Source organism: Leucoraja erinacea, chromosome 2, assembly GCF_028641065.1.
Source record: "Leucoraja erinacea ecotype New England chromosome 2, Leri_hhj_1, whole genome shotgun sequence".
In the NCBI taxonomy this organism is placed as follows: domain Eukaryota; kingdom Metazoa; phylum Chordata; class Chondrichthyes; order Rajiformes; family Rajidae; genus Leucoraja; species Leucoraja erinaceus.
Window position 1 is genome coordinate 130,846,314 of NC_073378.1, and position 288,358 is coordinate 131,134,671.

The following is a 288,358-nucleotide window of genomic DNA, read 5'->3' on the forward strand; positions in this document are numbered from 1 at the left end:
ATTTACGTGCATTTAATACCAGAGAGAGAACATTAGAAGCAAAAATGGAAATAATGTCAGTAGAGACATCACAAAGTAGGGAGCACAGCAATTGAAATTCTCCTCTTACCACCTTTCTAAATTCTTCAGGTCCTTTTTAATGCAGACACTACATTTATAATTAGTCTTTTAATTGATGGCCAGCAATCAAGGCATTCCCCAAAGGCCAATCTAAATACTCAGCCAAGAGTTGGAGGCCGAGTTAAAAACTACTTTGCACATACAAATAGGTCTCAGAGTAAGGAACCTGCATACAGAATTTAGTTTAGTTTAATTGATTTAGTTTAGTTTAGAGATACAGCGTGGAAACAGGCCCTTTGGCCCACCGAGTCCACAGTAACCAATGATCCCCACACACTAACACTATCCTACACACACGGGGGGCAATTTATACTTATACCAAGCCAATTAACCTACAAAACCTGTACGTTTTTGTAGTGTGGGAGGAAACCGGAGATCTCAGAGAATACCCACGCTGGTCACGGGGAGAACGTACAAACGTACAACGTACAGACCAGCACCCGTAATCGGGATCAAGCCCAGGTCTCCGGTGCTGCAAGCGCTATACGGCAGGAAAGGTAAGGCTGCGCCACCGTGCCGCTTGATCGTTGATTGAGACGAGGAGGATTCCCAGGAAAAAACATACCCCTTTTATTTTCAGTCATTCAGAGAGAGTGATCATTTCAGACAGGACCAAACATGAATGCTGTCCCTGATTGCCCCATCTTCTTCAGCTTCTGCTATCTATATAGGAAGCTACTCATAAAATGCTGCTGGACAGAGAGTTCTGTACGTGACTTTTATCCTGTGACAAATGTAGGATAAGCAATATACTTCTTGGAGATGGCGTTATTTCCTTTCTATTGTGGTCCATTAGGGGGTCAAAGTTGAGAGCCTGGAAGGTGATGTGAAAGAAAGCCAGACGAGGGGTAGGCCATTTAGGACCGAGATGAAGAATCCAGAGGAAGGCACTCTGAAACTGGCTTCCACCGTCTCACAGAGGCTGCTCATGGCCCGTGGACCATGTGTTTCAACGTCAGGGTCACAGATGTACTCACCAATTAGTTCTCGATAGCTACTTGTTCTGCTCATCGACAGATTTTCCCTGGTCACCTGGCGGCACTGCATCTCTCCGCACCACCCTTCTCCCCCATCCTCCTGAGATGAATCTTCCCATCCAGCCAACGTGACCCCACATTAGTATCAGGGAAGGTACATATCTCTCTGAACCTCATACGGTAATACGTCCACCTTCTTACCTGCAAATCATCATTTACCATTTTCCCTTGGACTCGCTCGAGAAAGTTTCCTGGAGTTGGACAACTGCAAAGGTTGGACAACCACCAGTCCATGTGTCCTTCTCAACGCTAGCCTGAAGCAACATCTGGCACTATTGGTTCTAGAGATCCCTGCATATAGATAGACACAAAATGGGCGGCCCCACGGTGGCACAGCGGTAGAGTTGCTGCCTTACAGTGAATGCAACGTCGGAGACCCGGGTTCGATCCCGACCACGGAGTTTGTACGTTCTCCCCGTGACCTGTGTGGATTTTCTCTGAGATCTTCGGTTTCCTCCCACACTTAAAAGACGTACAGGTATGTAGGTTAATTGGCCTGGTAAATGTAAAACAACTTCCCTAGTGGGCATAGGATAGTGTTAATAAATGGGATTCGCTGGTCGGCGCGGTCCCGGTGGGTTGAAGGGCCTATTTCCGCGCTGTGTCTCCAAACTAAAACACTGGAGCAACTCTGGGCATCTCTGGAGAGAAGGAATGGGTCTTCCGACTCACATATAGATCATTAAGTAGTTGTTGGATCGCTTGGGGCTATTTTCCCTGGCGCACCAGAGACTGCAATCCTTCAGAGGTGCACAAAAGCATGGGAGCCATAGTTAATGGGATTTGTCACAGTCTATTTGTCAGGGTGGAGCAGTTCAGATCTGGACGGCAGACACGAAATGCTGGAGTAACTCAGCGGGTCAGGCAGCATCTCTGGAGAGAAGGAATAGGTAATTTGTGTCTATCTTTGTTATAAACCAACATCAGTTCTAGAGGGCATAGGTCTAGGGTACAAAGGGAAAGACTTAAACGAAACCTGAGCAGTATTTTCTTCACACGGTATTTTCTTCTGGTGGAGCCAGATTCAAAGGACGCAGTTTAAAGGGCCTGTCCCACTTGCTGATTTTTATCGGCGATCACTGCCGGCATCATTGACTGATGTATCAGGTCACCAAAAAATGTGCAGCGTTATACGGCGTGACGCGGTGTGATGCGACGTGATGCGTCATGATGACATATGATGTGCGGTGTTATTTCAAGTGTCGCAACATTTTTTGTGTCGCCGCTGGATTTTGAAATGTGCAAAATCTTTTGGCGACACCAATATGATGCCGGCAGTCAATGAAATAATTGCCAAGTGGGACATGGCCCTTAAGAGTTTCCAGGGCTATGGGGAGAGAGTGGGCAAAAGGATTGTCAGAGTCATAGTCTTTTACATCACAGAAACAGGTCCTTTATCCCAACAACTCCATTTCAACCATGATGCGTATCTGCATTAATCCCACTTGCCCACATCAGGCCCCTGTCTGTCTACTCCTTTCCGATCCAACTACCTGCCTAAATGACTTTTAAACATCGTAGTTGTGTCTATCTCTACCACCTCCTCCGGCAGCATGTTCCTTATAATCACCATCCTCTGTGGGAAAAGCCTGCCCCTCAGATCTTCCTTAACTTTCTCCCCTCTTATCTTAAACCTATGCCTTCTCATTTTACATTCCCCCGCCCTCTGAAAAAAGCTGACTATCCATGACCATCACCATTGTATAAACCTCAAAAAGGTCGCCCCTCAGCTTCCCGCGCTCCAGTGAGGAAATAATGGATGTGGAGAGGATGTTTCCAGGGGTGGGAGAGTCTACAACTCAATAAAAGGACATACCTTTAGTATTGAGATGAGGCTGAATTTCTTTAGTCAGCAGGTGGTAAATCTATGGAATTCATTGCCAAAGACAGCCGTGGAAGCTAAATCATTGGGTATTTTTAAAGAGGAGATTGATAGGTTCTTGATAAGTAAGGCTTCAGGGAGAAGACAGGAGAATGGGGTTGAGAGGGAAAGATTAATCAGCCATGATTGAATGGTGGAGTAGACACGATGTGCTGAATGGCTTAATTCTGCTTCCCTGCCTTATGAACAACTTCTATTTGAAAAATATCTCCGGCTGGACATCGATGCTAGTTGAGTTGAGTTTAATTTATTGCCACATGTACCGAGTTACAGTGAAAAGCTTTTAATGCATGCTATCCAGTCAGCAGATAGTCAATATACGATTATAATCAGGCCACCCACAGTGGTGATACATGATAAAGGGAATAATGTGAATAATGTTTAGTGTAAATGGCCTGTCCCACGAGCATGCGACTGCATGCGGCAAGCGCGACCTAACGTGGTCCCTTGAGCCGTACGGCCTCACGGGGCCAGTCCCACTTCGATCGTCGGAGCCATATGGAGTTGTGCGGAGCTGGTCCGGGCATCCCGAAAAACTGACACTGTCCAAAAATCCCGCGCGGCAATGGCCTGTCGGCCCGCAGCCGCATTGAGGCCGTACGCAGCGTCTCGACACCGTACGCAGCGTCTTGCAGCGTCTCGACACCGTATGCATCGTCTTGATGGCGCACGCCTAGCGCGTAGCATTGTTCGATGACGTTACCGCCCGGCGTGCCATTGCGTGATGTCGTAACTACCCGACGCCGTGCGACGTCCAAATTCACTCAGCCCGCCTCCTGCCCAGCTGATTGGTGAGTATGATGTTGGGATCAGCTCCATACGGCTCCGCGGTTGGAAGTGGGACCGGCCTCGCGAGGCCGTACGCCTCAAGCCACCACATTTGGTCACGCTGGACGCATGCAATTGCATGCTGGTGGGACAGGCCCTTTAGATAAATTCCAATCAAAGATAGTCTGAGGCCTCCAATGAGGTTGATAGCAGCCCAGGACCACTCTCTAGCTGTTGGTACGGTTGTTCTGTTACCTGATTAGTTTTGGAATGCTGCACAGGTAGAAACACCTGAAAGAGGCCAGGCTCCGATACATGTATTACCTCATGTGAGCTTTACATATGCTACAATCTAACATGATCAATGCAGACCCATGGGCTGAATGGCCTCCTTTTGTGTTGTGATTCCATGAATCTGTTTAATGGCCCAAAGTCTAAAATAACACTGAGGCTCATAGCATGACTTTATTCCTGCACAAACGAGGGGCAGATTGGGAAATCAATACAGATGTCTGAAGAAGGCTTCCAACCCGAAACGTCACCATCCTTTTTCTCCAGAGATACTCCCTGATCCACTGAGTTACCGACATTCTTCGGTATAAACCAGCAGTTGCAGTTCCTTTCTGCACAGACATCCATATGTTCTTGTTTTAGTTAAAGTTATAAAATTATTCAGCAAGGAAACAGGTTCTTCAGCCCAAATTGATTCCATAAGAATCAGACGCTCAGCTCTGATGTTAGTTTCGCATGAACATCATCCCACTGTCAACCTCACCAGTTATACATTGACGGATACAGCTGCTAGATTTTATAAAGTAATTTCTAGCACCAAACATGAAGTCATGCCAATTCCAGCCCATTGCCAAGAAATGATCTTAATCCCATATGTTTTAATTCTTGCTGATTTTTCAAAGTGTAATTTAATTTCCTATCCGTCCCCTCTTTTTATAACCATAGTCATACAACACTGAAACAGCCCTTGGGCCCAACTCATCCACACCACGCAAGATGCCCCCTCTAAACTAAGCGCATTTGCCTGCAATTCACCCATATCCCTTTAAACCATTCCTGTCCATATACCTATCCAAGTGCCTTTTAAATGCTGTTATCGTACTTGCCTTAACTACCTCCTCTGAATAGGTCGTTCCATATACCCAACATCTTCTATGTGAAAAAGTTGCCCCTCAGGGTCCCATTGAACCTTTTCCCTCACACCTTAAACCAATGTCCTTTGGCTCTTGATTCCTATATCAATTCCCCTCACAGTAGAACGGGTGGGCCCGCGGTATGTGGCGGAGGCCGGTCGAGGACGCTCCGCTGAAAGAACAAAGAGGACCCAGCGTGGGGGGGGGGGGGGGGGGGGGGGGCGCTGAGAGAACAGAGGATCCCCGCGTGAAGGGAGGCCGCTAAGAGAACAAAGAGGTGGTGGAGAACAAAGAGGGACCATTGGGAACTATATAGAACACCTTTGTTCCTTTGTCGGCTGCCTATACCCTTTGCATACATTGTGTATGGTATGCAACACAAAGAATTTCACTATGACATGTTGCATGTGATAATGAAGTATCAATCAAACATAGTTTTACACACCTCAATAAAATCACTCTTTAGCCACCTGGCCTCCAAGGAATAACGTCCCAGCTTGCCCAATCTCTCCCCACAGGTCAGGCACTCTGTAGCTGGCAACATCATCGTAAATCTTCTCTGCATTCCTTCCAGCTTAATGATAGCCTTCCTCTTCCAAAACCGAACACAATACTCCAAATGCGGCCTCAGCAATGCCCTGTACGACAGTAACATAAGGTCCCAACTTCTCCGTTATCAATACCATAGAAACATAGACAATAGGTGCAGGAGTAGGCCATTCGGCCCTTCGAGCCTGCACCGCCATTCAATATGATCATGGCTGATCATCCAACTCAGTATCCTGTACCTGCCTTCTCTCCAGACCCCCTGATCCCTTTAGCCACAAGGGCCACATATAACTACCCTGACTGATGAAGGCCAAAAGCATTCTTCACCTCCCTATCTAGCAGTGCCAGTATTTTCAGGGAACTATGTACCTCTGCTCTACAACACTCACCAGGGCCCTACCGTCCTCTGTGAAGATCTTGCCCTGGTTAGCCTTCCCAAAATGTGTTTGTCCTATTTTTTTTAATCTGCACTTCCTTTCCTCATGTATTACTACAACCACATGTTTTCCTTATATTTCACACTCATTTGATTTTGAGTCTGAATTTAAATTCCACAGATGTTATGGTGGGATTTGAACTCAGGACACTTAAAAAAATGCATTTATATTTTCTGCTTCAGTCAACTTTTCCAAGTTCCCACAATCCTCCAAGAGAAAATTAAAATCTTCTCCATTCCTCTCTATTTTCTCGAAGAATAAATTTAAATTCCTTTTTCTCAGGTTATGGTGAATGCTCATTGCCCTGAGAGATTAACATGGGGTGGGGGCAGCACAGTGGCACAGTTGGTAGAGCTGCTACCTCACAGTTCTGGAGACCCGGCTTTCATCCTGAACTTGGCTGCTGTCAGTGTGGAGTTTACACATTTTCCCAGTGTTTTCCGGTTTCCTCACACATACTAAAGGCGTGCAGGTATTAATTGGGCTCTATAAATTGTCCCTCATGCATAGGGAGTGGATACAAATGACTTTATGCTTTAGAGTAACCACCAGGTGGCGCTTCGATGGCAGCCTCGCCTACAGTCTGTCTGTCCTTTTTGTTTTATGTTGTTATTTTTAGTTATTTTTAGTGTGTTAGTCTGCCCTTTACATTTTTTGTTACCAAGATGATTAACCTACAAACCTGTATGTTTTTGGAGTACGAGAGGAAACCGGAGCACCCGGAGAAAACACACACAGTCACAACAAACCAACTCCATACAGGCAGCAGCCATGGTCAGGATCGAACCCGGGTCTCTGGCACTGTAAGGCACGAACATCATCGCTGCGCCTCAGTGCCGCCCAAATGTGTGAACGAGTGATCGATGGTCAGTTTGCACGGTGTGGGCCGAAGGACCCATTTCTATGTTGTTGGCGTCATTCAATTAATCAATCAAATATTATTTCTCTCAACTAATATGCTGCCTGAGCAGCTGAGCGTTCCTATCTTTCAACGACATCTTCAATATCCAAAAGGTAAAATGGCCGTACATTGCCCGTACAATGGCTAATATTGCAGTGTTATTTTCAAAGATGTACAGAAAAATAATCCCTTGGTAATATCATGTATATTCTGCATTTTACAGAATCCATCCACTCAAATCACATCCAGCCATTTTATTTGCATTGTGTTTTCTATCACACTGCATAGAGGAATAAATCCTTCTTGTCACCACTTCATAGGTTCTTGATTTGTTAAAGATCAGTTGCCTTTTTCTGTTTGCGTTTGGGCATAAACAGTTTAAATATTAAGCATTTTCCTTACAAAAATGTAAAAGTCATTCTAACGTGCAAGGGCAAATCTCACCAACAGCCTTTAGAATCACCAAGAGCAAAAATGGCTTATCGCTAATTCTGCACTGCCACCTACTGACGAGTAGCAGTTGTGCAGTGTCATGTTTCCTTCATTACCACAGTGTTGTTCTGGAGAAGGGTTTCGGCCCGAAACGCCGCCTATTTCCTTCGCTCCATAGATGCTGCTGCACCCGCTGAGTTTCTCCAGCAATTTTGTGTATCTTTGTTCTGGAGACTTCAGGTTTCCAAAGTGGAAATAAATCTTCTTACTCTATGCAGTGGGATGATACAATCTGGTAATGTGCAGGGCTTCTCTTTGCACGGAGCGATCTGGTCATGATTCAGTACACTGTCAAAGCAGGGAACTGACCATGAACTTCTGGTCAAACTAAAGGCTGCTAGCTGCAGGGCCATTATGCTAACTTGCTAAGGCAAGCCTGCCAAAGGGAAGGATGTTAGTTCAAAGCATGACTTGAAACCTCTTTAGGATAATCATGAATAACCATCAAGCAAAGCATTGCAGACAGTGACGATATTAGCACAATAACATAGTTCATAAGTGATAGGAGCAGTATTAGGCCATTCGGCCCATCGAGTCTACTCCGCCATTCAATCATGGCTGATCTATCTTTCCTTCTTAACCCCATTGTCCTGCCTTCTCCCCATAATTACCAACACCCATACTAATCAAGAATCTATCAATCTCTGCCTTAAAAAATATCAGTTGACGGTCTCCACAGCCAAGAGTGTTGAAGGTCAAGATCTGAACACCTCCACACAACTTGTGCAGCAGTGATCATTGGCTTGCTATATAAATGTGTTAATTTATTCCTGTGACACACTTTCTACTTAATGAATTCAGTATGAAACTAATGCATGTTTCAACGCATTTCAAAGAATGCTGAAGAGACTTCAAGCTTTAGACTTTCAAGATACAGTGTATAAACAGGCCCTTTGGCCCACCGAGTATGCCCTGAATGGTGATCACACCGTACACGAGCACTATCCTCCACACTAGCGACAATTTACAATTCCCCCTCGCAACACCCCCCCCCCCCCCCCCCCCACCTTCCTTAAACACGAGCATTAAAACAAATCTGGTGGGCATTACAGTCTTCTTTTTCTTCTTGTGTATGGCATGCACAGCCTAAAGTTGAAGGACAATTTGTTCTATTTGATCTTATTTGATTGAGCCTCTACAGTTATTATCTAAATAATGCTAGCGCTGAAGAAATTGCCTACATTATGATTCTTTTGTGAAATGTAAAGACAAACTGTGCAATATTTTTATGGGATTAGCTGTTATGCAAAGGCACCTATGTTTTAATTTGCTTCTGGTATCAGGTTAACTACAGGCACCTACCTCAGATATCCACTATTTTTCAACGCGTTTCCTTTTAAACTCGGGCACTTCATCTCTCAATCTTTGCTTTGCAGCAAAATAATTACATTCTGTTGAGGTTTTTCACTAATTCTCCAAGACAATTACTTATCAATCCAATGCAGGAACTATGAGCGTCATGTCACAAAGCAATTCTTCTATGAAGCCAATTACTGTAAATGCTGGCCACCAAGCTGATGTTTCACTCATTCTATAATCAGGCCAAATGTACCAGGCAATCTCATTACAGTTAAACATGAATTCATCGGGAATTTGTGCAGCAAAATTAATTTCACGTGTTAAAACAGAGATTAACCATTAATAAGATATATCTGAATTTAAGTCATATTCGCCTATAAAACACTAGGGTGTCAAGGAATGAGTGATGAATGAGATATTTATATCCATGGGGGCTTGATAAGGTTGATGGTGAGAGGCTATTTTCCTCTAGTTGGAAAGTCTAAATCTGCAGCATTATCTCAGATTGAAAACTCAAGTGTTTAGGACTGAGATGTGATAAAGTGTTTTTACTGCAGAAGGCTGTATATCTTGGAAATGTTCTACTTCAAAGGGCCCATTCCCGGGCAGATTACGATAGATTTTTTTGGACAATACGAAAATCAGAGGAGATGGAAATTTGATTGGAAAAACTGTTTCTTAATGGATGACGGCACAGTGGCTTGGTGGTAGAGTTGCTACATTACAACACCAGAGGTCCGGGTTCGATCCTGACTGTGGGTGCTGTCTGTACGGATTTGTACATTCTCCCCGTGGGTTTTCTCCGGTTGCTGCAGTTTCCTCCCCCACGACAAAGACTCGTGGTTATTGGCTTCAACTTTCAAAAATAGTAAATTGTCTCTAGTGTGTAGGATAGTGTTAGTGCATGGGGAACATTGGTCGGCGTGGACTTAGTGCACCAAAGGGCCTGTTTCCGCATTGTATCCTTAAACTAAACTTAAACTAAACTTCACTCTTAATTGTGATTTTAGCTATTGCTCCCTTGCTCTATCCAGACTAAACACGTGTTTTGTATCTATTCCAATTATTTTACAGATTCTGATTGGAATTATATTGTAATTCGATGCAGAAATAAGTCCTTCAGCTGCTTGAGTTTGCACCGACTTTGAAACTCACATTTGCACTAATCCTATATAATTTCATTTATTGTGCAGGAAGGAACTGCAGATGCTGGTCTAAACCGACGATAGACACAAAAAGCTGGAGTAACTCAGCAGAACAGGCAGCATCTCTGGAGAGAAGGAATGGGTGACGTTTCGGGGAGGGATAGAGAGAGAGGGAATGTTGGGGTTACATAAAGTGAGAGAAATCAATATTCAACCACTGGGCTGTAGGCTGCCCAAGCAAAATATGAGATGCTGTTCCTGCAATTGTGAGTCTTACTCTGACCTTGGACAGAAAGGTCTATGTGGGAATGGGAAGGGAAATTAGTGTTTGGCAACCTGGGGACATCAGGTAGGTCCAGGTGGGCTGAGCGAAGGTGTTCAGCGAAACAATCACCCAGTCTACGTTTGGTCTCACCGATGTATAAGAGTCCACATCTTGAACAACGGACACAGTAGATGAGGTTGGAGGAGGTACAAGTGAACCTCTGCCTAACCTGAAAGGACTGTCAGGGTCCCTGGACAGAGTCGAGGGAGGAGGTATAGGGACAGGTGTTGCATCTTCTGCGGTTGCAGGGGAGGTACCTGGGGAGGAGGTGGGAATGGATGAGTTAACTAGGGAGTTGCGGGGAGAACTGCAGCATCTGCGGTAGGCGGAAACAGGCGGAGATGGGAAGATGTGACTAGTGTTGGGATCCCATTGGAGGTGGCGAAAATTCCGGAGGATTACAGTGTGTATTGTATGCGACGGCTGATGGGGTGGAAGGTAAGAATTAGGGGGACTGTCTTTGTTGCGACTAGGGGGAGGAGGGGCAAGGGAAGAGCTGCGGGGTACCAAGGAAACATTAGTGAGGGCCTCATCTATGATGGGAGAGGGGAACCCCGTTCCCTAAAGAATGAGGACATCTTAGATGGCCTGGTATGGAACATATCATCTTGGGCGCATTCGTCAATGTAACAGAGGAATTAGGAGTAGGGGATAGAGTCTTTGCAGGACGCAGGGTGGGAAGAAGTGTGGTCGAGATAGTTGTGAGGGTCAGTGGGTTTGTAATAGATGTCAGTGGATAGTCTATTTCCTGTGATGGAGATGCTGAGATCAAGAAAGGGGAGGGAGGGAGGTGCTGGAGATGGTCCAAGTAAATTTGAGTGCAGGATGGAAATTGGTGGTGAAGTTGAATAAAATCCGTGGATTCTGCATGGGTGCAGGAGGTAGCACCGATGCAGTCGTCAATGTATCAGAGAAAGAGTGTGGAGATCGGGCCATTGTGCAGGTATGCCTGGAACAGAGATTGTTCAATGTGTTTCCTTTAACATTGTTACTTTTTTGATCATCTTTCATTCATTGTTCTTTATCTCTTTACATCATCGTCTATATCTCTCGTTTCCTTTATCCCTAACCAGTCTGAAGAAGGGCCTCGACCCGAAACGTCACCCATCCCTTCTCTCCAACCAATTCATAACGAGTTGGTCTCCATTTGTCGTCTTTTTGGAATCATATGGTGCAACACAATTGTAAAAAATAACTGTTTCAGGACTGGACGAGGGTTGGTCAAGATTATAAACAATGATCTCCTCCTTTCTTTTTTCTTTTTCTTTTTTAATTCTCTTTTTTTCTATTTTCTTTTTCTCAACTTTCTTCACTCATTCGTCTTTTTTCTTTTTCTTCACACACTATATATCTCACGTCTTTCTATCCTTTACTATCTAATTTATTTTTCTTATTCTAATCTTTCTTTAATATAACAAAAAAAAAAGAAGCTGTATATAAAATGTATTATGAAAATATATATTAGGCGCTTTGGTGCCATTTGATTGTACTTACTTCTAATAAAATAAAATATTTAAAAAATAAATTTAAAAAATCCCTTCTCTCCAGAGATGCTGCCTGTACTGCTGAGTTACTCCAGCTTTTTGTGTCTATCTTAGTTTCATTTATTACTCTTCCCCCGATGAACCCACTCGGTCTCCCCTTTCCAGATTGAACCACTCATGTACACATTAGAAGCAATAATTTACAGTAGCCTATTCACTCAATAACCAGTGCATCTTCAGGGTGTGGGAGGAAGCCGGATCGCCCGCGGAAACACAAATGCTCAGAGGGTGAACATGTGAACTCCACAAAGACAGCCCCACAAATCAGGATTAAACCCAAATCGCTGAGATGTAAGATGGCGTCCCTCGGCCTTCAGAACACTGGGGTAGAGAAGCCAAGTGTGTGCGACCTGTGTTTATGATTCAATCCCAAAGTGAATTGAAATCGCCATCTCATCATCATCATCATTGGCGGTCACTCGAAACTAGTATGACTGTCCTCTCATGGAGGTTGCCTGTGCGTGACTTTGTTTAACGTGGGGAGACTGGTGCACAGACAGCCACCTTAACAGACAGCCACAGTCAGCCGCATTTGTCCTTGACAGATCTGGGTCAGGATCCAGTGGGATGGAGTCCAAGACGACCGGAGACCCTTTTCTGCTGCCGCATTCATCCGCCTTCCCAGCTGTTGTGACGCTCCACTAGAGTCAGCCATCGTCCTCCTCCTGTTCCACCGTCGAGGTCTTGGTTGGATTGCTCTTTGTCAGAGACCTCCTCCTCGACCATACCACCATGGGTGACCCTACCAGTGGTGTAGCTCCAGACGGCATCGCGCTCAGGATCTCAGAACCATACAAGCTTCTCCATCACGACAAGGTGACAATCCACAGAGAAGTAAATCTCCATCTATACAATGCAGGACATAGCAGCCTGCTTGACAGACACCCCATCTACAACCATCCACTGCCTCACCAACCCACTGGAGGCGCAACTTATACCATCCACAGGATGAATTCAGCAACTCACTAAGATTCCTTACACGTCACCATTGAAACTCGCAACCCCTACCAGGTAGAAGGCCAAAGGCAGCAAAATCAGGGGGACACCATCAATTGGAAAATGCTTTCTGAGACACACGCCATCCTGACCTGGAAATATATTGCCATTCCTTCACCGTCACAGGGGCAACATCTTGAAACTCACTCCCTGACAACAATGTGGGTAGACCCAGGTCTCAAAGTCTGCAACAGTTCGTAAAGGCAGTTCACCACTACCTTCTCAACGGCAATTATGGATGGGCAATTAAATGCTGGCTCGGCCTGCAAAGCCCACATCCCTTGAATGAATATCTTTTTTTTTAATACACTTCTTCGTCTTCTTGCGTTTGGCGTAAAGTTGTACGACAACTTGTTCTATTGGACCTTATTTGATTGTGCACGCCGGGTTGATTGCATTCGTCGAAACAGGGCGGACCACGTGAAGGTTGCAATCTTGCACCCCTTTAATCCGCTAAACCCCATTATCTTTCTGGTGAAACTTTTCAGTTTTGTTTAGGCCAATTTGCTGAGGTCTGATGTCCAGAGTTAACTTCACGGCAGATAGACACAAAATGCTGGAGTAACTCAACGGGACAGGCAGCATCTCTGTATAGAAGGAATGTGTGTCATTTTGGGTCGAGGCCATTCTTCAGACTGAGAGTCAGGGGAAAGGGAGTCTGGATATATGCACGGGTAAGGTGTGAAAATGACAAATAAAAGCAGACGATGATAAGAACATGTAGAATGGATTGTTGTCAGCTGAGTGGAAGGGACTGGGTGGAGTTCTCCAAGAGCTCTGCTCAATGAATGCATACTTCTCTGCTTTCTTTCTTCAATGGCCATACTCATTGTGACAGTATCAAGCAATTATCATTATCTGGGACATTACTGAGCATCAAGAATAACTCCTTGGGTTTGGACAGTAGAAGGTAGATCCAAAGCTAGGTTACACAACAACACCTTGGACATATAGTTTCTATAATGTACTAAAACATCTAAAGAAGGACATATTAGGACAGGGTGACCGAACAAGATAGGTTTGAATTGCGTGCTTCTTTCGGTCTCCTATGAAGTAAATATCAGCGATCCCATCCCAAGCTATTTCAAAGAGGCCTCTGCTTGTAAAATATTCTTACTGAAGATTCACTGTTGTGGTGGTCTGAAATAGGTGACTGTTGGAGAAAACAGGGACATTCTGAGAGTCAAGCTTGTGTTCATAGCATGGAAATAAATTTATAATCATATCTTTGAAAAGAAAATTGAAAACTATTTCCTTGTTCTTTTACAAGGGTGTTCATCCATTCCTAACACCGCCTAGGGCTATTGAAACAATAGATCGGGTCAATATTCTCAAACTAGCTCCACAGATCATTCCTTTCTTATCGAGCGGTCCAGGTTTTCCCAGCTAAATGAATGCAGATTCTTTCTGTGTTAACCTACTTGAAATTACACTGCAATTGATTGTGGCCTAACCTAAATAATTACCTTGATCAGTCACGGATTACAACCTTAAAGGGCATGTCCCATTTAAGAATCCCTAAATCAAAAACATATAAATAGTATCTATCTACAGGTATATATATATATTTTTTAAAAGGATGCAGGCTGTGTAGGAAGCAACTGCAGGTGCTGATTTAAAACAAAGATAGACACAAAAAGCTGGAGTAACTCAGTGGGTCAGGCAGCATCTCCGGAGAGAAACATAGAAACATAGAAATTAGGTGCAGGAGTAGGCCATTCGGCCCTTCGAGCCTGCACCACCATTCAATATGATCATGGCTGATCATCCAACTCAGTATCCCATACCTGCCTTCTCTCCATACCCCCTGATCCCCTTAGCCACAAGGGCCACACCTAACTCCCTCCTAAATATAGCCAATGAACTGGCCTCAACTACCCTCTGTGGCAGAGAGTTCCAGAGATTCACCACTCTCTGTGTGAAAAAAGTTCTTCTCATCTCGGTTTTAAAGGATTTCTCCCTTATCCTTAAGCTGTGACCCCTTGTCCTGGACTTCCCTAACATCGGGAACAATCTTCCTGCATCTAGCCTGTCCAACCCCTTAAGAATTTTGTAAGTTTTTATAAGATCCCCTCTCAATCTCCTAAATTCTAGAGAGTATAAACCAAGTCTATCCAATCTTTCTTCATAAGACAGTCCTGACATCCCAGGAATCAGTCTGGTGAACCGTCTCTGCACTCCCTCTATGGCAATAATGTCCTTCCTCAGATTTGGAGACCAAAACTGTACGCAATACTCCAGGTGTGGCCTCTCCAAGACCCTATAAAACTGCAGTAGAACCTCCCTGCTCCTATACTCAAATCCTTTTGCAATGAAAGCTAACATACCATTCGCTTTCTTTACTGCCTGCTGCACCTGCATGCCTACCTTCAATGACTGGTGTACCATGACACCCAGGTCTCGCTGCATCTCCCCCTTTCCCAATCGGCCACCATTTAGATAATAGTCTGCTTTCCCGTTTTTGCCACCAAAATGGATAACCTCACATTTATCCACATTATACTGCATCTGCCAAACATTTGCCCACTCACCCAGCCTATACAAGTCACCTTGCAGTCTCCTAGCATCCTCCTCACAGCTAACACTGCCCCCAGCTTAGTGTCATCTGCAAACTTGGAGATATTGCCTTCAATTCCCTCATCCAGATCATTAATATATATTGTAAATAGCTGGGGTCCCAGCACTGAGCCTTGCGGTACCCCACTAGTCACTGCCTGCCATTGTGAAAAGGACCCGTTTACTCCTACTCTTTGCTTCCTGTTTGCCAGCCAGTTCTCTATCCACATCGATACTGAACCCCCAATGCCTTGTGCTTTAAATTTGTATACTAATCTCAGATTAGTTCTCAGATTAATCTCAGATTGAGAGAAGGAATGGGTGACATTTCGGGTCGAGACTGAAGAAGGGCCTCGACCCGAAACATCACCCATTCCTTCTCTCAAGAGATGCTGCCTGTCTCGCTGTTACTCCAGCAAAGTTCAGTGTGTGTATATCTATATATTACTAAAAGTCTGTTCTTGAACGGTTTTGGTCATCTGTGCTGTGATTTCTGAGAGAACGCCGCCACCTACCGCCGTCTTTTTTGGCCACCTTGCTCAGAGCCCCCCCCCCCCCCCACCCCCCCCCCGCCGCATGTGTGCCGAGGATTTTTCCCCCCGTCGAAAAAATGCAGAGATATTAATATTTTTACAAAATTCCCCATTCTCTCTGCTGCCCCCACTGGCGGCACGGGGGAGGGACTATAAAACCAGGAAGTGGTGTGCCACACAGTCTCTTCAAGATGGAGGAAGGCAGAGGGTCACGTTTCTCTGAGCTGTGAATAACACTGAACACATGTCTACTCAAATGTAAGTGCCCTTAGTGGTTCTAAAATGCTTTCAGAATGTGTCTATTGGTTCTAACCCTTGCAAAAAATATGTCTATTGGTTCTAAAGCTTGCAAAAAAATATCTATTGGTTCTAAAGCTTTCAAACAATGTCTATTGGTTCTAAAGCTTGCAAAAAAATGTCTATTGGTTCTAAAGCTTGCAAAAAATGTCTATTGGTTCTAAAGTTTGCAAAAAAAATGTCTATTGGTTCTAAAGCTTGCAAAAAATGTCTATTGGTTCCAAAACTTGCAAAAAAAATGTCTATTGGTTCTAAAATTGTTCATACTAGCGCTCCAGAAATGGTGGCTTGGTTGCTTTGGCTTATAGTTGAAAGGCACCACTTACTGTAAATGATGGTTTGGGTGTGGATTGGGTGTGGCTTGAAGTTGAAATACACCACTTACTGCAAATGGTGGCTTGGGAGCTTTGAAGTTGAAAGGCACTACTTACTGCAAATGATGGCTTGGGTGTGGCTTGGAGTTGAAAGACACCATTTACTGCAAATGGTGGCATGAAGTTGAAAGGCACTACTTAATGCAAATGGTGGCTTGGGAGCTTTGGTTTGAAGTTGAAAGGCACTATTACTACAAATGGTGGCTTGGTTGCTTTGGCTTGAAGTTGAAAGGCACTACTTACTGAAAAGGGTGGCTTGGGTGTGGCATGGGTGTGGCTTGAAGTTGAAAGACACCACTTACTGCAAATGATGGCTTGGGTGTGGCTTGAAGTTGAAAGGCACCACTTACTGCAAATGGTGGTTTGGGAGCTTTGAAGTTGAAAGGCACTACTTACTGCAAATCATGGTTTGGGTGTGGCTTGAAGTTGAAATACGCCACTTACTGCAAATGATGGCTTGTGTGTGGCTTGAAGTTGAAAGGCACTACTTACTGCAAATGGTGGCTTGGGAGCTTTGGCTTGAAGTAGAAAAGGCACTACTTACTGCAAATGGTGGCTTGGGTGCTTTGACTTGAAGTTGAAAGGCACTATTACTGCAAATGGTGGCTTGGGTGCTTTGTTTGAAGTTGAAAGGCACTACTTACTGCAAATGGTGGCTTGGATGCATTGGCTTGAAGTTAAAAGGCACCACTTACTGCAAATGGTGGCATGAAGTTGAAAGGCACTACTTACTGCAAATGGTGGCTTGGGTGCTTTGGCTTGAAGTTAAAAGGCACTACTGTAAATGCACTTCCTGTTTGCACTGTATATTGATTTTAGATAAAACGCTACCACTTACGGCTGTGATTTTTGGCCATCTTAGTCCCCCTCCGCTGAGCAGATGCAGAGAATTCTTCCCATCAATGAAAAATAAAAGTGTTATTAGTTTTTTTTTTAAATGTTGAGAATCTCTCTCCTGTCAATCACTCCATGAAAGCCACACCTTTTCCGGTGGGGGGGGAGGGGTTATAAAACCCGGAAATGTGGGTGTGGCTCAGTCTCTGCAAGATGGAGGAGGGAGAGGTCACGACTCGCTGTCTTTAGTGGCTTTGCACCCTACTTCAAATGGTATGAAACTGCACTTGAATTTGGTGGCCTTGCACCCTGCTAGAAGTGGTAAGAAACTGCACTTGAATTTGGTGGCCTTATACCCTGCTTGAAATAGAATTTCAAGGATTAGCCGTGAGTCAACTACCAGCTCACCAGCCATGAGTGAGTGAGTTGCCAGCACAACAGGCTTGATTGACTGAGACGCCAGCCCAAGAATCCATTTGGCGCACAATTTGCATACTAGCCCTCTGGAAACCAGTCCCTTCAGCCCACAACACCCATACTAGCGCTCCAGAAAGCCCCCCCCCCCACCCTGGCCACCAATATTAGAATTGGTGGAGAGATGGAATATTGCATTGGATGACCAGCCCTCCTGTGTGATGCTGGGACCCAACGGGTCCCACTTAGTCTAGTACTGTATATACACATACCCACATATACATGGCGATGAGCCATTTTTTTTAATAGCACTAAAGGTGGGGACTTCCATGATATTGATGTAGGACCAGTGATTTAATTTCCGTCAGAATGATAGGTATCTTGTGATCACCTGCAGCTGCTGCTCTTGTCCCTCTTGATAGCAAAAGGTTGCTGGTTTGGAAGGTGGTCTTGGGAGCCTGGGTCATTGAATTTTATTAACAGTACACGACCCATGTGAGAGATGGGATACAAATCATGGTGGATGCTTTGACCTCAATCCTGTCAACTACCCTCAGTTTAAGCAGCACTCATTCATATCTGGAGAGAACATCGGTTCAGTGATACAGTGAGGAGGTGGGTTGGTGAAGATTATTCTGCCAAAACAGGCAATGAAGTGTCTCATCAAGTTAGTTTAGTTTAGAGATGCAGCGCGGAAACAGGCCCTTCGTCCCACCGCGCCCGCACCAACCAGTGATCCCTGCACATGAACACTATCCTACGCACACTAGGGACAATTTACAATTTCACCGAGCAAATTTGCCGAAAAACCTGTATGTCTTTGGAGTGTGGGAGGAAACCAAAGCACTCGGAGAAAACCTACGGGGTCACGGGGAGAACGTACAAACTCCATACGGGCAGCATCAGAGTCAGGAAAGAACGCGGTTGCTTGTGTGGTGAGGAGCAACTCTACTGCTGCGTCACTGTGCCGCCCAATTGGTCTCTTCCATGTGAAAAAACATCTTGATGGTTGAAAATGCATTGCAGCATCTAATCTTGTTAGCTTGCTATTTTTAGTAATCAGTGTTTGATGTTCAGCAAAATCAATTTTCTTTTTAAATATTTTCATGACCTCAGAATTCTGTCTCTTCTCTCTCTCTCTCTCTCTCTCTCTCTATCTATCTATCTATCTATCTATCTATCTATCTATCTATCTATCTATCTATCTATCTATCTATCTATCTATCTATCTATCTGAAGGAACTGCAGATGCTGGAAAATCGAAGGTACACAAAAATGCTGGAAAAAACTCAGCGGGTGCAGCAGCATCTATGGAGCGAAGGAGATAGGCAACGTTTCATGCCAAAACCCTTCTTCCGACCCCTATCAGTCTGAAGAAGGGTTTCGGCCCGAAACGTTGCCTATCTCCTTCACTCCATAGATGCTGCTGCACCCGCTGAGTTTCTCCAGCATTTTTGTGTGTCTGTCTGTCTGTCTGTCTGTCTGTCTGTCTGTCTGTCTATCTGTCTGTCTCTGTCTAGAACCTCTTCCAGCTCAGTAAGACTTTGAGATACCTGCCCCATCCCACCAATTCTGACCTCTTAATATCCCCAAATTTAATTGTTGCTCCAAGATCCAAGACCTTGACTGCTGGAAATCCTCCCCAATAATCTTCCCTTCACTTCTTCCTCTCTGTCCTCCTTCAAGATTAGTTTAGTTTTAGTTTTAGAGATGCAGCATGAAAACAGCCCCTTCTGCCTACTGAGTTTGAGCTAACTATTGATAATTCGACAGCAGGGGCTACATACAAAGGCCAATTAACCTACAAACCTGCATGTCTTTGTAATGTGGGAGGAAACTGAAGCACCCAGAGAAAACTCACGAGGTCACAGGCGGGAATGTTCACATTCCATACACACAGCACCCGCAGACAGGATTGAACCCCGGTCTCTGGAGCTGTCAGGAAGCAGTTCTACCTCTGCGCCACCATGTCGCCTGCATCCCTTTGTCTAAGCTTTTGGGCAATTGCCTTTATATAACCTTTTGAGCCTTGCCATCATTTCTTTTTTGTTTGGTAAAGCTCTTTTGAAGATCCTTGGGACATTTTTCCTGCATTAAAGGTCTTGAATGAATAGGAGCTCTTGTTGCTGCTTTTCATTCTGTTGGAACTCCTTTCAACAATGAACAATACTTCAAGTAAAAAAAAAGTCAGATCTTGCTGCCAAGTTTCAAAAGGTAATACGATTTAGATGCTGCTTTTGCTAACTCCAGGCACAAAGCCAAAACAGAAGGTTCAGTGCCAGATTTGACTGGCAATCCGGTAACGTCAGCCTCTGGCAGATCCTTTGCCCAAAGCTTGGAAGTTTCTAAGAAATTTCAGCAGAATTCTAAGAAACCGAAAGTCTTGATAATTATTCAGCCATCAGAAAACCGGCATGCAGACCAGATGTTCCTAGTTCAATTAACCGTTCTCTCCGCAGAGAAATTGATTTATTGGGTTTGGTATCTGAGTTAAACGTGAAACACTTTTGCTGGAAGTTCAGTGTCTTAATTGCAGGCAAGCTCGGGACTTTGACTTGTGAGTACCCATGCACGGAAGACCCAAGGTTGCAAGTAAATTTCTGCCAGTGAAGCTTTCTCTGTGGTCTATTGCTGGTCCCAACATAACATCTAACTGTGAAGCTCAGGAAACTGCTCAATAAAGGGCAGCAGACCAGACATGATGTGAACAAAAAGAGAATGCAGATGCCTGAACCTGGAACAAAAAAAAAACAGAACACCGGAAGTACTCACTACATTGTGTATTGTTAATCTTTCCTCTTCCCTTTCTTTTCTGGTGCAGGTTCTCAAACCCAAAAAGTTGACATGTACCTTAATTCTCTGCAGATTGCTCCTCTAAGTTCTTCCAGTGTTCTGTGTTTGGACTTGATGCAGTTTTTGTGAGTGAATTCATTTGTTTAAAGATTTCATTGGCGAAATAAGACCCTCGGAATATAAGAATTTAGGGACAGGAATAAGCCACTCCGCTGGTTAAGCCTACCCTATCATTCAATAAGCTTGTGGCACCAGAACTCATCTGCTGTTCTGTGCCAGATCCCTATTACACTCAAGATAGCCACAAAATGCTGGAGTAACTCAGCGGGTCAGGCAGCATCTCTAGAGGAAAAGGAAGAGTGACGTTTTGCAAATTGGCAGAACGGCATCTCATATTTGGCTTGGGCAGCTTGCAACCCAGTGGTATGAATATTGATTGCTCTAATTCCAAGTAACCTCTGCATTCCATCATCAACCCCCCCACCACCCCCCACTTCCCGACCCTAGGCATCCTACTAGTTCGACTGTTCGCATCCTTGTATCCCCCCCGTTATCACATGTTTCCAGCCAACAATGGGCCATTGTGGGCTCCACCCTTCCTTGGTCATCTGTTACCAGCCCCAATTTGTTCTGGCCTTTTCTTCCCTCCCCTCGATTTTCAGTCTGAAGAAGGATCTTGACCCGAAACGTCACCCATCCTTTTCCTCCAGAGATGCTGTCTGACCCGTTAAGTTACGTCAGCATTTTGTCTTTCTTCAGTTCATACCAACATTTTCAGGTCCTTTCTACACCTATTACACCCAATTCCCTAATTTTTCAAAATGGGGATTTACTTCCTCTTTAAATACCCAGGTATCCGACCTCCATAATCTTCTGGGGTAGAACATTCCACAGATTTATCATCCTCTGTCGGAAGTAAATTGTACACACCTCGATTTAGAGAAACATGTTTAAGGCATGGGCAGGACTGGTGGCTCAGTGTTATAGGTCCAGATATCACAGGTGTGATATAAGTGGAGATGATAGAGGAGGGGGACTTGATTAGCTAGAACATAAGATCATAAATGATAGGAGTAGAATTAGGCCATTCGGCCCATCATGTCTACTCTGCCTGTATGTTTTAGTATTCTCTAGCTTGTTGTATGTGGGGAGTGGGGGGGGAAACTTTTTTTAATCACTTACCTCGACGGAGATGTGATTTTTTTCCGTATCGGATCTCCGTCCGCACTGCGGCCTAACAACGAGCAGTTGGCGGCCTTTGCTGGAGACAGACTTCAGGAGCTCCAACAGCGGATGCCTGCGGACTTAACATTGTAGAGCTGGCAAACCCTGTCGGGGATAGACTTTGGAGCTCCAACTGCGGGAGCCTGTGGACGTTAACATCGTGGAGCTCTTGGTCCCTGGTTAGTGACCGAATTCGGGAGTTCCAAGCCGCAGGAGCTATGGCCGCCAGCTGTGTGAGCTTCGATCGGTTTGACTGCCCCAACCGCGGGAGAATAAAGAGGAAGAAGATCGGACTTCATTGTCTTCCATCACAGTGAGGAAAGTGGGGAATCCACTGTGGTGGATTTTATGTTAACTTTTATGTAGCTGTGTGCCTTGTTGCTTTTTTTTTTAGTATGGCTCTATGGTGATTCAGATTTCACTGCACCTTAATTGGTACATGTGAAAAGAAACTGACCTTTGACCTTTGACCTTTGAACTTTTGCTGGCAAACTAATACTTTCTACTTACATCGGAAGATCAGTGTTCGTCTAAAACAAAGGAATCGAGGTGAAAGAGATGTGCAGGCTGGAAAATAGTTCAGAATTTCCTTTGGCCGCTGCACAAATGTGACAATGTGAATGCAATTATGATTTCCAAAGTCAGCTATTTAAAGCAGAAATAATTTTAAGACAACATATGTTTGAATGAGATTGGCAAACCTTTTCCTCAAAAGCAGTGTTTTCGCTCCGGGTGCAAATTCAGCCATCTCTTGAGTTGGAGATTGACAGGGGTGGAAAAAGAAATTCAATCTCTGACACTTTAATCTAATCCTGGAATCCTTTAAGAGCAGCATGGTGGCACTGCAGTAGAGTTGCTGCCTTACAGCACTCTCAGCATCAGGGACCCATGTTCGATCCCGACTATGGGTACTGTCTGTATGAAGTTTGTACGTTCTCCCCGTGGCTGCGTGGTTTTTCTCTGAGATCTTTGGTCTCCTCCCAAACTCCAAAGACGTACAGGTTTGTAGGTTAATTGGCTTGGTATAAGTGTGATTTGTCCCTGGTGTGGGTCCTTAGGATAGCGGTAATATTGTAATTGTAATTAATTTATCAGCCAAGAACGTAAACATACAAAGAATTAGATTTGCCTACAGTCATACAAAAAAAAGCAACAAGATACATAACCACAAAAAAATTAAACATAAACTTAAACAGCCACCACAACGGCGTGTTAGAATCCCCAGGGTTTTTTTTGACAACCTCACATTCCCCACTGTGATGGCAGGCAAATAACTTATACCTTCTTTCCTCCTTTCCTCCCGCGGCCGAGGCAATTGAAACCTCCGCAGTCGGACCAATTGAAACCTCCGCATCGGGGCGATCGAAGCTCCCATGATCGAAGATCCTGTGGATGGAGCTCCTGGAGTTGATCCCTAACAAAAGGACAGCCAGCTCCACGATATAACATATATAACCATATAACAATTACAGCACGGAAAGAGGCCATCTCGACCCTTCTAGTCCGTGCCGAACACATAATCTCCCCTAGTCCCATATACCTGCGCTCAGACCATAACCCTTCATTCCCTTCCCATCCATATAACTATCCAATTTATTTTTAAATGATAAAAACGAACCTGCCTCCACCACCTTCACTGGAAGCTCATTCCACACAGCTACCACTCTCTGAGTAAAGAAGTTCCCCCTCATGTTACCCCTAAACTTCAGTCCCTTAATTCTCAAGTCATGTTCCCTTGTTTGAATAATGATATACGGGGATCACTGGTCAGCGGGGACTCGTTGGGCCGAAGGGCCTGTTTCCGCGCCTTATCTCCAAACTAAACTAAATCCTTGTGATTTGTATCGGTTGTGAATCCAGTGGAATAATGCCATGTAGTATTTGGCCACCAGAGAGCATGTTTGCAAAGAGATTGCTGGAAGTGAGCTGTATTTCCTGACTCTGCATTGGCCCAGGGAGTTGAGAATTCCACCCACGGTTGCCAGTTTTTCACAAGATTTCCAACCATGGATGAAATATCCAGCCATGCAGAGGATCCATTGAAACTTGTGACATCGTCATTGCATCAATCAAAAAGCCGGTAAAGATCTGTGCTACCTTATTCAATTAGATTCAGTTGTGAAAGAAGGTAAAGCATAAATTGTCCGACAAGAGGCATTGATATTTACATCATTTATCGAGTAACATTCAAGAATCAAGACAAATGCTTGTACTTCAATTGTCAAAGCGTAAAAGGCCACGGCCAAAATGCTGAATTAGTGCAGATTGGCACTTAATGGCTAACATGAACATGATGGGCTGAAGGCCCTGTTTCTATGGTGTATGACTAATGGGCCTGTCCCACTTAGGCAACTTTTTGGGCGACTGCAGGAGACTATGTGGTCGCCACATGTTCATGAGTGGTTGCCGGGGAGTCGCCTTCATGGTCGTGAGGAGTTCCCGCATTCTGGGAACTAGTCGCGGCCTCATTATGTTGCGGCCTCATTATGTTTTCAACATGTTGAAAAATTAGTGGCGACCAGAATGAAGCCGCCATGGAAGTAGCGAGAATTCTCGTGCCGTAGGCGCAGTGGTAGTGAGTTGGCAGGAGGTCGAAGGTTGTTGTGGGTTGTAGCCCGTGCTGACCGGTGAATTTCATTGGCTCATTGGGAAAAAAAACGTAAACAGTAGTTTTCAGAACTGAGGATAAACGACCGCGTATCTCTGGCTTCTTAAAAGTTGCCTCCACTCCTTCTATCCCCCCCCCCCCCCCCCCCCCCCCCCCCCCCCCCCCTCCTCTTTTAAAAGGACTTGCGTGACCCTCCCTGTACACTGTGCTTTCACCGTCTTAATTACAGCGCCAACCGTCCTGTTGATCATGGTGTGTGTCTGTATCATATTGGCTTTGCACCGTGTGAATTTCACTCAGACAGTGCTCCCTCCGCTTGCCCTGTCCCATCCCCTGACAGTCGCCGGCAATCGTCTGGAAAATCGCTTAAGAGGGACAGTCCCATAAGGCAATATCATCTTTGTTATATACACTAATGACTTAGTGTATGTATAGGAGCATTGTACTCAGTTACGATGAGTGAAGAAGCCCCGCCAGTCCGCATGCGCATCAATCTTCAAAGCAGCGGTGTGAAATCACAGATAACAGTAGTCAAAGTAACATAGTAAGACTTAGAGAAGACTAGAACTACCGAATGATCTTTATGAGAGAGGGTAGGGACCAGTGGGCATGTGATCGCTCATCGTAACTCCTCATAAAATAAAGATCAAACTTCAAACTGGTAAGTTTTCATTTAATCTTACTATTTTACTTTGGAGTCACGTGAGTGATTCCGTGAAGATTTCAAAGCTCTGTGATTTCATGCCATGAAAAACATTGACAGATGAGGGAAACATTCATAATGAATAAATAATGGTAACTCCTCTCATCCGGTAGTAAACTAACCACTGAACCTAAAATAGAATTGGCCAATACCCCTGGTCTGGCAATAGGTTATTATGAAATGTTCAGAAAGTTCATTCGTTGGACCATCCCTGCAGTCGCTAGGATGTGGTCCAGCGGAACGTACATAACCTTTGCTGCTGATGTTGTAGCAGCCCCGGTGGAGTGAGATTTGAAAAATATCAGTATCTACTCCTGCATGAGCCAAACCCCGTTTTAACCACCTGGAGATGGTCTGAACCAATAGCTTTTTATAAAGTTTTTGTATTTAACAAACATTGCTAGTCCAGAGCCTCTAAGGCTCTTTGTGACCTTGACATATTGTTGTATATGTGTGGCCATACATAACCAAAGGTCCATGGGGTTTGCCATGCAACTAGTCTGAGACCTCACGTCTGCTCTGCTTAACTGAACATTAAAATATAATATTATTTGAAGATGTAACCATCCTGTCCAGTCACAATATGTAGTGACTGAACCCGTTGCACTGAGACCAGTTCCATGAGGATAACTACCTTATGAGAGCCGAGTCAAAGTTAAGGATGTAGCTCGAGCCCCCTGGTGAAATAGTGTTAATACCATGTCAATATCCCATACTGCCCTGTGCTTGTCCTGGGAGAACTTGTGTGAAAGATATCCTTTATAAACTCTGGAACAGAGGGTGAAACCCGACAGAGTGAGTCCCGTTTGCTGCAGCAAAGATGATGGGAAGACACATTGGGCACAGTTAATGGTCTTAGAACTTAATTTATTGTCAAAGACCCATTTGAAACGAACTCTAAGATGTCAGTTACCTGTACCGTATTAGATGTAACATTAGCATTCGAACAAAATGCTTCCCTTCTCCTGAAGAGGAAATGTAATGCTTATCTTTTTTGGTGCTATCCCTGCACTCGGCAGTGAGCATAAATATGGGTCGGTCTGACAATCCGAGCCGCAAGAGCAGTCTACTCAGAATCTATGTCAATAAATTGATTTTATCATGCAGAGGCTGGTTTCCCGAGCCACAGGCTGAAGCAGCAAAGTTTCACGTTTAGAATAACCATAAAAGGTTGTATTATTATTCCCGACAAATGCGGGAAGCATGGCTGCATAGGCCAGTCAGACAGCACGTCAACCTAAAGCGGGATCTTGCTGACTTTATTCCAAGACCCGACTGATGAGGCAAAATGGAAGGAGACAAAAATAACTTTCTTCTCCTTGAAGCGAGAATGTATCTTTCGCCACTGTTATGCCACATATTTTTGCAACCGGTAAATGAGCCTGGACACAAACTTATCGATATTCGGTGTTCCATCGAGCCATAATTTCATTAAATACTTAATGATCCATACCCATTTTGTGTTGTCATTGATTGTATGTGATGATGCTCTAACGCAAAATGAGATTAGGTAAATTATTACAGGATATTCTGACTTGATTGCACCCATGTGACTAACATATGCCACCACCATAGTGTATCAACTCAACGTTGAGCATGCAGATTATGCATATTCGCTCAATAACCCTTTAAACTATAGAATGCACCTAGTGTCTATAGGTAGTTGATACCAATAACTGAATAATTGTTAACTCATGCAAATCTCCTTCGTCTCCGAACTAGAGATGGCATTCATAATTTTCCATCTTAGAGTCCCATCAGTTTATAATATAACTGAAATTTTACTGACCAGACTACTGGGGCAATGCTGAATACTGTTTGTCCACCATTATGACTTTGGTAGCTTCAGCTGGTAATAGCATAATGTCTGTCACAAAGCCCTACATGGCACTTGAGAGATTACTACTTTGCACGATGTAAGCTCCCCTACTTGCACAGCTAAATCACAGCTACTATATTGCCAATTACACTTGATGAATAGAAGGCTGCTTTATCACAACAAGATTGTTCCAGGCTCCTATTAATTCCAATCTCTTACCCCAGGGCGGAGTCACAGGCGAATTAATAGTTAAAGGTAAATCCCAATGATGAACAAGTCTAGTTGGTATCACCTTAATTTTCTTAAACATAGTTTGAGGCTGAAACAGTTGATTTTAGCAACATACAGCGTTAGAATATCCTTCAGACAAGACATAACAAATGTTTTTGAGCTCTGAACAGTCCAAGCACCGGTTTTAGTAATCTGGTAAATAACCTGGGAACTGAAGTTAACCCATTTTGCAATGTTTTTATCATTGCCCTAATCCAGATAAATTTCAAATGTCTCCGGTGATCTCTGTAAATGGGAGCATCCTATGGAAATCAGATGCAAAGTTTTCTATTCAGAATTTATACTGCACATGCGAGTTAAGCGACATTCTGCATCTTTCACAATGAACAGGCCACGCCTGCCAATTCTGTACCTGCTCTAGCCACAACTCTGGCCTGAATTCCGAGCCTGTCTTGAAAACCAATCCTGGCCACGAAACACAATTCTGGCCCCAATTCCGTGATTGGAACCCTAGTATTGTGCAGTTTTTTACATGGTTAGATGCCACAACCATTTGTGTGTTGTAAGGCCACTAGGTCTCCTTCCATCCTTATCAACAAATTCTACTTTCATACAACACATAAACTAAACACATGTTATCATTATCATTTGTACAAAAAAACAAGTGTAAATATGTAGATGGTCTGATATTTTTCCCCTGAGACCGACTTGGGCCTCGGCTTAAAGATCTCTGCCCAGCTTTCTTGCTGCCACCATCTTTGGTAACGCCAATGGAGGCGTGGGGTGTGTTGTCGCCGCAACGATGAAGCTTAGCTCGTCGTTGGTACCTCGATTGGTCCGACAGCTTTTGCTTCCTCATCCAGCTTTTACCTGTTGAATAGGTCTTACCTGAAGAGGAGATTCGGCAGCTGGTCTTTAATGTTACCCCTGATAATGCTGTTCATTTCCGGCGCTATAGCATGAGGGGAACTCTGGCCCCTTCCGGGTATCCTGCCACCTTCGTTTGCGAGGACTCTCTTGAATCCATACTCATGTGCTCCAGTACGTTCCACGGGCATACCTTAGAATTTGAATTCAGTTACCCACTGACAACTTGCACTTCCCTCCACAGAGAGGGAGATTCGTAGACAGCCCTGAATAGGTGCTGCCGCAGCCTCATGGTATGCTCATCAGCTTTACCTCCGATCTCAGAGTCAGAACAAAACTGACTCCGTGTGCTCAACTCCTCCAAGAGGGAGACATCATGCAGCCCTACAACAGGTGCTGCTGCCACGGGCCCCCGAGGAGAACCGCGGATATAAAGCTCTTCTTGCTGGAGCATATCATGATGGAGCATCCTCTCCATCAGGAGCTCTTCCCAGACAGCCCTTCTACAGGTGCTGCTGCCACGGCCCCCCATGGAGACCCACTGATATAAAGCTCCTCTTGCTGGAGCATCTTCTCTGGACAGCCCTGAACAGGCGCTGTCGCCACGGACTCCCAAGGAGACCCGGGCTGATAGCTCCCTCCTTTGGAGCGTACCATTGTGGAGTAACCTGTCCATCAGGCGCTCCATGTCCGAAGACACTACCTATTGAAGGAGGGGAACCATCCTGGCCCGACCCCCCGAGTCCACAGGCCTGACCGACTCACTGTTGGATTTCACCTCCTTTCATGGGCACACCATCGGTCTGGGACCCGCTGACTGCACCGTCAGTGACTCTGGTGACGACATCGCTCCTGGACTTATCTCCTCCATGGGAACCATAGCAGTCTGGAAGCTGCTGACTACATTGTCAGCGACTCTGGTGGCGATACCGCTGCTGGATTCACCCCCTCCACGGGAACCACAGCGGTCACTGCGGTAGCGAACCCGACGGTCCGCCGGTTACCCGCGCTTCCGCGGTGCTGACCGGAGTGTCAATTCCCCACGGCCCATAACTGCGTTCCCGCGGCCCGTCTGGATTTCGCCCCGACATATCCAGCAGGAATCCTCTTATAAAAAGAGATTCCTGCAAGAAACACACAACCCGGTAAAGAATACAAAACTTACCTGCAAGTTTAAACTTACCGCTGGCAGGAGCGACACGGCTGCCAGTCCGGTGCTTCGCCATGCGAACGACGTAATGACGCGCATGCGGACTGGCGGGGCTTCTTCACGGAATCACTCACGTGCCTCCGAAGTAAAATGGAGTTCAGCACACATACTTTATAACATTATGCATTCATTTCGAGGATAGATTCCTGTGTAGGAAGGAACTGCAGATGCTGGTTTAAACAAAAGATAGATACAAAATGCCAGAGTAACTCAGCATCTCTGGACAAAAGGAATAGGTGCCATTTCGGGTCGAGGTTACCATCAATGATCAATTGCTTTAACTCCGTCATTAGAGCTGATTAAAGAAATGTACTAAGTTTATTATTTGTGAGGAGGCTTGAAGTAGTGTATAAGTTATTTATTGGTTATATAAGGTGTGATTAGTTGTTATCTGATGGCTGTTTGTATTCTGCATTGGGTGATTGTGTACGTTATCTCTCTTACTCACTTATCTCATCCAAGAAGGGTCACTGTTACATATTTAAATTCCTGCTCTGTTCTGTCCTTCACTATTTCTGAGAGCTTCCCCTTGGCAGTATTGATGCAAACATAAAAAGAGTCGAATTCCTGAGGTGAGTGCAAATTCCTGAGGTGGCCTGTTGTGCTGTAGCAAGCAAGAATTTCATTGTCCTATATGGGACACATGACAATAAACTCTCTTGACTTGACTTGACTTGATCATGTGTATCATTAAGGGTTCCTTGTAAAACTGAAGGCAATGGGCACTAAGGAGACAACATTCCAATGTTTAGAGTTGTACCCTGAACAAAATAAAATGATTGAGTTGCTGGAAGTCTATCATTCCGTTCAAAGGGTATCACTGCAAGAATTCCCTAAGAGAGTATCCTCAGACCAACAATCTTCAGCACAATCATCTTCACCCGTTGATTCAATAACCTTCTTTCATCATTGGGGTAGCACAGCAGTTAGTGTTGCTCCCTACAGAGCCCCAGTCTTGATGCAGACCTCGGTGCATTTTGTACAAAATTTGCATTTTCACCCTGTGCATCAATGGGTTTCCATCTGGTATCTAGTAAAGGGTGGCACGGTGGTACAGCAAGTAGGGATGCTGCCTCACAGATCCAGTGACCTGGATTCAGTCCTGGCCATAAAGTCCACGGGTGCTATTTTTGTGCACTTTGCATATTCACCCATTGACCATGTGGATTTACATCCACTTATTTCCCTCATCCCAAAGACATTCGGGTTGATTGATCAGTTCATCAGAAAAAATGAGAAGTATAGGGATTGGGGATGCTCTTGAATAATTGGACAAAGATTAATTTGATTGCAATTTCTAAACTACCTGCACAAATACCCAAGCAACATTCAAGCAAGGGATGATCAGTGGCATGTACCATTCATGTAATTCAAGCGGCAGGCAGTGACTATCTCCGAGAAAGAATCTACAGTAATCTAACCCTTGGATCATCAAGGACTAAAAGCTCAACTGGACCAACCACGTAACCATATATTTTTATCAGAACTGGTATGGGGCTGGATTTCCTGTAGCAGAAGCACACCTCCAGACCCAAAACTATTTCAGCCTCCAGAAGAACAATTCTGGAATAGGAAGGAATGCTCTCCAATTACTTGGACCATTGGAGCTCTAACAGTTCTCAAGAAGCACAATGTCACCCAGGACAAATTAGTTCACTAGATTAGCACCTCATCAACCTGCTCACACACTTACTTTCTCACCCATTGGTGCACAGTGCTGTAGTGTGCTACTGTTAGTAGAAACAAGAAACTACAGTTCATAAAAAAAAGACACAAAGTGTTAGAGTAACTCAGCGGGTTAGGCAGCTTCCCTGGATAGGTGATATTTCAGGTCAGGAGCCTTCTTCAGACTAGCACCACAGTTACTTTCCTAAAGTAATCCATCAGAAACTCTCAAACGCCACCTTTTCCATTGAGAAAGACAAGGGCACCAGGCATCTGGGGAATACCACCTTGTGAAGGTTCCCCTCCAGTAACACTGTGGAAAGGATTTTCTCCAGCAAGATTGCAGGGGTTCAAAAAAATAAATGACCAATTTCAAATCTGAATACATAAAAGCGATCTAGGTCACATTCATTCCTAGCGGAGAAGATAAATGCTAGATCGTTTTGTAGACTAGGTGTTGGGGTTCCATCTCAACACCCCACCAGAAATTTGTTACAATGCTACAAGGTCAACATTCGTCTTTGAAACTATAAGAAAGTGACCCTTACACCAATCGCACCGGTCCCCTTACACTATAATCTAAGCAGTCACGTGAAATAATTAGGTTTTAAAAACAGTAATTATCTCGGTTAATGAGATTTATTCAAAGGTTTTGTAATATTTTTGGAGTCAATATGATCATTACTTGCCAATTGGATTTTCTGCATGAATGCATTCTATTCTGGATGTCATTTATTTTATTTTCTAATGCGAGATCCTCTTCCTTGGTGTTGTACTTGAACAGGCTTTCATATTATGTCATTACTGTCTCTCCTCTCTGACCAATGTTAACGCTAAATGTTAGCAGGTCTACATTGACACAACTTCCAGCTTCTGGAGTAAGCTTTAACAAAGCAGCATACTTCTGAGAAATGATTCCCTCGTGAAATTCAGTAGCTTAACATCTCCAATAAGGTAAACAGTCTCGGCAGTCCTTTCACTTTCAAAGTTTTTTTTGGCTCTTGTCATGTTTCTTTCCATACAAGAACCCTTGAAGTTAAGGAATCAATAAAGTACATGTGTGTATTTGCCAAGGTCATAACATGCACTGAAATAACATCCAATGGCAGTTTGTCTCAAGGTGAAACAATCTTGCAGTCAAGACTAAATTGTTTTTGTTTTTTAGTTGTTTCCAATACAGAGGGTGCATTGCTTGTTCCAAGATTGAGAACCTTGCACCAATTTGATGACCTTTACCAATGGCTATGTCCAGCATTACCACAAGTGCCAGCGGCCTCTCGTCACATACAAATTTAGGACGTTATTTTAAGACCTGAAAATTTACAGTGTTCCGATGAATTTCTTTATAATTGTGTATGCCATGGCAAATATGGTTGCAATATTTACTGGCAATATTTACTGTGTTCTTTCATATTAATACCAAAAATTCAATTAAAATCTTCAACATTGCAAATACCAAGGAATCTTAAGTTCTGACACTCTCTTTACAGATAATAAATTTGTCTTGAAATATATTAGGCTAAATCCCAGAGGGCATAGTAGTTGGCACTGTTACCTCATAGCTCCTCTCCTTGGCTGCCGTCCATGTCAGCACCTGGCCCATATTCCCTCCAAACCTCACCTATCAAAGTACCAATGACTTTGTTGGATTCACCGGAGATGGTCTTGGAGGATGCACCTCAAACTCGCCCCCTTCATGACACTCTGGTCAACCTGAGCACCTTCAGTAACAGACTGGTTCCACCATGATGCAGCACAGAACTCCACAGGAGATCCTTTTTCCCTGTGGCTATCAAACTGTACAACTCATCCCCTTTCTGTCATGAGGTAGACTGACTCCTTCATAAAATGGTGAGATTCTCTCTCCTGAAGGCCACGCCCCTTCCGGAGGGACTATAAAACCCAGAAGTGTTGAGTGCCTCAGTCAGTCTTTGCAAGATGGGGGAAGCACTGAGGTTCGCGTCTCCAGTGGCAGCTGTGAATAAAAGGTGAAACATGTTACTAAGACTGTGAGTTTGTTTTTTGACATGTTTGCAATACATGGGTTTGAAAATATAGTTTGGAAAAAGATTGTTGAAACTTGCACCAATTTGATGACCTTTACCAATGGCTATGTCCCAGCATTACCACAAGTGCCAGCGGCTCTCGTCGCATACAAATTTAGGACGTTATTTTAAGACCTCAAAATTTACAGTGTTCCGATGAATTGCTTTTAATTGGTTGTAAATGCTAAAGCTGTGTAGCCTTTGATTTGGAAATGCTAAAGCTGTTTTTCCTATTTAAAAAAATGCAATGCCTAATCTTCAAATTGCAAACCTTGCCAATTTAAGTTGCCACTTCTTTACAGATAATAAAAGTGTCTAATCTTGACCAAATCCCAGAGGGCACTAATAGTTGGTTTTAGAAAAAAATAGCTCCCATGTCCGGCTGTGATTTTTGGCACCTGGCCCATATTCCCTCCAAACCTCACCTATCAAAGTGCCAGACTTTTTTGGATTCGATGAAAAATAAAAGAGTTATTAGTGTTTAAAAAATGTTGAGATTCTCTCTCCTGTCAATCATGCCATGAAGGCCACGTGCCTTCTGGTGGGGGGAGGGACTATACAACCCAGAAGTGTGGGCCTGGCTCAGTCTCTGCAAGATGGAGGAGGGAGAGGTCATGACTCGCTGCCTTTAGTGGCCTTGCACCCTGCTTGAAGTGGTATGAAACTACACTTGAATTTGGTAGCCTTGAACCTGCTTGAAATGGAATTTCAAGGAATATCTGTGAGTCAACTGCCAGCCAACCAGCTGTGAGTGAGTCAGCACAACAGGCTTGAGTGACTGAGCCGCCAGCCCAAGAATCCATTCGGCCCACAATGTCCATACTAGCCCTCTGGAAACCAGTCCCTTCAGCCCACAACACCCATACTAGCACTCCAGAAAGCCCCCCACTGGCCACCAATATTGGAATTGGTGGAGAGGTGGAATATTGCGTTGGGGGACCAGCCCTCCCGTGTGATGCTGGGACCCAACGGGTCCCACTTAGTCTAGTGGCACTCTAAATGTAGCCTTTCCAAAGTTTTGAACAGTTACAACTCGACATCCAACTCAATGTACTTAATAGCCAGACCAAAGAAGGCAAGTGTGCTAAATGACTTCTTTACGACCCTGTTTAAGAAAGAATTGCAGATGCTGGAAAAATCGAAGGTAGACAAAAAGCTGGAGAAACTCAGCAGGTGAGGCAGTATCTACAGAGCGAAGGAATGGGTTACGTATCGGGTCGAGACCCTTCCTCAGACTGACGTGGGGGTGGAGGCGGTGTAAATACCTTACTCACACAGGTTGAAGCATAAGCATCTTTATTGTCTAGTTCATCATCACATATGCAGTACATCATGTTCAGTCTACTGCAGCTACTGCCAGGCAACAGGCGAGTTCTTACACTATAAATCATATAAGTAGGCAGTTATAATTACTAAGCATTCTGATTGGCTAACACGCAATAGCAAATCTACATCTCTTCTTGTATAAATGAAAATGCAACTAAGGTATTTCAAACTACAAATCGAGTAACTAATAATGGTTAAACATGATCGTAGATAATAATAATGGGGTTAAACATAATCACCATATCGAATAGGTGGCTTGCTAACCCGCCCAGTCCTTGTATGGTATTGGGGTGCCACATTTCCTCTGAAAGCTTGGGGGCTGTGGTGGGTAAATCCATGGGTCTGTGTGGGGGAGACCGCAGGGGAACCTGGGATGGACCGTCGTGGGGATCCCGGGGTGCCGGTTACAACTGGGGACGCAGGGGCAGACCGACGGGGGGGAGTGGGTGGATCCGGTAGCGGCAGGTGCTGGAACGGCTGCAACAGGCGTTGGTTTAAACTTGAGCGGTGGGGCATCATGACCCTGGGACGCCGGACGCCGTTCCTTCACAGGAAGGAGATGTTGACGGTTGCGTCTATAGATGGCACCATAGACTTAGACCAGGTATGAGCGTGGTTCCTTAGAGGGGCTGTGAATGTGTACCAGTTTGGTATGTCCTTTAGATGTTTGCAGTCCTACCACTTGGCCTTGTATAAGTGGATTAAGTGGTTTGCTGGTCTTATGATAACTGTGTTTCTGCGTGTCTCGATTAAACTGTACACGCTTCTGTATTACGGCAGTAGGGCAGAATTTTGGTCGTAGCTGTTGCTGTGAGACAGGCGGTGGAGGGCGTGTCCGGTGGAGGGCTTGTACATGGTGTCAGAGAATCGGGTCTAGCCCGCTTCTGTTTACCGCAATTTATTTTGTTTAACAGTTTTTATTTGTGAGTGATTTTGACGACATGGGTAACTCTTGACGAAAGCCAAGCCCGCTCGTGTTCGATTCTGATATAGCCGAACGCTGGCGAATGTTTGAGCGAGACTATGCTCATTATATCCGCATCGTTCACCAAAACGCCCCCGATGACTTAAAGACATCGCTACTGTTGAATCTAATGGGTCCCGAAGCTATGATCCGCGCTGACTCCTTTGAATTCGCACCAGCACACCTCGACGCAAACGGTTTGGTAGTGGTGCCAGCCGAGACTATCGACAACCCAGCAGTCCTGCTGCAAAAGTTTAGAGAATTGTGTGACCTGCCATCGAATCGCATACTGGAGAGAACAAGATGTTTTGCCCAACAGAAACAGGCTGATGAGCCTATGGAACGATTTACCAGCGACCTAACACATCAGCTCACGGTGCCACTTTGGTGAGTTGACAAATGAGCTTGTGCAAGATAAAATAGTGGGAGGAATGAGCGACCGCAAGCTAAGAGCTGAATTACTGCGGAACGCTGAACTGACTTTAGGGCAAACCATTCATGCATGTGGGATGGCAAAAACTGTAGCCCCACAAGCTGATTTTGACAGCACAAATCTTCAACAGCAACATAATGTAAACCTAGCTAACTATTCTCCGCAGAAATCAGCACTCCCAGGGCCTTACCATGGCGAATAATTCACTGCAGGGGATTCTAGGGGTCTCCTAGAATTATGTATCTGCATTTAGAAAGACAAGGACTGATAACAAATCCATCTTCAGCTCACCAACTGGATACAAAATTTGCTTGGTGGAAGGAACCATGGGGTGGTTAGTTCATAAGCGATAGGAGCAGAATTAGGCCATTCAGCCCATCAAGTCTCCCCTGCCATTCAACCATGGCTGATCCATCTCTCCCTCCTAACCCCATTCTACTGCTTCTTCCCATAACCCCTGATTCAGCTAGCGGACGGATGTTTGTCAAATTGAAAGCCCGTGAGCAGTTTGGTGCCACAGGCATTAGTTTTGGATCAACTGCTGTTTGGGATATATGGATATATGCGACTTAGATCCAAATGTAGGTGGCATGATTGCAGACCTTGCAGAAGACAACTAAATTGGTTGGGTCAGCGCTTTTGTGCGCCGCCTGCGAGTGCTGCGCTTCCGGCTGCTGTGGCAACCTCGCTCCCTCCCTCCTGCCCTTCAACGCACATGGCAGCGCCAACACCGCCTATCCACGCTACACCGTGCCCGCCAGACTTCCCATTGGGCGGCCGGGGAAAGAGAGGGAGGGGAGAAAGGGAGAGAGAGAAATAAAAAAAGGGAGGGATGGTAGAAAAGAGAGACAGGGGGAGGGAATGTAGTAAGGGGGATGAAGGAAGGGAAGGAGAAAGGGGAGAAAGAGGGAGCGTGAGGAAAGAGAGGGGGGAGGAAAGAGGGAGGAAGGGGGAGGATGGAGGGGGGTAGGAAAGTTGTGTGTGTGTGTGTGTTTCCCTGTGTGTGTCTCTTTGTGTGTGCGTGCGTGTCTCTGTGTGTCTCCCTGTGTGTGTGTCTCCCCGTGTATATCTCCCTGAGTGTGTGTGTCTGTGTCTCCCTGTGTGTGTCTGTGTGTCTGTGTGTGTGTCTCCCCGTGTGTGTGTCTGTCTGTCTCCGTGTGTGTCTGTCTGTCCGTCTCCCTGTGTGTGTGTGTGTGTGGTGTGTGTCTGTCTCCCTGTGTGTGTGAGTGTGTGTCTGTCTACCTGTGTGTGTCTGTGTCTGTCTCCCTGTGTGTTTGTGTGTCTGTCTCCGTGTGTGTGTGTGTCTTCCTTTGTGTATGTGTCTCCCTGTGTGTCTGTTGTCACATCCTGGCCTTAGACAGGGCTGCCAACTCTCACGCTTTGAGCGTGAGAGTCACGCATTTCAGCCAATTCTCACGCCGATGACAGAATTCTCACGCTGTCTTCAGTCCCTGCACAGTTTGTCTTTTTGCACTATATCACAACGATCTGTGCAGTCTGGGGAAGTGCGTCAGTTGGCGACTGTGAGTGACGTTGCATCTCTTCTCTTCTCTTCTTTCTTGGTTGGATGTGCAGCCGCCGACAACATGAAGAAGCTGGAGATAAAACTAACCAGGTGAATCGGTTGTAAAGCATGGGGGGGATCACAATGAGGCCGAACATCTAGGACAGGGTTCGGCAACCTACGGCACACGTGCTGAATCCGGCCCGTAACCCGAAAAACCACATTTTTTTTCAATTTGTTTTTGCAGGGTCGGGGCAGGCGAGCTGACCTGAGAACTGCAGCCGGTCCCTGGGACGCGAGCTGATCTGGGAATGGCAGCCAGTCCCTGGGCACGCAGAATGCCAACTTGATCATTGTGGACAAATTGGGCCAGCCACGTACATGTTGTATAACTCTGACTCTATGAAGATCTGAATGGGCTTAGAATGACCATTTAAGCAAAATTTCCCCCACTTTCCCCATTTTGATTCTTGAGATTAATATCCCTTTGCTCTGTTCACAGCGTTAAAGTACGTATGAGGTCGAGTCAGGAAAGGGAACATGTTATTTCTTTTTAGTTTGCTTTAATTTGTTGGTTGATTGTTTGTTGAGTGCCATCATTTCTGAAATGATCTTAAAGTAACTTAACTGTTATAAAGCAGTAATAAGTGATTTTTGTCCAAACAATTGGAACTTGCATAAAATGTTTGCATTATTAGCAGGACTGCCAACTCTCACGCATTGAGCGTGAGACTCACGCATTTCACACAATTCTCACGCTCTCACGCTGATCACAAAATTTCTCACGCTTAAATATCTGCGGGTGCTGAAAGTTCAAAATAAAGCAAAAATTGTTTTAGAGGTGAGTAAAAACTATGAGGGGAATATCAGGTGAATGCATAGTATTTTTCCCAAGATATGTGATTTAAGCACTAGAGGGGATTGGTTTAAAGCAAGGCTATCAAACTACCGACCTGTGGGATGATTTTGGGGGGAAAAAAGTAGTTTAGTTTCTCCCATGCAGATGGTGAGATAGGTGAGACACGGCGGCGGTGGTCCCAGCACCAACCCCCCTCCCCCTTCCTGAAGCACGGCACACACCTCCCACCCTCACCTCCGGCGGCTCTATGTCCGTCGGCCGCTCTGTCCACACCCCATGGAGTTTTAACCCCGGCCCGGAGCCAGGAGTGGACCGGGTGAGTGGGGGTATTGGTGCCGCCTCCAGAGCCTACTTAAGGAGGGGGAACACCCCCACCCACACCCTCCCCCCCTCGGTCGCTACGCTCCCTCGCAATTTCTCACTCTCAACTCTCACCCAATGTTGGCAGACCTGTGGTGGTCTGGTGGAATGTGAAGAAAGTTGTCTGTTATAGCGGAATTTAGATCTACTGAGAAAATGGACAACATCAAATGGACTTTTGTTTAGTTTATTGTTACGTGTACCGAGGTAGAGTGAAAAGCTTTTGACGTGTCCTAACCAGTCAGCAGAAAGACAAAACATGATTACAGTCGAACCATTTACATGATAAGGGGATAATGTTTAATGCAAAGGTAAAGCCAGCAAAGTCCGATCAAGGATATTCCAAGGGTCACCAATGAGGTAGATAGCAGTTCAGCACAGCACTGGACTGGTTGTGATGGTTCAGTTGCCTGATAACAGCTGGGAAGAAACTGTCCCTGAATCTTTACCTTTTGCCTGTGGGAGAGGTGGGAAGAGGGCGTGGCCAGGGTGCGATTCATCCTTGATAATGCTGCTGGCCTTGCCGAGGCCGCATAAGGTGGAAATGGAGTCAATAGAAGGGAGGATGGTTTGTCTACTGGTCTGGGCTGCTTCCACAATTCGCTGCAATTTCCTGCGGTCTTGGATGGAGCTGTTCCCAAACCAAGCTGTGATACATCCTGATGCAATGTTTTCTGCGGTGCATGTGTAGACATTAGTGAGAGTTGTCGAATTTCCAAAGCCTTCTAAGGAATTAGATGAGTTGGTGTGCTTTCTTAGTTGCCAAACTCAAAAAAGTGTGAAGTGATGCAACTGTTCAATTTCACATTACACTTGGAAACATCTTTTACATTCAGCAGGCACTACAAAGCACAACATGCCACAGGATTCCTAGCACCTGTGTGCTCCTAACAATGTTTTGAATACAGATTGGCCCATGAGTAGGTTATCATACATCTGTTGAATATTAAAAAGACATGAGCGCCGAAAGTGTGCTCAGCTGGGAATGAGTCCAGAACCAGGGGTCACAGTTTAAGAATAAGGGGTAGGCCATTTAGGACTGAGATGAGGAAAAACCTTTTCACCCAGAGAGTTGTGAATCTGTGGAATTCTCTGCCACAGAAGGCAGTGGAGGCCGATTTACCGGATGTTTTCAAGAGAGATTTAGCTCTTAGGGCTAACGGATTCAAGGGATATGGGAGAAAGCAGGAACGGGATACTGATTGTGGATGATCAGCCATGATCACATTGAATGGCGGTGCTGGCTCGAAGGGCTGAATGGCCTACTCCTGCACCTATTGTCTATTGTCAATGTGACAAGGGAAGCGATAAGCCAAGGAGAGGAAAGTAGATTCAACGGGTTTCTCCAGCAGTTTCTCTTTGTGTAGGATCTTGTGTAGAAAGGAACTGCACAGATGCTGGTTTACACCGAACATAGGCACAAAATGCTGGAGTAACTCAGCAGGACAGGCAGCACCAAATCTCGTTGCGCTTATGTGCAATGACAATAAAATATATTATTATTATCTGTGGAGAGAAATCTCACTGGTTAGTGGGAACGTCTTTACTCAGAGAGTGGTAGCGGTGTGGAATGAGCTTCCAGTGGAAGTGGCGGAGGCAGGTTCGTTGGTATCATTCAAAATAAATTGGATAGGCATATGGATGAGAAGGGAATGGAGGGTTATGGTATGAGTGCAGGCAGGTGGGACTAAGGGTAAATAGTTGTTCGGCACGGACTTGTAGGGCCGAGATGGCCTGTTTCCGTGCTGTAATTGTTATTTGGTTATATGGTTATATGGTTTTGCGACGAAACTCATAAGAGGCGTGTGAGCGGATGCCGGGCCCGTGTACTAGCCCAGTGCGCATGAGCGGCTGCCAGTGCGCATGACCGGCTGCCGGGACCGGGTACGATCCCAGTGCGCATGAGCGGATACCAGGCCCGGTTCCGATACGCATGTGCAACAGCCGGTGCCGTCAAGCAAACATCTTATAGGAAGGAAGATAGGCTACTCCTGCTAAATGCAATGGACTGACGTGTAGTACGCTATGGAGGGGATCATGGGCATTTTTCCACGCCCATTTTAGCAACCTGAGCCTACCTAACCCGACCCGACTCGCACTGTAATCAATGTTGCGGGGCAACAGTTTGTGTGGGTCAGATTCATAAATCTGACAGTTCAAACTTCTTGTCAAGAATAAAATTTGATTCTGGTAATTGCCTTTTTTAATGTTTTTTAAATCATTTCTTTTTAAATGGCTCACAGTGTTTGAGTTGATTTTGTAGTAACCGGAACCGACCCGACTCGCAGGGTGATTGACAGGGGGGGACTTTTTGTGCGTGATTATAGGGTTAGATTCATAATTCTGTTGATTCTTGTTAAGGAATAAAATGTTTATAAACACACATGCATGAAAATTATATAAATGTATATAACACACACAATTATATTTCTTCTAATCCAATAATGAACTTTATTTCAGACTAGACAAGGGACATTAAATAAGAAACATTGTCTTGGGGCACTCTCTCTCCCCGCTGCCCCGCACTCTCTCTCCCCGCTGCCCCGGACTCTCTCTCCCCGCTACCCCCGGGCCCCGCACTCCTTCTCCTCGCTGCGGATCCAATCTTTGGCCGGAAGCAAGAAGGCGGGAGCAAGAAAGCGGAACAAGATGGCGGAGTCAGGTTGCTAAAATGTGTCCTATAATCACCCATGAGCGTACCTCACGTTTGCGTGAGAGTCATCCATCTTGCTTCGCTATAAGATCTTTGCTGTCAAGCACCCGGGTCCGGGTATTCAGTGCGCATGCGCCCCTGCGTCACCACGCTGCGCGCATCGCCAGGCCCCGCCCCCCGCTGACGTTCCGGCGTCAGCGTCTCCGGGGCAAGCGTGCGGTGACGTAGGGGGCAGCGGCAAGATGGTGCGCGCGGCCTCCGTCAGCGGGTTCTGGCGGCGACTGTTGCTCACAGCCCGGTGAGCGCGGGGACCGGGGCGGGGGGCGGGGGGTGCAGTGTCTGTGGCGGGGGTGGGTCTGGGCCTGGAGGTGGGTGGTGGTGTGTGGTGTTATGGGCGGATTTGTATGGTGCAATGGAGGGATGTGTATTGTATCGGGGTGGGTGGGCAGGTCTAAGGATGTGTGTGGTGTTGTTATGGGGGGTTCTGTGGGTGTGAGTGGTTTGGGTCTGGGTCTGAGTCTGGTGGTGTGTGGGGTGGGTGTAGTGATGGGAGTGGGTGTAGTGATGGGAGTATGTGTGGTGGTTTGGGGAAGGCAAGATGTGAAGCCCCAGCCTGCCGGCAGGGCTACGGCGCTGCCCCGAGTGTGCTGAGATCCCACGCTGGCTGCTGATTCCAGGCCATGTGTGGTGGTGGTGGGGTCAGGGTCCGGCGCTCTCCAGCTAACCTGTCCCTAGGCATGCAGCTGGGATTTGGTCCGTGATCACAGCTTTGACCATGGCCCGAGTCATAGAGAAGCACACCATGAAAATATTGGAATGGTGCGAACATTTTGCATTAATGACCTTCAGGGACAGAAACTTACCATCCATTCCCAGTCTGGCCTCTATGTCATTCAAGATTCACCAACAATGTTGATTCTTAGGTACACAAAATTGCTGGAGAAACTCAGCGGGTGCAGCAGCATCTATGGAGCGAAGGAAATAGGCAACGTTTCGGGCCGAAACCCTTCTTCAGACTGATGGGCGGGGGGGGGGGGGGGGGGGGAGAAGGAAGGAAAAGGGGAGGAGGAGGAGCCCGAGGGCGGGCGGATGGGAGGGTGGGAGGAGACAGCAAGGGCTAGCAAAATTGGGAGAATTCAATGTTAATGCCATCCGGACGCAAGGTCCCCAGGCGGAATATGAGGTGCTGTTTCTCCAATTTCCGCTGTTGCTCACTCTGGCAATGGAGGAGACCCAGGACAGAGAGGTTGGATTGGGAATGGGATGAGGAGTTGAAGGGAGGTCAGATTGGTTATTGCGGACTGAGCGGAGGTGTTCGGCGAAACGATCGCCCAACCTACGCTTAGTCTCGCCGATGTAAATCAGCTGACACCTAGAGCAGAGGATGCAGTAGATGAGGTTGGAGGAGATGCAGGTGAACCTTTGTCGCACCTGGAACGATTGCTTGGGTCCTTGAATGGAGTCGAGGGGGGAGGTGAAGGGACAGGTGTTGCATTTCTTGTGGTTGCAACGGAAAGTACCCGGGGAGGGCGTGGTGCGAGAGGGAAGGGAAGAATTGACAAGGGAGTTGCGGAGGGAGCGGTCTTTGCGGAAGGCAGACATGGGGGGAGATGGGAAGATGTGGTGAGTGGTGGGGTCACGTTGGAGGTGGCGGAAATGGCGGAGGATTATGTGTTGAAATGTTGATTCTTAACTGTGTAGGATGGAACTGCAGATGCGGGTTTACACCGTAGATATACACAAAACGCTTAGTAACTCAGCGGGACGGGCAGCATCTCAGGTGAGAAGGAGATGCAGCCTGTCCCTCTGAGTTACTCCAGCATTCTGTGTCTATCTTCGGCTTAAGGCACCAGCTGGGCTCAGCCACCAGTGCCCTGAACTCAGTGGTGAATGTTTGACCAAAGCTCGAAAATAGAAACAATGGGTGATGTTTCGGGTCGAGACCTTACTTCAGACTGAAGAAGGGTTTCGACCCGAAACGTCACCCATTCCTTCTCCCCAAAGATGCTGTCTGTCCCGCTGAGTTACTCCAGCATTTGTGTCTATCTTCGATTAAAACCAACATCAGCAGTTCCTTCCTACACAGTTGACCTTAGCTCGGTTGATGGGTTGCGGAAACACTTTGATAGACAGAAAGTGTAACTCAGCGAGTTGGACAGCATCAGGTCAGGCAGAAAAAAGATGGGTGATGTTTCGTGTCAGGACCTTTCTTCAGACTTGAAAACACTTGGTCGGTTTCAAGATCAGTTTATTGTCACGTGTACCAGCTAAGGTACAGTGAAATTTGAGTTGCCATACAACCATACTAAGTGAAAAGCAACACGACACACAACCACATAAAAGTTAACATAAACATCCACCACAGTGGCTTCCCCATTCCTCACTGTGATGGAAGGCAATAAAGTTCAATCTTCTTCCTCTTTGTTCTCCTATGCGGTCGGGGCAGTCAAACCATCTGCAGTCGGGGCGATCAAAGCCCCTGCAGCCCCCGTCAGGGCGGTTGAAACTCCGCATCGGGGCGGTTGAAACTCTCAGCTTGATCCCAAGAGTGCAGCTCCATGCTGGCAATAATGTACCCTCATCTCAGAGATAAGGACTACGCTTTGCCAATGGTTAGATCAGCTCCTCAGAATGCAGGTTTACTATCCTGGTTTCAGTATGGCCTGTGAAACAGACATCAAGCCAGCTGCGGCTGGGCGATCCATAAATTTTTGATTGAAATACTTTGTGCTTTGTTTCTTCACTGTTATGGTGTTGCTTCGGACTAAGTTTAATTTTACCTTCTGTACTATACTCCCAAACAGGACTCTCATTTATTTTAAGTTTTGGTTTAAATTGCAGCATGGAAATAGGCCCTTTGACCACAGTCCATACTGACCATTGAACACCTATTCACACTAGTTCTGTATTATCCCACTTACTCATCAACCCCTTACATGTTAGGGGAAATCTGCAGAGGCCTATGAAGCAGCATGCGATTGGGATCTGGGAGGAAACAGGAAAATGTACAAACTACACACCCAGGAATCACCAGTCAGGATTAAACCTGGGTCTTTGGCGCTTTGAGGAAGCAGCTCTACAAGCTATGCAACAGTGCTGTCCTATAGATACTGCAAAAAGCTGGAGGACAGCAAACTCAGCGGGACAGGCAGCATCTCTGAATAGAAGAATAGGTGTTGTTTCGGGTCGAGACCCTTCTTCAGACTATGGTTGTGTAGCAGGCTTCATAGTAGTGTATGAATGCTGCTCAAATGTAATTGAAACAGCCTTTCCTTAAATGAATTGTTCTAACTTTGATAAACAGGTTTTTGACAACTTTTATGCCTTTGTTCATTTTGAAAATATTTATTGTTTTCCCCCAACAGATCTGTGAAGTCTCATTCATGGCGATGGAACAGCATCTCTGCAAGAGAGAGAGCAACACATTATGTTGTCGGAGAGAAAATTCACGGGTTCACCATAAACCAGGTAGTTTTCTTCCTGATGATTTTAATAGTTGAATTAGTCTTGCAAATGGAACATTTTACGAAATACTTGAAAAAATGTAACCCAAACAAATTATCATGAATTTTTTCCTTCATTTAAGACCAGCATGAAAGTATTTCAGTCAATGGATTACTGCAAACTGCCCAGTTACTTCTGTAAATACAACCTGGCAACAAATTTGCACAGAACAAAGTCCATCAATCAAAATTGGGACAAATCGATAGTCATAGATTAATACGGTGTGGAAACAGGTCTTTCAGCCCAACTCACTCACACCGGCCAACAATGTCCCAGCTACCCTCGTCCCACTTGACTGCACTTGGTCCATGACCCTCCAAACCTGTCCTATCCATGTGCCTGTCCAACTGTTTCTTAAACGATGCGATATTCCCAGCCTCCACTATCTCCTCTGGTAGCTTGTTCCATAGCTTGTTTGAGGAGGAGGAGGAGCCATCTTGGGGAATGGCTGCTAACCAGCAGCTGTCCGTTTAATTCACTTTTTAATGTGGGGGGTAGGGGGTAACAATATTTCTAGGTCCCTACCTGGTCGGTGAGGCAGCTTTTTCTCCGGGCTGCCCCGTCGACCTGTCCTCGTGGCCTACCAGCGGGCGTGGAGCGCCGTTTCCTGGCGGGGACGGCCCACCACCTCGACTTCGGTGGCGGCACAGCGCTGGAGCGCTATCGCGGAGCGGAGCGGGCGATGCCTTGCCTGGGTCGCAGCGCTGGAGCTCTGGTGAGCTGTGACCGCCGAGTTCATCATCTCCGGGCTGCGGGGCAGCGGTGCGGAGCGGGCAGCGCCGACTTCATCATCGGGAGCCTGGGAGCTCCAAACCGACGCGGCCTTGTTGGCTTCGGAAGCCGTGATCTCCGGTAAGGAAGCGGCCGTTCCAGGTGGCCCAGCCGCTGAGAGGACTCTCCCGACGCCGGGGCAACAGCACCCGGCCAGAATGGCCAGGAACATTGGGCCTCCGTAGAGGCATTAGCGGAGGCCTCAATAGGCCTGACTTTGGGAGAACTGGGGATGGGGACTGGACATTGTGCCTTCCCCCACAGTGGTAACCATTGTGATTTTTTTGTGTGTAAGTGAATATTTTAGTTTGTGTCCAAGATGGCTGTCGGAAGGGAGAGTGTACGCTGGCACGGTTTAGCTGCCGCTGCTCTCTCTTCACATTGTGTTTTTGATTTTTTTTGTCTTTGGATCGAATTCTGTCTTTAATTTGTGTATTGGTGATGTCTTTATTATTTATTTTACTCCGATTATATGTTTTTTTATTCTTGTTAATTTCTGTAAGGTGTCCTTGAGACTTTGAAAGGCGCCCGCAAATAAAATTTATTATTATTATTATTATACACTCACCACCCTCTGTGTGAAACAGTTACCTCTCAGATTCCTATTAAATCTTTCCCCCTTCATCTTGAACCAATGTACTCTGGTCCTCGATTTCCCTACTCTGGGTAAAAGACTTTGTTCATCTACCCGATCTATTCCTCTCATGATTTTGTATACCTCTATAAGATCTCCCCTCTTCCTTCTAGGCTCCATGGAATAGAGACCCAGCATACTCGGCTTCCTCCGATAGCTCACACCCTCTAGTCCTGGCAACATCCTTGTAAATCTTTTCTGAACCCTTTCAAGCTTGACAATATATTTCCTATAACATGGTGCCCAAAACTGAACACAATTTACTAAATGCAGTCTCACCAATGTCTTATACAAGTCAAATTGGTATTGGTGAGATGGTCTATATTTTGTGCAAGCAATGCTGTAGTGCCTCTGGAAAACTGGAATGGAATTTGTTAGGTTTACTTACCGGGACAGGGTTTATCATTTTGCTTACTCAAGAGACTGCAAATGCTTCAACCTGGAGCAAAAAAAACTAAACTGAGAAACTTCTGAGTTCTTCCAGAAGTTTGATTACATGTATTTTTATTTCTATATATTTTTAATGCACACTGAATGGACACTGGTTGAGCAACGTTTTTTTGTTTCCTCTGGGTATGTGAATACTCAGGAAATGACAATAAAGATATACAATACAATACAATTATTTGTTCTTTACTTGGGCAACTAAGATTATGGCATTCCTGGCACAAACGCATTCCCTCTATTTCAGAAATGAGAAGTCAGTCTGAACAGAGTCGGAATGCTATTTTATGGTGATGTCTGAAAACAAGCTCTTCGGAATGTGAATCTTTAAAATTCATAATGATGCATGACTAGAATTGATGTTGGTTTATTGTTGCCCTGTTTACCAACAAACTGGAAAAACTATCTTGCATGCTATCCGCGTTACAATCAAAACCATATATTTGTATAACAGTGCAAATAGAAACTAAATAGAATGCTAAGTGTAGTTACCACTACAGAGAGAGTGGATATATAGAAGTGCAGGGATGGCAACAAGGTGGATTGCAGGAATCAGGAATACAGATGTGGGAGACCTGTTGAAGAGTCTAAAAACAGCAGGGAAGAGGTTGGCCAATAATCTGGTGGTAAAAGGGAATGACTGGGACTTGATTATGTTAGCTCCTTTCGCGAGGTAGTAGGTAGTCTAAATGGAGGGAAGGCTGGACTGGGCTGTATCCACAACTCTGTTATTTCTCACGACCGTTTGCAGACCAGTTGTCAATCCGTGCTGACAGGTTGCTTTCTATGATGTATCTATAGAAATTGTCATTTGAGAATTTTCTTGGTCTTCTGAGGGTGTAGAAGAATTAATGTACTTAGTCGTTGGGTGAATTTGATTGGACCAGGGCAAATCGTAGGGATACTTACGCCCTGAAACCTGAAGCTCTTGACTGTTTACATTGTAAAGCTGGAGGAAGGCATACAAGTGGAGTGGGGGCAGGGAAATGTAAAGGAATAATATAAAGTGGGGGAGGTAAGTGTACCAAGGAGGTGAAAGAAGGGTCACCAGGGTTCTGCCCTCGCTCTCTCTCCCTCGCCCCAGACGGAAGGAGAATAGAGTTCCTTTAGTCCAGGCCTCTCACCCCACCAGCCTCCACATACACCTTATCATTCTCCAACATTTCTGCCATCTTCAATGTGATCCCATCTCTCACGTCCTCTCGTCCCCCACCTCTTTCTGCTTTCTTTAAAGATTTTGTCTGCAACTCCTGGGTTCCCTCATCCCTTCCCATTTAATCGGCCACCTCCGCAGGCTCTTTTCCCTGCAACTGCAACTGATATAACACCTATCCCCACTCACTTCCCCACCTCCTCTCACTTCCATCCAGGGATCCAAGTAGCCTTTCCAAATGAGAATCAGTTCTGTTGCACCTCTTCCAACTTCATCTGTTGCATTTGGCACTCCAAATGTGGCCTCCTCTACATTGGGGAGACCTAGCATAGACTAGGCAGTTTTAAATCCACTTCTCATTCCAATGCTAACCTTTCTGTCCTTGGCCTCCTTCACTGCCATAACCCCCCTCTCCTCACATCTATCCCCTCTCCCTCTCACCCCCCACCCCCTCCAACCACCAATAGCCCATAACTGTGCACATACATTTCCACCACCACCTGGGACTGCCCCTATCCCCTTCTCCCTGACACCTTCCATTCATATGCTTCCCACTGGATTTACATTTTATATTCTTCTTTTCCTACCTGACACCGTTTTGTCTTCTTTTTACCTCCAGCATTTGTCACTGTCTCCAACCATCTGTATGTCACCCACCTCTTTACCCCTGCACCGTACCTGTGTACACTTATTGCTTAGTAGACTTTGCTCAACTAGCATCGCATTTTTCTTCCCCCAGACTCCATCAGTCTGAAGAAGGGTCCTGACCCAAAACGTCGTCTGACCATTCCCTCCACAGATGCCGAGTTACTCCAGACCTTAGTTATTTGCTCAAGATTCCAGCATATGCAGTCTCTTGTACTTCCTAATAGAAAATATGTGGGGTTCCAATTCCATTCCAGAATTTGAGCTGATAACTTTGCCTGTCTTATCACAGCAGTATTAAGAATGTGGAATAGAATGGCCGTGGAGCAAGCATTTCGACCTACAAAGGCAATGAAAAATTGTCTTGAAATAGTATCCTCTCATATACATGGTTCAAATGTATGCGGGTTTGGATGAGTAAAAGTAACAAATAAATCAGAACACTCCTCTGCTCAAAGAGGCTCCACCCCTGTCCCGCTTTCACAACCTAATTGGCGACCTGTGCCGAGTTTGCCCTTGACTCGTACTCGCAGCATGGTCGCCACGAGGTCGTAGAAGGGCGTAGGAGGTCTTCGTAACTCTTCCTCATGCTCTTGAGTGGTCTCTGCGTACTTGTGGCCTCAAGTAAGTCGCGGCGTTTTTTCCACCCTGAGTAGATGTCCACTAGTAAAAAAAAAGGTCGCATGGAAAAAATGGACACATTTTACTCGTAGGTAGATCGTGATGGTAATTGTAGGTAGTTGTAGGTCGGTAACTGGCCTGAGAAAAAAATGCAGACATGATATCATTTAATCATGTGATCATTTTCCACTCGTAGCTAGTCGTAGTTGGTCTTAGGTGTGGAAGATTGAGGTCGAAGGGGGGGTCGTAGGACGTCGTAGACAGTCGTAGGAGGTCGTGGACATAGTTGTAGGAGGTCTTTTACTTTGGTGAGTCAACACAACCTTGACAATATTTTCAACACGTCTAGGGTCTACTAAACTCGTGGATTAGGTCGTCCAAGTGGGACAGGCCCTTATGTCTTTTCTGGTCCTATGGAAGTGCTATCCATTTATCTTATTCCACCGTCTTTCCCCCCACGGACCTGGCTTTGGAGTCTTTAAAGGAATTAATGGGGGAATAATTTCATGAATTTGCCCTGGGACGATAAAATTGAATTTCAAAAGCACTAAGGGTATGATTTTATTTGTTTAATGAATTGTAAAGCCTGAAAGTACTGCATCAATGGTTGATTGAAGCAGATTCACTCATTTCTATAAAGTAATTAAATATTTATTTGAAGGGAGACACTTCAGTCTGAGAAAGGATCTCTACCCAAAACGTCACCTATTCCTTCTCTTCAAAGATGCTGCCTCACCCGCTGAGTTTCTCCAGCATTTTTTGTCTACGTTCGATTTTTCCAACATCTGCAGTTCTTTCTTTAACATTTATTTGAAGGGAGAATATTTTGGGGATACAGGGGAATGGCAATGCAATGAAAGATAGCAATGGGTCTGAAGAAAGGTCTTGACCCGAAACGTCACCCATTCGTACCTTCCTGAGATGCTGCCTGTCCTGCTAAGTTACTCGAGCATTTTTTGGCTATTTCCAATGGAATGAGACAAATGGATATCATTTATAAATTGTCAGTTTGGTCACGTGCTCTGCTTTTCATGTTATATTCCATGCTTATGGAAATTCTTAGTGGGAAGAACTGCTTTCAGTGCCTGTTCTAGTTCATCTGCCGTTTGCACACATTCAAAGCATTCTTTGCGAACGTCAAGTTGATGAATAACTAAATATTTAAAAAAAATACTGAAATTGGTGAGTTAAATAACATTAAAAAGCTTCATTAAATGAAATGAAGAACAATTATCCATCAACAAAACAGAATAATTGGTGTGATTGTGCAAAGTGTTTCATATTGAGTATGAGGTTAATAAATATTGTTAAAATGCTGATGAATCTGCTATACTCTATAAGGGATTTGCCTTGTAGATTGTTTTGTTTCTCACCAAAGATATGTTTGGGGCTGCTTTTTCACTCTTAAAGGGATGCAAATATAGTTTTAAAAAATCAGCGCTGTATTCTTTTCTTTCCACAGGTAACGGCTGTTCCTGATCTTTTCCTGACAGCAGTCAAACTTAGTGACGATAATACAGGAGCTCAGTATTTGCATGTGGCAAGGGATGATCCAAACAACCTGTTCAGGTAATTTATTGTAATGGCATACTTATTGTAAATCAATCAATCAATCAATCAACCTTTATTGTCATCTTGCAAGCAACAAGTACAGTGCAAAATGAAAAGACGTTTCCCAGTGAATAGCGGAGCCTCGCACATGAAATTTAAAACACTTCTCACATAATAACACTAAAAAAAACAATCCAGTCCCTGATGGAACAGAATAAATAGTTAAAATCAGGTAAAAAACACAATGTTAAAAACAGTAAACCAATCATAAAAAAATGTCCGGGGATGTAAACATTCTAGTGCATTGTATACTTATTATAATTCGCTCATTGTGCAATGATAACCAAAGATCTTATAGCAAAGCAAGATAGGCTACTCCTGCTAAATGCAATGGACTGACGTGTAGTACGCTGTGGAGGGGATCATGGGCATTTTTCCACGCCCATTTTAGCAACCTGAGCCTACATAACCCGACCCGACTCGCACTGTAATCAATGTTGCGGGGCAACAGTTTGTGTGGGTTAGATTCATAAATCTGTCAGTTCAAACTTCTTGTCAAGAATAAAATTTGATTCTGGTAATTGTCTTTTCTAATGTTTTTTAAATCATTTCTTTTTAAATGGCTCACAAGCAGTGTTTGAGTTGATTTTGTAGTAACCGGAACCGACCCGACTCGCAGGGTGATTGACAGGGGGGGACTTTTTGTGCGTGATATAGGGTTAGATTCATAATTCTGTTAGTTCATAATTCTGTTGATTCTTGTTAAAGAATAAAATGTTTATAAACACACATACATGAAAATTATATAAATGTATATAACACACACAATTATATTTCTTCTAATCCAATAATGAACTTTATTTCAGACTAGACAAGGGACATTAAATAAGAAACATTGTAAATAAGAAACATTGTCTTGGGGCACTCTCTCTCCTCGCTGCCCCGGACCCCGCACTCCCTCTCCCCGCTGCCCCGGACCCCGCACTCTCTCTCCCCGCTGCCCCGGACCCCGCACTCCTTCTCCCCGCTGCCCCGCACTCCTTCTCTCCGCTGCCCCGCACTCTTTCTCCCCGCTGCCCCACACTCTTTCTCCCCGCTGCCCCGCACTCTTTCTCCCCGCCGCTGCCCCGCACTCTTTCTCCCCGCTGCCCCGCACTCTTTCTCCCCGCTGCCCCGCACTCTTTCTCCCCGCTGCCCCGGACCCCGGCCCCACACTCCTTCTCCCCACTGCCCCGGGCCCCGCACTCTCTCTCCCCGCTGCCCCGGGCCCCGCACTCTCTCTCCCCGCTGCCCCGGACCCCGCACTCTCTCTCCCCGCTGCCCCGGACCCCGCACTCTCTCTCCCCGCTGCCCCGGACCCCGCACTCTCTCTCCCCGCTGCCCCGGGCCCCACACTCTCTCTCCCCGCTGCCCCGTGCCCCGCACTCCTTCCCCCCCCTCCTTCTCCCCGCTGCCCCACACTCCTTCTCCCCGCTGCCCCGGACCCTGCACTCTCTCTCCCCGCTGCCCCGGACCCCGCACTCTCTCTCCCCGCTGCCCCCGGCCCCGCACTCTCTCCCCCTGCTGCCCCGGGCCCCGCACTCTCTCTCCCCGCTGCCCCGGACCCCGCACTCTCTCCCCGCTGCCCCGCACTCCTTCTCTCCGCTGCCCCACACTCCTTCTCCCCGCTGCCCCACACTCCTTCTCCCCGCTGCCCCGGACCCCGCACTCTCTCTCCCCGCTGCCCCGGACCCCGCACTCTCTCTCCCCGCTGCCCCGGACTCTCTCCCCGCTGCCCCGGGCCCCGCACTCTCTCTCCCCGCTGCCCCGGGCCCCGCACTCCTTCTCCTCGCTGCGGATCCAATCTTTGGCCGGAAGCAAGAAGGCGGGAGCAAGAAAGCGGAGCAAGATGGCGGAGTCAGGTTGCTAAAATGTGTCCTATAATCACCCATGAATCCGCCCATGAGCGTACCTCACGTTTGCGTGAGAGTAATCCATCTTGCTTCTATATAAGATCTTTGATGATAACATCTGCATTCTATTTGTTAATGGGCTTTGGGCAGTGCTGGTGAAATTAACCCTTTGATTGCTCTTGAGAAGTAGTGGAGCCATCTTCTCAAGCTACCGCAATTCTTCTGATGCAGGCGCTTCCAATGTGTGTTGTGAAGGAATGTTCAGTATTTTAACCCTGCACGAATGAAGGCATTTCCTATTCAGGAAAATATGCGATAAAAATATGAGTTGAGTATCTCAAATCATAAATATTGAAAGAGCCTGGCATTCTTCTGTAGTCCTAAATGATAATTAATTTATTATGAAGTATTTTTTTTTAAATCATATTTCATGTAGAAAATACACTCGGTGCCTTGCTAATCTTTGACGATTTATGTTGATGAAGTATACATTGGAATGTGATGGCAGATGGGAAACGGAGATTATCAAAGGCTTTTACTGAGATCTTAATTTTGTTTTGTGAAGTTAATATCACAATCAATTGACATTGAGCTGTGTATATTATCTTTCAGTGTGCAATTCCGTACTACGCCACTCAACAGCACAGGTGTTCCACATATTCTAGAACATGTAGTACTTTGTGGCTCTGAAAAGTATCAAATTAGAGATCCTTTCTTCAAAATGTTGACCCGATCCCTTTCTACTTTCATGAATGCCTTCACAGGTCAGTATTGATTTTGTGTGTGTGTTATTGACATTACTGTAAAAGATAGTTTGAGATTGACACTAGCGAGGGTGGAGCTAATAGAATGAATAACTCATCAGCACCAAAAAAAAGTAGATTTGAGTTTTTATTTTCTTGATCTTTGCAGCAAGTGACTACACAATGTATCCATTTTCCACCCAAAACTCCAAGGATTTTCAGAATCTTCTCTCTGTTTACCTTGATGCTGTCTTCTTTCCTTGCCTAAGAGAATTGGACTTCTGGTAAGATGTAAACTTGTTCAGTATGCATTTTATATTTGTTTGTACATGTTTTGTATATTAGTATTGACCTTATTTATCTTCAGGCAAGAAGGATGGAGGCTGGAACACGATACCCCTAGTGATCAATCATCTCCACTTGTCTTTAAAGGAGTTGTGTTCAATGAAATGAAAGGCGTATTTGTAAGTCTTCATAAATTATAATTTAACTTGAACATGATGCACATTTGTGGTGTTCAAATACAGAATAAAATTTAATAGAAAAGTTCTCTGTATTTGGCAAACTAATGCTTCAAAATATCTCTGTAGGTATTTGTGGGATCATTGCTAGTCATTTGGTTGTTAGAGGTTTGTATTAGTGCAAGTAGCCTTTTAGGATTGCTTTTTCAAGTATACAGTGATCATTGTAATGCGCCTGATACCATCTCACCTTTCATGGTAGTATGGCATCCAGATTCTTGCCATTTAACATCTTGTTCATTGGGCGCTTATTAAATGTTGGAGCAGGTTGCTAAGTTAAATATTATTGGTGGTATTGTAGATAGTGAGATGGTTGTCAAAAGTTGCAGCAAGTTCTTGATCAATTGGACAGGTGGGATGAGGAATGGTTGATGGAATTTAATACGGAGAAATGTGAGGGGTTGCATTTTGAGAAGTCTAACATGGACTGGACCTATACAGAGACCCGGAATCGATCCCGACTACGGGTGCTGTCTGCGGAGTTTGTACATTCTCCCCGTAACCGCGTGGGTCTTCTCCGAGATCTTCGGTTTCCTCCCACACTCCAAAGACGTACAGGTATGTAGGTTAATTGGCTTGGTGTATGCAAATTGTCCCTAGTATGTGTGGGATAGTGTGAATGTGCGAGGATCGCTGGTCTGCACTGACTCAGTGAGCCGAAGGGCCTGTTTCCATGCTGCATCTCTAATCTAAAACTAAAACTAAACTAAAACAAACTGAAGCAGGTGGGAGAAGTGTAGATGGGACATGTTGGTTGGTGTGGGCAAGTTGGGCCAAAGGGCCTGTATGACTCCATCTGCCACCCTGGAACCAGAAATTGCTTTAGTTGTCACTCTTCTTTTTACAAAAATAGCAGACTTTCTCAGTTTATGTTTATTAGGAAACTGTCAATTTAATTTTATTCCTCTTTACATCATCTGCCTTTTTGTTTCAGGCAAACAACGAGAATCTCTATGCTCAGCATGTACAAAACAAGCTTCTACCTGATCATACCTACTCGGTGATATCTGGAGGTGACCCTTTGCAAATCCCCAAGCTTGCATGGGAAGAATTAAAGCGTTTCCATGCCACACATTACCATCCTAGTAATGCAAGGTACATTAGAGGACAATATATAAAATATCGTGAACAATTTGAGATATCCGAGGATTATTTCTGTATAACTAAAATAGATCAATTATTTTAAATTTCAATAGCTATGCCAATATTTTGTCCACTTGGTCATAAGAAATTGGAGCAGAATTCGGCCATTCGGCCCATCAAGTCCACTCTACTATTCAATCATGGCTGATCGATATATCCTTCCTAACCCCATTCTCATGCCTTCTCCGCATAACCGCGGGCACCCGTACTAATCAAGAATCTATATCTCTGCCTTAAAAATATCCACTGACTTGGCCTCCACAGCCTTCTGTAGCAAAGAATTCCACAGATTCACCCCCCTCTGGCCAAATAAATTCCTCCTCATCTCCTTCCTAAAAGAAGGTCCTTTAATTCTGAGGCTATGGCCTCTAGTCCTAGACTCTCCCACTAGTTGAAACATCTCTCCACATCTACTCTATCCAAGCCTTTCACTATTTGGTACATTTCAATTAGGTCCACCCTCATTCGTCTGAACTCCAGCGAGTATAGGCCCAGTGCTGTCAAGCACTCTTCACATGTTAACTTGCTCATCCCTGGGATCATTCTTGTAAACCTCCACTGGACCCTCTCCAAAGCCAGCACATCCTTCCTCAGTTATAGTGCCCAAAATGGCTCACAATACTCCAAATGCAGCCTGACCAGTACCTTACAGAGCCTCAGCATTATATCCCTGTTTTTGTATTCTAGCCCTCTTGAAATAAATGCTAGCATTGTGTTTGCCTTTGTCCAAGAGTGATAGGGATTTTGATTGAAATAAGTACACTTGGTGTAAGTACAAATTAGACAATTTTAAGTAAAATAAAATTTGGAGGAACTCAGCAGGTCAGGCAGCGTCTGCAGAGGGAAATGGCGCGGGGCCATATTGGGGGCCCTCTTTCAGATTGCAGAAGAGTCCCAACCAAAATATAATTTGTGTATTTCCCACACCAGATGCTTTCTGATCTGCTGAGTTCCTCTTGCAGTTTTTATAGCTCAGTATTCCAGCATCTCCAGTCTCCTGTCACCCCCTGATAATTTAATACCTTATTTGGACAATTTCAAATAATCGGGACAATAATGCAAACATCTACCCATTAAGGCATGCAGTTACTTTAATTTTGAAATTACACAATAGATAGAATTACAGCTTTGTGGACTTTGAAACTATGAGTGGTTGAACTTGTTACAGATCCACTATAAAGAAGTAAAGCGAGGGGGTGGAGGGGTTGTCCCCTGCACCATGGAAATCCAGAGGGGATTAAACAAAATAAATGGGTGATGTGGTGATGCTAGGGTGTGCTTTGGTATTTGACATCAACGAGCATCCTGGTTCAATCCTGCATTTGAGCGCTGATGGTCCATAGTTGCACCTCTTTCCTGATTCCTGCATGTTCCAGGCTATCAGCTTATACCTCCCTGAACTCTCCATCTTTCCCATTTTTCCCTCTGGGTGATCACTGTTTTGGGCATTTGAAAGAATCAGTTAATGGGACATTTTGAGAGAATGGCATTGGTAAGGCCCCTCTGAGTGTTTATCAACTATAATAATAATAATAAATTTTATTTATGGGCGCCTTTCAAGAGTCTCAAGGACACCTTACAAAAATTTAGCAGGTAGAGGAAAAACATGTAAGGGGAATGAAATAAATAGTAGAGACATGACTAGTACACAAAGTAGACAGAATTCAATTCAAAACACAATATGAGGCAATTAATGCACAGATGAAAAGGGAGGGGGACGTGGGGCTAAGGATAGGCAGAGGTGAAGAGGTGGGTCTTGAGGCGGGACTGGAAGATGATGAGGGACACGGAATTGCGGATCAGTTGGGGGAGGGAGTTCCAGAGCCTGGGAGCTGCCCTGAAGAAGGCTCCATCCCCAAAACTGCGGAGGTTGGAGTTGTGGATGGAGAGGAGACCGGCTGATGTGGATCTGAGGGACCATGAGGGTTGGTAGGGGGAGAGGAGGTCAGTGAGATATGGGGGGGCCAGATGGTGGAGGGCTTTGTAGGTGAGGATTAGGATTTTGTAGGTGATCCGGTGGGAGATGGGAAGCCTGTGAAGTTGTTTGAGGACTGGAGTGATGTGATGCCAGGATTTGGTGTGGTCTATGTTCTGAATGTTCTGAAATGTTCTGAACTATGGTCTGAATGGCTCCTTACATTGGGGGGAATATGAAAAATGAAATCTGTCCAATTTTCCCACTTTGCATCAGCAAATACTGACATATTTCAATGTAGCATGTATCAAAACTCAATTGCAGGTTGTTTTATTACAGATTTGTTGCCAATTTATGATCCAATAGCTAGTGATCTTTAATATACAGCGAGTAGATCCATAACTGGCATAACTTAAAATGTCACTTGTTCTTTAAACAGATTTTGTTTCCAATGTTTCTCTACTGGCTATGATATGCATCCAGAGTTGTAACTTGTCCTGGGCTTCGGCTTAGTTTGAGAACAAAATAAAACACTGATTCCAGTTAGTCTGAAGAAGGGTCCTGACCCGAAACGTCATCTGTCCATTCCTCCACAGATGCTGCTTGACCCGCCAACCTTTTTTGCTGCAGTCCTGTCCTCGTAGTGTAATGCACTTTTATTCCATCACTCTTTTTTTTCCGTAGTTCCCATTGCTCTCACCTCCCCATAATCACAAGTCTATCAGCTCTCTTCAGATAACACTTCTCTCTTGTCCATCTAGCTTTGTAGACGATTCCTCCCCCAGCCTCCATTTTATGGGATGTTGAGTTCCCAGATAACCATCCATGTGCCTACTTTTCTGTAAAGCCAAGCCACATCATCTGTTCATTGCAAAAAATTGCAATTGATAATAAAAATTAATATACAAATTCCATGAGTGAATTTTATCATAATAGTACTTTATTAGCCAAGTATGTTTTGCAACATTCGAGGAATTTGATGTGCCATACAGTCATCATACCAATAAAGACCAACAAGACACCCAAATACATTTTTAACATGAACATCCACCACAGCGACTCCCCGACATTCCTCACTGTGATGGAAGGCAAAAGTTAAACGTTCTTCCCTTCTTTGTTCTCTCGTGGTCGGGGCACTCAAGCCTTTCATCGGCGGGGTGATCTTGAATTGAATTGAATTGAATTTCCTTTATTGTCATTCAGACCTTACGATCACCTTGGCTCCCGCAGCTGGCGGTCAAGCCCTCCGCATCAGGGCGATCAAGCTCCGGCATCGGGGGGATCTCAGCTCCCCTGCGTCGGGTGATCGGGCCTAGTCGCACCTTCTGCGACTTGGAGCTTCCCGACATCAGTCTCCACCCGAGACTGCGAGCTCCTCGATGGTGAAATCCGCAGACCACGGTTGGAGCGTCGATCCCAGTCAAGGGATCGCAGGCTCCGATGGTAAGTCCACGGCCCCGCAGTGGGGCTCAAAGTCAGTCTCGAGCAAGGCCGCCAGCTTCATGATGTTAGGCCGCAGAACGACCGGAGATACGATCCGGGGAAAAATCGCATCTCTGGCAAGGTAAGACATTGACAAAAGTTTCCCCCTCAACCCCTTTCCCCACCTCCCACATAAAACAAATCAGAGAACATTGATGCATACTTTTAAAACACTAAAAATAACAAAAAAAGACAAAAAGACAGACAGACTGTTGGCTAGGCTGGCTGCCATCACTGGTGGTATATTGTTCCAAGTCTCAGATTTTTAGGTAGCGATTTGTGAATTCTACAAGCAAGAATTTATATTACTAGAACTACTGTAAAGCAAGGCTTACCTGCACTCACTGTGACGTGTAGACCTTTGTCCAAAAAAGTTAAATCATTTAAAATGTAAGTACTACATTGATTGCATGAGAAGCTTAGAAGCTCTGCCATTTATCCATTTTATCCATTTCAGGTTCTTTACCTATGGTGACTTGCCCCTGGAACAACACCTCAAACAAATCCAGGAAGAAGCGCTTTGCAAATTCCAAAGAATTAATCCCGGCACTTCAGTTCCCACACAGCCACGCTGGAGTGAACCAGTAAGTAAAGGACACTATCTCTCTGACTCTGGGCTAATATCGGCAGTGAAATAACAGTGAAATAAAGTTACAAAAGTAATCCATATTTATGGTAGTCTTGGTGTAGATTGACAGTCCTGCTGCAACTTGACCTTGTATAAGAGATTATTCTGGATGGATCAAGAGTGCGGAGAGTTCAATGGTCATGTAGACGAGAAACAAAAGAATGCAATTCTTGCTGCAGCTTTGCAGGTCCTTATTTTGAGGTTGATAGCCATTCCAGACATCCCAGCCAAAGGAACTGTTCTTACAAGACAATACAATAATGCTTTATTAGCCAAGTATGTTTTGCAACATACGAGGTATTTCATTTGCCAAGTCAGTCATACAAATAAAAAGCAACAGAACACACAAAACACATTTTAACATAAACATCCACCACAGTGACTCCACATTCCTCACTGTGATGGAAGGCGAAAAGAAGTTCAATCTCATCCCTTCTTTGTCCTTCAGTGATCGGGGGCCTCTAACCTTCCATTGATGGGCCGATCTTACTCCCATAGACAGAGGCGGGCCTCCTCGTCGGGGGGGATCAAGCTCCTGCATCAGGGGGGCATCTCAGCTCCCCGCACTGAGCAATCTGACCCCAGGCCGGGGCTTGTTGAACCTTCTGCGTCTTTGGAGCTCCCGACATCTACGGTCTCTAACCAAGACAGCGAGCTCTTGATGGTAAAATTTGCAGGCTGCGATTGGAGTGATCCCAGGAAAAGGATCAGCTCCGATGCAAGTCCATGGTGGGGCTCAAAAGTCAGTCCAGAGAAGGCCTCCAGCTCCATGATGTTAGGCCGCAGAGCGACCGGAGATACGACCTGGAAAACAATCGCATCTCCGGCAGTGTAAGAGATTGGGGGAAAAAAAGTTTCCCCCGAACCCCTCCCCTACATAAAACAAACCAGAAAACATTAACACAAACTTTAAAAAAACACTAAAAATAACAAAAAAAGCCAGAAATAACGGACAAACTGCTGGCGACGCTGCCAATAGTGCGGCACCCCTGGTTCTTGTATCTATCTTGTCAAAATGCATAAGAATTGTGTATAAAATAAAATGTTGGAGACACTTAGTGGGTCAGAACCTTTTTTGGAGAGAAATGGACAAGTGAAATTTCGGGTGGCACTCCGTCAGAAGAAGGGTTCTGACCTGAAAAGTCTGCTGTCCATTTCATTACACAGATACTGCCTGATCTGCTGAGCTCATCCATCACTTTGTTTTTTGCTCAATTTTCCAGTATCTGCAATCTCCTGTGTATTGTGTATGTTTCGTGAGATGCCTCATATAAACTTTAGGGACTATACGCTCACTCAACTCGATCTTTTGCTGCACACCAATTCCCCAATCAACATAAGCATATACAGTTGCACAACCTTTTATCCGAAGATCCAAATAACGAAAACCTCCGAATATCGGACATTTTTTCGGTCCTTGAGGAAAGGTCCTTGAAAACGTTCACCGAGGGCAGCCCGCAGAGGTGACAGCGGAACCTCCGGTCGGTCCTCGAAGAAAGGGGAACTAAATCCCCATTCATAAAAGAGAAGGTGAGGGTATATTGCGCGGGAGGGTTAAATAATTGACAATATGCTGCTGCCTGACCGCTGAGTTAAAAAGTTCCCACGGTAGACTCACGATACACAGTGTATCGTGAGTCTTGCGTGGGAACTTTTTAACTCAGCGTGCAGGCAGCAGCAGATTGTCGCTCCCTTCAGTTTCACCCCACCTACACCCCTCTGCTTCCCGGCCATGTGTGTGACCCCTTCCCTCCCATCTCCAGCTCCCCGCCCATTGCACCGGCGCGGGGGCTTTGCACTGTCTTCACGTCGGCGATGCCAGCATACAGTGCCAGTCACCGGAGACGTCAGGACCAACGGGCCACCGACCCCCAGGCCCACTGCAAGCACGGAGATCCCAGAGACCCACAGCCAGCAGCAGCCCAGCCCCGTTCCAACTCCAGAGGAAAACTGCAAACTGGCCGGAGACATCAGGACCACCAGAAGCTGCTCCCCGATGGGCCGCTACGGCGACAAGTGGCAGTTCGCCCACAGCCCGAGCTGTGCCCCCTCATCGGGACACCGACCCCCAGGCCCACTGCAAGCACGGAGATCCCAGATCAGCAACTCCATCCCAGCCTTGCTCCAACTCCAGAGGAACAAGCTCCCCGTATGGGCAGAAGCTGATGGTGTGCAAGGTACGTCTTGTTCTTGGGGTCGCGCAGCTCGGGCTGTGGGCGAACTGCCACTTGTCGCTGTAGCGGCCCATCGGGGAGCGGATTCCTCTGAAGTTGGAGGTGGAGGGGGGTATTGTGCTGTTTGATCGCCCCCTGCTATCCCAGGGACAGGGAGACAGGACGTTCACCGAGGGCGGCCCGCAGAGGTGACAGCGGAACCTCCGGTCGGTCCTGGAAGGAAAAGGGAACTAAAGAGAAGGTGAGGGTATATTGCTCGGGAGGGTAGATCGCCTACCTGGAAGAAACCGGACATTTTTTCCAGGATGTCGTCTGCACACCAAAGCTCACGTTTGGCGCTAAACATGGCACGCCAAAGCTCACGTTTGGCGCCAAACGCACGTCGCCTCTGCTGCACACGGATATAAGAGTGTGAAAATGTCGCCTTAGGCCGCCTAAGGGCACGTAGCCCCGCTAGGGTGACATGAGTGCGAGAGGTGATTCAATGCTGTGGTCACATTTACAAATTCAGGAATTCATTCAACACACTGCATTTCATACAGACATTTATTCTGCAAGAAAAAACTACATTGAAGACTCAAACTTGCGACCGAAGAACTGTCGGGATCAAGGCGCAAACTCGCGACCTTGCGGATATGAGCCGAGCACTCTACCACTGAGCCAGCCATTAAAATCTACGCAAAAAAATTTCCATTCCAAAGGCCGACAAATTCCGAATTACGAAAAGTGTCTGGTCCCAAGGCTGTCGGATAAAAGGTTGTGCACCTGTAGTTTTATATTGTCGGCAGGCTTGAATATATTGTAGGGAAGAACTGCAGATGCTGATTTAAATCGAAGGTAGACACAAAATGCTGGAGTAACTCAGTGGGACTGGCAGCATCTGTGGAGAGAAGGAATGTGATGTTTTGGGTCGAGACCCTTCTTCAGACTGATGTCAGAGTAGTGGGTGGGACAGATAAAATGTAGCCAGAGACAGTAAGACTGATGGGGGAATTGGGAAGGGGGAGGGGATGGAGAGAGAGAAAGCAAGGGCTATTTTAAGTCGGAGAAGTCAATGTTCATACCGCTGGGGTGTAAGCTACCGAAGCGAAACATGAGGTGCTGTTCCTCAAATTTGTGCTGGGCCTCACTCTGATAATGGAGGAGGCCCAGGACAGGGTAGATTGGGAATGGGAGGGGGGCGTTAAAGTGCTGAGCAACCGGGAGATCAGGTAGGTTAAGGCGGACTGAGCGGAGGTGTTCAGCGAAACGATCGGCGAGCCTGCTCTTGGTTTCCTCGTCTAAATCATTGGTACATATTGTGAATAGCATCGATCCCTGTGGAATCCATCCACTTGTGGCCAATATGCTTCTGATTAAAGTTGCTTCACTGTACTTTTGCAAAGAAAATAATTGTAGAGGAGGCACAGTGTAAGAAAGAAATATGTCTTTTTTTTAATGTTGGATCGGTGGTAGAACCTGTCTGGCACTTTTATCCGACCATAAATGCAAAATATCTCTTTTTAAACAAAAAAAATGGTGGTGTATTATTTATTGTTTCTCTGTGGTCTTATTTTGCCTCCAGAGGGAGTATCATGTTCCTTGTGGGTCAGACTCGATGGCTCCCGATCCTGCTAAGCAAACCACATACAGTGTCAGCTACTTGTTGGGCGAGTAAGTATATTTAATTCTATTCCTATTTCTCTTTCTACACAGGAACTAAAGTGTATACTAACTTGAGCATTCCATATCTCAAATAAAAACAGTTATAGCTGAAATGTGTAGGGAGGAACTGCAGATGCAGGTTTAAACCGAAGATAGACACAGAAAGCTGGAGTAATGGACCTGTCCCACTTGGGCGACTATTTAGGCGACTGCAGGAGACTATGCAGTCGCCACATGCTCGCGGTTGGTTGCCAGGCAGTCGCTTTCATGGTCGTGAGGAGTTCCCACATTCTGGGAACTAGTCGCGGCCTCATTATGGTCGCCGCAAATTTTTCAACATGGTGAAAATTTAGCGGCGACTAGAATGAAGCCGCCATTGACAGTAGCGAGAATTGTCGAGCCGTAGGTGGGTCACCAGGAGGTCCTAGTTGGTTGCCAGGAGGTCAAAAGTTCTCGCAGGTTCTCGCAAGTTGTAGCGGGTGCTGACTGGTGAATTTCATCAGAACCAAGGATAACCGACCGGTAATGTTAAATGTCTGCCAAGCTTCACGGCCGTGTATCTCTGGCTTCTTAAAAGTTGGCTCCACTTCTTCTTCCTCCCCCACCCCCCACCCCCCTTTTAAAGGACTTACCGTACACTGTTCTTTAGCCATCTTTTTACAGCGCCAACCTTCCTGTTCATCGTGGTGTGTGTCTGTATCACATTGGCTTTGCACCATGTGAATCTTTTAGACAGCGCTCCCCCCTGCTTGCCCTGTCCCCCGCCTGCATAATGGGCTGGTGAATGAAGCGATGTGTTTGTGTGTGTGTGTTCCACTCTGACAGTCGACATTCCAGTTGCCGGTTTTTCAGGCGAAAAATCGCCTAAGTGGGACAGGCCCATAACTCAGCGAGTCAGACAGCATCTCTGGTTTAAAGGAATAGGTGACGTTTCGGGTCTTGAAGAAGGGTCTCGCCCCGAAACGTCACCTATTCCTTTTCTACAGAGATGCTGTCTGACCCGCTGAGTTAGTCGAGCTTTTTGTATCTAAACCAGTTATAAATATAATTGTATGCATAATTTCCTTTGTCAAATCGCACTTTCTTGGAGTAAATGCAGTATCTCATCTTGATCACTTTAAAGACTTTAAGAAGCTTTTCATAAATTTTTCAGATCTTTTCGGCAACATTTTTTTAATGAAACACATTTTTGATCTGTGCTAAAGTACTGATTTTAGACAATATCTGACAAAGTTTCACAGTTTCAAGTTTTATCTTTAGTGTATTAACTGTGTCAGCCATAATAACAGTGTCCGGTAAATTTCTCTCTTCCAGTAATTTACCGGGGAGAACTATTGATGTTAGGAGCAATTTATTAAAATCTGTTCAATGTTGGAAAAAGTGTTTGTCTTCATTGAGTGTCTTTCAGTCTTATTTGAATTGACCAAACTGTTAAGAATCTTTTTCTCAAATATTGTTGTTGGAATCAATATTCGCATTTAATTTCACACCTAAATACAATTTTGATACTCTTTTGATTGATGTTCATATGATTGGAGCAACATTTTTAATTCGTATTGCTTTTTTCCACCTACAGGTGTAACCCAGTTGTATATTATCTTTCAGTAATGTGTGCAAAAATGCAAATTTGCTTTCATTTACATCTCAAACAAATTCTCTTTTTAAATAAGAAATCTGTGATGTGTGTTGACAGAATAATATTGACAGGATTTCAAGGAGAACTATCCTGGTAGAGTCATAGGATCTTACTAAGAAATTAAATGTCACCTCAGTTGAGTGTCTCGTGGAAAAGGCAGAATCTTTGATAACATCAAATTTATTCACAACTTTACTGACATTCTCACTTGGATAAGTAGATAAAATAAAATAGAAAATGCTGGTTTAACCACCTCAGTTATTCCAATGAAGTTTTGTTTTAGAGATACGGCGCGGAAACAGGACTTTTGGCCCACCGAGTCTACGCCGACTAGCGTTTCCCGCACATTAACACTATCATACATACACTAGGGACAATTAACAATTTTACCAAAGTCAATTAACCTACAAATCCGTACGTCTTTGGAGTGTGGGAGGAAACCGGATCACCCGGAAAAGACCCAGTGTGGTCACTGGGAGAACATACAAACTCTGTACAGACAGCACCCGTGGCCAGGATCAAACTCGGATCTCTGGCACTGTAAGGCAGCAACTCTACCGCTACACCACTGTTCCAACCCTAAATTCAAATTGAGGAATTTAGAGTGTGCATCTCTTCATACAAATAGGTACTTGACACTTTCTGCAGTCAATGCTGAATTTCCGATGATCAGCCATTCCCACCCTTTATCTCAGTCTTGTTCCACATCCCTCAATATCGGATTTCATTCATTGTCCCTGATATTTATCCCCTGCATTCTTCCTTCAGTTTCATTCAATCTCTCTTGTTCTTTCCTTATTGTAAGACATTTTTTACATTTCTGCTCCTCTCCACTTTCTCCAATATAATATATATTTTTAATCTACTCGCAATTCTGATGAAAGAACCTGAAACAATAACTACATTTTTCTTTTAATGGATGCTGCCAGATCTGTTGAGTATTTCCAGTATTTTCTTTTCATATTTCAACCACCGACAGTATTGTATATTCTGCATATATGCTGAAGTATTTGTCTCCAGCGCTCCCTTTAAACATTCTGGGTCATCTGGAAAATTCATTATTCTACTGTCTAACATCTAAAATATTAGAAATTGAAAAATTGTTTGAGTATTAATTGAATATTCTGTCAACGTTAACGTCCGGAGAGTGCCAGATTAATGGAGTTTTACTGCAACTTGTTTCATATCATTTTTATGTTAAGTTCATTGTTTTCTTGTGGGTTAATGTTGGAGGGAAATATTTTATTTCAAATGTGTGTTTTTATGTCTTCTTGTAGCATTACCGATACCTATGAAACATTCATCCTCAGTCTTCTATCATCTTTGCTGGTTTCTGGACCCAATTCTCCATTTTACAAAGCATTGATTGATGCCAGGATTGGCACAGACTTTGCTCCTGTTGTTGGGTAGGTTTAGTTTTGTTCTGCTTTATCTTTTTTTGGTAGTTCTTTTAAACTGTTAGCTGTTGTTTGTAAATGATCCACTACAACCTACATGGTGAAACGTATGTCTTTATTCCATTCAGAAATACAGAGCATTCAAACTGCACAGCTGTGCTCTTCCAGCTCAGCATGGCTTCTACCAGCTGGCAGTCGTCATTAGTGTAGTACTGTAATACCATGTAATGGGTGGCATGCATATATGGAGATTATAAATGGCATGGGTTAATAAGGGTTAATCTACATCCTTCCTCTCAAAGAAGCAAAGCATATAGAGAGTGGTTAGTGGAGAATATATTGTAAAACATCAGTATAGGGTGTGTGCATTTCTTATTTTACTTGTACATGCTTGTGCATATATGAGCCCGTAAAACGAAGCGGGCCATGCACAGTTCAAGTATAGCCGGTAAACTCTCCAATCAGCGGGTTTGGCTTGCAGACACGACGTACACGTGTACGGTAGTACCCCTCGTGCGCCATCCTTCTCTGAGGAAACGAGTCCCTTATAGGGTGAACATGGAGGAGAAGACACCGGTGGAGATGGGGGCTCCAGGGAAGGTAGGGATGGCGCTGGCACCGGTAGAGGAGTGGCTTTCGCGGAACATGGGGGACAACCGACCGGCTGGTCAGGGTAAGGACGGGAAGGTACCGGTTCATTAACCGGGAGGAAGTGTTGGTGGGTGCGTCGGTAGATGCCGTTGTCAACACTGAGCAGGTATGAGCGTGGCTCCACGGTTGACCCCAGAACGACACCGAGGCGGTCATAGCCTCTGAGCGACTGTAAGCGGACACCCTGTCCCTTGTTGAGTGGTTGGAGCGGAGAGCTGGTTTTATCCTAGTATTTTCTTTGTGTGTCTTGGCGGTGTTGGAGCTGGGATTGGATCATCGACGGTGCGCAAACTTATAGTTCTAACAGTTGCTTGGCCATAGACAGGGTGGTACGGGTTTTGCCGTGACATGAGTCGTTCGGCCGAAGATCCCAGGAGAGGGTCGAGGGCGATGTTTCGTAGGTTGAGTAGGTCGAGATAGACATCGGAGCCGGCCCTGTGTGAGCATTCCATTAGTTGTTTGCGCTTCTTACTGTGCATTCGGCGAGGCCGTTGGACAGCGGGAAGCCGGGGCTGCTGGTGGTGTAGTGGAAGTCACAGTGTGTCACAAAATCCTTGAAGAGCTGATTGGAGAATTGAGTTCCATTGTCTGGGAGTAGCTGGAGGGATGCTCTATGGACAGAGAAGTGGCGAGTGAGTTTTTGAATGAGCTGAGGTCGGGCTACTGAGCAAGTCGATTTCGAACCATCCTGAGTAGGAATCGACTAAAACCAGGTATTGTTTGCCGTGCCACTGATGTTGGCTGCTACTGTGGACCAGGGTAAGTCTGGTGTGGGGAGCGGGAAAAGTGGTTGTTTCTGTTGGTGTGGGGTCAGGCTATTGCAAATCGGGCAGGCAGCAACTTTTTCGAGAATGTAGTCAGCCATGATTGGCCAGAAAAGCATACCTTTTGCATGTTGGAGGGTTATTTCTGCGGCGGGATGGCCCTCATGGACAATATCAAAGTACTTGTTGCCAAGAGACGTCGGGATAACTGTCTTATGTCCTTTCATTATAATGCCATCTTAAATGACCAGTTTGTCGCGGACAGGGTAGAACGGGCGGATAGCCAACGGCAGGTGGTGCTGATTGTCTGGCCAGATGCGGCGGATGACAGTGGCAAGCGATTGTAGCATTTTGTCTGCAGCTGTTTGTTCCACTAAGATGTCTAAGATGGAAGGCAGGAGACCATCATAACCGTATACCCCTCGTGCTCGTCATCAGACAGGTGGTTTTCGCAGGTTGGGCGAGGTGCCCATGAGAAGGTGACAGCTAAGTACATGTCCTTACCACGTTTGTAGGTTTCTTTGATGTCATACTTCTGTAGTTCCATCATCATGCGTTGTAAATGCGCTGGTGCCGTGTGGATTGGTTTGTTGAGGATACTGACCAGGGGCTGGTGATCGGTTTCAATCGTGATCGGGTTGCCAAAGATGAAGTCTTTGAATTTCTTACAGGCAAAAGTTACCACGAGTAGCTCCTCCTCGATTTGAGTGTAGCGCTGTTCAGTGTCAGTCATGGTACGGGAGGTATAGGCGACCGGTCTGGGACCCTTCCTGTCATCTTCTAGTCAGGTGGCAGCCAGTCCATACTGGGAGGCATCACAGGTTAGGGTGACGAGTAACCCGGCATCGAAGTACGCGAGGATTGGGGCGCAAAACATTAGTTGTTTGAGGGTTTCAAATGCCCTCTGTTGGCGCTGGTGCCAGGACCAGTGCGTATCCTTGTGAGTCAGTTGTCGCAGCAGGGCTGACAGCTCGTTGAAGTTTGGGACTAATTTTCTCTGGTAGTTTCCCATGCCAAGAAATCGCTGTAATGCTGTCACGTCCCTGGGTGCAGGCATTTCATTGATGACAATGACAAGGAGGGTCTGGCCTGAGACCATTGTAGGTGAATAAATACATTGCCCACGTAAGTCACTTCGTCAACTTGAAACCTGCACTTGAGGAGGTTGAGTTTGAGGTTTACCTCTCTGGCACGATCCAGGACCTGTTTCAGGTTTGAGTCATGTTGTTGTACGTTGCGCCCGGCGATCAGGATGTCGTCCATGATTATGTCGCATGGGTAGCCAGTAAAGAGTTGTTCCATAGTACGTTGGAAGACCTCACTGGCTGAATTGATGCCAAATGGCATTTGTAAGAATCGATAGCGTCCGAAGGGTGTCGCGAATGTGGTTAGCATGGAAGATGCATGGTCTAGCGGTATTTGCCAAAATTAGTTCTTTGCATCTAGGTCAGAGAAGACTGTGGTTGTTAAAAGAATGCTTTACCTGGGTTGGCTGCGACCTCTTCCACCGCCCGCATTGAGTGTTGTGGTTGTTTGATGACAGTGTTTAAGTCTTTAGGGTTGATGCAAATCCTTATTTTGTCTTTGTTCTTCTTGATTGCTGCAACTATGGTGGAGACCCAGCAGGAGAGGTCGTTGACAGGGGCTTTCACACCCAGTGTTTCCTTTCTGTCTAGTTCAGTTTTGACGCAACCCTTCATTGCGTGCGGAATTCGGTGTGGAAAGCAAACGACAGGTGTGACCTCCTTGTCGGTTACAATAATGTATTCTGTGGGAAGCTTGCCCAGCTGGTTGTCAAAAAGATCTTTGTATTGTGCGAGTAGTTGTTGGGTGACTCTTGAGAGGTGGATAATTAGTACATAGTTTTGCCGAAGGTGACCAGGCCTATATCATGGCATGCATCGATGCCCAGAAGGAGGGGCACTTACAATACAATTTATTTGTTGTCATTTGAACCTCATTGAGGTTCAAATGAAATTTGGTTTCTGAGGTCATACACACAAGAAAAAGAACCAAGACACAACACAATTTACACAAACATCCATCACAGTGAATCTTCTCCTCACTGTGATGGAAGGCAAAGTCTTATCTCTCCCCTGCACTCCTCGTTCTCCTCCCGATGTCAGTCAAAGCCCCCGGCGGGCGATGGTAAGTAAGTCCCGCGACCATTAAAGCCGCGCCGGGTGATGCAAGGCCACGCTCTGGGTCTTGGTGTTGGAGCCCCCGGCGGGCACTAACAAGTCCCGTGGCCATTTAAAGCCGCGCCGTGCGATGATGTAAGGCCCAGCTCCAGGTAATTTTCAACCCCGCAACTCGGGCGGGAGAAGTCGCCGTTGCGGAAGCCCTGAAAAGCGGTCTCCCAGCAGGGACCCGCGGGCTCCCGGTGTCACCGTCCACCAGACCTGCGGTTGGAGCCTCCGAATCTCCGGGGTCGGGTTGCAGCAGCGCGCCACCACCGCTCCTCCCGCTCCGAACTCGGCCAGCTCCGCGATGGTGGATAAGCCCGCAGGCTCCGCGACTGGAGCCCCAGGTCGTTCCGGTTGGAGGCCGCTCCACGGTGCTAGGCCCCAACGACAATGGAGACCCGACAGGGAAAAGGTCGGGTTCTCCGTGAAGGGGATGGATTTTAAAATCTTCCCCTCTAATGATGAAAAAATCCAGATTGTAAACTTGGGACGCTAGATGGCATTGTAGTGTGACTTTATCAACCAGTTGCACCTTCCCCCCCCCACCAAATGGATGTAACTTGGAGTTTGTTTTCATGATAATTTCATTGTTGTGAATTCTTTGGAAGTCTGACAAGGATAGAACATTGCACTGTGCCCCATCTTAGCAGCAACTTTGGCATTGATACTGAGCGTTGTCATGGGATCATTCTTTTTGGACAGTGGGTCAGTTAGAGAATGTATGTTTTGGCTGTCTTCTTGCAGGTGTTGCGGTTTTGGCTCTGCTGGTGTTAATATTTCAGCCATTGCCTCGTTGGAAAGTGTGGGTTTGAGTTCATAGAGATTGTTGTGGCTTGGTCCTGTTACCACGAGCTCGGCAATAACGAATGAAGTGTTTTTTTCTTTTTACAGTAGTGGCAAATTTTGCCATAAGCGATGCATTGCTCACAAAATTTTGGTTGTGAACCTCCACAATTACCACAGTTATGGCCCCTCCCTGGGGCTGTTGGTGGTTGTCGAGGGGCTGTTGATGTTTGTTGTGGGGACCTATAGAAGGCATGGACATTGTGGGCAGAGTGGGGTCCCGGACCCAGGGATTTGATATGGGTGTCAGTGAACTCCGCAACTCTGCAGGCACGTTCAGCCTTAGCTAGTGTGAGCTTCTCATCCCGGAGTAGTTCATTTCTCACCTTGTCATTCAAGATGCCATGTACGAGTCTGCCTCGGATGAGTCACGGTCCTGGGAGTGGCATCTTGCAGCGATGCTCTTCAGGGTACTAATGTAGGGCTCGACCGTCTCGCCATTGTGGTGCTCCATGATAATGTTGGTGCAACGTTGGCACAGTTCATGGAAGAGGCAGGTGGGGTCCCTGTTAGACTCTGCCGGGGTCACAACGTGGGTTACCGTATCGGTATGTTCTGGGGCGTAATAAAAGTCCTGTGCCTGCAGGGCAGCCTCTGTGCCCGCTACGTTGAGGAGAATTGGTGTGGGGAGCATCAATGAAAATTCCGAATTCCACTTCGAAGACGCGTCAACGTTAAACAAGTTCACTGTCGAATATCAGAGGATCGGGTTTACGAAATGACCCTGCCATGACAACAGAGCAATGGTCTGTTGTAAAAAAAAAAATAATAATAAATTCTGGCAAAAGAGTTGGAGATGTGGCTCAAAGATTCTGACACCATGTTTGTAAATGATCCACTACAACATACATGGTGAAACATAAGTCTTTATTCCATTCAGATGTTCCATTATTCCATGGCTTCTGCCAGCTGGCTGTCCTCGTCAGTGTAGTACTGTAATACCATGTAATGGGTGGCATGCATATATGTGTAGTGGAGATTATAAATGACATGGATTAATAAGGGTTAATCTACGGCTATTAGTTTGATCATTAAATTCTTATGCAATTTTGTAGTCACTAATGAAAGCTATGATTGTTTTTTCAGATACGATGGGAGCACAAGAGAGGCTTGCTTTAGTATTGGGCTACAAGGCATTGCAGAACAAGACGTCAAATCAGTGAAACAGATCATCGAGAAAGTAATTGACGAAGTAATTGAGTGCGTAACCTACTCTATAAACATAATAATTTAATTACAGTGCAATGTGTTGAATGTATGCTGCTGCACAGTGATGCTACACAATATGTCCCCTTCTTAACTTCAGTACCACGTGCAAAACAGCATTTAAGAGATATTTGGACAGATGCATGGGTAGGCAATGTTTAGAGGGATATGGGCCAAACACAGGCAAATGGACCATGTTTCCATGCTGTATGTCTCCAATTTGATGACGTGCTCAATTATGTGAGGAATACTGTGGAGATAGCATCCTTACTGGAGGAACAGTTCCTGGATGTATTTATCCTTCTGCCCTATGGTCCTCCTATTTGCTTCAGACATTATAAATATGGAATATTGCATTCGGTCATCTGTATGTTGGCAAGCGAATTTAAAAATCATGCTTGCCTGCAATAGGCTCTCATTTCATTTGATTTAGTTTAGCTGAGAGATGCAGCTTGGGAACAGGCCCTTTTGCCCACTGAGTCCATACTAACCAACAAAAACCCATATACTAGTTCTGTCCTACACACTGGGGAACATTTACAGAAGCCAATTAACCTACAAACCTGAACATTTTTGGGATGTGGGAGGAAACCGGAGCACCCGGAGAAAACCAACACTGTCATGGAGAACGTACAAACTCCGGACAGAGCACCCGTAGTTTCATAGCGTCTCCGTTATGGCATCCTTTATGTAATAATGGTTCCCATGACCTGACTTAAATTAGGTTTTTTGTACAAATCAATAGTACTGGAGGAACACAGTGGGTCAGGCAGCATCTGCGGAGGGATTGGACTGATGACGTTCTGGGTTGAGACTCTTTATCAGACAGTTTGAAGTGGGGGGAGAAAACTGGACAATTAGAGGTGGGGGTGGAACAAAGGCTGGCAAATGTGTGGGATGGGGGCTATTGGCAGAGGACTGGCACAATAGACAAAGGCAAGGGGTGAAAAGGAACCAGATAGGTGTCAGATGAAGAGGAAGAGTGGGAGGGATATGGGTGTAAGTACAGGAGGAGGAGAAATAAGGTGGATAACAGGGAACTACAAGATTTGTTGATGGGAGATGAGTGTACAAAGCAGAAAAAGGAAAAGGGAAAGCAGCTTCTCTTTAAATGAGAAGTTGCCTGCTCCAGGTTATTTACAGCAGGATGGTGCAACTACATTTCTAGCACATGACCTAACAATACTGAGCAAACGAAGATTAAACATTGTAGTCTCCCAAAAGTCTTTATAGCTTTATTACTCTGATATATTTATCAAAGAAATGTTGGAGAGTTATAGGATCACAGCACAAAAACAGTTTTGGTCCACTGTGTTCCTGCTGACCACCAAGTTCATAAGTGATAGGAGCAGAATTAGTCCATTCGGCCCATCGAGTCTACTCCACCATTCAATTATGGCTGATCTATCTTTCCCTCTCAACCCCATTCTCCTGCCTTCTCCATATAACCCCTGACACCAAGTACCCATCTATACTGATTCCATTCACTGGCACCTAGTCTTTGGTCTTCTACACCTTGGCAATTCAAACGGATCTCAGCATACTGGCATATTTCTGAACCTCTTGCTCATTGCCATAAACGACTATCCAGAAACAACTCTGCTAAGGGGGAAAGTTTGTTATTATATGCCGTATGCATGCCCTATAAACCCTATGCTTGCCCTATGTCTCATATTTGCTTGAGTGTTTTATTTACATGTTTACAATTGTTGTTTTTTAAATTAAAAGGAAAGGATTTGAGGAAGTGAGAATAGAAGCACTCCTTCACAAGATTGAAATTCAGTTGAAACACCAGACTACCAATTTTGGCCTTGCATTAGCATCAGTAAGTTGCTCTTTACTTTATCCACACGATGGCGCACTAGCCACACTGCCGTGGTTTGTGGAAGATATTTTGAATGTGCCACAAGAGGGTGTCAGAATCTAGTTAATGCATGGTTTAATGTTAAATCGGTGTGGTGTCAATGTATCAAATATAAACTGTTTGAAGTAATCCTTTTTGAACAGTTTGAAGTATTTCTCATGTTGTTATTAGTAATAAAATTGTTTGAGTGAGCTCTGCTAAATGTTTTCACATTGAAGGACTAAAATGTATTAAAATAATTTTAAGGAGGCTTCTTTCCTCCAATTTACTTTTTAGTGTTAATGTCTGTGAGCTGGTATTCTGGGCCTTGAGTGACTTGCAACTGAAAAACCATATCCATTGGATAAGTGCCTTCATTAGACTGTTTGTGAGCAGAAGGGCTCAGATGTGCGCAATCGAGTGTATACTAATATCCAGATGAATAGATAGTATGATTTCAAAATTAACATTTATCAAAAATTATGGATTGGATCAACACTGTCCCATCATTCAGCTCTATTCCCTTTTTCTTCTCCTCTGGCAGCCTTGCTGAGAAATTAACTGAAAATACCTGGAAAATGTCCCATTCAAATCCATTGGAAACAGCAGCCAAAATCTCTTTTTGTCACCCCTTCTCCCTTTCTGCTAAGTAGTTGTTATTGGATACAAAAGCAAGATTAACACTCAAGTGTTGTATCTAGCTTGTGCATTACAATCTTGGCCAAGGATCGGTCATTTGCCAAGATGAGGGAATTAGGTCCCATTGCAAGATGAAATGTTCTGCTATTTATTTCAGAACAAAAACATTGAGGATTAATAATTTAGGTAGAGTGATAGGCTTCTCATTAGCAGTGAAGATAGACACAAAAAGCTGGAGTAACTCAGCGGGACAGGCTGGAGAGTAGGAATGGGTGGTGTTTTGTGTTGAGACCCTTCTTCAGCATTAGCAGTCATGTCGGAAGATAAGTATGGAAATAAATACAATCCTGAGTTTGAAAATATAAGTTAATCCAATGAAACAATACTCTGAAGAAAGGTCTCAATCCGAAACGTAACCCATTCCTTCTCACCAGAGATGCCCGACTTACTCCAACATTTTGTGTCTATCTTCAAAACAATGCAAGGTGCAATTTTAGATTTGTCACTTTAAAGGTTCCTTTGCATTCTGCTTGGGAGGTGTGATTCATAAATCAAGTTGTCAGAAATTAAATATTTTTTCTTGTAATAACAATCGCTGATTTCTCTTTGTGTGTTTATATCTAGTATGTTGCAACAAACTGGAATCATGATGGGGATCCTGTCGAGGTGTTGCAGATTGGTGAAAAGGTGACTAGGTTCAGGCAATCCCTGAAAGAAAATCCTCAATTCTTGCAGGATAAAGTTAGATACTATTTCAAGGTAAGGGCAATTCAATTAGATGTTTTCTTTGTGTTTGGGGTCTCAGCAGCAGTGACTATCACTATCAACATAGGAAGATGTCTGTGCTGAACCTTGTATCAAATTCGACCATTCCAGTTTGCGCAGGATCCGTATCACTCCATTCCCTGCATATTCAAGTGCCTATCTATAAATCTCTTAAATGTCATATCTTTCTTCCACAACTCTGGCAGCTACTACTCTGAAAAGAAAACTTGTCCTGCACATTTGCTTTCAAGTTAAACACTCACTCTAAAGCTATGCCATCTACTATTCGACATTTCCACCATGAGGAGCGAAAAGGGTCTGACGGTCAACTTTTGCCGATGCATCTCATAATTTTATATCCTTCTATTAGGTTCTTCCTCAGCTTCTGATACTTCCGAACACCAATCAAGCTTGTCTAACTTATCCTAAAAGTTAATATGTTCTAATCCAAGCAACATCCTGTTAAACCTCTCTTGGACCCTGTCCAAGACTTCACATTCTAACTGCAATGAGTGACCAAAATTGTGTACAGTACTCCACATTTGGTCTAACCAAAGTTAGATAAAGCTGCAATATGACGTCAATACCTGACTCAATTTTACTCAATACCCGACTCAATAAAGGCACTCATACCATAAAAGTCTGCCTACTATAGACATGTACAGAGGGGTCTTGGGTTCCATCAATCCGGTCCTGGCATTAACTATTTACTATCCCCTCGCAATTGACCTAAAAAAGTGACACGCTCACACTTGCTCTAATTAAACGCCATCTGGCTTTCCTTTGCCCATATCTGTGATCTATATCCTGTTGTATCCTTCTTCATTGCTCACGATTACACCAATTTTTGTGTCATCTGCGAACTTGCCTAACCCATCCACATTTCCGTCCTAAATAATTTATATATACTGTATCACAAACAGAGGCCCCAGAATTGATCCTTGCAGAACGCCACTGGTTAAAAGCCTCCAGTCAAAATACCAGCTTTGCACTACAACCATCTGTCATCTATGAGTAAGCAGTTCTGAATCCAAACAACCAAATCACCATGGATCCTGTGCGTCTTAATCTTCTGGATCAGTGAACCATGAGGGACCTTGTCAAATGCCTGAATAAAGTCTATGCAGGTAACACCTACTGCTCTAGTCTCATCAATCACCTTTGTCACCTCCTGAAAAATCCTTGTTAAGGTCCCACTTGCCTTGCCTTGATCCATATATCCAAAGCCCTCCCTCCTGCTGCAGCTCTTGAGCCACTTAGTAACCTGCAATATCTTCTATTTCTTAGAACATAAGATCATAAGTGATGGGAGTAGAATTAGGGCATTCAGCCCATCAAGTCTACCCCACCATTCAATCATGGCTGATCCATCTCTCCCTCCTCACCCCATTCTCCTGCCTTCTCCTCATAACCTCTGACACCTGTACTAATCAAAAATATGTAATATTTTATAGATATAATATCTTGAGTCTCATTTGCGGCCACAGAACTGCTCACCTGTGCCCCTTATGGAGTATCCTATCACTATTGCTCACCTTTACTACTGCTCTGCTCTTCAACAGATTCTGAGGTGGTTCTGCAGTTCTGGCTGCTGCTGCTATCTGTCCCTGAGAGGTCATTCCCCCAAGATATCCAAAACGACTTGCTTGAGAGAAAAAGATAAAGCCACAGGAAACTCCTGCACTACCTGCCTGTCTCAAACTCCTGCATTACCTGTCTGCCTCTCCTGATGGTCACATCCATCTGGCCAAACTTTTCATGTGACCACCTTCCTGAAACTACCGTCTACAACCTTTTCTGCCTCCTGTATAGTTTAGAGATACAGCACAGAAACTGGCCCTTCGGCCCACCGAGTCCACACTGACCAGCCATCCCCACACATTAACACTGCCCTACATGCACTAGGAACAGTTTACACTGATACCAAGCCAATTAGCCTACAAACCTGTACGTCTTTGGCGTGTGAGAGGAAACCGAGGATCTCGGAGAAAACCCGCGCAGTCACAAGGAGAAAGTACAAACTCCTACAGACAGCACCTATAGCCGGGAACAAACCCGGGTCTCCGGCGCTTCAAGTGCTGTTGGGCAGCAACTCTACCGCTGCGCCACCTAATGCTCCTCGGTTTGTCCATTTGCTGCTCCAATGAATGTAGGCAGTCTGGGAGGAGCTGCACCTGGACACACTTTCAGCAGAGATAGTCGTCAGGGGCACTTGACTGCTCCCTGATTTCCCAGGATTGGACAGGAGGAGCAAACCACTCCACTGACTGCCATAACAACCTCCGGAATACACATTAAAAAAAATCTATAGGACCTCAGGAAACGTAAACATTGACAATCTTACCTTGCCCGTACCTTGTTTCTACTCGCCCTCTTCACCAAATATTTATTACATCAGCCCTTTCGCCTCAAAGCAGCCCCTCTCAAAGTGGCTGCTCCAAATTGGCAGCTTCACCCTTTTACTTGCTGCTAAGGCTGACTGGCATAAAAAAGTCATGCTACTTTTCAATACTTAAATTGAATTAATTGCCAGTGGATATTAATTAGCTGTTATTTCATGAGATTTTATTATTTAAAATATTTTAATCTTTAAAATTTTTGTTTAAATCTATATTGCTTTTGCATTTTCAAGATAGTGTTTGCTTGCATCTGGAGGGCAATCTGTAGCTGTCTCTGTCCCCATTGATTGGTATTTTCCATTAACAATAACTGGCAAGTTTAGTGATTTTTGTTTATGGCCTACACTTCATATTTGTCCTTATTTATTGAATTGAATTTCATGAAAAAAGTTTACGAAAGATGTCATATAATTTGTCATCTTAGGGTTGTTAAATCCAATGCCATTAAAACTGTAATGTATTTGATAGCATTTAAACCATATGCTTATCTTTAACTGATTTCTTCAAAGGCTCATATCAATCTTATTAGGCTATCTATGCTAACTGATTTTATCAGAATGCTAAATAATTGCATCCCTTTCCTGAATTTCTACTTTATTTATTTATCTCCTGGAGCTGAAGTATTTTGATGCCCTTAAATCCTTTGGTAGCTTTTCTTTCCAAAAAGGTGTTAATGAAATCGAAATGTGATTTTTTTTTTAAAATTATTATTTATCTCCCCCCCCCCCTCCCCATTGCTTTTATTGAAATCCTTAATTGAAAATCATCAACTACTATTCTTTTCAGAATGTCACCCTATATTCTCCTACACTTTTCACTGAAGGCTGTGTATTTTGCAAAGTGACCTCCCTCTAATTTCTTTCTGAAGGAGAGTTTTGTGGTTATTAGAATGCATATTCAAAGGCATGAGTGCAGAAAGTGTACTCAGCTGGGAATGAGTCCAGAACCAGGGGTCACAGTTTAAGAATAGGGAGTAGGCCATTTAGGTCTGAGATGAGGAAAACGTTTTTCAGCCAGAGTTGTGAATCTGGAATTCTCTGCCACAGAAGGCAGTGGAGGCCAATTTACTGGATGTATTCAAGAGAGGTAGGTGTAGCTCTTTGGACGAACAGAATCAAGGGATATGGGGAGAAAGCAGGAACAGGGTACTGATTCTGAATGATCAGCCATGATCATATTGAATGGCGGTGCTGGCGCGAAGGCCTACTCCTGCACCTATGTTCTATGTTTCTATTTGGCCATAATATGGAATGTTTCTTGTGACCCAGGAAAACCCTCATCAGCTGGCCTTGTCAATGAGTCCAGATGAAGGTTATTTGGAAAACCAAGGCAATGCGGAAAAAAGAACACTACAAGAGAAGGTCAACTCCCTCTCCACAGAAGACAAGAAAGAAATCTATGAAAAAGGTGACTTTCTCTGCGGATCGGGAATTATATTTTAAATATTTTGCAATCACTTTTTCCTTTTAATCACAAACATCTGTAATCCCCAGAGCAAGAGGTGGACGTTTTGTGCTGCCTGAGTATAAAGCAGCATGTGTCATCTTTCTCCTTCCTCCTGGGGGGCAGTACCCAGGTTGTAATCACAAGGCACCTGTGAATGTGCACAGTATAACCATGATTAATGGGAGATCAACGGCACTTCATTGTCACATGTGCAACACACAGTTAAATTCTTTTTTTGCATACTGTTCAGTATACCTAAGCACAATCCTCGATTTGCAAAGTGTGCAGAAATTGTCACCTGAGACCGCAAACGAGAGGCACCAAGTTTTGGTGCCATTTTCAAAGTCCAGTCCTTGTGCTTGGTCAATCCAAGCAAGCCCCAGGCTGCTGCAAGGCCTCCAGCCCTCGTCTTTCTTGGATGTCTGGATTGTCAAGCAAACTGATGTACCTCTCCTTGCCCTTCCACCTTTTGTGTCCCGAGGGCGCCACCCTCGGCTGACCTTGAGGGCACGGTAGGCCAGACCCTGTAATTATGCTCCTAAAGCTTACCCCCCCCCTTAGTCTAGTGCAGTCAAACACTGAGTCAAGCACAGGACCACTAAACTTTATTTTTTGAACGAACAACGAATCCCGTATAGAATACCTAAACCACCGCAGGTTCGATCCTTGTCCCTGACTGTTCAAGCCCTTCAGCCTCGTGCAAGCAGACATCTCCAAAAGGTCACGCAGTCCCAAGCGCCCCTCCAGAAGATCAACAATGAACCTCGTGGGGGCTACATTTTATAGGTCATCGAACCCTGTGGGGCAGAACTACACGGGGGTGGCACCCTTAGAAGTCAATCACACATATTGATTACATTAAAGTGTTATTGACAGTTCCCCAACCCAATCACAAAGAGTCCCATTACAATGTTTCCACAGAGGCTTCTGGAAGGAAGTCAATTAATCAAATAATGCAATGTTCTCCCAGGTAATATAAACAATTCTAACACGGCTTCACACTTCACCCAATCATCAAACAGCAGCACAAACACTTTGCAATATTATTAACAGTATTTACAATCCCTTTGCAGCCGGCCAATCATGGTAATGCATCTGCAACTCCTTTGAGTTTCTCTGCAGAGTCCTCATACATTTTAACAATAAAGAGGACATCTGGATCTTTCCCCATCCTGCATATCAATCTAGGGCTCAGAGTGGTGCCATTCACAGCCTTTAATATTCCACAGACAGAGGCCAAGCAAGTCTTGCAGATGCAGAGATCCTCCATTTTATAATGTCTAATTTGGTCAATATGAACATTTTCTGTCCCCCCCTAGTATTATTGATGATGGGCATGGGGCATCCTTGGTGTCTTGTTTTATAACTGGAACATTCTACTAACTCCACTTCTAGTTCCTGGGATTTACAGGCGTGCGAGTTAACTTTACCATTGTTCTAACACCTCTACGTTGGTTAGACTGAATATAACCCCCACAGCAAATTACAGTTTAAAATTTTTTTTATTCTTAATGTTGTGTTTTAATTCAGAAATTAAATTGTCCATGGAGTGATGAGAAGGGCTATTGCAGAAACATTTGGATGTTCAGAATAACAATTCATATGGTGGACTTTGAATTAAAATGTGTTTAATTGTAACTGCATTTCTGTCCACCTCTGGTTGTCTTTCATCCCTTTGTTTATTAGGAATCTATTTATCTATCATTTATGAATTGTTGAAGTTTTTCAAAGACACACAGAGAAAAAAACGTTTCTTTCTTGCATCCTTATTTTCAAATCCTTAAGGGCCTGTCCCGCTTGGCGATTTTTTTCGGCGTCATATCAGTGTCGCCAAAAGATCTTGAACATTTCAAAATCCAGCGGCGACAAAAAAAACATTGCGACATTCGGAAAAACACCGCGCGTCATAGGTCATCACGCTGCGTCACGGCGCATCACGCTGCAACGTTTTGGTGACCTGATACGTCAGTCAATAATGCCAGCGGAGGCTTAAAATATCGCCAAGTGGGACAGGCCCTTTAGTACTAGGTTCACCCACAAGAGGAAATTGCCTCTCCTCATCTATCCAATTAAGGACCATCAGGGTCCCTCATATTTCAATCGTCTACATTTATTCCAGCAGCTGCAAGTTTGATCTGCATCCGTTCCAGATACAGGTGCAGTAAATCTTTGCTGATCTACTCCCTGCACATGAACATCTTTCTTTAAATAGGAGGCCAACACTGTACACAGTACTCCCACAATTGCTTTATCTAACTGACGCATAACCTTCCTACTTTTGCATTCAACTCTCCATATAATAGATGATAACATTTTGTTAGTTTTTCTAATTACCTATAATCTACACACAAGTCTTTTGCAGAAGTTGAACATAAAATAAAAGATGCGGTGGTGATTCTTATTGATAGTATTGATGAAGGTTCTTTCAGAAGCATTGCTTTAGATATTCCAACAAATTGATTTGTAATTATTGCTACAGTTAATGCTTCACCTGTTTTCTCATTTCTTTGAGATGCTTTTAAATGCACTAGTGCTAAAATGGTATCTTAATTAATTACAAAGGTAGACAAAAATGCTGGAGAAACTCAGCGGGTGAGGCAGCATTTATGGAGCGAAGGAATAGGTGACGTTTCGGGTCTGAAGAAGAGTCTCAACCCGAAACGTCACCTATTCCTTTGCTCCATAGATGCTGCCTCACCCGCTGAGTTTCTCCAGCATTTTTGTCTATCTTCGATTTTTCCAGCATCTGCAGTTCTTTCTTAAATAATTAATTACAAAGGTTATTTTTACTTTCTCAGGCCTGGAGCTGATAGCTGCACAGAGCACACCTCAAGATGTGTCCTGTCTGCCAGCACTTAAAATTTCTGATATTCCACAAACATTTCCTTTAACGTCAGTCGAGATGGATTATGTAGGTAAGATTATTGACCTGCATGGGGTTATCATACAAGATTTACTTGTTATTTAAACCTGCAGTTTAGTGCAAAGTTTGACCCTATTGATGCTTTGAAAGGCTAGCAGATGCTACTTGTGTACCTTCTATGCCCTTTGCAATGGTTTAGTTCAAGAGCCTTTAAGAATAGATATGAAATGTTGACTTTGTCAGTGCAGTCCAAATTCTGGAAACAAAGCAATATCTGGGTGATCATTTGTTCAATATTTGCAAATCTCTCGGGATGGGTGAGTTCTTTGGTCCCATCCTATTCAGGTTTCCCAGTGGATTAGGTGGTCCCACATGTGACTTCCTGGCATTGTTTCTGTCTTATTACATTAATATATGATGAGTGTTTGACTGCACTGTGCCTCTACTCTGTGTATAGAAGGATGAGGGCGGGAACCTCATTGAAACTTACCGAATAGTGTAAGGCTTGGATAGAGTGGATGTGGAGAGGATATTTCGACTTGTGGGAGAGACTAGAACCGGAGATCATAGCCTCCGAATAAAAGGACATTCATTTAGGAAGGAGACAAGAAATAATTTCTTTAGTCAGAGGGTGGTGAATCTGCGGAATTCATTGCCACAGAAGGCTGTGAAGGCCAAGTCAGATATTTTTGAGGCAGAGATAGATAGATCTGGATTATGGGGAGAAGACAGGAGAATGGGGTCTGGGGAGAAGACAGGAAAATGGGGTTGATAGATCAGCCATGATTGAATGGCGGAGTAGACTTGATGATTCAAATGGTCTAATTCTGCTATCACTTATGAACTTATTCAATTAAATCCATGTTGTTGATTGTAAAAGAACCCCGAAAAATGTTTTATGGGAGCACTTAAAAAGGCTATGGTGAAAATAAGAGAAATGAACAATCAAATATTGAAGTGCATAAGGCATCTGTTCCAATTGGAAAGAATTAAGTAAAATGTTACAAGAACAACAAATAGTCATTCCAGCAGATTAAGAATTAGTTTAATTTTGAAATAGAGAAGCTAAAAGAAAGATTTAAACATTGTGTGGTTAAGTCTGTGTCAATTTAAATTGGCAGTAAGATATGAGACATGGACAGACATAGTGAGCTGGTTATACATTAAATATACCTTTTGAAACATTGGCTTCATTCTGTTCTACTTTCTTGTAGGTGGAGAGGTGCCTATTCAGTACTGTGGGCAGCCAACCAATGGCATTGTTTACTTCAGGGCTTTCACCAGCCTTAATACTCTACCAGATGAGCTGAAGCCATATGTACCACTATTCTGCAGTGTGATTACAAGGTAAGTTAGTGAAGTTGCAAGGGTGGTAACAATCCGAGGGGCCTGTTCCTGTGCTGTATTGTTTTATGTTCTGTGAGAGTTAATGAAGTGTACTAGATCATAACTTATGAACAATCTGTGTCTATGAGAAGTATTTATATATTTGTTGAATGTCGGATATCTCTGCACCATGGTTAAATATTACAACGTTTTTTTCAATAAATACATTTTGTCACCCTTAAATCTATTTGTCTGTGCCAGTTTCGATTTTTGTGTTGTTAGTGTAATTTGCTCAATCTGTTTGATGGCTTCATTTTTGTTGGACCCCTCTCGAGGATATTGTCAGAAAAGCTGAACTCCACTCAGTGGAATTTGCAGGATTTTGGGCAACATTCTTTTGAAGCATGGGAGGGGTATTAATTGATGTTTTAAAGTGATTTTATTAACTAAGTATGAAAACAAAACAAGTATGTAAATCATACGAGGATTTTTGATTTGCCATACAGTCATACCAAAAAAGCAACAAAACATCCGAACACATAAAAATTTTACGTTAACATCCACCACAGCGGCTTCTCCACATTCCTCACTGTGATGAAAGGCAATAAAGTCTTATCTTCTTTCCTCCTTTTTCTCAGTCGGGGGGGCGATTGAAGCTCCCGCAGTCTGCGATCGAAGCTCCCACGTCGGGGTGATCGAAGATCCCGTGATCGGGCGGTCGAAGCTTGGAGCTCCCGAAGCAGGTCCCTAACCAGGGACTGCAAGCTCCACAATGTTCAGTCCGCAGGCTCCCGCGGTTGGAGCTCCCATGGTCGATCCCCAGCAAAGGGACCGCCAGCTCCGAGATGTTAAATCCGCTGTGTAGACAGAGATACGATAAGGAAAAAGTCGCATCTCTGTCGAGGAAAGAGATAAAAAAGTTTCCCCCCTCCACCCCCCACATAATACAAAACTAAAGATACACTGTAGACAGTTTGAAGTGTGCGCATGTGCGGGGCCTCAGGCCGGCGAGGCCTGCGGAACCAGCGATAATTTCCAGGCGCTTTGAAGATCTGTATTGCAGAAATGAGTTGCTTAAAGCTTAAATGAAGTTTAAGTAAATTAGAATATTTCATTTACCTCACACACAGTAGATGCAGGAGTAGGCCATTCGGCCCCTCGAGCCAGCACCACCATTTAATGTGATCACGGCTGATCATCCACAATCAGTACCCCGTTCCTGCCATCTCCCCATATCCCCTGACTCCGCTATCTTTAAGAGCCCTATCGAGCTATCTCTTGAAAGTATCCAAATAACCTGCCTCCACCACCCTCTGAGGCAGAGAATTCCACAGACTCACAACTCCCTATTCTTAAACTGTGGCCCCTGGTTCAGGACTCCCCCAGCATCGGGAACATGTTTCCTGCCTCTAGCGTGTCCAACCCCTTAATAATCTTGTATGTTTCAATAAGATCCCCCCCCCCCCCCCCCCCTCACTAAAACAACATTTAACTACAGACTAAAAAACAACAAAGAGAGAAAGGGACGTGACGGACTGTTGGCGAGCCAGCCATTGTACGGCGCTGTCCGGGTATTATTTAAATGCATAAAGTATAGGCTGTGGCAACATTGATGACAAATGTTTCATGCTGATCTTTATACGCTGATAATAGACTTAACGACTTACATTTTACTTCATTTTTTTTTTAGAATGGGCTGTGGGAATCTAAATTATAGAGAGCAGGCACAACAGATTGAATTGAAGACTGGAGGATTGTCTGCCTCACCTAAGATTCTCCAAGATAATGAAAATTTGGATATGTATGAACAGGTGCAGTACTTGTTGGATTTAAACTAGAAAAAACAATAAGCAGAATAAACTGCAAGTATTAGGTGGGACTTTTGTTCATAAACATTTTTCTCAAATTTAAAGTAACCAAACAAAACTTAATTTAATTTACAGACGGGTGAGATTTGTGGGCGAGAGCTTTCAATTTGGAAAGTTTTAGTTATATCAAAAATTAATGAACTATGTGCAAATAGAAGCTGCTAAATTAAAAATGGACACTAAAGTGTCAAGATGGCTTCAGCTGCAAGAATCGGAATGTTCGCACCCCAAAAATATTTTGAGAGGGTATAGTTGCAAACTTTAGAGTCATGGTATTATACTGCTCAGAAACAGACTCCTTGGCCCAACTCATTAATGCTAGCCTAGTCTAATTTGCCCGTTTTGGGCCCATATTCCTCTAAAAGGATATTTGAACAGGTTCATGGATAGAAATGGTTTAAAGACTGTAATTGTACCTCTCTCTACCAGTTTCTCTAGCAGTGTGTATAGTGACCGATTTTCATATCGTTTCAAGGATTCTTTCCTTTAATCACTATGATTGAAGACAGTGGATCAGGAGATTGATCGAAACGCACTCACGAGCTTTCCACGAGACATTCAACGGTGTTGAAAGATAAATCTTCCACACACAGTCTCTTGATTAATAGTTTCTTTGTTGTAGTAGTAAAAACAGTAAGATATTCATCCAAACTTCTTCTTGTTTAAGTACATTTTGGTCAAACGCGTGCATGGTCAAAAGCTGTGACCTCGCCCCCATGCTTCTTCAAACTAAACTAACTACTAGGGAGTCTGCGCGAGAATCCCAGCCGCAAACACGCCTCAGACTATGTATAAATCCCACCCACATAATTACAGGCAGATAAAATGTAAAGGTAACTGGTTATAGTTTTAACATACTGAGTTAAGCTAAATGGCTACTACAGTTTGTTCCATATCCCCATCACCTGTGTAAAAAAAATTGCCCCTCAGGTCCCCTTTAAATCTTTCCTCTCTCACCTTCAACCTATGCCCTCTGGTTTTATACTTCTCTACTTGGGGGTGTTGTATTTTCAAGTGTAAGAAGTATGATCATTGATGTTGGATTTGACCACTCGAGTGTCATATCGTTATGTGAAATTGAGGTATTTTTTTACTCAAGCAATAAGATTTGGGTGGGTGTTCTATTAGAGTACAGTAGAAATGAGAGACAAATGCAAAAGTTACAGATGTTCAGTAGGTCAGTCAGTATCTGTGGAAAGAAGAACTTAAAATTTCAGGTCAGTGACTTTTCATAATATTTTAGGTTTGAGAAAACTGAGAGGGATGTGTAGAACAAAGGCAATGTAAATGATAGAATCCAGATCAAAAGACATCAGGCACGTGCCGTTGGTGCTATCTAAGAGAAAGATGATCTGTCTGAGGAAAGGATAAACTGAGAGTTGGGTGAATAAGGATTAAGGAGAGTAAAGGGATGTAAAATACAGCAGCTGCTGGGAATGTGAGATAAAAGAGAATGGTGTGAATACTCAACAAGTCAATTAATATCTTTGCAGATAAAAACTTTGTTATGCCTAAACCTACCTGATCTCCCAGTTGCTAAACACTTTAACTCCCTTTAACTTAATTCCCATACTGACCTTTCTGTCCTGGGCCTCCTCCACTGTCAGAGTGAGGCCCAGTGCAAATTGGAGGAACAGCACCTTGTATTTTCCTTGGGTCAAGCCCCCTCTTCACGACATAGGCATTTAATAGGATTATTTAGGATGCACTGCAAAGGATTTTTAGGATGCAGGAAAATTATCTGACCTCACTGGTTTGCAATTACAATTTTGAACAAAGTTAATCGTGGCATTTCCCATTTGGATAAAATACTTGTACATTAATGCTCACCAATGTGATATTTAAATGTATAGTCAATTGAAGTTTATGATTTTGATTAAGTTATGTAATTGCACTAGAATCTTAATAATTTTAAAATCAAATGGATTCATAGAGGTTCCAAACTACTGCCAACTTTCTTTGAATTCTTAAAAAGGATTAATTTTTGATCACTAATACAGAATAACTAAGAATTTCATTAACTTCAATAACAATAACAATATCTATCTCTAGTCATTAAAGAACCATCATTCTTTGCACCATCGTTCTTTGTGCTTTTCTTCTGCTGTAATGATTATTGAATTTGTGTATCTTGTATAAATTATGCTTACCATTATGTTGAAGCAGTTGTTTCTTGTACATCAGGGAGTGTTGTTTACGTCTCTATGTTTGGATAGAAATCTGCCTGATATGATGCAACTTTGGGCAGACACCTTTAACAGGTGAGTGCCAGTTAATAATATTGTTTCAAAAATAGGTGCAAACTTTTTTATATTTTGCTTATGATTAATTCATTGTGTCCGCCTGGAATTTGTCAATGGAAGTATTGTGATCCTTATGGGATATTCAGTAAAAGCATTGCCATTTGCCAAATCGTACAACTTAAAAGTTAAAACAAAGCTCCCCTTAGCATCAGTTTTTTTTTTAATGTCCTTGCATCTGACCACATTACAAGGATAGTGCTGAAAAATTACTATTGAAAACAAGTACAGTCAGAAAGAAGGTTTGCATATAAGGAATTCTGTTTTTACAGCCGAGATTGATAGATTCTTGATTAGCTATAGCCCTGTCCCATAGTGCGAGTTCATTCCAAGAGCTCTCCCGAGTTTAAAAAAAAATCAAACTCGTGGTAAGCATGGAGAGTGAACGTAGCGGGTATGTCGGAGTTCGGGGACGTCTCTTAGCGGCTCGTAACGCTAACAGCAGGTACTCGGGAAGACTCACTAATGGCAGGTAAGCACGGGAAGACTCATGAAGATTTTTCCAACACGTTGATAAATGTCCACGAGAGCCCCGCGTACCGACGAGTGGCCATTACCGCAAATCTCTGAGTTCGAAATCAGGGCAAACTCGGGAGAGCTCTTGGAATGAACTCGCACTGTGGGACAGGGCTATAAGGGTGCTAAAGGTTACGGGGAGGAGGCAGGCAAATGGGGTTTAGAGGGGATAAATAGATCAGCCATGGTCTGCTCTTATCTCTTATGGTCTATTTTCTCTTCCAAATTTAGTGCTTGATCTACTTAATATTTCCAGACATTCGGGTTTTAATCTCAGTTTTCCAGCTTAGTTTAGTTTAGTTTAGAGATACAGCGCAGAAACAGGGCCTTTGGCAAACCGGGTCCGCACCGACCAGCGATCCCCGCATATTAACACAATCCTACACATACTAGGGACAATTTACATTTGTACCAAGCCAATTTACCTACATACCTGTACAACATTGGAGTGTGGGAGGAAACCGAAGATCTCGGAGAAAACCCACGAGGGTCACAGGGAGAACATACAAACTCCGTACAGACAAGCACCCATAGTGGGGATCGAACCCGGGTCGTTGCAAATGCTGTAAGGCAACGACTCTACCGCTGCACCACCGTGCTGCCCTTAATGTAGGCTACATTTAGTGGTGTTTGTTACTTTGTTTTGCTTATTGAAGCTCTGAACAATTCTGTGAACCAATAACCCTTTCTCGTTTCCATCCCTTTGCAGCCCGCATTTTGACGACGAGGAACATTTCAAAGTATTGGTCATGATGGCCGCACAGGAGCTGTCCAATGGGATTCCAGACACAGGGCATCAATATGCAGCAGTTCGGGCTGGCAAGACACTGACCCCAGCGGGAAATCTACAAGAGATATTTAATGGGTTAAGCCAGGTAAAACTCAGTCACTGTTTTCCCTCATTAACACCCCCATTCCCTCTATAGCTTTTCTGTACATGGGTAATAAAAGGAAAATAAATAATTGACCTTAATTTATTGGGGTTTCCCCCCTCCCCCCCCAATTTTGAATGATATGTACAGGACATTTACAATTCAAAAATGGGATGGATGTTGCTGACAAAGTCAGTTATGGAGCTTTCCCCTCACCCCAGAGAAGATAGTCTGGAGCTACGTCACATTTTACAGTGAGTTTCTCACCGTATTGTGTGAGGGACTTCTTAAAACAATTGACCCAGCGAAGATGAAAGAACGACTATATTTTCCCACACACAGTGCCCTCCATAATGTTTGGGACAAAGACCCATCATTTATTTATTTGCCTCTGTACTCCATAATTTGAGATTTGTAATAGAAAAACTCATATGTGGTTTAAAGTGCAAATTGTGAGATTTTATTAAAGGCCATTTTTATACATTTTGGTTTCACCATGAGGAAATTACAGCTGTGTTTATACATAGTCCCCCCCATTTCAGGGCACCGTAATGTTTGGGACACATGGCTTCACAGGTGTTTGTAAACTGCTCAGGTGTGTCCTTAATGCAGGTTTAAGAGAGCTCTCAGCACCTAGTTTTTCCTCCAGTCTTTCCATCACCCTTGGAAACTTTTATTGCTGTTTATCAACATAAGGACCAACGTTGTGCCAATGAAAGTCAAATGAGCCATTATGAGACTGAGGAACAAGAATAAAACTGTTAGAGACATCAGCCAAACCTTGAGCTTAACAAAATCAACTGTTTGGAACATCATTAAGAAGAAAAAGAGCACTGGTGAGCTTACTAATTGCAGGCCAAGGAAGACCTCCACAGCTGATGACAGAAGAATTCTCTCTATTATAAAGGAAAAAAACCCAAACACTTGTCCGACAGATCAGAAACACTCTTCAGGAGTCAGGTGTGGATTTGTCAATGACCATTGTCCGCAGAAGGCTTCATGAACAGAAATATAGAGGCTACACTGCAAGATGCAAGCCACTGGTTATCCGCAAAAATAGGATGGCCGGGTTACAGCTTGCCAAGAAGTACTTAAAAGAGCAAACACAGTTCTGGAAAAAAGGTCTTGTGGACAGATGAGATGAAGATTAACTTGTAACAGAGTGATGGCAAGAGCAAAGTTTGAAGGAGAGAAGGAACTGCTCAAGATTGAAAGCATACCACCTCATCTGTGAAACACGGTGGTGGGGGTGTTATGGCCTGGGCATGTATGGCTGCTGAAGGTACTGGCTCACTTATCTTCATTGATGATACAACTGCTGATGGTAGTAGCATAATGAAGTCTGTGTCCCAAACATTATGGTGCCCTGAAATGGGGGGAGGGGGGGGGGGGGGGGAACTATGTAAAAACACTGCTGTAAATATATTGTGGAGAACAGAAGAAAATAAATAAATGATATGTCTTTGTTCCAAACATTATGGAGGTCACTGTTGGGCCTGGTGACATGGAGATACTATTCATGCAAACCATGTCTTCAAGTGGCAGGAGCCAAGAAATTGGGAAGTGTTTGAGAAAGGAACCGTGATGGGTGTCTGCAATAAGTGGAAGTAGTACATGTTTAACATTCAAGTGAGCGTAGCTTGAGGCACTCAGCCAGAATACTGTCAAGGCCCATATTCTTTATTGTCCAATGTGCTCTGCAGTTTTATGTTGCTATTCCTTTTATAAGGTAATATTTTTTTCGTTGGTATCAAGATTATGGTATCAAACGGTGAACAGATTAGTGAGTTTATTTTGGCAGCGATTGACACCAATGAAATTTTGATTGCTATTACAATGTACATTTTTCTGCTACTAATGGCCACAGTTACACTTATCTATTTGGTAGTGAGATTTTGGCCTTGGGAAATTGAGCCATTATGAATCAAAGGGTAAAGGTACTGGGAAGACAATATCTCTCTTTTAAGTGCGCTAGCATTTGAAATGATTTGGTTTGAGATTTTCTGATTAGCTGTTACTGCCTAGTATTCTCTGCTGTCTTTTCAATTGAGCCAGCTAGATTCAGGAGAGAAGTTTGAGTAACTGAGAGCAAACAATTAAGAGCTTTGTACTTTCCACCTTTGAAGGGGTTCATTGAATAAAGTAATGCAATACTCAAAAATATTAAAGCACCTTTTTCAATTCATTATTTGAATGGAAAGTATTTAGATTACACAAAATATTTTCACTTTTAAATATAAAAAAAGAATTAAGTGATAAATGTCATGTTCCAAAAAAGAAGTATTAGTTGTTCATCATTTTCAACAAAAGGGGTGTGTGTGTTTAATCTTTGCTTCCTGAAGTCAATCCCTGAAAAGATGGTAGAAGCAGGAACCCGCATCATAATGGTCGTGTGTATTGAATGATCTTAATCTAAATAGGCATGAACCGAGTATTGAGAGATTGATTTTGTTTTGGTTACTCTTTTTCCGCTCATGTGGCCACATTAGGTCAGGTTGCAGCATCCTATGTTGTAAATTTTCCATGATTTCTAACAACTTTAGCCAACTACCCCTCCCATTCCGATTCCGACCATTCTGTACTGGGCCTCCTCCATGGCCAGAGTGAGTCCCACTGTAAATTGGAGGAGTAGCACCTCATATTTCGCTTGGGTAGTTTACACCCCAGCGGTATGAACATTGACTTCTGTAATTTCAGGTAGTCCTTGCTTACTCCCTCTTTCACCTCCCCTTCCCAACTCTCCCACAGCCCACTGTCTCCGCCTCTTCCGTTCTTCTTCCCACCCCCACATCAGTCTGAAGAAGGATCTCAACCCGAAACGTCACCTATACCTTTGCTCCATAGATGCTGTCTCACCCGCTGAGTTTCTCCAACATTTTTATCTACCCTAGACAATGGTAAGACGTTTTGTAGGTGCTTGTGTATAAAATATTTTTCCTCCAAAGGTGCACCACATGAAGAGAATTGCTGAGATGCCTGAACTTTTGACTGTTCTCCGCAAACTGCCACGTATTAAGATGCACTTAATGAGCAGTGAGAATATGAGGTGAGCTTTTAATATTCAGAAGCACATAGTAGCCAGACAAAATAAAATGCACACATCTTCAAAGTTTCAAGCTCTGATTTTTTTTAAAGTGTGTTTCTGATATGACAGATGTAGATTAGGAATTAACTTTGCAGAACTTCAGCTTTGAACGTTAAGCAGAGACATTTATTGCACCATTTCTAAGTTGTGTAAATATCTTCAAAAAGTAGCTTTACTATTTTATTTTGCAAGAACATCCTTTGACCTTGAATCCTGCTGGAATTGTCTTTTTTTCAATTTCCTATGCCTGCCACTTATGATTCTGGCACTGGTCCACTTTCAATTTATTTGTGTGTTCGTACAATGCAAATTGTACCATTTATAGTACTAAGTTTCCTGTGATAGTCTTAAACAAGATCAAGGTTTTTTTTACATGCGTATAAAAAAACCTATGTACCTGTGTATAAAAGCTATGTGCTTGTTATGTTGTGCTTCAATTTTTAAAAAATGAAGATGGTCCATTATTCTCATGTAAAAATTAAGTTTCTACCTTGTTATAGGATCTCTATTATTTGTGGGATGGACTAAATTATGTCACATGTCGCGAGAAAATTTAGTTTGTTACCGTCCACTTAGTTAATATCATCATTTTGTCAAATCGCAAAGACCACAACTTTGTATGGATAGCAATGAATTGATTATTGCAGATAATTCATTGATCTATGTTATCTTGATAGATGTGCAGTGAATGCCACTCCACAAGAAATTCCTGAAGTGTCAAAGGAAGTTGAGAAGTTCTTAAGAAACATTCCTGGATTAGGAAAGAAAAAGAAAGAAAGGAAACTCATCCGTTCTAATATTATTGAGGTACTACTTTCAAAATATTTAAAATTCAGTGGGTGGAAACTGCAGTTAACAGCAGCATCAGCTTATATTATGCTTTTCCTGCCTCTAGTGGGAGCAATTGCCAAATTTGCACTTTACTTTTGAATTGTTCACTTCTGTCCACTTGCTGTTTGCTTATCTATTTGGAATGTGTTTCTGCACATTTTTTTCACCCTATACGTGACAACCGTAGATATGTTTGTATTTATATATTTGGACATGGCTGAGTGAATGGGCAAGATCTCAGCAAACTGAATTTAATGTGGAGAGATGCAAGGTTTCACACATCAGTGGAATGTAAAGGCAGACTTTTATATAAATGGAAAAACATAGCAGATGAACAAAGTATGAACTGTGTTTTTGTCCATGAAACACAAGGTTAGACAAGTACAAAAAATGATCAGGGAAACAAATGCCACATCAGCCTTCATTACTGGAGAGTTAAAATCTATATGGACACCACTATGCCGAGTGCTGGTGAGGTCGCACCTGCAATACTGTGTACAAATTTGGTCGTTTGTTTCAGAGAGGATATTTAGGCATTGGCAGCACTCCATAAATTCCCTAGGATGGCAGGGTTGATCTATTACAAGTGGAAATATCTTGTGAAGTTTAGAAGAATGCAAGATGACATTGAAATGTAAATTTCTTAGGAGCACGACTGGGTAGATGACTAAATCATAATCATCATAATCATAATAGTAATTTATTAGTCAAGTATGTTTTGCAACATTCGAGGAATTTGATTTTCAATACAGTCATACCAATAAAGAACAATAAGACACCTAAATAAATGTTTAACATGAACATCCACCACAGCGACTACCCCACATTCCTCACTGATGGAAGGCAAATAAAGTTCAATGTAATTTATTAGTCTTGTTGGTCCCGCAACATGCGTCGAGGAATTGGGCCATCATCAATACATCATTCATAATGTATTGAATAAAGAAACAATAAGAACTTAGTCTTCTTCTCCAGCCCCCCCAATAAATCGGAAATACCCCTTCTGTTAGTGCCACAAGGCGAAGGCCCTCTGCATAATTTTCTCCAACCCCCTCGACTTCTTTTCCTCCCCCTTCCCTCTCTCCTTCCTCCCTCTCCCTTCCTCCCTCTTCTCTCCTCCCTCTCTTTGTTTCCTCTTTCCCTTTCCTCTGACCCCTTCCTTCCCCTTTCTTTCCTCTTCCCCCTCCGCTCGTCCCTCTCCTCTCCTCTTCTCCTTCCTCCCCTTCCTTCTCCTTTCCTTTCTCTTTCTCCCCTTCTCTCTCCCCCCCTCCTCTTCCTTCTTCTCCTCTTCCCCCCCCTCTCCTGCTTTTTCCTCCTTCCTCTTCCCTTCTCTTTTCTCCCCCCTCTTCTCTCTCTCTCTCTGCTCTCCTTCTCTCTGCTCTCTCTTTTCCTTTTCTCTCTCCTCTCTTTCTCTCCCTTCTTCTCCCTCTTCTCTTCTCTCCCCTCCTTCTTCCCTGGCCCCTTTTCCTCCCCTCTCCCTTTCCTCTCCTCTTCCTCTTCCTCTCCTCCTTTTCTCTCTCTCTCCTCTCCTTTCTCCTCTCTCTCTGTCTCTTCTCTTCTCCTCCCCTTCTCTTCCTCCTTCCTCCTTCTCTTTCCCTCCTCTCTTTCTCTTCTCTCTCGCCTCTCTCTCTTCTCCCTTCTCTCCCTTCCTCTCTCCCCTCTTTTCTCTTTCTCCTCTCCCTCTCCTCTTTCCTCCTCCTTCTTTTTTGTCTCTCCCTCCTCTCCCTCCTCTTTGTTCTCTTCTCTCTCTTCCTCTCTCTCCTCTCTCTTCCCTCCCTCTCTCTCTTCTCCTCTCCTCCCTCTTTTCTCTTCCTTCTTCTCTCCTCTTCCTCTCCTTTTTTCTCTTCTCTCCCTCTCCCTCTCTTTCTCTCCTCTTCTCTGCCTCTCCCTCCCCTTCTCCTCCTCCCTTCCTCCTCTTTCCCTCTCCCTGCTTCTCTTCTCCTCCTCTCTTTCTCTCTCCTTTCCCTCTCTTCTTCTCTCTTCTCTCCTCTCCCCTCTCCTCTCTCCTCTCCTTTCTCTCTCTCTTCTCTCTCTCCTCTCTCCTTCCCTCTCTCTTTTCCTCTCTGCTCCTTCTTTCCTCCTCTCTCTCCCCTTTTCTCCCTTCCCTCCCTCTTCTTTCCTCTCCCTCTCTCTCTCTCTTCTCCTCTCCTCCCTCCTCTCCTTCCGGTCCTTCTCTCCTCTCCCCTTCTTCTCTTCTTCCATCTTCTCTCCTCTCCTCTCTTGTGCTCTTCTCTCTCCTCTTCTCCCTCTCCTCTCCCTCCCTCTCTCCTCTCCTTCTCTCTCCTCCCCTCTCTCTTCTCCTCTCCTCTCTTCTCTCTCTTCTCCTCTCTCTCTCTTCTCTCCCCTCCCCTCTCTCTCCCCTCTCCTCTCCCCCCCTCTCTCTCTTTCTTCCCTCCCTTCTCCTCCTCTCCTCCTCTCTCTTTCTCTTCCCCTCCTCTCCTCCTCTCTCCTTCTTCCCTCTTCCCTTTTCTCCTCTCCTCTCCTTCTTGTCTCTCTCCCTCTCCTCCTCTCCCTCCTTCTTCTCTCTCCCTTCTTTTCTCCCCTCTCCCTCTCCTCTCTCTCCTCTCTCCCCTCCCTTCTCTTTTTCCCCTCTCCTCTCCTCTCTCTTTCTTCCTCTTCTGCCCCCTCCTCTCCCTCCCCTCCTCCCCTCTCCTTTCTCTCCTCTTCCTCTCCCCCTCTTCCTCTCCCTCCCCCTCTCCCCCCCTTCCCCCCTCTTCCTCCCCCTCCCCTCCTCCCCTCTCCCTTCCCCCTCCTTCTCCCCCTTCTCTCCTTCCCCCTTCTCTCTCCTTTCCTCTCTCTCTCTCTCTCTCTCTCTCTTTCTATCTATCTATCTGTTTCTCTCTCTTCTCTCTTTCTCTCCTCTCTCTCCCCTTCTCTTTTCCCTCTTTTTCTTCCCTCCTCCCCCCTCTCCTTCTTTTTTTTTTCTCCTCCCCCTCTTCCCTCCCCCCTTCCTCTCCCTCTTTTTTCTCCTCCCCTTTTTCCCTCCTTCTCTCTCCCCCCTCCTCTCTCCTCTTGCTCCTCTCTTTCCTTTCCTCCTCTCTTTCTCCGCTCCCTTCCTCTCTCTCCCCCTCTCTTTTTCTCCCTCCTCCTTCTCTCTCTTTCTTCCCCTTCCTCTCCTCTCTTCTCACTCTCTCTCGCCTTCTCTTCTCTCTTTTTCCTCCCTCTTTCCTCTCCTCTCTTCTTCTCCCCCTCTGGCCTCTTCTCTTCTGTCCTTCTTCCCTCTTCCTTTCTTCCTCTTCCCCTCTCCTCCTCCCCCTCCTTCCCTCTTCCTCCCCCTCCTCTCTCCTCTCCTCTCCTCTCCTCTCCCTCTGCCTTCCCTTCCCCTCTTCTCCCCCTCTTCTTCCCTCTCTCGTCCCTCCCCCTCTCTCTCCTCCTCTCTCCTCTCCTTCTCCTCCTTCTCTCCTTCTCCTTCTCCCCCCTTTCTTCCCCTTTCTCCCCCTCTTCCCTCCTCTCCTCCCCTCTTCTCTTCCCCCTTCTCCCTCTTCCTCTCTCTCCTCTTCGCTGCCTCTTTCTTCCTCCTTCTCCTTCTTCTTTCTCCCTCCTTCTCCCTCCTTCTTCCCCCCCCTCTCTCCTTCCCTCTCTCCCTCTTTCCTTCTTCTACCAATGTGAAAAAACCTTTTCCTCTCTTTCTTCCTCTCCTCTTTTTTGTCCACTCAAATCATGCTTCCTTCTTCCTTCTTTTTTTTCTCTTTTTGTACCAATAAGAAGCTTAAATGAACTAGTTTACTTTGGACTTTGCTTTTTCAATCCATTGTTGAAAACATGAGGTATAAGAGAGCTCTCAGAACCTAGTCTTTTCTCCAGCCCTTCCATCACATTTGGAAACTTTTATAGCTGTTGATCAACATGAGGACCAAAGTTGTGCCAATGAAAATCAAATAAGCCATGATAAACATTTTATGATACATCTGAAACTAGACTGCTTTTTATTCCATTGTAAAACACTATTCTCTCCTTAGTGCCCACATTAAGCGTGTGAAACGGACATTCGAATGACAGCAACTGTTTGATTTTGTTTCAATGTAAAAGATTACAACTAATTTTGACCAATTTTCTTCCAGAAACCACTCAATCCCGAAGAAGTTGGGGGTGATGTGCCTGGAGGTTCGAGAGTTTCAAGGAAGCTTGTGTTTGTAAGACTGATATTTTTGAATTGATGAACTTTCTGAAAATACTAAACTTAAAATGTTAAGATATAAAATACTACTTTTTGGGGTCGAAGGTCGTCCTAAAATTTGAATATTAATGCAAGGCCTATTATATTGGCAGAAATTGCTAAATGTTTGGAGATGTCCCTGTCATGGGCTATGTGGAGGCTGTCCATACATCCGTCTCCCATTGTTAAAAGATGTACAGGTGTCCACCTGGACAGACATACCACTGGCAATAATGTCTGTTACTCCAGGATCGTCTTTTCAGCCATCTCGAGGCCCACTGAAAGGACCCACCAGGGGTGCAATCGTACTCGACTCTGAGAGATTCCCTATGATGACAAGATCCCTGCAAACTTTTACCACAAATAATTTAGTTTTGTTTATCGTCACGTATACAGAGGTACAGTGAAAAGCTTTTGGTGCCATCCATCGCAAAGTAGCTATGGACCTCTGCTGATGATGTTACGATTGATCACACTTTATAACCCCCAGCGGTTATTAATGTTCACCAATGATGACCTGCGTATTTGGTATTTGTCCGCTTGTGCTAGGTTTTGACTTTGAGAACTTTATATTTTAAAATCCTCTTTCAATAGGAGTGTAACAAAAGAAATGTATGCATATGAAATACAGCAGTATTTTTGTTTTGGGTATTTAATTTTCTTACAAAGAATGTGTGTAAGGAGCTGTACAATATCTATTTAGTGATTCAGCTAATGGTTAAATTAAAATGTGGATATTCTGTAGTCACTCAACACATCGGGGAGCATTTGTGGAATGAAGAACAGAGTCTGAGAGCTTTTGTCAAAATAAATATTTGAATCCCTCTTACATACAAAGGCAATTTAGTTCTACATATTTACACAATGCTTAGTGGAAAGTTTAAATCTCTCTTTGGCTGCTCCTTTTAGGAACCTAGCTTCAAAGCTTGTCAAATGAAGACACACTTCCAGCTTCCATTCCCTGTGAATTACGTTAGTGAATGTATACGCACAGTTTCCTACACAAATCCTGACTTTGCCAGGTAAGTTGCATTAGTATAAATTTACAAACATTAATTTCTTAATGAACTTTGAATAAAGTAAAAAATTTAAACAAAATTACACGGGAGAGGAAGAAAATTAGTTTTTAATGTTGGGATTTTGATCTGAAATCTGAAATAACACCTTAAACTTCACTACAGGGTACTACACCAGTCTTGACTATATTTGGAGAAGGAAATGAAAATACTATCGACTACAGTGGTCTTTTAAGTAAATTCATCCATTTAGAAAATTAGATTGACAAAATTGAGCTCCTGCTATATTTGTTAAATAAATTGTGTCTTCCGGGAAGGGAACAAAATTTACATTAGCACGTATTGATTTTGTAGGTAAATTATAACATTGGAGAAGAGGGTGAAATTAAAATTACTTCCTTTATGGTTTTATAGATAAATTCACCATAATGTTAAAAGGAATGTCCCATTTCAATTCTGGTCTCTGCTGAATTGGTTAATATCAGTCATGCCCGAAAGAAGCTAAAATTAGCTGGGATTGGGAAGGTGAATCAAATCAAGCAGATTGTTATCCAACACATGGATAAGAATCTTTGTATGAGGTATTGCAGAGTCCATATCATAGAAATAAAAGGTAAATAAAACGTTTTGTTGGTTTATAAATAAGATGCAGTAGGTGGTGTGGAATTATGATATAGATTTATTAATGTAGTTGCCTGGAACCACTTCTGAGATTTCAGAACCTATATAAATGGAGTTAAGGAAGTTTATCTGAAGATTAGGCAGCAAAGTGGCACAATCAGTGGAGCTACTGGCTCAACGCCGGAGACCCGTGGAGTTTGTACATTCTCCCTGTGACTGCATGGGTTTCCTCCCAGTGCTCCCGTTTCCTCATATATCCCAAAGACCACAGGTGTGTAGGTTGATTGGCCACAGTAAATCGCCCCTAATGTGTAGGGAATGGATGTAGTGGTGGGATAACATAGACCTAGTGTGAAGGGGTGATCGATGGTCAGCGGGAACTCAGAGGGCCAAGGGCCTGTTTCCATGCTCTATTAATCAATCTGCTCTTTTTACCCAGCTTATTATCTCAATTACTTTTTAATCCATAAATGCTGTTAAATTGATTGTTCTGGCCATATGGCGCTGACAACTTAGCATTCTAAATCATATCAATGGGTGGGTGTCATGGGGAAAGGAAATACATTAAATTAAGTGGTTTGTAACGTTTTTGCATAGTCTGATCATGGATATTTATGTGAGTTTTATCAGCAAAGTAACTTCATTTTCCCTGTGTAATGTTACTCATAAAACAATCATATTGTTACAAATGCATTTGCCATCAATTGCACTTTATTTGTAGACTCTCTGTTCTTGCACGGCTGATTACTTCTAAATTCCTCCACCGTGAAATCCGGGAGAAAGGTGGCGCGTATGGAGGTGGTGCCAACTTAAGCAACAGCGGTCTATTTTCATTCTATTCTTACAGGTACCCGTGACATGTTTTAAATGGTTTTAATTGTGCAGAGATGAACACAGATTCAAGTATGAGTTGCCCCTTTTGCTTGATTTTTATCAGCTGTTATGATGCAATAATATTTCAACTGGGGCTACAGATCTGGTGCTAAAAGTTCCAATTATGCTGGGAAATGGCTTTTAACTGGAACGTACCTAGATGCAAGAGCAAGACGGCACCAGATCTTTGTGACTCTTTATCGGTCCACCATTTTACGTCTCCATTACGTGTGTCTTGCTTGATTATATATGGGTATAGTATGATATGGCTGGATAGCATGCAAGCAAGGCATTTCCACTGTACCCTGGTCCCCGTGACAATAATAAACCAACAACAATATGTATCTGATACCACTCCGGACGCCATGTCTCCAATATCGCTTTTGGCCTTGCTTCATTTTTTTTTCGTGGACCTATTTTGTGCTTTATTACAAGCACTACAATTAGCAATGTTACAAAATTTTGAGATTTTAAAAAAATCAAGTCAGTAATTTATCCCATCAGATAAAGCATAAAAAGAAGTTTAATTTGACACCTAATTCACTTTCATATCTTCAGTCTTAAAGTTATGGCCATTTTCATACTCGGAAATTAGCATCTTGTTCCCTATTGCTTTTCCATTGACTTAACACAAAAGCTGTGATCGAGGACCGTCAAAAGCCTATAACTTTATTAAAAATTAAGAGAACTGAAAGAAATGTTCAGTTATTATAGATTGAAGCATTCTGAAACAAATATGAAACAATCTTACTTAGATGACTTGAAATTAAAACATATAATTAGTTAGTTACCTAATTGTAGCTAATTACAAAATTCAATAACTAGATCTAAACATCTATCAATTTCTTAAGAATAGATTAACATTTTTAAATAGCTTGTGTCCAAATAACATTCACACAATAATTCACAATATAACATAATTTTTAAATCTCATTGTCATGGATTTATAGGCCAAATGGAATAATTTAATGTTTAATACCTGTAAATTAATGGCCATTTAAATCATCTTGCGAGTGGGTTTTTCTGGAACGCGATCATTTGGAACGTTGCGGTTGCAGTGAATTTAAACCCGTATCGGCATGAAAAATACTGCCTGTTCGTATGGGGAAAAAATCACCGTTTCGCAACTTAAAATGTGAATTAAAGGCATCTTAAGGAGCACTTTTATACATAAAATAAACGGCTTTCGTTTACCTGTCCCGTACGTGAAATCCGTCCCCGTTGTCAGCATTGACGGCTTTAGAAGCTGATTTTAAAATTACGCCAGCGCTGAACTTGTTGGGCGATTAAAAAAAAAAAAAATACACAGAACGCCCATCGGAACGATTCTTCAGCAAAAGCTTGCACTCCAACCAAATATAATCCAGGACAAGGTAGGAAAAAAACGCGTTTTAAACCAGCCCCCCCCCCCCCCCCAAAGGCGCCATAATCGCACACACGGCCAGTGGCAGAATTGCAGCGCCGCTGAAGGTAAGTATTGTAACATACCTACTACAATGGAAGTTCTTGTTATTCAGAATATGTTTTCATGTGTAGCTTTATCATTGTTTATCATCTTGGATGCAATATGAATAAACAAAAATGGTCTTAAATATAAAGGCTGGTCAATGGAGATGGAAATTTGTAATTTGAGGGATCAAAACAGTTTTGACTTTGCAACAGTATTCTTCTTGTGATCATTTGTGTAAATGATCTAATTGTATATGTGGTATAGAGTAAATACTCTAGATGCGTAATATAATTAAGAGACAGGTTAAACTTTTCCTTCATCTACATTCAGGCTTCAAATGTTAATTTTCAGCCTTCACATTTTATTGGGCTCTTAACCAGTGGATTGCTATGGAAATTTAAATGTTTTACCTGTAAGTTTATGGTGCATTTAATTATCATTCATGAGCAAATGTTTGAAGATAATACATGAAAAATGGTTGAGTTATGGATATAATATACAAGAATATTACTGTTTATCATTACAGAGATCCTAATTCTCTCGGTACAATGTCAGTATTTAGAAGAAGCATTGCTTGGGCCAGAGCAGGAAAATTTACACAAGAAGATATCGATGAAGCCAAATTATCCGTCTTTTCAGCTGTGGATACCCCCATAGCACCATCAGACAAGGGTAAGAATGTTTGATCATTAATAAAAGTATGAGGGGAAGGAGAGTATCAAATGATAGCTGATTCCAAGATGGTTGTGGGGTCAGAACATATTATAGATAGTGAATAATAGACTGTTGGATTGGATGAAGTATCTGTGTTTCTGGAAAACCCTGCTGTGTGTGTCTTAACAATATATTAAGTATGACAGGCACCCTGGTCATGAATATTTAAATGTCCAGCTATTCTCCTGTGTACTGATTAGTCATCAAGCACCTCAGCAGCAGCCAGATTATGTTCTCATTTTTGATATTGATGCGTGCATTTTAACCTTTGACAAAATTCTAACTTGTCTATTTTTGCATGTAAGACTGGGTCCCAGGTGCCTGCTGTAAACTAGCAGGTATGATAGCTTTAACAAAGACTTCTGTTGGCCTAACCATCTTGGGCATTCAACGGTGTAAGCTTCCAGTTCTACGGGTTCTTCTGGCTGATGCAGGCCATGTGAGATGCTGATATTGCCGCAGTGTGGGAGGGTGACAGTTTGCGTGAGTTGGAAGCTTGCTGTTTACACTGGGCTCCCATGTACTCCCAATAAAGTGGCTTCAGATTCTCAGTGCCATTCCCCGTGCTCCTCTATTTTGAGCAGTCGTAGAGCAGGGATGCCTGCAGGCCCACTGGAATGTTGCATCTTTTCAAGGGGGCTTAAAGAGCATCCATGAATCATTTGCATTTGTCACCTGGTACCTCTAGCATAGCAGAGCTCAATTATGTCTCTGTTTTAGGAGCATAGTTTCAACCATGCAAACGATGGAGCCTGCATATCAGAGTCATCTGAATGTACTAATGCCTCAATGCTGCTGATGTGGTGAGGGGAAGGACATTGTGGGGGGGGGGGGAGGCAGTGTCTTTATACACCACAGAAACAGGCTATTTGACTCACCATGCTGACCATCAAGCACCCACTTACACAAATACTATTTTATTTTCCCCATATTCCTATTCACCTCCTAATGATCTACCACTCATTAACGGTAGCCAATAAACTACATGCCCATGTGCGGGTAATTTGGGGCACCTGGATGCAACTCATGTGGAAATAAGGAGAGAACACGCAAGCTCCACACATACAGCACCAGAGGTTATGGTTGAACCTGGGTCGCTGGAGTCGAGCTCACCAGCTCTACCAGCTGCAATACTGCAGCAGATTTGACCAGGATATAGAGAGTTAATTTTAGTTAACTTCTCTTGCCATGAATTTGGATACTTCGCCAATAGAGCATTGATGTATTTAAGAGGGAGTTAGATGTGGCCCTTGTGGCTAAGGGGATCAGAGGGTGTGGAGAGAAGGCAGGTACGGGATACTGAGTTGGATGATCAGCCATGATCATATTGAATGGCGGTGCAGGCTCGAAGGGCCGAATGGCCTACTCCTGCACCTAATTTCTATGTTTCTATGATACTTCTCCAATGCTTTGAGTTCCATCTACAGATAGTGTGTCGCAAAAATGCATAAGAAGGCTGCTGGTTACTGCTGCCCAGTGGACCGTATGAATTATGCCGAGTTTGAAGTCTAGACCATCTACCATATGTTTGCTCAGATAGCCAAAGGTTCCAAATTATTGCTTCACTCACTGAGACATGCATGAGAATGGGGCCCTGTTTATCAACCACAGTTATCAACCAACTGTCCCCTGCTACACAACAACCTCTTCCAGAAATAATAAAGATTGATGATGTCCCTCAAGCATGTGTTAAGCTGCTTCTTGTGTCGTGCAAGCCACTTCCTAACGGACATAGATGATGAAAATCGGCCTTGCCTTCCGTGTGCCAGCACATCATTCAATCATCTTTGCAAAGGTGCTTGGTACAACTTATATAGAATTAACTATGTGCATTCACAAGTTTCTCCTTGCACTTGCAGTGAATGAGTGTGATTGAAAGCACATCGTATTAGAGTTGCCAGAATTGATTAAAGCAATTTAGCAATTGAAAATGCTGTTTTATTACACTCTCTCTGCTTATTCACCAGGATTAGATCGTTTTCTCTATAGTATCTCGGATGACATGAAGCTGAAACGCAGGGAGCAGCTTTTTGAAGTTGACCATGATGGCTTGATAGAAGTAACCAACAAGTGAGTAACTGTTTAAAAGAAGCCTTGATGCTAAAAAGGCAAAATGAATCTACTTGTTTATGCCTTACAATACAGTTCAAGCTAATCTTGTACAGGTTGATGTTAAATTACTTGGCTTCCAGAAAACCTACATTTGTGGGGGGAAGGATAAAGGGGGTGGGTGAGGGAGATTCCACTGATCCTTGTGTTGGTTTGCATGTGCTGGTGCTGCCCTCGAGGAAACATGATAATTCAGTTGTTAAAATGGAGAAAAGAGTGTGCAAAAAAACTAACTGCTGGAAGAACCCAGCAGGTCGACAGCACCCGTGGCGGGAAATGGACAAATGATAGCTCGGAGATAGACACTAAAAATGCTTTGAGTTCCATCTGCAGAGATAATGATAGACACAAAAAGCTGTAATAACTCAGCGGGACAAGCAGCATCTCTGGAGGGAAGGAATGGGTGACGTTTCGGGTAGAGGCCCTAGTTCACTCGGGAGGGGATATATCTATCTTGCGGATTTTGCCAGCTTTCCTTCCCAGTTCAGTTATAATCTGTGTCGTTGCCCCTTCATGATCATGCACTGACAAGAAACAAAAAAACTGAATGTTTAAATGTAGGCAGGTAAAGGGTGCAGTTATTAGAGCAAATGAGTATATTCTCAGTGATCTGCAGTGGTGACCACCAGCATGACTGTGGACATTCTCCACTACAGTAACTTGGCAACCTGATTTAATCTCCACTATTCAATATTGGTTTGATCTCTCATCTTCTACGGAGGTTTCCAGAGGAGGCCACTTTGTATTTTACAGCTTCAATGCTATGTACTATGTGTTTATTTTATTAATTTAACTGCAATGCTAATTCTGTATAAATTATATAAATTATCAGATTATAATTTCTCATTTGTTGGTCTTGACTTTGGTCATCTGTTTCTTCCCTAATTTATTTTTTCATTTTGTAACATCAATGCCAGTAGTACTTTGCATAGTTCAACTTTTATTCAATTTTAAGGCAATGTGTCCAATGGTGCCAACACAATCAACAGCTTGAGTTTAATTGATATTGGCATGAGAAGTCAAATAAGGGACTAAATATGTTAACACCTGTTGTTAACATTCTTTGTTCGAGGCATAATTGAACTTCAACATGAAACTACTACTTTGCAATATTCTTTCTGCTCTAATACCCCGAAGATATACACAAAATGCTGGAGTAACTCAGCGGGGCAGGCAGCAGACAGACAGACAGGTGGGCAGAAGGACTGGGGTGGCTCCGTTGGTAAGGAATGAAATGCGGTCCCTTGCGAGGGGTGACATAGAATCAGAAGACGTAGAGTCATTGTGGATAGAACTGAGAAATTGTAAGGGTAAAAAGACCCTAATGGGAGTTATCAACAGACCCCAAACAGGAGCATGGAGATAGGGTGCAAGTTGCATCAGGAGTTAAAATCGGCACGTAACAAAGATAATGCAAAAGTGGTTATGGGAGATTTCATCATGTAGGTAGACTGGGAAAACCAGGTTGGTACTGGACCCCATGAAAGTGAGTTTGTAGAGAGCCTCCATGATGGATTCTTAGAGCAGCTTGTTCTGGAGCCTACCAGGGAGAAGGCATTTCTGGATTTAGTGTTGTGTAATGAAACAGATTTACTAAGGGAGTTCAAGGTAAAGGAACCATTACCCACAATATGCTACGTTTTTATCTGCAATTTGAGAGGGAGAAGGTAACATTGGAAGTGTCAGTATTGCAGTTGAATAAAGAGGACCATGGAGGCATGATGGAGGAGCTGGCCAAAGTTGACTGGAAAGAGACCCGAGCAGGGATGACGGTGGAACATCGATGGCAGGTATTTCTGGGAATAATACAGAAGGTGCAGGATCAGTTCATTCCAAAGAGAAATAAAGATTCTAAGGGGAGTAAGAGGAGACCGTGGCTGACAAAGGAGTCAAGGACAGTACAAAATAAAAAGACATTTAACATAACAAAGATGAGTGGGAAGCCAGAGGATTGGGAAACTTTTAAAAGCAACAGAAGGTACTAAAAAGGCAATACAAGGAGAAAAGATGGAGTACAAAGGTAAGCTAGCCAAGAATATAAAGGAGAATATTAAAAACTTCTTTAGGTATGTAAAGAGGAAAAAAATAGTTAATGTAAATGTTGGTCCCCTGAAGGCAGAAACAGGTGAATTTATTATGGACAACAAGGAAATGGCAAACAAGTTGATCAGGTACTTTGGTTATGTCTTCATTAAGGAAGACACAAACCATCTCCCAAATCTACTTGGTGCAGAGGACCAAGGGTGATGGAGGAATTGAAGGAAATTCACATTAGTCAGGAAATGGTGTTGGGTGGACAGATGGGACTGAAGGCTGATAAATCCCCAGGGCCTAATGATCTGCATCCCGGGGTACTCAATGAGGTGGCTCTAGAAATCATGAACGCATTGGTGATTATTTTCCAATGTTCTATAGATTCTGGATCAGTTCCTGTGGATTGGAGGGTAGCTAATGTTATCCCACTTTTTAAGAAAGGAGGGAGAGAGAAAGCATGGAATTATAGACCAGTTAGCCTTATATCAGTGGTGGGGAAGATGCTGGAGTCGATTATTAAAGATGTAATAGCGGCACATTTGGATAGCAGTAAGAGGACCGGGCCGAGTCAGCATGGATTTACAAAGGGGAAATCATGCTTGACTAATCTTCTGGAAATGTTTGAGGAAGTAACAAGTAAAATGAACAAGGGAGAGCCAGTGAATGTAGTGTTCCTGGACTTTCAGAAAGCCTTTGATAAGGTCCTACACAGAGATTAGTGGGCAAAATTAGAGCACATTGTATTGGGGGTAGGGCATTGACATGAATAGAAAATTGGTTGGCAGACAGGAAACAAAGAGTAGGGATTAACGGGTCCTTTTCAGAATGCCAGGCAGTGACTAGTGGGGTGCCGCAAGGCTCGGTGCTGGAACCTCAGCTATTTACAATATACATTAATGATTTAGATGAAGGGATTAAAAGTAACATTAGCAAATTTGCAGATGATACAAAGCTGGGTTGCAGTGTGAACTGTGAAGAGGATGCTATGAGAGTGCAGGGTGACTTGGACAGGATAGGTGACTGGACAGATGCAGTTTAATGTGGATAAATGTGAGGTTATCCACTTTGGTGACAAGAACAGGAAGGCAGACTATTATCCGAATGGTGTCGGGTTAGGAAATGGGTAAGTACAACGAGACCTGGTGTGCTTGTACATCAGTCACTATAAGTAAAGTACAGCAGGCAGTGAAGAAAGCAAATGGCATGTTGGCCTTCATAACGAGAGGAGTTGAGTATAGGAGCAAAGAGGTCCTTCTGCAGTTATACAGGGCCCTGGTGAGACCACACCTGGAGCATTGTGTGCAATTTTGGTCTCCTAATTTGTCGGACATTCTTGCTATTGAGGGAGTGCAGCGTAGGTTCACAAGGTTAATTCCCAGGATGGCGGGACTGTCATATGCTGAAAGAATGGAGCGATTGGGCTTGTATTCACTTGAATTTAGAAGGATGAGAGGGGATCTTACAGAACCACAAAATTATTACGGGATTGGACACACTAGATGCAGGAAACATGTTCTCGATGTTGGAGAACCAGGGGCCCAGTTTCAGGATAAGGGGTAGGCCATTTAGAACTGAGATGAGGATAAACTTTTTCACACAGAGAGTTGTGAATTTGTGGAATTCTCTGCTTCTGAAGGCACTGGAGGCCGATTCGCTGGATGCATTTAAAAGAGAGTTAGATAGACCTCTAAAGGCTGGCGGAATCAAGGGATATGGGGAGAAGGCAGGAACGGGGTACTGATTGTGGATGATCAGCCATGATAACATTAAATGGCAGTGCTGGCTCGAAGAGCCAAATGGCCTACTCCTGCACATATTGTCCAAGTTTCTCTGGAGAGAAGGAATGGGTGAAGTTTCGGGTCGAGACCATTCTACACACTGTTATCCCAGTGTGGCTGTGCTCGCATTCTTTGTCTGCACCCCAGTTCTGGCCCTGATTTTTTTCTGATGTTTTCGTACCTCTAGTTCCCTCCCCTCTACTTTAAATCTGAAGGAAGGTTTTGACCCGAAACTTCACCCATCCCTTTTCTCTAGTTGCTACCTGACCCAACTGTGTCTATCTTCTGTATTAACCAGCATCTGCAGTTCCTTTCTACACTATTTTTGATGCAGCTTTTTTTTTTTTGAAGTCTTTCAACTTCAAGGCTCAGTGCTGGGACCCCAGCTATTTACAATATATTTTAATGATTTGGACGAGGGAATTGAATGCAACATCTCCAAGTTTGCGGATGACACGAAGCTGGGGGGCAGTGTTAGCTGTGAGGAGGATGCTAGGAGGCTGCAAGGTGACTTGGATAGGCTGGGTGAGTGGGCAAAGACATGGCAGATGCAGTATAATGTGGATAAATGTGAGGTTATCCACTTTGGTGGCAAAAACAGGAAAGTGGACTATTATCTGAATGGTGGCCGATTAAGAAAGGGGGATATGCAACGAGACCTGGGTGTCATGGTACACCAGTCATTGAAAGTAGGCATGCAGGTGCAGCAGGCAGTGAAGAAAGCGAATGGTATGTTAGCATTCATAGCAAAAGGTTTTGAGTATAGGAGCAGGGAGGTTCTACTGCAGTTGTACAGGGTCTTGGTGAGACCACACCTGGAGTATTGCGTACAGTTTTGTCTCATAATCTGAGTAAATACATTCTTGCCATAGAGGGAGTAGAGAGAAGGTTCACCAGACTGATTCCTGGGATGTCAGGACTTTCATATGAAGGAAAGACTGGATAGACTCGGCTTGTACTCGCTAGAATTTAGAAGATTGAGGGGGGATCTTATAGAAACTTACAAAATTCTTAAGGGGTTGGACAGGCTAGATGCAGGAAGATTGTTCCCGATGTTGGGGAAGTCCAGAACAAGGGGTCACAGTTTAAGGATAAGGGGGAAATCTTTTAGGACCGAGATGAGGAAAACATTTTTCACACAGTGAGTGGTGAATCTCTGGAATTCTCTGCCACTCAGAAGGTAATTGAGGCCAGTTCATTGGCTATATTTAAGGGAATTAGATGTGGCCTTTGTGGCTAATGGGATCAAGGGGCATGGAGAGAAGGCAGGTACAGGATACTGAGTTGGATGATCAGCCATGATCATATTGAATGGCGGTGCAGGCTCGATGGGCCGAATGGCCTACTCCTGCACCTATTTTCTATGTTTCAACATAAAAAGTACGAGCATATCGATCTGAAATATCACCTGTCCATGTCCTACTGATATGCTGCCTGACCCACTGAGTGTCTTCAGCAGTTGCAGTTCCTTGTGTCTCAGTCTAACAATACGCTGTACTATTTTAACCCAAAGAAAACAATTTCTGTGCTTCAATTAACACTGTTTCTTTGTATTGATTTTTTTTTCAGATATTTGATTGCTGGACAAAGCACAAGTGGGGCTGCAATTTTAGGGCCTGAAAGTGATTCTATCAAACGAGATCCAAGTTGGGTGCAGAGGTAATAAAGGATAAGATGACAAATGCCAAGGATCTTATCACTTCCCCAAAGTAACACAGGATCAAGGTGGATTCCACTGAAATATTGATGTTTACTTGCACCTAATTCTGAAGGAGATGAATGTGGAAACAGCAATGTTCTTGATCCAAAGACTAGGTTCTCAGATTTTGCGAATGGCACAATTCAGTGGAGTTCCTTGTTACCTCAATTTTAAGTTTGCAGCTGCTACAACAGAGTAAATATGGATTCCTAATGCTTGTTGAAATTCAAGGCAAGTAACGTATCCAGCTCTTGGAGGAGAAAAAAATGATTTTGAGGAAAAATCATGCTGAATGTTTTCTCTACAATTATGTGAAATATTGTTAATTCTGTTACGATGTGATTTGCCAGCAGAAATACAATTCTTTCCAACCTATTTAAGTAGTATTTGTCACTTGACTTAACTGGAACATTTTATGCAAAACATTCTCGTTGGAAGAGATTAAGACAAGTGGTTTATGCAGACCATTCAGATGGGCAATTGTGAGACCTCCTTATGCTTTAGGAAATTTAAACATCTGTATTTTTTAGTAATCTAAAATAAAACTTTTATGTAATGGTAAAACCTATTAGCAATGTTTCATTCTTGTATTCTGCCTTTGATTTTTTTTCATGCCTCAGTGTTAATGGTGAGGGTAGTGGGGATGCAGAACGAGCATCCAGAGAAAGTGGTACAGGCAGGTACAGTTGTAATATTTAAAACATTTGGACAGGTGCACAGATAGGAAAAGTTAAAGAGATATGGACCAAATGCAGGAGAATGGTTAATTTTAGCTTAAATTGGCATTTTGGTTGGTAGGTTGAATAAGTTGAGCTGAGTGGTCTATTTCCATGCCGTATAATTCTGACTCAACAACTTAACAGCCCTATCGGATCAGAAGTAAATTGTCCCGTTAGACTAATGCAAAGTCCTGTTTTATATTTGCACAAAAGTGAAATACTTCATAGGGTAGATGTCGACATTGTTTGGAGGCACTCTGCAGAGCAGATAACATCTGAGAAATAATGGATAATGTTAGATATTCCATCCCATCCATTGCAGCTCATAAATAATGACACAAAAGGAGACTATTCTGCCGATTGGGTCCATTCTGACAATCCCATTGGTCTGATTTATCCTTTGGTTATTTTCTTGTACCCTCTGCAACTTAATCTCTCTCATGGGCATCCATTGATTTTATTTGCCTCTGAACTAGAAAAGGAGTGATTTACTCAGCCAATTAACCTGCCAGTTTCTTTGGAATGTGGAATGAGACTTGTGTAAACAGCAGAAACTGTGTAGGAAGGAAATGGAGATGCTGGTTTACACTGAAGATAGACACAATACTGGAGTAACAGGCAGCATCTCTGGATCGATGGAATCGTGACATTTCGGGTTGAGACCTTCTTCAGAATTCAGAATTCCTCAGAGTACACCCATTCCTTCTACCCAGAGATGCTGCCTAACACGCTGTTACTCCAGCATTTTGTGTTTATAACCCATGTAAATGTAAATAGAGAATGTGCAAACTGATTGGATTCATCATCAGATCGTTTAGTTTAGAGAGACAGCGCAGAAACAGGCCCTTCGGTCCATCGAGTCCGCACTGACCAGCAATGCCCGCACATTAACACTACCTCACACACTCGGGACAATTTACATTTGTACCAAACCAATTGACCAACAAACCTGTATGTTTTTGGAGTGTGGGAGGAAACTGGAGATCTCGGTGAAAGCCCACGCAGGTCACAGGGAGAATATACAAACTCAATACAGACAGCATTTGTAGTCTGATAAAGGGTCGTCAACCTAAATTAGTAGCTTTCTATTTACATCGTATATTTATGCTAAAGGGAAAAACTGTTTCTTAAAGTTACACAAATATGCAGGTAACTCAATTGTTGTCTATATACAGCTAGATTACGGTAACATTGCCTTGCTCATCTGAAGAGTTTATTTTTAATTCACCCGTTACATTTATTGTCATTGTAAATCCCCTGTCCCACTTTCCCGCGTTACTCACGAATTCTCCCAAGTTTTCCGCTTGATTCAAACTCGGAGAATGTCCATAGCGAGTCCGTAGGAGTCTGTAGATATTTCGTAGCGGCTCGTAATGTCATCCGTGGGTACTCGGGGCATCAGGTAAGTCGGGACGTTTTTTCAGCATGTTGATGCCAGCCCCAAGTATCTACGGCTGGCATCTCCCGAGTTTGAATCAAGGGGAAAACTTGGGAGAATTAGTGAGTAACTTTGGAAAGTGGGACAGTGGCTTAAGGCAACTGGAAGGTATAACGGGAGAGCAGTGAAATTATGGAAATTGAGCAAAGGATTCCAGTGGATCACACTTGAAAAAGAATATAATTGCGAATAACTTAATAATCCATTTATGTCAATGATACTTGTTTGGAAGGTCAATGCTTCTAATGTTTAAATCTTATCAATCTGGTTCACTTCAAATATTGCTTTAATGTGTGTATGTGTACATTGTTGGACAAAACCGTGGTCCTATCAACAACCTCTGCCTCGAGCTAGTTATTGACTGCAGGAAACGTGAAGAAGTACATGCTCCAATCTGCACCAATAGTGCTGAAGTCTTCATGTGTATGGGGTGCACAGCCTAAAGTTGTAGGTCAAGGGGAGACATCCAGGCCAGGACAGCCTCAGTTACTGGGTGGATGACTTTGATGTCACCAGGGAAAAGCCTCAGTTGGCAGTCATTCACGATATGTGGGATGGTCTGGTCTGGATGTCCGCAGTCGCAAGTAAGGGTGTCTGTCATCCCCCACTTATGCAGGTGATGGGCTGTTCTTGCATGGAGAGTGCGGATTCTGTTCGGGTTAGCCATTGCTTGCGATGGAGGTCAAAACCCGGTGGTTTCACTGTGGGGTCTGTGATGACATCTCCGTTGTTGGTGTTGGCATCTTTCCTGGCTCTGTGCCACTCTGTCGTGGAGTCAAAGTCTTCTAGGGATTTGGCTGAAGATCAGAAGGGTTGGCGGGACTTCAGGCGCATGTTGGGCAGATTGTTCAAGTCAGCATGGATGGGAAGGTCAGGGTTAGCCTCGATGGTGCTGAAGTGGAAATGGTTGAGAACTACAAGTTCCTTGGTGTAAATATTACCAACAATCTGTTGTGGACCAACCACATGGAAGCAACATCCAAGAAGGACCTCTACACCTCTACTTCCTCAGATAACAGGAAATTCGATGTCTCCAATAATTTTTATAACTAATTCACAATTTGAAAATAGTGGATTTAGGCTTGTATAGAGGCTAATTGTGAATATTTAACTTATCTGGCAAAGAGGAGAAGATGTGGGGATTTGGTCAGAAATTACTTTTCTACCTCTGTGTAAAGGAGAGATCACAACCCTGTCAGAAGATATCCTGGTTGCTTCTAAAAATAAATTACATTGTATATAAATATTTAAGGCTAGGGATATGATTGTGGGTTGCAGATACAGGTGCACAACCTTTTATCCGAAGATCCAAATAACGAAAACCTCCGAATAGCGGACATTTTTTCGGTCCTTGAAGAAAGGTCCTTGAAAACGTTCACCGAGGGCGGCCCGCAGAGGTGACAGCGGAACCTCCGGTCGGTCCTCGAAGAAAGGGGACTCCCCATCGAAAAGAAAGGGGAACTAAACCCCCAGCCCCGTTCCAACTTCAGAGGAAAACTGCAAATTGGCCGGAGACGTCAGGACCACCAGAAGCCGTTCCCCGAGCTGCGTCCCCTCATAGGGACACCGACCCCCAGGCCCACTGCAAGCACGGAGATCCCAGAGCAGCAACTCCAGCCCAGCCCCATTCCAACTCCAGAGGAACACGCTCCCCGTAAGGGCAGAAGCTGATGGTGTGCAAGGTACGTCTTGTTCTTGGGGTCGCGCAGCTCGGGCTGTGGGCGAACTGCCACTTGTCGCCGTAGCGGCCCATCGGGGAGCGGATTCCTCTGGAGTTGGAGGGGGAGGGGGGCATTGTGCTGTTTGATCACCCCCTACTATCCCAGGGACAGGGAGACAGGACGTTCACCGAGGGCGGCCCGCAGAGGTGACAGCGGAACCTCCGGTCGGTCATCGAAGAAAGGGGAACTAAATCCCCATTCATAAAAGAGAAGGTGAAGTTATATTGCGCGGGAGGGTTAATAATTGACAATATGCTGCTACCTGCCCGCTGAGTTAAAAAGTTCCCATGGTAGACTCACGCATGTAGCCCCGCTAGGGTGACATGAGTGCGAGAGGTGATTCAATGGTGCGGGCACATTTACAAATTCAGGAATTCATTCAACACACTGCATTTCATACAGACATTTATTCTGCAAGAAAAAACGACATTGAAGACTCAAACTCGCGACCGAGGAACTGCCGGGATCAAGGCACAAACTCGCGACCTTGCGGATATGAGCCGAGCACTCTACCACTGAGCCAGCCATTCAAATCTACGCTAAAAAATTTCCATTCCGAAGACCGACAAATTCTGAATTACGAAAAGTTTCTGGTCCCAAGGCTTTCGGATAAAAGGTTGTGCACCTGTAATTAGATTTGTACTGGGACTAATAAGATAATGCCTGAGGGAAGAGATCTGGACCTGCCTTCCTCTGGGTGCTATAAAATTCCAATAATTTAACAAACTTGTTATTATCTGTGGGATGGGTTACCTGAAGAGAGGACTTGATGCATAGAAGTGATGACGTCAACCGGGATCAGCAGAAATTATATCAACAATGGCATCTTACTACTCTCTTAAAATACTGAAGGACTCTGCTTCCACAATTCTTTGAGGAAGCGATTTTGGAAACACTCAAAGCTCAGTGATTTTTGTTCATTTGGGTCTTGGGTGATAACCACCCTTCAGTGGGGACTCTGGGTTTCCCCAGAAATCTTAGGCAAGTGTTTCCAAAAGTAATCATTTGTAGAAAACGCAACCAAAACATGGTGATCTAGAACCAGATCATTAATGTGGAACATTGGTTTTACTTCTCTCTCCATGGATGCCGCCCACCCTGCTGGATGCTCCCGGCACTTTCTCTTTTTTATTTCACGTGATCAATCAGTTCTTAGTAACGTTGCTCCATGCATTGACCAAGGCGAGAGTGAGAAAAGGGATCTAGCTTTAATGTATATTACAGAAGATGTACACCACTCTCACCCCTCCACTCACCAAGGAAGGCACTGGGGTGTTGAAATTGTTCGGTCGTGTAGAACTCACTGATTTACAGTTCAGTGCTTAAAAGAACTAGAGATTATCTTGCGGCATTCAATGTGAAGAGGATTAACAAGGTAGATGCTGAACTGCCTCCTTGAATATTCAATGAGGAAGCAGATTCAATAATGGCATTAAAGAGTCTTTTAGATAGGCAGGTAGACAAAAGTGCTGGGGAAACTCAGCGGGTGCAGCAGCATCTGTGGAGCGAAGGAAATAGGCAACGTTTCGAGCCGAAACCCTTCTTCAGATGGATATGCAGGGAATGGAAGTATATGGATCACTTGCAGGCAGCATAAATTAACTTAACATCACATTCGGCGCAGACGTTATGGACCCCACGGCCTGTTGTTAAATGGTTGTAAATATGTTCTATGAGCCAGACCGAGTTGGAGCTGGTGGTCCTGCAGATTCCTTTAGAGGTGAAGATAGGCAGCAACACCAGTGAAGGACACCTTTCTATTCCTCCCTCATAAAATTAATAGATGGGTTTTAAAGGTGGCCTGAATGATGAGGAAAAGTACATTGGCTGCTTTGGGTCAGGAAGATAAAAGGAACTGCAGCAGGGAAAAAAACGAGATTGATCACTTTGGACAACCAACCATTGGGGACTAGGTATCAGTCAGACCAGTGAATATCTATATTGATAGATTGGAAACGGGTCATTAAATCATAGTTGGTGATACGTATTAAAGCAGCTTTGGGCTGTTATGTTCAGTAATATTCTGAACTTATGAAATACATCAAGAGGTTTAGAAGGGAGATATTGTCAATATTGGGATTAGTGTTTGTGGTTGACCAGATCAAATTGTTGTAATGCTATGAAAGTAATGCAAAGAATAGAGCGTGCAGTGTTTGTCAATGAAGTGAAAAGTATTTATTTTGGGGGTGGGAGGGGAGGGGAGGGGAAGGGGGAGAGAAAGACCACAAATATGTGTAGGAAGGAACTGCAGAAGATGGTTTAAATTGAAGATAAACAGAAATTGCTGGAGTAAATGGCCTGTCCCACTTGCGTGTTCCTGGCACGCAAATTACACGACCTCGTCATCGCGTTGAGGCGCACGGGTATCGTGTGGCCGCGCAGGGCCGGTCCCACTGAGAAGCGAGGTGAGGTATGGAGTTGTGCACGGTATCACGCAGCACTCCGAGATTTTGTACCAAACTAAATCTTCGCGCGCCAATGGCCTGTCGCGTAAATGACGGCCAAAGTGGGACAGGCCCAAGACCCTGGCGTGACGCAACGTCTCACCTCCAACAGCAGCAGAAGCAGGCAAACGATCGCCGAACTCAGCCTGGGGCTCACGGCTGATGTGGATTCGGATCCGCCCCCACCTCTACTCCCAGAGCGGGGCCAAGAAAATTGAAGATAGACACAAAATGCTGAAATAACAGCGGGACCAGCAGCATCTCTGGAGAGAAGCAATGGGTGACGTTTCGGGTCAAGACCCTTCTTTCAGACTGAAGAAGAGTTGACACGAAAAGTCACCCATTCCTTCTCTCCAGAGATGCTGCCGGTCCGCTGAGTTATTCCTGCATTTGTGTCCATCTTCAAATGACGTCACGTGCTCCAGACGGCTGTGCGGGCGCATGAAGACTCGCTCGCGGGACCGTCGCGCCTCATGTCTGCTGTTCCTTTATGTCTCCATGATTTTATTGAATGTCGGAGTTGGATCGGGAAGACTAATCCGCTTCTAGTTCTTTACTTTCTTAAACAGTGTGAGAAAGACAATCAGTCAAACCAAATGCAAATCTGTGCAGGACCAGCCAGAGCAGTTTTATTTGAAGCTGGAAAATAAAACAACATCTTCCACTTCACTACAATACATGAATTACATTTATCTCATAAATATGCTTTTTAGATTTTTCACATTAAAACTATTCTCTTTCACGAAGGTGATCCACACAATAAATATTTGTGAACAGTGCAATGAGAAGCGATTAAAATGTACGACAAGTGTAACTTTTTTTCCATTGGCAATGTTGACAAACCAATTCTTCCACTTTGTACCAGTGGCTGGGTTATAGCCTGAGTGAATGTGTAATGAAGGGAACAGGATGCCTGCTTTTATTTCCATAAAAAGTAACAGTACAACATACCTAACTTACAGAGCAAATTAGAAGCTGCTTTTATCCTCTGCGAGGCAACATAAATGCTGTTGATCAAACAAGCTGGGGCATTGTGTAACCACTTTCGTACAGCTGACTTTTTAAATAGCAATGGTGTTACGGCTTTCAAATGTTCCGTTTTGCCTAAGGTGCTCAATCTTTCCAGCAATGGGCATGTCGAAGTCAACATTGTATTTGGCCAATATCTTCATCAGTGGCCGAAGGTCCATCCACCACTGCTCCTTTGGAATCCGATGCCTGAAAACACAGTTGGGGGGAATTGTAAATTCCACTTTGCTCTTCTTGAAGGCTAGACATGGTACTCCAGCCCCAGCCTTCCCTACCTCAGTATTGTAATATACAAAGTATTTGCAGCATGAGGCTGCCTGTCCAAGACATGACCATCCCTTTGACTTATCTGTGGAGGAAGGATCTGCAGATGCTGGTTTAAATCGACGATAGACATAAGAAGCTGGAGTAACTCAGCGGGACAGGCAGCATCCCTGGAAAGGAGGAATGGGTGACGTTTCGGGTCGAGACCCTTCTTCAGACATTCCTTCTTTCCAGAGAGGCTGCCTGTCTCTTTGACTTATCTGCTGTTCTGTGTAAGTGCTCTGCACCACCCACACTCTGTGGTAAGTGGGAGTTGACCTTCAAACACAGTAGCAATTCAGTAAAGGGCCTGTCCCACCTGGGCGTCATTTGCTCGTCATTTACGCGACATCATTTGCACGTCACGACGCACGCGTTGTGATGCGCACATGGCGTGCATTTTTGCGCATGGTGAGGCATGGCGGCGTAGGCAGTGACGTGGGGCGCCCCAGGATTTTGGGATTCACAAAATCTTTGCCCTCCACCAATTCCGGAGCTTCGTACTCAACAACACTTCACCTTCACCAAAAAACCTGCAGCAAATCAAACTGACGACTCCTCACACCTCATAGGCTATGGGCTGAGCATCGATAAATGTGTCTAGAATTTAACTTTCATGGCCCATGTCTGGTATCTACTTGACATTTGGCACAGATTTAGATAAAATATAATATTTAGGAGGAATTAATAACTCGTCAGTGTCAAAAGTTGCACATTAATTAATAAAGCTAATTAGATGGAAAAGGTTAGCACCGTGTAGTGTTCAATGCTCATATTACTCTATGAGCCCAATTCCGTGCTGCGGTCTATTTAAACCATATATTATTATACAATATTTGATGTGAATATGATGAATTATATATAATTCCATTATATAAAAATAATATGAATATAATTGTGAGTGTGTATGTTGAGTGGGACTGCCGCAGAGGTCCCAAGTTTCACCGGCTCTGAACCCGCCTAATTAATGGGTGAGGGCAGATCCTGTGGCTTCCCCCGTTTACTGAACCCCACTGACTGCCAGTGTGCAGAGTGGGGGTCAGGGCCATAGCGGGACAGCAGCTGTGCCTGGCTGGGGGAAGGCTAAGACATCTTCTACTGAGAGGAAAATGCCTAACCCTAACCCTTGCAGAGCCCTGGAGCTGGAGCCGCTTTGGGACTGGCTGCGGGCTCCTTACGTGTGGCCGCTCAACGCATCCACCTCGGCCAGCATGCCCTTCTGGATCATCATGGTGATGATGGTGGGGACTGATCCTAATCCCAACCCTAGCTCTACATTTTTATTTATCATTTTTATTTAACAGCTTACATCATAACTTTACAAAGATAAATGAATTGTAAAACAAAATTATCAGCAAGGTTTGCGTTACCTTTATTCCTTCCAAACCTTGCTATTGTTTTGATATAATTAGGAGGCAGCCATGATCCCAGTGTGCTCGCTGCCTAGCTAACATGAAACAAAGCGCGTGATTGGTCAATTGGTGTCCGACGCAATGTCAAACGTGCATTGATTGGACAATTACTACTCGGAAAATTGTAGGTTTTTCTCATATTTTAAAAATATCTGCAGATTTTGATCTTGACGAGTTTCAGGTATGATTTCTATAATATTTTTACACACTATGTTATAAATGCAGGTAGATACATGATTTGGGTCACAAAATGAAATGAAAAAGCACCTTGGCCCACGGTCTATCAAGGGCAAATGCAAATAGACAATAAATTGTGCCAGTTCTGTAGGGGAATAAATAACGGTATAAAATCAAACCTTTCAGGTATACAATAGGTACATGTATCCACCAAAGGATTCTCCTATTCTTCATTTAACCCCTCTATTCTAACCTGTTTTAATGCAGTCAGATTCCCTGAGGCTGTAAGCTCTTAACATCCCCTCTGAGCTTTGAATGAAATCTCAATGCTATTAGATAGGTTCAGAGTTTGGAAGAAATTTGGTTACTCAAAAGGAAACAAAGTGTGAAGAAGGGTCCTGACCAGGATCGTTACTTTTGTGTAAGCCTGTGTCTACAGTTCCTTGTGTTTGTGTTAGCTATTCAAGAGTTATCTGGTATATGTCTCTCCACTCATCAGTTGTAAAAACCCAACCAATTTCTTCATTTTGACCTTTGTGGGGTTTCCATCAAGTCTTCATTTTCTAGACCATAATTTATTGTCTAGTCCTCTTGTCTTTAATAAAAATCTTAATAATTATCAGTTAACTCCTTTTTAACGTCATGGTGTTGGCTCCACATTTACTGCATGGGAATAATATTGCATTAGATGAGCCATTATCAGCCTTTCTCTGCAATTGGGGGGCACAGATTTTACACAATAATTTGTAACACAAGAACAGTCGTCAATAACAGTGAAACCCCTAACTAAAAATAACACATCTATCCGCACGATGCCTTCACTAAAGTAAAAGGTGTTTCAAAGCATTGGAGAGAAAATATTGCAAAGATCTCGGAGGGTTGCGGGATTGGAAGAGGTGTTCAGAAATATGAAGAGGTGGAGGTACTGAAGGATTTGAAAATAAGGAAGAGAATTTTAAAATTGAATATTTGGCTCTTGGTTTGAATTTGAATACTGATTGCAGAGTTTGGATGTGCTTACGTTTATGTACAGTGGAAGATAGGAAGCTGGATAGTGTACATTGGATTGGTCAAGTGGAGAATGATTACTGAACACCTTACAGTGCCAGAGACGCGGGTTCGATCCTGACTGCGGGTGTTGTCTGTATGGAGTTTGTACGTTCCCCCCGTGACCTGCGTGGGTTTGCTCCGGTTTCCTCCCACACTCCAAAGACGTACAGGTTTGTCGGCTAATTGGTTTGGTATAAATGTACATTGTCCCTAATGTGCGTGTGTGGGATAATAGTGTACAGGATGATCGCTGGTCGGGGCCTACTGGGTGGGCCGAAGGGCCTGTTTCCGCGCTGTATCTAAACTAAACTAAACTAGTCGAGTGGAGAGTGGTGACGAGACACCAGATAACCTGAGACAAGGATGGAATAAATTGGTGGGAAAAAGCTACATGTATAACCTACCAACCTGAAGCTTTTTAGAACTGATGATCATACTTACTTAAAATCAGTTATATCTCTCAGTTCTGATACAGGCTGGAACACCAAGGTACGCCTACGCATTCCCAGTAGGCAAGCAGAATCCTGGGAATTTGCAAACACTCTCCCTGTGGGTTTTTACACAAATATAAAAGTGAATTAAAAAAAACAACCAGATTTTGTTCATAGTTCATTTTTCTAAATGGAGATACACTTGGTGAGGTTACAGCTTTATATTAAAAAAAAGGAAAAACTCTTCAAAAGCAGCCAGGAACGGTGTCCTCTAGTTTAAAAAACTCACCATTCAAAATCAGAATTGTTGACAGTAGACAGAAATTAACATTTATCCAAAGTCAAATCTAAGATCTTTAGATTCTGATTTCCCTTGGACAGCCAAAATATTTGAAGAAAAACATATTCAGATAATAAAATACTTGAACGTACTGAACTCTTCTTCATGGCTTCAGAATGTTACAAACTATGAAGTGTAGTCACTGTTGTAATAAGGGAAATGAGGCTTATGAATTGCACGCAGCGAGCTCCCATAAACATGGTGTGATGAAGACCAAATTATTTGTATAGTAATAGGGAGGTAAATATTAAACAGGTACTGTAAATCCTTGGGTCTAGTTCTATTACATCACTTGCGGTGCTTTAATGTCTCATCTGCAAAGCCTAGAGTTTAATGCTGAAGTTTCTGTGAGGGAAATACACGCAGAACTTTAAATGAAGCTGAAAATGCAACCAGCGGGGCTGCAGCTTTCAATGCTGAAACCATCAACTGGTTCACGTTTGGCAAGGATCACCATTTAACGATTACCAGACTAATGGTCATATTTTGCTTCACACCATTTTCCCATCCCATCATCCCATTGCCCTCCGCCACCCACCATCATCGAGTACTTTGAGAGGCTGGTCATGACACACATTGACTCCAACCTCGTCAACAGCCTTGATCCACTGCAGTTCACCGACTGTCACAACAGGCCCATGGCAAAAGGCTTCTTCCTGGCCCTACACTCATCGGTGGAACTTCTGGACAATAAAGGTACCTACATCAAACTCCTATTTATTGATTATAGTTCTGCCTTGAATACCATAATCCCAACCAAACTCATCTCCAAACTCCTGAACATATCCCTCTGCTATTGAATCCTCACAGACATAACAGTCAATGACATTTGGCACAAAATATCCTCCACAATAATTCTCACCAGTGGTGCCCCATAAAGGATGCATTCTCCCTACACGTTCACGATTGTGCGACTGAACTCTGCACCAACTCCTTTTACAAGTTTGTAGATGACGCCACTGTAATGGGCCAGATCTCGAACAATGAAGGGACAGAGTACAGGAAGGAGAGCACTAAGTAATATGCTGTCAAGATAACAACCTCATCCCCAATGTCATTGAAGGGTCCAGTTATTGATTTCAGGGAACCCGGTGGTATATACTTCTCTGTCGAAATGGAGGTAATTGTGACCATGTTCCCAAGCATATATCCTGGACCATTCACATTGCAGCCGCAGCCGCAGCCAAGAAAATGCCCCAATGCCTCTAGTTCCTCAGAAGACGCAGGAGGTTTGGTATATCCCCAATGACTCTTTCCGACTTCTGAAGATGCACCTTAGAAAGCATACTATCGGAATGCATCGCAGCTTAGTTTGGCAACAGCTCTGCCCAAGACCACAAGAAATTGTAGAGTTGTGCACGCAGCTCCATCCATCACATATACCAGCCTCCCCCTCACCAACAACATCTATTCCATAATGCTACCTCAGGAAGACAGTCAACATAATGATCCCAATCCTTCCCTGTTCTCCCCTCTCCAAGCAGAAAATCCATAAGCTGGAAAGCACGCACCACCAGATGTAGGAACAGTTTCTTCCTTGCTGTTATCAGATTGCTGATCTGTTCTCTCATAATCTAAGTGTGTTTTCCAGACCTCCCAACCCACCCCCTTGCAGCCCTTGCACTTTTTTTTTGTGAAACTGTAAACGCTATCACACTATACTCTGCTTTCTGGTATTTTTCTCTTTGCACTCACTACCTGTTGCACTTGTGGGTGGCTTGATTGTACTCGGCTATAGTTCAACTGGATAGCAGGTAAACTAAATATTTCACTGTATCTTGGTACACATATCAATAATAAACCCCCATATTTTTGTACCAAATATCTATCAATTTTGTTCTTAAATACATTTATCAGCTGATTAGACACAGTTCCCTGAGATAGAAAATCCCAAAGATTCCAAATGCCAAAGACACTTCTGGAAGAACTCAGTAGTTCTGGCAGGAGATGTGGAAACACCAGCATTGTGCTTCCAGCTCCAGATTCTAGAGTCCAGAGTCATTTGTGTCCCAATTCAAAATGCCAACATTTATTTGAGATTATGACCCCTAGTTCTAGATAGGGAAGCTATTCTCATTTGGCCCATACACTCAAACATGCTAATCTTGCCATGTACATTCTCGTCTAAATCATCTGATTGGATGATTGATAATGATTGATAAAGGCAAGCAGGCCAAAAGCCTTCTTTCAATTTCTTCTTCTTGTGTATGGATAAAGGACAAAGCACAGCCTAAAGGACAACTTGTTCTATTTGATCTTATTTGATGCACGCCAGGTGCATTCGTCAAAACAGTGCGTACCACGTGAAGGTTGCAATCTCCCACCCCCTTTCAATCTTATATCTACCTGTGATGCTATACTCAGGTACGTGCGTCTGTTCTCCTACATCCCTCAACTCGCAACACTCGCCGAGGCTCTACCATTCACTATGAAGGTCCCGCACTGGTGCAACTTCCCAAATTGCAATAGCTCAGAATTAAACTCAGTTTGCCAATCCTCAGCCCACTTACCTGCTGTATTTCCTGATAACTATCTTCACTGCCTATGAGACTATGAGACCACATCTCTGGCCCTGCTCTCATCAATCCTTGTGGTTACTTCTTCAAAAAATGAATCAAATTCAGCCGACATGATCTCCCATGCACAAAACATCCGGCCCTATCTTTCCAGACGCGGGTCCATCTTATCCCTCAGAATCTTCTCCAGCAACTTTCCAACCACAGACAACAAAGCTATTTACTGCACAGATAGGACCCTTGAGAACACAAGGCCATTTAGTGCCTCAAACTGTTCTACCACTCAGTACAGCTACTGCATATCCATGAGCAATTTTAGGTTACAAAAATAAAAAAGATTTAAAATGAAGAAGTTAACCGAAGGTTTGAGGAGGTTAGTTGCAAACATGTACCACCTTTGTGCACATGAGATTCACTTCTGGAAGTCTTACACATTAGACATACTGCTCTGTCCCTCCCCCATCTCGACCACAAGGCATTGGAGCAGAATTACCACAATCGGCACATCGAGTTTGGTCCACCATTCGATCATGGCTGATCTATTTTTTCCTCTGAACCCCTTCTCCCCGTAACCTTTGACACCTCTACAAGTCAAGAACCTATCAATCTCCACTTTAAAAATATCCATTGACTTGGCCTCCACAGCCGTCTGAGGCAATGCATTCCACAGATTCACCACCCTCCGACTTAAGAAATTGCTCTTCAACTCCACCACCCTGGTCTAGTGAAATAATCCAATCTAATTCCTAAGATTTCCCAGAATGTCTTGGAAACTTCAGTTAAATCATAAACCCTCACAATTTTTTTCCCATATCCATCCCCAAGTTTAACAAATCTCATTTTATAATTTAACCATTGGCATGAACCTAAGGAGGATTAAGTGGATGAGATTCAAAGGACAAAGGACATTTATTGTCACATACACCAATAGGTGTAGTGAAATTTGAGTTGCCATTGCAGCACACCAATAAAATAAACGCATAAAGAATTTAACATTAACCATAAAAACATCCCCCCACAATGTTTCCCACTGTGAGGGAAGGCAGCAACGTTCAGTCCACTTCCTCTATGTTCATCCGTGGTCTGGGCCTATTGAGGCGTCCGCAGTCGAAACTACGGCGGCCCGATGTTTCAGGCCCTCTGGTCGGAATGATGGAACTCCAGCGTTGGAAGAACACTCTTCAGCAGCTTGGAGTTCCGAAACGGCAGCTTGCTACCGGAGACTGAGGCTTCCAAAGTCCACAGGCCGCACTGGTCGGAGCTCCAACACCGGCGATCTCGGCGAAAGATCCCAAGCTCCGCGGTGTTTAAAGTCAGCGCCTCCGAGGCTGGATGCTCCGCAGACCCAGCAGCTCCACGATGTTGAAGTCGGCAGTCCCAGCACTCCGGAGCTCCACACGGCGACCCGGGTAAGGCATCGCCCGCTCCGCGATGGTACCTCAGTGCTGCGCTGCCGCTGAAGCTGAAGCTCTGGGCGGTCCCGGCAAGAAAGGCCGCGCCAATCCAGGTGGTAGGCCGCGAGGAGGGGGGGCGAAGATGCGGCTCGGAGGAAGGACGCATCCTCGCCCAGGTAGGGACTGGAAAAAACAATCTCCCCCCCCCCCATCCCGCACATAAAAAATACTAAAAGGCCTCCAAAACAAAACTTTTAACAAACTAAAATTGTTTTAAAAGGGTGAAAAACAAACAGCTGCAGGCGAGGCTGCCACACTCTATGGCGCCACCTGTCAGTGAGTGAGGACAGGAGTGAGATTCACACCCTCCCCAAGAGTAGTTTTGTTTGTTTCAAACCTCTACCAGCTTTTTTAGTGCTATTACATTCATTAAGAACCAGTTTCTGGTTCTGGGAAAATAAAATAACCTTTTCAGACAAGTGGTAATCTGATGTTCAATAAATTTGAACAGTTTTGAGCATACTCAATTATCTCAGAATACTGATAAAAGAAGCAAAATGATGCCTGACCAGAATAAATCGAAATTGTGTTAAAGGGTAACAGTGTCCCCAGAAAATTAATGTGTGAATAAGTATTATTCCACCTTCTTGAATGTATTCCAAAAAAAAGCAAGGACTAAAATACTTAAAATAAACCCGCATGTATAATTATCACTAAATACATGTTATCGTGTGTGAAATCATGAGAGGAATAGATCGGACAAATCCCACATAATCACTTGCCCAGAGTAGGTGAATCGAGGACCAGAGGTCATAGGCTTAAGGTAAAGGGGAAAACATTTAATTGGAATCTGAGGGGTACCTTTTCACACAAAGGGTGGTGGCTGTATGGAACATGTTGGCTGTTGTGGGCAAGTTGGACCAAAGGGCCTGGTTCCACATTGATCACTTTATGATTCTATGACAATGACTTACAACAAAACAACATCATACCAACTTATAACATATTAGAATTAGTAGCAGGTTGCTTCAGATATCCTTCAATGGTAACTATGATAGAAACAACATCAATATTGCACCACTAACTTCAAATGGTCGGTATGACTGCTTAAAACACATTTGTTTCAGCATAGAATCAATGCAAGTTAATAATGTTGTCACTAACATAACAATAAACAAAATTCATTACCTTCCGCTATCATTCCACGATGCCAGCGAGGGAAGCAAGGCCAAGACAAAGCAAGGGATAGATTAAAATGACCATTTTGTGTGACATCAACTTTCCAGAAAATAACATATACGTTTCACACAGAAACTATTTGACCAAATACAAAAAAGAAGCCTAACTGAAACTCAGCAGCCTGATGGACCACTGGATAGTTAATGTTAACCCACTTGAGTAGTTTCTGACCATATCCTGAGCTGAATAGGTTTAAAAGAGGTTTCTTTCCAGAGGCGGAGGATCATGCATCCTCTGCCATATCCCGTATCAAATCATCTCTCCTGCTGAACTAAATGGTGCAATTTGAGATTTGCTTACCTTTTCAGTTGCAAAGGGTCATGAGTTTAGTTTTAGTTTAGTTTAGTTTAGAGAAACCGGCCCTTCGGCCCAACGGGTCCGCATCCGACCAGCGATCCCCGCACATTAACACTATCCTACACACACTAGGGACAATTTTACATTTATACCAAGCCAATTAACCTGCAAACCTGTGCGTCTTTGGAGTGTGGGAGGAAACTGACTATCTTGGAGACAACCCACGCAGGGCACGGAGAGAACGTACAAACTCCGTACAGACAGCACCTGTCGTCAGGATTGAACCCAGGTCTCCAGCGCTGCAAGCGCTGTAAGGCAGCAATTCTACCTCTGTGTCACCGTGCTGAGTTAATAGTCAACATCTTTGGGAGGTAGGTTTGATATCCTTCACAGCTCTGCAAGGTGGCTCAAGATTAAATCCCAAAGGATCTTCGCAAAAGGAACCGGTCACTTTCTCCCCATTTCTTCCCACCAAAATACATCTGAAATATCCTTCAATTGCACTCAGAAGCATCATTTGCCTGAAAGCTGATGAATCCCTAGCATCTGATGGTCTGCATCTTAGAGCTTTGAAAGAGGTGGCTATAGAAATTGTGGATGCTTTGCTTATCAACTCCCAACTTTTTAAGATTCTGGGATTGTTCCTGTGCATTGAATGGAGAGAAAATCTGACGCTACATTTTAAAAGGCAGGAGGCCCAGTGGTGGTGGGCGATGTGAGACCAGCGATTCCAGTTCAATTCTGACCTCCGGTGCTGTCAGTGTGGAGTTTGCATGTACTCCTTGTGATCATGTGGGCTTCCTCCCGTATCCTTCCTTCGTTTGGTTTCCTCCCATATCCCTAAAATGTGCGGAGTGTTGGGTTAATCAGCCACTGCAAATTGCTCCTGGTTTGCAGCTGAGTGGGAGAATCAGGAGTGACTTTAAGAGAATGTGGGAAAGAAAATGGGATTAGGGTTGATGAATGCAAAGGGTGCTTGATGGTTGGGATAGACGTTGTGGTCCACAGGGCCTGGTTCCCTGTCCTGACATTAATGACCAAGTCTCTATATAACTAACTATGCTGCAGGTAATTGGGTGTAGAGGACATTTGTGCATTTATTTGATCAATAGATTAACTCTTAAGGGCCTGTCCCACTTGGGCGAATTTTAAGCAGACTGCCGGCGACTGTCACGCTCGCGGCACTCGCCTGACAAACCGGGAACTGGAACAGCGAGTGGCAAGAGCGGAACACACACACACACACACGGTGGGGGCCAGGGAAAGCGGGAGAACGCTGTCTGAAATTCACACGGTGCGAAGCCGAGGTGATACAGACACACACCGCGATGAACAGGAAGGTTAAAACGGCTAGCACAGTGTACGGTAAGTCCTTTATAAGAGCGGGGGGGGAGGAGGGGAGAAGGGTGGAGGGGAGAAGGGGGGGATGAAGGGGGGGGGGGGGGGGGGGGAGAAGGGGGGGGAGAAGGAATGGAGACACTTTTAAGAAGACAGACAACTTTTAATAAGCCAGAGATACACAGCTGTGAAGTTCGGCAGGCATTTAACATTACCGGTCGGTTTTCCTTGATTCTGAAAACTTGTGCTTACGTATTTATTTCTCCAATGAGCCAATGAAAATCCCCAGTCAGCAAAGGAGATTAACTAAAACTACTTCCGACTACCTACAACTACATGGCGACCCCACTACCACTGCACCTACGACTACAGGATTATCGAATTTCTCCATGACGATGTTGAGACATTTGCTGCGACCATACTGAGGCCGCGACTAGTTCCCAGAGTGCGGAACTCCTCGCAACCATGAAGGAGACTCACCAGAGACCACCAGCGAACACGTGGCGCCCATGTGGCGATCATGAGGCGAGCGCAGAGTCTCCTGCACTCGCCTAAAAAGTCGCCTATGTGGGACAGGCCCTTTAATGTTATCCTTCAATAAGATCATACTGTCATAAGAAAACACTATTAAATTCAAACAAAACCACAAATCACTATCTAAATTGAAAACTTATGAATTCCTGATGGTCTTACACTAAGATTGAAAGACAAAGGCAGATCTATCGACTTTTGCCGTACAATGATCATTCGGGGCTCTCCATTATATTATCTTTGCTCCATTTTTGTTACGTTAATTTGACAAGCAGCATATCATAAAGGCAACATTTGGGTCAAAACCAATAAGATCCAAGTTCTTTCTGCATTAGGAATTAGACTAACTAATGCATGTATATTTACCTTTGACTTTATGCTTGCAGAAGCACCACATACTCTGAGCAGTAAGCACCATAAGGCAATTATTGTTCTTGTGTACTGTATGTATTGCTATGGAGTAGGGATTTAGGCAATGATAGATGGAGGCATAGTTCTGCAGGTTGCTTCTGCAATAAACTAATGATAGAGGCCAGGTTTTTGGTTCAGCAACAGGTTAAGAGTGGAAAAATTCCATCCTCTCTAAAGCTGCGATCCACCGCACTTCCTTAACAAAACATAGTCTGCACGGCACGAATTTGAACCCCTTCGGTCTACAGTGTTCATATGCTGAACATGATGCCAGGTCTGCTTGTACATGATCTATATCCCTCTATTCCCTGCACTTCCATGTGCCTATCTAAAAATCTCTGCTTTACATTGAAGATAGACACAAAATGCTGGAGTAAAAAGGCAGCATCTCTGAGAGAAGGAATAGATGGCATTTCGGGTCGAGACCCTTCTTCAGACTGAGAATCAGGGGAGAGGGAATCTGGAGATATGGAAGGGTACAAAGCTTACAACCTAACAGTATGATGTTGATTTCCCTAAGTTCAAGTAACCCTTGCTTTCTCTCTGTCTCCATTCCTCCCCCACCCTAGTTCTCCGACTGGTATCACTGTCCTCCTGATTAATTTTACTGTTTGCATGCCTCGTTGTCACCTTCCCCTTAGCCAACAATGAACCATTCTACATTTCCTTGATCATCGTCTGCTTTAATCTGTTGTTTTCACACCTCACATTCTCTTTGCACCCTTCCGTATCTCCAATTTCCCTCACCACGGCTCTGAGTCTGAAGATGGGCCTCAACCTTAAATGTCACCCATTCCTTCTCTCCAGAGAGGCTGCCTGCCCCTTGTGTTACTCAGTCTGGTGACTTTAGGAATAACCAAGGAATGAACGAGATTTAGAATAAAACAGCGGTGAACAACCTTTTTATGAGGGGATCCAGAGTAACAATCCAGATCACTTCAGACTGCATTTGCGGGAGACATATTTTATTTTAACCACATATGGCTACAAAATTATGCTTTTCATTTTATGTATGATAAGACGAATGCTCAATTAACAAACAATTTGGTTGCCGTTTATATCACTATTGTCAAGTCATGTTGAGTGTTCTCGATACTGTAAAAGAGAAACACCTGCTAGTCCAGGCTTTCATTGCAGACAAATTGAGCTGGAGCCTCCACTACCAACAAATTCAGAGACAGTTTCTTCCCAGCTGTTATCAGGCAACTGAATCATCCTACCACAACCAGAGAGCAGTGCTCAATAACTATCTACCTCTTTGGTGGCCCTTGGACTATCCTTGATCAGACTCTGCTGGCTTTACCTTGCACTAAACGTTATTTACGCTGTAAATAGATCAACTGTGATCATGTATTGTCTTTCTGCTGACTGGTTAGCACGCAACAAACAGCTTTTCACTGCACCTCGGTACACGTGACAATAAACTGAACGGATGTGAAAAGTAGAGATCATAAGAAGAGGACAACCAGTAAACCACATATTTCATTGAGCTTGTCCACCCCCTGAGATTTAAAACCCTCTCCGGTTTTGATTCAAAACCTCTTCTCCTCGGATTCCCAGTATTCAATGTTCTACTGAGATCACCGTCTTGAAGTCATTGCCACAGAGGGCTGCGGAGGGCAAGTCAGTGGAGAATTTTACGGCAGAGATAGACAAATTCTTGATTAGAACGGGTGTCAAGGGTTAAGTCAGCGGAGAAGGCAGGAGAATGTGATTAGGAGGCATAAATGAGCCAGGATTGAATGGCGAAGTGGAACCCATGGGCCGAATGGCCTAATTCTACTCCTGGAACTTGTGAATATACACAATGATTGGGTTCTCTACAGCAGAGAACTCCAAATATTCCACCCTACTGGCCAACTGAGATCGTGCTATCTGGCGTAAATCTGTTACCTCCCCAGCCAGGCAAAACAGCCCTTCCGTCTATACCTGGCAGTCACTAACAATTATGAAAAATCTCAAGACATCAACCTCTCATTCTTCTAAAGTCCAGGGAATATCGACCAGTCATCCTCAATCCCAGTACCCAACGTTGTGAATCCACACTACATCGCAGGTTTAAGAACGTTCAGAAATGTTAATTCTATGTGTCGGAAGGGACTGCAGATAGTGGTTAAACCGAAGATAGATATGGGTCCGGAGGACAGAGGAACAAAACGAGATTGGTCACTTTAGATGACTGACCAGTGGGGACTGTAGGTATCAGTCAGACCAGTGAACTATTTGGTTTCTATTGTGAAATTGGAAATGGGTCATTAAATCGTAGCGTTATTGAAGTCTGAAACGGTTCTGTCTTTAATTTGTAATATTCATAAAGATTCCAGAAAATAAAAGGGTTAAGTTGGGATACGTATTTAAGCAACAAGATTTGGGCTCAGTTATGTTTAAATGTATGCAGAACGTATTAAAGGCATCACGGGGTTTTGAAGGAAGGCTTCATCAATAATGGCATTAGTGTTTGTGGTTGATTGACCGGATCAAATTGTTGGAATGCAAAGAATGGAGGATGCAGTGTTTGTTGATGATTGGGAGTGTTTTATTTTTGGAGGAGGGGGGGTAGAAAAATACCACAAATACATGCAGGAAGGAACTGCAGATACTGCTTAAAATCCAAGATAGACACAAAATGCTGGAGTAACTCAGAGGAACAGGCAGCATCTCTGGAGAGAAGGAATGGATGACGTTACAGGTCGAGACCCTTCTTCTGTCTGAAACATCACCCATTCCTCCTCTCCAGGTATGCTGCCTGTCCCGCTGAGTTACTCCAGCATTTTGTGTCGAACTAATGTTAATTTTATATTCCTTTCCATGGTTCCTACCTCACACACTGAGTATTTCAAGTGTTTCTTTTTTAATTTCAAGAATATTCAGGGCGGCACTGTGGCAGAACCAACAATTCTCCTACAAACCTGTACGTCTTTGGAGTGTGGGAGGAAACCAAAGATCTTGGAGAAAACCCACGGGGAGAACGTACAAACTCCGTACATACAGCACCCGTAGTCAGGATCGAACCCGGGTCCCCGGCGCTGCATTCGTTGTAAGGCGGCAACAATACCACTGCGCCACCGTGACTGCCCTGAGTTATAGGGAGAGTTTGGCCTCTGTAAAATTCTGTTAATGTACAGGGAGTGGATGGGAAAATGGGATAACATAGAACTAGTGTGGACAGGTGATTGATGGTCAGCATAGACTCGGTGGGTCTGTTTCCATGCTGTATCCCTAAATGAACTAATATCTTCAGGGCCAATCTGAAAATGGGAATTAGGATTGCTAAACTCAATCATAAACGGCGGATTGAGGAGCATTTCCATAACAACTCTGACCCCAGGCGCATGTGGCAAGGAATCAAATCCCTTGCCGATTACCAGAAAGTTAACACCCCTCCCCCAGACAACGCCACCCTCCCTGACGAGCTAAACCACTTTTATGCTCGCTTTGACCGGGACAACAAAACCCCAGCCATTAAAGTTGCTCCACCCCCGAATGAACAACCTCTCAGCCTCTCCACCTCTGCTGTACAAGATGCACTGAGCAAGGTGAATGAGCGCAAAGCTGCCGGCCCCGATGGCATCACTGGCCGGGTGCTTAGGGCATGTGCTGGACAACTATCCCCAGTCCTCGCCGACATTTTCAATCTCTCACTGGCCCAGGGTGTTGTCCCCACTTGCCTGAAGACATCAACCATCGTGCCAGTGCCCAAACAGTCAGCTACAGGGAGTCTCAACGATTTCCGCCCAGTGGCATTCACCCCTGTCATTGCAAAGTGCTTTGAGCGGCTGATCTTGGCTCACCTCAAAGCAAGCCTCCCCCCCACACTGGACCCCCATCAGTTTGCCTACCGGACCAACAGGTCTACAGAGGACGCCATATCGGCGGCCCTACACTCTGCCCTGACCCACCTGGACTACAACAACTCCTACATCAGGTTGCTGTTCATTGATTTCAGCTCTGCCTTTAACACCGTCATCCCCGCCAGCTTGATCACCAAACTCAGTGGACTTGGCATCTCCACCTCCCTCTGCAACTGGACACTGGACTTCCTCACTAACAGACCACAGTCTGTTAGGGTCAACAACCTCACCTCCTCCACTATAACACTGAACACCGGAGTGCCACAGGGTTGTGTGCTCAGCCCTCTACTCTACTCCCTCTTCACCCACGACTGCATCCCAAAGTACGGATCCAACGCCATTATTAAGTTTGCTGACGATACCACGGTAGTAGGACTGATCAGCGACAACGACGAGTCAGCCTACAGGGAGGAGATCCAGCACCTGACAGCCTGGTGTGCCAACAATAACCTCGTCCTCAACTCCAAGAAGACGAAGGAGATTATTGTTGACTTCAGGCAGACCAGAGGAAGCAGTCATACCCCCATCCATATAAACGGGACTGAGGTGGAGCGCGTCTCCAGCTATAAATTCCTCGGAGTACATATCTCGGAGGATTTGTCCTGGTCCCTCAACACCTCCAAGCTGATCAAAAAGGCACAGCAGCGCCTTTACTTCCTGAGGAGGCTCAAGAAAGCCCACCTGTCCCCCCGGATCCTGACCAACTTTTACCGCTGTACCATAGAGAGTATCCTGACCACCTGCTTCACGGTATGGTACAGCAGCTGCACTGCTGCGGACAGGAAGGCACTACAACGGGTGGTGAAAACCGCGCAGCACATCATCGGTGCCCCGCTCCCTGCCATGGATGCCCTCCACCGAAAACGGTGTCTGAGACGGGCTGGGAAGATCATCAAAGACCCCTCACACCCCAACCATGGACTGTTTGCCCTCCTCCCATCAGGGAGGCGGTACAGGAGCCTCAGGTCACGTACTAGTAGGATGAGGAACAGCTTCTACAACAATACAATCACATTGCTGAACTCGGAGTCCCGACGATAGATTTCTCCGGTCCCTCCGTCCCCCTTGTTTAATTATTCTGTATTTTTTGATTATTCTGTATCTTCTCTCTTTCTATTTTTTTTATTTCTTTATGCACAACTACTACGGACTGACGCAAAACTGCATTTCGTTGTACTCATACTTGTATTTGTGCGATGACATTAAAGTTGAATTGAATTGAATTGAATTGAATTGAATTATTTATGCAGAGGCCAAAATTGCAAGGAGCATATTAGTTTGAAAATTACATCAGACATCCTTGCCTTTTTATTCTAAACCTTCACAAGAAAGGTCAACATACCTCGTGCCTGTCTAACTGGTACATCTGCATGTTGGTTCTCTGTATCTCCTGAACTGACACACAATATTTGGTCTCTACATTAAATTTCAATTGTTTTTTCCCATTAATTAATTAATTTACTATGTATTCGGTTTTTCTGTTCTTTTTTTCATTCTCCTATGTTAGATTCTACCTTCCAGCTATTTTTCCCCATCGCTGAACCTGCCGATAATCCTGCCTCTCTATTACATGGTGAGTACTGTGTAAGTGACTTCATGGTTTTATATGGTGACCGAGTCAGTCTGTGGTAAAGACTCACGCACTTTGGTGAATTAAAGAACACAGCGAGTCTTCAGCAGAGGGCAAATGGGAGAAGGGAAGCAATACAAGGACAGGCAAGCTGGAGAAACTCAGCGGGCGCAACAGCATCTATGGAGCGAGGGAAATAGGCAACGTTTTGGGCCGAAACCCTTCTTCAGACCCGAAACTTGCCTATTTCCTTTGCTTCATAGATGCAGAACAAGGGGTCATAGTTTAAGGATAAGGGGGAAATCTTTTAGGACTGAGATGAGGAAAACGTTTTTCACACAGAGAGTGGTGAATCTCTGGAATTCTCAGCCGCAGAAGGTAGTTGAGGCCAGTTCATTGGCTATATTTAAGAGGGAGTTAGATGTGGCCCTTGTGGCTAAAGGGATCAGGGGGTATGGAGAGAAGGCAGGAACAGGATACTGAGTTGGATGATCAGCCATGATCATATTGAATGGCGGTGCAGGCTCGAAGGGCCGAATGGCCTACTCCTGCACCTAATTTCTATGTTTCTAATATAGACAATGGAACAAACAGCATCAACAGAGATTGGAGCAGTAGCAGAGGAAGATTATTTGCTTCGCAAGTCCACAATAATGATTTTGCAATCTGAAAAGTTACTACCCAATTTAAAAATGTGTACAATAATGCTTACAGGGATGGGAGATTGCAACCTTAATGTGGTCCGACTAATGCAATTAATCCGACGTGCACAAACAAGATCAAATAGAACAAGTTGATCTCCAACTTTAGGCTGTGCACGCCATATGCAAGAAGATAATGCATACATATCAAACTTAAAGAGAACACAATTTTCCTCATTAGAGATCATTTTAAACTTAAACTTTAAACCATTGATAAACAAATTGGCCAGGCCTTACACTAAAGAATGACATTTTGCACATTAAAAAAATCACGGTTTTCAGATCAATAATTTTGAGTCTGCATCGTTTATTACCTTGTCTGTAGTATAAATTTACTTTGTCTGAGATCCATTGCATGGCTTTGGCAGCTATCTTTGTTCCAAAGTTTCTATCAAAAGGTGAAGGGGATCCACCCTGGAAAGATTAACAACATTGCATGGTTGAAAGTTAAATTCCATGTGGATTATAAAGATTCAGTCAAATTTCTTCTACTGCAAGTTTATTCAGGAAGAAAGAAATTGTAATGGTTCAATACTTTATACTTTATAAAGCATATACTTTATATTAATTTACAACAAATTACAAAATGCACAAAATAAAATCACTTTTCACCAAATCAACTTTATCTTAATTTTAAGCTATGTGATGATACTTTTACTTTCATAGAGTCTTTCCACCACCTCAAGAGCCAGTGAATTCCGGATCCTAACCTCTCCCAGACTAAAGAAGATTTTTCCCCACAATCCCAAATTTTTTTTTAAAAATGGTGAGAGGTGAAAGATCTATAAGGGAGTGGCGCACACAGAGAAATATATGGAACGAGTTGCTGCCACCGTTGGGTGGCACGGTGGCGCAGCGGTAGAGTTGCTCCCTTACAGCACCAGAGACCCCCACTACGGGTACTGTCTGTACGGTTTGATCCCCACTACTGGTGCTGTCTATACGGAGTTTGTACGTTCTCCCCGTGACCTGCGTGGGTTTTCTCCAATATCTTCGGTTTCCTCCCACATTCCAAAGACATACAGGCTAATTGGCTTGGTATGAATGTTAAATTGTCCCTAGTGTGTGTAGAATCGTGTTAATGTGTGGGGAACGTTGGTCAGCGCCAACTCGGCAGGCCGAAGGGCCTGTTTCCGCGCTGTATTTCTAAAACTAAAAACCTAAAACTAAGACATGGAAATCAATACATGTGCCGCAGCCTTATTGAAGAGAAATTGTAATGTTACCATCATTCCTCTGAACTACACCTCACTGTAAAAGGAAGACAATATTTGAGTGTTACAGCCTCAGTTTTGAATACACCCGTCCACTGTGTTTTTACCTGTGTAGGAAGAAACTGCGGATTCCAGCTCATACCGAAGATAGACACAAAGTGCTGAAGTAACTCAGCGAGACAGGCAGCATCTCTGGAGAAAAAGGATGAGTGAAGTTTCGGGTTGAAATCCTTCTTCAGACTGAAGGTCTGTAGAAAATTTCAGTTTGTGAAAGTTGAGAAAGTCTCTCAATCTGAAGAAGGATCCCGTCCCGAAACGTCACCTATTCCTTTTTCTCCAGAGATGCTGCCTCATCCGTTGAGTTACACCAGCACTTTGTGTCAACCTTCTATGTTTTCTTACCTGCTGCATGTGGCCCAGGACATTTTTCCGGCAGTCAAAGATACCCTTGCCTTCTTCGCTGTACAACTGGTAGATGAAGTCCGTTGTGTAATTTTCACTGCAGTGCTCATTTCTGAAACATATGAAAAGCTGTGCCTCAGTTTTAATTTTACTTTAAGCTGATTTGCCGAGGCAAGTCCAGAATACAACGGAATCTGGAAATATTAGTAGAAATAGCTGGAAATAAGGTCATAAGTGATAGGAGTAGAATTAGGTCATTCGAGCCCATCAAGTCTACTCCGCCATTCAATCATGGCTGATCCATCTCTCCCTCCTAACCCCATTCTCCTGCCTTCTCCCCACAACCTCTGACACCCGTACTAATCAAGAATGTATCCACCTCTGTCTTAAAAATATCCACTGATAAATACTTCTTAGAAACTGCCTGATCAGCTCAAATGAGAAACGGAATAAATACTTCAGGTTGATACCTTTGATAGAAGCGCAGAAAAATCTAACAAAGAACACCATTTCCAATCTGAGTCAGTGGTATTTGACTGAGCTAGACTAGGAGTTAAGCTTTAGAAGAGCGTATTTACAACCACAGCCTCGTAATTGTTGGAAGACTGTGCAGGAAAAGGTGTTCAGGCTAAAATCTGATCGACCGAGATGTTATTGAATGGCAAGACAGGTCTGACTGACTTAGTGAGTAATGTGATCTGCAACTTAAGTAATCCAAGTCATCAGCCAATTTTCAAGTGCACGTAAGCCAGCTCAGGATAAACAATGGGAAAAGTGAAGTCATCAAAGATTCAATTGGAACCTGAGGGGCAACATTTTATACACAAAGGGTAGTAGGTATATGGAACGGGCTGCTGGAGCAGGTACTATCCCAACGTTCTAAATACATTTGGACAGGTACATGGATAGGATCGGTTTAGAGAGATTTGGGGCAAATGCAGGTAGGTGGGACTAGAGTAGATGGAGCACAGAAGCTCCCTATCCTTGCCGTCTGTTCCATTTCTCTCTTTTATCTCACATTTCAGCATCAGTTAGTAATCTCAGCATCCCACCTAACCCTGTATTGTGATCTAAACCACAGAGTCATAGAACTGTACAGCACTGTGATGTAATGGTAGATTTACCGCCCTACAGCACCAGAGACCTGAGTTTGATCCTGATTACGGATTTGTACCTTCTCCCCATGACCTGCGTGGTTTGTCTCCGGGTGCTCTGATTTCCTCCACAACTCCAAAGACGTACAGGTGTGTAGGTTAATTGGCTTGGTATAAATGTAAAATTGCCCTAGTGTGCGTAGGATAGTGTTAATGTGTGGGGATGGCTGGTCGGCGCGGACTTGGTGAGCCGAAGGGCCTGTTCCCACGTTATATCGCTAAACTAAATTAAACGCTGAAACAGGCCATTCCCTCCATGTTGTCATGCTAACCAAGTTGGCATACTGGACTGGTCCCATTTGCCTACATTTGGCTGTATCACCCTCTAAACCCTTCCTACCCATCTGTCCGAATGTCCTTTAAAAGTTGTAATAGTATCAGCCTCGATAGCTTCCACTGGCACCTTATGCCAAATACAGTCTAACCTCTGAATGAAAATGTTGTCCCTGATGTCAGTCTTAAATCTCTCCCCCTTCACCTTAAGCCTGTGCCCTCTAGTTTTCGAATCCTCTACCCTGGTAGAAGATTACGATCATCACTTTATCTCTGCCCCTCCTGCCTTCCTTGTCGGTCAGAATGCCTTGTTCTAGTTCCCCGACACTGCTTCTTATCCATACTCTATTCCAATTTAATATACTCATGTGCCTTACCTGAACTTAAGGAAGTAGATCCAAGGGAGCCCACTATTTGCAGTTCCCTTTCCAAGTTGAACATTATACTGACTAGGAAATTTATCACTGTTCCCCCATCAGTGTTTTAGTTTTAGTTTTAGAGATACAGCACGGATACAGGCCCTTCGGCCCACCGAGTCCGTACTGACCAGCGATCCCCGCACATTAACACAATCCTACAAGCACTAGGGACAACTTACACATACCAAGCCAATTAACCTGCAAACCCGTATCTGTGGGAGGAAACCGAAGATCTCAGAGAAAACCCACGCGGGTCACGGGGAGAACGTACAAACTCCATACATACAGCGCCTGTAGTCGGGATCAAACCCGTGTCTCCGGCGCTGTAAGGTGCTGTATGGCTGTATAGGGCCCTAGTGAGACCACACCTGGGGTATTGTATACAGTTTTAGTCTCCAAATTTGAGGAAGGACATTCTTGCTATTGAGGGAGTGCAGCGTAAGTCCACAAGGCTAATTTCCAAGATGGCGGGACTATCATATGTTGCTAGAATGGAATGGCTGGGCTTGTATACTCTGGAATTTAGAAGGATGAGAGGATATCTTATTGAAATATATAAGATTATTAAGGGATTGGACACGCTAGAGACAGAAAACATGTTCCCGATGTTCGAGGAGTCCAGAACCAGGGGCCACAGTTTAGAACGGAGATGAGGAAAAAGTTTTCACTGTGAATCTGTGGAATTCTCTGCGTCAGGAGGCAGTGGTGGCCAATTCACTGGGTGCTTTCAAGAGAGAGTTAGATAGAGTTAAAGATAGCGGAGTCAGGGGATATGGTGAGAAGGCAGGAACAGGGTACGGAATGTGGATGATCATCCATGATCACAGTGAATGGCGGTGCTGGCTCGAAGGGCTGAATAGCCTCCTACTGCACCTATTGTCTATTAATAATAATAATAATAATTTTATTTATAGAGCACTTTAAAAACAATCATAGTTGCAACAAAGTGCTGTACATCACTAATCATTGACAAAAAAGTGAATACACACCAATAATAACAATCAAAAGAAATAGTAGGAAAAGATATGTAAAATAAAGAAACATTAAAAACAATAAAAACAGAAGCAAAGCCTCAGGCATGGTCAAAAGCCAGGGAGTACAAATGTGTTTTAACACTGGATTTGAAGATGGACAGTGAGGGGGCCTGTCTGATATGCAACGGCAGGGTGTTCCAGAGTGCCGGAGCAGCAACAGAGAAGGCTCTATCCCCTCTGAGCCTCCGATTAGACCTCGGTACCTCCAGGAGCAGCTGACCAGCTGACCTGAGGGACCGGGCAGGAGCGTATGGGTGGAGCAGCTCAGAGAGGTAAGGCGGGGCGAGCCCATTCAGAGATTTAAAAACAAATAACAGTATCTTAAAATGAACTCGAAAGTGCACCGGGAGCCAGTGTAGGGAGGCCAGAATTGGCGATATGTGCTCCCTCTTTCGAGTCCCAGTTACAAGGCGAGCAGCACTAACACTACCGCTGCGCCACTGTACCACCATTGCTGGCATCTAAAAGCTGGCATTCCCTCCCCCATCAGCATGATGAGGACCTTCACCCAAAACTCTGCAGTGGTTCAGACGGCAATTAGAGATAGCCAATAAAGCTCAAATCTTAAAAAATAACAAGGTTAATTATTTCTCACCTGAGTACCAGACCACGTTGGACAGATGTTTTCATCTTCGCTGTCAAATGTCGCACATTAGCCTGCAAAACAAAAAGCACAAAGGCATAAAGAAATGGTCATATTTAAAGATGATATTAATTGAATAATACTGTAGAATCGTGGCGCAGTGGTAGAGTTGCTGCCTGGGGCTAACTTATTTTTCTTCCCCAAAATAAACATTATTCAGAATAAAAAATTCTATATAAAACAAGAACACTCTTCCAGCATTCTCAGCATTTATCCTTTCATAAGTGATATATTTGGTGGGGTTCCCATCCTTACATCAAGCAATCTTGCCACTCATGTGGTCCGCTGGGTCTGAAGAAGGGTCACGACCCGAAGCTTCACCCATTCCTTCTCTCCACAGATGCTGCCTGTCCCGCTGAGTTACTCCAGCTTTTTGTGTCTATCTTCCGTTTAAAGCAGCATCTGCAGTTCCTTCCTACGCGCTTGATATCCCGTCCCTTGTTTGAGGGGCATCTGCATCACACCCAGCCCCCCAATGTGCAGCACAGAGCCTTGGCGTTGACTGCACCAAGCCTCAGTGCGTCCCTCAGCACGTACTCTTGCAGTCTGGAGCGGGCCAGTCGGCAACATTCCCCGATGGACATCTCGCTCCGAGCAACAGGTATCGGGCCGACCGAAGAGAGTCTTTCACCGAGTGACCTTCCAGCAGCACATGAGGTCCGTCTCCGATTGTGTCCCTGGGAACAGTCCGTAAACTGTGAAGTGCTTTGGGAAAACTAAACTATTGTTAATTCCCAGTTCCCCTTCCATTTAGGAGGTGAGGAGGAATCTCTTTAGTCAGAGGGTAGTTAATCTGTAGCACTCATTGCCACAGAGGGCTGTGGAGGCCAAGTTAGAGGGTATTTTTAAGGCATAGACAGACAAATTCTCGATTAGAATGGGTGTCAAGGGTTCTGGGGAGAAGGCAGGAGAATGGGATTCGGAGGCAGAGATCAGCCATGATTAAATGGTGGAGTGTGCCCAATGGGCCGAATGGCCTAATTCTACTCCTATAATTTGTGAGCGTGAACATTTAAACTTTTGTTATAGCTGGGTTCACTCTCTGCATTCAATGTTGGCTGCTGGTCAATTGTTCCACATGCCCTGTTAGGTAAACACTCAAGTTATTCAAGAGATATGAGCCTGCAAAACTCTCTCTCTCTCTCACTCTCACTCTCACTCTCACTCTCTCACTCTCTCACTCTCACTCTCTCTCACTCTCTCTCTATCGCCAGTGAACCAGCACTGTGTCAGAGGCTAGCTGTATCTGGCCCTGATTGTTCAAACACATAAAAACAGAGTAATACTGTGCAAACCCAAGCATGTTCCCACTTTAATCAGCATCATAGGGTTGGTCATAAGTCATTGGAACAATTGAACACTCAGGGCTCTGATGAAGGAACACCAAAGGTTCACCAGGATATCACTTGGAAGGGAAAGCTGTAGTTATAAGGAGTCATTGCATAGGCTGTGTTTATCGTCCCTGGAATGCAGGGGGCAGAGGGTTGACCTTATAAAGGCTTATAAAATTGTGAGAGGTTTGAATACGCGGAGCGGCACAGCTGGTGGACCCGCTGCGGAGACCTAAGTCTAGTTCTGTTTAGTTCAGAGATACAGCGTGGAAACAGGCCCTTCAGCCCACCAAGAACATGCTGACCGATACACATATACCTTAGTTCTATCACACACACTAAGGAAAATTTAGAGAAACCGATTAACCTACAAACCTGCACGTCTTTGGAATGTGGGAGCAAATAGAGCATCTGGAAAAAAAACCACACAAAGCAAATCCTATCACTTATGACCTTATGACCTTGTGAAAACCACCTGGTCACAGGGAGGAATTGCAAACTCTGCACAGTCAGCACTTGTAGTCAGGATCAAACTCGGATCTGTAGCACGGCAAGGCAGCAACTTTACTGCTGTTTAAGAAGGAACTGCAGATGCTGGAAAATCGAAGGTACACAAAAAAGCTGGAGAAACTCAACGTGTGCAACAGCATCTATGGAGCGAAGGAAATAGGCAACGTTTTGGGCCGAACCCCTTCTTCAGCACCCGCTGGGGAAACTCAGCGGGTGCAACAGCATCTATGGAGCGAAGGAAATAGGCAATGTTTCTGGCCGAAACCCTTCTTCAGAACGATGGGGCGGGGGCGGGCGGGGAGAAGAAAGGAAAAAGGAGGAGGAGCCCGAAGGCTGGGGGATGGGGATGGGAGGAGACAGCAGGAGGGCTGAGGAAGGGGAGGAGACAGCAAGGACTAACAAAATTGGGAGAGTTGGAGGGCAGAGGGGATCACAGAGAGGGGGCAGTTAGAGACACTTTACTTTACTGCTGCGCCATTGTGCCACCCTCGGGTTCGATCCTGACTACAGGTGCTGCCTGTGCGGAGTTTGCAATTTCCCCCTGTGACCGCGTGGTTTTCACGAGGTCATGAGGTCATAAGTGATAGAAGTGCAATTAGGCCATTCGGCCCATCAAGTCTACTCCACCGTTCAATCTTGGCTGCTCTATCTTCCCCTCTTAACCCAATTCTCCCCAAAACCTCTGACACCTCTAGGTGCTCTGGGTTTTCCTCCCACAAGCCTTGTATTCTTATGTAGAATTATGTGCAAGAAAAAGAATGGTGCAAAAACAAGAGTGGAAGTACCTGGAATACACTGCTCGGAGCGGTGATGGAAGCAGATACGATAGCAATGTCCAAGAGGCATTGGACAGTCATATGAAGAAAAGGAGATGGAAGGAGTTCAGATGCATGGTTGCTTGAAAGTAGAGTCGCAGGTATATAGGATGGTCAAAAAGGCTTTTGGCACATTGGCCTTCATCAGTCAGAGTATTGAGTATAGAAGTTGGGAGGTCATGTTTGCAGTTGTACGAGATGTTGGTGAGACCGCATTTAGAATATTGTGTCCAGTTCTCGGCACCGTGTTATAGGAAAGATGCTGTCAAGTTGGAAAAGGTACAGGAAAGATTTACGAGGATATTGCCAGGACTAGAGGGTGTGAGCTACAGAGAGTGATTGAGCAGGCTGGGACTCTTAGGAGATCAGGAGGATGAGGGGTGATCTTATAGAGGGGTATAAAATCATGAGATGAATAGATCGAGTAGTTGCAGAGCATCTCCTGCCCAGAGTAGGGGAACCAAGGGCCACAGAACATCAGTTCAAGGTGAAGGGGAAAAGATTTAATAGGAATCTGAGTGGCAATTTTTTTTACACAAAGGATGGTGGGTGTATGGAACAAGCTGCCAGAGGAGGTAGTTGAGATGGGGATTATCGCAACGTTTAAGAAACAATTAGACACGTACATGGATAGTGTAAGAAGGAACTGCCAATGCTGGTTTAAACCGAAGATAGACACAGGCAGCATCTCTGGAGAGAAGGATTGGGTGATGGATAGACAGGTTTAGAGGGATATGGGCCAAACACAGGCAGGTGGGACTAGTTGTTGGCCGGTGTGGATAAGGTGGGCCGAAGGGCCTATTTCCATGCTGTATGACTCAATGATTATAGACCGTGTGCAGTTTAAATTGGCATTCTGGTCAGCACAGACATTGTGGGCCGAAGGGCCTGTTGCTGCGGCTGGACTGTTCTATGTTTTAAATGAACACAGGAGATAAAGGGAGCCCTACACAATTTCATGACCAGGTGTCTATTTCAGGTCATGTTCAGTAGTGCTGGATTTCCACAGTAATAAAGTCACTCATAATAGGGTATCCTTCAGTTACAGGGAGCCTAGGGGTGGGAGATTGCAACCATGTGGTCCACCCTGTTTTGACTAATGCAATCCACCCGACATGCACAAACAAGATCAAATAGAACAAGTTGACCTACAACTTTAAGGGCCTGTCCCACGAACATGTGACCTGAATGCGGCAAGCGCGACCAAACCGGAAACCGGGGCCGCGTGAAGGTCGAGTGATCCCCCTACAGGGCCGGTCCCACCAGCATGCGCCTGCATGCGGCGAGCGTGACCAAACCGGAAGCGGGGGCCGCGCGGAGGTTCGAGTGAATGACGTGAAGTTCGAGCGAAGTCCACGGGAAGTTCGTGCGTGACGTACGGGCCGGCAGGCCGTTGCCGCGCGGAATTTTTGAACACGGTCAGTTTTCCGGGGCCTCGCGCGATGTCGGGACCAGCTCCGCACAACTCCATATGGCTCCGGCGATCGAAGTGGGACCGGCCCCACGAGTCCGTATGGCTCAAGCGACCACGTTAGGTCGCGCTTGCCGCATGGAGTCGCATGCTCGTGGGACAGGCCCTTTAAGCTGTGCACGCCATATGCAAGAACAAGAAGTGGTGCCAACTCTGGAGTCTATGAGAATGTGCAGCAAAAATCACCCTTTGAGTTCAGTCCTCTTGGCCTTCTTAGCAGCTACAGTCTGCTGATAAAATGCAGCTTGTGTGATCAACCTGGACATGATGTCTCACATTTTTCAAACTGAAAATACTGGTGCTAATATGTACAGCAATCCATTCCAATAGTCGCACAATGTTTTCACTTCTTATGTCTGTTCACTGGGTGGCAGTAAATGGCACAGGATGAAGTCAGGAGGAATATGTTCTTCCACTCCGAACACTTAAGATCAAGCAAAGTTTGGTCAGAAGTTTAAATTTAGCATGAAAAGATTCCTGATATGGCAACTTCTAGATGTTATTTCAAGTGGAATCAATCAGTGCTGATGAAAGTGCAAGATCTGAAGGGACCGTTACAAATATAGACATACACAGAGAGTGTAAAGGGGAGAGGAAAAAGGTTTTCCAAAAGCTACAGAGTTTGACTTTAAACAAAATCAACGAAACAGAGGCTTCCAAATAAGTGATCTTCCAGGCAATCTACACGGGCTAAAACAAGTCTGCATAAGAGGATGAAAGTGACAATCAGACTCCAGGGCGGCCGTGGTGGCGCAGCAGTAAAGTTGCTGCCTTACAGCAAATGCAGCGCTGGAGACAAGGGTTCGATCCCGACTACGGGTGCTGTCTGTATGGAGTTTGCACGTTCTCCCCGTGATCGCGTGGGCTTTCCCTATGATCTTTGGTTTCCTCCCACACTCCAACAACCCACAGGTTTGTAGGTTAATTGGCTTGGTGTATGTGTAAATTGTCCCTAGTGTGTGTTGGATAGTGTTAGTGTGCGGGGATCGCTGGTCGGTGCGGACTCGGAGGGCCGAAGTGGCCTGTTTCCACGCTGTATCTCTAAACTAAACTAAACTAACATAGTTTGCAAAGTTCTGAATTTAATATTGATTGCTGCTTACAGGAAGCTGAAACAGGATGTAAACATGGCATAGTAAAAATATTTCATATTTGTTTGCCCAAAGGAAATCAAGAAGGAATTTGACCCCTTGCAACTGATTAAAAAAAGGCTTCGCAAATTGCTGTGACTGCTTCTGAAAATATGTTCATCACTGCAATCCAAATTGTACCATCGTTGTAGTGTTGAATAGATACGAGGATAAAGCAATAACTAAACTCCATATTATGAAACATGCGGGTCTCCCTTCAAGTCTTTAATGGGATGATTTTTCCGAGCTGCTTTCTGTCCATTTTGAAGAGCACTCTGAGGTGACAACAGCTGCTGAGGCAATGGTTAAAAATAGGCCAACTGAACCCAAGGGCACAATGTGGAAGGGGCACGGTTCACAGTTCTCAAAATGATCTGGAGTCTTCGATTCCACATCTTAGAGCGATACAGTGTAGAAACAGGCTGTTCTGCCCAACTTGCACATGCCAACCAACATGCTCCATCCACACTCATCCCACCTGCCTGCGTTTTGATTATATCCCTCTAAACCTACCCTATCCATGCACTGTCCAAATATATGTTCAATGTTAAGTTTAGTTTCATTTAGTTTGGAGATATGGTGTAGATACGGCTCTTCAGCCCACCGAGTCCACGATGACCACAATCACCAGTTCTATCTTAGACACTAGGGATAATTTGCAGAATCCAATTAACCTATACATCTGCACGTCTCAGGAACGTGGGTGGAATCTGGAGCATCCAGAGAAAAGCCACTTGGTCATAGGGTGGTGTTGTAAGGCAGCAAGTCTACCCACCCTCTCTGTTGCCTGTCTGTCAGGTTCCTATTAGATCTTTCCCACCCTCACCTTAAATCTATGTCCTCTGGTTCTTGATTCCCCTACTCTGGATAACAGGCATTGTGCATTTCCCCTGTCCATGCCTCTTGTGATCTTATACACCTCTATAAGATCACCCCTCCTCTTCCTACGTTCCCAGGGTTAAAGTCCTAGCCTGCTCAACCTCTCCCTAGAGCTCAGGCCCTGCCAACGTCCTCATAAATCTTCTCTGCACCCTTTCCAGTTTAACAACATCTTTCCAATAACACGGTGACAAAACTTGAACACAATACTGCAAATGCACCCTCGCCAATGTCTGTTCAATTGCAACATAACCCCCTGACCCACGGTGTCCATGGATATATCTGATCTAGGCCAAGAGATGTATCCACCTCCATACACCATTAGACATTCTGCACCTCCTCGACTGTAATACTAACTATCCTCAAGACACTTCCATTAACTATCTTGTACGCATAAAAAAAAGTCAAACAGCCAAATTGGTAGCAAAGGTTCACTAATGGAAAACATTAGGCAAACTGTGAGCATGAACTGCACTCCAGGGAGCCTAACAGTTACGAGTCGGCATGATGATCAGGATATCCTTCCTTCCTGGTTTGCTGACTTCAAATTACACCCCCCCCCCCCCCCCCCCCCCCTTCACCACCATACACGGCCTCACCTAGTTCAGTCTTGCCAGGCTCAAACACAGGAGGGGCAGTGCACACAAACGGGCAGCATAATGGCACAGCTGGTAGAGCTGCTGCCTCACTGTGCCAGAGTCGCAGGTTCAATCCTGACCTTTTGTGTGAACTTTACACGTTCTCTCTGTAGGTTTCTTCTGCGTGCTCTGGTTTCCTCCCACACTCCAAAGACGTACAGGTTTGTAGGTTAATTGGTTTGGTGTAAATGTAAAATTGTCCCTAGTGTGTGTAGGATAGTGTTAGAGTGTGGGGATCGCTGGTCGGTGCGGACACGGTGGGCCGAAAGGCGTGCAGGTTTGTAGGTTAGTTGGTCCCCTCTGTATTACCCATAATGTCTAGCGACTGGAATGTGAAAGCGGGATAACATCGAACTAGTGCAAACAGGTGTTTAATTGTCAGCATGGACTCGATGGGCTGAAGGGCCTGTTTCCCTGCTGTATCTCTAAATTAAACTACACAAAACTAAATGCTCACAGCCATGAGTACACATGCGCACTGCCATTTAAAAAATGTCGCCTCTCAGAAATTGCATCATAGACAACTCTTGAAAGTTTTTGTTGCAGTAGTTTTTGCAATTGTATTGTCATTATTAATTTATTAGTTTTGTTTTTCTTATTATGTATTATCTGTGCGTACTGGGTTTACAGGCCTGTGATGCTGCTGGAAGAATGTATTTATTTAGTGTCAGTCCCTACGACAATTAAATGCTCTTGACTCTTACGTCCATAAGATCAAAAGTGATAGGAATAGAATTAGGCCATTCGGCCCATCAAGTCTACTCCGCCATTAGACCATGGCTTATCTACCTTTCCCTCTAACCCCATCCTCCTGTATTCTCCCCATAATTTCAGACACCTGTACTCATCAAGAATCTATCTATCTCTGCCTTAAAAATATCCACAGACTTTGCCTCCACAATCTCTGTGGCAAAGAAATCCACAGATTCACCACCCTCTGACTAAAGAAATTCCTCCTCATCGCCTTCCTAAAAGAATGTCCCTTTAATTCTGAGGCTGTGACCTCTAGTCCTCGATTCTCCCACTAGTGGATGCGTCCTCTCCACATCCACTCTATCCAAGCCTTTCACTATTCGATAAGTTTCAATGAGGTCCCCCCTTCATTCTTCTAAACTCCAGCGAATACAGGGCCATCAAACCCTCATCATATGTTAACCCAATCATTCTTGGGATCATTCTTGTAAACCTCCTCTGGACCCTCTCCAGAGTCAGCACATCTTTCCTCAGATATGGTGCCCAAAACATATTAATTTTGTTTTTCTTATAATATATTATCTGTGTGCACTGGGTTTTACAGGCTTGTAATGCTGTTGCAAGTAAGAATTTCTTATTTTCATAGAAACACAGAAAAATAGGTACATAAGAAGGCCATTCGGCCCTTCGATCCAGCACCGCCATTCAATATGATCATGGCTGATCATCCAAAATCAGTACAACGTTCCTGCAATTTCCTGCGTTCGTGTCGGCGCCTACGATGATTAAATGTAATTGACGCGGACATGTTTGCTGGTTAAATAGAGTATTGAAACCGACCTGTAATTCTTGGATGTCGAACTTCTCCTCGAAGATGTACGAGATGTCAGCACCAGCGGAGAGGCCACTCATGCTCGCCAGGTAGCCGCAGTAACCTCCCATCGTCTCGATAATGAAGACACGCCGCTTGGTTCCACTCGCTGATTGCTTGATGCGGTCACAAGTCTAGCAGAAACATATCATATCATTAAATCGTGCACAACAGTTCGCAGTCGACCGAGTCCGTTTTATTACCCTGCTCCACCAGTGTGACTGCAGAAAGCATTTTAGACCGTAAAATGCCAAAAGCATTCAACGCTCGTTAAAAATGGCTGAGAGGTTTACTCGCGGGTTCAAAATAATGTTAAGTATCTCCCTAGAGATCAGCAAATTTTAAAGTAATTTTATGTTTTTTTATCATGAGGCAAATATTTTGCTTCATGTTCTCTCTCAGATTTAATTACTGTTTTCAAATTATTTTAATTTAATTATGGAATAGTTGCACTCATGATTACCATGATTTGCACTCATGATTACCAATGCATATCACAATTAAAAAAAAAGGCAAATCATTTAAAATCAAGCAACATGTTTTTAATCAAAAAATTGGGTATGTGTTCATGTTTTGCAACATGGTGGTAATTTAGTTTATGACACAAAATGCTGGAGTAACTCAGCGGGACAGGCAGCATCTCTGGAGAGAAGGAATGGGTGACGTTTTGGGTCGAGACCCCTCTGTGTCATACCTTTGATTTAAACCAGCATCTGCAGTTCTTTCCTACACAGGTTATTTAGTTTAGTTTATTGTCACGTGTACCGAGGTACAGTGAAAAGCTTTTGTTGTGTGCTAACCAGTCAGCAGAAAGACAATACATGATAATCATCGATCCATTTACAGTGTATAGACAGATACATGATATAGGAATAATGTTTAGTGCAAGGTAAAGCCAGCAAAGTCCGATCAAGGATAGTCCGAGGATCATCAAAGAGGTAGATAGTAGTTCAGCACTGCTTTCTGCTTGTGGTTATGATGTCGATATTTTAAAATGGCTTTGGTCTGCAATTTTGAGTTCTTAATTGTAAATTTGTAGAATTCCTGGGTAGTGAAATAGTGGGTACATTACCAAAATGGTTTACAGAAGCCGAGACGATTATTGTGGAGATGTAAATTTGCATCCCACCATAGCTAATGGGAAACAGAAATGTAGTTAATTTAATTTTGAAAAAAAAATTGGAAAAAAATACGCAGCTGACCATGAATGCTCCCTGATTACTGTTTATTGATGTTCTTCAGGGAAATAAATCTGCCATCCTTACCCAAACTGGACTATGCGATTATAAGAGTAACAAACGTGGTTAACTCTTATTAAGACACAGCGTGCTTGAGTAAACCAGAGACACTACTAATCTATGGGGTAGACACAAAATGCTAGAGTATCTCAGCTGGTCAGACAGTATCACTGAAGAACATGAACAGGTGATGTTTTGGGTCGGGACACACCTTTAGATCTTGTTCTCCAGAGATGCTGCCTGGCCCACTGAATTACTCCAGCACTTTGTGTATTTCTTTGTAAACCAGCATTTACAGTTACTTGGATCTACATGGCCAACTGTTAACTGGCTCCTCAGTTAAGGAGTAATTCGGGATAAGTGATAAATGCTTGATTATTATGGGTGAACTGGGGTTGGGGACTGGACTTTGTGCCTTCCCTCATAATGGGAACCATTGTGGGGGGATGTTCTTTATGTTTAAAACTCTTATTAATGTTATGTCTGTATTCCTTCTTTATGTGCTGCAAAATGGCAAGAAGCATTTCACTTCACTACACCTAGGTGTATGTGAATGTGACCAATAAAATACCTTTGATTCCTTTGATATCCGATGACATCCACATTCATAAATGAATTTTAAAAAACCATACTGAATATGGTGGGGCTGCGGTTGAGTTGCTGCCTTACAGCGCCAGAGACCTGGGTTCGATCCTGACTATGGGTGCTATCTGTGCAGAGTTTTTCTCTGGTTTTCCCTGCGAGATCCAGTTTCTAGTTTCCTCCCACACTCCAAAGACGTACTGGTTTGTAGGTTAATTGGCTTGCTGTAAATTGTCCCTAGTGTGTGTAGGATAGTGTGGCGTGCATGGGGGGTTGTTGGTTGGAGCGGACTCGGGGGGCCGAAGGGCCTGTTTTCCCGCGGTGTATCTCGAAACTAAAGCTTAACTATATAGAATGCCATGAAGGCTGGCTGCTCACCATCATTACAACTTTACTTTGAAATGGAACAAAAGATTCTAGGTCAATCGCATCCCTGTAAAAATGCACTCTGCCACACTTACAGGATTTCACAGCAAAGCAGAGAGTAATGTTAAAGCAGCATGCAAAACACCACTATCGCACAGGATTACAGAAGCTCTGCTAGGCACACATCATAACCATGAAGCAAATTATACCGTTAGAAGCATAGCCGCAACTGAGGCCGAAAACAATGGAACTTACCTCCACGATCATATTGATAGCAGTGTCAGCACCAATACTATATTCACTACCTGGCAGATTGTTACTAATGGTAGCAGGCAAAATGCAAATGGGGATGCAAAACTCCGCATAAGAAGCTCGGGCAGCATATAATTCCAGCACTGCTTCGTACGCCTGAATTTCCAGAACAAAAATAATGTAACAATTTTTGTTCGATTGTTGCACCGCATCGTGCAACTATACCCCATCTTAACCATATTGCTTTAGGTGTGAGGAGAAGTTTGGCTTCCTGTTAGCAAACACATAGAGCTTCAAGCAAAGGAGCATGCAAAGCAGCCATAACATACTGGGAAAGCTTACACTGAAACACACGGGCTAAAGCTGGTTGAAATCGTGTCACCCCATGACCACTTCGGAGTACAGGCACCTCGCCTTTTATGCATGATTCCTTTATGCGCTTTTTGAATATCGCTCTTGTTTAATTAGCACCAGAGCCTAATTTACGCACTTGTACCAAATTTATGCTTGGCAGCGTGGTCACGCATATGTTCAATTTACATGTTTCTGAGATACGCACAAAATGCTGGAGTAACTCAGTGGGACGCAGCATCTCTGGAGAGAAGGAATGGGTGAAGTTTCAGGTCGAGACCCTTCTTCAGACCAAACTAGCATCTGCACAGTTCCTTTCTACACAGCATTTTGTGTCTATCTTCGGTTTAAACTAGCAACCAGTTCCTTCCTGCACATTTTTGAGATAGGCACTGCTTTTCAGGAATGTAATCCCCACCCCTCTGTAAAATGTGAGGTGCCTCTATTCGGAAAAGGACTGGAGAGGCACGTAAATTATTAGACCAAAGCACAGGCAATACTTCATCATAATCTTGAAACATACATTGAGGATGGAATATACTGTGAAAACTGAAAGAGTAATTAATAATACTTGCCTCACTACGAATTTAAAATGACATGAATAAAACATCAACAGATGCAATTTGTATTAATCCATTTCCATAATCAAATTACCACTTACAGTAGCAATGTGCATTTATGTTTAAAATTTAATGAGGTACCTGGGAGTATAATGAAACAACAAAGCTAATGTTACATTTAAACCAAATATATGTGGTGTTATGATAAACGATATAATTAAAGACATAGCATTAAATATGCATTGGAAAAGAGAAGAAGGTAGACGTGATTTAGAATGGAAAGTGAAGAGTCTAGGTTACTGAAGGATTCAAGGAATGTACAAGTGTTAAGCTGGATGCATTCTTTGTGGGATCGTGAGATGGTCAGAGAAGGCAAAGGTAAGACTATTAAGGGCTTTGAAGACATGGAAAAGAAGCTGAAATTTGAACCATTGGTGGGGATTAGAACCCTAGAGGTGATGGACGAAGTGGACACCAGTAATTAAAAAGTGAATCACATAATTGGGTTTAAGAGGGAAAAATAGATCAGCCATGATTGAATGGCAGAGTAGACTTGATGGGCTGAATGGCCCAATTCTGCTCTTATCATTAATGGACTGATGAATAATGGTACGTTCTTCAGCAGTATGTGATTGAAAGCTGATTTGAGTTGGAGACAATGTTTCCAATAAGTTTTTTTGCCTTCCTCACAGCGAGGAGGAGATGCGCTGTGATGGATGGCTGTGTAAATTGTGTTGTGTCTTGGGGTTTTTTTTCTTGTGTGTATGACTGCAGAAACAACATTTCATTTGAACCTCTATGAGGTTCAAGTGACAAATAAATTGTATTGTGTATTGTGTATTGTGTATTGTGATCTCTTCTGTGTCAAATCACACCAGATGTGAAACTTGACTGGGTATTTCCAGTAGTGAATTGCTCTTGCAAACCTCATATAATTACTGCAGTGGGGATGCAGATGATGTTGTCCATGCAACGTTTTCTGCAACATTGCTACCAAGTCAGTTCCAAGCCAAATCACGGACTTGTGCAGCAATATGCAAGCACAGGACGTTCGAAGTGGGAAAACTCAGCCTCAATTCCTTGTTATATTACTGAACATGAATAAAGGACAAAGAAAAATAGTTATGATTTAATTCAACTCTATTTTTTCATCTCTCAATGAAAACACAGAAACAAGAATTTTTTAAAAATGAACAAGGTTAGCAGTGGCAGGTAATAGGGCAACAAATGTAATTGTAAAAAAAAATACTCACATGGGGCTAAAATGAGTGCTGGAGCAACTGAGTGGGTCAGGCAGCATCTCTGGAGAAAAAAGCATGGGTGATGTTTCGGGTCGAAAGTTTGTAGAAATATTCAATCTGAAGAAGGGTCCCGGACCTGAAAGGTCATCTATACATGCTCTTCATAGATGCTGCCTGACCCACTGAGTTACTTCAGCACTTTGTGTCCTTTTGTGTGATCCAGCATCTGCAGTTCCTTGTTCCTTGTTGGCCTTCCATCACAGCAATGTGATGGATGTTTATGTAAATTATGTTGTGTCTTGGGTCTATTTGTTTGTAATGTATGGCTGCAGAAACGTCATTTCGTTTGGACCTCAAGGGGTCCAAATGACAAATAAATTGAATCTTGAATCTTGAATCTTCTACTAAAATGGGTGATGATTTTGAAGCCATTTAATTTGACATGCAATGGAGAATTTTTAGACCAAGAAAAAAAACTTGCTGTTTCAATATACTCCCAAAAGGCCGATTTTTTCCGCCTTTTACTTTCTGTCCAAGGATAATGAATTTCACTACATTGACACTTGAGTTTCTCAAAAATGATGGGGTGTTGACTTTTTAGTACATGAACTAACAAGGGTGTTGCAACAATATGCAGCAAATTTAAAACAATGTTTGCGGAATTGATTGATAAAAATTGACATTGCAAAATGTTTATGCTGGACTGCATAATTCTTTTTTACCTTTTTAATGCAGCATTATCCACCAGCACTAACATGGATCATACTGCAGGAAACCTCTCCCCTTCCCCCCTCCAGAGAGTACAATAATCACACAGTCGCTTAGAAGGGCCTGAAATTTCTCAATAATTTAAATAACCCACTACATTATCCAACCTGTATCCACAGAAAAGACGGATGTAATGAGATATAATTTGGAAACAAATATACACTGGAGAAAGCAAGAGGGTTACCTTGCTGCTTAAATAAATAATTTCAAACAATTTTGAGCAACAAACTCATGTGTAACAAAATCTACTGACCAAGTACTGTTATAGATGATAAAACATTGGCAAAGTCAACTAAGTTGAATAAACCTTTAAGCCAGAATGATTTCGAACCAGGCATGGAAATTTTGGTTTGAGCTACCACATTCTAACAAAATTAAACAAAAAACAAAATTGAGGAATTTTAACTAAATGAAGGCTTATTAATATCAATGTGCAGTGCCTAAAGAGAATGGTAGGTTAAAGGCTTTGTTGACTAACAATATTGAAAAATCTCACCCTCATTAACAAAAGCAAATATGTTGAATGAACCTAAAATAGAAACCCGGCTAGCCTGCTGTGATGTACAGGCCACTCTACATAAAATAAACATAATCATGAGGGAGGCCAGTCACTAGCAGTATAAGTCCGGCTGGTGCTGGCAGATAACGGACGCAGCGGAAATAGCCCTGTACATCTCTCTAGAGACCAATTGTGTTAGAAATGCGCTCGCACAATCCCAGGCAAACTTACGTCGGCGATAGCATTCAGGGCAGTGTCTGCACCAACGCTGAAGTCTGAGCCAGGCACATTGTTGGAGACAGTGGCAGGTACCATTACCATGGGAATGCAGAACTCATCATATTTGGCTCGCCCAGCCAACAGTTCCAAAAGTCCCAGGTAGGCCTGGAGGGCACATTCGGATTAATCACGTGCACAATTGGGTGGATCAAAACAAAGGCAAGGACCAAAGGGAAAGCCACCTGGAGCATCCCAGTGTCACACTGCGCTCCGATCATCATCATAGTTTGAAACGCCACACTCCTGTCACTGCCAGGGCATGTCCAGTCATCCATTAAACATCGTTATAATGTACTTGATTCTTAATTACTCTATAAGATACAATCTTATGACAGATCCAAGCATTTTAATCCAATATGTTAAGCTGGTCATAGTCATAGAGTCATACAGCACAAAAACAAGTCCTTCAACCCAACTTGCCCATACTGACCAAGATGCCCCATCTACACTCGTCCCACCTGCCCGCGTTAAACCCATATCTCTATAAAACCTTTCTACCCATGTACCTGTCCAAATGTCTCACAGATGCTGTTATAGTATCTGCCTCAACTACCTCCTCTGACAGCTCTCACCATATACTCACCATCCTCTGTGTGTAAAAGTTACCCCTCAGGCTCCTAATAAATCTTGCTCCTCTCACCTTAACCCAATGAACGTTTGGTTCTTGATTCCCCTACCCCAGATAAAAGACTCTGTGCATTCACCTTATCTATGTCGCTCACGACTTTATATACCTGTATATGATCACCCCCTCAGGATCCTGCCCTCCAAAGAATAAACACCAATGTTAGAAAACAAATCAAATGCTGTTATGATACCTGCCTCAACTACCTCCTCTGGCAGCTCGTTCCATAGACCTATTATCCTCTGTATGAAAAAGTTGCCCCTCAGGTCACTATTAAATTTTTCCCCTCTCACCTTAAACCTATGTCATCTGGTTCTTGTTTCCCCTACTCTGGGTAAATTACTCTGTGCATCGACCCTATCTATTCCGAGATTGAGTGTACAAGCTTTACACAAGATTCTTCATATCATCTCGCCCATCATCAGTTATAGTTACCATAATAATAACAATAATAATAACTTTATTTATAGAGCACTTTAAAAACAACCACTGTTGCAACAAAGTGCTGTACATGACTAATCATGGACAAAATATTATTACACGACAATAAAAACATTAAAAGAGAGAGTAAAAACAATTTTAAAAAACCCCATTAAAAACACTAAAACATGAGCAAAGTCTGATGCAGGGTCAAAAGCCAAGGAATAGAAATGGGTTTTAAGATACGATACATTAATCTTTGTTGCCTGTTCCTATTTAACGCACAATTACATAATTTCAGATTCATGTTCATTTTGTTGTCATATACATCAGCGCATAATGAAATTCCTTACTCACACTGTAATAAAAACAATGAGTGCAGAACAGTGGAATGGTGCTAGATTGTAATACAATCTGAAATAGTGCAAAATGTATTAAAGTACAGGTCCACCACCGATTTTCCGGACAAAATTACGAGAGCGCACTTGAAATCCCTTCCCCCCCCTCCCCCCTGAAAATGTAGGGTGCCCAAGCTCGTCCTCAACAGGACCTCCGTGGCTGATCTGCGGGTCAAATTTGGCCCCTGCGGTCAGGGCTGAGGAACTCGGGCCCAGCCGGAGCCGGCAGATCCGTGGCCGGAGCCAACTGCCGAGGCCGACTTAGTGGGCCGGTATCTCGGCTCCCTGGTGGCCAAGGTACCATTTGACTCCTCTCGGGGTCATGACCTCTGTTGGCCTGGCAAATCGGATAAACCACCAAGGCCCTTGAATCAAGGGTGCCGGAAAATCGGTGGTGGGCCTGTACAATAATGGAATCATCGAATGAGGTTGAGTTAAGAATGAGAGTACATGGCAGCACTGCTGGGAAGAGGATGTGAAAGATGTGACTGGCTCATGTATTTGACAACAGTGGGGAAAAGGCTATCATATAACCATATAACCATATAACAATTACAGCACGGCCATCAGCCCTACAAGTCCATGCCGAACAACTTTTTTTCCCCTTTGTCCCACCTGCCTGCACTCATACCATAACCCTCCATTCCCTTCTCATCCATATGCCTATCCAATTTATTTTTAAATGATACCAATGAACCTGCCTCCACCACTTCCACTGGAAGCTCATTCCACACCGCTACCACTCTCTGAGTAAAGAAGTTCCCCCTCATATTACCCCTAAACTTCTGTCCCTTAATTCTGAAGTCATGTCCTCTTGTTTGAATCTTCCCTATTCTCAAAGGGAAAAGCTTGTCCACATCAACTCTGTCTATCCCTCTCATCATTTTAAAGACCTCTATCAAGTCCCCCCTTAACCTTCTGCGCTCCAGAGAATAAAGACCTAACTATTCAACCTATCTCTGTAACTTAGTTGTTGAAACCCAGGCAACATTCTAGTAAATCTCCTCTGTACTCTCTCTATTTTGTTGACATCCTTCCTATAATTGGGCGACCAAAATTGTACACCATACTCCAGATTTGGTCTCACCAATGCCTTGTACAATTTTAACATTACATCCCAGCTTCAATACTCAATGCTCTGATTTATAAAGGCTAGCATACCAAAAGCTTTCTTTACCACCCTATCTATATGAGATTCCACCTTCAAGGAACTATGCACGGTTATACCCAGATCCCTCTGTTCAACTGTATTCTTCAATTCCCTACCATTTACCATGTACGTCCTATTTTGATTTGTCCTGCCAAGGTGTAGCACCTCACATTTATCAGCATTAATCTCCATCTGCCATCTTTCAGCCTATTTTTCCAAATGGCTTAAATCACTCTGTAGACTTTGGAAATCCTCTTCATTATCCACAACACCCCCTATCTTGGTATCATCTGCATACTTACTAATCCAATTTACCACACCTTCATCCAGATCATTGATGTACATGACAAACAACAAAGGACCCAACACAGATCCCTGAGGCATCCCACTAGTCACCTGCCTCCAACCCGGTAAACAGCCATCCACCTTTACCCTCTGGCTTCTCCCATTCAGCCACTGTTGAATCCATCTTGCTATTCCTGCATTTATAACCAACAGTTGAACCTTCTTAACCAACCTTCCATGAGGAACCTTGTCAAAGGCCTTACTAAAGTCCATGTAGACAACATCCACTGCTTTACCCTCATCAATTTCCCTAGTAACCTCTTCAAAAAATTCAAGAAGATTAGTCAAACATGACCTTCCAGGCACAAATCCATGTTGACTGTTCCTAATCAGACCCTGTTTATCTAGATGCTTAAATATATTATCTCTAAGTATCTTTTCCATTAATTTGCCCACCACTGAAGTCAAACTAACAGGTCTATAATTGCTAGGTTTACTCTTAGAACCCTTTTTAAACAATGGAACAACATGCGCAGTATGCCAATCCCCGGGGACTATTCCCGTTTCTAATGACATTTGAAATATTTCTGTCATAGCCCCGGCTATTTCTACACTAACTTCCCTCAATGTCCTAGGGAATATCCTGTCAGGACCTGGAGACTTATCCACTTATCCGCTATCCTTAAATAACTCGCTGTAGTATTTAAAGAAATTGACAGACTAATTCTAAACCACTGACAGTGGTAAACCACTTAAGGGATTGAACAGGCTAGATGCAGGAAATAGTTCCTGATGTTGGAGGAGTCCAGAACCAGGGATCACCATTTAAGAATAAGGGGTAAGCCATTTAGAACTGAGTTGAGGAAAACTTTTTCACCCAGAGAGTTGTGAATCTCTGCCACAGAGGGCAGTGGAGGCAAATTCACTGGATGTTTTTAAGAGAGAGCTAGATACAGCACTTAGGGTTAACGGAATCAAGGGATATGGGAAGAAAGCAGGAACTGGGTACTGATTTTGGATGATCAGCCCTGATCATATTGAATGGCGGTGTTGGCTCGAGGGACCTAATGGCCTACTCCTGCACCTATTTTCTATGTTTCCACAATATGAAACATCTTTCTCCCTCTCTACTTTCATCAGAACATACTTTAAGAAGGTCCCAAGAATTCAAAGCAAGAATGTAACATGGTTATGTAAGCTAGTGGTGCATGTAATAGCACAAATATTTAACTGGAGGTATGCATTTGCCCAAATCCCTTTACTAATATTAAAACCTAAACTTAGTTCTTTTTTTATAACACATATAGGACTTGGAGGACGGGATCTTGAGGGGTGATCTAACAGAGGTGTATAAAATAATGAGGTAAATAGATAGGATGGATGTACAGAGTATTTTATGTAGGATAGAGGAATCAAGAACTAACGTTCTTAGGCTTTAGCTGAGAGGGGCAAGATTTAATAATAACCTGAAGGGCAACGTTTTCACTCAGAAGATGGTGGTGATATGGAATGAGCTGCCAGAGAAGGTAGTTGAGGCAGGTAGTGTAACAGCACTTAAAATACACTTGGATGGATACATAGACTCACTTCAATGGGGCATCTTGTTCAACATGGACGAGTTGGGATAAAGGGCCTATTTCCATGCTGTATGTTGCTATGAATCTGTGACGTATGCCATAAGTGATGTGAGAAAGATACTTCTTTAAAACAGTGAATGGTCAGCATTTGGAATTGATTATCAATGGTAGGAGAGGAGGCAGATTCAATTTATTTAAAAGAGCACTGGGTAAATAACTGGGGAGGAGGTAGGGCTGTGTCGAACTGGAGTATTCTCACATTGTGCTGGCAGGGATTTAATGGGTTTAATTGCCTCCTTTCATGTGATTCTATGATGCATGCTGTCAAGCGATATTTCTAGCAAAAAAAGACACAAAATGCTGGAATAACTCAGCGGGCTAGGCAGCATCTCTGGAGAACATGGATAGGTGACGTCTCAGGTCGGGACCCTTCTCAGTCAAAGGACCCGAAACGTCACCTCTCCATGTTACCCACGGATGCTGCCTGACTCGCTGAGTTACTCCAGTACTTTTGTGTCTTTTTTTTTGGTAAACCAGCATCTGCAGTTCCTTGTTCCCTGGGGGGTCTGCTCATCAACATTGATTATTCAAAGAAGTTAATCTCAATAAAGTGAGCACTGGGTAATGCAAAGGAGGTGGGAAATTAAAAAGGTCAGTAAAAGGAATTACAGGGAGTGTGAAAGGTGAGCTACCAATAAATAGTTTTTGTTTGTAAAACTGGGCTAGGCATAATTGCACCTATTTTACCGTTAAAATTATACATAATGATTGACACTAATTCATCAGTTTAAAGCTTAAGTATTAAATGGCTGTAGCTGTTTTCAGATAGATTTTTTTCACAAAAACATTCTCTTTTGTTTCGTGAATATTTTATTTTGTTTAACAGGAAGGATCCTAATTTTCCCTCTAATGGGCATGTTAAAAACTAGAGGGCATAGCTTCTTGGAGGTGACAGGGCCAAAGTTTAAAGGAGATGTGCGGGACAATTTTATTTTACACAGAGAGTGGTTATGTTGCCTGTAACCCACTGCCAGGGATGGTGGTGGAGGCAGAAATAATAGTGGCACTAAGAGGCTTTTAGATAGGTGCAAGAATAGGTGAGGAATGGAGGGACGTGGATCACATTCAATCGGCATAGATTTGGTTATCTTGGCATCATGTTCGGCAAGCACATTGTGAGCAGAAGGGTCTGTTCCTGTTCTGCACTGCTCTGCCCTTCAATTTTTTTTTATCATTACAAGCGTTCTTTGGGGAATTTCTTAAGAGAAGTGCATCACGTACCTCAAATCCGCCAATCAGCAAAAGAGCACTGATTTTATGTAGGCGTATCTGTTCAGCGATAGCCTTCAGGTTGTTAACAGGAAGGGTGCTGTCAGGACAGGCAAAAAGATATGTCAGAGACGGTGGTAACTGATGCACAGTCAGCTGCAACAACAAACACTAGAGATGCAATTCTCCAAGGAGAGATGTCTCCTTTTGGAGGTTGTAAAAACTGAATTTGCATATGCTGCCAGGTATGTAGAGTATGTGGTTCGGCTATTTAAAACATGTCCAAAATAAATCCAATGCTGGCTGAGCAGCCAGGTTCCTGCCAGTCCTAATGCTACTACTCCTGTCACCTTGTCACCCACCCACACCACCTACCGCCATCGGGAATGGAGGTGAGGAGGAATTTCCTTAGCTAGAGGGTGATGAATCTGTGGAATCCTTTGCCGTAGACGGCGGTGGAAGCCAAGCCATTGGGTATGTTCAAAGCGGAAGTTGATGGGTTCTTGATTAGTACGGGCATCAAAGGTTACAGAGAGAAGACAGGAAAATGGGATTAGGAGGCAGAGATCAGCCACGATCGAATGGCGAAGCAGACTCGATGGGCCGAATGGCCTATAATTCTGCTCCTAGGTCTTATGGTCCTGAACCATGTTCAGGTGTGGCTCTCATTGGAATCCATCTGATGGTGAACAACTGGGTTCCCTGCTGCAGCTCAATGGTTACGGGACGTATGAGAAGTTAGTCGGTGCGTAGATAGATCCAAACAACACATTAGGCTTGATCCCAAAGACGGGCCAAGTGCAGTTCCAGGTAACCTTATCTCCACAAAGCAATAAAAACAGGTACTCATAAATAAGGTGGCACTGATGAAAGGGCATTGATCTAAAATGTAGTCTAGAAACTGGATTTTATTGCACTAGATTTTTCAGTGTTTTATGACAAATTATTTACCTTCGGGTAAATTGGGACTTGTAATACAGCACCTGTACTTACCGTTTGGTACCCAAGAGGGAACCACCTTGGCCCGTCCATCCCCCAACATCGCCCCATTTAATTTCTTTGATCTGAGGGAGGAAAGGAAGAATTATATTAATACAGAGATATTAATATACATTAATTATATTAATAAGCAAACATATAGATGCTGGAATCCTGCGCAAAAAAAAACCCCACAAAGTGATGGAGTATCTCTGGAGTGTGTCTGGTAGCATCTGTGGTGGGAATAAAGAGAGGGGATGAAACCTTCTTCAAAGGAGGGGACGGAGGAGGAGAACTTCCTCAAAGGGTCCCAATCCAAAACGTTGTCTGTCCACACCTCCCACAGATGATGCCTGGCCCGCAGAGTTCCTCCAGTACTTTGTCTTTTTTAATATATGTTATAATAGATTCTGAGTGTGTTTCAAAACCATTGGCCATTGACTGCTAATGTTGCGGTTCCATATTTTCATTGTTACATCTTCAAAGTGCCAGGTAATATGACGTAGCTGCAGGCCACCACGTTGATATCAGTCTCTGCTGCTCAGAAACCAGTCATCCTTTGCATGGACGTAGCCATGTGATGAAGAGGTTATATGTAGGGAGGAACTACAGATGACGGTTTACACCAAAGATAGACACAAAACACAGGAGTAACTCAGCGGACCAGGCAGCATCTCTGGACAAAAGGAATAGGTGATGTTTCGGGTCGAGACCCTTCTTCGGGTGGCTCTCGACCCGAAGCGTCACCTAGTCCTTCTCTCCAGAGATGCTGCCTGATGAAGGGGTTACTTGGCTTCCACTTCATATTTAGCTGGACTGTCTATGGGGACTCATTTGGACAAATTTCAAACATGTAACATTGAAAATCATGTTTTCCAAAAGATTATCACAATAATGACCATTTCCGGATTGGTGTATCTCACTTGAAAAACTTGATGGGAGTATTTTGCTGTGGTGACTCCATCCTTGTAACCTGACACGATGTCCATAACATTCACTGTAACTAATTACCCAGAACACACCTCCGCTGCTTTGACCGACCCTTCCCTATGCTAAATTCAGGTGCCTGTTTTGTCAGATGCCTTCCAACCTCCGAGTAATGTCAGTTGAATTTTCCAAGTGCTGCCTTTGGGAAAACATCATTGCCTGTGCAAATAGACACAAAATGCTGGAGTAACTCAGCCGGTCAGGCATTATCTCTGGAAAAACGAAATAGGTGACATTTCGGGTTGAGACCCTTTTCAGACCGAGCATCAGGGGGGAGGGAAACTAGAGGCGTGAGACAATGCCGCTCGGTTGTAAGCTGCCTATGAGGTGCTGTTCCTCCAATTTGCGTGTGGCCTTACTCAGTATGAGAATGGGAAGGGGAGTTAAAATGAGATCCGGGAGATTGCATCGGCCAAGCGTACGTGTTTGAGACATCTTTGGATGACCTTTTGGTCAGAGTCTTCTGTTCCTTCCCTTGGAAGTCTGCAAGATGCGCAGGTCACTTGCATACATTCTTGTCCACAAACCATCTGCAAAATAGGTGGCACAGCGGCACAGCGGTAGAGTTGCTGTCTTATAACTTTAGAGACCGGGCATCGATTTTAACTACAGGTGCTGTCCGTATGGAGTTTGTACATTCTCCCCGTGACCTGCGTGGTATTTTTCCGGGTGCTCCGGTTTCCTCCCATACTCAAAGACGTACAGGTTTGTAGGCTAATTGGCTTGGTGTAATTGTAAATTGTTCCTAGTGTGCGTAGATTAGCATCAATTCAATTCAATTCAACTTTAATGTCATCGCACAAATACAAGTATGAGTACAACGAAATGCAGTTTTGCGTCAGTCCGTAGTAGTTGTGCATAAAGAAATTAAAAAAAAATAGAAAGAGAGATGATACAGAATAATCAAAAAATACAGAATAATTAAACAATGGGGACGGAGGGACCGGAGAAATCTATCGGCGGGACTCCGAGTTCAGCAATGTGATTGTATTATTGTAGAAGCTGTTCCTCATCCTACTAGTACGTGACCTGAGGCTCCTGTACCGCCTACTTGATGGGAGGAGGGCAAACAGTTCATGGTTGGGGTGTGAGGGGTCTTTGATGATCTTCCCAGCCCGTCTCAGACACCGTTTTCGGTGGAGGGCATCCATGGCAGGGAGCGGGGCACCGATGATGTGCCGCGCGGTTTTCACCACCCGTTGTAGTGGCTTCCTGTCCGCAGCAGTGCAGCTGCTGTACCATACCGTGAAGCAGGTGGTCAGGATACTCTCTATGGTACAGCGGTAAAAGTTGGTCAGGATCTGGGGGGACAGGTGGGCTGAAGGGCCTTTTTCCATGCTGTATCTCTAAACTAAACTAAATAAATTAAACTAAACCGTTCTCCAACATATCAAAGAAAACCCAAAACCCTTCCTACATTCAGACCATCTGTGATCCCACCTGATTCCATGAACTCCAAGTTCCTATTGGGTTAATTGAACACTCAGGACTAAGTTTTCCACACAGAGGGTGGTGATGACGTGGAACGTGTTGCTTGAGGAAATGGTAAAGGCTGCAATCAGTCTGAAGAAGGATCCCGACCTAAAACGCCACCTATCCATGTTTCACTGAACACCTTCGCTCAGTCCGCCTGGACCTACCTGATCTCCCTGTTGCCAAACACTTTACTTCTCCTTCCCATTCCCACACTGACCTTTCTGTCCTAGGCCTCCTCCATTGTCAGAGTGAGGCTAAATGCAAATTGGAGGAACAGCATCTCATATTTCGCTTGGGCAGCTTACAACCCAGCGGTATGACTATTGATTTCTCTAACTTCAAGTTACCCCTGCATTTCCTCTAGTTCCATCCCACCCCACCCAAGTCACACCAACTGTGCAAACAGCTAACAATGGCCTGTTTCCTTTATCATCGTTACTTTTTTGCATATCTTTCATTCATTGTTCTTTATCTCTCTACATCATTGTCTATGTATCTCTCGTTTCCCTTTCCCGTGACGTTCAGTCTGAAGAAGGGTCATGCATTCCTTCTCTCCAGAGAGGCTGCCTGTCCTGCTTCGGTTTTAACCAGCATCTACACCTATCCATGCTCTACTGGGATGTGGCCTGACCCACTGAGTTAGTCCAGCATTTTGTGTCCACCCATCGATTGGTAATGCCTTGGATTCATTGTATAAGTGTACACAAACAAGTGGGAAGCTCACCTGCCCATTCATAAAGCCATCAAACCCATCGGTGACTGCTAACATTTTGTGACCTTCAGAGATGCCAAGTCTCACTGCAGATCGAACAGCCGCATTCATACCAGCTGCTGGAGCACCCACATTGAGGACGGCCACACTGAATGGGGTCTGCACGTAAAGGGAAGGAATAAGAGAGGGCATTGTCAACACTGTTCACCATGCAACATGATGGAAAAAAACGACGTAGAAAAATTTGACTTTGTGGTGTACGAGTAAGCAGTCTACTTGATATCAGATCTCACTTTTACTTCTCTGAATTGAACTGAATTGAATACTTTATTGTCAAATATGTAAAGTCACGGCAATATTCTTTGCTTACATTACTCGCCAAGGTATGCAAATAGTCGCCTATAAAGGGCGCTTACAAAGTTACTAATTCACCCCGCCCCACGCCAGGCCCCCTTTGTTCTCCCCCATCCTCCCTCACAGTAGTCCCCCTACGTCAGGTCCCCATTGTTCTTCCCCCTCTCTCGCGGTGGTCAGTCCATGCCGGGTCCTCCATTGCCCATCATCCTCCATTCCACCATTATCACCAGGTCGAAAGAGAGGAAGAATTATAAAAGTTTTTTTTAAAAATTGACTTCTGTGTCATTCTGAAGGTCACTGCAACATGGACTTACAGGAGGAGGAAGTGCTGAGATTTTCATATGTGACAATGCCTTGTAAACATTTAAATTGTTTTCAAAACTCCTGCAGGCAGAAACAAGAAAACAAAATAAGGAAAAAATGCATTGCTATTTTGAATGTGTTGAAAGGAACTGCAAATCGCTGGTTTAAACCGAAGATAAGATAAGACACAGTGAATCAGTGGTTCAGGCAGCATCTCTGGAGAAAAGGTGATGTTTCGGGTCGAGACTCTTCTCCAGACCCGAAACGTTGTCTATTCCTTTTCTTCAGACTGTCTGACTTGCTGAGTTACTCCAGCTTTTTGTGTGTATCTTTACTATTTTTAATCTCAGATTTGAAAGACCGGAAAACTAATTTAGCAGTAAATTACTAGAGGACACACAATTCAAAAAAGGTAAGACGAATTTCACTGTACCTTAATGGATACATGTGACAATAAACTTGAATGAATGTAATTAATAGCAAGGTAATTAAGATAAGACAATTACAGAGATGTTGAGGAGACAAAAAAAAACATTCACCCAAGTGCCAAGTCAGTAATGAGGGTTTGGAGCTCACCAACTCAAGTAGAAGCTTTCATCACATCTAAAGTATACATGGATTTACACTCTGAGAGCCACAAACTACCAGGTTAAAGAGTGGCAGATACAATTAGTTTGAATAATCATAGGTCAATCTAGAAGTTATGTGCCAAAGACTTTGGACTTTAAATATTTATGATTCCAATGCAGACTTTAAGATTAATCAGATTTGAAAATAGGTTTAGTTTAGTTTAGAGATACAGCGTGAAAACAGGCCACCGAGTCCACGCCAACCAGCGATCACCATGCATTAACACCATCCTACACATGCTAGCGGCAATTTTACATTTATATCAAGCCAATTAGCCACTTAGCCAATTAGCCGATAAATCCGTATGTCATTGGAGTGTGGGAGGAAACTGAAGATCCATGAGAACTGAGAAAACACACACAGGTCATGGGGAGAGCATACAAATTCTGTACAGTGTAGTCAGGATCGAACCTGTGTCTCTGGTGCTGTAAGGCTAAGGTTATCAAGGAAAACAGCGGGAGATAAATCCGTTAGAAATATAGGCAGAGAAATGGCAGATGGGTTTAATCTGGACGATTGTGATCAAATATGAGATATCGGGAATACTAATATACAGAGGTATGTTGGAGTTCGTCCTCTGGTCTCTGTGTGGTAAAGAAGGCATATAGTATACTTGGCGTTACCACCAGGGGGCGTCCTACGATGGCTGCCTCGCCAACGGTCTGTCTCGTCTTTTCCCTTCTTTGTGTTTTTAGTTTCTTGTTAAATGTATGTTTTAGTTTATCTTTAGTTTTGTATTATGTGGGGGGTGGTGGGGGTAGTGGGGGAAACACCAGTTATCTCTTTCCTTGACGGAGATGCAACTTTTTCTGTGTCGTATTCCCGTCTGCACTGTGGCCTAACATTGTGGTGCTGGTGGCCTCTTGCTGGGACCTCGGAGCTCCAACCACGGGAACGTGCAGACTTTAACAACGTGAGCCGGCTACCCCCTTTCCCAGGGATCGACCTCGGAGCTCCAACCACGGGAACCTGCGGACTTTAACAACGTGGAGCTCGCGGTCCCTGGTTCGAGACCGACTTCGGGAGCTCCATGCCGCGGGAGCTTCAACCGTCCCGACGAGGGAGCTTCGACCAACCCCGACGCGAGAGCTTCGATAGCCGGCTGCGGGAGCTTCAATCAGTCTGACTACGGATGGTTGGACTCCCCCCACCGTGGGAGAAAAAAAGGAAAGAAGATAAGACTTTATTGCCTTCCAACACAGTAGGGAATGTGGAGGAGCCGCTGTGGTGGATGTTTTAAGTCAAAACATTTTTGAACTGTGTCTTGTTGATTTTTTGGTATGACTGTATGGCAAACCAAATTCCTCGTATGTAGCAAAACATACTTAGCTAATAAATTACGATTAGGATTATGAGTGCAAGCGGCAGGAAGTCATGTTGTAGCTACATCAACCTTTGGTTAGGTCACATTTAGGGTATTGCGTGCAATTCTGGTTGCTGTTTTTCAGGAAGGATGTGGAAGCTTTGGTTAAGATGCAGAAGAAGTTTGTCAGGATGTTGAGCAAAAGGCAAACTGCTCAGCGGGTCAGCGTCATCTGTGGAGGGAAAAGGACAGACGATGTTTGGTGTCTGGACTCTCCTGTAGACAAGGGCCTTTACCTAATACATCTGACCATGTCCTTCCACAGATGCAGACTGACTTGCTGAGATCCTCCAGCAACTTATTTTCTGCTCAAGATTCCAGCATCTGCAGTCTCTTGTGCCATCAGGATGTTGCCTAGATTAGAAGATATTCGCTATAAAAGGTAGTTGGACAAATTGGGTTTGTTTTTCAGAGGCTGATGAGCAACCTGATAATAGTGTATGTAATTATGAGATGCACTGATAGGGAAGATAGAGTTTTCATTCCAAATACTAGAGGACCTTTCATTTCACTGCACATCTCGTATGTGTATGTGACAAATAAACTTGACTTGAACTTGACTTGACTAAAATGAAAAGGGAAAAGTTGCACCAAGCGGCGTATGCCTAGAAAGAGCTATGAGAGGAGGTGATGGAAGCGTATACAATGACAATGCTTAGGAGACATTTAAACGGGCACGTGGCAGGTAGGGATGTAATGGGCCTGTCCCACTTGGCGACTCTTTAGGCAACTGCCGGCGACTGTTATAGTCGTAGCAGTTTGCCGAAAAACCGGCGACAACCTACGTCATCCTGGTGACAACCTACGACAGCGCCTACATCAGGAGAAGTCAAGCCTCGTTCATTGCCATCAAACCCACTACTGCCGATTTTTTTTTTTCAACATGCTGAAAATTTAGCGGCGACCAGAAAGACGCTACGACTTTTTGCGTGACCCCCGGCAACCACCGGCGAACATGTGGCGACAAACTAGTCGCTTGTAGTTGCCTAAAAAATCGCCTAAGTGGGACAGGCCCATAAGGATGCAAACCACGTGCAGGCAGATGGGATTCATTTAAATTGGCATCATGGTGGGCATGAACATTGTGGGCTAAAGGTCCTGTCCCTGTGCTGTACTGTTCTATGATCTGTGTTCACTGTTAAGTCCAGAGGTATGCAATGTCTCTGGTCAGAAGATTCTTCAACCCTACATTGCTTTTCGAGGTAAAACCAGAGAGATCTCTGTGGAAGGGGGATGGGGACATAAAGCCACTGGCAAGTGGACGCTCAGGATCAACCCTATAGCTTCGCGAGAAGTGCTCCATAAATCTGGTCACCAGTGTGAGTCTATACAGGAGAACAATAAAAGAGAAGCTGCCTGAACATCTCCCGCATCTTCTGTTTGGTTCCTGGATTTTCAGCCTCCGCCATACTTTGAGAAAGGGTTGAAAAGGCACATTGGTAGCCAAAAACACATAATCTCCGAGACATGCTGGAGGCCAGATACTGACATATCTGTCCACCTGCGCCATTAATAGTGAAAGGATGTGGAGAGGATGTTTCCACTCGTGGGAGAGTCTAGGACCAGGGGTCATAGGACCAGGGGTCATAGACTAGGAATAAAATGAAGTTCCTTTAGAAAGGAGATGAGGAGGAATTTCTTGAGTCAGAGGGTGGTGAATCTGTGGAATTCTTTGCCCCTGAAGGCTGTGGAGGCCGGCGATGGTAATTTTAAGGCAGAGATAGATAGATTCTTGATTAGTACGGTTCAGGGGTTATGGTGAGAAGGCAGGAGAATGGGGTTAAGAGGGAAAGAGATCTGCCATGATTAAATGGCAGAGTGGACGATGGGGTGAATGGCCTAATTCTGCATCCTATCACTTATGAACTAATTAACATGAACTTATTAATGGAAGCAATGACATGGCGAGGAGAGCAACCTGATGTGCTTCATATCTTGGCCCTCAGCTCGACACCAGTGTGCAGCTGTAAAGCAAGGCAATTAAATGGGATATCTGACCTGTGTTTCTTCATCATTTATCTTCATAATTTTTTGATACGTTGTCATGTTTAATGTGTTTTCACAAAATGTATTCACTTTAAATGCATTTGGTTGAAATGCATTTTAGTGCTTTTGCACTACGGTTTTAATTATCAGTGCTATTTAAAAATAGTTTGGAAAAACTATGTTAGACAGACTGTGATCATTCAAGGAATGTGCCTCACAATGTTATGTGCCCTGGACTGATCAGCCCAGACAATGGGCCATTTTCAGGACAATCTGCCCCAGACTGCAGGAGGAAGGAAATGTCCCGTGGCACAAACCATTGTCCAGTATCTCTCTCAGTGACACTGCAAGCAACCTCATGACCGATATCATTCAGACAGCCGACAAAAGAGACAGAAGAAACAGAGAGAGGAAATCCCTGGGAACCCAGCTGTCCTGCTGCCAGGAATGCGTTTAAAAAATCTAATTAATGTGTTCTTGTCTACGTAGGTTTAACATTTAAACTGGTAATTAGTTTTTGTCATACGACAGAAACAAACCAAGTTGGCACGGTGGCGCAGCGGTAGAGTCGCTGCCTTACAGCTCTTGCAGCGCCGGAGACCCAGGTTCGATCCTGACTACAGGTGCTGTCTGTACGGAGTTTGTACGTTCTCCCCGTGACCGCGTGGGTTTTCTCCGAGATCTTCCGTTTCCTCCCACACTCCAAAGATGTACAGGTATGTAGGCTAATTGGCTTGGTAAATGTAAATTGTCCCTAGTGTGTGTAGGGTAGGGTTCATGTGCAGGGATCGATGGGCAGTGCAGATTCGGTGGGCCGAAGGGCCTCTGTCCGCACTGTATCTCCAAACGAGACTAAGTCCACGCCGACCCTCACCCACCTATTTTCACTAATCCTACATTCATTATTTTATTTTTAGTTTTTAAGATACAGCGCGGAACAGGCCCTTTGGCTCACCGAGCCCACACCGACCAGCAATTCCCGCACACTTACACTATGCTACACACTGTAGGGCCAATTTTACATTTATACCAAGCCAATTAACCCCAAAGCTGTACGTATTTGGAGTGTGGGAGGAAACCGAAGTTCTTGGAGAAATCCCACGCAGGCCACGGGGAGAATGTACACACTCCGTACAGACAGCACCTATAGTCGGGATCGTACACGGGCCTCTGGCGCTGTAAGGCAGTTGCTCTTACCTAAAAACCTCCCTAATACTAGGGTGTTCGAAGGTCAGCGTGTACTCGGTGGACTGAAGCCTGTATTGAAAGTGCTGTATCTTTCAATCTATTCACCCATACAAAACAGCATTTAGTTCTTGAACCAGATGACATAAAACTTCGAGAGGAATGTATGCTACATCTTCATTCCCTTGTCTGTCCGTGCAGATGATGGACGTAGTGTAAGATCATGTGCACTGATAAAACGTAGCATGGACGCAGAACTGCACATTTGACAAGATGCACTAGCTGATTGTAAAGCTGAAGGCAATTGAGTAACATCTCTCTGTCAGCACAAAATCAAAAGCCACCTTACCTGCCCCGCAACTTCACCGCGTCATCAAACCTCTTTTCATCCATCGCCTTCTGAACTCCAATTGTCTGGTCGTAAATTTTTAAAAACAAATAACATTAAACTTGCAAACATCTCTCCATCAATCAAGAATATCACCTTCATTTTCAAGTGGAAATTACATTATATTTTTTTATATTTAATATAAAAATGTATATATTTTTCAATTATCTCCCCATGTTATTGTTTATTTACTGAACTGTTCGAACTCGATTTTAAGTGCTAAATATAAGACAAGATTTTTGTTTAAAATTCCACAAAGTTACACATTCCCCTTTGACAGCTTGTTTATTTAGGGGAAAAAAGATAAGGGGTTTTGCTTTGTTAAAGACCCTGAATATGGGCTAAAAATGTCTCAGCAGTACTGAATTCCAGAGATAAGGGAAAAATTGCCTGTCTCTGACAATCCATCAGCTTTTGCCATTAATTGACTCATAAAACTCAGCAATTGTAGTCTGTTTCACAATTCATCGCGGTGGTATTTGCATTCGGAATCTGTGCTTTATTCATCCAGTAACATGGCTATGAGGCTACTGTATACCCCAAAAGAGCTGCTCGCTGTATTTTTGGGTCATTGATTCCCATTGCTAGAATAGATCTACAGCTGAGAACAATGGTTGATGGAGATAGACACAAGGGCGGTCCCGTATGGGACAAACCAATTTAGCCCAATATACGAGTTGTCCCGGCTAATACGGGACAGTTGTCAACCCAAGCTGCCACTGCTTGGTCCCAGCTGCATGCTACACAATTGACCCGACTTCAGTACTCACCATCTGTACGCACTCCATTAAGGGAAGTCGGACGGCCTGGTTCCCAGACAGCGACACAACGCAGGCCGGGGTTTCGGGTGACGCTTCCAGCAAGGCAAGCACGGCCTCTATTCCCATTCTGCTGCCCTATAGAGCACAGAACAAACATGACAGCAAGAACCACGTTGAAATGATGGACTTATACATCGGTGAGACCAAACGCAGACTGGGCGATCGTTTCGCAGAACACCACCGGTTGCTGGAGACTTTAATCCTCCTTCCCATTCCTACACAGACCTTTCAGTCCTTAGTCTCCTCCATTGTCAATGTGAGGCTAAACACAAATTGGAGGAACAGCATCTCATATATCGCGCTTGCGCAGCTTACAGCCCAGTGGTATAAATATTGATTTCTCTCACTTCAGGTAGCCCCGACATTTCCTCTCTCTCTATCCCTCCCCCACCCAAGTTGCACTAGCTTCTCGTTTTCACCCAACAAATGGCTTACAATGGCCTGTTTCCTTTAGCATCGTTACTTTTTTGCTTATCTTTCACTCATTGGTCTTTATCTCTCTACATCATCGTCTATATCTCTCGATTCCCTTATAACCAGTCTTAAGAAGAGTCTCGAACCGAAACGTCACCCATTCCTTCTCTCCAGAGATGCTGCCTGTCCCGCTGAGTTACTCCAGCATTTTTGTGTCTATCTTACGTTGAAATTATTATTTTCTCCAAAGAAAGCAAAGATAGCAAAGAAAGCACCCTGCTATCAGCAGCAAGAATGGTTTCATCGGAATGCTGCTATGTACGAGATGAGGCGCTTTACTTACCAGGATTCGGTCGAATGCAGACGGCGTGCCCCCACGTTGAACGTGACCCAGAATGGTCACCCGCGTGTCATAACCCAACCGCTTGACCACAAGCTGTCAGAATTTGTTGCAAAAAAAGAAAATTATCTGTAATAAACTGAAGAAGTGACACTTGACCATGAAGATAACACCTTGCCAAGAGAAGTCACACCTTGCAAAACGCTTGCGGCAAGGCAACAAACCTTTTGATTACTTCCCTCGCCTAAATTGTCTTTAATTTATTATGATAGCAATAAGTTCATTCTTGTAAGAGGGCTTGCAAGAAACATTGCGCGGGTACAAATTAATACCAACAACATTTCCACTTTAAAAGATGTTGGATTGTGAGTAACATTCTGCTACTCACAATCCAGTGATATGAATTTTGATTTCTCTAACTTTAAGTAACCCCTGCCTTCCCTCTCTCCATCCGACCCCCACCCAGGTCGCACCAGCTTCTCGTTCTCACCTAGCAAACTAGTAAAATGGCCTGTTTCCTTTATCACCATTACTTATTTGCATATTTTTCATTCATTTGTTCCATATCTCTCTACATCACCGTGTACATCTCTAGTTTCCAGTTCCCCTGACTACTCTGAAGAAGGGTCTCGACCCGAAACGTCACCCATTCCATCTCTCCAGAGAGGCTGCCTGTCCCACTGAGTTACTCCAGCATTTTGTGTCTATATTCTGCTACAAATTAGTTTTAATCTCCTTTCCCAAAAACTGTTCCCTATGAAAGCTATGCAATGAACTGCAAGAAACATAGAAACATAGAAAATAGGTGCAGGAGTAGGCTATTCGGCCCTTCGAGCCTGCACCGCCATTCAATATGATCATGGCTGATCATCCCACTCAGTATCCTGTTCCTGCCTTCTCTCCATACCCCCTGATCCCTTTAGTCACAAGGGCCACATCTAACTCCCTCTTAAATATAGCCAATGAACTGGCCTCAACTACCTTCTGTGGCAGAGAATTCCAGAGATTCACCACTCTCTGTGTGAAAAAAGTTGTCCTCATCTCGGTCCTAAAAGACTTCCCCCTTATCCTTAAACGATGACCCCTTGTTCTGGACTTCCCCAACATCGGGAACAATCTTCCTGCATCTAGCCAGTCCAACCCCTTAAGAATTTTGTAAGTTTCTATAAGATCCCCCCTCAATCTTCTAAATTCTAGCGAGTACAAGCCGAGTCTATCCAGTCTTTCTTCATATGAAAGTCCTGACATCCCAGGAATCAGTCTGGTGAACTCTGTACTAGAAGTTGCCTTGTGTTGAGTAATGTTCTAATTCTAATACTTAATTGAACCAGATCAAGCAGCATATGCAATATGGTTCAGAAAAGGTGTTCAGTAAAAGTAAGTTTAAACAAATTGCAAAGCAAGCAAGTATACTCAGTGGGTTAGTAATGCTATAAGCAATGCTATCACCAGCGTAACTAAAATTAAACTGCAGCTGCTTAGTCAAGCGTTGCTAAAAGACAGAATGACATAAATCATGCCCGGAAAATATATCAGCCGTCAGAATCTTACTTGTAATCCACAAATATCTCACAATTTTTAACTTAAAGTAGAATCATTATCCTGTTACTCAACTAAACGACCCTTCTACACAGGAAAACTATTCCCTTCCGCAAATGTTACCATGATTTATAACCTTCCAAATGTACCTGCAAATTGACACAGATGGAACTGACATGTTAAGGAGCAAAGTACCCGTAAAAGATTTAGAGTTTCTTACTTAAAACTAAAATGTACAAAAATGAATACCTGGTATAACCTTTGCTTCCAAAATTGATCATTAAAAGTTAATAGCACGGGAAAGCAGAACAAGAGGACATAAGTACACACCTCCAGTATTCGTCCTGCCAGGCCGCATTATATTTCGATTACAAAATCCAGGAAATAAGCATCTCACTGCCTGGAAATTCCAAAAGGATTACTGGGAATGCAAGGGGTACCTACCATGAGGCATTAAAAAAACACGGCTGCCATTTTGCCCACTTTGCAGCCTATGTATCCAATTTTTATTGACGATGGAGAAGGATTCGAGTTGTGCTTGAGATGGCCACGCTACCAGTAATCCCAGTAGAATGGAAACAAGGTGCAGTGAAATGCAGGAAGTGGACAGCCCCCTTCCTCAGCCACCCATGTAATTCCCTGCTGGTGCCTTACTGACCATATCTGACCCACCTCTCCACAATATACCAGGTGGATGTCCAATATGGGAGAGTGATGAAGAGAAGCCACCATTTATTTCCTGTCTCACATTGCTACCAAAATAAATCTTGCTTTGCGTTATATATATTGCATGCAGTGTGCAGTAATGATCAACGATTTCCCTCTTTCGATAAAGGACCTAAGTGTATGCACTGCAGAGCCTATTCATTTTGTCTAATCCATGACATCGCCCACAAACTGGCTGACCAGCGGAAGAGCAGACAAATGCTCCAGAAGATCTCGTTCAAATCAAACGAGACATCAAATTCAAAAAGGAAAGATGTTGTGGCACAGTTTTTGATTAAAATGCTCAAGGATGGGGTGCTGATTTAAAGCAACAGAGGCTGCGATTTGTGAAACCGTATTTCAAAAGCAAGCCGCAGAGGTTAGTGTGGCAATGCAGGAATTGGTCCAAGCAGCACTGTACCACAAGGCCTGTACTCACATCCTTAATCATGTCAGAAGTTATAGGATTGTTGTGACAATCTATTGCCCCTTCCGATATAATTATGATATTCAATCTTTTCTTTCCTGCACGGTTCTGAGAGAGAAAAAAATAAAGATTGCATGAAAAGACACCAAAATACAGGCCATGGAACACAATCTGCTCTGAATAGTTTCCTTCCACAAAATTCTCTTGCATCATGAAGATTCTCCCCCCCCCCCCCCCCCCCCCCCTTTCCCCCCTTTCCCCCCCCCCCCCTCCCTCTCATGACTCCCTCTGTTTCTTCACAGCATGGTTTTAACATGGCCCATTGCTAATTGATAATTTGAGAGTGAAACTATTGGCAGATGATGGGCTCCATGTTTGCCTGCATCTTATCCAGTTACTCACTTCCTTTACAGAATCGGAAGAAATTGCCTTTCCATTTCTGTCAATTGCTCCTTCTGAAATTATGACAATATTCAACCTGACTCCCCTCGAACGGGTCTAGAGAGCACAGAAAGTAATGCTGAATACATTTTACTGGAGCAATAAAGTAGTTAAAGGAATAGACTTTCCGAGCCTGCTCCACTAAACGCCTTTGGTTTGATTCAAGATGTTGACACACGTGGGAAACCTCCGAGGGTGACATAAAAAAAGAAACCAGGAGAGGCAAATTGAAAGGGCTATGAAAGGAGAGGTGTGGCTAATCAGGGATCAAAAAGGAAATTTAGTAATGAAGGTAAAACATAGCTGAGGTACTAAATTAATAATTTACTTTGGTCTTATACCAGGTAGATGCTGTCAGGCTCCCAATCAATTGAGATACTGTTCAGTTTAGATTAGTTTAGTTTACTGTCACGTGTACCGAGGTACAATGAAAAACCTTTGTTGCGTGCTATCCAGTCAACAGAAAGACAATACATGATTACAATCGAGCCATTTACAGTGTGTATAAATACGTGATAAGGGAACACGTTTTGTGCAAGGTAAAGCCAGCAGAGTCCGATCAAGGATAGTCTGAGGGTCACCAAAGAGATAGATTGTAGTTCAGCACTGCTCTCTGGTTGTGGTAGGATGATTCAGTTGCCTGGTAACAGCTGGGATGAAACTGTCCCTGAATCTGGAGGTGTGCGTTTTCACACTTCTGTACCATTTGCCTGATGGGAGACGGGAGAAGAGGAAGTGGTCTAATTGATAAATCATAGAAAGGCAGGCCAAATATAAAATTGATCAATAATCTGAGGGAGGTGAGATGCATCCAAAATAGCTGAGGGAAGAACTTATAATGGCCCTAACCATAATCTTTCAAACATCTACAGATTAATCCTTGAGATTCGGAGAATCGTAAATATTTGAATCGCTGTTCAAAAAAATATGAAGGAGCAGCCCAGGCAGATTAATTTTGGTGAAAGGAAAAGTCTTAGATTTTAAAAATTGGAAATAAAACTAAAAGTACTTGAAAATCTGAAAATTGATAGTGTTTTTTGATGAAGTTACTGTAAGTATAAATGAAGGAACTACAGTTAAGAAGGCATTTGATGAAGGGCCAGAGAATAATCTGGATGGAAGTGTAAAGTGTTTATATAAGGTGTTTGGTACCAGCCCCACTGTTTTCTTTCGTCCTTATTCAAGATTTTGAACTTGCCGTAGAGGAGAAATATTTCCAAATTTGCATTTGGCAAACATTTGCAGGTTTTAATTTCATCCTTTTTGTGATCTGTGTATCACTGATGAGGCAGCTATTTATTGCTTATACTTAATTGCCCTTGAGAGGATGGTGAGACACATTCTTAAACTGTTGCAACCCTTCTGGTGAAGGTACTCCAGTGATGCTGGAGTATCTTCAGGATTCAGCCTCAGTGAAGATGAAGGACCAGAGATATATTTCCAAGATAGGATGATGGATAACTTGGAAGGGAAACTGCAAGGGAAGTGTTGGTCCCATTCACTTGCTTCACTTGTCCTTCTCAATGATGGGGTCACAAGTTTGTGAGGTGTTGTGACAATAATCTGGGTTCGTAAGTGCAATAACACCACAGATAACACACACATCGCAGCAACTGGAGGAAGGGAATGGATGTTAAGGACATGTACAAATCAAGCAGGCAGTTTTGTCCTGAATTGTGTTGAATTTCTTGAGGGTTGTTGGTGCTGCACTCATCTAGGCAAGTTGTCCCCACATGCCTCAAAACTTCCACAATAATCCCCATAGCGAAGAAACCAGTTGTTGCCTGCCTAAATGACTACCGCCCTGTCCCCAATAATAATGAAGTGTTTTGAACGCCTGGTGAAACTCCACATTACTGCCAGCCTCCCCTCATCGTTAGACCCCCTCCAGTTTGCCTATCGCCCCAACCGTTCTACAGAGGATGCCATCTCTACCACGCTGCACACAGTACTCACGCATCTGGAAAACAAAAACACATACGCCAGAATCCTGTACATTGACTTCAGCTCAGCGTTTAACACCATCATCCCACAGAGACGTGTGGAGAAACTAACCCTGCTGGGCCTCAACACCACCCTGTGTCACTGGATCTTGGACTTTCTGACAGAGAGACCGCAGTCAGTCCGTGTTGGCAAGAACACTTCAGGCTCGATCACGCTGAGCACCGGCTCCCCTCAAGGCTGTGTGCTCAGCCTGCTGTTGTTCACACTGCTCACACATGACTGTGCTGCCAGATTTAGGGGCAATAAGATCATAAAATTTGCGGATGACACCACAGTGGTGGGACTCATCAGCGGAGAGGATGAATCAATGTACAGGGAGGAAGTAAAACAACTAGTGGACTGGTGCGGCAAAAATAATCTAGAATTAAATGTTGACAAAACAAAGGAGATGGTTGTCGACTTCAGGAGGGCGCAGCCAAAACATACACCCCTCAACATCAGTGGCACCACGGTGGAGAGAGTAGAGAACATAAAGTTCCTCGGTGTGCAAATTACAGACAGTCTCACCTGGTCCAGGAACACCACTGGGACCGTCAAACGGGCCCATAAGCGACTGCACTTCCTGAGGAAACTCAAACAGGCCTCACTCCCCACCAACATCCTCAGGACTTTCTACAGGGGTACGGTGGAATCTGCACTCACGTACTGCATAAATATGTGGTACTACACCTGCAACTGCTCGGACAGGAAGGCTCTGCAGAGGGTAGTGAGGGGAGCAGAGAGGATCATTGGCGTCTCCCTACCCTCGGTACAAGAACGGTTCCAGAGCCGCTGTCTGAAAAAAGCTCACAGAATTGCTAAGGACAAACTGCACCCACTCCACATACACCTGGATCTCCTGCCATTAGGCAAGAGATATCGCAGCATCAACACCCAGACTACAAGACTGCTAACAGCTTCCTACCACAGGCTGTGAGGCTGCTAAACAGTCACTCTGTACTCACAGTCACTTGATTCTGCGGCTGACACGGACACTTTAATAACTGGCACTGGCCACTTAAATAACTGGTACAGGCCACTCAAATCAGCTGCCCTGGACATTTTAATGATGGTTTTTACTGTATTTTAACGTTGTTGTTTTACCTGCTTTTAACTATTTATACTGTTTCATCAGGGACTGGATTGTTTTTAGTGTTATTTATGTGTGAAATGTTTTGATTTTCATGTGCGATGCTCCGGTATTCCCTGGGAAACGTCTTTTCATTTTGCACTGTACAACTGTTGCTTGCAAGATGACAATAAAGGTTGATTGATTGATTGATTGGAGGGTGTTACATTGCAAGCTCGATCTTTGGCAATTGGAAAGATCTTGGGGTGTCTCGAATGGAGTCACCTGCCACTGGATACCTAGCCTCTAATCTGCTCCTGTGTCCACAATATTTATTTGACTTGTCCACCGCAGTTTCTGGTAAATGTTTTCCAGTTGATGTCTATTGACTCCATTTTCTCAAGAACTTGTTGGGATTCTACTTTAATGTCAAGATGGCCACTCGCACCCCAGCTCAGCATTCAACGTTTTGGATCAAAGATAGACACAAAATGCTGGAGTAACTCAGCAAGTCAGGCAGCATCTCTGGTGAAATGGAATAGGAGACGTTTCGGGTCGAGAACCTTCATCAGATGAGGGGTCTTGACCTGAAACGTCACCTATTCCATTTCTGCAGAGATGCTGCCTGACCTGCGGAGTTACTCCAGCAATTTGTATATATCGTCAGTGTAATCCTTCTAACACGTTCAGCTTTTTGGTCCAAATTTGGCCCGGGTTTATCATGAGGTCAGGGGCCAAGTGGTCCTGACACGATTCAAACTAAACATTAGTGAGTAGCTTTTTATAAGTGCCACTGGACAGCATGTCAAGCAACTTGACATTCCAGAACACACTAATTAACAATGATTAGTCAGATTGCATTCATCCTGTTTTATGTGAATGGGGCATATCTGGGTTATTTTCCATATTATCTGAAGCAATGCAGTGTAGGGGGAACAACTGTGTCAGGATCATAATACTGCAGCTGGGAGTTGATTATTCCAATAGCCTTTGCTGAATCCAGCGTTTAGACCGTTTTGTGATACCATATGGAGTAAATCAAATTCACTAGAGACTGAATTCTGTAATAGTGGGAGTCTCTTGAGCAAACTGAGATAGATCATCCATTTGGCACAGAAGTGGAATAGAGCAAATAAGACAAAAAAGAACTTCAGAAATATAGGAATGGGCTGTGGATTGGGTGGAGACAAGGCCGATGAAATTTATTGCTGACAAATGTGAAATATCTTGGAAGGAAGAATGAGAAACAATCTATCGGACCTCAACAGCACTTTTCTGAAAGGGGCTTAAGAGCAGACATATTTTAGAATATGTGCGGAATATCATTGAAAGTGGCCGAGCAGGTTGAACAAGGGACCCGGAAAGTATTTGTGATCCTGGGCATGATAAGACGAGTACAAAACAAAATGTGTTTCCCAAAACATTGGTTCAATCGCAAATGGAGAATTGTCTACTCATGGTTACCATACTTCAGTAGGAAAATGTTAAGTGCTTGGGAGGGAGTTCAGAAGAGTTATACTTGAATGATTACAGAGATGAGGGCCTTTAGTTATATGAACTGTCTGTAGAACTATATATGACCTTCTTCCATGCCATAACATTTTTATGAATTCTGTGAGATGATTGGATTTTTTTTGTAACATTATTCCAATATCTTGGTAATTTAACAAGGGTGATTCTAACGAGCCAATGTTAGAAAGAACTCAAGGATCTACTTGAAGCCCCGTTGTAAGCCCCCATACCTGATCTATCCCTCTCAGTGTATAAAATCATGAGAGGAATAGATCGGGTAGGCGCACAGTTTCATGCCCAGAGTAGGTGAATCGAGGACCAGAGAATGTAGGTTTAAGGTGAAGGGGAAAAGATTTTATAGGAATCCGAGGGGTGACTTTTTCACACAAAGGGTAGTGGATGTATGGAACAGGCTGCCAGAGGAGGTAGTTGAGGCTGGGACTATTCCAACGTTTAAGAAACAGTCAGACAGGTACATGGATAGGACAGGTGTGGACGATTCCTATTACATCTTTTCCTCTTCACCTTAAAGACCACCAGGGGCGCTGGGGAGATGGCAGCCCTGCCGGCAGGCTGTACGTTTTTCTTTCTTTTTGTTATATTTTAGTGCATTAAAAGTTTGTTTGAATGTTCTTTGGTATGTTTTATATGGGGGAGGGGGGAGGGGATCGGGGGAAACATTTTTTTCTCAAGTTCTTACCTTGCCGGAGATATGATTATTTTTCGGATCACATTCTCCGGGCTCTGCGGCCTACCATAGCCTGAGCTGGAAGCCGCCTCGGACTGTCGTGAGCCGCACCATGGGGGGCGGACTTAACATCGGAGCGGATCCCTTGCCTGGGATCGCTCCCACCGCGACCACCGTGGAACTAACACCATGGGCTTGCAGTCTCGGGTGAGGCTGAGTCAGGAGCTCCAATGCCGCGGAAGGGTCGACCAGCCCCGACGCGAGGTTTGATCGCCCAGTGTGGGGGAGCTGACATTCCCTCTATGCGGGAGCGGATCGCCTTGATGCGGAGGGCCCGAACGCCGCCGGCTACGGGAATCAAGATCATCCCGTCAACGGAGGGCTCGAGGCCCCCGGCCGAGGAAGAACAAAAGGAAGGATGTACTTTATTTCGCCTTCCATCACAGTGAGGAATGTATAGGAGTCACTGTGGTGGATGTTTATGTTAAAATGTGTTTTTGAGTGATTTGGTGCTTTTAATTGTATGACTGACCTGGCCAATGCAAAACATACTTGGCAAATAAAGTGTGATTCTGATTCTGATTCTGATATGGACCGAACGCAGGCACATGGGACTGGTGTAGCTGGGAAGTTGGCCGGTGTGGGCAAATTGGGGTGAAGGGCCTGTTTCCACACTGTATCATTACATGACACTATCTCTTAGGAATGGTTGGCCTATGACTGATTGAAGTGGAGAAGCAGCATTTAGAATGGCATTGAGAACCTCCATGAACGTATGAATTTATGAACTTATGAAAGGGATTAATAAAATCTGGTAACACTGAGAGGATCCACAGAAATGGCGGGAGGATGGGACCACTTCAGCAACAGCATATGCACCCGCCATTTAGGCACCCCCTGGCTCATCTGTAGAAGGGACTGCAGCTCTCCCATTGGCCTCATAGGTCATCTCAGATCCCATGGAAAAACTGAGTGCACGGAAAAAAAATCGCCCACTAGAAGAAGAATTTTGCTTTACCTTGGAGAGTTTCCGGCACAAGTGATCCTCCCATCCGTCAGCTGGAGGTTTTTCAGGTAGGAACACCCAGTCTGCACCACAGGCCAAAGCGCTCACCAGAGCAAGGTAGCTGGAGCACAAACACACTTTATAGAAACATGGAAACATAGAAAATGGGTGCAGGAGTAGGCCATTCAGCCCCTCGAGTCAGCACCGCCTTTCAATATGATCATGGCTGATCATCCAAAATCTGTACCCCAATCCTGCTTTCTTTCCATATCCCTTGATTCCATTAGTCCTAAGAGCTAAATCTAATTCTCTCTTGAAAACATCCAGTGAATTGGCCTCCACTGCCTTCTGTGGCAGAGAATTCTCTGGGTGAAAACATTTTTCCTCATCTCAGTCCTAAATGGCCTACCCCTTATTCTTAAACTGTGGCCCCTGGTCTGGACTCCCCCAACAAGGGAAACATTTTTCCTGCATCTAGCCTGTCCAATCCATTAAGAATATCATGATTCAATAAGATTCCCTCTCATCCTTCTCGATTCCAGTGAATATCAGCCCAGTCGATCCATTGTTTCATCATATGTCAGTCCCGCCATCCTGGAAATTGATCTGACCAATTTATACTGCACTCCCTCAATAGCAAGAATGTCCTTCCTCAAACTAGGAGACCAAAACTGCACACAATATTGAATTTTAAATTATGAATTAAAAAAAAGCTTATTTTTATCACGTAAGTCAGAATCACCATGAGTCAGAAGTCACAGTGTTTGCTCACCCACAATGGCGACCCATCACTTCCAGCACAAACGTCCTCTGGTGGCTGTGAACAAAATGGTGATAGAATTACTCAGCGCAAATCCTATGGCTCAGTCCGTCTGGACCTACCTGATCTCCAAATTGCTAAACACTTTAACTCTCCTTCCCATTCCTACACTGACCTTTCTGTCCCAGGACTCCTCCATTGTCCGAGTGAGGCCAAACGCAAATTGGAGGAATAGCATCTCATATTTCGCTTAGCGGCTGACAACCCAGTGGTATGAATATTGATTTCTCAAAAACCAAGTATCCCTGCATTCTCTCTCTCTCCATCTCCCTCCCACCCAAGTCTCACCAGCTTCTTGTTCTCACCCAAACAGCTAATAATGGCATGTTTCCTTTTTCATTGTTACTTTTTTGCATTTATTTCATTCATTGTTCTTTATCTTTCTAAATTGTCATCTATATCTTTTGTTTCTCTTTCCCGTGACTTTCAGCCTGAAGAAGAGTCTCGACCCGAAATATTTGTTCTCTCCAGAGATGCTGCCTGTCCCGCTGAGTTACTCCAGCTTTTTGTGTCTACCTTCCCTCTCATACATGCTTCCCCAAGATAGTTTAGTTTATTGTCATGTGTACCGAGGTACAGAGAAAAGCTTTTGTTGCGTGCTATCCAGTCAGCGGAATGACAATACTTGATTATAATTGACCCATTTGCAGTGTACAGATACACGATCAGGGAATAACGTTTAGTGCAAGGTAAAGCCAGCAAAGTCTGATCAAGGATAGTCCAAGGGTCACCAAAGAGGTAGATAGTAGTTCAGCACTGCTCTCTGTTTGTGGTAGGATGATTCAGTTGCCTGATAATAGCTGGGAAAAAAAACTGTCTGCAGCAAAAGGCGATTATTATTAAGCACAGCCCATTCTATCTTTCTGTATAATATTCCTGGAAAACCTTTGGCTCTTTAAAACAATGACAATAGTATGGCCAGGGTCAAAATGATAATAAAACAGCAAAGTCTGGAAATCACTGATAGTGTCAGAGTGATATAGCGTGGAAACAGGTCCTTCTGCCCAACTTGCCCACACCGACCAACATGTCTGATCTGCACCAATCCTGCCTGGCTGCGTTTGGCCCATATCCTTCAAAACCAAGGGTCGGCAACCTTGTTTTGCATAGGGGCCGGGACGCATGTCTGTGAGCGGATGGCAGACCACATCTATCACGTGTACACATTAGTCCCGCCCCCTTCCCGCCCCGGATGGCAGGCATCAAATCATGTGTTTACAGAAGGTAGACAAAAGTCCTGGAGTAACTCAGTGGGTGAGGCAGTCTCATGCAATCCTTGCATGTCTCACCCACTGAGTTTCGCCAGCACCACCATTCAATATGATCATCCAGAATCAGTACCCCTTTCCTGCTTTCTCTCCATATCCCTTGATTCCTTTAGCCCTAAGAGCTATATCTAGCTCGCTCTTGAAAACATCCAGTGAACCGGCCTCCACTGCTTTCTGTGGCAGCGAATTCCAGATTCACAACTCTCTGGGTGAAAATGTTTTTCCTCATCTCAGTCCTACCCCTTATTCTTGAACTGTGACTCCTGGTTCTGAACTCCTCCAACATTGGGAACATTTTTCCTGCAACTAGCCTGTCCAATCCCTTTAGAATTGTATATGTTTCTATAAGATCCTCTCTCATTCTTCTAAAGTCCAGTGAATATAAGCCCTTATCAGCCTGCAACACATCACGATCAGCTTGGGAGAGCTTAGATCTATTTAGAGATGCAGAATGGAAAGTGTTATCCCACTTTCACATCCACTCCCTACATATTATGGGCAACACCACCATTTGTTATCCAATCTCAGTTGGTCCCCCCTCCCCCACCACAACCTTTCACAAATTTAGTTTATAGTTTAGTTTATAGATACAGGGCGGAAACAGGTCTTTCGGCCTAACAAGTCTGCGCCAACCAGCATTCCCCGCACATTAACACTACCCTACACACTAGGGACAATTTAAAAAATCCAATTAACCTAGGGACAATTTACAATTTTATCAAGCCTATAAACCTACAAACCTGTATGTCTTTAAGTTGCAGGGAGCCAGCTGGAGCTCCCAGGAAAAACTCACGCCATCACAGGGAGAACGTATAAACTCTGTTTGGACAGCACCTGTCATCGGGTTTGAACCCGGGTCTCTGGCGCTGTGAGGCAGCAACTCTAACGCTGCGCCACCGTGCTGCCCTGAATCTTCCCTTTTGTTCTCCTTGCCCGGCATCTTTTTCTGCAACTTCTAAGGTTGTTTCATCTCACATTTTTCCCTTTGCTAATGTAAACATTAATCACGTTTTTCTCTCTCAACTGATATGGTATGATCTTCTGAGTATTTCCAGCATTTTCGGTTTTTATTTGTGTATTTGTTTTATTTCAGATCTTTGGGAATCTTTTTTCACCCTCCTACCATCCGGCAAGCGCTACCGCAGCATGCAGAGCAAAACCACCAGATTCAAAAACAGCTTTTTACCTCAGGCCATCAGACTACTCAACACACTCAAGAAAATTCCATGAACATTACACAAACTAAGACCAATTGACTGTCAAAATAACTTTAATTCAATGTCTGCAGTATGCCATTTGCACTTTTCTATATGGCACCTTTTATTATTGCACCTTAATAACATACCTCAAAATTTTACTACACTCTGGCACACTGTGAATATTTTATATAATGTATATGTCCTGTCTATTTTTATTGGTATATAGTCTGTCTGTGTTATAAATATTACTTGCACATTTGGAGTATGGGGAAACGCAATTTCAATCCTCTGTGTAACTACTTGTTGCATTATTTGAATTGACAATAAAGTTTACTTTACTTACTTAACTGCTGTATTTTGCTTGTGGGTGAAAATGATATCAGTGTATCTTTTATGTAAACATGCCAGATGGGTGTGAATGCCGGCTCCGTCAATAAAAAGCACATACACCATGTACAAAAGTACTGCTCTGATTCTCTGGGGAAATAGGTTACACAGGGAGGACGGTGGCGCAGCTGGTAGAGCTGCCTGACAGCGCCAGAGACCCGGGTTCGATCCTGACTACGGGTGCTGTCTGTACAGAGTTTGTACGTTCTCCCCATAACCTAAGTGGATTTTCTCTGAGATCTTTGGTTTCCTCCCACACTCCAAAGACGTACAGGTTTGTAGGATCATTGGCTTGGTATAAATGAAAAATTTATAGGCTAGATGCAGGAAAAATGACTGAGAAAAGAGATAGATGGTGTCAGTGATATGAGTCAAGCAAAATGGCAAAAGAGCGATGGATCCAGTTTTGTTCAACCTTCAGGACTGCTGTACTGACTATGGTGCTTTCAAAGAGTCAAGTGATTTACTGGTTTTATTCTGTTCTTTACCATTTGGCAGCAGGGCAACAGTTTTAATTTGGAGTTCACAAACATTCTGAAAAAACACAAATATCCCATCAAACCTGCTGCTAGGCACTAAATATAATCAGCACCCAACATTCTAGGGCTCATTAAACTGCTGAACAAGCAAGATAGGATGCGACAGCTCCACTGTGTACCCAATAAATACTTTTGCTGGAACCTGAGCAGAAAACGCTGGATATGTTCAGCTCATTGACAGCATCTATGGAGTGGCTTAAAAAATGTATGTAGCAGGTCGAGGACACTTCATCAGAGTTCTATTGAAAACAAAGGGTCTTTAACTTGGGACATGAATTCTGTTTCTCTTTCCACAGATGCTGCCAGGCCTACTGAGTTTTTCCAGCATTTTGCTCTAGATTTGCAGTATCATTCATTCCCATCCACACATACTGAAGGCAGTGTGCTCCATGTATAAATTACACAGTGGTTACTCCACATAGTCAACTCAGAGGGCACCTCCAACCTCAAAATTAATAACGGCATCAGTGTCTGGGAAAACTACCTTTGCCAGCTTCCCTTCAAAATAGCTTGCCGTCCTGACTTGGAAATATATTGCTATGCCTCCAACATCACTGGGTCTACATCCTGGAACTACTTGCACATTGTTGCTGTGGGGTGCACCCTCAACAAAAGGATTGAAGCAGATCAAGGGTGACTATGTTGGGCAAAAAATGCCAGTGATGCTCAGATCCCAACAAAAGAATAAATGAAAATACTGTTGACATTTGATCTCTGGGGTGGGAGATTGCAACCCTCACGTGGTCCACCCTGTTTCGACTAATGCAATCAACCCGACGTGCACAAACAAATAGATCAAATAGAACAGGTTGTCCTGCAACTTTAGGCTGTGCACGCCATACGCAAGACGAAGATTTGATCTCTGAACAGAAATGTCATCAGTTGTACGAAGCGCTTTTTTTCCAAAAGTCATAGACACATTGTCTATCATAGAAATCTGCGCACACACTTGTAAGAACAGAAATCTGCCGTTCTTATACTTATACTGCAGGAAAAGGTGGCAGGCGTCAAGTATTAATCTCTCTTGGTTTTTTGTCTGGTACTTGGTAATTGGTTTATTGCCACGTATGGCACCACAGGTGGATAGAGTGGTGATGAAGGCTTTTTGCCTTTCATCAGTCAGTGAAATTAGTATAGAAGTTGAGACATTAAGTTACAGTGGTGCACAGTGTTAGTTAGGCCATCCAACAGCATAAACAGGAAGTCCCCACATACAAACTGTGAGGTCCTGCTAAACAATTTTTTTCACACAAAGGTTGGTGGGTGTATGGGACAAGCTGCCAGATGAGGTAGTTGAGGCAGGGACTATCGCAATGTTTAACAAACAGTTAGACAGGTACATGGATTGGACAGGTTTCGAACGATATGGACCAAAATAGGGTAATTGGGACGTGTAGCTGGGATATGTTTGCTGGTATGGACAGGTTGGGCTGAAGGGCCTGTTTCCACACTGTATCACTCTATGACACTATGGCTCTATGCAAGTGAATGAGTTCTTGTACCATTGTTAGAATGTTATTCTCAATTTTTGGTGTTCCATTAAAAAAATATTTTAACATTCATGGAAATGACCAACGATAAGTAGAATATAATTTTGATGGAAACCTGGGTTATTAGATCTATTGTAATTAAAATCAACGGTTAAAGTGATAAAAAGATTTCCGAAGTAGCTCTGGTAGGATACAGTCAACAGTATGATGACAGCAACCTAGGAGATTTTAAGCAATAAAAACAAATGATAAAACCTAATAATGCATGAGTCTCACCCAGGTCACTCCGTTTCCCCCCCTCTCCCATCGGGCAAGAGGTACAGAAGTGTGAAAACGCACACCTCCAGTTTAGAAACAAAGAAACATAGAAATTAGGTGCAGGAGTAGGCCATTTGGGTTTCAGGGACAGTTTCTTCCCACCTGTTATCAGGCAACTGAACCATCCTATCAACAACTGGACACCAGTCCTGAACTACCACCTACTGCACGGGAGACCCTCGGATTATCTTTGTTAGGACTTTACTGGACTTCATCTTGCACTATGCATTATTCCCTTTATCCTGTATCTGTACACTGTGGATGCCTTGATTGTAATCATGTTTGGAGTCTTACCGCTGACTGGATAGCACGCAACAAAAAGCTTTTCATTGTACATTGCTTCAAGTGACAATAAACCAAACCAAGTAAGTAAGTAAGTGATTACAAAGTCTATTGACCAGCTCTGGAAAGCATCATTGTTTCATAGAAAGCAAAGCAAATAATCACCATTAAATAATTAACTCAGTCTATTTTAATATTAACACACCATCCCTACAGATGGAAAATTTATTGCACAACCTGCAGTAGCAGGCAGAGTCTATTGACCATTTTTGGAAAACACTTTTGTTTCATAGAACAAATAGCAAGCATTCTCTAGTTAATAATTAACTCTTGGTCTATTTTTACATTGACACCCCATCCCTAGAATGGAAAATTTAGTGCAAAACCTACAGTAACTGGCAGGGTAGCAAATCAAATACTTGGCATTACTAAAACAATACCTTGGCATTACAGATGTGTCTTTTTACAAAACTGGAGAGATTTTGAGGAACAAGATTACTATTCAGTTTTTTTACACCAATACACTGTTCTTAACTAAAAGCTACCTATCATGTGAAACCTTATAAATAACAGATATAAATTAGATATCTTCAAGGCCGAAAATCAAAAACTTTTTTCATGACTGACTTCATCGTTTTACCACATTGGCCACCAAAAATGTGATATTAAAAACTCTGCCACATTTAGTCATGAATATTTATTTCATAAATAAACTTCATATGGCCCCTCAAACATATACGTTTTGATAATGATCTGGGGAAATATCTTCATCAATACCAGGAGAAAAATACAGTAACATAAAGATAATACAGTACAGTAAAGATCCCGTAACGGTCGTTGTGCTTCGTGTCCATTGTCACAACGACGCTATCGGGGTCGGTACGTCCGTGTTAAATCACGGAGGCTCCAAACTAATGCTTTTCAAAATCCCAACGAGGTATCCTATGGTAGTAGCGATTTTTGGGTGAGTTAAATATTTTTTCTTATTTTCTAATTTAACATATCAAAAACATTGTGGTGTCAAAAATGCAATGACCATTTACGATATATTTTCCGACTTCTTAAAATACATTTTTTTTGAAATATTGGACATAAATTGATCATCAAAACTAAAAAATGGAGCCAATCTTCAATTTGGTACCACACTGTCTCTTGTTTTCCTTTAGTATGGACCAAGTCGCTAATTTCATTCCTTCGTGTCAACTTTGGGAAGCTCCGCAAAGACTGTTACGGAGACATTTTACTTACTAAAAAATCAGTCCAAATCAAACATTTTGACAAATCATCGGCCATTGATATAGCTCATAAGGTAATGTACCGTTTAGATCACGTTGATGAAAATGTTTGGGTTTTGCTAATATAACGTTCATTTTCTGGGACACCAAGACTTTTAGTGTCCACCACAACGTACGTTTGTGTGTATGATGTGTAACGTGTGTTGCGGTGTCCACTCTGATGGATGCAGTATTCTACTACATGATCAGGTGAATGAAGTGGATACGGTGTTTGCAATTTTATTGTACCATGTGGTATTCATAAACATAGAAAGGAATAAGAAATATGTGCGCCTACTGTGCCAATCAGGTCACTGGTGGACACCACGTGACAGCTGTTACACAAAATGTATTTGTGTATTCTGGAGCCATTTTTGGAAACTTGCCATCAATATGCTTTCTTTTCTTATATTTGTTGGCATGAACCCAATAAAATGCTTGTCAATTTTTTTTGAAGGACATTTGACCCCCTTTGTCACATTTTTGTGTTCAGTATTGTAAAAGACACATGTAAAACAAAAATAAAAACACCACATATTTCTTCAACTGTCTCGATACGATATTTCTCAAATTTGTTCTTAATGCCGCCATAAAATATTGAATGTGACCCAGAGACCCAACAAACTGCAGATGCTGGAATTTGGAGCAATAAACATTATAATGGACTGAGCGGCAACAAAGGGAGGTATTGAATTGTAAATGTTTCCAGTTCAAACCCTGCATCGGGACTGAGAGTGGGGAGCGAAATTAGCCTATGTCAAAAGGAGAGGGGTGGTAGTGAGACTAGGACAGATGGACCAAGTAGGGATGAAAATCGATGGGACGATGGAGCCAGGTTGGGGAAGAGGGATAGAATAGAATAGAATGCCTTTTATTGTCATTCAAACAGCTTGGTTTGAACGAAATTGCATGTTCTACAGTCTTACATTACAAAAAAAAACCAAGACCCACACTTAACACAATTTACACAAAACATCCATCACAGTGAATCTCCAACAACTCCTCACTGTGATGGAAGGCAAAAGTCTTATCTCTTCCCTTTGTTCTTCTCCCGCGGTCCAGCAGTCCAACTGCAGCATCGAGGCGACTGGGGCTCCCGATGTTAAAGCCCCCGGCGGGCGATGGTAAGTCCCGCGGCCATTAAGCCACGCCGGGGCGATGTTAGGCCCCGCTCCGAGTCCTTTAAACCCCGCGATTCCAGCAGGGGAAGTTGCCGTTGCGGGAGCTCCGAAATGCGGTCTCCCTCCAGGGACCTGTGAGCTCCCGATGTTACCGTCCACCGGGCCTGCGGCCGGAGCCTCTGAAGCTCCGAAGTCGGGTCGCGGCCGCGCATCACCACAGCTCCTCCCTCTCCGAAGACGGCCATCCGCGATGTCAAGTCCGCAGACTCCGCGACTGGTGCTCTCAGGTTGGTCCCGGCCGGCCGGAGTCCACCGCCGGCTCCAGGATGTTAGACCCAACGACATCGGAGACCCGACAGGGAAAAATCCGGGTCACCGTACAGGGAAGAGACTAACGGTTTCCCCCACACCCCCCACATATACACAGCTAAAGAAAAATAATAAAAACTAGAGTCAAGACATACATTTAACAAACAGACGGACTGTAGTCGAGCCGCTGCCGTTGGCGCCGCCACACCACAGGTGGAGTTAGGAGACAGGTGTTCGATCAATGAAGGCAGACATAACAAAGGGCAAATGGAACCAGGCAGAGGGGAGTGGAGGCTGAGGGTAGACGCAGCTCAGAGGGTGAGGATTTGAGTATAGGAGCAGGGAGGTTCTACTGCAGTTGTACAGGGTCTTGGTGAGACCACACCTGGAGTATTGCGTACAGTTTTGGTCTCCTAATCTGAGGAAAGACATTATTGCAATAGAGGGAGTGCAGAGATGGTTCACTAGACTGATTCCTGGGATGTCAGGACTGTCTTCTGAAGAAAGACTGGATAGACTTGGTTTATACTCTCTAGAATTTAGGAGATTGAGGGGGGATCTTATAGAAACTTACAAAATTCTTAAGGGGTTTGGACAGGCTAGATGCAGGAAGATTGTTCCCGATGTTAGGGAAGTCCAGGACAAGGGGTCACAGCTTAAGGATAAGGGGGAAAATCCTTTAAAACCGAGATACGAAGAACTTTTTCCACACAGAGAGTGGTGAATCTCTGGAACTCTCTGCCACAGAGGGTAGTTGAGGCCAGTTCATTGGCTATATTTAAGAGTTAGATGTGGCCCTTGTGGCTAAATGGATCAGGGGGGATGGAGAGAAGGCAGGTACGGGATACTGAGTTGGATGATCAGCCATGATCATATTGAATGGCGGTGCAGGCTCGAAGGGCCGAATGGCCTACTCCTGCACCTAATTTATATGTCTATGTTTCTATATGCTGGAACGCAAAGGCTACCAGCGCTGGATATGGAAAGTTATCATGGCAGCTATTAGCAGAGAGGCAAAGAGTAGACGGCACCAGAGAGAGAACCAGATAAAGGGAGGTCTTTAAAACCCCGGATGCCTGGACGCGAGTTAGTCATTCTGCAAGATCGCGAGGGAGAGGCCATTCTAAGCTGTGAATCAACTGAACTGTGATTCTGCAATTTCCTAAAAGAACGTCCTTTAATTCTGAGGCTCCGACCTCTGGTCCTCGACTCTTCCACTAGTGGAAACATCCTCCCCACATCCACTCTATCCACTATCTATGCCTTTCACTATTCAGTAAGTTTCATTGAGGTCCCCCTCCCCTCATCTTTCTAACCTGCGAGTCGAGGCCAAGTGCCGTGAAACGCTCATCATACGTTAATGTAATTAGATTGATACAACACTCTATCCAAGCCTTTCACTGTTCCTAAACAAAACATCCATCTTGGTGTGCTGGATTTACCTCTGGGCTGTGGTCATGATGGCATCCACCACTTCAATGATACGATGCAGTGCCGAGTCAGTGCCTATGGTCATATCTGTCCCACAGAAATCGTTGTCGATGGAGCCTACCATGCCCACGATATTTAAGTGGCTGTACTTGTCAGCTGTTTCCTCGTCAATTTTACCTGAGTAAGGTGGAAAAAATAACATTATAAAAGACCCACGACAATCGGCACCAACATTTGATCCAGTAAATCAGATTAGCGTGCATACATCCTGATGATCAGGTTATAGCAAGGAAATTAAAATCAGTATTTATTTTTTAGCCCTGCAAAGAAAGCTGACCGTAATCTATTGCAATAAACTGATCGTGATGTCTGTGTCGGCATTTTATTCAGCAAAAGCAGTCACTTTATTACATTGTTATGCTCCAGGGCTCTTTAATTCTTGTAGGGTTTTCTTTATTGGAAAAGCTAACAGCAGTTCAATATCATCCACTATGCAATGGAAATAAACTGCGATTATATCAACATTATGACCATTTACTATTCCCCTGGACCCGTAGACGAGGTCATTCACTCATGGTGTAATGTGAGAGGGGAGGGGTGAATTTTAGCCCACTTTCAGGAAGAATAGAGGAGGATAAAGTTGCAGTAACTACACTCTCTGAATGGGCCGTGGTGGTTTGGAAACATAGAAACATAGAAAATAAGTGCAGGAGTTGGCCATTCGGCCTTTCTAGCCTGCACTGCCATTCAATATCATCATGGCTGTTCATCCAACTCAGTATCCTGTACCTGCCCTCTCTCCATAACCCCTGATCCCTTTAGCCACAAGGGATAATTCTCTGCCACATGGCAGAGAATTCCACAGGGGATGGCAGCTATCTGACCTTGGGAAGGAAGTCAGTCGTTCAGTTCAGTTTGGTTTAGTTTAGAGATACAGCGCGGAAACAGGCCCTTCGGCCCACCGGGTCAGCAACGACCAGCGATTCCCGCACACTAACACTATCCTACACACACTAGGGACAATTTACACATACACCAAGCCAATTAACCTACAAACCTGTACGTCTTTGGAATGTGGGAGGAAACTGAAGCACCTGGAGAAAACAGGCGAGAAAATGGTACAGCAGTAGAATTTCTGCCTTACAGCGACAGAGACCCGGGTTCAATCCTGACTACGGGTGCTGTCTGTATGGAGTTTGTACGTTCTCCCTGTGACCCCGTGGGTTTTCTCCAAGATCTTTGGTTTCCTCCCACACTCTCCAAAGACGCATGTAGGTAAATTGGCTTGGTAAATGTAAAAATTGTCCCTAGTGTGTGTAGGACAGTGTTAATGTGCGGGCCGGCGTGGACCAGGTGGGCCGAGGGGCCTGTTTCCGCAGCGTATCTCTAAACTGAACTAAAAACTCACGCGGTCACAGGGAGAACATACAAACTCCGTACAGTCAGGATCGAACCGGGATCCCTGGAACTATAAGGTAGCAACTCTACTGCTGCGCCACCGTGGATTTAGATGAAAGGAGCTTTTAAAGCAGCTGAAGGGAGATGACAACAACCATGTATTGTCTTATGAAGAAAGACTGGATAGACTTGGTTTATACTCTCTAGAATTTAGAAGATTGAGGGGGGATCTTATAGAAACTTACAAAATTCTTAAGGGGTTGGACAGGCTAGATGCAGGAAGATTGTTCCCGATGTTGGGGAAGTCCAGGACAAGGGGTCACAGCTTAAGGATAAAGGGAAATCCTTTAAAACCGAGATGAGAAGAACTTTTTTCACGCAGACAGTGGTGAATCTCTGGAACTCTCTGCCACAGAGGGTAGTTGAGGCCAGGAGCTATTTTAAGAGGGAGTTAGATGAAGGGGATCAGATGGGTACAGAGAAGGCAGGTACGGGATACTGAGTTGGATGATCAGCCATGATCATATTGAATGGCGGTGCAGGCTCGAAGGGCCGAATGGCCTACTCCTGCACCTAATTTCTATGTTTTGGACAGACATTTGTTTTTAAATGGTTACGTTTTGGACTATTGGAGCAAATATCTTGTCCTCCATCCCCCAAAATGATTCCTTCCTTTGTTTTAAACTAGACCATCTCTCTACCCACCTACAATCCTCCCAATCCCTCACCGTCTAGTTCTTCCCAATATTCTCCCCTCGCTCGCTCCCACCAAATACCAGGATCACTTTCTTCCTCTTCTCCGAATCCCAGCACCAAAAACTCTGGGCAGCTTTTGAAATCAGAGCCAAGAAAGGTGAGGTCCCACCATTAAATTCAGCAGGACCTCTTCTTTCCCAGAGCCTCTTGACACCTACTGATCCTACCTCCTCCTTCCCCACTGCCCCGGATATACCAATGAACAATGCCTCATCAAACTCACACCAAAGATTTGGCTGAGACATTGTGCACAAAGAGAGGACCTGGATGAGAATTTGAGAATGCAAATCAACTTCTGACTCTGGATTGGGAAGGTGGTCCTCACCAGCAACTAAAAGGCACGGCACAGTGGCACAGCGGTAGAGTTGCTGCTTTACAGCACCAGAAAACCCGGGTTCGATCCTGACGACAGGTGCTGTCTATACGGAGTTTGTACGTTCTCCCAGTGACCTGCATGGGTTTTCTCCCAGATCTTCGGTTTCCTCCCACATTCCAAAGACGTACAGGTTTGTAGGTTAATTGGCTAGGTTAATTGTCCTCAGTGTGTGTAGGATAGTGTTACTGTGCATGAATGGCTGGTCTGTACAGATTTGGTAGGCTTGAAGGGTCTGTTTCCACGCTGTATATCTAAACTAAACTATACTGAGTTGGATGATCAACCATGATCATATTGAATGGCGGTGCTGGCTCGAAAGGCCGAATGGCCTCTACTCCTGCACCTACTTTCTATGTTTCTATGTTTCAATACTAAATTAAACTAAACTAAACTAAACCAACTAAACTAAACTAAAAGGCATAGATAGGATATACAGCCAGAAACATTTTCCCAGTGTAGAAATATCTAACACTTTAGGGCATGGCTTTAAGATGAGAGGGAAAGGTTTAATGGAGATGTGCAGGACACATTTTTTTATACTGGGGGTAATGGAGACCTGGAATGCATTGGCAAGGGTGGTGATGGAAGTAAGTATGATAGTGGTGTTTAAGAGCCAAATAGATAGGCAAAGGGATGTGCAGGAATAGAGGTACATGGATCAGGTCCAGGCAGATGAGATCACTTCAGCTGGGCATCATGTTTGGTGTAGACATTGTGCGGTGAAGGTAATGAGGTACAGGTTTCTGTGCTATAACTCTTTCTTCTATGTTCAATGCTCGGTGAAAGAGGTGAACAGTATCTACGCAAACTGTAGGGGTTTGGGGTGTAAGTGGGTCGCTAACAATAGCTGTGAAGTGGATGGATTTTCTTCAGAAATGTTAAGAATATTATCTCCTTTGTGTATGGAAATCCCCTTAGAATAAAAAGGACTGCTGGGCTCAACAGAAATAAGATCACAGGATAGATCATGCAGAGGAATGTATGGAGGAGAAACACAAACGTTAGGGTCACCATCGTCCGTGAGCTCCTTCAGTAGTCCTTGCCAATCCTCACGAAATTGATTGGCTCCAGTTAAACTGCCATCTCCACCGATCACGCAGAGGTTTGTTATCCCGCACTTCACCAGGTTGTAGGCGGCCCTGAGTCGACCCTCGTGGGTCCGGAACTCCTTGCAACGTGCGCTCCCAATGACAGTCCCCCCCTAAAAAGACAAAGACCATCAGGTTCAATGCCAAGCCACCACGCTTGGTCCAATGCAAAGCCACTCTGTGTTGCAGTGTGAACTGTGAGGAGGATGCTATGAGAATGCAGGGTGACTTGGACAGGTTGAGGGAGTGGGCAGATGCATGGCAGATGATGTTTAATGCGGATAAATGTGAGGTTATCCAATTTGGTAGCAAAAACAGGAAGGTAGATTACTATCTAAATGGCGTCAAATTGGGAAAAGGGGAAGTACAACGGGATCTGGGGGTCCTTGTACATCAGTCTATGAAAGTAAGCATGCAGGTACAGCAGGCAGTGAAGAAATCGAATGGCATGTTGGCCTTTATAACAAGAGGAATCGAATATAGGAGCAAAGAGGTCCTTCTGCAGTTGTACAGAGCACTAGTGAGACCGCACCTGGGGTATTGTGCGCAGTTTTGGTCCCCTAATTTGAGGAAGGACATTCTTGCTATTGAGGGAGTGCAGCGTAGGTTTACCAGGTTAATTCCCGGGATGGCGGGACTGTCACATGCTGAGAGAATGGAGCAGCTGGGCTTGTACACTCTGGAGTTTAGAAGGATGAGAGCGGATTTCATGGAAACATATAAGATTGTTAAGGGCTTGGACAGGCTAGAGGCAGGAAACATGTTCCCGATGTTGGGGCAGTCCAGAACCAGGGGCCACAGTTTAAGAATAAGGAGTAAGCCATTTAGAACGGAGACGAGGAAACACTTTTTCTCACAGAGAGTGGTGAGTCTCTGGAATTCTCTGCCTCAGAGAGTGGAGGCAGGTTCTCTGGATGCTTTCAAGAGAAAGCTAGATAGGGCTCTTAAAAATACCGGTGTCAGGGGATATGGGAGAAGGCAGGAACGGGGTACTGATTGTGGATGATCAGCCATGATCACATTGAATGGCGGTGCTGGCTCGAAGGGCCGAATGGCCTACTCCTGCACCTATTGTCTATTGTCGCCCACATTAAGGCAACTTGAAACCATTAAACTTTCCACTTAGCCTAATCACCGGCAGGGCTAAAAACTCGGGGAGCTGGTCTCTCCAGAGGCATTTCTGAACTTCAACCCCTGACCAGGATGTCATTACCAGCTCCTCCCAGTCTCCTGTTTGGAATTGTGCAGCAGGATCATCGGGAAAGATTAGTGTCGTTTAGTTTCGGGAGGCGGTCGGAGAGAGGGCGGTCAGGGGAGATTGTGAAATGGAGCCGGCCATGCCCACAATATTTAAGTGGCTGTACCTATGAACTATTTTCGTGTCAATTTTCCCAAGGTGGGGAAGGGAAAAAAAAAGGATTATAAAAGACACCCAACAATAGTGAGGGTGAGGGTTGGGATCGGGGGATGGAGGGTGGGTGGTTCATTTTGATTTGTTTAGTTTGGTTTATTGTGACGTGTCAGAGGTACAGTGAAAATCTTTTTTGTGCCGTGCTAGCCGGTCAGCAGAAATAGACTATACATAATTACAGTCAAGACATTCACAGTGTACAGATATATAGGAGTAGAGGTTTAAAAGGGTGGAGTGGCTATAGATAGTTTGAAGGTCTACAATGAGATAGCGTTGAGGTCAGGGCCGCTGTCTAGTTGGTGATAAGCATGGCGACAGCTGGGGAGAAACTGTCCATGAGTCTGGAGATAGATAATAAAAGCTGGGATAACTCAGCGGGATAGGTGGTGTGCGATTTCACACTTCTGTACCTCTTGCCTGATGGGAGAGGGGAGAAGGGGCTGTGAGCGGGGTGAGACTGGTTCTTGATTATTCTGGTCGCCTTGCCGAGGCAGCGTGAGGTGTAGATGGAGTCAATTTTACAGGTAATGAATGATGGGTTGTCAGCAAGACCCACATCCTGAAAGATTTCAAATAGCGACATCAGCATTTGGAAATACCACAGAGCCCGGAGACCAATGAGATATTCTGCAGAGGAATTTACACTGACTGCAATTGTCATGTTGATGGTGAAATGATTAAGTCCCTAAATCATTTACTGCTGATGAAATAATAGCTGAACTTTTAGTTTTTTTAATACAAATGAAGCATTCCCGGGTTCGATCCCGACTACGGGTGCTGTCTGTACGGAGTTCGTACGTTCTCCCCATGACCTGCATGGGTTTTCTCAGAGATCTTCGGTTTCCTCCCACATTCCAAAGGCATAAGGGTTTGTAGGCTAATTGGCTTGGTATAAATGTATGAATGTAAAAAAAATTGTCCCTCGCGTGTAGTGTTAATGTGCAGGGGTCGCTGGTCGGCGCGGACTCCGTGGGCCGAAGGCTCAGGAACGTCGGGTGGGCGGCGCGACTCACGTCGCAGCACCCTCTGCAGTCCGTCTGTCTTTTTTTAATTTTGTGCCTCGTTTGAATGTAGTTTATAGTGTTTGTTTTTTTTAACTGGGTATGTGTGTGGGGGGCGGGAGGTGGGGAAACTTTTAAATCTTTTCCCTGCACGGAGAACCCGACCTTTTGTTTGTCGGGTCTCCGTTGTCGTTGGGACCGAGCACCGTGGAGCGGCCTCCAACCGGAACGACCTGGGGCTCCAGTCGCGGAGCCTGCGGGCTTACCCACCATCGCGGAGCTGGCCGAGTTTGGAGCGGGAGGAGCTGTGGTGGCGCGCTGCTGCAGCCCGACCCCGGAGATTCGGAGGCTCCAGCTGCTGGTCTGGTGGGCAGTAACACCAGGAGCCTGCGGGTCCCTGGTGGGAGACCGCTTTTCGGGGCTTCCGCAACGGCGACCTCTCCCGCCTGAGTTGCGGGGTTGAAAAGTACCTGGAGCAGGGCCTAACATCGCCCGGCGCGGCTTTAACGGCCGTGGGACTTGCTAGCGCCCGCCGGGGGCTCCAACACCAAGAGCCGGAGCGCGGCCTTACATCACCCGGCGCGGCTTTAATGGCCGCGGGACACTTACCATCGCCCGCCGGGGGCTTTGACTCTGACATCGGGAGGAGAATGAGGAGTGCAGGGGAGAGATAGGACTTTGCCTTCCATCACAGTGAGGAGGAGATGCACTGTGATGGATGTTTGTGTAAATTGTGTTGTGTCTTGGTTCTTTTTCTTGTGTGTATGACTGCAGAAACCAAATTTTGTTTGAACCTCAATGAGGTTCAAATGATAACTAATAAATTGTATTGTATTGTATTGTATTGTATTGTTTCCGCGCTGTATATCTAAACTAAAAACATTCATATTTTTTAAGCACCCTTGCATTTTTTACATGAATCTACTCGATGGAGGCCGTGGCTATATTGACTGCCAAGAGGCATTTCCATGAAAAGAATCACGGCTACTTCTGCTATCATTCACCTCAAACACACTGCGGGATTTCCACTTACCATTTGTAAGATACTGGAGACGTTTTCCCATTTTGCTTCCACTATATGATCTCCGCCATCAACCATCCCCTGGTAACCCTGCAAGACAGAAAAAGCCAGACATTATTGTAATTTAATTAACCTGTGCAGTCTCTGGTTTTGTGTGAAAATAATTCTGGATCTTGTCATGATAATGAGATTTAGCCGTTAGTTGTGCATTAATTTACACTGACGTGCAGCATGGAAACATGCCCTTCAGCATAACCCATCCATGCTGACCTAGATGCTCATCTGCGCTAGTCCTACTTGCCTGAGTCTGACCTCTCTCTCTAAACCTTTTCTAACCATGTATATGACCAAATGCCTTCTATGCGTTATGATTGTAACTGCCTCCACCAGGGCACCACGGTGGCGCAGCGGTAGAGTTGATGCCTTGCAACACTTGCATTGCCAGAGACCTGGGTTCGATCCTATGCGTGCGACAAAGGCAAAACAGTTATAATGGGTGACTTCAATCTACATATAGATTGGGTGAATCAAATTGGCAGGAGTGCTGAGGAAGAGGATTTCTTGGAATGTATGCGGGATAGTTATCTAAATCAACATGTAGAGGAACCAACGAGAGAGCAGGCTATTTTAGACTGGGTATTGAGTAATGAGGAAGGGTTAGTTAGCAATCTTGTTGTACGTGCCCCCTTGGGCAAGAGTGACCATAATATGGTTGAGTTCTTCATTAGGATGGAGAGTGACGTTGTTAATTCAGAAACAATGGTTCTGAACTTAAGCTATATTTAAGAGGGAGTTAGATGTGGCCCTTGCGGCTAAGGGGATCAGAGGGTATGGAGGGAAGGCAGGGATGGGATACTGAGTTGGATGATCAGCCATGATCATATTGAATGGCGGTGCAGGCTCGAAGGGCCGAATGGCCTACTCCTGCACCTAATTTCTATGTTTCTATGTTTCTATGTCTGTACGGAGTTTGTTCGTTCTCCCAGTGACCGCGTGGGTTTTCTCCAAGATCTTCGGTTCCCTCCCACACTCCAGAGACATAAAGGTTTGTAGATTAACTGGCTTGGTATAAATGTAAATCGTCCCTAGTGTGTGTAGGATAGTGTTAGTGTGCGGGGATCGCTGGTCGGTGTGGGCTGGGTGGGCTAAAGGGCCTGCTTCCCCGCTCTATCTCTAAACTAAATTAAATTAAACTAAACTAAACCAATTCTTCTGGCCACTCGTTTCAGGTACGTACTGCCCTCTGTGTGAAATAGTTGCCCCTCAGGTTTCTATTAAATCTTTTCCCTCCCAACTTATCTCTGTGTGCTCTAGTTCTTGATTTCCCAATACTGGGAATAAGACGGTGTGCATTAATTCACGTTATCATTGCCCACATGATTATTTACATCTTTATTAGTTCACAGCTCATGCTCCAAGCAATAAAGTCCAGCTTGCTCAAGCTCTTCCTATAATTCAATCCCAGCAAGAACCTCATGAATCTTTTCTGAGCATGTAATTTGCAAATAGAATTCACAGGATCAATAGCTGCCATATCTGGAATAAGGTGCCTTTATCTGCTGTGTTTACCTTTTTTTTGTCCGTGTTACTGCCGCAGTGCAGTGGCAATAATTTCAGTTGACAAGGATTGGATTGAATTGAATTAAAAGATACGGCATGGAAGCAGGTTTTTCAGCCCACCGAGTCCACGTTGATCGATCATCCATCACCCATTCACTCCCATTCTGTATTTCCTACTTTTGCATCCATCCCCTGCACACTGGAGGCAATTAGCAGAAGGCCAATTAACCTACAAACCTGCACGTCTTTGGGATGTGGGAGGAAACCGGAGCACCTGGGGTAAACCCACAGTCACAGGGAGAACCGTGCACACTTCACACAGACGGTACCCGAGATCAGGATCAAACATCAGTGGATATTTCTAAGGCAGAGATAGATAGATTCTTAGCTAGTACGGGTGTCAGGGGATATGGGGAGAAGGCAGGAGAATGGGGTTAAGAGGGAGAGATAGATCAGCCATGATTTAATGGCAGAATAGACTTGATGGGCCAAATGGCCTAATTCAGCTCCTATCGCTTATGACCTTATGAACCCAAGTCTCTGGCACGGTGAGGCAGCAGTCCCATCAGCCATGTCACTGTGCCAGCCTATTATAAGATTATATAAAAGCAGGGTTACGTTACCCAGTCTGTCCTTGCTGCACTGTCGAACGATAAATTTGTGGATGCTTTTTTTCCCTCATCACCTTTTTCCTATATAGCCCCCATGCCCATTGATTTTCAATGTTTTTTTGTTTAAAAATACAGCGCAGAACCAGACCCTTCAGCCCACCGAATCTGCACCGACCAGCAATCCCCGCACATTAACACTATCCTACACACACTAAGGACAATTTACATTTATACCATGCCAATTAACCTACAAACCAGTAAGTTTTTGGAAAGTGGGAGGAAACCGAAGATCTCGGGGAGAAAACCCAAGCAGGTCACGGGGAGAACGTATAAACTCCGTACAGACAGCACCCGTAGTCGAGATCGAACCTGGATCTCCGGCGCTGCAAGTGCTGTAAGGCAGCAACTCTACTGCTGCGCCACCATTTATCAATTCGATCAATGAATCGAAAAACCTATCAACGTCTACCTGAATGTACTCAGTGACTGAGTTTCCACTGATCTCTTGAGAGGAGAATTCCGAAATGCATTAACCCACAAGGTGAAGATAATTCTCTTTCTCCTTAATGACCAGTCTCCTGGTCATTAAGGAGAATTCTAGACACCAAATGCAGGAGGAATGTCTTCTCGGCATCTACCGAACAGCATAATAATTTTGCATGTTTCGTTATTTTTCACCTCTCATTCTTCCAAACTCGAGAAATGTGACTCTTTAACACAGCAACGCTTAACAAATAGATTTAAAAAAAAATCATAATAAGCTCTGTCTACTTTTCTTCCCACTTCCCATTGATGCCCTATTGCCAAAAAGGACTGTGATACACAAGCTTATTGCACTTCATTAATAGGGGACAGAATCTCTCCGATTTGAACCTTTCTACCGTGGATGTCGTAAACCCCATTTCAGCATTGAGTAGCAATCTGGTTTCTCCATTACAACCCTTCAGTCTAGAAAGAAGGCTATGAAGCTTATTTTGGTAAGTGAGAAGGAACTGGTTTACACTGAAGAGAGACACAAAATTCTGGTGTAACTCAGCGGGAAAAGCAGCATCTCTGGAGAGAAGAAATGGGTGATGTTTTAAGCTGAGACCTTTCTTCAGGCTGAGAGTCAGGAGAGAGGAAGACATAGAGATATGGAAGGGTAAGGTGTGAAAACACAGATCAAATGGGACAATGTCAAGGAAATATAAAATGCTACATTGTTAGCTGCGGGGAAGTTGCCAAAGTATTTAATCAGGAGTACAGCTGAACACCTCCGCTCAGTTCACCTAAACCAACTTGAGCTCCCGGTTGCTAAACACTTTAACTCCCTCTCCCATTCCCATACTGACCTTTCTGTCCTGGGCCTCCTCCACTGCCAGAGTGAGGCCCAGCACAAATAGGATGAACAGCACTTCATACTGTATTTCGCTTGGGCAGCTTATACCCCAGCCGTATTAACATTGACATCTCTAACTTCAAGTAACCCTTGCTTTCCCTCTCTCTCCATCCCTCCCCCGTCCCAGTTCCCCGACCAGTGTAATTGTCTCCATTTTATCTCTGTGCTTGATCTCCATTCCCTTTGTCCTATTTTTCACACCTTACATTTCCTTATCCACGTATCTCCCTTTCCCCTGACATCAGTCTGAAGAAAGGTCTTGACTCAAAATGTCACCCATACCTTCTCTCCAGAGATGTGCCTGTCCCGCTGAGTTACTCCCGCATTTTGTGTCTATCTTCAGTTGAAACCATCATCTGCAGTTCATTCCTACACATGAATGTTTTATAGATGTTTCATAAATAATAGATTTAACCCTTGACGTTTCCTTTGAGGTTAAATCTCATTATCTTTTGTCCTCGGAGCACAGTCTCCATGACAGCAATACTACTGAAAAAGGAAGACTTTAGCATTTATTATCCCCGATGATCTATCGACTGGAGTTGGGCAATGATTCTGAAGTTCAGCAAATCTACAGGACAAATTGAATGCAATTAAAATTGGATGACCTTCACTCCTAGAACAAGTACACCACAGCTGCAGCCAGCAGTACGGGGGTGGAAGATTGCAATCTTCACGTGGTCCGCCCTGTTTCGACGAACGCAAGCAACCCATTGTGCACAATCAAATAAGATCAAATAGAACAAGTTGTCCTCCAACTTTAGGCTGTGCACACCATACGCAAGAAGAAGAAGCCAGCAGTATGAAGAGGCTGCTCACACGGTACACGATCATCACTATCACCACGCTCATTGAAGCAGGTGAGAAGATGAGCCTTACATTTTAATATCCATAACAGTCCTGTGCAAATCTGTCTCCTGTGTACAATGCCACCCCTCCTATGAGAAATGTGGGTGGTGAATCTGTGGAATTTGTCGCTACCGATGGCTTGGGGAGGCCAGTGGGTATTTTTAAAGCAGGGATTGACAGGTTCTTGATTAATAAGGACGTCAACAGTTACAGGGAGAAGGCAGAAAGACTGGGACTGAGAGGGACAAATAAATCAGCCATAGGGAAAAGTGATGGGTGATGTTTCTGGTCGAGACTCTTCTTCAGAAGGGTGTCAATGCAAAACATCACCCTTCCTTTGTCTTCCTACCCCGCTGAGTTACTCCAGCGCTTTGTGTCCATCGTTGGTATAAACCAACATCTGCAGTTCTTTTTTTTCTACAATAAACCAGCCACAATTGAATGATGGGCCAAATGGTCTAATTCTGCTCCTATGTCTTATGGTAAAAAATGTGACCTTACAATACACAGATCTTCCCTCATCTAGGAAACCATCTCTCAGTGAAGGCAAATATCAATGATGAAGTTTAGCACGGACTTCAGTGCACCACCAAGGCATTTGGCCACCTGAGAAAAAAAGTATTTGAAGGTCAGGGCCGAAAATCCACCTCTCAGCCCTTAGAGCATTGGGCCACAGTAATTACGTGCGCTCAATTTTCATCTAATCACAGATTATGTTGAGCAGGCATCTCAACCATGGAAGAAAGATCACCAATGGAGTCTTTGTGAGATCTACTGTCAGGATGAGCAAGCCAACTTCAGCATCCCAACATTAAGGCCTTCATTACACTCCTATGGGTCTCATGGACAGGCCGCCTGGTTGAATTGATCAACAAGTGACCAAAATCAGGCTATTTCCATTTCTGTCACTGCAAGGGATTACCTGGTAGACAAAATAAACAATTCAAAGGTCTTCTCAAAGTCTGCATAAAAGAGTGTAATACCCACAGTGGCGCAGCGGTAACGTTGCTGCCTTACAGTGCCAGAGACCCAGTTTGATCCTGACTATGGGTGTTGTCTGTACGGAGTTTGTATGTTCTCCATGTGACCATGTGGGTTTTCTCTGGGTGCTTCGGCTTCCTCCCACATTCCAAAGATTTGCAGGTTTGTGGGTTAGTTGACTTCTGTAAGATTGTCCCTCGTGTGTAGGATGGAACTAGTGTCCTCGCTGTGTCTGTAAAACTACAACTAAGACTGAACTAAATCCCGACCAGCTCGTATGAATCCTTGGCTCATGACCACTTAAAACCAAAAAAGGGAACTCGGTTAGCATTGAGAACCTCGACTCCATTCCTGGATGCACAAAGAAGCCCAGCATAATGAGCAGGTGGTCCGCACTGTCTACTGAACTACTTAAGCACCCGCCAGCCACATCAAGCATTTTCTACCTGTGGAGGTGTGTGCAGGTCCATGTTAACCTCATCCACCACCACATGAGGTCCACAAACCTGCTGGATGCAACATATCTGAGAGACCTCCTGAAAAGATGGTACATTTCCACCCTTCAGTGTTACATAACGTAAACATCAGGCAGAATCAATGGGAAGCATCTAGCTTTACCCAAATGTAATAAAAAGGAACTGCAGATGCTGGTTTATACCAAAGATAGACACAAAAATTCTGCCGTAAATCTACGGGTCAGGCAGCATCTCTTGAGAAAATAGATAGGTGACCTTTCGGGTCAGGACCCTTCTTCAGACTAATTGTAATTCGGAGAGAGGCAAAAATATCACCTTCCTTTTCAAAATACTTGAATGCACTAAAAAACAATGTGGGGAAATTGTTTAAACCAATGCTCATCTGCGATTTGTTAAGATATTGAATCTTGGTTACATTATTTTATTCAGCTTCCTCAGCTATTGCAATGTGATATATACCTCCACTGACTATTTCTGAATGCAGGTCTATTCAGGATCAATTCTGACATCAGGCCTGGGCCATAAATACTTCTACCCTAACAGCTTGAGTCATTTTATGAGGAGTGATGCAAAAACCAAAGAATTGAACTGAGCCGCGAGTAACCATTTTGACGTTATATTTAGAAAGAATATTTCAAAGCCAGGCTGAATATTAAAATCCTTTTAAATTAGACAATCCTCAGGGCTTGTAAAGTTGCCTGAAATAAAGCTAGTAAAATTCAGTTTAAGTTTAGATTGCATGCGGCAATATAAAGAATGACATTCAATGCATCCAATAATGCCTTAGACAAATACAACTGATAAACAGCATTGAAAGGACCAAATGTGATCAACGGTGAAATCTGGAGAAGCAACATTTTCACCTTTCGTTTTCAAAATGTTTCCCGTTTGAATGCACTCAAACAATAGTTAAATTGCTCTTAGAATTCAGTTATATTTATTCAATTAATTAATTAAGGCTAGATGGTGACAGCAGTCCACATAACACGGTGTGACTTTAGAATGCAGGAGTTCATGAAGAGCATTGCTACTACATTGAAGGTGATGGCTTTTCAAAGATCATTAGGTCAAAGTGCACACAGTGCTAAGGATCATAGGTGGGGGGGTTGGGGCTGGAGGGGGAACAGCTGCAGGAACATTGATTAAGGAAGCATTCACATTCCTAGCCATGGGGATGGTGCCTAATGGTAAACAATGCAGAGATGTGCCTGCACTATAGTTAAGGAACTCATTCACACAAAACATTATTGCAGCAGGGTCAATAGGATCAAGTAGTTAGGCAAGTGAACATTGCTATAAAACGCACCACAAGTTGAGCCACTGCCTCAAGGTGACCCAGATTCAATCCCTGACCTGGTGTGCTGTCTGTGTGGAGTCTGCATGTTCCCCAGGTGACCAGGGGGGGTACCTCCAAGTACTCCCGCTTCTCCCCACTTCCTAATGATGTGCGGGCTCTTGGGCGCAAATGTGGTGTAGACGGAGGAATTGGGAGTAGCGGATAGAGTCTTTGCAGGAGGCAGGGTGGGAAGAAATGTAGTCTAGATTCCTGTGGGAGTCAGTAGGTTTATAATAGATGTCAGTCGATAGTCTATCTCTGCATGGGTGCAGGAGGCAGCACCGATGCAGTTGTCAATGTAGCGGAGGTTGAGTTCTGGATAGGGCCAGTGTACGCCTGGAACAGGGATTGTTCGATGTACCCTACAAAGAGGCAGGCATAGCTGGGGTCCAAACGAGTGCCCATGATGATGCCTTGGATTTGGAGGAAGTGGGAGGAGTCAAAGGAGAAGTTGTTCAGAGTAAGGACCAGCTCGACTAGGCGAAAGAGAATGCTGTCTATCTACCTCAAGCAAATACTCTCCTCCGCCTAGCTGAGCTGGTTACAGATTAGCTACAGAATTGGGTGGAGTGTTGGCAGATGGAATTTAATCCAAACTAGTGTGGAGTGTTGCACTTCGGAGGTCAAATGTAAGGGGACATTATACATTTAATGGCAAGACCCTTAACAGCGTTGATATACAGATGTACAGAGGAATCCTGGGGTCCAAGTCCATTACTCCCTGAAAGTGGCAATACACTGATTGAGTGGTAAAGAAGGCATATGGTATGCTTGCTTTCATTGGCCAAGACATTGTGTGTACGAGTCAGGAAGTCAGGACAGGCTGGTCCAGGACTTAAGATCTGTCAATGCAGTAGTACAACCGCTCCATGCCTTGGTGCCAAACCCGGCTCTTATTTTAACTTTGATTCCAGCGGAAGCTAAGCTTTTTTCAATTGTAGACCTGCAACATGCCTTCTTCTCATTACCTCTGCACAAGAGCAGCCAGTATCTATTTGCCTTTACTTACAGGGGACAACAATATACATGGACAAGACTGCCTTGTTTTCTCGATGTCTTCAAGAACAGTTAAGCACTGAGTTTTAAAAGGAAATCCACGTTAGCACAGTGTGTAGACGACTTGTTGGTGGCTAGTGTAGATGAGCAGGACATTGGGTCATCTGGCAAATGTAGGATATGTGGTCTCTCAGTCCAAAGTATTGATGGCTCAACAAAAAGTAAAGTTTCTAGGAGAAACAATTTCGGCGACAGAGAGAAGTTTAGAAAAGAGCAGACTGGAATCATTTTGGAATCCTATTCCAAAAGAGGAGAAGCAGATGAGACAGTGGCTCGGTATGGTGAACTACTGCCGATCCTGGATCCCTAATATTGCAATGGACACCAAGAAATTGACTCCTTATACTAGCCTAGAGGGCGAATTCCCACCCTCCCTACAGCCTAACACCAAAATGCATTCTTGTATTTTTCATTTTTGAAAAGGGATCTCTGTCATGGAGCAGTAACTTTGTTGCTCTTTCCACAGATACTGCCTGACCTGTTCAACGATTCCAGCATTCTCGATGTTTGCTTTAGATTTCCAGCATAGAGATTTTTTTGATTTTCTTCATATGATTAGAAATTTTAAATGATAAGACAAATGGGAAGGAACAATGGTGGACACAGTGTGGAGGGGGGGGGACCGCCGTGAGGGAGGGAAAGTGGGGGGGTGGGGGGGAACAAAAGAGGACCTGGTGCTGGGATACTTTGTAACTTTGTAAGTGCCCTTTATGTGGCAACTATTTGCATACCTTTGGTATACAAGCAAAGTTTCACTGTGACTTGTCACATATGACAATAAAGTATTAATTCACTAGTTAATTAATTACTTAATTCATTAATTAATTGATTGATTAATTGATTAATTCCCTTATTTGATCATTTTCCATTAATCGTGTTTCAAAATGCAGGATTTAAAAGCGTTGACAAACCTCGTGGATGAAATAGACTTTGGTTCCAACGTAAATTCCCATACGCACCACAGCGCGGACAGCTGCATTCATACCTATGGCAACAATTAAAAGGTCTCAGCATTAATATGGGCAATTGTTATTCAACGAAAATTGAATCCAATGCTTAATGGTTTCATAAATTCATATTTTCTAAAAATAGTCATAGAGTGATACAGCATGGAAACAGGCTCTGGGGGAAGCAAATATGAGGGTTGCATTTAAAAGCTTTTAGATGGGCACACAAATGTTCAGTGAATGGAGGGATATGGATTATGTTCAGGCAGATAACACTTGGTCTTATCATCATGAAGATGCTGGAGTAACTCAGCGGGGCAGGCAGCATCTCTGGGTAGAAGGAGTGGGTGATGTTTTGGGTCGAGACCCTTCTTCAGATAGAAAGGCCTCATGGTTGGCACAGATATCGTGGGCTGAAGGGCCTTCGGTTTTCTCCCACACTCCAAAGACATACAGGTTTGTAGGTTAATTGGCTTTAGTTTAGTTTAGTGTAGAGATGCTGTGCAGAAACAGGCCCTTTGGCCCACCAAGTCCGCACCGACCAGCGATCCCCGCACATTAACACTCTCCGACACACACTAGGGCCAATTTTACACATACACCAAGCCAATTAACCTACTGCCCATATCTCAACGTCTTTGGAGTGTGAGAGGAAACCGAAGGTCTCAGTGAAAATCCACGCAGGTCACGGGGAGAACGTACAAACTCTGTACAGGCAGCACCCGTAGTCGGGATCGAACCCGGGTGCTGGAAGCGCTGTAAAGCAGCAACTCTACCGCTGCGTCCCCGTAGCTTGGTATAATTGTAAATTGTCCATAGTGTGTGTGTAGGATAGTGTTAATGTGCGGGGATCGCTGGTCGGGGCGGGCTCAGTAGGCCCAAGGGCCTGCTTCCGCGCTGTATCTCTAAACTAAACTAAAGATACATCCATCCAGGATTCAGCAGGGAATAAAACATTCATCCTTGCAAAGTCCTTGTTGGCCTGTAAATTCCCAAAGAGGATTTTATTATCTCTTCACAGGTTCTCTGCTGCATTCCTACCATTCCCCGCACCTCACCCCGCGCTCGTTAAGTCAATCACCATCTTCCCCGATTTCAAGTGACAGCTTGTTTTAGTTGCAGCAACCTTGTGTCAATGACATAGGCTGTGGGTGACATGCAGTTCAATGTCTGCAGAACTATGACGGCCATGAACAACAACCAAACTCCTGCCTTTCCTAAATTACACAGCACCAAAATCAAATGGGTCTGAAGAAGGGTCTCGACCCAAAAACGTCACCTATCCACGTTGTCCGGAGGTGCCGCCTGACCTGCTGAGTTACTCCAGCAATTTGAGTACTTTTGTGTATTAACTGGCATCTGCAGTTCTTTGTTTCTACAAAAGCAAATGCAATTGGGCTAGCCTAGATAGTCAATGGGGTAGATGGATTGCTCTGTGTGTCAGCAGGGACTTGATGGGCAGAGTGGTCATCTTTATTGTTGAGTGGTATGTCTGGTAAAATCAATGCTTTGGCCAAAAAAACATTGAAGTGAAAAGTTCACAAATTATAGGATTAGAATTAGGTCATTTGACCCATCGAGGCTTCAATCATGGCTGATCTCTGCCTCCTAATCTCATTTTCCTGCCTTCTACCCATAACCCTTCACACTCGTTCTAATCAAGAATTTGTCTATGCCTCAACTGACTTGGCCTCCACAGCCCTCTGTGGCAATGAGTTCCACAGATTAACTACCCTCTGACTAAAGAAGTTCCTCCCCACCTCCTTTCTCAAAGAACGCCCTTTACTTCTGAGGCTATGACCTCTGGTCCGAGACTCTCCCACCAGTGGAAACATCCTCTCCACATCCACTATCCACAGGTATGCCTTTGTGGAAAGTGTGGAAGAAAGCAATATCTGGCGCCACACCCAGGACAGCAAGTAATTGGCGTAAAGCCAGTTGTTAAATAGTAGGTTACATTTATCTTAAATGTATTCTTGTTGGTCACTCTTCCCACCACGTCCCTCGTCGGTGAATGCTATAATCAAACAGGAATTCTCTAAATCTCGTTGTCTCCAAGGCTCTGTCAATACTTAGCACTTGGCACTTTTGGAAAAAAAAAGTTAGTTTTGTCGTCAATCCTTGCAAAGGCGGTATTTATTACCTCAGTTTGTCTGGAAAGGACAACAGTGAACTTCCTTAAATCATTCATAGCAGGATTTGAAACAGTGTTTAGGTTGCTAGGCCACTCTAGTGTGATAAAGATCAACAATGCTCAGGCAACCAGAATCAAATGCAGGCCAGACTTACTAAGAATCGCAGTTGTCACCACCCAAAAGTGTTACAATTATCCATCGGTCTTATCTACGAAGAGTCTAATTTTATATTCACAAATTTTTTAACAGCCATCTATTACAAGCACAACCCACTGATATATACATGGCGATATTTTTGCAAGCATTATACTTTTAGATCGGCAGAGTGGCACAGCTGGTAGACACACAGTCTCACAGCAAAAGGGATCCAAGTTTGATCCTGACATCGGGTGCTGTCTGTGTGGGGTCTCCGTAACCATGCGGGAGGTCCGGTTTCCTCCCACATCCCAAAGGCATGCAGGTTTGTGGGTGAATTAGCCTCTGTATCAGCCCCTCGTGTGTAGAGGGTGGGATGCAAAAGTTATTAGGCTACCCCCGCCCCCCCTCGGTCATAGCTGACTTCTGGATTGGAGGACATCTGTGCGTGACTTTGTTTAACGTGGGGAGACTGGTGCGCAGACAGCCACCACGGGGTCCTTGACAGATCTGGATCAGTCATGGAGTCCAAGACGACCGGAGACCCTTTTCTGCTGCAGCCTTCATTAGCCTTACCAGCCGTTGTGACGCCCCACTAAAGTCAGCCATCATCCGGCCTGTTCCACCGTTGAAGTCTTGGTTGGATTGCTCTTTGTCAGAGATTTCCCCCTCGACCTTACCACCATGGGTGGCCCTACCAGGAGCATAGATGGCTCCAGACGGCATCACTCTCAGGATCTCAGGTCCACGATCCACGACAAGGTGACAATCCACGGAGAAAGTGGGAAAACATAAAACTAACGTTAAACTAAGAGCCTGTTTTCCAGGCTGTATCTTTCAATCAATGAGAGGCATTCACATTCGACTATCTCTCCAAAATACCCAATTCCAGCTTCACCCCTTCTCCAAGAGATTAGTATTATTCGTATATATGCTTACTCGTGTTTCCTCAATGGGTCAACAGTGCTTTATTTGTCACATGTGCAATCGCACAGTGAAATTCTTTTTATCCTTTTACGCATTTGCGGGCACCGCCATTTCCAAAGTGCTAAGTCCAGCCCGCCCACATGCTCGATGTGCTGGAGCAGTTTCCGCGTCGTTCCCCACTCCTCTCCTGGTCGAGGAACATTTGTGGCCGGGGCCACCTCTTGCAGCCGACCTTGAAGGAGCTGGAGGCATTACTCCGTTCTCCATCCTACCAACCTCACTCATAGCTCCAGATGCCTCCAGCTCTCTCCCGGTTACGCTGTCGGACAAGCTTTCGTTCGGGTCACACCGATCCATCAGTCGTGTACCGGGTCCTGCCGATCAACGAGCCTTCCTGGCGGACACTATGGCCACGGCACCCCGCGAAGATCTCCGGAACGCGGCACCCCAGGACCTACATTCAAACTGACTTAGAGTCATAGATTCATGCAGCACAGGCAAAACAGATATCAATCCATCGAGGTGACACTGACAAATGACCACTTTTCCTGCACTCATCAGATCATAAGTGATAGGTGTAAAAATAAAGCCATTCGGCCTATCAAGTCTCCTCCACCATTCAATCATCGCTGATCTATCTCTCCCTCCTAACCCCATTCTCCTGCCTTCTCCTCATAACTCTTGATACAAGTACTAATCAAGAATATATCTATCTCTGCCCTAAAAATATCCACTGACTTGGCCTCCACAGCCTTCTGTGGCAAAGAATTCCACAGATTCACCATTAAGATTGTTATAGCAGCAATCACAAGAGCGTGTTAACTCCACAAGGGCAGCGTGGAAGATCAGGGTTGCCTAGTCACTGGGGCTTTGACAGAACAGCACTATTATCTGTGCGGCTGTGCCACCCGAAATATGCCAGGACATGTGGGCACTGAAGTGACAAACATTCGCTACAACAATGACTCATCCGGCTGCAGAATTACAACTGATTTGAAGGGAAATTAGATGCACAGAGTCTCTTGCCCAGAGTAGGTGAATCGAGGACCAGAGGACATAAGTTTAAAGTGAAGGGGAAAAGATTTAATAGGAATCTGAGGGGTAACTTTTTCACACAAATGATGGTGGGTGTATGGAACAAGCTGCCAGAGGAGGTAGTTGAGGCTGGGACTATCCCAATGTTTAACAAAGTTAGACAGGTACATGGCTAGGACAGGTTAGGAGGGATATGGACCAAACGCAGGCAGGTGGGACTAGTGTAGCTGGGGCATGTTGGCTGCTGTGGGCAAGTTGGGCTGAAGGGCCAGCTTCCACCCTGTACCACTCTATGACTATAACTCTGTGAAACAGCTTCAGATTCAAAAGGTTATTCTTTCGTAACAATTCACTGCCAAGCTGGTGTTCAGTATTAAGTATGTATCAAAGGAATTTCACATTCCCAAGGCAACTGAAGAGAGAGTTGGAGATTCTTTTTAAGATGAGTCCGTCTCGTCTTTCATCTATCCTGCTTTGCCTGCCACAATATCTTCAATAACAAGCAGATTAAGCAACTTCCTCTTAGTTCAGGATGTACGCATTGCACATGCTGGCTGCACAAATTAAACCTTTTCATAGAAGGCACCAACTATGATCACCTAAGATTCCACAGTTGCCCTGTTAACGCACAAAGTCAACAGTACATTCTGGAACAGACTGTGCCAGATTGTAATGTGATTCAGTCAGTCCTTGGCAACAAGAGACCCAAAAAAAGAATAGTTATAATTTCTCATCCTCACATTTCATTAGCAGTGCAGAACAAACAAGGGTGTACCCTGCACATTTCACCACCTGAATATTTTATGAGTGCCTTTATTGCGACCAGGAAGGATTGCAACAATGAGATTATTTATTTTCCATTTGACTTGAACAGAAGCAAACAAAATAATTCATCATTCTTGCAATAACCATTCCGGAGAGCAAGTGTGTTTAGTTTAACGAGTTGTGTTTCCTAACCACTGCGCTGCAGCCAGCCTGGGGTTTTGTCACTTTCAGGACCTAATGATGGATTATCATTCTCCTCCCTTGACTCGAGTTAATTCCACCCCTTGCTGCAAGGCGAGAACTCATTACAGGACTACGTTCCTAGGGCGGCCTGTGCCCGAATGGTCGTTCATCAAGCATGAGTCACGGCAGTAAATGTCTCAAGTGCAACTCATGCAGGACTGAAATAATGTCAAAGGTTCACAGAATACTGATTGTCCGATCTCATTGCAGATTTGTTTCGCTGGGAGGGGGTAGGAGGTGAGGGGGGAGGATTTGTCAACTCCTGAGGTGTGTGAAATCAGCACTGCACACAGGAGACACGAGTTTTCTATTCGTTGCACCCCGCCCAGCAGTACTAATGTGTGTCAGACCCAAGGCACTGTTCATGGCAAAAGATTCCTTGTACACACTAGGGTCAGCACAGAGGTCACTGGTCAAGTTGATGATGCTTTATTGTCACATGTGCAAAACGCGCAGCAAACTCATTTTTTGCATACAGTTCAGTAATGTATTGCCATATCTAGCACAATCCCCGATTAGCAAAGTGTACAGAAATAGTCCGCTGAGGCCGCATGCAAGAGTTGCCAGGTTTTGGTGTCATTTCCAAAGTCCAGTCTGGTCCGCGCCCTAGATTTTATGGAGCGGCGCATGATCCAGGCGGGTTCCAGGCTGCTGCAGGGTCTCCAGCCGTCGCCTTCACCTCGCCCGTCCATCTACCTTTAGTGCCCCGGATGAGCATCCCGCAGCCGACATTGTCGGTTCCCTTACCGGCCTCGCTCTCGTGTTCACCATCACCGGCTCTCTCCTCTCCGGTTCTCTGGTCTTCGGAGGATAGGGGCCGGTTTGGTGGCTTCCCTCTTACAGGTCGCACGGCCCGCCGAGACGTCTGCGTCTGGCCACCCTACCCGGGTCTTCTGCTCGGTGCAGCTAGTAGAGCCACTGCCTTGCAGTGCCAGGATCAATGGCATGGCCATGGGGTGATGTCTGCTGTTCTCCCTGGTTTTCCATATCCCATACCCCATAAACTTGTGGGATGGTAAATTACATAGTAAGGAACTGCAGATGCTGGTTTACACTGAAGATAGACACAAAATGCTGGAGTAACTCAGCGGGGCAGGCAGCGTCTCTGGAGAGAAGGAATGGGTGACGTTTCCGATCCAGACCCTTCTTTGGTCTGTACAGAGTTTGTAACATTCTCCTCGTGACCGTGTGGATTTTCTCCGAGTTTCCACCCACACTCCAAAGATGTACAGGTTTGTCGGTTAATTGGGTTGGTATAAATGTAAATTGTCCCTAGTGTGTGTAGGATAAGTGTTAGGGTGCGGGGATCGCTGGTTGGCGCAGACTCAATGGGCCCAGGAGCTGCTTCCGCCTTGTATCTCACAACTGATCTAAACTAAAAAACTTATTTCAGGACTGAGAGGAAAGAACTGGGGAGGGGAACCGATAGGGATGGCTCTAGAGCAGCGGTTCCCAACGTGGGGTGTACGCCCCACAGGGGGGCAATTTGATTTTTAAGGGGGGCAATTGAGCGCGACTGAGGAGGTCTGGGTCCAAATTTTCGATTTTTTAGGATTTTCCATCAGGTAAACTTATGTAGTTTATGTTTCAGATGTTATTTTGAGTAAATAATTTTTTGGGGGTAAAAAAGGTCTTTATTGTGTAGTTATTACAACCAAGGTATTGGCGTTTTAAGCTTCTTCAGCTGAAACGGAGTTCACTTTTTAAATGATAAGAATTATATATCACCACATGGGGGGGGGGGGGGGGGGGGGGGGGGGGGGCATCAGGATATTAGAGGTGATTAGGTGGGGCATGGCCAAAAAAAGGTTGGGAACCACTGCTCTAGAGTAAGCAAGCACAAAATCAATAGGCAGAATACACCCAATAGCAATTCATCAAGAACATCTTTGCAAGACCCATGGACAGAGGATCTAATCACATTTAGTGATCAGGTTTTAAGGAACATAAAGTAAAAGCAGAAGTAACTTATTTTGTCCCTCGTCTGGGTTGACCTTTTACCTTAAGGTCATTTTCTAGATCTCTCGTTTTTCTCAATATCCAGAAATTCCAAAATAAATTTTCCTTGGAGCAACATTTCAAAACATACCTCAACACAAACAAAATTCCTAGGCCCATCGGTTTTATTAAATCCGGTTGTAAGAAAAAAGAAGACACCTTCTTTGAATTAATGTCATGGTTTCATTTTGAACATAGAACAGTACAGCACGGGAACAGACCTTTCAGCCCACAATGTTTGTACCGAACATGATGATGTAAACGTCGCCTATTTCCTTCGCTCCATAGATGCTGCCTCACCTGCTGAGTTTCTCCAGCAATTTTGTCTACCTCCGATTTAAACAAATCTCTTCTGCCTGCACGTGATACATTCCTTCCATTCGCTACGTATTCATGTCCAAGTCTAATGCCCTCTTAAATGCCACTATTGTTTTTTAAAAAGGGTCCCGACCTGAAACTTCGCCTAAGAAATAGTATTGGGTAGGTTAATAGGACTGAAGGATGATAAATCCCTTGGGCCTGATGGTCTGCATCCCAAGGTCCTCAGGGAGGTGGCTCTAGAAATAGTGGACGCATTGGTGATCATTTTCCAATGTTCTATAATAGAGTCAGGATACATTTATTGTTCCCCTGAGGGATTGGAGGATAGACCCAAGACACAACATAATTTACAAAACATCCATCACATCGCTGTTATCCCAATAAACTTTTTTCAAGAAGGGAAAGTCAAAGCCCCCCGAGAGGCGAGATTAAAGCAGGCGGGTTTGCAGGTCCAGGGTTAGAGCCCCCAGCGTGCGCTTCGCTTCCAAGAGGCGGGGCACTGCCCCGCTCCAGAGCTCTTCGACTGGAGAACTCGAAGGTTGCACAAAAAAAAGCGGAGAAAGCTCCTGGTGCGGTCCACAGACCTGCAGCAGCATCTCCGGTGGAGCGAAGGCAAGCATAGCTCCACCCGCAACTCGGCCAGCCCCGAGACGGCGACGGTTTGTAGCACCAGGGCCCAGCTTCTCCTGTTGTACCCTCCTCATTGCGGCCCCAACGACAACGAAAGGGTTTCCAGAAGGGTTTCGGCCCGAAACGTTGCCTATTTCCTTCGCTCCGGACAGACTGCAGAGCCGCTGTGGCCACCGCGCCGCCCACTCTATAATAGAGTCAGGATCAGTTCCTGTGGATTGGAGGATAGCTAATGTTATCCCACTTTTCAAGAAGGGAGCGAGAGAGAAAACGGGGAATTACAGACCAGTTAGCCTGACTTCGCTGGTGGGAAAGATACTGGAGTCAATTATTAAAGAGGTAATAATGGGGCATTTGGATAGCAGTAACAGTATTAGTCCAAGACAACATGGATTTATGAAAGGGAAAACATGCTTGACTAATCTTCTGGATTTTTTTGAGGATGTGACAAGTAAAATGGAAGAAGGGGTGCCAGTGAATGTAGTGTATCTAGACTTTCAGAAAGCCTTTGATAAGGTCCCACACGGGAGACTAGTGACTAACATTAGAGCACATGGTATTGGGGGTAGGGTGTTGATATGGATAGAAAATTGGTTGGCAGACCGGAAGCAAAGAGTAGGAGTGAACGGGTCCTTTTCAGAATGGCAGGCAGTGGCGAGTGGAGTGCCACAAGGCTCGGTGTTGGGGCCGTAACTGATTACCATATATATTAACGATTTGGAAGAGGAAATTAGGAGCAACACTAGCAAGTTTGCAGATAGCTAATGTCATAACAAGAGGATTTCAGTATAGGAGTAAAAAGGTTCTTCTGCAGTTGTATAGGGCTCTGGTGAGACCACATCTGGAGTATTGTGGAGTCAAGGGATATGGGGAGAAGGCCGGCATGGGTTATTGATAGGGGACGATCAGCCATAATCACAATGAATGGCGGTGCTGGCTCGAAGGGCCGAATGGCCTCCTCCTGCACCTATTTTCTATGTTTCTATGTTTCTATCCATCCCTCCGCAGATGCTGCTTGGCCCATTGAGTTACTCCAGCACTTTGTGTTTTGCTCAAGATTCCAGTATCTGCAGTTCCTTGTGTCTCTGCTTTTGCTACACCATCCTTGGCAGTGCGTTCCAGGCACCCACCACTCTATGTAAGAAACTAGCCCTTTAACCCTTTAAGCTTTCATCTTAAACAATGCCCTTAAACAAACACACACCACGAGAATGCAGGGACAGTTTCTTCCCAGCTGTTATCAGGCAAACCAGCATCCTACCACAACCAGAGAGCAGTGCTGAACTACCATCTACCTCTTTGATGACCCTCGGAATACCCTTGATCGGACTTTGCTGGGTTTACCTTGCACTAAACATTATTCCCTTATCAAAGAGTCATAGAGTGATACAATGTGGTAACAGGCCCTTTGGCCCAACTTTCCCAAACCGGCCAACATGTCCCAGCTACACTAGTCCCACCTGCCTGTGCTTGGTCCATATCCCTCCAAACCTGCTACACTAGTCCCACCTGCCTGTGCTTGGTCCATATCCCTCCAAACCTGTCCTATCCATGTGTCTTAAATGTTTGGATAATCCCAGCCTCAACTACCTCCTCGGGCAGCTTGTTCCATACCCACCCACCACTCTTTTTATGAAAACGTTACCCTTCAGATTCCTATTAAATCTTTTCCGCTTCACCTGGAACCCTATGTTCTCTGGTCCTTGATTGAATGAATGAATGATGTCCTTCCTCAGATTTGAGACCAAAACTGTACGCAATACTCCAGAATGTACAACTGGAAACCTGAAAATGAATGAAAGCTAATGCTTTCTTTACTGCCTGCTGCACCTGCATGACCTTCAATGAATGACCATGACACCCAGGTCACGCTGATCTCCCCCTTCCCAATGAATGATAATGAAAATGGATAACCTGAATGAATGATGGAATGAGCATCCTGAATGAATGCATGATGGAATGAATGAATGATTGATGGAATGAATGAATGTATGATGGAATGAATGAACTAGTCACTGCCTGCCATTGTGAAAAGGAATCCTACTCTTTGCTTCCTGAGCCAGTTCTCTATCCACATGAATACTGAATGATGGAATTTGATATGAAAAGCCTGAAGTCCAGATACACCACATCCATGGAATGAATGACTATTACATCCTCGAATGATTCTATAAGATTCGTCAGAATGATTTATCTTTCGTAAATCCATGCTGACTTTGTCCAATGAATGAATGAATGAATGCATGAATGAATGAATGCATGAATGAATGGATGGATGAGTGAATGAATGAATGCATGCATGAATGAATGCATGAATGAATGGATGAATGAGTGAGTGGATGAATGAATGGATGAATGAATGCATGAATGAATGAATGCATGAATTAATGGATGGATGAGTTAGTGGATGGATGAGTTAGTGGATGAATGAATGAATGATTGAATGAATGAATGATTGAATAAGTTTTTTGGCCAAGTATTCACATACAAGGAATTTGCCTTAATGCTCCGCTTGCAAGTGACAACATGACATAGTGACAGTTAGGAATGATATATAAAACATTAAACATTAATAATAAAACTGCAAGAGATACTGTGCACCTACCCGATCTATTCATCTCATGATTTTATACTACAAGATCACCCCTCATCCGCCTGCTCTCCAAGGAATAGAGACCCAGCCTACTTAACCTCTCCCCATACCTATACACAGTAAATGGATCGAATGTAATCATGTATAGTCTTTCTGCTGACTGGTTAGCACGCAACAATAGCTTTTCTCTATACCTTGGTACACATGACAATAATCTACGCTGAATTGAAACTGTTCTTTGACATTTATAAAGGTTCTGACTGTTCAGCCTGCCTAAACCTCTCATAATTTTATAGACTTCTCTGTGGTCGCCCTGCACCACTGCTGTTCCAAACAAAACAATCTAAAGTCTGTCCAACCTTTGCTTGTAGCTACTACCCTCTAATCCAGGCAGAATCCAGAGACAAGAGAGCCAAGATTCAAGAGTGCTTCATTATCATATGTCTCAAAAAAGGAATAATAAAATTCTTAATTGGAATGGCACAACAGACATGTAAACACTCTGTAAACACCACAATAAACAAAGCGAAAATAAATCAGTAATAAAAAAACAGCGGTAGAGTTGCTGCCTTACAGCGCCGGAGACCCGGGTTCGCACCTGACTACAGGTGCTGTCTGTACGGAGTTTGTACGTTCTCCACATGACCTGCGTGTGTTTTCTCCAGGATTCAACGGTTTCCTCCCACACTCCAAAGACGTACAGGCTTGTAGGTAAATTGGCTTGGCATCAATGTAAATGTCCCTAGTGTGTGTAGAGTAGTGTCCACGTCAAAGGTATCAAAGGTATCAAAGGTATTTTATTGGTCACATTCACATACACCTAGGTGTAGTGAAGTGAAATGCTTCTTGCCATTTTGCAGCACATAAAGAAGGAATACAGACATAACATTAATAGGAGTTTTAAACATAAAGAATATCCCCCCACAATGGTTCCCGTTATGAGGGAAGGCACAAAGTCCAGTCCCCAACCCCAGTTCACCCATAGTCGGGCCTATTGAGGCCTCCACAGTTACCTCTACGGAGGCCCGATGTTCCTGGCCGTTCTCGCCGGGTGATGTTGCTCCGGCGTCGGGAGAGTCCTCTCAGCGGCTTGGGAACCCTGGAACGGCCGCTTCCGTACTGGAGGCTGCGGCTTCCGAAGCCAACAAGGCTGCGCCGGTTGGAGCTCCACAACTGGCGATCTCATCTAGAGATCCCAGGCTCCCGGTGTAAAGTTCAGCGCCGCCGCCCGCAGCTGGCCGCTCCACAGTCCCGCAGCTCCACGATGTTTTCCTCAGCGATCTTCAGCTCACTGGAGCTCCAGCGCGGCGACCCAGGCAAGGCATCGCCCGCTCCGCGATAGCGCTCCAGCGCTGTGCCGCCGCCGAAGCCGAGGTTCTGGGCGGTCCCCGACAGGAAACGCCGCTCCAGGCCCGCTGGTAGGCCGCGAGGACGGGTCGAAGCTGCAGCCCGGAGAAAAGCTGCCTCTCCGACCAAGTAGGGACCCTGAAAGGCAGTTTCCCCCTTCCTTCCCCCCCCCCCCCCCCCCCCCCCCCCCCCCCCCCCCCCCCAAAAAAAAAGTCTAGACCTTCCAAACAAAACACTTTAACTAATTAAAATAAAAATAAAAAGATGAAAAGACAGACAGCTGCTGGCTGGGCAGCCATGTGCGGGGATCGCTGGTTGGCGCGGACTTGGTGGGATGAAGCGCCTGTTTCCACGCTGTGTCTCTAAACTAAACTAAACTAAACTAAAATAATGCTGTAAACAATAATCTTGGTAAATCTCCTGTGCATTCTCCAAAGCTCCACATTCTTCCTGTAATGGGGCAACCAGAACTGCACACAATTCCAAATAAACAATAGACAATAGGTGCAGGAGTAGGCCATTTGGCCCTTTGAGCCAGCACCGCCATTCAATGTGCTCATGGCTGATCATCCACAATCAGTACCCCGTTCCTGCCTTCTCCAAAATGCAGCCAAATGACCAAAGCTTTACAAAGTTGTAACATGATTTCCAGACTCTTGTGCTCAATGCCCGTAAGCTGCACTCAGGCCTCATTTATAATTCTTATTTAAAGGCAGCCATCACCAGCAGGGAAGAGCACCTTTGGGTATTAGTTTAGATCTGGTGGTTAAATCCTCTGGAGTAGGACTCAAAACCCCAATTTTCTGCCTCAGAGACAGAGTGCCACTCTCAGCCAAGGCTGGCTGGTTCAGCTAGCACAACCCAAATCCCAGAGGAAACGATCAGTGTTAATTAGTTAGTGTTTTGGCCAATTTTTGCTTGTGATCACAGAAGTATCACTCAACAAAGTGGGACAAATAGATGACAAGATATAGTTTTTCACAGGAGATTAGTTCTGCCAGCATTTCCTTTAATGTTGCCATCCCCTTTCCTCATTCTTCCTTCAACAGTATCACTGCACAGTGAACAACTCTGCCCAAATTCTGGGGACTGGGCTTCAGAGTGATGCTCTTTCTCAGCACTGCCACAAAGTGTAAAGTCCCAGGACGATGACATGATTGGAAGGAGAAGTGCTCTGCTAAAAGAACACTCTTGACAGCCAAGCATTCTCTACAGCCCTTTGAACAGCAGGCAGCCTCTTATTCTGTAGCACCGAGCCGCTGAGAATTCGTATCTTAAGCCGAGTCGGAGTGCTCGACGCTACTTCATGGGAAACATGTCCGCTGCATTGCAGTGTGTTTACATGAATGCCATTACACTCCTGACAAATTTGCCCCTAAATATTATTTACAAAATAACTTTATTTTCTGTTCCTCCGAGCCTGGGATTGCAATATTTAACATAAAATCCTTGTTTAAATTAATTTTAGCTGGTAAATATCTATAAATATCTACAGGTGTCAGAGGTTCTGGGGAGAAGGCAGGAGAATGGGTTTAGGAGGAAGGGATAGATCGGCCATGATTGAATGGCAGAGTAGACTTGATGGGCCAAATGGCCTAATTCTACTCCTATCACTTATGACCTTATGACCTAAGGAGAACAGTCCTGAACTACTATCTACCTAATTGGAGACCCTCGGACTGTCTTTGATCGGACATTACTGGCTTTATCATGCACTGAATGATATTCACGTTATTCCCTTTATCATTTACCATAGCACACAACGCTGCGAATAGCTCGACTATAATCATGTATGATCTTTCCGTTGACTGGTTAGCACACAACAAAAGCTTTTCACTGTACCTGGGTACACGTGACAATAAACTAAACTCAAATCAAATAATATGTGAAGTAACCACCTTTGGACATACACAATGGATGACATATAGACTGAACGTTTGGGACTATTGACAGAGGGACCTTGATGCACGTTCTAAAATCCCTGAAGGTGACAGCACAGCTGGATATGGTGGTAAAGAAGGCATATGGGATGCTCACTTTCATTATCCAGGCCATAGAATATAAGAATAAAGAAGTTATTAAAGTCTGCATCTGGAATGTAGTGTACAATTTCGGTCAACTTAGTAAAGCAAGGACATGATTACTTTGCAGAGAGTACAAGGAAGATTCACCAGGATGTTGCCTGGGACGGGATGTCTCAGATATGAAGAGAGGCTGGATAGGGTGGGTTTGCTTCATCTTGGAGAGGAAATGGCAAAGGAAAGATCAGCTATAATGCAATACAAAGGAACTGCAGATGATGGTTTATACCAAAGATAGACACAAAGTGCTGGAGTAACTCAGCGGGTCAGGCAGCATCTCTGGAGAAAATGGGAAGGTGACATTTGGTGTCGGGGCCCTACTTTAGACATAGAGTTGTACATAATTAAGGGTCTCAAGTTACTGAATTTTTCCCCTAGTAGTGATGGCCATAAACAGAGATAAGGAGATGAGGGGATATAAGTAAAAACATGTTTCATCCAGAAGTGATTGAATTTTGAATGCATTGCTTAAGAGAGTGATGGAGGCAGAGATTCTCACAACATTTGATACGTTTTGAGATGAGCCACTTGATCAAATGCTAGTAATTTGCTAGGTTAATGTTAAAATGCTAGGTTGGTGATAGATACTTGATGGTCAGCATGGACAAGATGGGCCGAATAGCCTGCTTCTGTGCTGTACAGCTCTATGATTTAGTTATTAAAAAATACTGACATGCATTCAGTTTATTTTTTGTTGTATTTGTTACTGTGAACACCTGCAGTGAGAATTCATAATGACAATTTATCCAAATGCAAAATGTATATCCAATTGCTTCATTAGTAACTGAATCGAGAATCGCTAATAAGCAGGTCATCTGTTAGCATTAGGCATTAACCAGTCAGTTATTGAATAAGTGCTTTCGAGAAACTAATGTCGCACTTTGTCACTTTCCATGTCAGAAGGTTGAAAGCAATAACGGCACAATCGAAGAGCAATTAATGGGATGTGAGACTGATTTGTGAGGGTGCAGGGAAACAAGGAGATGGGGAAAGGAACTGATGAGGTTGCTTTACTAGGAGCCACCATGGGGCCAAAGGGATGAATGGCTTCCTCCAGTCCCAGTAAGTAAGTAGGTTAGGACATCTCACACGTCCCATTGTTTCTGCTTGCTCCTGTCCCACTGAATTAATTTACACATACCACGACTCCATCCTATCCCACCTGGTCCAATCCCTCCCTACCTATGTCCAAGACACCTCACACGCCCTTTGTCTACCAGTCTGAAGAAGGGACTTGACCCGAAACATCACCTAGTATTCCTTCCATCCAGAGATGCTGCCTGTCCCGCTGAGTTACTCCAGCATTTTTGTGTCTATCTTAAGATAGGACATCTATTCTGCTGCATCACAGATTTGGGGTGCTAGATAATAATATATGATTTATTTTTGCAACTAGATTGGGGATATCGTATGAAAGATGTTTGTTGTATTTTCTGGGAAACCAAAAGGGAGCAATCAACTGAGAGTGAAGGGACAGTAGGCCGATACTATCTTACATGTAAACACCAGTGCTGTCAGTTCGGTGAACAATCTACGCAACTTTGCACCACTGAAGATAGACACAAAATGCCAATGTAACAGAGCAGGACAGGCAGCATCTCTGGAGAGAAGGAATGGGTGACATTTTGGGTCCAGACCCTGCTTCAGTCTTTGGGAAGTGAGTGGGAACATGGTGGGAACGTGCCCGTCACGCTGAAAGAGATTCCAAGGAGGTACAGTAGTTCTTGCACCTTGTAGAACCATTCCAGTACATCTCAGCAAGACCGAGGGGAGGATGTTAAACACCGATGATCTAAGATCCAAGAGGAAAATGGCCGACAGGGCTGGATTGAAATGCCCTTGCCGATGTATTTGCGTTTCCTGCAAACTCTGTAATCATTATGCACTATGGTTGACATCACCAATCAAACCTGCCACCAAGAATTGACACATCACGTTCAGCTAGTTGATGGTCGCATGTCTAACTGATCATTTGCACTGCTGTGCGTACACCAAGACAAGTATTGGCATATGGGTATTGAACGCTTATCATTGGACCCAACAAGTATATAACACCAACCAACCTCCCTTCCATTGACTCCATTTACACCTCACGCTGCCTCGGCAAGGCCACCATCATAATCAAGGATGAGTCACATCCTGGCCACTCCCTCGTCTCCCTTCTCCTATCAGGCAAGAGGTACAGAAGTGTGAAAACGCACACCTTCAGATTCTGGGACAGTTTCTTCCAAGCTGCTATCAGCCAACTGAACCATCCTCTCATCAACCAGAGAGCAGTCCTGAGCTACTTTCTACCTCATTGGAGACCTTCAGACTATATTTGATCAGACATTACCAGACTTTATCTTGCACTAAACATTAGTCATGATATTCCTGTTATGATGAATCTGTACACTGTGGATGGCTCGATTATAATCAGATAATTGTCTTACCGCTGACTGGTTAGCATGCAACAAACACTTTTCACTGTACCTCGTTACACATGACAATAAACTAATAAACTCAAAAACGCACATATAATTGAGGTTGATTGGCCCCTTAGTTTCTTCCTGAATATCTCCAGATGCTGTTTCCATGATGAGGCATGACCGTGAGATCATTATATAACAAGGTTTACCCTTGCACCATTAAATACTTTCAGACTTCACTGATTACTAGATATTGAAGTGGAAAGTTGAACAGATAACCTTGTGCAGCTATCCATCAGCAAATGTAGAGCTCAGTTCTTTGAATCCCTACCTATAGTCTCCACATTCGATGGATAGATTTCTATTTTACGTACCAAGACAATGTCATCATGACAAACAACTCTGTAAGACTGTGTCAAAGGGTTTATCGGTTCAGATGCTGAATAACAAAGTTGGTGCTAGTGTAGTAACAAGGAACTGCAGATGCTGGTTTATTGTGTTTTATTGTCATATGTCCCAGATAGAACCTTAAAACTTGCAGCAGCACAACAGAATATGCAAACACAGCACACTGTAATAATAAACAAGAAAAAAAGTTGTGTGTGTATATACTGTATACATATACCCACATACAGACACACACATATATGATGGAGTAGCTCAGTGGGTCAGGCAGCACCCCTGGAGAACATGTATAGGTGACATTTTGGGTCAGGACCTTCCTAAGTGCTAGTGCAGAGGTTCCCAGCCTTTTTTGTCCCATTAACCCCTGGAAACTTTAATAGCACATGACAATGTTTACTTATTTATGAACAACTAATGATGAACAGATACCGGTATACCAGAACCAAATAGTCAGTCAATGAGAAAAATTATGTACAAGTCCAGAATCATCAAATTTACCCCCTGGGTAGGCGATATTTACCCCCAGGTTGAGAACCCTTGTGCTAGTGTGCTTTTTGCTCTGTGAAGCTTCCGTTCACATAAAGCACAGGTTCCGCAGGATCAAGTGGGCAAGGGGACCATGAACCTAGACTGAAGTAGCGGAGATTGGGAGAAGCAGTGGCCACATCTTTACTGCCTCACACATTGATGAATGTAATGCTGGTCTTTTTGGCACTGGAATCCTACTCAGGCTCATGCTGTTAACATTGTCACTTGGCCTCAGCAATGACAGTCACTCCCCACATGTAGCGGACAAACTTCCTGACATTCCGACATCTGTTAAAACTCTTTGTCCACCGGTGCCTTTGATGTTATATCGAGCGATTGATACTGTGATGTTACAGCCCTTGTAACCCTTGCCCTGGCTCACGTGGAATCACAGTGAAAGCCATGTTGCATGCTATCTTTCTTTACAATTAGGGTCTAATTGGAATACCGTTGCTCCAGCTGTTAACAAATGTAAGTTTGCAACTAAAGGACTGGGGGGGGGCTATAAATTTCCATTAGCTGGAATTCCTGCCACCGCTATATTTGGTTTAGGGCCAGCAGAAATATGCCCCAAGTCAAATAGATGAAAGATTGACAAGGACTTGGGATCTTGAAGAGAATGATGAAAGATTATTGACAAGTTATTAAATATGCATTTTTGATTAAGTGCATTAAGAAAGGGCTCTTAAAAATAGCGGAGTCAGGGGATATGGGGAGAAGGTAGGAACGGGGTACTGATTGGGGATGATCAGCCATGATCATATTGAATGGCGGTGCTGGCTCGAAGGGCTGACTGGTCTACTCCTGCACCTATTGTCCATTATCTATTGATGATGACAAACTATCAAGCAGAATGGAAAAATTATAATGGGCATTAAAAACAAGCAGGAAGTTCAGGAAAGAGTAGGAATTGACATTAAAAGAGTTTCAGAAATGCCGATTAAGGTGTTCTGCCAAATGTACTTGGTTTGATTTGGTTTCTTATTATTATCATGTGTTAAATTACATCAATCTAAAACCCTCTCCTCTCTCATTGTGATATATAGACCAGCATATAGAGCAGCAAATCTAAAATGAGAATTAATAGTGTATATGCTCCCCAATAAAAACATTGTTGCCATTGTAAAGAATGGAGACTTAAGTGAGTTACACAACAGCATGTTGACATAAGAAAAAATCCACAGTGACCCGAAACGTCACCCATTCCTTCTATCCAGAGATGCTGCCTGTCCCAGTGAGTTACTCCAGAATTTTGTGTCTATCTTCGGTGTAAGCCAGCATCTGCAGTTCCTTCCTACACAGTGTATCTGCACTCTGAATGGAATGAGATCTAGTGAGGATAGATAGGTGCGGAGACTCTGTAAATTAAATGAAACTGTGCGTATGTGCTGATGGAAATCAGGATGTGCAGACGTACATTTTATGCACAAGGCTATTAAAAAATCAGCCGTAGTTATAAATTATTAAGACTGCGCGTGAGTCGCAGTGGGTAGGTAATTTTTTGTTCCAAGCCCTGTATCCCTCCTCTGTCCATTCATGGAGATGTCCACAGTGGCATGAATGTCATACAGTGGAATGCCATGTATGTGGCTGCATGGCATGATGATAATATTCAATCACGTGTCAGGGCATCTGATAGTCACAGGTTTTCAAGGCGCCTGTGAAGCTGGCTTTAGATCAAGGGTTCCCAACCTGGGGTAAATTTCACCTACCCAGGGGGTAGATTTCGGCTCCCCAGGGGGTTTGTTGATTCTGGGTTAGTACATATGGGTTGACTGACTGTGTTTGGTTCTGGTATACCCGTTGCTGTTCATCATTAGTTGTTCATAAATAAGTGAAATAACATTGTTATGTGCTACTAACATTGCCTGGGGTAAACGGGACGAAAAAGGTTGGGAACCTCTGCTTTAGGTTGACCTAAAGTGGAACTGGCTGACCAGGACCACTGTGAACCTGACTCAGGGGAGCCTAATTCAGACGGGTCCCCTTTAAGTCAGGTCCTTACGCATCTTTGACCCCAAGTCCATCAGGCGGTGGACAGCATCAACATCCTACAAGGACACAATGGATCCAGTGTGATGGTTTCCCCAGCAGTCTCTCAAAATCATTCCTGATCTCCCAACCCACCTTATTGCAGCCTTTGCACTTTTTCTATCTGCAGTTACTCTGTAACTTTTACACTATAATGCTACAAGACCAAATTATGCACTCCTGCACGGTACTGTTTTACCTGCTGTAAATATGTACGGCTTGATAACACTTATGTAAATGATTTAGACTGAAGAACAACAAAAGAAATGTCTCTGTATCTCGATACACATGACAATAATAAACCAAACCAAACCAAGTACATTTGGCAGGGCACCTTAATCGCCAGAACTCACCAACAAACACCAAGATCTTGGTTGGATGGCAGCAACAAGAAGGCCCAGCCCCATCAAATCCTTACAACATACAATAGTTGGTGTCTAGTGCCGTATGCAGTTTGCCCTTGAGACAGCTGCAATGAGGATGGCTATACCTTTGCAAAGAAGGCCTAGATAAGGACGCAGAGGTCATTGCAGCTGCATAACAGAGGACACTACGAATTTTTAATTATTATATTTGTCTCTGCGTATTGCTTTTATGGGTCTGTTAATCTGCTGCAAATAAATATGTCATTGTTCCACTGTCAATAAATATGACATTTAAAAACTCGTGACCCCTTGACTCCCTTGATTCTATGGACTGTCGCAAGGGATGCAAACCGAGACAGACATTGAGTGCTGCTGGAAGATCTTCAGCTCAGTAAAGTTGCACTTCGGTCTATCTGAAACCTGCTGGTCTTACCATACGCCGAGTTGTCCGTAAGTGACTGTTGCTGCCTGGCATATTTCAGGCTGCTGGAATGCCTGCTAAGGGTTGCAGCCAAGCTTGGTGCAGCCAACACAGATTTCTCTAATTTCAAGTAACCCCCACCCCCTCTCCATTCCTCCACCATCCTAGTCCCTAGTCGTCATTCTAGTTTCACTCTCTGCACAACTCGTTATCACCTACTCCAAGGCCATCAATGGACCACTGTGGGCTCCATCTTTCCTTGCCCATTGTTGCTTTTTGCATATATTTCATCTATTTGTTCTATGTACCATCTATATCTCTCGTTTCCCTTTATCCTGATTCTCAGCCTGAAGAAGGGTCATCTATTCCTTTTCTCCAGAGATGCTGCCTGATCTGCTGATTGCTCCAGCTTTTTGTGTCAATCTTCGGTGTAAACCAGCATCTGCAGTTCCGTCCTACACAATGGCTTTGTTGGGAAAGGACTACAATGGAAGGTGTCTGCTGCCACTGGACATTCGGGGACTGAGATCCTTGCAGCAACTCGGCAAACACTTGAAGAGTGTATTGTTCCATGGGTCCACATGAGTGATATTGGTGCCACATACATAGAAATTGATAATTTGGTGAAACTATTGCACTAGGGATTCAGGGCTTTATTTTGGTAGAACTGAGGACTTTGAGTTTTTTGCATTGGTATTTTGGTCATTCATTTATTGTATTTTAGGTTACTATATAGACAATAGACAATAGGTGCAGGAGGAGGCCATTTGGCCCTTTGAGCCAGCACTGCCATTCAATGTGATTATGGCTGATCATCCCCAATCAGTACCCCGCTCCTGCCTTCGCCCCATATCCCCTGACTCCGCTATTTTTAAGAGCCCTATCTAGCGCTCTCTTGAAAGCATCCGGAGAACCGGCCTCCACCACCCTCTGAGGCAGAGAATTCCACAGACTCACCACTCTCTGTGAGAAAAAGTGTTTCCTCGTCTCCGTTCTAAATGGCTTACTCCTTATTCTTAAAGTATATAGTATCTATGTATATTGGATTTACAGGCCTGTTATACATTATTAAATCGTTGAAAACTTTAGCAACGCAGTGGTGTTGGTTTCTGACGGGCATTCCTTACAATGCTGTGTACGACAGTGATCGCAACTTCTACTGAAGTGTGGATGGGTGTTGGCTCGCTAGGAGCTCATCCGCCCTTTGTCAGGTCTTGTTTCTGGTCCTGCTGGGGGTCCACAGCCCCCTCCTCACCTGGCAAACCAGGTGGGGGAGACGGTTTAGTCGCCAACTATCCGACCATGGAGCAGGTAGCACGGGATTACATGGTACCCGTGGCGGAGGGAACTCACCCCGACCCGACGCACCGCAAACAAGAATTTCGTTGTTCCGTTGCCAGTTCATATGACAATTAAACACTCTTTCTCTCTCTCCCTCTCCCTCTCTGTCTCTTTGACTCATAGTGTCATAGAGTGATACAGTGGAAACGGGCCCTTCGACTCAACTCGCCCACACTGGCCAACAATGTCCTTGCTACACTGCTCCCACCAGCCAGCATTTGGTCCATATCCCTCCAAACTTGCCCTGTCCATGTACCTGTCTAACTGTTTCTTAAACGTTGGGATAGTCCCTGCTTCAACTACCTCCCTTAGCAGCTTGTTCACATACACCCACCGCCCTTTGTGTAAAAAGGTTACCCCTCAGATTCCTGTTAAATCTTTTCTCCTTCACCTTAAACCTATGTCCTCTGGTCCTTGATTCCCATACTCTGGGCAAGAGACCCTGTGCATCTAAATGTCCTCATCTTGAATGTCTTCGCTTCACAATGTTATGAAGGAATAGACAATGAAGAAAGCTACGTACTTTGCATTTGTTTTATGTATACATTTATAAATAAAATTTAATTTTGAGATTAATAACACACTGTGCTTTAGAGCTCCTCCACTGTCCTAGCTGTGACCTTCACTCATCCTCCCATTCAATTTCTCCCCCAACACCTAATCCCACACTAACTCCGCCTGTGTGTCCGCAAGGCCTGTTTAGCAGCATGCAGCATCTTTGATGCCTGAACATTGAATGTTCTAATTGTAGACAATTATACCCCACTCCCCCTCTCACCTCTTAACCCCCCACAACCCCCCCCTCACACCTAGACTCGCACTCATTTCTCCGCACCCCTTGGCAATTTGCTCATCAATAAAAGCATCAATGACCCATTGAACTACCCACTACATTCCTTCCTCTGGCTTCACAATTCACAACTCTTCAGTCTTTTCATCTCACACTTCTGGTCTCTCTGGCCTTTGTCCAACCATGTGCCTATCTAATACAACCCTCACCTGTATCCACCTCTTACCTGCCAGGCTATGACCTGCTCCCCTTCTTCCAGCTTTCTCCCCCCACAACTGCACAATCAGTCGAAAGTAGGGTCCCGGCCCGAAACGTCACATATCCATGCTCTCCTGAGACGCTGCCTGATCCAACGAGTTACTCCAGCACATTGTGCATTTTTCTTATAAACCAGCATTTGCGGTTTATAAGAAAATGCCCCCTTCTCATAAAGTCATAAGAAATAGTAGTAGAATTAGGCCATTTGGCCCATCAGGTCTACTACGTCATTCAATCCTGGCTGATCTATCTCTCCTTCCTTACGCCATTCTCCTGCCTTCTCCCCATATCCTCCGACATCTGTGCTAATCGGCCTGAAGTTTCTTGATCTGCTGTGATATTTCCAACATGAACAAAACATTGTGTGTGGGAAGGAACTGCAGATGCTGGCTTACACTGATAGACACAAAATGCTGGAGTAACTCAGCAGGTCAGGCAGCATCTCTGGAGATCGAGACCCTTCTTCCAACACTCTATGAACAAAAACTGTCTATGAACTAAACATCATTTAACATGGGCTGCCAACATTGGGTGAGAGGTGAGAGTGAAAAATTGTAAGGGAGTCCAGTGACCCAGTGACCGGGGGGGGGGGGGGCCTTTTGCATTTTTCAGTTTGAAATTGTGGAATTTGGTGCATTATTTTAACTTACACTTGATGCAACATTTATGGTTCACATTGGATTAGGTGTGAATAAGGTTAGGCTGAATTACATTCCTAAATACATTCCACAGTAGAGCCAGGCTCTGATCAACAGGTGCAGCACATTAATGACCTTTGTATATTCATGAATGGAAATCAGATTATAATTCATGCTATTATGCATATATACCGAAACAAAAACATAGAAAGAAGGCAAGAGGAGATGGACTTCCATCACTGTTCTGCACAAATAAATCAATTAACCTTACCTTTGACTATAGAAACAAGATGAAAATAATGCCACATATTCAACCGTATATGGTTCAATGAAATTAAGATATATATGTAAAACATATATATGGAAGCAGGCCCTTCAGCCCACCAAGTCGACACCGACCACAATCTATCATACACCAGTTGTATCCTACATGCCAGGGACAATTTACAGAAACTTACAAACCTGCACTTCTTTCAGATATGGGAGAAACCGGAATTTCCACAGAAAACCATGTGGTCATAAGGAGAATGTACAAATACTGTACAGACAGCACCCGTAGTCAGGATATAATCTGGGTCTGTGGTGCTGCAAGGCAGCAACTCTACCGCTGCGCCACCGTGCCACCACATTAATTTTTATTCTGTAATATATTTAATATGGTGACACGTCAATAAAGATGAACACATGATTTTGATTTCTGCCTTTAGGTGGATAACACACATCTCCAGTCATTGTGTTTTATTACTAGTTTTCAACCTCTACATTCTGAAGGTCTCGACCCGAAACATCACCTATTCTTTCTCTCCAGAAATGCTGCCTGCCCTGCTGAGTTATTCCAGCTTTTAGTATCTATCTTCAGTTTAAACCACTATCTGCAGTTCCTTCTTACACTCTTTATTAAGCGAAAACAGGTCCTATTCTCATAATATTATTCACCTCAACTAAGTCTTTTCTTCACCTCCGTTGCTGCAGAGAATACAATCCCACTTATCAAATCTTTCTTCGAAGTGAAACAAAAATTCCAGCCCTGCCAACATGTTCATAAATCACCCCTGGATCATCTCCAGAGCAATTGCACCCATTCTACAGTGTGTCATAGTCTTACAGCATGGAAACAGGCCCTTCATCCCAACTTGTTGATGCAGATCAAGATGTCCAGTCTAAACTAGTCACATTTATCCACATTTGGCCCAAATCCCTTTAAACCTTGTGTGTGGAAGGGTGTGTGTAAGGGTGTGTGTAAGGGTGTGTGTGAGAGAGTGTGGGTCAGTGAAGCGGCGACAACACCCGGAGTGAGCGGAGACTTGGCGATGTCCGGGGAGCATTTCCCTCTCTCCCCCCCTCCCCGGGAATACGGGCCGACCCAGGTGCTCTGTCCAGCTAGGGTCCGGGGTAGGTGAGGGTCAGTGACCCGGGGGTCCGAGGGAGGTGAGGGACAGTGACCCGGGTGTCGGGCATCGGAGCGGTGCCTTAGCCCGAGATTCATCCCCATGGCACCGGAGGCGGCACTCACCCGGTCTGCTCCTGGCCGGGGTTAAAACTCCATGCAGTGTGGACAGAGCGGCTGCTGGAGAGGTGAGGGTGGGAGGTGTGAGCACAGGCACTGCCTTTATAACCCTTTACCACTTGTAAAAGCATCTCAAGTATCTAAGGTTAGGAAAGACACTCACAAAGGAATGTGGACCCTAAGCAAAGGACCCTGCATGGAAGCTGCCCAATAGGAGGATCTGTCATGCTATTTTTACTGTGCATGGGAACAGGAAGAGAAGGTTGAAACTGGATTAGGGGTCCTGAGAGACCTTTTTTTTTTTTTTTAAAACTGCTCGCCATCTTTCCCACACTCTGGACAGGCTGTTGATTTCTGGTTAAGACTTTGCTGATTTTTCCATTCCATTCCCATGCAGGAATTTCCATTTGGAATAGCCCACTACACAGTGGCACGGCGATAGAGTTGCTGCCTTACAGCACCAGAAGCCCGCGTTCGATCCCGACTACAGGTGGTGTCTGTACGTATGTTCTCCTTGTGGCCGCGTGGGTTTTCTCCGGGTGTTCCGGTTTCCTCCCACGCTCCAAAGACATACAGGGTTGTGGTTTATCTGGCTTCGGTAAAAATTGTAAATTGTCCCTAGTGTGTAGGATAATGGTAGTGTGTGGGGGGGGGTGATCGCTGGTCAGCGCGGACTCGGTAGAGTTGCTGTCTTACAGCACTTGCAGCCCTGGAGACCCGGGTTCGATCCCGACTACGGGTGCTGTCTATACGGAGTTTGTACGTTCTCCCTGTGACCTTCGTGGGTTTTTCTCCGAGATCTTAGGTATCCTCCGCACTCCAAAGATGTACAGGGTTGTAGGTTCACTGGCTTGGTATAAATGTAAAATTGTCCCTAGTGTGTGTGTGTGTGTGTGTGTGTGTGTGTGTGTGTGTGTGTGTGTGTGTGTGTGTGTGTGTGTGTGTGTGTGTGTGTGTGTGTGTGTGTGTAGTGTGTGTGTGTGTGTGTGTGTGTGTGTGTGTGTGTGTGTGTGTAGGGTGGTGCTTGTGTGTGGAGATCGCGGGTCGAGGCGGACTCGGTGGGCAGATGGGCCTTTTTCTGTAAAGCTAAAAACTAAAACTACACCCAAATAATTATCTGAGGATGGATCGACCCCTTGTTCAACCACTGGAATTTTTTTCCCACTTTGGCCAAAGTTTTCGGAATTATTCTTACTTCTGCCAAGATTTGTATACAATGTGACAACAACAACATGCATGTACTATCCCGCATTTTCCCATCAGGCTACACCCACATATTTGCAATGGTCCCAACGGATGCTACTCAGACCAGAGGATCTGAATGTTCTCATGTAATATCCTTTGCCTTGAGTAGTGCTTGGCCAGTTGATGGAGCAGAAAAAAAACACCTGCCTCTTGAACACCTAATACTTAATCCAAGCAATATCCCCCCAAAATGTCCAAATGATAGCATGACCCACATCTTTACTTTACTTTAGAGATATAGTGTGGAAACGGGCCCTTCGGCCCACTGAGTCCTCGCTCACCAGCGATTACCCCCCTGCACTAGCACTATCCTACACACACTAGGGACAATTTACAATTTTTACCAAAGCCAGTTAAACCACAACCCTGTCCGTCTTTGGAGTGTGGGAGGAAACCGGAGCACCCTGAGAAAACCGCGGTCACAGGGAGAATGAACAAACTCCGTGCAGACAGCACTTGTGTTCAGGAACAACTCGGGTGCCTGGCGCTGTAAAGGGCCTGTCCCACTTACGTGTCCTTCGCACGCAAATTACGCGACCTCGTGGTCACGTTGAGCCGCGATGGTTCGGCGAAGGTCGGGCGCGATTACATACGCACAGCCGTCTGGAGCGCATGACGTAATTTGAAGATGGACACAAAGCTGGAGTAACTCAGCTGGATCGGCAGCATCTCTGGTAAGAAGCAATGGGTGACGTTTCGTGTCGAGACTCTTCTTCAGTCTGACCCGCAACGTCACCCATTGCTTCTCTCCAGAGATGCTGCTGGTCCCGCTGAGATACTCCTGCATTTTGTGTCCATCTTCAATTTTCTTGGCCCCGCTCTGGGAGTAGACGTGGAGGCGGATCCGGACCGCAACGGCCGTGAGCCCCAGGCTGAGTTCGACAATCGTTTGCCTGCTTCTGCTGCTGTTGAAGGTGAGACGTTGCATCGTGCCAGGGTCTTGGGCCTGTCCCACTTTGGCCGTCAGTTCCGCGACAGGCCGTTGGCGCGCAAAAGATTTCATTCACTACAGACATTTTGGAGCCCCACGCGATGTCGCGCACAACTACATACCCCTCCGCGGTTCTAAGTGGGACCAGCCCTCGCGGCCATACGATGCCAGTGCACCTCAACGCGACCACGAGGTTGCGTAATTTGCATGCCATGTACACGTAAGTGGGACTGGCCCTTGAGACGGCAACTCTACCGCTGCACCTTAGTAACAAGACGCCATTTAAATGTTTAGAAGTGTTTGGAAGAATCTCTGGAAGTAACAAGAAGCCATTTAAATGTTTAAATCCTTGTGGTGTGTCAGCTATGCTAAGGCCAGTTCCAGCTACAAGTGATATTAAAATGAGACCAGTGACAATTCTATTGCAAGTGCAAACTATATTTCTCCTTAATCCTTGCTGCAATTGTACTTACTCTAACCGTGAAAGAGCATTGATGCACTAAAAGGCACTAATTGAGGATGTGACCAGGAGGCCCATGAACTTCATAATACAGCTATAAACACTGATCTGACGTACATTTTAAATTGACAAAATGCAGAGCAGCTCTTTAGACTAAAGATGTGCAAATAATCTGGTTGTAAATACGTCAGCGAACATGTGCTTCGATCGTAGATCAAAAACATGCAAAACAGATCTCCAAGCAAAACTAACGATGAAAGATATTTTCTCCCCATAGATATACATTGGACAGTTCTACAAAACAATGATGTATACAAAATAACCAACAATCAAAGAAGCGGCACATCCGACAGGCCTGCTGTTTCCCAGGGTCAGAGACCAGGGTTTGATCCTGACCTTGGGTGCAGTTTGTATGGAGTTTGCACATTCTCCCTGTGAACTCGTGTGTTTCCTCCGGGTGCTCCGGTTTACTCCAACATCCCAAAGGCATGTTGGTTTGTAGGTTGGAACTGCAGATGCTGGTTTAAACAAAGATAGACACAAAAAGCTGGAGTAACTCAGCGGTTCAGACAGGGTCTGAAGAAGGGTCTTGACCCAAAACATCTCCTATTTCATTTCTCCAGACTACTGTCTGACCCCGCTGAGTTACTCCAGTTTTTTTATGTCTGTCTTTGGTTTGTAGGTTAATTGGCCTCTGTTAATTTCCCCTAGTGTGTAGGGAGCGGAAGAGAAGGTGTGATAACATAGAACTAGTGTGAACGGGTGATTGATGGTCGGCGTGGACTTGGTGTTTCCATTCTGTATCTCTCAATCAATCAATTCAATCAATCAGTTAAAATTCAACCCAGGGTGAAATAAAAGGTTGTAAAAACAATATTGAACTCGCAAAAAACCCAATAAATACCTTAAATCTTCTCAAAACTGTTGCACTGTGCACGGGAAGGAGTATAGATGGAAAGACAATTGGGAATAGTGAAAGCGAAAAAATTGTGCAAGTCATATGCACGTCATGTGCAAGCCACAGCATATAATCCTCTAACACTTTCGCCACCTCCAACGGGATCCCACTGCTGGCCACATCTTCTCATCTCCACCCCTTTCTGCTTTCCGCAGAGACCGTTCCCTCCGCAACTCCCTGGTCAACTCGTCCCTTCAAATCCAAACCATCCCCTCCCCAGGTACTTCCCCCTGCAACCGCTAGAAATGCAACACCTGTCCTTGTACCTCCAAGGACCCCGACAGTCTTTTCCGGTGAGGCAGAGGTTCACTTGCACCTCCTCCAATCTCTACTGTATCCACTTTTACAGGTGTAAACTCCGTACATCGGCGAGACCAAGCGCAGGTTCGGCGATCATTTCACTGAGCACCTCCGCTCAGTCCGCCTTAACTTACGTGATCTTCCAGTTGCTCAGCACTTTAACTCCCCCTCCCATTCCCACACTGATGTTCCATCCTGGGCCTCCTCCACTGTCAGAGTGAGGCCCAGCACATATTGGAGGAACAGCACCTCATATTTCGCTTGGGCAGCTTACACCCCAGCGGTATGAACATTGACTCCTCTAACCTCAAATAGCCCTTGCTTTCCCTCTCTCTCATTCCCCTCCCCCTTCCCAGTTCTCCCACCAGTCTTACTGTCTCCGACTACATTCTATCTCTGTCCCGCCCACTCCGCTGACATCAGTCTGAAGAAGGGTCTCGACCCAAAACATCGCCATTTCCTTCTCTCCAGAGATGCTGCCTGGCCCGCTGAGTTACTCCAGCATTTTGTGTCTACCTTGTCCAAGTCAATCTTCCTTATATATTGCTTTATACCGCATTCCCATCAATATTTGACCACGAATCGAATGGTGGTGCACTTGCACTCTCCTAAGAGACTAATTGAAGGGTAGTCCCATCAGAGAATACATGATATTAACAATGATTTTACAACAGGATTAGAAAAATGGATTTCCCTGACCCTTTGCCCCCTTTGTTGCCACCGGTCACGAAAAAGATAATTTACAGTATAATATTTCACTGGTATTGATGGCTTTAACCAGCTTGTCATTATTAATTTACAAGCCAACATTATTATTATTTAGCTGCATTTCCAATTCTGACTTATGTGTCGTTCACAGATACAATCATTTAAAGAGCTACCTGCTACCGTGAATGTATGAGAACCAAGGCAACTATTCCTCCTTGGTTCTGTGCTTCACGACCAGCTATTTCAATACAGTTTTTGGTTCCTGCTCTAAGCGCAGCGCTCTAAGTCAATGAATCAGTAATTCAGGTGCCTGGACGGTTGATCGAAGAACATGGCTTCAAATTCCCCAACAATAAATTTAGTAATTCATGGTTTCTCACAGTTGGTATTAGCAATGGTTATCATGAAACCACATAGAACAGCGAACAATACAGCGCAGGAACGAGACCCTATGCCCAACATCTCAGCATGGACCATGAGGTCAATCTAAACTAATCCCATTCACCTACATACGATCCATATCCCTCAATCCCCTGCTTATGTATGTGATTGTCTGAATGCCAATAGTTGCTATTGTATCTGCCTCTACTACCTCCCCTGACAGTGCATTCCACCCTACACACTGTGTGTGAAATATTTGCTTTGCAAATCTCCCCCAAACATTCCGCCTCTCACCTTAAAACTATGCCCTCTATTGATATTTGACATTTCCACCCTGGGAAAAAATGGATCTGGTCATTTCTCCTTTCGATGCCTCTCATAATTTTATGTGCTTCTATCAAGTCACCCCTCAGGCCTCCAATGCTCCAGAGAAACTATCCAAGTTTGTCCAACCTCTCCTTATAGCTAGACACAAAATGCTGGAGTAACTCAACGTGTTAAGGGCTTGTCCCACGAGCATGCGACTGCATGCGGCAAGCGCGTCCAAACCAGAAGCGGGGGCCGCACGGAGGGCGAGTGATCCCGTACGAGTTGACGTGAAGTTCGAGCGAAGTCCACGGGAAGTTTGCGCTAGGCATACGCCGTCAAGACGCTGCATACGGCGTCGAGGCGGTGCGTACGGCCTCAATGTGGCTGCGAGCCGGCAGGCCTTAGCCGCACGGAATTTTTGGACTGTCCGTTTTTTGGAGCTTTGCGCGATGTCGGGACCAGCTCCGCACAACTCCATATGGCTCCAGCGATTGAAGTGGGAGCGGCCTCGCGAGGCCGTACGGTTCAAGCGACCACGTTAGGTCGCGCTTGCCCCATGCAGTCGCATGCTGGTGGGACAGGCCCTTTAGGCAGCATCTCTGGGAGAAAAGAATATGTGATGTTTTGGGTCGCAAACCTTTTTCGGTCTCAGTCTCTCCAGAGATGTTGCCTGACCTGCTGAGTTACTCCAGCATTGTGTGTCTATCTTCGGTATAAACCAGCATCTGCAGTTCCTTCCTACACATCTCCTTATAGGAAATGTACTGCAACCCAGACATTATTCTGGCAAACCTCTTCTGCACCCTTTCCAAAGCCTTCACATCCTTCTTATAGTGCGATGACCAGAACTAGGACACAAATCTACAAATGTGGCCTAAAAGCAAATTGTTTTATAGACCTGTGATTGACTTAACGGCCATCCACACTGACCCTGCAAGCTACATATATACACCGAACATATATATATAATTATTATTAATATATAGATCACCTATCAGAGGTCCCAGCAATGATCTTTTCAAAACACCACTGGTTACAGACTTCCAGTCAGAAAAGCATCCCTCCATCATTAGCCTTGTCTTCTATGAACAGGCAAATTTGGGTCCAATTTGTCAACTCATTGTGGATCCCATGTGACTTAATAGTCTTAGAGTCATACAGCTATACAGCAGAGAAATAGACCCTTCAGCCCGACTCATTCATGCCGGCCAAGTTGCCCAACCTAGCAGGTCCCACTTGCATACACCAGCTCCATACCTTTCCAAATCTTTCCATGTACCTGCCCAAATGTTTTTTTTTTTTTAATATCGTATTTGTACCCAAGTCAACCACCTTTGTCTGGCAACTCGTTCCATATACCCAGAACCCTGTGTTACAAAGGTTGCCCTTCAAGTCATCTTTGAATCTTTCCTCTCTCACGTAAAACCCTATGGATCCTTATAATCTTCTGGGCCAGCCTACCTGAGGGAATTTGACAAAGGCTTACTAGAGTTCATGTAAACAACATCCACTTCCGTGCCTACATCACTCATTTTCATCACTTCCTCAACACAAAACATTACATATGTGAGACAGGACCACTCCTGCACAGGGTCAGACTACTTGTCTAAATATAAATAATCCTTAAGAGGCTTCTTCAATAATCTTCCTGCCACTAATGTGAGGCTCACTGACCTATAATCTCCAGTTTGTCCCCAGCTGCCCTTTACATACAAGGGAACCATACAGAAGGAAAGGACACAAAGTGCTTGCGTCCCTGGAGAACACAAACAGGTGATGTTTCGGGTTGAGATCCTCCTTCAAGCATCTCAACCCAAAACATCACCTTTCCATGTTCTCCATAGATGCTGCCTGACCCACTGATTTACTCCAGCGCTTTGCGTCCTTTTGGGTATAAACCAGCATTTGCAATTCTTTGCGTAGGAAGGAACTGCAGATGGTGGTATACACTGAACATAGACATAAAATGCTGGAGTAACTCAGCGGGACAGGCAGCATCTCTGGATAGAAGGAATGTGTGACGTTTCAGGTCGGGACCCTTCTTCAGACTGACACACTCTCAGTCTGAAGACCCTATCAGTCTGAAGAAGGGTCTCGACCCGAAACGTCACCCATTCCTTCTATCCGGAGGTGCACCCTGCCCCGCTGTGTAACTCCAGCATTTTGTGTCTGTCTGCAATTATTTGATTCTGTACAGTGAAGGATTTTGAACATCCTTACCCACTTTGACCTCCATGTGACCTCAGACCTGTCACTGTAATTGACTTAACGGCCTTGCACTTTGACGCAGCAAGCTACTCGGTTTACACAGATGTGGGATGGCCATTCAGCTAGCAGCACAGTGACGCAGACAGCTAGCAGAGATGCTGCCTCACAGCTCCTGCGATGCTGGTTCAATCCTGACCTTCGAAGGTCAACGTGTGGCGTTTTTTTTTTGCGTTCCCCCTGTGGCCTGGTAGTGGCATTCCTCTGAGTGGGTTTTCTCCCACTTGCAGGGTAATAGGTGAATTAGCCACAGTACTTTACCCTTAGTGTGTAAATGAATGGTAGAATCAGAGGGAAGTTAGTGACAATGTGGAAAGAATAGTTACAGGTAGGGATGGGTTTATTCTTTAAAACCAGTAGACTGGATGGACCAAAATGCTCCTTTCTCATGTCATAAGGAATAGTAGGCCATTCGGCCCATCAATCTACTCCAACATTCAATCATGGCTGATCTATCTCTCCCTCCTAACCCCATTCTCCTGCCTTCTCCCCATAACCCAACGCCTGTACTGTACTAATAAATAATCTATTTAACTCTGTTTTAAAAGTATCCACTGACTTGGCCTCCACAGCCTTCTGTGGCAAATAATTCCACAGATTCAATAAATTTCTTCTCATCTCCTTTCTAAAGGGAAGTCTTTAATTCTGAGGCTATGGCCTCTCGTTATAGTGGAAACATCCTCTCTAAATCCATTCTATCCAAGCCTTTCACTATTCTGTACGTTTCAATTAGGTCCCCCCTCATTTTTCTAAACTCCAGCGAGTACAGGCCCAGTGCCGACAAACGCTCATCATAGGTTAACCCACTCATTCCTGGGATAATTCTTGTAAACTTTATTGTCAGTTCTATGCCAGTACAGCACAGAAACAGGCCCTTTGGCCCCAGAAGGGTTATACAGAAATATGGACCTCTCTCATCAATTAAAATGTTGTTATTTTGCCATTCTGAATGACTGTTTCTGCTGTTAAATAGTCAGTTAAATATGATATTCGAGATGGATTTGTCGTTTTAATTAAACAGCTCATAACTAGGGTTGAAAAACGAAAAACGAGAGCCTTTCATAAGGAATTGGGGGGAAAAAGGTCATAACGTTTTCAGAAGACATCCCGTCTCAAGGTCAGTGTAAGTACGGATTACGAAGGGCGCTCGTTCGTTAGTTTGGTCAAGGGAGACCGAGGGCACACATCTGCCGCTGAGAAGGACGCGGAACCGGGGGCAGCGCCTCAAAGCAGCGGAAGGAAATCTAAAGCGAGAAGCTAAACCAAAGATCCTATATAGCACTTTGAGCTAAACCGACCGTGGGTGGAGGCTGGGTGGGTTAGCCCCATCACTTCCTCAAAGCCAAACCACCTGGGCTGCGGGGAGGGAGGGAGAGAGAGGGAGGGAGTGCGGATAAAGTTACCTACTGAGACAATAAACAAAGTTTGAATGGATTGAGGTTAGCAGGAGAATGAGCTAGGCGGGCCCACGCTTCCCCGCCGCAGAGTGTTATTGACGCAGCAATTTACATCCGCAAGGACCGCGCTTCCGCATTTAAGCATCGCAATCCTCACACCGAGTGCCGGCAACGCACGACTCCCGTTAAACGCATCCCTAGCAAGAGATACAGAGTGAAGAGCGACGTAAACCCAAAATGCGCCCACGGATCGATTAGTCAACTTGGGATACATCGCAGAGAAGCACCTGGCTGGTGATGATCTGAGGGAGGTTTCCCCTTAAAAAAATCCATGATACTAAATTAATGTGTTGCTTTAATTGCGCCGGCGTGGTGCGATGAAAGCGGCTTTGCTGTGCTGCGTATGCTGGCAGCGTTTCAGGTCGATCCGAAAGCAACGCACTGCAGCAAGCGGCGGGCAAGACGAGGAAATGCGAGCGGATTGGGGTTGTTACATTCAGATCCACGCATCTATCTCCCAGCCGCTCAATTCTGCTGCTTCCTCCCTCTCCTACTGAAAACAAAACAAATATATATATATATTCTCAACTGATTTCACCTACCTTGTGCATCCCCTCCGCTGGTCAACACGCCGATGGCTTTGACGTTTTCTTGGGGAGGGTCGAGCAGGGTTTCGGAGCTCTTCTGCGACGAATTATCTTCATCGCTGGGTTGATCCATTGGGGAGGGCTCTGATCGCTTCACAGTTTTGCAAAGAAAAATTAAATAAATTTTTTTTTAAAAATGAAAAAAGAGTAAGAGAGAGGGCAAACTTTGCAAGTAAGCCCCTCTGGGATGACGCGAGGATGGAGGTGGAATGACCGAGGTGAGCTGAGGTGTTGCAAGGGGTAGGGGGGGTGCTGCCTCTCCGCCCTGTGCGTGTGTGTGTGTGTCCTGCGGTCAGTGAGGAGCCGGCTTATCTTCACTCTAGCCCAGGTTCCCACGCTCCCCTCAATGACAAACCCTCCAGCGTCGCCGCTATCCCCAGCCCACCGCCTCTCAAGCCAACCTGACCCGCCCCTATTGTGCCGTCAAAGCAGCCGGACACACAGAGAGAGAGAGAGAGAGGGGGAGAGTGACATCCTCGCTGGCCTGTTGTCTGTCGGCGGTTCCCCAAACACAGCCAGTCAGAAGCAGAGAGGATGCAAAGGGGCGGAGAGAGAGAGAGAGAGAGAGAGGGAGAGAGAGAGACGGGGGAGGGAGAAAGAGAAAGAGAGAGGTATATGCCCAAGTTAGGTCGTGTCACTTTCCCACCCTCTGTCACTCTCTAGTGCTGGACTTTCATAAGAGATTGGAGCAGAATTAGGCCATTCGGTCCACTCCGCCATTCAACCGTGGCTGATCTATCTCTCCCTCCTAACCCCGTTCTCCTGCCTACTCCCGATAGCCCCTGACACCCATACTAATCAAGAATCTACCCATATCTGCTTTAATATATACCCACTGACTTGGCCTCCACAGCGACTTGCTCGCCTTGCTCTCTCAGCAGAGCCGGGACCAGGCGTGAGTTCAACAACCTTCCCCGACAAACTTCACATGCCGACCATTTTTTCTCCCTTTGTAATTATAACCTTCAGAATCCGTTTATTATCGTAACTCAAACATTGCACGTTTCCTCGCTTTAGTTCAGCCGCGTTACCCTGTGCCAGCTTGACATGCCGGCATCTGGGCTCCGTGTGTCAAGCAGAACTTCGAGTCATAGAGTGATATAGTGTGGAAACAGGCCCTTTCGACCCAACTTGCCCACACCGGACAACATGTCCCAGCTACACTGGTCCCACCTGCCCGCGTTTGGTCTATATCCCTCCAAACCTGTGCTATCCAGGTACCTGTCTAACAGTGTCTTAAATGTTTGGATAGTCCCAGCCTCAACTACCTCGTCTGGCGGCGCGTTCCATACATCCACCACTCTTTGTGTGAAAAAGTTACCCCTCAGATGCATTTAAATCGTATCCCCTTCACCTTAAACATTTGTCCTCGATTCCCCTACTGGGCAAGAGACTCTGTTCATTCCCCGATCTGTTCCTCTCATGATTTTACACACAATCTTGTCTCATGGCTTTCAACCATTAAAACGGAGACGTATAAATAAACAACAATGACACTGTGTATTTGAAGTCGACGTTCCGTGGTTTTCGAAGTCTTAGACGGGAGAGTTTTGTTAGCGAACTGTCTGGAAACGCGTTTTTTTTTAAATTGGCATTCCCTTCCAATTCCCTGGCGTGAATGCAAATATTCTCAATGATTCGCTTTCAAGAAATAAAGAAGGTTTGCACTGACGCGCGTTTCACAGATATCCTCGCATGTAATAAGTTATTACACATAACGTTAGAGTTTTCGGCTTGAATGGTTTTGTCGGTGAATAAAATGATCTACCTACTTACAGAAAGAAGAAGCGTCTCGACCCGAAAGGTCGCCTATTCCTTTTCTCCAGAGATGCTGCCTGATCCGCTGAGTTACTCCAGCTTTTTGTGTCACCTTCCGGACAGATCTCCTTGACAGTCTGGCAGCGGTAGTGGTGCATTGGAGATAACGTCTGTCAAGGTCACGCGAAACACTAACGACACGACAGAACGAAGGACACAAAGTGCTGGAGTGACTCATCTCTGGAGAACATGGATCGGCGACGTCTCGGGTCGGGTCCCTTCTTCAGGCAGTCCTCCAGAGATGCTGCCCGGCCCGCTGAGTTACTCCAACATTTTGTGTCATTTTTTTTGGAGTAAACCAGCATCTGCATGTCCTTGGTTCAAGCAATACATAGAAACATAGAAAATAGGTGCAGGAGTAGGCCATTCGGCCCTTCGAGCCTGCACCGCCATTCAATATGATCATGGCTGATCATCCAACTCAGTATCCTGTACCTGGCTTCTCTCCATACCACCTGATCCCTTTAGCCACAAGGGCCACATCTAACTACCTCTTAAATATAGCCAATGAACTGGCCTCAACTACCTTCTGTGGCAGAGAATTCCGGAGATTCACCACTCTCTGTGTAAAAAATGTTTTTCTCATCTCGGTCCTAAAAGATTTCCCCCTTATCCTTAAACTGTAACCCCTTGTTCTGGACTTCCCCAACATCGGGAACAATCTTCCTGCATTTAGCCTGTCCAACCCCTTAAGAACTTTGTAAGTTTCTATAAGATCCCCCCTCAATCTTCACAATTCTAGCGCGTACAAGCCGAGTCTATCCAGTCTTTCTTCATATGAAAGTCCTGTCATCCCAGGAATCAGTCTGTTGAACCTTCTCTGTGCTCCCTCTATGGCAAGAATGTCCTTCCTCAGGTTAGGAGACCAAAACTGTACACAATACTGCAGGTGTGGTCTCACCAAGACCCTGTACAACTGCAGTAAGGGATACTGAGTTGGATGATCAGCCATGATCATATTGAATGGCTGTGCAGGCTCGAAGGGCCGAATGGCCTACTCCTGCACCTAATTTCTATGTTTCTAGAACCTAGAACCACAGAACAGTAGAACAGTAGAACCTCCCTGCTCTTATACTCAAATCCTTTTACTGTTGCTGAATCCCTGGAATTGGAACTGAGAGTTGAAAGAACACATTGCCCAGCGCTGTGTTACATTGTTGGCTTGGGCAATATGCTTTAGTGAGACCTGCTATTATAATTCGTGAATAACGCTGCTAATGTAAGCTAAACATCCAAAACAGCACACGTTGTACCTTGGCTCACTGCAATCTCATTCTTTACTGTCCAATTTTAAACGTGGGCAGGAAGATGGCTATCTTCCTTTTTGCCACTAGTATTTCTGAACAGTCGCAAGTGTGGCCAATCTATTTAACTAAGCACATCATAGGCAGTGAATATACTGTCTTGAGCTACAAGGAACTGCAGATGCTGGAATCTTAAGCAAAACTCAAAGCGCTGAAATAATTCAGCGGGCCAGGCAGCATCAGTGGAGGGAAGTCTGAAGAAGTGTCGAGACCCGAAACGTCACCCATTCCTTCTCTCCAGAGATGCTGCCTGTCCTGCTGCGTTACTCCAGCATATTGTGTGCATCTGTGGACGGAATGTGGATAGACGGCGTTTCGGGTCGGGACCCGGTTCATAGAAGGGTCCCGTGTCCTGACCCGAAATGGCGCCTATCTATTGCCTCCACAGATGATGTCTGGCCCGCTGAATTACTCCAGCACTTTGTGTTTCACTCAAGTACTGCTGTTAGTCAAGTTCCTCACATAGAAACATAGAAATTAGGTGCAGGAGTAGGCCATTCGGCCCTTCGAGCCTGCACCGCCATTCAATATGATCATGGCTGATCATCCAACTCAGTATCCCGTACCTGCCTTCTCTCCATACCCCCTGATCCCCTTAGCCACAAGGGCCACATCTAACTCCCTCTTAAGTATAGCCAATGAACTGGCCTCAACTACCCTCTGTGGCAGAGAGTTGCAGAGATTCACCACTCTCTGTGTGAAAAAAGTTCTTCTCATCTCGGTTTTAAAGGATTTCCCCCTTATCCTTAAGCTGTGACCCCTTGTCCTGGACTTCCCCAACATCGGGAACAATCTTCCTGCATCTAGCCTGTCCAAGCCCTTAAGAATTTTGTAGGTTTCTATAAGATCCCCTCTCAATCTCCTAAATTCTAGAGAGTATAAACCAAGTCTATCCAGCCTTTCTTCATAAGACAGTCCTGACATCCCAGGAATCAGTCTGGTGAGCCGTCTCTGCACTCCCTCTATGGCAATAATGTCCTTCCTCAGATTTGGAGACCAAAACTGTACGCAATACTCCAGGTGTGGTCTCACCAAGACCCTGTACAACTGCACTAGAACCTCCCTGCTCCTATACTCAAATCCTTTTGCAATGAAAGCTAACATACCATTCGCTTTCTTTACTGCCTGCTGCACCTGCATGCCTACCTTCAATGACTGGTGTACCATGACACCCAGGTCTCGCTGCATCTCCCCCTTTCCCAATCGGCCACCATTTAGATAATAGTCTGCTTTCCCGTTTTTGCCACTAAAATGGATAACCTCACATTTATCCACATTATACTGCATCTGCCAAACATTTGCCCACTCACCCAGCCTATCCAAGTCACCTTGCAGTCTCCTAGCATCCTCCTCACAGCTAACACTGCCCCCCAGCTTAGTGTCATCCGCAAACTTGGAGATATTGCCCTCAATTCCCTCATCCAGATCATTAATAGATATTGTAAATAGCTGAAGTCCCAGCACTGAGCCTTGCGGTACCCCAGTAGTCACTGCCTGCCATTGTGAAAAGGACCCGTTTACTCCTACTCTTTGCTTCCTGTTTGCCAGCCAGTTCTCTATCCACATCAATACTGAACCCCCAATGCCGTGTGCTTTAAGTTTGTATACTAATCTCTTATGTGGGACCTTGTCGAAAGCCTTCTGGAAGTCCAGATACACCACATCCACTGGTTCTCCCCTATCCACGCTACTAGTTACATCCTCGAAAAATTCTATAAGATTCGTCAGATATGATTTACCTTTCGTAAATCCATGCTGACTTTGTCCAATGATTTCACCACTTTCCAAATGTGCTGCTATCCCATCTTTAATAACTGACTCTAGCAGTTTCCCCACTACCGATGTTAGACTAACTGGTCTGTAATTCCCCATTTTCTCTCTCCCTCCCTTCTTAAAAAGTGGGGTTATGTTTGCTACCCGCCAATCTTCAGGAACTACTCCTGAATCTAAAGAGTTTTGAAAGATTATTACTAATGCATCCACTATTTCTGGAGCTACTTCCTTAAGTACTCTGGGATGCAGCCTATCTGGCCCTGGGGATTTATCGGCCTTTAATCCATTCAATTTACCCAACACCACTTCCCAGCTAACCTGGATTTCACTCAATTCCTCCAACTCCTTTGACCCGCGGTCCCCTGCTATTTCCGGCAAATTATTTATGTCTTCCTTAGTGAAGACGGAACCAAAGTAGTTATTGAATTGGTCCACCATATCCTTGTTCCCCATGATCAACTCACCTGTTTCTGACTGCAAGGGACCTACATTTGTTTTAACTAATCTCTTTCTTTTCACATATCTATAAAAACTTTTGCAGTCAGTTTTTATGTTCCCTGCCAGTTTTCTTTCATAATCTATTTTTCCGTTCCTAATTAAGCCCTTTGTCCTCCTCTGCTGGTCTTTGAATTTCTCCCAGTCCTCCGGTATGCTGCTTTTTCTGGCTAATTTGTATGCATCATCCTTCGCTTTGATACTATCCCTGATTTACCTTGTTATCCACGGATGTACTACCTTCCCTGATTTATTATTTTGCCAAACTGGGATGAACAATTTTTGTAGTTCATCCATGCAGTCTTTAAATGTCTTCCATTGCATATCCACCGTCAACCCTTTTAGAATTAATTGCCAGTCAATCTTGGCCAATTCACGTCTCATACCCTCAAAGTTACCTTTCTTTAAGTTCAGAACCATTGTTTCTGAATTAACAATGTCACTCTCCATCCTAATGAAGAACTCAACCATATTATGGTCACTCTTGCCCAAGGGGGCACGTACAACAAGATTGCTAACTAACCCTTCCTCATTACTCAATACCCAGTCTAAAATAGCCTGCTCTCTCGTTGGTTCCTCTACATGTTGATTTAGATAACTATCCCGCATACATTCCAAGAAATCCTCTTCCTCAGCACCCCTGCCAATTTGATTCACCCAATCTATATGTAGATTGAAGTCACCCATTATAACTGTTTTGCCTTTGTCGCACGCATTTCTAATTTCCTGTTTGATACCATCTCCAACTTCACTACTACTGTTATGTGGCCTGTACACAACACCCACCAGCGTTTTCTGCCCCTTAGTGTTTCGCAGCTCTACCCATACCGATTCCACATCCTCCAAACTAATGTCCTTCCTTTCCATTGCATTAATCCCCTCTCTAATCAGTAACGCTACCCCACCTCCTTTTCCTTTCTCTCTATCCCACCTGAATATTGAATATCCCTGGATGTTCAGCTCCCAGCCTTGGTCACCCTGGAGCCATGTCTCCGTGATCCCAACTATATCATAGTCATTAATAGCTATCTGCACATTCAACTCATCCACCTTATTATGAATTCTCCTTGCATTGAGACACAAAGCCTTCAGGCTTGTTTTTACAACACTCTTACCCCTTATACAATTATGTTGAAAAGTGGCCCTTTTTGATTTTTGCCCGGGTTTTGTCTGCCTGCCACTTACTTTTCACCTTGCTACCTATTTCTTCTATCCTCATTTTACACCCCTCGGTCTCTACGCTCAGACATTTAAGAAACCCTTTCCCTTTAACTCCATCCTCCACTATCCCATTCGACACCCCACCCCCCTTATTCAGTTTAAAGCCACCCGTGTAGCAGTGGCAAACCTGCCTGCCAGAATGCTGGTCCCACACCTGTTAAGATGCAATCCGTCCCTTTTGTACAGTTCCCCCTTACCCCAAAACAGATCCCAGTGATCTAAGAATCTAAATCCCTGCCCCGTGCACCAGTTCCTCAGCCACACGTTCAGGTCCCGTATCTCCCTGTTCCTGCTCTCGCTAGCACGGGGAACTGGAAGCAAACCGGAGATAACAACCCTGGAGGTCCTGCTTTTCAACCTTTTTCCGAGTTCTCTAAAGTCACGCTGCAGAATATTCATCCCCTTTTTTCCGACATCGTTTGTGCCGACATGCACTACCAATTCCGGATGTTCACCTTCGCCCTTGAGGATTTTCTGCACTCTGTCCGTGACATCCTGGATCCTGGCACCGGGAAGGCAGCACACCATTCTCGCATCCCGTCTGTTGCCGCAGAAACCCCTGTCCATACCTCTCACGATGGAGTCTCCCATTACAATGGCCTTGCCTGCCTTAGGCCTTTTTGGTTTTGGCTCAACAGCCCTATTCGCATCGCAAGTCAGTCCGCCGCTCACGTCTTCTGTCCCAACAGCTTCTACGCGGATGAACCTGTTTACAAGAGGTACACCACCCGGGGACGTTGGCATTCCATGCTTCCCTCCCTTCTCACTGTCTCCCACCTTCTCTCTTCCAGTACCTTAGGTGTAACAATCGTACTGTAGGACTTGTCGAGGAACGACTCCGTTTCTCGTACGAACCGGAGGTCATCCACTTGCTTCTCCAGTTCCCCAACACGGCCCTTCAGGAGCTCTACCTGGATGCACTTCTCGCATTTGTAGCAGCCAGAGGCAGAACCAGCGGTGTCCTTGACCTCCCACATACTGCAAGCATCGCACAGAATCAGCTTGCCTGACCTCTCCTTCTTTTGTCTCTACCTCTCAAGCATATTGCGTGGTCTCCTCTCCGAAGAATCTCGAGCCAAAGACTCACACTTTACTCACAAGGCCGCTCCCTAAGAGCTGTCCTGCTTAAATTGACTGATAAATTGCCTGATTTACCAATTTACAAAGCAAATTCCTCAGTTTTCAACTGTTTTCACCCCTCTGACTCACTTCTCTCCCACTTGGGCTAGAGCCAATCAGTTGTATCTCTTGCTAATCTGCTGCTGTTGTTCCTCCCAAATCTACAGCAGTTCTGAACAAAGACTGTGCGTCCTTGGCCTTTAACTGGTTTCATCCCTCTCGTCCCACTTGGGCTAGAGCCAATCAGTCGTATCTCTTGCTAATCTGCTGCTGCTGCTGTTGTTCCTCCCAAATTTACAGCAGTTCACATGAAGTTTGGGGCAATCTTTAGACGGGGGAATCGCGCCTATTATTTTCCTCTTTGACGCCACTGAATCACTCAACTGTCCTTTGGTACCACAGCGTAGTTACAGCATGATGAACAGATGGAAGGAATCTGAAACCGCTGGGCGGTGCGGACTTGAAGGGCCGAAGGGCCTGCTTCCGCGTTGTGTCTCTAAAGTCTAATGACATCAGCGTTGTAAGTTTGCAAGACATTCATTATAGATCTTCAATGTATAGATGACTGTTGTGGTTGTGCAGATTGCGAATGGCCTCCACTCTGAACTGGACGACAGACTTAACTCTCACCCGAAATTCGCACTAGACATAGAGAAGATTAGTTTAGTTACGTTTAGAGATATAGCGGGGAAACAGGCCCTTCAGCCCACTGAGTCCACACCGAACAATGATCCCCGCCTGTCTCTAAGTGGGAGTTTACGGTGGATCATGTGTAGGGCCTGGAGCAGGCTAATGGAGCACCACGATATTAGGCAGCAGCTGAATTGCTGCCTTACAGCGGCAGAGACCCGGGTTCGATCCTGACAACCGGTGCAGTGTACGGAGTTTGTGCGTTCTCCTCGTGACCGCGTGGGTTTTCTTCGGGTGTTCCAGTTTCCTCGCACACCTCAAAGACTTCCAGGTTTGTAGGTGAATTGGCATTGTAAATTATCCTTTAGTGGGTGTAGGATGGTTTTAGTGTGCGAATCCTCTTAACTTCCTGCACGGGTTCATTCCTGGTTTCATTGTATTCCTCACAGGCCCTGTCTGGGTTTATCTTCCTAAGCCTTACACTTGCTTCATTTTTATTTTTGCCAAAATTTACCTCTTGCCACCCTTACCATGCCATCATTATCTCACCTCCTTACTGGACAATCCCAATCTTGACCTCTGATTAACTGACCCTTAAACGATACCCACATGTGAGATTGGTGTTGATATTCAAGGGGACTTGGGTGTAGTTATACACAGGTCCCAGAAGACCAACAATCAGATGTAGCTATTGATAGGTACGTCAAGCTTTATTGTGAATTTGATCACAGTAGTAATAAAGTCTTATTGCAAGTGTCTAGAGTATAGAATTATCTTTTTGAGGTGCATAAAAACATGAGAGGAATAGATCGGGTAGATGCACAAAGTCTCTTGCCCAGAGAAGGTGAAGAGAACCTAGGTTTAAGTTGAATGGGAACAGATTTAATAGAAATCTGAGGGGTAACTTTTTTTGCACAAGCTGCCAGAGGAGGTAGTTGAGGCAGGGACTATCCCAACGTTTAAGAAACAGTTAGACAGGTACATGGATAGGACAGGTTTGGAGGAATATGGACCAAATGCAGGCAGGTGGGACTAGTGTATCTGGGGCATGTTGGGCGGAAGGGCCTGTGTCCACACTATATCACTCTATGACTCTGTGACTCTTAATGAGACCGTAGCTGGAGTATTATGCACGGAGTTGGTTTCCTTTCTTAAGAAAGGATATGAATTTAAAAGATAGTTAGATAGAGTTTGAGGGGCTAGCAGAATCAAGGGATATGAGGAGAAGGCAGGCACGGGTTACTGATTGTGGATGATTAGCCATGATCACAATGAATGGCAGTGCTGGCTCGAAGGGCCAAATAGCCTCCTCCTGCACGTATTTTCTATATTTTTAATGTTTCTATGATATATAGTACTTGCTTTCCTGAGAAAGGATGTATCCACTTGAATGAAGTGCAGCAAAGATTTATTAGACTGGTCTTAGGGATGGAGGGTTTGGCTATGTTAGCAGACACCAAGCAGAATTTTATTAGAGTTCAGAAGAATGAGATAAAATTTAATTGAAACTTACAAATTGCTGAAGGGCTTGAAGGCTAGATACAGATATTTCCCTGACTGCGGAGACTTGGGTAAGAGAGCACAGTTTGAAAATAAGGCATCAACAATTGGGAATTGAGATGAGGATAAATTTCACCATTCAGGGGTGACCTGAACATTGGGGCGGCCATAGCGGCGACTGCGGAGAGTTCAAAGGCCCTGACCATGGGTGAACAATGAGGAAGATGACTGAATTTAATGCCTTCCATATCTGTGGGAAATGTTGATTCCGCTGTAGTCGATGTTTATGTTAAGCTGTGTATTGTGTTCTTTGTATTTGTATGGCTGTATGGCAACTCAAATTTCACTGTTCCAATTGTTGCGTGGCAATTAATGTCAAGAAATGAAACTTGAAACTAAGCTTTGAAATTCTCTATCTTGGATGGCTGGGAATCTCATCCCATTAAGTTTATTATTAGATAGATCTCCACATATTAAGGAAATCTGGGGATATGGGGATAGTGCTAAAAAATACTTCCGATGTGGAAGGTCCTTGTTTTTTTATTGTGACAGGTAGAACAGACTCGAAGGGCCAAATGGTCTCACTGCTCCTTTTTTGTTATGTCGTATAGCAAATTCTAGTCCACAAGGTAAAGATTGAAATTGGGACAAGATTAACTTTGACGGCATTAGACGGGAACTCGTAAAAGTTGATTGGAGCGGAGAGTTTTGGGGCAGAAAGTGGGATGCATTTAAAAGGTATGATCCTGAGAGTTCATATGATCCTGTTGGAATGAAGGGCACGGCAAGTCATAGTGAGAAACCCTGGATGATGGACAAACTGACACTCTAGCCAGGAAAGATAAGGAGACGTTGTCAGGAACAGGGTGCTGGGATAAAGTGTATCCCTGGTGGCGTATCAACGGGATTGAGGAGCATAATTAAGAAGGGAATCATGTAGGAGAAAATGGGGCATTAAATTGTTCTCATAGATAATATTAAGGAGAATAGAAACATAGAAAATAGGTCCTTTGAACCTACACCACCATTCAATAAGATCACGGCTGAATATCCCAAATCAGTACCCCTTGCTTTCTCCCCATATCCCTTGGTTCTGATCGTGCTAAGAGCTATATCTAACTCTCTCTCTTGAAAACATCCGGTAAATTGGCCTCTACTGACTTCTGTGGCAGAGAATTCCACATATTCACAACTCTCTGGGTTTTCCCTCATCTCACTCCAAAACGGCCTACCCCTTATTCTTGAACTGTACCCCTAGTTCTGGACTCCACCAACATCGGGAACATTTTTCCTGCATCTAGCCTGTCCAATCCCTTAAGAATTTTATTTGTTTGTATAAGATTGCCTCTCATCCTTCTAAATTCGAGTGAATACAAGCCCAGTCGATCGAATGAGATTTTATAATTACATCAAGCGGAAAAACAAACTTTGATCATCTGTGCATGTCATAGTGTCGGGCTGGCCAAGGTGTCAGCTTGCCCGATGGCAAGTGGGCTCCTGATGAAGTGGGCCTCCTATATCAAGTGGGCCCCTGATGAAGTGGGCCCCCTTTGTCTCCTGGCAACCGATATTTTTAGACCCAGTCCGCCACTGGTGTCATAATCATACAGCGAGGAAACAGGCCCTTTACCCCAACTTGCCCACGATGAGAATCATGCCTCATCTACACTAGTTCCACCTACATGGCCATATCCTTCTAACCCTATCCTATCAATGTACCTGTCCAAAGGTGTTGCAATTTGGGAAGTCAAACCTGGGCAGAACTTTCAAAGTGAATGGTAGAGTTCTAGGTAGTTTTGTAGAGAGGAGGGATCTAGGAGTACAAGCACATACTTCCGTGAATGTTACTTCAGAGGTACATTGGGGAACTGATTTTGGATGATCAACCATGATCACATTGAATGGCGGTGCTGGCTTGAAAGGACGAATGGCACCTATTTTCTATGTCGCTACAGTATGTTTCTGTAGGGTGGTGAAGAAGACTTTTGGCATGCTGGCCTTCAGTCAGGAAATTAAGGATAAAACCTGGGACATTATGTTACAGTGTTACCAGGTGTTGATGAGGCTGCACTTGAAGTATTGTGTTCAGTTTTGCTCACCTGCTGCAGCAAATAAACCATTAAGCTGGAAACAGTACTGACAAGATGTTCGAGGATGTTGCCAGATCATGAGGACTTGGTCTATTGGGAGATAATAGACAGGCTAGAACTTTATTCGCGGGAGGGCAAGAGACTGAGACGTGATCTTATTGATATAGAATCATGATGGGAATAGATAGAGTGAATGCACAGTCTTTCACCCAGGGTAGGGGAATCATGTACGAGAGGACATACGCTTAAGGTGAGATGAGCAAGATTTAATAAGAACCTGAGAGTAGGTATGTTGCAAAGCCTACCTGAAGCGTCGCTGAAAATCTGTCGCTGCGGGTGTGCGCGATTTTTGCGCCGTTTAGAAGGGGCGGGTTTAAAACGCGATTTTCCCTAGGCTGTTCCAATCGAGGATGTTCAGCCTAGTTAATTATTAACGGAAAATCGCTGGAATATTCCGTCGCTTTAGCTATTATTAGTTTTAAAGGCTTTATATAATTGTTGTAGTCGTTTAAAAATTAACCTCTAAACCCGCGACCACTGGCAACCGGCAGGGTCTCATACAGCAGACAATAGAAGGTAGGCTGTTTATTTTTACATTAAAAAGGGCTTCTTAAGATCCCTTTATACAAAGTTTAAAGTTGCGAGTAGCTAATTTTGGGCCCATTATATCCCGCAGTATTTTTCTGGGCATTTAAGGGCACAAATCTAGCGCAATGTGAACGTTCTAAACCAGCGCGTTCACAGGAACCCACTAGAAAGCTGCTTTAAATGGACTTTAATTTACAGCAATTGAACACTAAATTCCTTCCATTTGGCCTATAAATTAATGTAAATGAGATTTTAAAATCATGTTTTATTGTGAATTATTAGTGAATATTATTTGGACACTTAGGCTATTTAAAAATGTTAATCATTTATTAAGAAATAGATAGATGTTTAGATCTAGTAATTGAAGTCTGAAATTAGCTACAATTGGGTAACTAACTAATTATATGCTTTAATTTCAGGTCATCCAAGTAAGATTGATTTATATTTGTTTCAGAATACTTCAATCTATGATAACTGAAAATTTCATTCAGTTCTCTTAATTTTTAAGAAAGTTATGGGCTTTTGACTGTCCACGATCACAACTTTTTTGTTATGTCCATAGAAAATCAATAGGTTAACAAGGTGTTAATTTCCGAGTATGAAAATGGCCATAACTTTTTTAATACTTGAGAAATGAAAGTGAATTAGGTGTCAAATTAAACTTCTTTTTATGCTTTATCTGATGGGATAAATTGCAGACTTGATTTTTAAAAGCTCAACATTTTGTAACATTGCTACTGAGAGGCAACTTATGTTCCTCTGCCTGTCATACCTTTCATTCATCTGCCATGTCTCTGTCACATTCCAACTGCCACACAATATGTCCTGTGTCTAGTTGTAAAACAAAAGCCCCAAGAAACAACAGTAGATTCCAGGATCATCGGCAGTCTTTGACACAACAGCTCTTTGAGTGGGTCATATGAGATTTGCTTTAGGAAAGAAAGACCAACTTCAGGCTTGTTGACGCAATGGAATTTAGCTCCTTGTTCATCATGATGTTGAATGCATATTTTTAATATGACACCAGCTTCTGAACAAAGTCATGGAAGGTCATTTTATACTTCACGCAGTGGCACATTCTTATCATTCAACATGCTGTGTTGGAAAATGTGTACACATAGTAGCCAGTGTGAAATAGGTGCATGGGGAATTGAATCTCCACACTATTTCTTACATGTGAAACACTACACAGGGAAGTCAAGACAATGTTTAGTTTAGTTTAGAGCAGAGTGTGGAAACAGGACCTTTGGCTCACAGTCTGCTCCGACCAATGTGGAAGGAAACCGGAGCACCTGGAGAAAACCCATGTGGTCACAGGGGGAATGTAAAAAAACTCCGCACAGCCAGCACCCGTAGTTAAGATCGAACCCGTGTCTTTGGCACTGGAATATCCTGTGGCCATAAAACTTGCGTAATGTACGTTCCATTTCTTTTGACTAAGAAATGCTGACAAGACTTTTGCAGGGCGTAGCGGTAGAGCTACTGCCTTACAGCACCAGAGACCTGGGCTCGATCCTGATTACGGATGCTGTCTGTACAGAGTTTGTACGTTCACCCCGTCACCTGCGTGGGTTTTCCCTGAGATCTTCCGTTTCCTCCCACACCCCAAATACGTACAGGTTTGTAGGTTAATTGGCTTGGTATAAATATAAAATTGTCCCTTGTGTGTGTAGGGTAGTGTTAATGTGCGGGGATCGCTTGTCTGTTCGGACTCGGTGGGCCAAAAGGCCTGTTTCCACGCTGTATTTCTAAACAAACCTAAATTAAACTAATCTAATGAAATTACATAAAGCCCATATTTTATATTCACATTAAAATGTTAGAAAATGATTAATGCAGGGATGCTTGAGTCTGAAGAAGAGATCCAACCCAAGACGTCGCCTGTCCATTTCCTCCACAGATGCTGCCTGATCTATTGAGTTGCTCCATCACTTTGTGTTTTGCTCATGGTTCCAGCATCTGCTGTTTCATGTGTCTCTAGACATACCTAGCCTTGGTTATGCCACTCAAAGAATTTGAATGTGAATACTCTGAAAGGTCAGCGTGGCTATCTATACTGCAACGCAAAAAATAATATGTGTGTGGAATGCCATGTTAACATTGAAGATGGCAGCACTGTTGAACAGCAGCGGCTCGCCTGGAGTCCGTCTGTTTTTACTTTTTTTGTTGTTTTTTTTTGTCTTGTTTTAGTTAAATTTTAGTTCATTAGGCTGTGTTATGGGGGGGGGGTGAAATGTTTTTTTGTCTCTTCCTTCGGGGGAATGCAACTTTTTCTTGTCGTATCCCCCTTCCCTGCCTCCGTCTGCGCTGAGGCCTAATGGCGGAGCTGGCGGTCTCCAACTGCGACCAACTTCGAGGCTCCGGAGGCAGAGCCAGCCAGGACTTACAACGCGAGGCTGGCCGACTTCGGGGCTGAGGCAGCGGCGGCCCGACTCGGAGCTGAGGTGGCGGGACTCGGAGCTGAGGTGGCGGGACTCGGAGCTGAGGTGGCGGGACTCAGAGCTGAGACTGCGTTCCGGCGGCGGCCCAACTCGGAGCTGAGGCAGCGGGACTCGGAGCTGAGGCGGCGGGACTCGGAGCTGAGGCGGCGGGACTCGGAGCTGAGGCAGCGGGACTCAGAGCTGAGACTGCGTTCCGGCAGCGGCCCGACTCGGAGCTGAGGCTGAGGGACTCGGAGCTGAGGCAGCGGGACTCGGAGCTGAGGAAGCAGCGGCCTGACTCGCTGAAGCGGCGTTCCAGCTTTCGGCAGCGGCCCGACTCAGAGCTGAGGCTGTGGCGGCCCAACTCGGAACGGAGACAGCATTCCGGCTTTCGTCTGCGGCCCGAATCGGAGCTGAGGCGGCGGTGACATCACTTCGGAAGTCCGCTGGACTGGAGGGCGGCATCTTCGGCCTGGATCGCCTCAGCACAGAGGGAGAACAAGGAGGGAAGAGATAGAGATTAAGACTTTTGCCTCCATCACAGTGAGGGGGTGCTTGATGAACTCACTGTGCTGGATGTTAATTTGTGTTTATTGTATGTTTTGTTATTTATTATTATTGTGTATGACTGCAGGCAGGGAGAGTGAGAGGGAGAGGGGCGAGGAGAGGGAGTTGGAGAGGGGGAGGAGTGAGTGGTGGGGTGCGGGAGAGAGGGATGTGGGAGAGAGGTGTGGAGGGAGATGGGGTAGGGGAGGGAGAGGGGAGGGGGGGGGAGGGGGAGAGAAGGGGAAGAAGTGGAAGAGTGGGTAGGGAGGGAGGGGTAGAGTGGTAGGGGGAGCGGTGGAAGAGGAACAGAGGGGGAAGGGGAAGGGGGTGGGAGAGGGAAGGGAGGGGAGAGAGAGGGAAGGGAGAGGGAGGGAGGGGTGGGGTAAGTGGGAGAGAAGTGGAAGAGTGGGGAGGGAGGGGTAGGGGAGAGGTGGAAGAGGGACAGAGGGGTAGAGAGGGAAGGGGATGTGGTGGAGGAGGGGGAGGAGAGGGAGAGGGGTGAGGAGAGGGAGATGGAGAGGAGGAGGAGAGAGGGGTGGGGGAGGGGAGGAGATAGGGGAAGGGGAGAGAGGTGTGGGGGAGGGGGGGAGATGGGGTACCACCATGAGGTACCACCTCCAGTTTAAATTCCATTTAGAATATTTTGGAGGACCAAGAACCAAGAACCAAGAACACCTTCAGTTTTTTTAGTTTAGTTTTATTTCAGAGATACAGCGTGGAAAAAGGCCCTTCAATGTTTCCGCATAGACTGGTGTTCACCTGTACACTAGTTCTATCCTATACCCTAGGTACCGTTTCCAGGAGCCAATAAAATCTTCAAATCTGCACCTCTTTGGAATGTGTGAGGTAACTGGAGCACCCGGAGAAAACCCATGTGATCACACGGAGAACATATAAACTCCATATAGACAGATGAAATGCTGTTCATCGATTACAGCTCAGCATTCAACACCATTATACCATCAAAACTGATCACCAAACTCGGTAACCTGGGCATCGACCCCTCCCTCTGCAACTGGATACTGGACTTTCTAACCAACAGACCCCAGTTTGTGAGGTTAGACAAGCACAACTCTTCAACCCTCACCCTGAACACCGGCGTTCCACAGGGCTGTGTGCTGAGCCCCCTCCTCTACTCCCTCTTCACCTATGACTGCACACCTGTACATGGTGCTAACACCATCATCAAGTATGCAGATGATACAACGGTGATTGACCTCATCAGCAACAACGATGAGCTGGCCTACAGGGAGGAGGTCCAGCACTTAGCAGCATGGTGCGCTGACAACAACCTGGCCCTTAACTCCAAGAAGACCAAGGAGCTCATTGTAGACTTAAGGAAGTCCAGAGGCGGCACGCACACCCCCATCCACATTAACGGGACGGAGGTGGAACGTGTTTCTAGCTTCAGGTTCCTGGGAGTCAACATCTCCGATGACCTCTCTTGGACCCACAATACCTCTACTCTGATCAAGAAGGCTCATCAGCGTCTCTTCTTCCTGAGGAGACTGAAGAAGGTCCATCTGTCTCCTCAGATCCTGGTGAACTTCTACCGCTGCACCATCGAGAGCATCCTTACCAACTGCATCACAGTATGGTATGGCAACTGCTCTGTCTCCGACCAGAAGGCATTGCAGAGGGTGGTGAAAATTGCCCAACGCATCACCGGTTCCTCGCTCCCCTCCATTGAGTCTGTCCAAAGCAAGCGCTGTCTGCGGAGGGCGCTCAGCATCGCCAAGGACTGCTCTCACCCCAACCATGGACTGTTTACCCTCCTACCATCCGGGAGGCGCTACAGGTCTCTCCGCTGCCGAACCAGCAGGTCGAGGAACAGCTTCTTTCTGGCGGCTGTCACTCTACTCACCAACGTACCTCGGTGACTACCAATCACCACCCTCCCCCCCCCCCCTCCCCCCCAGACACTTATTATTATTTATTCAAATCGTTTGCTATGTCGCTCTTTAAGGGAGATGCTAAATGCATTTCGTTGTCTCTGTACTGTACACTGACAATGACAATTAAAATTGAATCTGAATCTGAATCTGAATCTGACCTGTAGACAGAATAGAACCCGAATCCCTGGCACTGTAAGACATCAACTCTACCACTATGTCACTATGCTGCCTTGTCATACAAGCAACACAGTTGTTAATCCTGGCTAAATTGGTCAGGACTTCAAAATGGGGTTACGTTTCACGGCTTGCCGGGAGATTTGGTCAAGTTGCGAAAGCTCTATGCAGAGTTGGGACAGGCAGCGAGAGGTGCCAGAGAGTCTGGAGCTAAGATACAATTCATACGCAAAAGGGCAAGGAACCTGCAAGCCTTGTCAATCTGATACAAAATGCATAGAATGGATTGGGTGGTTGCAAACTAGATATACATTTTGTTAAAAGATTGTATATAATGTTGCAGAATCTGACTCTGCTGGATGTTTATTGGATGGGGTGTTAAGCCTCGGTCCTGGATGTCCAACCCCTTATTCTTAAACTGTTCTGGACCCCCCCCAACATCGGTCCTCACCCCCTCTTGGAACAGCGGTAGAGTTGCTGCCTCACGGCGCCAGAGACCCGGGTTCCATCCTGACCACGGGTGGGGGCTGTGCGGAGTTTGCACATTCTCCCGGAGAACCCCGTGGGTTTTCTCCGGGTGCCCTGCTTTCCCCCACAGTCCAAAGATGTGCGGGTATGTAGGTTAATTCCGTAATATTTGTAAATTGTGTGTGTGTAAGATCGTGCTAGAGTACGGGGTGATCGCTGGTCAGCGCGTATTTGGTGGACCGAAGGGCATGTTTCCGTGGCTGTATTTCTAAATTCTAGTGTGTAGGATAGTGCTAGTGCAAGGGGTGATCGCTGGTCAGCGTCAACTCGGTGGGCCAAAGGGTCTGTTTGCATGCTGTATCTCTATTCTCGAAACTGTACCGAATAGTGAAAGGCCTGGATAGAGTGGATGTGGAGAGGATGTTTCCACTAGTTGGAGAATCTAGGACTAGAGGTCACAGCCTCAGAACTAAAGGATGCTCCTTTAGGAAGGAGATGAGGAGGAATTTGTTTAGTTAGAGGGTGGTGAATCTGTGAAATCCTTTGCCACAGAAGGTTGTGGAGGCCGTCAGTGGATATATTTAAGATGGAGATAGATAAATTCTTGATTAGAGCGGGTGCCAGGGTTTATGGGTAGAAGGCAGGAGAATGGGGTTAGGAGAGAGAGATAGATCAGCCATGATTGAATGGCGGAGTAGACTTGATGGGCCGAATTGCGTAATTCTGTTCCCATCACTTATGAACGACGCAGCTAACATAACTCTTATGCCACTCTGCCTCTCAAATAAATATATTTAACACATTTTACATGTTATTGGAACAGATGAAGCAGTTAAAACCAATTAGAGCACATGAATAATTTAAGGATGAGCTGAATCAACTAATCATAAAAACTTGCATCAGGAAATATTAGTCATACAATTTCTTTAACTGTTATTTGAAATGAGTCTGCAATTTGTATTTTGCAGCCAAACTTAGTTTCTTTTTGAGAGCATTTCCTCCAGTACATTTCCTTTGATCTGTATAGGCAGTGTGTGCATGTTAAAAATATGTTAGTGCTGCAACATAAGGTCGTAAGTGATAGGAGCAGAATTAGGCCATTTGGCCCATCATGTCTACTCCGCCATTCGATCATGGCTGATCTATCTCTCCCTCCCAATTCAATTCTCCTGCCTTCTCCCTATAACTCCTGACACCAATTCGAGAATTCGAATTACTAATTGGAGAATCTATCTCTGCCTTAAAAATATCCATTGACTTGGCCTCCACAACCTTCTACGGCAATGAATTCCACACATTCACCACCCTCTGACTAAATAAATTCCTCCTCATATCCTTCCTAAAGGAACATCCTTTAATTCTGAGGCAATGAACTCTGGTCCAAGGTCCAAGGCCCTCCCACTAGTGCAAACATCCTCTCCACACCCACTCTATCCAAGCCTTTCTCTGAACAGTAAGTTTCAATGAGGTCCCCCCTCATCAAACGCTCATCATGTGTTAACCCGCTGATTCCTGTGATTATTCTCCTAAACCTCCTCTGGACCCTCTTCAGAGCCAGCACATCCTTCCTCAGCGTGTAACAGTTGGCAAACTGGCAGAGTCTAGTTGGCACCATACATGGATAATGAGTCTTTTAGATTACAGTTCAAGTCTCACTCCAGACCATATGGACAAATATTGTCCAACAATCCTTTAAAAATGGTGACAAGGTTTTGCATTGATAATAGTACAGTACTTTATTTTGAATGGAGCAATGAACTGTCATGTTTTCTTTCCTCAGAATATGATGTAATGAGTTTCCTTGGATCATTTTGATGTAAATCAGTGAAGTAATCACTTACGTTCAGGTCCATATCGAGGTCCCTCAATCACGCTGCAAAGAACACAGGGTATCTAGGTCTTTTCACATTGCTGTTTGTGGAAACTTGCAGCATTAAATTGGTTGCTTTCTTCCCCCCTACACACACAAACACACAAACATCAGAGCAGCTGCTTTTCACAAAGTGCTCGATGAAATGCAATCACTTTGTAACAATCAATGGCGAAGAAAGACCCTGCATCATTAGTAGGAAATGCTGTTTCCATGAAAGGTCATAAACTTGAAAACATTAACACTGTTTCACCGCAGAGGTTTTATTTGCAAAATTATACTTCATAATATATGCAGTAAACCACAATTGAGACATGTCTTTCTCTATCAGTTCAGTTTAGTTTATTGTCACGTGTAACGAGGTAGTGAAAAGCTTTTGTTGCGTGCTAATCAGTCAGCATGTCCAATGTACCACCCGTTCAAAACATTTTCTCACAATGTACTAATGCCACCTTGTTTCATTTTTTAACCACGCTCAAATGCTGCCTGACCAGCTGTGTATTTCCAACCCTTTCCATATTTATTTCAGATTTCCTGCACCTGCAGCAATTTCAGGATCCTTCTTCAGACTGATTGTGTGTGTGTGTGTGTGTGTGTGTTGGGGGGAGATTGGTGTGAAGAAAGCGAGAGGAGAGGAGGGGTAGGTGAAAGTGTGGCAGATAATAGTTGACCACACGCGAGGGGTGGGGGTTCGATAGACAGATTGTTGGTCAAAGGCCAGAGGTGAAAAAAAAGGTATAAGACCAAATGTTTGAAGAGTTGAGTATCGTGAAGTCAGAGGAAGGAATGAAGCTGGAGTGGGAGGGATGATGGGGAAATAGGGGCAACTTCAGGAATTAAAGTTAGAAACAATGAACTGTTGATGCATTCAGTCTGAAGAAGGATCCTGATCCGAAATGTCACGTCCGTTTTCTCCAGAGATGCTGCCTGAACCACTGAGTTACTCCAGCACTTTGCGTCTACCTGCAGATGAATTACAGGGGGGTTTCTTTCTATTTCCATGTCTATTTCTGTGATCTCACTTGAAGGATTTTTAACTTTACACCAAGAAGCAGCAGCAGCAGAAGAAGAAGAATGTTGTATATACAGTGTGCCTTTGACCTCTTGTTAAGTTTGTTACTGGAACCTCCAAAGAAATGCCATCAGAAGAGATCATGAAAGCATGCCACAGAAGGACACATTAGGGAGGATGTCGAGAAGCTCAGTACATTTCAAAGGCTGAGAGGTTACATAGAAACATCGAAACATAGAAAATAGGTGCAGGAGGAGGCCATTCAGCCCTTCGCCAGCACCGCCATTCATTGTGATCATGGCTGATCGTCCCCCATCAATAACCCGTGCCTGCCTTCTCCCCATATCCCTTGACTCCACTAGCCCCTAGAGCTCTATATATCTAACTCTTAAATCCATCCAGTGACTTGGCCTCTAATGCCCTCTGTGGCAGGGAATTCCATAAATTCTCAACTCTCTGGGTGAAAAAGTTTTTTCTCACCTCAGTCTTAAATTACCTCTCCTTTATTCTAAGACTGTGGCCCCTGGTTCTGGACTTGCCCAACATTGGGAACATTTTAACTGCATCTGTTTCTATAAGATATCCTCTCATCCTTTTAAACTCCAGTGAATACAAGCCTAGTCTTTTCAATCATTCCTCCTATGGCAGTCCCGCCATCCCAGGGATCAATCTCGTGAACTTACGCTGCACTGCATGGGGTCATGTGGTTGAGGGAGGAATTTACAAAGCTTGTGGCCAAAACTGTGGAATGGACCATTGCCAATGGAGGATTAGTTTCAAGATGCCCGACATGGAGGAACATAATTATTGTGAAGATGCAGGATTAGCATAAGTTGCTTCCTAAGGAAAAAGCAAAGGCAATGTCAAGATCAGAAAACATCCAAACCATAGCTTTACTTCGCAACCTCACCACAATACACACGTTTCAGAGAACGCTTTCACTTCCAAGATTTTGGCTTGTTTCCAATACCACTAATGGCACTGATTCAAATTGGGACTGATAGAGAGAAAGAAAGCAAAGATTTATGTGAAAGTTTCCTCAGTTGCCAATATTGAACTATATATGGGTTTTTGTTGGAAAAAGTACTGTAATTTTGTTTAGCCTTCTGATTGTTGATGTTCGAAAACTGTTATTAGATGGCTCTTTTTTTTTTCAATTATCGACGTGCTCTTTTGCCAGACTCTCACATTTGATAACGGGACCTTGGCCTTTTCCCAGCCCACATTTTAAACTCTAAAGTAAAACAAAATAGACACATTACTGGTTCCCAGCAGCACGGTCATTTTCCAGTCATTAGAAGTAACTGTATCTGGGCCTCTGGCATAATGCAGAAATGGAGGGCTCTTACAGGAGAGCGAGCCAGAAATCAAATCAGAAGGTTGATTTGCAGTAGGTCCCTTTGAAGTGTTCCGATTAAGACCAAACAGGAGGCAAATGCAAGGAACACGGCAATTATATTTAAATGTTACATTGTTAGAATCATCCGTCTATCTTTTAAACGTAAATCAGCACACTTTGCAATGTCCATTTTATAATTCTGGCTTCATGCTAGGTTATATTCTTGAGTACCTGCTGAATTCCAGGGCAATAGAGCAATGCTCTCATGTCTTGAAATAAAATTCGCCCAAGTGTGTGACCCAGAGGTATCCGTGCAACACATTTCTGCAACGTTAGCCACTGCGGCGCGACTACAGCCTGTCTGTCTTTTTTTAATTTTTTGTCTAGTTAAATGTAGTTGTTCGTGTTTTTTTTTATTACTGTTTTTAACTGTGTACATGTGGGGGGAGGGGGAAACTTAAAAAAATCTCTTCCCTGCATGGGAGACCCGACCTTTTTCTTGTCGGGTCTCCATTGTCGTTGGGGCCTAGCACCGTGGAGCGGCCTCCAACCGGAATGACCTGGGGGCTCCAGTAACGGAGCCTGCGGACTTACCATCCTGGGGCTGGCCGGCCTCGGAGCGTGGGGAGCGGTGGTGACTCGTTGCTGCGGCCCGACTCTGGAGCTCGGAGGCTCCAGCTGCAGCCGCAGGTCCAGTGGACTGGGACATTGGAAGCTCGCGGGTCCGAGTGGAGACCACTTTTCGGAGCTCCCGCAACGCGACTTCTCCCGCCTGTGTCGCGGGGTTGGAACGACCTGGAGCGGGGCCGTACATCGCCCAGCGCGGCTTTAATGGCCGCGGGACATTCCAGCGCCTGCCAGTGGCTCCAACTTTGTGACTTTTGGGCTTGGAGCGGGGCCGTACATCGCCCGGCGCGGCCTTAATGGCCGTGGAACTTACCATCGCCCACCTGGGGCTTCGACATCGGGAGAGAAATGGTGCAGGGGAGAGAAAAGACTTTGTCTTCCATCACAGTGAGGAGATGTTTGTGTAAATTGAATTGTGTGTGTGTCTTGTACAAATTGTCTTTGTTTGTATGGCTGTGGAAACGGAATTTTGTTTGAGCCTCACTGAGGTTCAAATGACATGGAATAAATATTGTAAGGCAGTAATCCACTAATTTAGTTTTCTGCCTGAATTCACCATTTGATCATTCTGTCTGACACCAACAACCAGGATTAAGTAAATATACATTCATCAACTGTCTGAGGTCAGTTTTTATCTGCATTATACAATTGTATTAAGTGGACAATGCTGGAGCAATTTTCTTGTTGGAAGCAAGGTGGAGCTTGAGAGGCGCAAGGAACTGCAAATGTTATAATGTTGAGCTGAAGCATTGCCTATCCATTCCCTCCAGAGATGCTGCCTGACCCGCTGAGTTACTCCAGCACTTTGTGTCTTTTTTTTGTAGAGCAGCACCTGTATCTCTATCTGCATCTGTATCTCAGACTTCAAGTTCAAGTTCAAGATACATTCATTGTCGCATGCACCAATTGGTGCAGTGAGATGTGAGTGACCATACAGTCATACGAATAAAAAGAACACAATACACGATAGAGTTTAACATGAACATTCCCCACACAGCGGAATCAACGTTTCCCACTGCGAGGGACGGCAATAAAATTCAGTCATCTTCCTCATTGTTCACCCATGGTTGGGGCCATTGAGCGCTCCGCAGTCCCCGCTATGGATGGCCCGATGTTCACGCCCTCTCGCATGGAAGATCGGAGCTCCGGCATCGGAACAGAAGAACACACTCAGTGGCTTGGAGTTTCCGAATCGGCCGCTTCCTACCGGAGATCGCAGATTCCGAAGTCCACAGGCCGAGCTGGGTGGAGCTCCAACACTGCCGACCCTCGGCATAAGATCCAGGTCTCCGCAATTAGTTAAAGTCAGCGCCGACCGCGGCTGGTTGATCCGCAAACCACAGCTCCACGGTGTTAAAGCAGCAGGCCCAACACTCCGGAGCTCCACATGGCAATCCTCGGTAAGGCATCGCCCGTTCCGCGTTGGAATCCAGTGCAGCGCCACTGCTGAAGCTCTGGCCGGTCTCCGGCAGGAAAGGCAGCACCAATCCAGATGGTAGGCTGCAAAGGGTGGCAAAGATGCGTCCTCAACCAGGAAGTGACTAGGAAACAGTTTCCCCTCTTCCCCCCTACCTCCCCCACATTAAAAAGACCAATAAGCCTCCAAAAACATACTTTAAGAGACTAAAATGTAACAAAAAGGGTGAAAAGACGGACAAACTGCTGGCGAGGCTGCTGCGCACAGAGCCACCTGATGACGTGACTCAGTGTAAAATTATGAAGGACATAAACAGTTTGGGCTGCATGAAACCTTATCGCATGTCAAAGTAAACAGTTCTAGAGGACATAGATCTAGGTTGAGGGATAAGAGATCTAGAGAGAACCTGAAGAGAACCCCTTTCACCTGAAGAATGGCAAGTAATTGGAATGCACTGCTGGAGGGTTTGTTTTATTGTTTTTTAAATGTAATACAATACTTTTATTCAGAAACAAAACAAACATAGAAAAACGTAACACGATCAAAACTGCCTTTGTGGCAGTTTACAAAACAACAGTCATCAATTGTTTGATGTGAGCAGAGTTGCTGACAACATTTTAGAAGTGCCCAGTAGAGCACTGAAATCACCTAGATATGGAAATGTCCCACTTAGGCGATTTTTTTGGTGACCACAGGTGACTAGGTTGTCGCCACATGGTCGCCGGTGATCACTGGGGTGTCGCCTGTATGGTCGTGAGTAGTCTCCTCAGTCGCCCAAAGAGTTGTAGCGTCTTTCTGGTCACCGCTGGATTTTCAATATGTTGAAAAATGTTCGTCGAGACCATGGGTTTGACGCCAATGAGCGTAGCTTGACATATGTGCTGTCGTAGGTTGTCGCAAGGTTAACGCAAGTTATCGCCAGGTGACGTTGGTTGTCGCCGGTGCTGACTTCGGTGAATTCCATTGTCATATTTTTGGGCAGTTGCCTAAAAAAAATCGCCTAAGTGAGACAGGCTCATGTCAATGGGCCAGGCAGCATTTTTGGAGAGAAGGAACGTAACATTTTGGGTCGAGTCCCTTCTTCAGACTGAGAGTCAGGGGAGAAGGGGACTAGAGGTATGGAAGAGTAAGGTGTGAAAACGACAGATCAATGTAGACGATGATCAAGGAAATGTAGAATGGTTTATTGTTGGCTGAGGGGAAGGTGACAACGAGGTATACAAACAGTAAAATTAATCAGGAGGACGATGAAACTAGTCGGAGTACTAGGCTGGGGGAGGGACGGTGAGAGAGGGAAAGGAAGGGTTACTTGAAGATTAGATAAATTAATATTCATACCACTGGGTTGTAAGCTGCCCAGGTAAAATATGAGTTACAGTTCCTCCAATTTGCATTGGGCCTCACTCTGACAATGGTGGAGGCGGATATAGAAGGATGTGGAACAAGTGCTGGAAAATAGGAGTGATACAGTTGGGTCCCCACTGGTTGGTGTGGACATGGTGGGCCGAATGGCCTGTTTCTGTGCTGTGTGACTTGATGACTAAAGGGCCTGTCCCACGAGCATGCGACCTGCATGCGGCAAGCGCGACCAAACCGGAAGCGGGGGCTGCACGGAGGTCGAATGATCCCCGTACAGGGCCTGTCCCACCAGCATGCGCCTGCATGCGGCGAGCGTGACCAAACCGGAAGAGGTGGCCGCGCAGAGGTCGAGTAAGTGACGTGAAGTTCGAGAGAAGTCCGCGGGAAGTTTGCGCGTGACGTACGGCATCAAGCTGCTGCTTACGGCGTCAAGACGCTGCGCACGCCCGTCAAGGTGGTGCGTACGGCCTCAATGTGGTAGTGGGCCGGCAAACCGTTGTCGTGCAGAATTTTTGATCACGGTCAGTTTTTCAGAGCCCCGCGCGATGTCGGGACCAGCTCCGCACGACTCCATACGGCTCCGGCGATCGAAGTGGGCCCAGCCCCGCGAGGCTGTATGGCTCAAGCGACCATGTTAGGTCGCGCTTGCTGCATGGAGTCGCATGCTCGTGGGATAGGCCCTTAAGTACAGATGTTGTCACATAAATGGCACTTATTCTGAAAGGGAATGCTTCAATTTCTGGAAAAAATGTAAGACAGGGGGACAGCAATAGAATATTTGCACTGAGGGGCTTGGGTGGGATGTTAGAGAGAAGAAAGCAGCAGGGAATTTCACTTAATCAGAGTCGATAGACTGTCTACAACCATGCAGAGGAAAAGTAGAAGATAATGCATCAATGGGAAAAAAAACAGATTTTTCTCTTCCATCTGACTCGTTGTGACAGAATCAGGCTACCCATAGTCTGGCAGTAGAAACAGAATCATGATGAGCCAAGGGGAAATGTCTAATAACTCTTTGGATTTTTTAATGAGAAGCAATTAAAAGAGGGGAAATGGGATTGTTCTGTTGCAAGCTGGCATGCAACCAACATGCTGAATAGCAAGGAGCGGAGGCAAGGATGTGTACCATTGTCTGGTGCTTCCTCACGGCACCAGGGGACCAGCTACAATCTTCGACCGGCTGTGTAGGCAGTGCACGGACTCGACGACTGGAGGCTCTGCAGCAGCCTGGGGCTCGGCTGGACCGGGCGCTGCTTCCAGAGGCCGAGCAGGTGGACCACACACGGCCTACGGTGGTGGAGCAGCGGCGGAGGACACCAACGGCCACGCTTGACCAGGCCAACCCTGCAACACCACCAGGACAATGGGCCTTAATGGTCAGACCAAGATCCCTGCACTTTCAACAACTTGAAAATGGCGCTAAACTGGTGACGCTGTATATTGTATTAGTGTATTCCTGCTATTCCTTTGAACTGTATGCTTACCTAATATAGTGATAATTGTATTAAAATGTTTACAAAAATGAATTTCATTCTTCAGCCCACCGTGTCTGTGACAACCATTCCATACCTATGCCCACTAACTTATTCCGGTAGGCGGCGCGGCTCTGGCCAGCAGCGGCCTCTGCAGCCTGTCCGCGTTTTTATTATTTTTTGTCTGTGTTTTTATGTAGTTTTTGTTATTTTATGTTGGGGTGTGTGTGTGGGAGGGCGGGGGGGAGGGGGGGGGAAACTTTTTGAATCTCTCCCTGCACTGGAGACCCGACCTTTTCTCGTCGGGTCTCAGGTGTCGTTGAGGCCGCAACGAGGAGCGGCCTCCAACAGGAAGAAGCCGGGGACTCAGGTGTCGACTCACCGTTGCCGTCGCGGAGCTGGCCGAGTCCGGAGCGGGTGGAGCGGTGGAGGAGCGCTGCTGCTGCTGCTGTCGTTGCTGCTGCTGCTGCTGCTGCTGCTGCTGCTGCTGCTGCTGCTGCTACCGGAGAGTCGGAGGCTCCAACGACGGGTCTGTGGACGACGGCACCGGGAGCCCACGGCTCCCTGGAGGGAGACCGCTTCTCAGGGCTCCTGCAACGGCGACTTCTCCCGCCCGAGTTGCGGGGTTGAAGAGCTCCTGGAGCGGGGCCTGACACCACTGCCCCGCGCGGCTGGAATGGCCGCGGACTCTGCGAGCGCACACCGGGGGCTCTAACACCAAGACCCGGTGTGCGACCTCGCACCACCCGGCGTGGCTTTAATGGCCGCGGGACAATCGCCATCGCCAGCCGGGGGCTATGACTTTGACTCTGACATCGGGGGGGGGAGAGTGCAGTGGAGAGATAAGTTTATTTGGCCTTCCATCACAGCTATGTGATGGATGTTTATGTTAAATGTAATTATTGTTGTGTCTGGGGTCTATTTGTATGTAATGTATGGCTGCAGAAACGGCATTTCGTTTGGACCTCCAGGGGTCCAAATGACAATTAAATTGACTCTGACTCTGACTCTGGCTGACTCTGAACTAACTCCATTTTATAACACTTAGGTCTATAGACTATCATGCCCTGGTGATTCAAATGCATGTCCAGATGCTTCTGACATTTTGTGAGTGTCTCTGCCTCCAACAATCCCTCGGGTAGCAGGTCCGAGATTGCAACAATCCTCAGGGTGAAAAAGGTTCCTCCTCAGATATCCTCTATGCCACTAACTCCTCATCTTTAACATGCCCTCTCTACCATGTCTACCATGTACTGATAGTCTCTTGCCCAGAGTAGAGGAATTGAGGACCAGAGGACATAGGTTTAAGGTGAAGGTGAAAAGATTTAGTTGGAACCTGCGGGTAACTCTTTCACACAAAGGGTGGTGGATGAATGGAATGAGCTGCCAGAGGAGGTAGTTGAGGCTGGGACTATCACAACGTATAAGAAACAATTAGGCAGGTAGAAGGATAGGACATGCTTAGAGGGATAAGGGCCATATGCAGGCTGGTGTTTAGTTCAGTTTAGTCAATTGTCACTTGTACTGAGATACAGTGAAAACCTTTTGTTATGTGCTAAGATCAATCGATCTTACAATTGATCCATTTACAGTGTATAGATACGTGATAACGAATAACCTTTAGTGCAAGGTAAAGCCAACAATGTCCGATTGGTTAGACAGGTACATGGATAGGGCTGGTTTGGAGGGATATGGACCAAATGCGGGCAGGTGGGACTAGTGTAGCTGGGACATGTTGGCCAGTGTGGTCAGGTTGGGCTGAAGGGCCTGTGTCCAAGCTGTATCATTCGATGACTCTATAACCCTACCCTAAATATGTCTTTTGGAGTTTTGCAAACCTCAATCAGGTCTCCCCTCAGCAGTCTCAGCTCTGAGGAAAATAAACTCAGGCTATCCAGTCTCTCCTCATTACCAACACGTTTCATCTCAAGGCACATCCTGGTGAATCTCCTCTGCACCCTTTCCAGTGCAGTTACCTCCTTCCTATAATGTGTTCCACAGAGTGGCATGCGATATTCCAGATGTGACCCAGCCATGGTTTATAAAGTTGTACCAAGACCTGACTGTTCTTATTCAGGGCCTGTCCCATTTAGGCGAATTTTGAGGCGACTGCCAGTGACTGTGACAGTCGTAGTAGGTCACCGAATAAACGGCGACTGGACCTCCCCTACGACAATGTCCACGACAACCTACCACCTAGTCGGCGTCAAGCTATGGCAAGCTACCGACAACCGGTGACCCATTAGGACATCCACCTACAACTGCACCTACGACAGCCTTCGGCCACATAGGCGACAACCGAAGTTAACCTACGTCCACCCGCGACAAGCTACGACCCTGTCAGCGACAACTGAAGACAATTCAGTCGCCGGTACCTGTTGCCGGTTGACGTAGGTTGATGTAGGTAATCGCTAATGGAATTCACCAAAGTCAGCACCGGCGACAACCTACGTCACCTGGCGACAACCTACGACTGCACCTACATCAGGAGAAATCATTGGCGTCAACCCACTGTCGCCGACTGTCACCGAAATTTTTTGAACATGTTTAAAATCCAGCGGCGACCAGAAAGACGCTACGACTCTTTGGGTGACTGAGGGGACGACTCACGACCATACAGGCGACCATGTGGCGACAGCCTAGTCACCTGTAGTAGCCTAAAAAATAGCCTAAGTGGGTCAGGCACTTAACATTCTGTGATCCAGGATATGAAGGCAAGCAACCCATTGCTTTTCTTCACAACCTTTGTGGCAGTGCTGCCTTCTTCAGGGATTGTTGGATAGTCCGAGGGACATCAAAGTGGTAGATAGTAGTTCAGCACTGCTCTCTGGTTGTGGTTGGATGATTCAGTTGTCTGAAAACAGCTGGGAAGAAACTGTCCCTGAATCTGGAGGTGTGCGTTTTCACACTTGTATACATTTTGCCTGATGGGAGAGGGGAGGAGGGCTTGGCCAGGGTGCGACGGGTATTTGATTATGCTGCTGGCCTTGCCGAGGCAGCACGAGGTATAAATTGAGTCGATAGAAGGGAAGTTGGTTTGTGTGATGGCTTGGGCTGCATCCACAATTCACTGCAATTTCTCCCGGTCCCGGATGGAGCAGTCCCCATGAAGAATTAATTTAAATATATATTTTACTCATAACATATATGGAGAAAACAATGATCGGTACATCTTTCTCATCTTTCGTGATACCATCAATTCAATACTTTTTCTTACAATGTGTCAAAGCTACTCATTTTTCATTCTCAATCAATTTCCTTCGCAATCTTTTCACACAGAGAGTGGTGAATCTCTGGAACTCTCTGCCACAGAGGGTAGTTGAGGCCAGTTCATTGGCTATATTTAAGAGGGAGTTAGATGTGGCCCTTGTGGCTAAGGGGATCAGGGGGTATGGAGAGAAGGCATGTACGGGATACTGAGTTGGATGATCAGCCATGATCATATTGAATGGCGGTGCAGGCTCGAAGGGCCGAATGGCCTACTCCTGCACCTAATTTCTATGTTTCTATGTTTCTAATGGTCCTGGAATCATTTACAGATTGGAAACATCTTCCTTCGGCCTTACTTCCACATAACAGCCAAATTGCCTATCTAAGCAGGTCCCATTCATCTCATTTCCCTCCAAACCTTTCCAATTCATGTACCGATCCAAGTCTCTTTTAAACCTTGTGAATGCACCCAGCTATACCACAGGTCAGGTCAGGGTGAGTTCCCCTCGCCACGCGTACCATGTAATCCCGTGCTACCTGCTCCATGGTCAGATAGTCAGCGACTAAACCTTCTCCCCCACCTGGTTTCCCAGGTGAGGAGGGGGCAATAGATCCCCGGCAGGACCAAAAATAAGACCTATCAAAGGGCGGACGAGCTTCTAGCGGGCCAAGAGCCATCCACACCTCAGTAGAAGTTGTGATCACTACAGCACGGAATGATGATAAAGCACACACACCAAAATCTTATACTTCCAGCGGCAGAATTCCACAGGAACTGGAGGACAGAGATGTGTGGTGCGTCCGTCACCGTTCCCGTTGGAAACCAGCACCACTGCGTGGCTAATGTTATCAACGATGATGATATACCACGTCCTCTGTCAGCTTGTTCCATATAGCCACCACCCTCTGTCGTAACTCTAAACCTTTTGTCTTTCCCTTCACGCCTTAAACATACTCTCGAGTTTTAGACTTCCCTGCTCAGGGAAAAAGACAGTGAACGTACACCTTGCCTGTGTCCCTCGTGTTATTGGCCATCTCCATAAGGTCACCCTTCTGCCTCCTACACTCCTGGGAACTCAGGCACAGCCACTCCCATCTATCTATATCTATATAATTAAAAGTCTCATCTTAACCACTTCCTGTTTGCACTATGCTTTGATATTAGAAAAAACGCCACCACATATGGTTGTAGTTTTTTGGCTATCTTACTCAGAGTCCTCCTCCACTGCGCATGCCCCGAGGATTTTTCCCATCGATGAAAAATAAAAGACATTAGTGTTTAAAAAATCTTGACATTCTTCCTCCTGTCAATCACCGCCATAAAGGCCACGACCTTCTGGTGGGAGGGGGGAGGGACTATAAAACCCAGAAGTGTGGGCGTGGCTCAGTCTGTCTGAAAAATGGCAAAGGAGAGGTCACGACTCTCTGTCTGAGCTGGGAAACTACAGAACACTGAGTATGCAATGTACTTGAATAAATGATGTGTTAGCCCTTAATGAAAATAAAATGAGTTGTTTGGACTGCCCTGTGCTTGAAACTGCAATGGCAATGGAAATGAAGTGAAAATGCAATCAGCTGTTTGGCTTGAACCTCCCCTGTGCTTGAAAGTGCAATGGCAATGGAAATGAAGTGAAAATGCAATCAGCTGTTTGGCTTGGCCTGCCCTGTGCTTGAAACTGCAACGGCAATGGAAGTGAAATGAAAATGCAATGAGCTATTCGGCCTGCCCTGTGCTTGAAACTGCTCATCGGTAAGTATTCCCCCTGCAAGTATTAAACCTCACCCCAGTATTTTTCTCCCTTCCTTCATTTGTTCCCTGTGAAATCCAGGCCAGGATAGACTTTCCTACTTCATTGCTGTGATCTGCAGAAAACGAAGAAAAATGTCAAGAATTGATTGTCCACCCTCTCCCCCTTCTCTCTCACAGAGTCTCTCATCTGTTTTGGTCAGAATTTCTGGCAGTTTTTGAGCTGCCAGCCCACCAGGCCTGAGTGACTGTGCTGCCAGCCCATCAGGCCTGAGTGACTGAGCTGCCAGCCCACCAGGCCTGAGTGACTGAGCTCCCAGCCCAGGAATCCATTCGGCCCACAATGTTCATACTAGCCCTCTGGAAACCATTCCCTTCGGCACACATAACCCATACTAGTGCTCCAGAAAGCCCCCCCCCCCCCCCCCCCCCCCCCCCCCCTCACCAGCCCTCCCTTGTGAACATTGGACCAAACGGGTCCCACTTAGTCTAGTATATATATATAACTACAATTCTGATCTTGTGCTCTTCCGATTTGCGCAAAAAGGTATGCGAGACACTACGATTTTTCGTCAGCTCACTCACCGTTCTCCTGTGCTGTGAGTGCAACAAGTTTTGTTACGATCGGTGGTATATTGTAAATGTTAGTGCGGTTTAAAAATCGTAAAAACACACGTGCGCAGATCGATCTGTTCTCCTGCCAGTTAGCGCCGCGCGGATTGGTCTCTTCTCCTGTCACTCCCCGGGACGGTTTTCCCCTTCCTGCACCATTGCGTCTTTAGTGTAGCTGAGGGACCCTGCGGATGGCCGGCGGAGATCCCCAACCGGACACAAGTTTAGAAATACAGCATGGAAACAGGCCATTTGGTCCAATTAATCCATGCCGACCTGCAATCTCTTCATACCAGGGACAATTCACTGAAGCCAACTAAACTGCAAACCTGTATGTCTTTGGAGTGTGTGAGGAAACCAGAGAATTGCCCACACGGTCAAGGGGAGAACGGACAAACTCCATACAGACAGCACCCGTAGTAGGGATTGAACATGGATTTCGGGCGTTGAGGCAGCAACTCTACCGCTGCGTTAGTGTGCTGCCCTCTATCCTTGTGACTTTTTCCTGCACTTTCTAGCTCTCTGTCCTCTGTTGGCAGGTCCCTATGGAGCTATTTACACACCATATGGATATATTCGGGATGCTGAACCAGCAACAATAATGGAGAGGTAAATGATCGTGGCAGAGTGGCACAGCGGTAGAGTTGCTGCCTTACATTGAAAATGCAGTCACAGGGAGAACTCCATACGGACAACACCTGTAATCAGGATAATACTTGGGTCTCTGGCGCTGTAAAGCAGCAACTCTACCGCTGCACCACCGTGCTGCTCTATTCCCTTCCGTGGTAGAGAAATATATTGATTTACCAGCCTATGAGTGAAAAATGTTCTCTTCAACTCAATCTAAATGACATACCTTCTATCCTGAGACTGTGACCTCTCCCTCCAAACGCTTCAGCCAGGACAAACATCTTCTCTACATCTAGCCCAGCGTTTCTCAACCGGGGTTCCCCGGAATGCTAGGGTTTCGCTGGAGGATGCTAGGGGTTCCGCGAGAGGTTGCTAGAGTTGCAAGAAATAGTGATAAATAGGCTAATCATATGTAAATGCACTTTTAAGTCATTTTTGTGTTTAATTTCATATTTGGAATTTTATTATACACATACGGCATATTCTTGGAAAATTCTTGGGTATTATAATAAAGTCTTCAATCTGCTATCATCATATCATATACTTATTAAAAGTCTGATTGTGTGTGTGTGTGTGTGTGTGTGTGTGTGTGTGTGTGTGTGTGTGTGTGTGTGTGTGTGTGTGTGTGTGTGTGTGTGTGTGTGTGTGTGTGTGTGTGTGTGTGTGTGTGTGTGTGTGTGTGTGTGTGTATATATATATATATATATGTGGTTGTCTTTACATCTTCGCAAAAACACTACTCGGTAACGATATCATATTTACATATTCCGATTGACGTAATTCCCCTCGAGACCGGGACCACCTTATCTGAACATTTTATGCTTTATTTCTCGACATTCTCGACATTACTGATTAAAAGTTAAAAAAAGTCAAAAAAATTAAAATTAAATTGACCAGCTTCAACTGATGGCATCACAATGGCTCGGCTAGCAGTGATCGGCCTCACTGAAGATTTCATCCTAAATATGACACGTTATTCACAATTAAAGCTTTAAAAATGCCAACTTTCAGAAGATTTTTGCATATTCTGACACATTTTTCCCCTCTAGGCAGAGATGACCACTGAACCTTTATGCTTTATTTCGACTTATTACTGATTAAAGTTTTAAAAAATCAAAAGACTTTGAATTTAAAACGACCAGCTTCAACTGATGAATTCACAATGGCTCGGCTAGCAGGGGAAGGGCGAATTGCTATTGCAATACGCTGGGCAAGTGAAATTGGAATGTTTTTTTAAAGAGCACTGCTGAGGGAGGCAGGGGAGTGCTGGAATCCTAGGTTCGGGAATGGCTTGAGTTGGAGAACCATGCCTCCTGTGGGGACTACGGGTAGGGAACGGGTGCATTGGGGGAGCAGACGAACTGCGCCAGTGTGAAACTGCCTTTAGTAGTCAGTGGACAGGAGCTGTACATGACGGATTTGTGTATCATCAAGTGACTCACTAATGAAGATATATAATAATTTTAATTTAGGTGTTTCCCTGAGACATGAAAATTATTTCAAGGGTACTATTTCAAAATAATTTCAATCCGCAAGAGTAAGGTGTTTGAGAAACGCTGATCTAACCTGTTAACCCCTATAACAATTGTGCATGTTTCAATGAAATATCTACACATTCTTCTAACCTGCATTGAGTACAGGCCCAGATGCCTCAATCAATCTGAATTGACAGTCCTGCCATACCAGGAATCTCTCTGATGAGCCTTCACTGCATTATCTCACTGACAAGTATATCCTTTCACAGATAAGGAGACAATGTTTTCCTAGGAAGGTCTCACATCCATTTCTTCCATAGATGGAAATACCTCAAGACCTCAATGTCCAAATTCTCTCTTTTGTCTCCAAATTTAGTTGAGTTTAGAGATACAGCGCGGAAACAAGCCCTTCAGCCCATCGGATCCACGCCGACCAGCGATCCCCGCATATTAACACTATCCTACACACACTATGAATCATTTTTACATTTACCAAGCCAATTTTACCTACATACCTTCACGTCTTTGGAGTGTGGGAGGAAACCAAAGATCTTGGAGAAAACTGACGCAGGTCACTGGGGGGAGAACGTACCAGACAGCACCCGTAGTCGGAATCAAACCCGGGGTCTCCGGTGCTGCAAGTGCTGCATGACAGTAACTCTACTCCTGCTCCACCCTATGAACAAAGTACTTTACTTACATGTCTCCCTTAACTAATTGTTCCATGGGTCTAAATTAATCAATCTACAGTGTAGGAAGGAACTGCAGATGATGGTTTACACCGAAGATAGACACAAAATGTTAGAGTATGGAAATGATTAGTACAGGTGTCAGGGGTTATGTGGAGAAGGCAGGAGAATGGGGTTAGAAGGGAGAGATAGATCAGCCATGATTGAATGCAGAGTAGACTTGATGGGCCAAATGGCCTAATTATGCTCATATCACTTATGATTAACTCAGTGGGACAGGCAGCATCTCTGGATAGAAGGGATGGGTGACAGTTCGGGTCGAGACCCTTCTTCAGGCTGAAGAATGGTCTTGACCCAGAAACGCCACCCATTCCTTCTCTTCAGAGATGCTGCCTGTCCCGCTGAGTTACTTCAGGATTCTGTGTCTATAATCAATTTGCAGTGTTTGGCAGGAATACCAGAAAAAGTTTCACAAATAATATTTCTTTCTTTCAGTAGCCTGCAAGAAATAATAAAAATATAACGTTAATTACCATGGACAGCACAGTGGCGCAACGGTAAAGTTGCTGCCTTACAGCGCTTGCAGATCCTGAGTCCCGGGTTCGATCCTGACTACGGATGCTGTCTGTACGGAGTTTGCATGTTCTCCTCGTGACCTGCGTGAGTTTTCTCCGAGAACTTCAGTTACGTCCCACACTCCAAAGGTTTGTAGGTTATTTGGATTGGGTTTGTATACTTGGTGTAAGTATAAATTGTCCCTAGGTGTGTAGGCTTAATTTGCAGGGATCGCTGGTTGTTGCGGACTCGGTGGGCCGAAGGGCCTGTTTCTGCACGGTATCTCTAAACTAAACTGATCTAAACAAAACTAATTACTCGCTCAATGAGTTTTGGTGGTGAATTTGTAATTCTACCAACAGCCGTCTGTGTGTTAATAAATTTATATTTGTGCCAGAAATTAAATTTGTTCCTGCATGTAAAAATCCATTGAGTATATTTTCCAAACAAACTGAAGATACTAAATCAGCGATCCTTCAGGTGATTAAAACTGTTATAAAATGCCTAAAGGCCGTCCCCAGGTTATGATCACACAATGTATGGACTCCCCCTACATACAAGCGAGCAAGCAATACATGATATTACATTTATAAGTCCGGTGTACGCAGGACTGATGGAACTAGATTCTCCCCCTCCCTCTCCATTTTTGGTAATTGTTCTTTCTTTTCAATCTGAAATGGTTTATATGCCATTATAATTATACTGTGGAAGAATGGTTATTACACAGTGATTTTTTTAATATATTTCCGACTTTAGCAACTGATAGAGTCATAGAGTGATACAGCGTGGAAAGAGGCCCTTCTGCCCAACGTGCCCACACCGTCCAACATATCCCAGCTACACCAGTCCCACCTGCCCTTGTTTGATCCACATCCCTCCAAACCTGTCCTATCCACGTACGTGTTTAACTGTTTCTTTAATGTTGGGATAGTCCCAGCCTCAACTACCTCCTCTGGCAGCTTGTTCCATACACCTACCACCCTTTGTGTGAAAAAGTTACTCTTCAGATTCCTGTTAAATCTTTTCACCTTCACCTGCGTCCTCTGGTCCTTGATTCCCCTACTCTGGGCAAGAGACTCTGTGCATCTACCCGATCTATTCTTCTCATGATGGACATCTGTAAAAACAAATTTGTTAATTCCCTGAAGTTTGAATATTTGAGTTGATGTCACTATCCTGCCCTCTGCTGGTCTTTGCAAGTAAGTTCTTGCCGGGCAAAGCCTTGAATAAAAATGGCTCTAATGACATCTCCGAGATACAGGATACTTAAAAAGCTCAGCCTTTGGGATAGAATAGCTCATCCTTATTTTCAAACTGCAAGAAAAAACACCGTTCGTTAACCTCTATTGTGGTAATTGGACAAATTGAAATTATTAATTGAATATATCATTGCTGAAGAGGTGCAGAGATCTCTGACCACAAGTACGACCACAAGACCAATACATCAGGATAGGACAGGTTTGGAAAGATGTGGGCCAAATGCAGGTTGGTGGGATTAGTGTAGGTGGGACATGTTGGACGGTGTGGGCAAATTGGGACGAAGGGCAAGTTTCCACGCTGTACTATGACTCTAAGTTAATTAATAGAAGTTTGTTCGGGAGATTATGTACAGTGAATCGCCGCACAGTCGGGAGGAAGTGAATACACTGGGGAGGGTGTAGATTGATTAGAATGTTGCCCAGGATGTTAAAGTTTAAAATATGGTCTGGATAAGCTGAAGCAGACGAGTCTGTGAGGGCGACCTGACTGTTAGAAATATGCAGAATTGTGAGCAAGGTAGAATATGTGGAGAGTGAGAACCTTTCCCTCTGAAGTGGGATGCTTAAAATTACCAAAGGTTTAAGTTGAAGAGTAAGAGGTTTACAGGGAATCTGAGGAAAAAATGTTTTGCCTAAAGGGTGGTTGCCTGTGAAGGTGGCAGAAGCAGTTACTCTCACAGAGTCTCTTGCCCAGAGTAGGGGAATCGAGGACCAGGGGACATAGGTTTGTAAAGGGGAAACGATTTAATATGAATCTGAGGGGTAACCTTTTCACACAAAGTGGGGTAGGTGTATGGAAAGAGCTGCCAGAGGAGGTAGTTGAGGCAGGGATTATCCCAACATTTAAGAAACAATTAGACAGGTACATGGATAGGGCAGGTTTGGAGGGATATGGGCCAAATGCAGGCAGCAGGGTCTAGTTTAGCTGGGACATGTTGGCTGCTGAAGAACTTGCTTCTGTGCCGTACACCTCGATGAGCTTAGATGAAATAAAGCAGAAAGATTGCTCCAAGAGAAAGAATGAGCGAAACAAAGAATTGCAGATGTTGATTAATACACAAAATGACACAAAGTGCTGGAGTAACTCAGCAGGTATGGCAGCATCTCTGGAGAACATAGATAGATGATGTTTCATGTTGAGACCTCTCTCAGACTGATTGTGGGGGGGGGGGGGGGGGGGGGGGGAGACGTTGGAACAGGGGAAAGACAGGACAAAGCTTGACAGTAATGACAATGAAAACTAAGTATGTACTGAGGGGAGGAGTTAATGTTCTACTTTAAATCTGCCATCGCGATGGAAAGCGGAATCGGGAGATGCTTCACAAAGATCTAAGGATCAGCTAAACTGTTATTTTAGAATAAAGGTCGCTCACATTTTTTCAGTATGCTACTGAGTTTTTTTCTGTTATCCTCTAACAGAAAAAAAAGTTCAATAGTATTAAGAAAATAAATGATTTTACTTCGGAGTCACGTGAGTGATTCCGTGAAGAACCCGTTCAGCACGCATGCGCGGCATTACGTCCAGCAGAGCAACAACGGCACAGCGGGAGTCAGGCTCTCCCGCTATGAAGGTGAAAGAATGGACCGTCAGGTAAGCTGACGTCGGATTTTTCTTTCACAGGGAGCCTTCTGCTGTCCGGCAGAGAAGAAAGTCTCTGCAACAAACCTGTCCCCTGCGCGCCTCCATGGAGGAGCCTGCCATCTGGGGGGGGGGGGGGGGGGGGGGGGGGGGGGGGGGGGGGGGGGGGGCAACGGAACAGACCTGTCCCCCAGGGGGGTCCCGGGTTTCCTCAAGCAAACGGGGGGGGGGGGGGGGCTCGACTCCACGGAGAGAGCCTTCCTTCAGGGAGGGCAGCAACGGAACAGACCTGTCCCCGCTCGACTCCACGGAGGTGCGTTCCATCTGGAGGGGGACAGCAACAAGGCAGTAGGGCTGCTTACCCGGCGCTCCGCTATCCCGACACCGCGCCGAGCCCAGCCCCGCTAGCGCCTAAGCAGCGGGCTGGAAGTAACGCCACGGAGGCGTCCGGCCGGTGGCTCCGACTTATCGGACGGGACGTCTTTCCACCCGCCCGGGGGGAAAGACAGCCGCCTGAACAGACCTGACCCACGCTCGACTCCACAGAGAACCGTTCCATCTCACGGGGGCAGCAACAAGGTGGTAGGACCACTTACCCGGCGCTCCGCTATCCCGACACCGCGACCGAGCCCAGCCCCGCTAGCGCCTGAGCAGCGGGCTGGATGTAAAAGCCAAGGAAGAGGCGTTCCGGCCAGTGGCTCCGACTTATCGGACGGGGATGTCTCTCCACCCGGGGGGGGGAGAGACAGCCGCCCGAGCCGCATGGAGCGGCTCTTGGAGCAGGAGCTCCAGCGAGGTGCACCCCAGGAGGGGCGCTCTCACAGAGGGGGGTCTGGCACTCCCTCCACAGTGCCTTGTGCACTGTCCATTGCTTCCTCCTTTCCAGAGGATAGCTTTGGTGACCAGGACTGGGCTGGTGAAGAACAGGGGCAATGGCTGAAGATCTCGGGAGTATGCAAGGGGTGCAGGAACAGGAAGAGCTGCTAGGTGTGGTGGACAGCTACGTGGAAACCCCACTTGCAGGAGGCCGTCAAAAGCCTGACGACAGCCATCACATCATTTTTTCCTCGTTCCATGGACAAATACGGAGAGACCACAACCTTTGTAAACAAGTCATAAGACCCCAGCCACTGAGCCAGACCCACTGCTCTTTGGCAAAAACCTCACAAAGCATATGAAGGACATGCAAGAGGTTTTACAAAACTTTCGGCTCATGAGGGCAGGGCCTGGACGAGTAACCAAAAACAGTAATTCCTACGCAGCAGCCCCCCATCGCATCCATCAGTCAACGTCTACCATATCGGACTGATGAAAGCTTGGGGTCCGCATCTATCACCAAAAGTCTTCTTTAGACCAGGGCCCAGAGCGGACCCCATGGAAAATGTGCCACCCCCCAATGTCACCTCCACGTCAGACGACGTGCAACACTCGTTGGACCGGCAGGAAACAGAAGAATACCCATAATCATGCAGGTAGGTGGGTCTGGTTCCTACCAGTATATAGAGTAATACTAACACATGGGAGTCTATCACAAGTGATCAGTATATACTCAATGGCATTAGTGAATTCAATTCATACTAGAAAAATTACCACCAGGTCAACATTCACTCCAGAGGGTATTTTTCCTCCCTCCGTTAAAAAAACAAGAGGGACAAGCTGAACTGGTGAGACTAATTACAAAGGGTATCATGGGGAAACCTGAACCCTTGCAATTTGTAACAAATATATTCACTAAACCCAAAAAAGATGGTGGATGTCGCATCATCATTGACTTAACTTCACTAAATATGTTTGTTAAGTATATACATTTCAAAATGGAAACAGTTGTTACTGCCAAACAACTAAATTCCAAAGGATACTTCATGGCAAGCATTGATCTTAAAGATGTTTACTATTTAGTACCATTCACAAGGATCATCACAGATACCTGAAATTTACCTGGATGGGGCAGCTATAGCAGTTTAAAGCATTACCCAATGGGCTCACATCAGCCCAAGAGTGTCACCCAGACACTAAAACCAGCTCTGGCAATATTCAGAAGACAAAAACATATTGTCATGGCATATCTTGATGATATCCTAAATGGTAGGCAAGACCATGAATTTGACTATGTTAGCTGTTCAGCTACCAAACAGTTATTCGAAACCCTGGGGTTGTCTTACATCCAGATAAATCTAAGTTGAAGCCATCCTCTATCATGGACTACTTAGGCTTCACAATTAATTCAGTCTATGTGACTGTAACATTGCCAAGAGACAACATAGTTGAATTGGCACAATCGTAAAACAATTTAATGGTCAACAAACTACCAACTACTCGACAAGTAACAGAGTAATTGGGAAAATGGTAGCAGCATTTGCGGCTACATAATTCGGACCTTTTTACCAAAAACGACATACAGGTCATTATGATCGTTTCATGAAGTTACCCGCTGAAGTAATATCAGAACTACAGTGGTGGACAAAAAACGTTTGACATAGTTTTAGCCTATTATCATCACTAACCCTACGTCAGTTATCCAAACAGATGCCAGTGCTCAAGACTGGGGAGCAACTAACTCTATATCCAACACAAGTAGTAGATGGACTAACCCAGAATCATCGTTACCACATACACTGGGCATTAATTATCTAGAAATGTTTGGGTGACTTTTTATGGTTTAAAAGCATATGCATAAATATGCATCACTTGCATGTATGGTTATAAATAGATAATACTATGGTGATGGCCTACATTAACCATATGGGCGGCATAAAATCGGTATCATGCGACGTTGGTCAATACAATTTGGTAATGGTGTGTCCAAAGACATATTTGGCTATCAGTGCTAATGACAACATCGAATGGATGTTAAAACCCCAAAAATATATATTTTTTCACAAAAGTTATCAAGCAATGTGGCACGCCAGATATCGATTTATTTGCATCTAGGCTAAATCACCAGGTGCCTATGTATGTCGCTTGGGAACCAGACCCTGAGGCAGCAGCGGTAGATGCGTCGCGCTGGATTGGGGACATTTTTCTTCTATGCATTTCCTCCCTTCAGTCGGGGACTACGCATAGTACAAATAGATTCTGCTTCAGGTATTTTGATAGTACCCGACTGGCCCACACAGCCATGGTTCCCAATACTCCATGACATGGTTGTTGAAACTCCGATGGTATTCCCCAGTGACCCACAGTTATTAACATCCACTGTTGGGCACAAGCCACCCGTGCCATGAAAAAATTCAAACTCCTGGGTTGCAGATGCTGCACAAACCACTTCTGGGACTGGGATTATCAGAACAAACCATTGACACCATGTCAGCATTCCTCCGAACATCCACTAAAAAACAGCACTTGTCCAGCATCAAAAAATGGGAGAAGTACTGCTTGGATACAGGGACCACCTACTTAACCGCTACAGTTACCAACGTACTGGAATTCCTGGCGAACCTTCACCACGATGAAGGACTCAGCTACAGAGCCATCAACACAGCTAGAATTGCCCTGCCTGTCTATTTAAAACCAGCTCCAGGACAACAGGCCATGGGGTCCCACCAGCTGGTGGTCAAACTAATGAAGGGTATTTACAACTCTAACCCCCTAGACCAAGGTACACCCATATATGGGATGTCAGTGTGGTCCTGACATACCTCAGGGGATGGCCACCAGCCAGATCCCTCAACCTGAAACCATCTATGCTCAAAACACTCATGTTGATGGCACTTGTAGCTGCACAGAGGGTCCAGTCACTACACCTATTGCGACTGGACACCATGCTCACAGTTCCAGACCAGATCTCTGTCGTTATCCAGGGAATGATCAAACAGAGCAGACCAGAAACACCTAATCCAGTCGTGGAATTCCGGGCTTACCCGCCAGAAACACGGTTATGTGCCATGACCCTATTATCCTACATAGACACAACCAAAATATTCGAGGGAGATGAAAAGCCTTGTGGGTCAGTCATAAAAAACCTTATGGTCGGGTGACGAGCCATCTCGAGATGGCTCAAGCTGGTGCTAAAAGCTGCTGGGATAAAAACTAACATGTACAAAGTTCATTCCACCAGGGCAGCATCCACGTCAACGGCTAAGAGAATGGACGTGCCTATAAACCACATCCTGGCTACAGCAGGATGGTGGGGGGAAAGACCGTTCAGAAATTTTATAATAAGCTGTTGGCAAAACCTGTTTTATTTGCAGGAAAGATTTTACAGACTGCAAATATTTAATTTAAGCCCAGGGGAACAATTTAATTTCTTTGTTGTTATTGTTAAAAAATACCATTGTGTTTTTCTACAAACAGATTCATTGGTTGATTATGATAACACACTTCCTCCCTCAAAGACTTCGGCAGTGATGTAGTAATAACTGTTACATGGTTTGAAATCACAGAGCTTTGAAATCTTTACGGAATCACTCACGTAAAATAGTAAGATTAAATGAGAACTTATCAGTTTGAAGTTTGATCTGTATTTTATGAGGAGTTACAATGAGGGATTACGTGCCTTCCGCTCCCACCCTCAATAATATGGGTCAAATTCATAAAACTGATGTCTCCTTATCTTTACTATGTTTACTTCAATAACTGTGTCTATCTGTGATTCCACACCGCTGCTTTGAAGTATGCCATGCATGCGGGCTGAACGGGTTCTTCATGTAATCCCTCATCGTAACTCCTCATAAAATACAGGTCAAACTTCAAACTGGTAAATTCTCGTATAATCTTACTATTTTAAAGCACACCCTCCAAATTCCTATCTGAATTGTTCTATTTTAGTTGAGTTCTTTAGTCAGTGGGTGGTGAATCTGTGGAATTATTTGCTACAGAAGGTTGTGGAGGCCAAGTCAATGGATATTTTTAAGGCGGAGATTGGCGGATTCTTGATTAGTAAAGGGCCTGTCCCACCAGCGTGGTCACTTGAGCCGTACGGTCTCGCGGGGCCGGTCCCACTTCGATCGCCGGAGCCGTATGGAGTTGTGCGGGGCTGGTCCCGACATCGCACGGGGCTCCGAAAAACTGACACTGTCCAAAAATCCTGCGCGGTAACGGCCTGTCGGCCCGCAGCCGCATTGAGGCCGTATGCAGCGCCTCGACGGGCGTACGCAGCGGCTCGATGCCGTACGCAGCGTCTTGACGGCATACGCCTAGCGCGTGGCACTGCGCGATGATGTCACCACCCTGCGTGCCGTTGCGTGATGACGTAACCGCCTGATGTCAAAATTCGGTCGGCCCGCCTCCTGCCCAACTGATTGGTGAGTATGATGTCGGGACCAGCCCCGCACAACTCCAGGCGGCTCCGCATGTATGCTGGTGGGACAGGCCCTTAAAGTTGTCAGATGTTATGGGGAGAAGGCAAGAGTATGGGGTTAAAGGGAAAGTTATATCAGCCATGATTGAATGACAGAGTAAAGTTGATGGGCTGAGAGAACTGATGAACTTGTGAACTTTAAAGTGCGACTTGCATATTAGTTGAGGCCCTTCGTCAGACTAGTCCACCTTGAGGAGATTTTGCAGTGGAGCAGTCAAAATGCAGAAACAAAGAACTGCCTGAAGAAGGGTCTCAACTCGAAACATCACCTATCCATGTTCTCTAAAGATGTTGCCTGATCTGCTGAGTTACTCCAGCACTTTGTGTCCTTTTGTAACTGTGGAGAATGATTGGAAAATCCTTTCCGAAGGCAAAACAGGTGTGATTAGGGTGAGTGGCTGAAGGAGGGAATGAAAGATGGCTTTTGTGCCCATTGCATTTTAATGGGAATTAGCTGAGGATTTCTTTGAGGCTTTAGGCAATGTATTGAAATGATTCCAGAGATGAGAGATTTTTATTGTGCACGTAGTCTGGATAAACTGTGTGAGTCCCTCTTACACCAGGATAAGTCACACTGTGGATTATTTGATTGTAATCATGTATAGTCTTTCCGCTGACTGGGTGGCTTTTCACTGTACACGTGACAATAAACAAAACTAAACTCACCTAGTCGGTTGAAGGGTGTCGACCCAAAATATCACCCATTCCTTCTATCCAGCGATGCTATCTGTTCCGCTAAGTTACTCCAGCATTTTGTGTCTATCTTCGGTGTAAATCTGCAGTTCCTTCCTGCACATTAAACTAAACTAAAGTTAGGAGGGAACCTGAAAGAGGTTTACAGAATTATAACTGGTCTTGACAAAATAATAGTTTTCATTGGTGAATTATTGAATTAATCAAGGAGAAAAAAAAAAAAATGGAAGGAGAGGTTGGCAACATAAGAATTAAAATAAGTTGATAGCAAAAACAAAATGTTGGAGCACAGAAAAAAAGTTAAATGACAAAATGAAAACACTCTTATCAGAATGTTTGCAACAGGCATTTTATGGCACAAATTAAAGCTTTGGAATTAACTAACATTGGGGGCTGTGTAGGCTCAGATGACGAGTTACTTATTTTGTTCTATCCGTTCTTCCCACCACTTTTATCTCAGTTTAGTTTTATTTTAGCAATACAGTGCTGAAACAATAGACAATAGGTGCAGGAGTAGGTAATTTGGCCCTTCGAGCCAGCACCATTCAATGTGATCATGGCTGATCATCCCCAATCAGTACCCCTTTCCTGCCTTCTCCCCATATCCCCTGACTCCGCTATTTTTAAGAGCCCTATCAAGCTCACTCTTGAAAGCATCCAGACTCACCCTGCCTCCAAATGTGTTTCTCGTCTGAAATGGCAGAGAATTCCAGACTCCCCCAACATCGGGAACATTCTCTCTGAGTCCAAAAACAATGTGTTTCTTGAGTCTCCGTTCTAAAACTGAGTGTACAAGCCCAGATGCTCCATTCTCTCAGCATATGACAGTCCCGCCATCTTAAACTGTGGCCCGTGCTGCACTTCTGGACTCCCCCAACATCGGGAACATACTGTTGGTCCACTAGGACCTCTACAACATCTATGCTCCTAAGCCCATTATAAAGGCCAAATACTTAATTGTGTTTCAAACAAAATGAGATCCCCCATCAAACACATAGACCTTAATTAACTAAACATCCAGAGTGTACAAGCCCAGATGCTCCATTCTCTCAGCATATAATAGTCCCGCCATCCCGGGAATTAACCTCGTAAACCTACGCTGCACTCCCTCAATAGCAAGAATTTGGACCCCGTGACAACACAATGCCCGTTAACATCCAACATCCAAACACATAGACTGTGAGGCCTAATCCTCTCCACGCACTGGTCAGAGCAAAGTCAAAGCCCCCGGCTGGCGATGGCGATTGTCCCGCGGCCATTAAAGCCACGACGGGTGGTGCGAGGTCCTTCCTCAAATTCGGGCGGGGGAAGGGACCAAAACTGCAGCAGCGCTCCTCCACCGCTCCACCCGCTCCACTCGGTGAGGTGGTCTCAGCTAGTCCCCGGCTTCTTCCTGTGGGACTCTGTAACGACAACTGAAAGAAGGACCTCTATGCAGGGAGAGATTTTAAAAAGTTTCCCCCCCCCCCCCTCCCACCCCAGATTCAAAAACTACATTTAAACACAGTTAATAAAAACGGGACCAAGGCCGCTGCTGACCAGAGTCGCCCGCCCACCGGATGCCATGCTTCTTTTCTTCGCTGCCTGCTGTACAGCATGTACTGCCTGCTGAAACAGGCACTTCAGTCCACTGAGTACGCACCAATCAACAATCCCACCAATTTACACTATCCTACACACACTTGGGACAATTTTACTGCTTACTGAAGCCAATTAGCCTACAGGCCTGTACATCTTTGTAATGTGGAAGGAAACCTGACCTGTCGGAGAAAACCCACGCAGGTCATGGGGAGAAACGTACAAACTCCATAGAGACAGCACCTATAGTCAGGATCGAACCCAAGTCTCTGGCGCTGTAAGGCAGCAACTCTGCCACTGCACCATTGTGCTGGTCCATTTAAAATAATATTTTTTTACCTGTATTTCCCTGTTGATTATTTTTATTGCACTGGTATTGGCATTATTCATTTATTGACGTTTTGCTTATTATATATTATCTATGTGCCATGTTTACAGGCCTGTTATTTTGCTGCAAGTAAGAATGTAATTATTCAGTTGTCAGTACATGACAATTAAACACTTTTCACTATTGATGAAGTGTCTCCTCTTTAAATGTTAACCTGTTTCTCTTTCCACCGATGCTTTCTGATCCGTTGAGTGTTTCCAGTCTTCACAGTTTTTACTGTGGAGGTTCGATTGTGATGATTCGAAATGTTGAGATATTAAAGGACGGGGGGGGGGGTATATAGAGATGGTGCTGTAGCTAAAAGATCAGCCGCGATCTTGTGGAAGGAGCTCAGAAGACCTTCTCCTGCTCCTCTTTCGACTGTTAGGTGGGATGTTCAACTCAAAATAAACAACCAAATGCACAGCAAGTATAGTCAATTTATCAAAATTACGAGTTTAAAAACTCAGCATAAACAAGAAATACAGGTATTGTACCAAATAAAAGCAGTGATTCCTGT

The 288,358-nt window shown here is 44.6% G+C and overlaps 2 protein-coding genes and 1 pseudogene across 3 annotated transcripts; 1 reads left to right on the plus strand and 2 right to left on the minus strand.

Annotated features, from left to right (window-relative positions):
• Nucleotides 1-27,502: 27,502 nt before the first annotated feature.
• LOC129716474 (U6atac minor spliceosomal RNA) lies at nt 27,503-27,645 on the minus strand (annotated as a pseudogene).
• A 13,433-nt stretch (nt 27,646-41,078) lies between these two features.
• Nucleotides 41,079-108,827, plus strand: pitrm1 (pitrilysin metallopeptidase 1). The gene is made up of 27 exons (XM_055665331.1): nt 41,079-41,210; nt 44,278-44,380; nt 50,147-50,253; nt 52,740-52,891; nt 53,040-53,154; nt 53,238-53,334; nt 54,326-54,486; nt 58,389-58,515; nt 62,298-62,386; nt 65,291-65,419; nt 70,941-71,054; nt 72,789-72,885; nt 74,167-74,301; nt 77,975-78,113; nt 80,951-81,067; nt 82,230-82,362; nt 84,032-84,152; nt 86,394-86,470; nt 87,735-87,900; nt 90,843-90,943; nt 91,660-91,789; nt 95,875-95,946; nt 96,879-96,991; nt 98,328-98,453; nt 100,456-100,601; nt 102,611-102,713; nt 108,134-108,827. The coding sequence occupies exons 1-27, from the start codon at nt 41,155-41,157 to the stop codon at nt 108,225-108,227; spliced, it is 3,120 nt and encodes a 1,039-aa protein (XP_055521306.1). The 5' UTR covers nt 41,079-41,154; the 3' UTR covers nt 108,228-108,827.
• Nucleotides 108,828-115,188: 6,361 nt separating this feature from the next.
• pfkpb (phosphofructokinase, platelet b) lies at nt 115,189-241,376 on the minus strand. 2 transcript variants are annotated; one of them, XM_055665340.1, is made up of 23 exons: nt 240,964-241,376; nt 206,470-206,543; nt 197,324-197,401; nt 193,802-193,991; nt 190,272-190,437; nt 180,595-180,639; nt 179,835-179,943; nt 173,136-173,231; nt 170,456-170,548; nt 169,648-169,773; nt 168,839-168,903; nt 163,337-163,406; nt 162,678-162,824; nt 159,506-159,576; nt 158,525-158,612; nt 152,741-152,893; nt 149,094-149,246; nt 146,622-146,786; nt 138,267-138,328; nt 134,792-134,903; nt 133,490-133,589; nt 118,998-119,103; nt 115,189-115,803 (listed from the first exon to the last, which is right to left on the minus strand). In XM_055665340.1, the coding sequence occupies exons 1-23, from the start codon at nt 241,079-241,081 to the stop codon at nt 115,647-115,649; spliced, it is 2,544 nt and encodes an 847-aa protein (XP_055521315.1). In that variant the 5' UTR covers nt 241,082-241,376; the 3' UTR covers nt 115,189-115,646. The 2 variants fall into 2 exon arrangements, with proteins under 2 accessions (XP_055521315.1, XP_055521320.1); XM_055665345.1 differs by lacking the exon at nt 149,094-149,246 and having other exon boundaries at nt 240,964-241,372.
• Nucleotides 241,377-288,358: the final 46,982 nt, after the last annotated feature.

Excerpts from the sequence above, each read along its gene's own strand:
- pfkpb (XM_055665340.1), bottom strand. The coding sequence starts at position 241,081 with ATGGATCAACCCAGCGATGAAGATAATTCGTCGCAGAAGAGCTCCGAA. Across the intron at positions 180,640-190,271 it reads ATCATGACCACAGCCCAGAG|CCACCAGAGGACGTTTGTGC; the intron begins GTAAATCCAGCA and ends TTTTGTTCACAG. Across the intron at positions 170,549-173,135 it reads CTTCTGACATGATTAAGGAT|CTTGTGGTCAAGCGGTTGGG; the intron begins GTGAGTACAGGC and ends AAATTCTGACAG.
- pitrm1 (XM_055665331.1), top strand. The coding sequence starts at position 41,155 with ATGGTGCGCGCGGCCTCCGTCAGCGGGTTCTGGCGGCGACTGTTGCTC. Across the intron at positions 54,487-58,388 it reads TACCATCCTAGTAATGCAAG|GTTCTTTACCTATGGTGACT; the intron begins GTACATTAGAGG and ends TATCCATTTCAG. Across the intron at positions 100,602-102,610 it reads CATAGCACCATCAGACAAGG|GATTAGATCGTTTTCTCTAT; the intron begins GTAAGAATGTTT and ends CTTATTCACCAG.